This window comes from Meriones unguiculatus, chromosome 3, assembly GCF_030254825.1.
Source record: "Meriones unguiculatus strain TT.TT164.6M chromosome 3, Bangor_MerUng_6.1, whole genome shotgun sequence".
NCBI classification, from domain to species: domain Eukaryota; kingdom Metazoa; phylum Chordata; class Mammalia; order Rodentia; family Muridae; genus Meriones; species Meriones unguiculatus.
The window spans coordinates 127,809,833-128,033,933 of record NC_083351.1 but is presented as its reverse complement, the minus strand read 5'-3'; the positions used below and the strand labels follow the sequence as shown (position 1 = coordinate 128,033,933).

The following is a 224,101-nucleotide window of genomic DNA, read 5'->3' as shown; positions in this document are numbered from 1 at the left end:
TACCTTGAATGCAAGAGCTTTGGTGGCCTTTTGGCTAGTATAGAATGCCTCATGAAATGTTATGTGTGGACTGCCTGTGTTGTATTTGGAGAGTGGTAGGAAAGCTGGTGAGTGCGTGCTAACTCTGTTGGGAAAGCAAGTTAGGTGGGAATGAATTCCCTTCATCTTGCTTCGTAGAATGTCCATTAACCAAGGAATTCTGATTTTCCCACTTTTTGAGGAGAGGAAGGACTGCATGTCCTGGTCCCTTTCTCCCCTTCCTTGGGGTTGGTCATGTCTCCTTCCAGCTACATTGTGAAGAGGAGCAGAGAAGGGGGACCTGTGCTTCAGAGCTGCCCAAAGCATGGTGAGGTCACTCAAGTTCTGGGTTCAGTATTACTTGGTCATTCTTGGCAGTCATCTGATAGAAGCTCTACATCCCCAGTTCTTCTCTTGGGTTCAGAGTCCACGAGGAAGCACAGATCATTTAGGACTCCCCTAAGCACTAATAAAGATTGAGTATATTTCAAAGTATGAAGTTTAGTAAAAACAAAATGTAAAAATTCTAATTTTTGCATTTTTTAAGTTGGGGAGATTTTATTGAAAATAAATGGTTTGTTACAGGCAGCAGGAAAATTTACTTTTACAATATAAAGGTCTACTGCCTTGTAATAGTAGTAAACGGTAAAGTTGAAGGAAGGAATGTGGAATGAGTTATGATATCCTTTACCTACTTCTGTCAATTTTCTGAAGTGTCTATAATTTAGATACAGAAAAAGACAACCACTTTTTAAATTAAAATTTTTGTTTTTACAATTTATTTACTTTATATTCCAATTGTAGCCCCCTCCGTCATCTCCTCCTGATCCCCTTCTCCCTCCCATTTCTCCCTTTCCCCCTCTCCTATTCCACTGAAAGGGGGAATCCTCCTCCCCTACTATCTGACCCGAGCCTGTCAAGTCTCATCAGGACTGCCTGGATCTTCTTCCTCTGTGGGCTGCCAAGGTTACCCCACCACTGGGAAGTGATCAAGGAGTGGGCAACAGAGTTCATGTCAGAGACAGCCTCTGCTCCCCTTACAAGGGCACCCACATGGAAACTGAGCTGCCTATGGGCTACATTGGAGCAGGGGGTCTAGGTCCTCTCTGTGCATGGTCCTTGGTTGGTGCATCAGTCTCTGCAGGTCCTCCTGGGCCCAGAAAATTTGGCTTTGTTGGTCTCCTTGTCTGGCTTCTGTCCTCTCGGGTCCTTCTATCCCTCCACTCTTCCATGAGACTCTTGCACTCTGCCCAAAGTTTGGCTGTGAGTCTCTGCATCTGCTTCGATGCCCTGCTGGGTGGAGTCTTTCAGAGGATATCTATGGTAGACTCACTTCCGGTTCCCTCTCTTCCACCACTTTGGTGTCTATCCTGTTTACCTTCAGAATGAGAATTAAGCATCCTCCCTAGGGTCTGCCTTGTTGTTTAGCTCCTTTAGGTCTGTATAGTTTAGTATGTTTCCTATATTATATGGCTAATACCTGCTTATAAGTGAGTATATACCAGGAATGTCTTTGTGGTTCTGGGTTACCTCACTCAGGATGATCTTTTCTAGTTCCCACCATTTGCCTGCAAATTTCATGACTTCCTTGTTTTTAATAGGTGAGTAGCATTCCATTGTGTAAATGAACCATATTTTCTTTATCCATTCTTTGGTCGAGGAATATCTAGTTTGTTTCCAGATTCTGGCTATTATGAATCAAGCTGCTTTGTACATAGTTGAGTTGTCCTTGTTGTATGGTTGAGCATCTTCCAGATATATGACCAGGAGTGATAGAGCTAGTTCTTGAGGAAGCGCTAATCCCAGTTTTCAGAGAAAGCAACAGATTGATTTCCAGAGTGATTGTACAAGTTTCCATTCCCATCAACAATGGAGGAGGGTACCCCATTCTCCACATCCTCTCCAGCATGTGTTGTTACTTGAGTTTTTGATCTTAGCCATGCTGAAGGTTGTGAGATGGAATATCAGAGCTGTTTTGATTTGCATTTCCCTGATGACTAAGGACATTGAATATTTGTTTAAGTGTTTCTCTGCATTCTATATTCCTCTACAGAGAATTCTTTGTTTACCTCTGTACCCCATTTTTAATTGGATTACTTGATTTGTTGCTATATATATAATTTATTGCTTTATATATTCTGGATATTAGCCCTTTGTCAGAATCACGGTTGGTGAAGATCTTTTCCCAGTCTGTGGGCTGTCGTTTTGTTCTTTTTTTTTTTACTGTTTTTTTTTATTCTTCATTAATTACACTTTATTCACTTTGTATCCCCCTGTATCCTCCCTCCTCCCATCCCAATCCCTCCCGTCCTTCACCCTCTGCATGCATGCCCTTCCCCAAGTCCACTGATAGGGGAGGTCTTCTTTTCCTTCCATCTGATCCTAGTCAATTAGATCTCATCAGGACTGGCTGCATTGTCTTCTTCTGTGGCCTGGTAATGCTGCTTCCCCCTCAGGGGGAGGTAATTAAAGAGCAGGCCAATCAGTTCATGTCAGAGACAGTCCCTGTTCCTATTACAATGGAACCCACTTGGATACTGAACTGTCATGGGCTACATCTGTGCAGGACTCTTAGGTTATCTCCATGCATAGTCCTTCGTTGGAGTATCATTCTCAGGAAAGACCCCTGTGCTCAGATTTTTTTGGTTCTGTTGCTCTCCTTGTGATGTTCCTGTCCTCTCCAGATCTTACTGTTTCCCACTTCTTTCATAAGATTCCCTGTACTCTGCCCAAAGGTTGCCCATAAGTCTCAGCATCTGCATTGAGAGTCTGCAGGGCAGAGCTTTTCAGAGGTCCTCTGTATCAGGCTCCTGACTTGTTCCCTCTTTTCTCCTTCTTCTGATGTCCAGATTCTTTGCCTTTCTGGATAGGTGTTTTAGAAGTTTTGATGTGAATTGCATTGTGTTTGGTAGGATGGCCATCATAGTAAAAGAAAACCACTTTAAGTTTGCAGTTTGAAAAGTTCTTGACAAATGTGTGAATATTCATCTAACTATCTTTGCCACTATGAATAGTCCTATGTCCACTTAGGAAGTCACTAAAATCTTGAGCATTCCAGTTCACCTCTACTGCAGCACCCTATTTGTTTTCCTTGGCTATAAATTAGACTTAATTTTATGGAATCATAAGTAATTTTGCTTAGCACAGTGTATTTGAAGTTCTTCCATGCTCATATGTTATTGCATATGTCAGTAATATGTTCTGTTCTTTAGTATTTTGTTGTAGAATATACAACAGTTTAGCTATTGGTGATGATAAATGTTTAGATTGTTTCAGGTTTTGCTTTATTATGAATAAAGCTGCTGTGTAAAAATGACACATTTTGTCTATAGACATAGCATTAACTTATTTTGGTTGAATGCATAGGATAAAGGCTGACTCCTGCTGTATGTGGAGCTTCTATGAAGCTATTAAGCTCTCCCAAACTATTTCCCAAATTTTTCTTATTTTATATTTACTAGCAATTGCTGAAGACATTTCCATTTTCCCACTCCTTTGTCAGTCTTAGTATTGTCCATCGTTATCATTTTAGCCAGGTTAGTGGATGCTTTGTTCCAAGTATATATTTCCCTGGTGATGTGTGGTTGCATTTCTTTCTTTTGTTCTTCTCTTTTTTGACACATTGTCTCATGTGTCCTGGCAAAGCCATCTTTGAACTTGCTGTATAGCTAAGTATAAACAAACTACTGATCTCTCTTTTTCCAGATCCCAAGTTTTGGGATCATAGGTGGTGTGGCCCACCACATCTGGTTTATATGGTGTTGGAGATTGAACCCAGGGTAGGTAACAGGTGGTTTCCATCCCAGTCCCTGGAGTTTTTTTTTTTTTTTTAATGGACTTACTTGAGATTATGTTTTGGGGAGAAGTGTATGTTCAAATTTCCCCATTTTAAAAATTGGTTTTCTTACTCAGTTGTATAACTAAAACTGGAGAAAAACTCCTTATGAGTTACCATTGTGAATATTTTCTCCCCTGTAATTTTTTTCAAAGCTGATTAAAAAAACAGACATTTTAAACTTTGGTGAAAGCCAGTATAGAAGGTTCTTCTCCTTTTCAGCTGTACTTTTGTGCTGAGATTAGTTTTTACTTCTAAGTCACAAAGAATTTCTGTATTTTCTGCTATATAGTTTTAGTTTTAGCATTTGTGACTAGTTGTTGAGTACATTTTGTATGTAGTATATGGTAAAGTTGAGGTTCAGTTATTGATGTCCAATCTTTATCACTGTTTATTGAAAAACAGTTCTTTTCTACTTGGCATACACCTGTCATCTCAGTACTTGGGAGCAGAGGTGGCATTTTTATATGCAGACCATCTGGAGCAAGACCTGCCTCAAAAAATAAGCACGTATATGTGTATAAATAAGTAAATAAAATAAATTATCTTTTTTATGATAAGTTACAGTTATCTTACAAATGTTAAATCAATTATATTTCTGAGATAAACGTCTCTTAGTCATGATGAATTACTTCTCTCTTCTCTTTCCAGTCCCAGTCTCACACTCTCTTCCCCACAATCCCCCATTTCCCTTCTCATTAGAGAAGGGGAGGTCCTCAAGGGTTACCAACCTACCCTGGCACCTCAGTTCACAGTATCCTCTCCCAGTGAGGCCAGACAAGGCAGCCAGCCTAGGGGAGAGGGATCCAAAGGCAACAACAGAGTCAGAGACAGCCTTATAAAGGTATGCATTAAGATGTATTTTGGTCTTAGAACCTCTGCTCGGATGTAGCCTGTGGTAGCTCAGTAACCAATTGGTTTCCCATAGTAAGGGGAACAGGGACTATTTCTGACAGGAACTCAATGGTAGGCTCTTTGACCTCCCCACCCCCCAAGGGAGGAGCAGTCTCACTAGGCCACAGAGGAGGACTTTGCAGCCAGTCCTGAAGAGACCTGATAAAACAAGGTCAGATGAAAGGGGAGGAGGTCCTCCCCAATCAGTGGACTTGGAAAGGGGCAGAGAGGAGATGAGGGAGGGAGGGTGGGATTGGGAGGGAATGAGGGAGCAGGATACAGCTGGGATACAAAGTGAATAAAATGCAACTAATAATAAAAATTAAGAAAAGATGTATTTTGGTTAGCAAAATTACTATGCAAGTTAATTTTCAAGATGTTTGTGTTAATTTTGCACTACTACCAACTGGAAGATTTTCTAAAGTATACTTGGTATTCTCAAACTTTTTATGGTTTTGCTGTCTTTATTTTTTATCAGTTATGAGGTTATTTTTCTTGTATGTAAGTTGAGCTTGTGATATAAATATATATATATATGTTTACTGTTGTCTCCCATGTAATTCATTATAATTTGTTTCAGTATGTATTTATTATTTAGTTACTGTATGTAATTGTTACATATAGTTGACTTAGGTATATCATATTTACCTTTTCATTCCTGGACCCTCTCCCCCATTGTCTTTCCTGGATTTTGATTTTTTTTTTTTTTTTTGCTTTCTATGAATATATTACAAAAATTCCCCAGCTGTTTAAAGAACTTATAATTCTCCTCTTAGCAATGCTAGCTATCAAACAATCTGCCTTAAAAAAAAAATAAAACTTAAGCATGGCCTAGACATGGCTCCCTGTGTGACGTCACTGTGCTCTTGGCGTGCTGCAGAGTGGTTACTGAGAGTTTTCACCATTCATGGAATTCTGTTTATTTCTCATTTATATTAAATCCTGTTTATGCTTCTCAGGAAAGAAAAGGAAGCATGTAATTGTGATTTTGAGTGGCTGTTGTTTAAGGCAAAGTAAGTTCCATGATCTCTCTGTCCCTTTCTTCCATGGTGGGAACTGGAGAGAGTGGCAAGGCAAAGTATTGAGTAAATGAATGAGTGAATGGATGCATGGCACAGAGGTAGATGCTGATTTGGGAACTAGAAGTCCAGCTCTGTCCCTCTTCCTTTACCCTGTGTGATTCTAGTTTGGCTCTAAAGCACCAACTGCGTTCCATGGCAGCTTCATGTGAAGGGATTAAGCAGTTTCTGGTGCTGTAAAGCTCTGTTGTCTAAGTAGATAAAAAAGGAACGTTCTCATGTACGTGGAAGGCAATCATGAGATCATAAGCTCAGAATGAGGCTCACGTTTAGATGTGGTCATCAGAAGGCATGAGACGGGGATGGTGGAGAAAGTATCACTCATTTTTATTCTGAAGCTAGTGCAGGTAGTTTTTGGAAAATGAGTGTTTTGTATAGCATGGATTTTTCTAACTTCATATTCCAGGTTAAAAGCATAGCTAACAGTAAATATTGTTGTGGCTGGATTTTACCATGGCCCTTGTGTTGTGTCTCTAAGAGGAAACCTGTGGAGAGGAAGGTTTGTCATTTAGGAAAGTACTGATTCCATTACTCCTGGCCAGTTGAATTTCAACAATTGTAGCAATCACATTTCTTTCTTCAACTTGACCCAGTTGGTTACATTTACCCACTTGCTTACCATGTCATACTGTGACATAATTGGGTTCCATACCAGCCAGTTAGAATTTTCTTAGATAGAAAATGTGAGACCAAGTGGTCTGAACAAGTATTCTACAGCAAGGAATAAGAACAACATAACAGCCTTTACCATGTAATTGTTAAATCTTCCAAACCACCATGGACTAGATGACTGAACAATGATGGCTTTTTTCCCCCTTGGCTGTTCTTAAAGTGTATACTAGATTCAACAATAAATTAAATTATATAGCTGTCAAGTTCATTTCTTGACTCTCAAATTCCTTAATATGACTGTGTTTGAAGATAAAGCCTTTACAGGAAGAATATCAAGGTGAGGCCTCTTTAGTGTGCGTGGTGGTTTTATAATGGGATGGAGATACAAGTGGAGATGTGCATGCAACATGAAAAGACAAAGGCCATGTGGGAATATCTTGAGATGGTGGTCATCTCTAAGCCAACAAGAGAAGCCTCAAGAGAAACCAACCTTGCCAACACCTTGATCTTGAACTTCCAGCCAATTTCTGTTGTTTAAGCCTTTCCCTGTGGTATCTTATTGTGGGAGCCTTGGCACATTATTATAACCATATAAACCACTACAAATTGAAAACAAAAGTCTTCAGTGGACACTTACCTAAAATATAAAAGTAGCCAATAACTATATGTATATACTTTCAGAATATCATTAGTCATTAGAGACCTGCAGTTAAACTACTTTACATTCATTAGATGGCTATAATAAAAAATACAGTAATAAATTTTAACAAGGCTGTTGAAAATGGCATAGTCATGTGGAAAACAGTTCAACATTACCTCCAAATAATGAACTTAGAATGTCCCAGAAATTTCTTTTATTTTTATTTTTTATTTATATTAATCACAGGTTATTTACTTTGTATCCCAGCCGTAGCCCCCTCTCTCATTCCCTCCCAATCCTACCCTCCCTCCCTCATCTCCTCTCTGCCCCTTTCCAAGTCTACTGATAGGGGAGGTCCTCCTCCCCTTCCATCTGACTCTAGCTTATCAGGTCTCTTCAGGACTGGCTGCAATGTCCTCCTCTGTGGCCTAGCGAGGCTGCTCTTCCCTAGGGGTAGGGGGCCGAGGTAAAGGAGCCAGTCATTTAGTTCATGTCAGAAATAGTTCCTGTTCCCCTTACTGGGGAATCCACTTGGTTACTGAGCTACCATGGGCTACATCTGAGCAGGGATTCTAGGTTATATCCTTGAATGGTCCTTGGTTAGAGAAACAGTCTCAGAGAGGGCCCCCCATGCCCTGATATATTTTGTCCTTGTGGAGCTCCTGTCCTCTTTAGGTCATACTAAGTCCCCCTTCTTTCATATGATTCTCTGCACTCTGCCCAAGGTTTGGTTATGAGTGTCCACATCTGCTTTGATATACTGCTAGGTAGAGTCTTTCAGAGGCCCTTTGCGGTAGGCTTCTGTCCTGTTACTTGTTTTCTCCTACTTTCCCTGTCCATCCCATTTGTCTTTCTAAGTGAGGATTGGTCTTCTTACTCTGGGTCCTCTTTCTTGTTTATTTTCTTTAGGTACACATACTTTAGTATGTTTATCCTATCTTATAGGTCTACATAAGTGAGTATATACCTTATGTGTTTTTCTGCTCCTGGGATAACTCACTCAGGATGATCTTTTCTTGATCCCATCATTTGCCTGCAAATTTCATGATTTCCTTGTTTTTAATTGCTGAGTAGTATTCCATTGTGTAAAAGTACCACAATTTCCATATCCATTCCTCCATTGATGGACATCTGGGTTGTTTCCAGTTTCTGTCCCAGCAATTTCCTTCTCAATTATTAGCCCAAAAGGATTGAAAACACACACAAAAAATCCTTAGCAGCATTTTTTACAATAGCCAAAATGTGAGAGCAACCAATGCATCATTGATCAGTTAGTGTGTGGGTTTTAAAAAGTAGTATATCCATTTCATGGGATATTTTTCAGACATAAAACAGGATAAAGTATTGAATAATGTTCTCATATTAACAAACTATGAAAATGTTTTTCCATCATAAGGATGACCAACCAAAATAGCAGTTATTAATTATTTATTGTATAAAATGTTCACAGTAGAGATATCAATAGGCATATACTGGTTGTCAGGGACTAGGGCTGAGAACAATGGATATTGATTGTAAATGGCATGTGATTTCTTGGGTTGATGAAAATGTTTGGGAATTGTATATCATTGATAAATGCATTTTTTAGTTGAGCATACTAAAACATTTTAAAGGATGTATACTTTAAGGAATAAGTCATAGTATGTGAATATTTCAGTAAATAAGATTAAGCCAAGTCATTTTTCTGGATAGTGAACCTGGAGTAAACATGAATGAGATGTGTCTTGCTGATTAGCAATGCTCATACATGAGTGAGGTTTTTGCTTACCCCGGGGACATAGGTGAAGTTATATATACGTTCATTTACATGTAAATCTAGGGATGGATGATCTCTATGGATCATGTTCATGGAGGCAAAACAAAATCCTTATTTACAACACATTTTCTGAAATGATTGTTTCTTAGGTATTCAAATAGTAACAGAACATTTTCGAAGTTTAAGTTTCATGATCTTTTCTTGAGCCACTCTTACCTCAAGAATCCCTGAACCCTTAGGGTTGCAAAGATGATGTCTTGCTTTTCTGCTGCTATCTAAAATATCTTTAAACATTTAAAAAGCAAACCCTGACCTCAGGCATGGAGTTTATCGCTAAAGTACATCCTAAAACTGGCAGCATCAGTGTCACCTAGGAAAGCTTTAGAAATGTAGATACCCACACCCACTGAATCTGAGACTTGCCAGGGTGTGCCAGTGCAGTTCTGTAATTTCAGCTCACCTCAGGAATCACTGGCCAGCCTGAACCATAGAGCAAGACTCTGGAGAGAGGAGAGAGGGATGAGGAGAGGGAGGTAGAGAAAAAAAATGTAGGTTCTGTAGATGACTTGTTCAGGCTAGTGTCTTAGAACCACTGGTTCAGAGAAAGCAAATAGGAAGTGTTGATGTCAATAGTTTTTGATAATTGTTTGGATAAAGAGCATGTAGCTAGTTAAGCATAACATTGGTTCTTCCACCTGGGACATAAACTGGTGACACAGAATACTCATCTGTCACTTGGATTATGGTTTCTCATTACCAGTTTCCACTAAGTAGATTCAAGGCTTAATACTGTGTTTGACACTTTAATAACATTATTCGTTAAAAAATAGTTAAAATTTTCAACTTATCCCATTAGGGAATATTAATCTTTTATCTCTTTAGCATAGCTTAAAGGTGGACCCTACTTCCTGAGGGTATGGCCTGTTGGCCAGGTGATTGGGCTGAACTCAGGAGACATGGGATGTCTCCACTCTCCACCTAGAGATAGCACGCTTTTCCTGAATTCCCTCCGTCTATGCAGTTGCTTCATGGCTGCCATGAACTTCTTTGGGTCTGCTCACCTCTTGCAGGTCTCTCTCAGAAAGGCATGACTTTTCCTTTTTATGCTTTTTAAGTATCATTTATTACAATTTATTCAATTTGTATCCTGGCTGTGGAAAATGTGTAGGCCAGGCTGGCCTCAAACTCATGATCCTCCTGCCTCCACCTCCTTCAGTGAATCCTACCTGTGTGTGCCACCACAACCAACTCCTTTTTATTCTTTTCTGTCTCTTTCAGATGTTGTCTCTTTCAAAGCCTGGGTATGCTTTTTTGGTACTTTGGGCTTCCTTTATCTCTAAAGCTTCTCTTCCTACCCTGTGGCTGCTTGCCTGCCATGTGGCTGACCTCCATGCCCACTTAACTCGATGGCATGGCCCTTTCTCTCCTCTGTCCTTTTCCTCTGGGCAGCTGGTGAGATTTACAACTGCTACCTTGGAGTTTTTCTTGAAAATCTAATAGAAGTATCTTCAATCTTCAAACAACAAACAAACAAAAGGTGAGAAAGAACCCCCTTCAGTTTAAAATGATATAAGTGTCCAAAAACAAAACAGTAAGAAAAAAAAATCCAAACCCATTGATGTTTTCTAAAATTGAGGTTATGGAACTCAGATTAAATGCAATTATTTATTGTAATCTCCAGAATAATTTCAGTCAGTTCAGCTACTCTTTAAAATCATATCAGTATCAGGCTCAGAATTTAATCACAACCAAGCAATTCACAAGGACACTTTAAGCAACAAAACATGCTTAATATTTCTCCAGGGAGGCTCCTCCAAACACAGGTACACTATTATTGGGAGTTACACGAAGCTGTCATTATCTCTTGACACACACAACAAAGTGGAAACCATACCAGAGAGCTATCTGCGTCTCTTTCTGTAAAGATGTCTTCCTCTTGAAGTTTTAAAGGATGTTGGCAGACATTCTGTCGGCAAGTAAAACTACAAACACTTTAGGACAGAACAAGCTACTTAGACTTTTTATACTATACATTTCACTTATGGGTAGCTAGAGACTTTAAAAAAGTATATTACATCTTTAAAAATACTAATTAGTGGGGACAGAGGTTGAAAATATTTACCAGCAATGTTAGGTACTCCTGAAGTCACAGTTTTCTGGATAAATAAATGTAATATTATGTTTCTAATTTTTTCATTATATATAGCTTGGAAAATATATTTTAAACTTTAATTTTCACATCTTAAATATTTTTCTTAGATAATACTAAACTTTTGAAAAATTTGTATCTATTTTATAGATATTTTACCCTTGTTTTCAATATGTTGGCCTGAACTTAGATATGGAAAAAAAATAACACAGACAATATTAGCTGGTTATACTGGCAGGAGAGGGCATATCATAATTTTTTTATACCTTGTATTAACAATAAACCTTCTCACAGAGAAGAACATAAATACCTTAAATTATATTTCCAACAATAAAAATTCACATTTCATGCTTTAGTGAGACACTTAAATCAGCTGTAAGGTAGTCCTCAGAGTTTGGGGTAGAGCCCTTCCAGTATCTGGACCTGCGGTATGTCCAAATAGAAAGCTCTTGATGCTACGAAAATAGCATAGTTTGTGCCATCTTTCTATCCAGTAGAAAAAGCTGTCAAGTTGCAACTGCAATCTTGAGTCACATCACAGTGACAGCCAGTGTGCTTGAGGCCTGGGCACTCAGGGGTCTCATCTGGAGCAGTGGAGAGTACTCAACAAACTCGAATGTTCTCTCATAGCCGCAGACGAAGACAGCCCTTCTGAGTACAGCTAAACACGTGTATGTCTATTGCACAGGATTTCAGAAGTTTCCAAAGCAGTGCTTTCTCCCCGCTTTAGCTACTATATACATTTTTCAGATAAGTTCAGCGTTTCACTGGGGAATGTGACTTGCAGCGAGTTTCCTTTAGAGGCAGGCTCCTCCCTGCTGCTCCCACCAACCTCATCCACCAACAAGACACTTTCCGAGTCCTGACCCTGGGAGGAATCTGAGGTCTCTGATATTCGCAAAGTTCTCAGAGACGTGGTGTCTGCTTGAGGCAGGCCCATGCCATGTGTACCTGGAAGCAAATTCCTGCCTCCCAGGCTGCTCTCAGTTAGGTCTGGCAGGTACAGAAGGGTCTGAGACGTGCTGCTGATCTCCTTCAGTTCCCGGGAGAGGAAGGAGCGAGAGTGGCTGGACATGGCAGAAGATGTCCTCCGATTCTCCGAGCAATGCTGTGCTGACCCATCTCTGCCGGAACCCCCAATGCGGCAGAAGAGGCACTTGATCTTCTCTATGGCTTTGCTGAGCACGGTCTTTCGAAGAAGGATGTAGATCCAGGGGTCCAGGATGGGGTTCACAGAAGCAATTCTGATGGCCTGCAAATCTGGGTTTCTGCTGATGTCTTTCACCACACTTGGCTGATATAACTGGTTGATGAACACTCGCACCTGCATAACCGAGAGGCCCACAAAGAGATTTTATAATTAAGCAATTTGGCAAAACACTTAAGTGCTGCATTTACGTTTGCAACGTGACGTGATATGGCCGCTCTTATGTGGTAATGCCCACTTTTCAGCGGCGGTTTACGCAACAAGCCAGCTTCTAATTCTAAGAGACTCATTTTGAAAGCCAATTAACCACGTGATCATTACAGAAAGCTGAGGAGCCTATGTCTTCACACTCAAGAGAAACTTTGTACTTTTGAACCATCATCAGTATCTCCTGTGAGCCAGAATCACCAGAGAATTGTTTTCCTCTGTGCCTCTCCCCACTCTCCGTAGCAATTATCTGGTGTTTCTGTTTCTTGAACCCAAACTTTTCTCTAATCCTTTTCCTCAATAGCATTTCTCACCAGAGATCTTACAGCAGCCACCAAATAGCATTTCCATCTGCAGTCTCTCTCCAATTCCTCCTCCAAGCTGCCCAGAAGATTATTACTGAAGTAAATTACTGTTGTGCAGTTCAGCTGCTAAAACCGTCCACCGCTCCTTTCAAGATATAGTTTTATGCATCTTCAAGGTCAAGTTCAACTGAATCAGTGACTGCTTCACAACTCCCATGAGAAGCCACTCCTCTGTGCTTCTAAAGCCTTTTAGCCAGGAGCTAAGTTCTCAGAGAGCGGTGTGTGAATAGGGTAGCGAGCATGGCAGCTGACTGTGGTGCGGGTTGGACTATGAAGGCAAGAGCTGTGTATGCCAGCCACCATATGCCAGGCCTGGTATAAATGGAACACACACAAGAATACCCCAGCAACTTTGCTATTTTGGAGCCTTAATTTGGGCAGCTAAAAAAACTGTCTTTCTTATAATCATTCATCGACTCAACAATATTCTTTTACACATCTCATCATTTAATAATGAGCACTTTCTATGTTTGACGTATTCTGACAGTTTCCGGGAACAAACAGTTTTATGAGATGCCCTATGCCCCTTAGAGGCAGAGAGCAATGTATGTAGTGTAGAGGACAGGGAAGGAAAGCCAAGCGTCAGCACATAGACATCAACAGAACCAAGAAAGGGAGCACTGCAGGTGAGGAGTTGTGGGGAGAGCCCTTCTGGAGGAGCAGAAGCACTGGGGTTTGCCAGCTTCCCGAGGAAGGAAATAAGGTTCGCCAGAGAGGAAGCTCCCTATGCAAAGCAAAGCACCGAAGAGTGAAACAGTATGGCAGCTTCTAGGAAAGTCACATGATTCCCTGAACTGAACAAGAACTAATGTAAGCTTAGGGAACACTGTTGTTCCCTAGAGGACGCAGTACCTGTTAATACTCTCAAGCTTATTCCTAATGGACTGTGATTCTTATGTACCTAGATTCAGCTTTTAATTATGCTTGGATAATTTGTGTAAAACGTATTTGTAAGCAGATGCTGAGACTTATGGCCAACCTTTGGGCAGAGTGCAGGGAATTTCATGAAAGAAGTAGGAAGTAGTAAGACCTGGAGAGGACAGGAGCTCCACAAGGAGAGCAACAGAACCAAAAAATCTGGGCCAAGGGGTCTTTTCTGAGACTGATACTTCAACCAAAGACCATCCATGGAGATAACCTAGAACCCCTGCACAGATGTAGCCCATGGCAGTTCAGTGTACAAGTGGGCTCTATAGTAATATGAACAGGGGTTGCCTCTGACATAAACTGATTGGCTTGCTCTTTGATTACTTTCCCCTGAGGGGGAGCAACTTTACCAGGCCACAGAGGAAGACAGTGCAGCTACTCCTGATGAGATCTGATAGACTAGGATCAGAAGGAAGGAGAGGAAGACCTCCTGTATCAGTAGACTTGGGGAGGGGCATGTGTGGAGAAGGGGGAGGGAGGGAGCCATGGGGGGGATACAAAGTGAATAAAGTGTAATTAATAAAAATTAAAATAAAAAATGGAAAGAAAAAAACTTATTTGTAACTTGTGTAAAATGAAGCTCTGAGATCATAGTCATTGCTGGTCTGTGGGGATTGTCTAGGATAAGGGAGAAATAAGAAGTCATAGTCACAGAAGAAGAATAAAAACTTTAAAAGGAGAAAGAACAACTCACAAGGTACATCCAGAGACTGAGTCAATCAGAAACAAACACTTGTAGCAAGATTTGGTGTATGCTGTAATAGTTAATGGTTCAGGCTATATGGCCTACCAGGAAAGGGCATGAAGATGTTAGAAAAATAGCAATTTGGGTAAAAGTTTAAAAAATTTAAAGATATAGTTTCACTAATTTATAAAATTCAACTTTCAAGCAACCTACCCCTTGATGATATGACCTGATAACTCTATTTCTGTTTCTTCATTCACCCCAATTAGAAACGTCCATTGGACCTTGATCAAAACATTTTCATTGTTTTTTTAACTTTTGTTTTTGTTTTTAATATTTATTTATTATATATACAGCATTTTTTGCTGGCCTGCAGGTCAGAAGAGGGTGTCAAATCTCATTATAGATGGTTACAGGCCATCATGTGGTTGCTGGTAATTGAACTCAGGACCTCTGGTAGAGCACCTAGTGCTCTTAACCTCTCTGAGCCATTTCTGCAGCCCCCATTTTCATCGTTTTTCATTGTCATTGTCATCTTCTTTATATGTTTTGGAAATATATTTGTCTGTAAAATCTGACCTAACCTAAACTTCTATCTGTTATGATATGTTAACAACTACTTTTCTAAAAGTCAAGAAATTGTGATTCTAAAGATTTTGGATAAAGGATCATGGACTGTAAATCTCATAGTGTAAAAGAGTCAAATGGACTTCAGATGAAATTTGTATCTTGCCCTCCTTCAGGCAGTTAAGTAAAAATGAGGTACACTAAACAGCAGGATATGATGTCTTAAAATGGTTTTAGAGTTTCTGCTGGAATGGAGAGCATACTCATTTTAACAAAATCTTTACAAATACTAGCAAAAAGCCAGACTTGCGATGTTGCTCATTAGTACAGCACCATCAAGCACACACAAGGCCCGTGGTTTGATCTTCAATGTCTCAGAAAGAAGCACACAGACAAGTACTTGGTTTCTTTCTTCCAGATACTTCTCGGTAGCTGACTGAGTTCCTCCTCTTTTCTCAGGTGATGTGTTTGCTAACTGGACCTGGAATGAACGCTGTCTCTCTCTGTCTCTTCTGTCTCTGTCTATCCTCTGTCTCTGTCTCTCTGTCTCTCTCTCTCTCTGTGTGAGTGAGACAGGGTCTCATTCTTTACCAGGCTGGCTTCAATCCCTTGGCCATCTTCTCCCCTCAGTTCTCAAGTGCTGGGATAGACAGATAAACTAGAGACCTGAAAGTGTTGACGAACTTTTAAAGCTCTTTCCTATCCTATTGATAATAAGGTCTGGTCTAGGTTTTAGTTTTCAGATGGATTTCATGTTTTTTGTTTGTTTGTTTGCTTTATCAGACTGGATTTATGTTTATCAGAGTAGTAATGGGTCATCTCTAGAAAACATTGTGGTCTGTGTTTTACTCACACTCCATGTTATGTTTCTAAAGATGAAAGAAGCGAGGGCTAATAGCAAGCTCTGTCTGTGGCAGGGTTTGTGTGAATATGACATTCCAAGCCTCTAGAGGGCAGTTTTGCTCTACTCCAGAGCGGCTAATGCCTCATTGCTCTTGGGATGCTTTTTGCACAGGTACTTTCCAGGAAGCTTTCAGAAAAGAGTCTTGGTTAAGTTTGAATTATATATATTAACATGTTTTGTTTTTTTTTTCTGGCTACTTCTTCACCAAAACCTCAAAGGAAACATCTTTACCTTTGAAACGAGGAAATTACTTAACAGTTAAAACAAAAAACTGTAGTTACTTAAAGGAACTCATGGGGAAGCTCACATTTTGTTTTCAAATTTCTGTGGTATGTTAAAAAGTCAATGTTGTAAAAAAATTAATATGTTTTATAATCAGAGCTGACAAGGGGCAAGGAAGCAATCACCTTTGAATTTTATTTTATCTGCAGCCACATTTAAAGTTGACTAATAAAGAAGGGAATGAAAATAATTTTTTAAAGTTCAAGTTCCATGGAGTCTTGGGCGGGCTTACAACTAGCACAAGCCCCCTGGATCTGGTTATTTAGTGTCTTCCAGTAAACAAAGTTCATAATGTATCAGGTGGGTGAGTATGAAACACAACGTTCTGGACTCAGTGGAAGATACAGCATTTGCCTAGCATTTATAAAGCCTCAGGTTTAACTCCCAAAACTTTAGAATACATTCAACAAATACTTTCAAATTATTATAAAAATTCTCAAAAGTTGATCAAACAGGGAATCAAATGAATCAAGTTGACTTTGCCTCTGATTCTCAGTGCAGTCTCAAGAAGAGGAAGGAAAAAAGAGACACAACCAGAAACTTTGGGCATTTTATAGCATTTGAATAACTACTCTCTGGCTTCATTTTAAAGGCCAGTTATTCTACAGAGCGAGTCCCAGGACAGCCAAAGCTACAGAGAAACCCTGTCTTGAAAAAGCAACTAACCAAAAATCAAACTAACAACAACAACAACAAAGAACAAAACAAAACAACAAAACCAACCCCAAAAGGGCATTGGTTCTTGCTCTCCTGTCCCTGAAGAGCAGTGACAGGTTCCATAGCACAGCCCTCAGCAGTGCTGTGTAGGGAGCTGAGAGCACTTCTCTGCACCCTTCTCCAGCAAACCGTAGACGTCATATAAATAAATAAGTCCAGGCAGTCTGCAGTTATGGAAGCATGTGTTGCTGAATAAAACAGGACCCCCGAGTTAGAGAGGGAAAACAATTCTAAACACCGAACAGGATACAAACAAGGCTTCTCTTTCTTCCACTTCAGACAATAAGCAAGTACAGACTTTGTGAATGTGACTTGACCCTGATATCGGCAGGGATTCTGAGATTTTAAACTTCAGACTGAGTAGGCAGGAGGTTTAGGAGCACTGGAATAGAACTTGGAGAGGATCCAATAGAGACAAGCAGATATGATTGCAAGAACGTTAACAGGAGGATATATGGTAGTGTGGTAAATGCCCAAGACTTGCTACTATATGAGCTTCCCCATATTTGTCGGTGGTGTTTACCATTCAGACATAAGGTATTTATTGGCGTTTTCGTTTTGTTTTGAGATAGGGCCTCTCTATGTAGCCCTGGCTGGCCTGAAGTTTGCTATGTAGATAAGGCTGTCCTGAACTGCAGAGCTCTGCCTGCCCTTGTCTCCCTAGTGCTGGGATTATAGGCATGTGTCACCACTCTGGGCTGTGCATTCGTTCTTAAAGTGCTCAGTACAGTGCCTTTGACTTAACATCTGTTCTGTCACTTATTCCTTTCCTTGTAAGCCATATGTAGAAACATAGCCACCACAGACCATCGACAACTGTAGGTAAAACATGGCTTTGGGGTAAAGCTGATGGCTGGTGTTAAAAGCATGTACTTCCTACGTAAGAATAACCTGTTTGAAGTGAATGTTGAATTGAAATGCTGAACTCTTGACTAGACCAATGTAATAATAGATTATTCAAATTTAAGTGCTGTCCAGTAAATGGCAGGATCTATAACTGGATTTGAGCATGGAGCTACTTGTTCTGTTCCAGGCACATGAAAGAAATTATGTCTGTGTGCTCTGTTATCTCATTGTCTTGTGAAGAGCCCAGAATTGACACAATTGTTAATAGAAGTTCTTAGCTCCTCCCCCTTTTAAAATAAATGGTCATGGAAAATGTTCTCAACGGAGTAGAAGAGTAGAAGAATCTATATTTCTTGTTTCTTCTCGGTCCCTAACTGGCCACTCATTGCAAATTACTTACTCTCTGCTGGCTAATATCTACATTGTAAATCTGTTTTAAGAGTTTTTTTTTTCTTTTTCTTCCACCTTCTAATTCACAGCCTCAAAACTTCAGCTCTAAGGGAAAAAATATCTTGTTATAGATGTCCAATAAAACCAAAGCTTAAGAAGTCAGTAAAGATAAGGGGAAGAACTGAAGAAAGATTCATTCCCAGACACCGAGTTTAGACATAGTTCTTCATCTGTAGCTGGGGAAACTGAGGTGCTGAGGGGGTGAAAAATACTCCTTTGAGCCAGTTCCAACAGGCTACAGGGTTTGGTAAACCTTGTTTTAATGTACTGTTCTGCAATGACCCCAGTACTTTTAAAAGGCACATTATGACTCAAACATTGCTTTGAGGAATTGCAATCCTTTAAAAAATGAAGTTGAATGCTTTGGAGAAATGATCAAGCTCATTGATTTTGCTAATCATTGATTTTGCATCTGAATTAATCACGTTACTGTTACCTGTGCCTGTGCTTTGGTTCACACAGTCACCAAATGGGCCCACTTCCAATTTGCCTTCTACAAGAAAATTCTTGTTTACAGTTTTCATCTGCTTTTATAAGGTGTGGGTGATGCAACTTGTTTCCAGAAAACAGCCAAAGAAACACAGGAAACCATTTCCCCAAGGACATAATATTTATCTGACCATGGGAGAAGATTAATTAATTTGCCATACGACTGGAACCTCAGTGGAAGAAGAAAGAGAGGAAAACAATCGATATGCCCCGACTTGCTTGTGTGTGGAGGAAAATGCCTTTCCAAATCTGACGGTCTAGCTCCTGAGCCCCGAGGCAAAGCATCTGATCATAACTGTTATCTCAACATTAGTATTAGACCTACAAAACTAAGTACCAGAAATTGATCTAGCCTTAGGAGTTTGTGTTGATTTCACGTTTCTAAAGGGTGCAAGATATTTCTGTTAAGCATGTGCTTTCATTTCCTCAGTTTCTTCTGTACTGGGGGGAAAAAAACAAACAACCCTGAGACCAGTTATAAATAGCAGAAAGGACAAAATGACAAGAACCACGTTCCTTCAATATGTTGCTTGTGCTAGAGAGCATGCTTCCACTTTCTCTGTTCATTAGTTATGACCCACTTGGAGAATTTTGCAGATTTGGCACATTCATTATAGCCACAATGAAAGTCTCAGTCTTTCTCAACGCTAGTTTTCAAACTCAACTCCATTTTGCACACATAACAAATTAAAATCTGCTTTCCATACTAAACTTATTATCAATGAATATGTAAGGTTATCTAGCCTCCTCTTCCCACAGGTCCAAAAGACAGACTCTTGCCTGCTTTGCAGTGGTTGGCTGTCCTCCCTCTACATTGTGTGTAGCTCCCTGAATGTCTAAGGCAGCTGTATTTGCTCTGCTAGGTAGCCTTCTGAAAGCACTAAAAATGACCCAGAGGGTTTCATTTCCCTCCAATGGAATTAGCACTCAATTTTATTCGATAATGTTAAAACAGATGCTTCATCAGTTCCCACTGAACTGAAGTACACCCAGCTGCTTTAACTGTCAGAGAGCTTGCAGGCCTTTAATCTCATTCCCTGAATATGTGAGAAACATGGGTGTGTGTGGGGGGGGGGCTGTAAAATAACCCATGCAAGACGTAACTGTGAAAGTTTCCTTTGGTTCTTTCAGTAGTTACTGAGTTGCAGGTGAGTACATGGGTTCAATAGCTACCCCATTACTTGTCACAAGTTTTTATTTAGGATGGCTCTGGAAAAGTAGATTTTTTTGAAGCCAAAACTGAACGCTAAAACATGAAGCTACTCTTATTTATTTGATTACTTCTTTCTCATGGAAGCATGCAGATTCTTGACTACCATGATCACCCCTTAGCGGGGTCAGTTTCAGCCTCAGATAGAGATTATTACTTAACACCAATAACTAGGTACTGGCTTTCTCTAGACCGGACAGCATTTTACATTAGCTAAAATGCGATAAATACGCCAGCGGTAATGACAGCTCGGGGTCCCCACATACTTTCAGGCTTTGTCACGAACGGCCGTGAAGTGGAAGGCCAGGTCAGCCCATACGATTCGTTTCATATGCCTCTCCAGACAACACGGGAGAACACTTTATTGGCAGCTTCGTGACATAAGTGGCAGCACATGCTTACTTCTTTCTAAAACATTTCGAAAGTACGTGCATAGCTACTAGCGGCCCAGCTCCAGTTCCTCAGTTTCATGTGGAGGACACCCTGTAAATAGTGACTACTCACGTTGTCATTTACGGTCTTGTAAAATACAAGGCACAGACCGGAGGCCTCAGCAGAAACAGGCTTCTTCCCTTCCAAATCTCACTTTATTTTGAGTTGGCATTACAGACAGTAAAATACATTTATGTGGCTCTAGAGTGCTTTAACTCTGTACAGGACATTAGGCTCTGGGATGGCTTAAGGCCCTTCTGGCCAGTCATTTACTTCTGTTTATACAAATTGGCAAGAAGCTACTGTATTCTGGCTCTCAGCCGTTGCTAAGTTTTCTTCCATTTACAGTCACTTTTGTAAGAAATAAAAACATTTCTATATCAAATATCCCTGGTAATATTAATAAAAGAAAAGCATCAGAGCCAATTATGCTCATTTCCCCTTGCTCCCAATGAACATAGATAGTCATTCCTTTATGAAGAGATGGTTTAGAATTTCCAGGAATGCAGTGTTTTCAGAGATAGAGCTTGGAACAGGATAAATCCTAGATGAAGAATTACCTCTGCTACCAATCTGTTTCCAGTGCATTCAATCAGTAATACTCAAAAGCAGAGAACTTAAGAGGTATTTGCTCCCCTCTGCTTACAATATCCTAGACATTATTAAAGGCGATTTAAAAGAGTGTGTTCTTCAAAGATAAGGTGTGCCCAGACACCAACACACACTCCACAAAGGCCCAAATTACAAGTGTTCCTGCAAGAGACGGTAATGCCACAGTGGTGGGTCTGGTGTCTGGTGGTCTAAGGAGAAACTGTCCCGATCCTGGTCATTGAGAATTAAAATGCAATGCACATCAACACGTCCACACCTCCCAACTCCATCGTGCTATCTTGGCTTGCAAAAAAGAACAAGGAACTGGAATTTGGACCATACCCCATTCAAGAGTCATCCCAAGCATGATGTGGTTTTGTGTGTGTGTAGGCGGTGGAGGGGCTAAGGCAAGGGGGCAGGGAGCAGCGCGAATGTGTCCACAAGATTATCCTGAGCAAGTCACTCTTACTCTCTGTGGAGTCAGTCTTTAGGCTTTTAAACTAACAAAGCACCTCAGCTACCCTAGCTTTAAAATGATACATAATGTAGGAAAAAAAAAAAAAAAAAAAAAAGGCCCGGGGAAATCAAAACCCTGGAACCCGCACTCTTCTAAGGAGGGAATTCAACAGAGCGTATCATCCCCGGTTTGCAGGCTCCAGAGTGGAGTGCTAGAGTAAGCACCCCTATAGTGAGTAGTATGCCCCCCTCGCCCTCTCCCCACTCTCCAGTCTGACTGAGCCGGCCGTGGGGGTTCTGAGAAGACACAAAGCAAAACACCGGGCCGTGAGGGGAGCCTGAGGGGCTGTCCAGGGGACTTCAGAACCCATGCTTTCGGGGAAAGCACTTCGGGGGACCGAGGGGAAATCACCTGCTGAGTCTCCTTAGGGCCAGGACTCAGAGCACCCGAGCCCGCTTACAGAAGCTTTGAGCAGGTCCCCGCCCGGACCTGGAGGAAACAGGGGTCAGGGAGAAGAGGGGGGAAGCGATGGGGTGGAGAGGTGGAGAGGCGGATCCCGGAGAGGGGCCGAGCGGGCTCCCGTCCCGGACACTCACCACGAGCGGAATGGAGCAGATGAGCACCACCAGGGAAGTGGCGATGAGTAAGATGACCATCTGGATCTCGGCGCCCGCGATGCGCCGGAAGCTCCTGCGGCGGCGAAATTCGCCGAGGCGCTGCAGGGCCGGGGAGGCGGCCGCGTGGCCCCGACAGGCAGCCGAGGCCACGGCTGCGGCGGCGGCCGCGTGGTGCTGCTCGGTGCCCAGCGACGTGCGGCGCATGAACTGGCGGTGCATGCGGAGCAGCGCGCCGCACACCAGCACGTTGCAGAGGACGGTGGCGAGGATGAGGAAGGAGCTGAAGCCGGCGTACATGTAGGAGAAGGCGGCGTAGGCCGTGACGTTGGTGGTCCAGTCGATGAAGCACCAGGTGCCGGGGTACTGGCGCTCGGACCTGCCCAGGCCCATGTTGGGCAGGGCGCAGAACAGCACGTTGGAGGCATAGACCGCGAAGAGCGTGAGGCCGGCCAGCCGCTTGTCCACGTAGTGGCTGTAGAAGTAGGCGTGGTTGATGGCCAGGTAGCGTTCAATGCTCATGGCACAGATGATGCTGAGCCCCGACAGGCCGAAGAAAAGTAGGATGAAGGTGCTGTAGTCGCACAGGGCCTGGTCCCCGGGCCACTGGCCCTTCATGTACGTGGCGATGGTCACTGGGCTTACCAGCAATGTGCCCAGCAGGTCGGTGACCGCCAGCCCACACACCAGAGTGTAGAAGGTTGTCTCCTTCTGCTCCTTGCGCGATTTGCACAGCACCACGATGGCCACCAGGTTGCCCACCACCCCGAAGATGAACATCACTGCGGGAATGGTCACCGGGCTGTTCAGTCTCTCCGGAGGGGAGGAGGAGGCGTTGACCCCGGCCACGGACATGATGGTGGTCAGCAGGATACAGCTTTGGAGGTCACGGTTCGATCTGGGGGTGGAATCTAGATGAAGGAAAAGGAGAGGTGAGCCGTTTACTACTTGCAAGATGGTCGACCCGGGGTCAAAACTGCTCTGCCGGTAAGACAGGAGAGCAGGCAGATCCTACTTCCTCATCCGTAGCCACTCACTGGCTGTGGCTAGTTGCCTCCTGCCAACAGCAGCACTCTGTCGACATTAATATTTATAGGCTGATAACTGCCTTTCCCGCCTCCCCCTCCCCCTCCCCCAGTCTCAGCTCCTTCCCCCGCCAGGATGAGCAAGACCCTTCTCAAGGGAAAAGTGATATTATATCACTCCCTAGTGATATTCCCGAAAGAGTCGATAAAATTCTCATCGAAACAGGTTAATGGACAATTTGGGAGGCACATTTTGTCCTTCGATTCCCCGAAAGAGAGCCCGACCACAGCGCTGTCCACGGAAAGACCTCCGTCCCGACTCACCTGTAGGGTGGGGTCAGGAGCCCCAAACCTCAGGCCTCCGACAGACGTCCAGAGGCCTGACCTCCAGCCTCGGCCATTCGTCTCTTCCCGCTCAGTAAGAACCTTGTCCAACCTCCGCCGCCCTCGGAACCGGGGTCTCGGTGGCTGCCCGCTTCCCGGAACCGAGGTCCGAGTATCTAAGCTTTCCAAAAGCCTGGAGAGCAAGAGAGGCTGGCGGGGTGGGTCTTGATTTACCCCCTCCTTGCAGAGACGCGCCTCAGCGCTGCCGAGGGGAGCTCGGCGTCCGGGTGAGCCGCGCGCGCGCGCAGGTGGAGCGGGCGCAGGTCCCCGCGGCGGAACGCACAGCTACCGGAGGGGGCGGCTGTGGCTGCGGCCGCTCCTCGCGCTCTGGGGGCGGCCCGGGGTCCGCTGGGCCTGGGGCTCCGACCTGGGGCTGCTCATCTTCCTCTCCCGCGTCCGGGTCTTGAGCTTCGCTCTCGCCTTTCAGCCTCTGGACAAACTTTTCTCCTCCGGCAAGTTTCTCCGGAGGGCGGAGACAGTCAGCGCGCGGCCCGGGAGCCCATTGGCTGAGCTGAGAAGGGGGCGGAGCGAGGCTCATTTGGCCCCGCCCAGGAGCTCAGGGGTGGGGGCGGGGCTGGAGGCCGGGGAGGTCAGGAGGGACCCGCGGGGGTGCCACCCCGGGTGCGGTTACCGCTTTCAGTGCCTTCCCTCCCTCGTAGGCGCGCTCGGGCCGAGCCCCCGGGAAACCCCGGCACACGGTTCGCCACTCCGGAGCTGGGCACCTAGTGGGGATGATGCCGGGACCAACCTCTGGTGCACGTCGCTCTGCGGATTAGAGTGGACTAATCCTTGAACCCGCGGACCGAGCGTGCTGGTCTTGGGATGTCGGGACAATTGCTTTAGGACTCGGGAGCGGCAGAGCGGAGAGAAGTGGGTGTGTGGTTGTTCGTGGGCGTGTACGCCGGAGCGCTTCGGGTGGGACTTGGCGGACGCGTGGGTGGACCGGCGGGTAGGTACCAGTCCTGGGCGGGGAGGCGACGAAGAATCCATCCTCTCACCATAAAAGGAGTTAGTTGGCAGTGCCCTAGCTGTGCTCAATGGGGCACCAAAACGGGGGCGGGGAGGGCGGCGAGCGACGCGGAACTGCAGCCTTTCCTGGCTTAGGTGGCGGAGCCTTCAGGCTTTGGAGATAGTGGCCCGCAGGCACACCTGAGGCTCAGCTGAGGGGGACTGACCTGCTGTGGCGAGCACGCTTCCTTAGCACGACTTTCGAGCTCTGAAACAAGTGTAGACTGAGCAGCCTTCCTGTTAGGTTTCTGTTAGAGGCCTTCGCCTGCAGGATGAGAAGGGGGTTTGAACGTCAAGCAAATAAATGGATTTTCCAGGCGTTGCCCCTTTGTTAACTTGGAAAATGTCTATTTGCCTTTTCTGATTCTTTGGTTTACAGTTTGGTCGGCTTCTTATTTGATGAGGGACAATCATTTCTTAATTATCGACTTTTCTCCTAAACCACAGAATTTAAGATTAGAAAACTCCAGGGGGCAATTAAAACCGCTTTACTAGATCCTTTAAAAAACGACACAATGAGGCTGTAGCATGGCTTTTCAAACAGTTCAAATTCTTAAAAAAACCTCCCTCCACCTGAAACATTCATGCTTTGCATCTCCCCCACCCCGCCCGCTCCTTTCAGGCCTCAGCTTTATTAACTGAATCATCTCCCAGTACCGTTGAAAATTAAAAAAAAAAAAATTTAAATTTTATTTCAACTTATTTACTTTATATCCCAAGGGTGGGCCTCCCTCCCTCCTTCCTCTCCTCCCAGTCTTCCTCTCCCTCTCCTTCTCCGTTCCCTTTTTTCTTTCCCCTCACAAAAGGGGACTCCCCCCTGAATCAATCCTCCCCAGCATCAAGTCACACCAGGACTGAGGATGTTCTAATCCCCTGAGGCCAGGCAAGACAGCCCTGTCAAGGTGAAGTGATCCAAAAGCCGGCAATAGAGTCCATGTTAGAAACAGCGCCCCCACCACTCTCCAGGCGACCCACTTGAAGACCACGCCCTCGGCCGGCCACATATGTGCAGGGGGCCTAGACACAGACCATGGTGCTCCTTAGATAATGTCTCAGAATGGGGGCAGAGCTCCGGAGCTCCGTTGTCCTGTGGAAGTGTTGGGGGAAAGATGGAACCTCACAAGAAGACAAGAAGACCAGCTTGCTTAATATCTTATAAGGTAACGATGTGGCTTGAATCTTGGGTTACACAAGTAAGCACTCCTTAAAGTGTTGTTTTGTGAATTAAAATAAAAATCTGCTAAGAATTTATCTGATTCTTCAGTGAGTCTCCGTTAACAAACGAGTAATAAGAGAACCGAAGAGCATTCCGGATTTCAGCCAACTTCAGCTGAAAAGTACTCAGAATTGTGTTTACTTGCATAAGAAAAACATGTGGGCATAGCAATGCAGCATCATCCTGTGTGTAAACCTTTTCACCATGAACATCAGAAGGGAAAGCATTCTTAGCTGATACAAAACTCGGTGATGATCATGCATTTTTTTGAGTCTGCTATTACACCGCCGTAGTTATTTCTGTTGTCTGTGTGTCCTTTGGATAGTAATCTCTAGAATGGTGTCAGCACGCTACACAGATCCACACCAGAAAAATAAAAATACAGAAGCTGCTCTGCATCCCCGTTCCTCACTAACCACACTGAATGAGTGCTACTCACGTTAGCTGGTTGTCAGAAAACACACGAAGGGAAGAGAGGACATTTCCCATAGCCTGATGACATACTTTCCCAGTTTTTTTCCTTTTGAAGCTCCTGAAATGAAAAGGTAAGATTGATGTAGTTCAGGCTACAGTAAATAGTTTCAGTCCACACAGATGGCCTTGGCTACACTCACAAATCTTGGAAAGGGATTGGTTGGGAGGGGAAAGGAAAGAGGGAGGGGACAGACACTGAGATGGGAGGTAAGAGAGGCTATGGGAAGAGAAGAATAAGAATGCATTACATACAGTTATGAAATTTCAAAGAAAGTTTCAATAAAAAAGATTAGTGGTATTAATTTTTTATGATGGAGAGTATGTTAAGCTTGGCATAGTGGTATAGATCTGTATTCACAACAGTTGAGAGGCTGAGGCAGGAGGGCTGAGTTCAAGGCCAGTCTGAGTTTTATTGTGAGACCCTATTTAAAAAAAGCAAGATTATTAAGTATCTTGAGGCATACTGTTGAAAAAAATCAGTATTTATTTATTACTGGATTTGTTGTCAACCGAGGCATTTGCTTACTAATCTTTTAAACTTTCTTTTCAATGGCTTTAAGAAGATGGAAAATAAGAGTCCAGTTTACAAAGCTAAAACAAAATGCAATGACGCTTATCTATTCCTTCTTTTGGTCACCATTTAAAAAAATACAATGTTCCGTCTAGTGTACTGTAACTTTAAGAGGTTGCCTCCTCTTCCTCTTTAAGATTTATTTATTTCCTATGTGTATGAGTGTTTTACCGGCATGTATGCCTGTGAACCACATGTTTGCCTGCTGCCTGTAGAGGCCAGAAGAGGTCCTTGGATCCCTGACGGTGTTACAGAAAGAAGGCTAAAAGCTGCTACGTAGATGTGGGGAATCAAAGCCATGTCCTCTGCAAGAAGAGCGAGTGCTTTTGACTACTGAGCCATCTCTCCTGCCCTGTTGCACCATCCTTAAAACTTAAAGTTAATCTGCAGAAGTAAAAACTGAAAGTTTGGTCTTCAGCCTTACTACTTCTGACATGTCTGTGCTTAGGAAGCTAAGCAGGGTCAGTCTGGGTTAATACTTGGTAGGGAGAAGTTGAAAGTTTGGGAAATATTTTATTTCCTTGGTTTGGAAAACTGGGACAGTGGAGTCCAGTTTCCCTCACATTCTGCCAGGAATCCACATTGCAAAAGGAGAGAGTTGCCATAATCATGTGGGCAATGCTTGCTATTGTTTGTATATTTGAACGAAGAGATCTTTATTCTAATTTTGTTCTCTGTTCAACCTTGCAGTTTCTGTCTTGTCCCTACCTCTCCGAATTGAAAGTTCAGTTCTTTGGAGTTGTCATTAGACCCTCCATGGAGGTTTGAATTAGTTCAAGAACTGATTGTTTGATTGTTCTGCTCTAGTAAATTGTTCGACCACTCTTTCAAGTAGATAACTTGAAGTGAGAAGCCATTTAAAACAAAAGGCTGTGGTAAGCTGCCACCCACATGCACTTCCACCAGCTGGTGGTTGAACAGGTTTGGATCTTCCTTGGATGAAAGGGACTGTGGGACAGAACAAATTCAGCCACCAGGACTGGTGTAAGGAAAGGAATGACTTCTGAGCAGAAAGATGAATCAGGTCAGGCCCCAACCTCTTTTAAAATGTATTTTATTATTTTTGAACTACGGGTTTGTGAGCATCTGTGTGAGGGTATGTGCATGTGCTAAAGCCTGAGGAGGTTACAGGCTTTAGATACTGCTGCAGCTGGAGATGTAGGTGATTGTGAGCCACCGGACATGGGTGCTAAGAACCAAACTGTTGTTCACTGGAAGAGAAGCAAGAGCTCTTACCTGCTGAGTCATCTCTACAGCCTCTGGTCCTAAACCCGTTCATGAGTTCTGACTGCATTCCTGAGGTACTAACATTCACACCGTCAGAAATAACAGGAGGCCTGCACCAATTGTGTTTGGCTTTGTCTCCTTCATGACTCAAAACAGGGTCAAAGGCTTCTATCTGGTTCAACAATTCGGTAACTTTAGACACATTTGTGTTCCAAGGGGATCAGCAAACATGACAGTGGGTATGGAAAGAGGTCCACAGCTATGATTGTGGCCCTAAGGGTGGTCCTCCTTTTTAGTGGGGCATTTTGAGTGTGAGCTCCCCTAGTGACCTTCATTTTCTAATTGTGGACTTTATGCTGAGTCAATTGCCTGGACCTGTGACACATGTCAGAGCTGTGACTGTCCCACTATCTTTGTGTGTCAACAAACTGTGCTACAGAAGCTGCTCACCACAGGTGATTGCTTCAGGCTGTCTTCTGCTCCGCAGTTTCACTTCACAGAGTAACGTCTTTCTCCTCTTTCCCTTTTCCCCTCCTTTTTTCCAGGTGGTTATGCCACACCTATATTGTGGTTTAGGCCAATGGCAAAGGAAAAAGATGATTTATCTTTGGTTATCTTTTTAAGAAGGTATGGAGAGAATGATACCACATGATTATTTCAGGGCTTTCTTCTAAGAGGAGGAAGGGCCTTTGAATTAAGTTTCAGTTTTTTTCTCCCCCAAATCTCTGTCTTACAACACTTTAAAAGATACACAGCGATGCTGACTTACCTTCCGCTTCTAGGGAGTAACCAAGTTAAACAGGAAGAAGCTGCATGTTTTGGGAGACTCTTGGCCAGCCCTGGACAACAACTCAAAAGAGGACATCTCATGTTTGGTACTGGGGTTTTTGTCAGGGGGTCTGTGGCTCTTGGATGAAGTACTGTCAGCACGGATGAGAAAAAGTTTATTAAAGCTATACATTTACACACCGAATTATGTGCCCAAACATGAGCTGAACAAGGATGACATCCTTGGAAGATAGACATGCAAAGCAGATGGAAAAAAAAGCCCATGAAGCCTGAATCCCACACAAAGAACCACAAGCAACTGAGGAAGGCCTGCAGCAGGAAAGGTGGTCTTCCTCAGGGAAGAGCACATCTGGTAGTCCAGTGCCAAACACACATAAAAGTAACACATTGTATGTACCAAACAGGATATATATATATATATATATATATATATATATATATTCATTCATGCAGTAACAACTAGTAAAAAAAAGTCCATGATTTGAAAGAGAGAGGTGAAAGGATCTATGGAGAGTTTGGAGGGAGGAAAGGGAAGAGGTAAACATTGTAACTAAATTACAAACTAAAAAAGAAAAAAAAAACAGATACAAGAACTATTTTTTAAATTAAATTTTTATTTATTTGTGTTAATTACAGTTTATTCACTTTGTATTCCAGCGGTAGCCCCCTCCCTCATTCCCTCCCAACCTCATCTTCCCTCCCTCATCTCCTCCCATACCCTTCCCAGTCCGCAGATAGGGGAGGTCCTCCTCCACTTCCCTCTGACCCTAGCTTATCAGGTCTCATCAGGACTGCCTGCAATGTCCTCCTCTGTGCCCTGGCAAGGCTGCTTCCCCTTCAGGGGGAGGTGATCAAAGAGCCAACCACTGAGTTTATGTCAGTTTATGTCAGAGACAGTCCCTATTCCCCTTACTAAGGTGCCCAAAGTTTGGTTATGAGTCTCAGCATCTGTTTTGATACACTGCTGGGTAGAGTCTTTCAGAGGCCGTTTGTGGTAGGCTGCTGTCCTGTTTCCTGTTTTCTCCTTCTTCCAATGTCCATCCCGTTTGTCTTACTGAGTGCAGATTGATCATCATACCCAGGGTTCTCCTTCTTGCTTATCTTCTCTAGGTGTACAGATTTTAGTATGTTTATCGCACAGGAACTCTTTAGTTGATCATCTCTACCAGTCTCACATGTTGCTCATGATGGCCCATAGTTTTCCAGCACTTTCACATCTGCTTTCCTGCATGACTTCCTGAGTACTTCCTGGAGGATGTGAGGTATGTGAGACAGATATTGCCAGGATAAACATGGCCCTGTTTCAGCTTCCTCTTACACAAACTTCTGGGTGTTAATACACATACTGGCTTTTATGATTAAGTGCATCTCATGAAGCTGAGGATGTAGCTCGGTGGTAGGATGCTTGTCCAGCATGCATGAGTCTTTGGGTCTCCATCGCCATCACACTCTCTCTTTTATACATAAGTGCAACCCATCAGATATAGTACACAAAATTTGGCAGTGGAATACATAGGTTAGAAGTGATGCATGCCACCTCCAGGCCGGGTTCAAATCAGATTCTGATCTGTTGTGGTCTCTTGTTTCCTATTCTGCAAACAGACAGCAAAATGCCAGTGTATGGCATATGGTAGAGGCATAAATAGAAGGAGACTGTGCCCACAGATAGGTGTATGGGTGGAGATTTCATTTTGATCTCAGAAGACTCCCTGATATAATGAAGCAAGTGAAAGGTAAGCCACCGAGGGGCCCTGTACTTAGTTCAGCAGCTTATCTTCTTTAGCCCCACAGCCCCCACCTTTCATTGAACCTAGGGTCAGTAGGTAAGCACCACACACAAAGCTTCCTTGTTCTACCCCTTCAGCTCTCTTTAGGGAATAAGATCAAAGAGAAAGAGAAGTGAAGGGTCACGGTGTAAAATTAGCAAGAGTAGCCTAGGTTCATCTGGTGTTTAGCCTGGCTGAGGTCCAATACTATATGCTCTCAAATGTTCCCAACAGTCAGATGAGGAAGATACCCAGTGGTAATGTGTCAACTTCACAATGGGTTAAAGATGGTAGAATATGTGATCATTTTTTCAAAGTTTTCCCAGCATCTGAAAGCCCTTCCTGTTTGTGAGAAGCTTCCACTGGGTGACAGGATTTGGAGGCAGGACTTGTGAAGAAAGAAGGCCTATTTTCATCTACTACCAGGGGCATTGGTTGGCCTATCAGATGCCTCTATTCAGCAATGCAATCTCCACGGAGACATACAGAGACACAGGAGTGACTTTCAGGAGTCACTCACAGTTGCTCTGAGGCTAGTTGGAGAGCACTAAAGGCCGCTTGCTGGAAATAGCTTCCAATTGAGGCATCCTAACTACTGATATCTCAGGGAGCTGTGCCAAATTTCTGTTGTTTATCTTCCAATTGACTTGGTAGAACTGGCTGTCTTTCTAGCAAAATACAAGTTGCTCATGCTCAGTTTCTGTTACTTATGGACAACAAATTAACCTAGTATAGAGAGATTGTACAGATGACTAAGGATTACAATAATAATAGCAGCACAGCAAAGATTTTATTATAGGCTTCCTTGATCCCCAAAACTTTACCCACAACCACAGTATAACTTAAGTTATACCTTCAAATACACAACCCAACCCTCTCATTTTGTTTAGTCTCCTAACTTCACTAGGTTTGAATAAAGAATATCTGGGGTTGCAGATATCTCCTTAAGGCTTAGTCATTTTATTTTATTTTTTTTTATTATTTTTTTATTAAATTTTTATGTTTTGAATATTAATTACAGTTTATTAACTTTGTATCCCAGCTATATCCAGCTCCCTCATTCCCTCCCAATCCCACCCTTCCTCCCTCATCTGCTTCCTACCCCTTTCCAAGTCCACTGATAGGGGAGGACCTCCTCACCTCTCATCTGATCCCAGCTTATCATGTATCTTCAGGCCTGGCTGCAAAGTTCTCCTCTGTGGCCTAGCAGGGTTGCTCCTCCCTCGGGTGGGGAAGGGGAGGTCAAAGAGCCAGCCATTGAGTTCAGTCAGAAATAGTCCCTGTTCCCCTTACTGGGGTACCCACTTGGATACTGAGCTACCATGGGCTACATCTGAGCGGGGGTTCTAGGTTATATCCATACATAGTCCTTGATTGGAGATACAGTCTCAGAAAAGACCCCTGTGCCTAGATATATTTGGTCCTTGTGGAGCTCCTGTCCTCTCCAGGTCATACTAAGTCCCCCTTTTTTCATATGATTCCCTGTACTCTGTTGACGTTTTGGTTATGGGTCTCAGCATCTGCTTTGATACACTGCTAGGTAGAGACTTTCAGAGGCCCTCAGTGGTAGGATCCTTTCCTGTTACTTGTTTTTCTCCTACATCCAATGTCCATCCCATTTGTCTTTCTAAGTGAGGGTTGAGTAATTTTATTTATTTATTTTTTTCCTTGGAATTTTGCCATTCATTTATTCATCATGACTGATAAAAATATTCATTATTTGGAAGATTGGTGTAAAGATGCTGTTTGAAGCCAGGACAATGGATGAAAACACTTCAGTAAGTACAGAAAAGGGTGAAGACAGAATCCAAGAGTTTCCTAGAATTAGAGAGCTAGTAAGGTGTCAGAAACAGCAGATGGACTAAAGAAAGGATTCAACATGAAGGAAGAAACTGCATATAAACATGAACTCAGAAGGCTTAGTCATTTTAAAAGGAAGTTATCGCATACAAATAATATAGCAGTGAATACAAAAACAATGCATATCATCACATCATTAGAGTTATTATTATCTGTGGTTATGGTTCCAAAATATACTTCTGCTGATTGTATGATTAGTGATTGGGTACAAAACTGTTGGGGATTATTATGATAATTTGAGTCTATATAACTTTCTGTAACATATTTTAGTTTAGGCATAATCCTAAATATGCAAAGAAAAGTTGTATTTATAATTACAAAGAGAGAATGAAGATAATTATTCAGATAATTTTGGACACTCTCTTCCATTTATCTTGATGAAAAAAAAATTACTTTCATTGATTGGCCCTCCATGAGATCCTCCCCAAATGTTGATGTGCCCAGGCCCTAGGCAGTCAACCCTAGCTGCTCTGAATCCCTGAGTGCAGTGACTGTGTTCTGCCAAAGAGACAATGGTTCAAAGCCCTCTTCCATATCTACTTAAAGCTTACATTTTTCTGCTCTTTTTTTCTTGATCTTCCTTGGAAGAGATGTTACACACTCCTGTGGAGGACTGAGCACTCAACAACCACTTATTCTGAGCACCTTGACCACCCATGAATTTTGCACTAATTAGTGTTTTCTGTGAACAGATGTTTCTCTGCCCTTGGCTGAGAGCTAGTTCCACTAGTCTCTTACCACACTTTTTTTTAACATGGTATTTATGAAAAGAGTTACAGGTTACAAGTTACAGCTTGCTCTTTTGTAGATTTACCCACGCATTTACCTTTAGAGAGAGATTTATGATCTAGTGGCTTCAAGAATGTTTTTCTTATCAGAAAGTGTATATTCTTTATGTATATTCTTCACAGCCAGTGAGCTGTGAAGAGGTTGGGGGGCACTTGTTTGTTTTTAAGGTCTTTGAAAAATAATTTTCTTTGTGGAACTGGTATCAACCTCTGACCCTTGAGCTATGAAGTTAGTTGTGTGACATTTTAAGTGTAGGACAGTACTACCATCTCACATCTCCTGTCTACCTTTCTGAAAATTTAAGTTCAGATCACTATGGAAGCTTATCCACTGGCTTAGGGTTTTATTACTGTGAAGAGACATATGACTACAGCAACTCTTATAAAGGACATTTAATTGGGGCTGCCTTATAGATTCAAAGGTTTACTTCATTATTGTCATGGTGGGAAGCATGGCAGCACGCAGGCTGCCATGGTGCTGGAGGAGTTGAGAGTTCTCCATTTTGATCCTCAGGTGGCAGAAAGTGACTGTGTTCTATACTGGGTGGAGCTTGAGCATAGGAGATCTTAAAGCCCACCCCCACAGTGACACACTTCCTCCAACAAGACCACACCTCTTAATAGTGCCACTCCCCCTGGGCCAGGAATTTAGACACATGAGTCTCTGGAGGCCATACCTATTCAAACCACTGCTCCCACGATGCTGCTACTCCCTTGGAGAAAATGCTCTGCAGCAGGGATACTCCCATCATCCTCTGGTAGAAGAGCATCTATGGAGTGAGTCATTAGTCAGCTACACAGGAACTCAGAGAGCCAGAGTTCTAAACATCTTTTTCAGGGACAAATTTGTAGAACTTCATAGCATCTTTGTTCTTTTCTACTCTCTCATTGCCTTTTCCCATTTCCCCCTCATTTGTCACTCTTTGTTAACAGTCTTCACAACTAAACTTTAACAAATACTAGTCATGTACCAGGAAATGTGCAAAGTACTTACTGAATAATTTCTTTCCTTTTCCCCCTCCTTGTTTCACAAGTGAACAAGTGTCAGAGAAGACCCAAGTAATTGTTCTAAGGTCACAGAACTCAATAGTGCTATGACAGGGAGTGTATGTTACCAATCACTGGATGATAGTGTCTTAAATGCCTTGCCCATCCCTTAAAAATACAAAACAAACAAGCAACAAACGAAAAGTACCACATTTCACTAAACCTTTATTGGTGACACTTTTGTGAACAGCAGTGGCATATTCATGCTGTCTACCTGCTGTCCCTCTCTATGCCACCAAGAAACATCTGTCAAAGCCAGGAAGCACAAAGTCCTCAACTTGATATGATGGCCATGCATTTTTTTTTCTTTTCAAGACAGGGTTTCTCTGTGTAGTCTTGGCTGTCCTGGAGCTCACTCTGTAGAGGAGGCTGGCCTCGAACTCACAGCAGTTCTCTGCCACTGCCTCCCTGAGTGCTGGGATTAATGGTGTGCACCACCACACCTGGCTGACGGCCATGCATTTTCATTTGCTGTCTTATGTGTAGATAGCTACAGCTTCTGATCTTGCTGACGGGATTGGTATCGATTTCTGTGACAGTTAAACAACTGAACTTCCTTGTGACCCTTTGGTTTACTCTGTTCACAGGCACGGCCAAAATCAACTTTCCTGCATAGGTGGCGCCTGCGCATAGTGACATAGATGCATGTTTTGTCAGTGTTAATGTGGAGAGTCATTGACTATGAGCAGGCTATATTCTGGGACTGCACGTAGCCCTTAATTTTCATCTTAAGTAAGTGTACAAGGGGAGTAAGTAACATTATAGCCCCAATGTACAGAAATGAAAACTGAGCTTCAGAAAGACATTCTTCAGGATGGCAGTAGTAGGGGAGGGGCCAGAGGGTGGTTTCTAAGTACTCTGCCATAGGGAGGCATTTGTAGCAGGAAGAAATGTGAAACCGAGTCTCAGCTGTCCTTATCTGTGTGACTTTTGTATAGATTCACTTTCTGAAAGTCTCGCGCTGTGAGTTTTACTGGGCATACCATCTAGGTTAGTTGTTCTGTTAACAAATGTCGTGGCCATGGGTCACCTCCAATAGCCACATTATCTCGCTCCCTGCCTCCCTTTATCTGTCTGTCCTCTTTCTCTTCCCACCCCAGGCTTGCCTCTGAACTTGCTATGTTGTTACCCAGAATGACTTTGACCCTCCCAAGTGCTGGGATTACAGGTGTTCACCGCCATGTCATGCGTGTGTGATTCTGGGGACGAAAGCCCAGACTTTGTACACGTCAGCCAAGCACTTAGCCAGTGGCACTACATCTCTATCTCCTCTCTGTTCTCCATCATCACTATATTTGCCTATTTGTGACTCTAACACATACCATGAGTATGTACTGGTGCACATACCACTAGGCTTCTTTAGGTTCCATAAGAAAGTAGACTTATCACCTGTATCTCCATCAACATGTAAACGCAGTAAGAAAATTTCCATTTGCTCTCTTTTAAAATTTAAAGTAAATTATTAAATTTTTATTCATGTGTGTGTGCGTGAGCCTGTGTGAGTTTACAAGCGAGTTTTGTGCAGAAGGCCACAGAGGACAGAAGAGGGTGTCACATCCTCTGGAACTGAGGTTACAGGTGATTATGAGTTTCTGTGTGGTGCAGGGAAACAAACTCTAGAAAGCAGTATAATAAGAGCATTAAAGACCCTTAACCACTCAGCCCCTTAATCATCTCTTTTATGAGGGGTAGGGTTAGAACATGAGGGATTAGCATCAACTCCCAATGACATGGAGGGTGGGATATAGCATCTAATTTTTTATTCCTCCTGTGTGCATTGGAGACATTAATAATTAATAGTCTCATGGCTCATTTCAAGGGCTATTCAAATTTATTGATAGAGTTTATTAATTCTTTGGGGGGGCTTAAGTTTGAAAGAAGCTTCATTTGAATGAAGTGAGTTATGTTAGTGAAAGAAATAGACTCTTCCAAGTGATAAAAAGTTATACTTTATTTTCTATTTCTTTTATTCACAAATATTATGGATGTGTCTATAAGAATAGTGAATTATTGTAAATTATAACTAATTTTCTCATTTAGGGATTAAAAAAGAGCCTGTCTCCGTTTGAAATTAATACAGTTTTGAGCATGCTTTCAATACTAATGTGAAGAAAAAAAGAGTTTCAAGGCCAGATCAACTTTGGAAGTGCTACTAAAAAATTCTCATTGCACATTGAAGCCATTGAAGGCTTCGAGGAGCCTAATATTTTTAGAAAGCCACACTTTAAATTCTGCTTCAGGCAGCATATCCCAGGTTTATTTGATCATGCCACTCTTTCTTTGATGACATCTGCTAACATACAGCAATCAGAAAAATTCCTTGTAACATACAGAGCTTACCTTTCCAAACATGGCAAAAGATACTTCACTTTTCTGACACAGATGGATGCTGTAATTTTCGTAGAGAGATACCGATTTGGATGTATTAAGAAAACGTATGTCTCATTTACAATTTTATGGATTTTGTTGCTTGGGATGGACCTAATATACATCAAAAAAGAGCATACATTAGTATGTGAAGTAAATGATGTTAGAAAAAATATGTAAACATGACAAAACCATGAAAATGGTGGGTGGATGTCCAAAGGTTAAGTAATGCTTGTTAGCTCTGAGTAGAATGACAACCTTGTATCCTAATGTAGTACGTACAGTACTTTGCATTTGTATGACTATCCAATCTAGTTGTCAGGAAACTTGAAGCCAGGGTAACTGCTTGGTTCTCTGGATCTGCCTTGAAACAATCCTCTAAGCTGGGATCCCAGTCTCCTTTTCTGTTAATAAGTGCAGGTAATGCAGCAGGCATCTGGCTGAAGCATGCACTTGTCAGCGACCATACACAGACCGAGTACACGTTAGTGTGACCAGGCTATCATCCTCGGAGGTTGGCTCTTGGGGTTCCTGTGCAAATGCTTATCCTTTAGGCCTCTTTCTCAAAGTTGCTGAATCTGAGCCTTCTCCTTGTGTAGCAGCCTCTCTCCAGAAGATGCCCTGACTGATGACTGGACAGCGGGCATATTTCCTGCCAAAGGTTTTGTTTTTCTCAGGAATTGGCATGTAGAAACTGAAAATTTGATTCTTCCAATCTCATCTTGTTTTACATTTTGAGGTCTGCCATTCCTTTGCTCTTAGAGCCTTTTGTCTTATTTATTTTTCTTTTAATTGGTTGGCTAAGTGATTATTGATTGTACTATGAGTAGGATCCTATGACTCATATTATATTATTATATATTATTATTAATATATAATATAATTATATATTATACTATTGTGACAATATCATGTAACGGTTCTGTGTACAAACTTTCAGGTTGTCACCCACTGGCTGTGTGAGTTTACATAAAGTTATTCAACCTTTGTTCCTTTAGGTTAAATAATCTTAACTTTAAGCATAATAAATAACTTTAAAATTAAAATAATAATTTTAAAATTGTAAAAAACATTGACACAGGAAAAGCACCTTTTCAGTGTCTGGTGTATCTCCTTCAAAAAACTCTTGGCTGTTATTCCCTATCTATGTTAATTTCAGTCAGATTACTATACTTAAAACTGCTGAGACATTGTCAGCCTTAAATGTTCTAAAACACAATTATATATTAAGAAAAGAATGTCAGCGTAGGTGTGCTCTTTCTGTCTCCCTCTCCCTGGCCCTTTTTCTCCTCTTCCTTCCATCTTTGTTTCCTTCCTCCCTCCTTCTCTTCCTGCCTCCCTCCTTCCCTCTCTCCCTTCCTTTGCTCTTGCCTTGTAAGTGCTTCACTACAGAGCTTGACTCCCAGTTCAGAGGGCTCTGGCCTGGAGTCCCTTGGTTGGGAACCTGAACACAATATCTGTGTATTTGTATTGACTATCTTCTTCTGCGTAACTTGTTCACGATACTTTATCAATGAAAAGTTATCTTTCTGACACCAACATCTTCACCTTGATAATGTCTTGTGACCATTTTGTTGTCTAGATTATGTAAAAATTGCATATTATAAACTATAGAACTTACACATCAGTATGTATATGTTTGGTTTATAAGAGCAGTAATAGAAATACCTGTATATGCACCACCCAGCTTAAATAAAATGTTACCAGATACTTAGAACCCCTGTGCCACTCCCCAGTTGCTTCAAGAATTCTGAGTCATTTACTTCCTTTTTAGTTTTCACATGTTTCAAATTTATTTTTAACATATAAAGCAATGGATTTCATGATGGCATTTTCATCCATATGTGCCACAATACTTTTTTCTTAATTGTCCCTCCCCCCTTTACTGTGTTTCGTCTCCCCTCCCCTTACTAGGTCACCTTTCCTTGCGGTTCCTTTTTTTTTTAAAGTTTTTTTTTTTTTTTAAGTTTTATCTTAGTCAATATAAACTACTAAGATACGCTAAAATTACTTGGTGACTCACCCACTGTAATTATTATTATTATCTTTTTCTTTTAATTTTGAGATTATAGTTATATCATTTTTCCTATCCACTTTTTCCTCCAAGCTCTCCCTTATACCTTTCTTTTCTCGCTTTTAAATTCCTGGTCTCTTTTTTCATGAATTATTACATAGTCTTAATACAACCTGCTCAGTCTGTGTGTATGTATGTTTTCAGGGCTGACCATTTGGATCTGGATAACCAGTTGGTGTGCTCTTCTGTTGGGAAGACTGATTCGCTCACTCCCAGAATCCTTAGCTTCTTGTAGTTCTTTGTAGACAGTCGAGGCCTTGTGGTATTTTCCTGTCCACTTTGGCACGTCTGCTCATGTTTAGGTAGTCACGTTGGTAAGACTTTGTGGGTGGAGTTTCTGTGATTCTTTTTATAGGTTTCCATCTTTGGTTGATGAAGATAGAGCTGTCTCCTATTTAAGAGTAGCTCTGTCTTAGTTTGGGTTTCTATTGCTGTGATGAAACACCATGACCAAAACATGTTGGGAAGGAAAGGATTTATTTGGCTTACACTTCTATATTGCTGCTCATCAGTGAAGGAAGTCTGGACAGGAACTCAAAAAGGCAGGATCCTGGAAGCAGGAGCTGATGCAGAGGCCATGGAAGAGTGCTTCTTTCTGGTTTGCTCCCATGGCTTGCTCAGTCTGCTTTCTTGTAGAACCCAGATCACCAGGCCAGAGATGGAACCACCATAGTGGGCTGGGCCTTCCCCATCAATCACTAATTAAGAAAATGCCTCACAGCCGGATCTTATGGAGTCATTTTCTCAGTTGAGGTTTCTTGCTTTCAGATACTCTAGCTTGTGACAAGTTGACATAACACTAGCCAGCACAAGCTCCTTGAGATAAATTCTGAGAAACGCAATTGCCAGCTCAACAAGTCTATTTAGCCTTGGACAAGTATCAATTTAAGAACTGTTTTCCAAAATTCTTGCTTCAGTTTATAGTCTCCAAAAGCCACACCTCTCAGAATGTCAGTTAACATGTCAATGGTCAAATTGAAAGGCAGGAAGAGAGCCAGGAAGAGGGTGAAGCACCTGCCGCCAACCCTGATACTGTCGTTTTAATGTAAACTGTCCCCCATAGGCTCATATACTTGAGCAGTTTGTTTCTAGCTCATGGGTCTGTTTGGGAAGGTTATGAAGTCTTTAGGAGATGGAGCATTGCTGGATAAAGTACTGTCACCAGAGGACAGGCTTTGTGGTTTTAAAACCTGGCCCTACTTCCTGTTCTGTCACCCTACTTCCTGAGTGCAGACAAAAGGCCATCAGTCTGCTTCTTGTCTGCTAGGCTGGCCACACTGCATGACTCTTACTGTCATGGCTGCTCTGCTCTGACTGACTATATCCCTTCTGGACCTGGAAGCCAAAACAAACCATTTCTTTCCTAATTTGCTTTTTGCCAGGGAATCTTATCACAGCAACAGGGATGCAACTAATACACTTGACAATCTGAATTTGATCCCCGGGATCCCAAAAGTTGTCCTCTGGCTTCTTCATGTGTGACATGACACATATAAAACATTAGCACACAATAAATGAATAAAAATGTACAAGTAGTAAGACAAGAAATGTCATGAAGATATTGTACAGTATCATACAGTAAGGCTGTAGTTTTAAAGGGGAAGGATCATTCGTTTACAGAAATATTCGTACAACACAGGAATTTTGGCTGATGAAATGTCATGAGAGAAACACTACTTCATAACTAGCCTTAAGTCCAGAAACATGGCATTTCTTTTCCTCAAGAAAGCATATAATACTTTATACAGATTTCTAATTTAGTTTCTAAGTACTGACTTGTGATTAATTTTGTTTATATGGCTATAGTCACCCTTTCTATATATGCAAGTTTGAAGCTGTAAAACAAGTTTAGCAGTTGCAAAGGTTGTATGAACTCTGTGACAGATTTATTGTTGAGGTAACACAACTTAGGAGCACCTGGAAAGGGTGTCCCAAGGATTGCCTAGATCAGATTGGCCTGTGGACATGCATATTTGGGAGAGATTTGTTTGAGGAAATTAGTTAATGTGGGAAGACTAGGCCCACTGTGGATAGCACCATTCCTTGAGCTTTGGGTCCGAGACTGTGTAAGTGTAGAGGGTGGATGGCATACAAGTAGACATGTAGGCACTTACTCTGTCTTCTCTGCTCTCAGCTGTGCATGGCCAGTTGTTTCTGCTTCTTGTCTTGAATTCCTGGAAGTGATGGACTAGTGGTTCTCAACCTTCCTGGTGCTGTGACCCTTTAATACAGTTTCTCATATTGTGGTGATCCCCAACCACAAAATGATTTTGTCGCTATTTCATAACTGTAATTTCGCTACTGTTAGAAGTTATAATATAAATATTTGATATACAGGTTATACAGGGGTTGTCACCCACATATTGAGAACCATTGAAATGTAACCTGGAATTTTAAGTAGAATGACCTCGTCTCCCTTAACGTCGCTTTTGTTAGGTATTATCACAGCAACAGAAATGAAACTAGAACAAGCTTTATTCCTACTATCATCTGTTTCCTCCTTGCTGTTTCCAACAAGTCATGGCATAGACTCAGGAACTACGCGGTTGTAAGAGCGAGCACAGAGAGTTTCACACACACACACACACACACACACACACACACACACACACAGTGAAATGCAATCTATAAATTATTTCCTCTCAGAAAGACATAGAACTTGATGTTCTTAATGCCGTTTCTTGTTTGTGTGAAACCTGTCCTGACGGACACTTTGCTATGGCCTACATTAATTGGTGTGATATAGGAAACATCACGATTCTTAAAGCAGCCTCCCAGACTGTGGCACAGTAGTCTTTTAGTTAGCAAGAACACAGCTTGTGGCCAGAAAAAGGTGATTGTTGTGGCGTCAATTACTTCCTACATGTTCTCTGTGATCTGACTGGCCCCCTTGAAGAGAAAAGACTGAACCTGACCTCACACTGTTGTGAATCAGGGGCAAAGTTTATTAGCTTCACCTTAATTAAACCAGTGCAGCGAGAGCTACCATATCATTGCTCCTTTGTTACTCTTGGCAACATTCCCATTTCTCCTTTATGACAAATTACCCACCCTTTGGCCTCTGATTATCCACCAGGGAAACAGGCCATTGCTTTGTGAAGCAGAAGGGGAAATATGCTACAGTTTAATTTTCAACTGCAAGGATTGGTGCATTGTGTCAGGAACAAATAAATCTGAATTGTACTTATCACATGTTTAAGCAATTCTGTGTGGCTTTTATGAGGACTTTGGGGAGAAGTGTCAGCAGCCAAGGTTGATGTCCTTCTCTGGCTGGCAGATGCCAATGTTACTGTGCTGGTTGCTTTTTTTTTTTTGTTAGCTTGAGTCGTTAGCATCATCTAGGAATAGGGAATCTTGGTTGAGAAGATGTCTCCATCAGACTGGACTGTAGTCAAATTGATGGGGACTTTTCCTTATTAATGATTGATATTGGAGGGCTGAGCCCACACACAATGGTGCCATCTCCAAGCAGGTGGTCCAGGTTTGTATGAAAACATGAAGTCAGTAAGTAGCATTCCCCTATGGTCTCTGCTTCAGCTCCTGACTCCAGGTGCCTGCTTGAGTTGCTGCCTAGAATTCCCTCAGTGATGGACTGTGGTGTGGAGGTGTAAGACAAGTGAACTCTTTCCTTTCCAAGCTGCTTTTGATCATGGCCTTTATTACAGCAACAGAAAGCAAACTGGGACAGCTGCGAAGGCAATAACTGGGTCACTGGCTTCAAAAAGAAGGAAGTGCCTTGTGTCAGGGTGGGAGACACCATCCCAAGGTGAGAAGGCCTCCTACAGAGTTCCAAAAATGTTTCTCAAAGGATCCCTCTATCTGTTTAAAAAATATTGTATTGTGTGCTGGGTGTGGTGGTATGTAATGCCAGTCCTCAGGGGCTGGGGCGGCAGGAGCATCTCAAATTTGAGGCTAACCTGGGCTACGTAGTCAGACTCTATTTTGGAAAACCAAACTCCATGCTTTGAGAAAAATTGCTTAGGATAGGTTCCCCATGCTACCTTGGGCGGTTCTAAAGCACCCATGCACTTATAGACATTACTAACTGAACTCAATGGGTCATAAAAAAATAAGAAAAGAGCAGAAAAGAAAAAGGCTGGTCAGTGGTGGCACATGCGTATAATCCCAGCTCTTTGGTAGACAGAGGCAGGTGCATCTCTTAGTTCCAGGCCAGACTGGTCTACAGAATGAGTCCTAGGAAAGCCAAGATCACACAGAGAAACCCTGTACCAGGAAAGAAAAGAAAAGAAAAGAAAGAAAAGTCCTAAAGTTTGGAGGGAGCTATGAGGAGGCTGTGAAGGGGCTGAGGAAGAACTGGAGAGGACTGCAGGGAGTGTGTATGATCATAACACACTGTGTGAGTATAGAAAATTACAAAATAACAAACAAACACAGAGTACATGTACCCACCTCAACAGATAAAACAAAACCAAGCAATAAAGCAACGCAAACCAAACAAAAATTTTATTGCGATGGATTGACGCGTTAAAGAACTGTCCACATTTAAAGTATACGATGATGAGCTTAAAGGGGAATGCTCACCTGGGGAATCATCATTACGGTTAATGCTTTAAACACATCTACAAACTGAACGAGTTTTCCCCTAACCCCTGCTTATTTTTTTGCCTTTAAAATATATATTTTTTCATTTCCTGAAATGTTCATACATTTACTCAGTGTACATGACAGCTCAATCCGCTGTCACCCCTCATGGCCCCCAACAGCATCTCCATCTCATGGCTTTCCAACTTCATGTTCTCCTCTTGTTATCAATAATTCCTTGAGTCCAATGAGTGCTTGGAATGTGGGCTGTTCACTGGGGCATGGCAACCTACCTGTGGCCAAGATCTAAAGGGGAGTGACTCTCCCTCCCTCAGCAGCCATCAGCTGCCAACAGCTACTCCACCATTCCAGGGCTACCCTCCCATGTATGCTGGAATTTTGATGGGTTTGATCCTGTCCAGGTGCCACAAGTACTGCATGCATAAGCCATGTCTTACCCAGAAGTCAGCATGTCCCAGTTCTCTTCCCCATCTCTCAGTTCTTCCATTCTTCCTACCCCACCTCCCACCACGTTTCCCCATCCTTCCGCGGTGGAAGGATTCATTCACAGCCAAGTGCTTATTGTTACTTATACTGGATGCTTTTACCAGTTATGAGTCTCTGAATTAACCACTGCCCACTGCAAAAAGAAGGTACTCTGACACAAGTTGGGAGCAAAACACAAAAAAATCTGTTCCCTTAAGGTTTTTTTTTCATATATCCTTGGTTCTGGCTAACCCATTGCCTGTCCTCTCCCTGCTAAAAATAAACCAGTTGTCAAGATTTACATGATCTACTTTGCTAATGTTATGAAGTCTTATATTTTTGTTTGGTGTGAGTGACTAGAAAGGAAAGGACTGTGGCATGAAAAAAAAGGCATAAAATGAGACAGAAGAAACAAACCTGGATTCATATATATATATATATATATATATATTTATTTATTATTACAATTTACTCACTTTGTATCCCAGCTGTAGCCCTCTCCCTCATCCCCTCCCAATCTCACCCTCCCTCTTCTCCTCCCATGTCCCTCCCCCAGTCCACTGACAGGGGAGGTCCACCTCCCTTTTCATCTGACGCTAGCCTATCAGGGCTCATCAGAACTGGCTGCATTGTCTTCTTCTGTGGCCTGGTAAGGCTGCACTCCCCATCATGGGAGGTGATCAAAGAGCCAGCCACTGAGTTCATGTCAGAGACAGCTCCTGCTCCCCTTGCTAGGGAACCTACTTGGAGGCTGAGCTGTCACAGGCTACATCTGAGCAAGGGGTCTAGGTTATCTCCATGCATGGTCCTTGGTTGGAGTGTTGGTCTTTGAAAAGACCCCTGGGCCCAAATTTTTTGGTTCTGTAGGTCTCCTTGTGGATCTCCTGTCCCCTCATGGTCTTTCTATCTCCTCCTTCTTTCCCTGCCCAAAGTTTGGCTATGAATCTCAGCATCTGCTTTGATACCTTGCTAGGTAGAGTCTTCCAGAGGCCCTCTCTCCTGTTCCCTGTTTTCTCACTTTTCCAATGTCTATCCCATTTGCTTTCTGAGTGAGGATCAAGCAACTTCCCTAGCATCCTCTTTGTTTAGCTTCTTTAGAAGAATCTATACTTCTAAACCTGAATTAATTCTTGAGGATGTGCCTCAATGGACTTGGCTCTGGGGTGGGGTTGGGGTAGGGCAAGTTTCTCCATGCTCTGTTTGTCCTGCCATAACAAAATACTACACACAAGGTGGCTTAAACAAAATAAATGTACTTTCTTAAGAGTTATGGAAGCTACAAGTCTTAAGTCAAGCATCGGCACGTTTAGATTCAGACACATCTCTTCTCTTTGCTAGGCTCTTGTTGCCTTGTCACATGCTTGTAGTTTCTGTGTCCCAGAGACTCTTCCTCTTGCCTCAATACTAGTCAGACTGGATTAGAGCAGACCCTAACACATGTCACCATGATTACTCCGTGAAAGACTTGTCTCTCTGTACATGAGGTCACAATCTGAGGTTGGGACTCCGGCTTCAATTTCAGAAAGCAGGCAGCACAGTTCAGCCCACACGAAGGGAATTCTTCCAGGGCTTTTTATTATTCTGACAGAATCCAGGGAAAATGAATTGAGGATGAAACATTCAGCCCGAAAGTAACTGGGGATAGTCCATTGAGAGATGACGGGTGATTACTAACCCATTATGCAAATGGAGAAGAGGAGATAAGAAAATTAGAGCAAGGCAATTTGGAGAGTAAGCAACTTTACGTTGCGCAGTGAACGCGTGGCGAGTCATTTGCAGCGGAGGAGGATTAACTTGCTAGAATTGCTTGCATTTCTTATGTTTGCGTGATTTGTTTTGAAACCTTTCCACAATTTAGAGTCAAAGGGATTTATGGTACTTCCGTTATTATTTTTGGAAGAAAACCAGTCATGGCAAGAAAGTGTAAACATTGAATAAAATGAAGCTCTAATTGAAGCTGTTATTTAGTAACAAAGGAAATATTTACCTGGTATCCAATTCATAATCTTTTAAAACATAATGAAAATATTGATTTAAGGTGGACCTTTAGTAAGGTGTTTATTTCATTTTTATTAGAATATGAAAAACCATATTACCATGATTATAATAAAAATTTAAAAAGCTTGCATATTTTACCTTTTATTAATTTCAAATTAACAAAAATCTTTATTACTTGGAATGCATAATCAAATATTTCTAGAATAATTTTTTAAAAATGTATTTGCTGTTAGCTTGACAATTTGACATATACCATGCATTGCCTGTGTTGTCACATTAAAAAAAAATCTAACTCTTGTTTTCATCAACAAGGCAAAACGATCATATGTAACTCACGGCATTGTTCTAGCGCCTAGCACATGAGAGTGAGCTGGTGAATTAGTTTACCATTGGGGTTATGTGATATAGAATATTTCTCATACATTTAATTGGGTCTTTTCAGATCTTATAAAGCTGTGAGTTGCGGGGGGCATTGTTTATTTCTTTCAAAATATTTATATTACATACATAGTGGCAAAGATGCAGCATGTGGGTACATAATCTTGACCTTCTATTTGTTTGCTGTAATAACGCTGGGAAAGTTACCTAATATGTTTGTGTCTCAGTTTCTTGTCTGGGAAATGGGACAGCACTTACGCCTATTTTTATTATCACGTCAGGATACATGCGGTAGTTTCTGAAAAATGCTTAGAAGGATACCTGTCCATCCTGTCCTACCTAACGCCCAAACATTAACATCACAGGCGGAAGCTTTTCATACGTTTTAGTTCAAGCTGAAATGGGCCCACACTCCTCTAGCCTTCGGCATTGTGTTGCTGCACCGTTCAACAACAATAACAATCACGATGACCATTTCACTTATAGATAGTATTCCATAAAAAATGAAGCTCTTGAACTGGGAGTTGACATGTTCTCTAAACCAAATCTGAGGAAGATCTTTACCTGAGCATATATCCCCAGGTCTTGAACCACAAGTATTATGTTTGGTTGATTCTCAACAACAGAGCTGGTTACGGTGAAGGTCAGGCAGGATTGGTTATAGTGTCCTAGAAAGTAATCATTTTAGGCATTGAGCAGTACAGAATGAAGTCTTTTCACCATTTCATAGCAAGACTGAACTTGGAGGCTGCAGCATGGACATGGCAACATCTCAACATCCTCAGGGCAACATGCAGCGATTAAGAAATTATTTTCCCATACACACGTGTGGGGACTCCCAAGGGGGATGTACTAATGGGACTGGGCTGACAGCAGATTCAGCCTGGGAAGGTTGCTTTCCCTGGTGGCTACAATGGATCACCAATGACTAATTTTTGGTTCTGAAAACGTGCGGCTTCTTCAGACTTATGAGCCTATCCCTTAGCTTCTTTGGACCCCAGTGTCCCCATGAATAAGTAAGGGGGAAAAGATATTTTTTATTGAAAATAATTTTTTCCATACAATGTATTCTGATCACTGATTCCAAACCCTCTATAGTTACATGCGTTCTTTCTTGCTCTCTTTGGAAAACAAACACACAAACAAAACAGAATTGATAAAAACAGCAACCGCGAGAAACCAAAACCAAACCAAAACAAAGAGAAAACATAGGAAACATGCACACACACAGACAGACACACGTGCACACCACTCATAGATGTATACATGCATGCACATGTGATCACACAGGCACACATACATATATGCACAGATAAAACCTATAAAGATAAAAAATTAGGACTCATGATATAAATTCAATACACCAGTAAGTAAAAAAATGTCCAACTAAAGCAATATGAGATACAATGTCTAAAAAGTACCACTGAATTTGGGTTGGCCATCTACTGCTTGCTGGGGTGCACCTGTGGGTGTAGCGAATAATACTCAGTAAAAAGCCGCAGACAGAAGTTTGAATGTGATGTGACAATTTCAGAGATACAAATAGAAAATTTGGGACATAGTTGGCTGTTAGTCTAGAAGACTGAAAGCATGTGCTTGCCGTGTCATGCCCTCCTTTCCGCTTCCTTCTTTTCCCTGTATGGTTCCTTGCTAACGACTGCTTTGGCTAATGCCGCTTACCACCAAGCAGAGCAGGACTTTCTGAGACTATCAAAGAGACCATGATAAGGTTTGTCTTGGAACTAGAAAGGAGGTCTTTTGGATAACCACAAACATTTGATTGTAGCTCCACATTTAGGGATTAAAATGTTGGTGACATCAATTCTGAATGAGAGCTTATTCAAGGTGTTAGGGTCGGATCCAGTGAAACAGGTGAATTAGATACAAATGAGAGATGCCATTACACATACTTTCATCACAAAGTGGAGTTAAGTACTTAAGCTCCTCCAGGCTCTAATGCATAAATTATAAACCAGATCACAGATTGCCTTAAATGCAGCAGGCAGTGTTGCTGACTCACTTTCATTTCAAATGTCCATGAATAATGGGAGTATGGAGAGGGAGAGAGCCAGAGAGGGATAAAGCAGGAGAGGGAGAAGGCAGGAGAGGGAGAAAGCAGGAGAGGGAGAGAGTGGGAGAAGGAGAAGGAGGATCCAGCAAAAAATCCGTAAGGACGCACGTGCACTTAGAAAGATGGCATCCGCGTGGTGGTGTGCTACTTTAAGAGGCAGAGGCAGGTGGACCTCTGTGTGTTTGAGGCCAGTCTCTTGAGTGCCAGGAGAACCAGGGCTACCCAGAGAAGCCGTGCTGGAGGAGTAGAAAGAGGAGGAAGAGGAGGAGGAAGAAGAAGAACAACAACAAAAGAAAACCCAAGCAAAAAACAAAGGTGTCATCCAATGCTGTAGATTTAGAAATAACATTGATTATTATTTTAATAATTTTTATTATTGTAATAATAATTATTATTGTAATAATATGGACATCAGAAGAGGGAGAAAGCAGGGAACAGGACAGGAGCCTACCATACAGGGCCTTTGAAAGACTCTACACATCAGGGTATTGAAGCAGATGCTGAGACTCATAGTCAAACTTTGGACAGAGTGCAGGGAATCTCATGAAAGAAGGGGAAGATAGAAAGACCTGGAGGGGACAGGAGCTCCACAAGGAGAGCAACAGAACCAAAAAATCTGGGCACAGGGTTCTTTTCTGAGACTGATACTCCAACCAAGGACTAACCAAGGACCATTCATGGAGATAACCTAGAACCCCTGCACAAATGTAGCCCATGGCAGCTTGGTTTCCAAGTGGGTTCCCTAGTCAGGAGAACATGTTCTGTCTCTGACATGAACTCAGTGGCTGACTCTTTGATCACTTCCCACTGAGGGGAGCAGCCTTACTAGGCCACAGAGAAAGACAATGCAGCCAGTCCTGATGAGACCTGATAGGCTAGGGTCAGAGGGAAGGCAAGGAGGACCTCCCCTGTCAGTGGACTGGGGGAGGGACGTGGGAGGAGAAGAGGGAGGGTGGGATTGGGAGGGGATGAGGGAGGGGGCTACAGCTGGGATACAAAGTGAATAAATTGTAATTAATAGAAAATAAATTAATAAAGAAGAAACAAAAAAAGAGAAAACTAGCTATAGGAGAGGCAGGAAGAAAATACATACGTTTAGACACTCACCACAAGTTCAGCAATCAGAAAATTATTAACTAGAACAAATAAGTGTTATGATTGATATTGCTTATAATTTGTTATATGAAGGTGCTTACCTTGCCTTATATGTTTGAGGATGTGATGAGTCCTTTGAAAGAGTCCATGAAGCTTCAAGGAGTATAACTTTTTAAATCTGGGGCTCATGAAACATGATCAATGACATAGCTATGTATTTGGGGGTCACAAGAACATTCTAAACATTCTGTTAATTGCAAGCAAATTTGCAGTGAAATACTAAGCGATTCAGATTTTTATGTTTTGTGGTTGGGTGAGGGTGGGGAAAAGATCTTATCAATTTTGTCAGCTGTGAAATACACACTTGAAGGTCATTGCAATTGTCCTACCAAAGACCTCAGCCACTTCCATAATCAATATAGGGAAGACACTTGTCATCCAACAAGAGGATCCCTACTTCACATACATTTCATTCCAGGCTTCTTAAAGCTTATGATCTATGAAACAACATCATTAAGCAAGGAAAAAAGTATTTGTCGCCAAGTTTATTCTGCTCACAGTCAGATAAGGAATAAGCCATAGGCTTTCTTTCAGAATATACACAAGTTTTGTTGTGGCCAGGGGATGGGGCATGTGCAGTAATGTTCAGGCAGCTCATGGGCAATCATCACTTTGTTAGTCTTTAACACATTTCCTCCTGTCAGTTGTGTATGCCAATTGGATGTATATGAGGATAAAGTTTAGATACCATGAAAACCTTCCCAGGTACCTGTACGATATTACAAAAATCTGTTAAGCTTAGGATGAGATCTTCTGGGGCAAAAAAAAAAAGTATGAAAATTACTATATTCAGTGAAGAGTGCAATAAAATGGTTAAGCCAATAGTTTGTGAATGAGGGCAGACAAAACTTGGTTACTTAGAAAATACATCTATAGTAACTGCTTTATTCCAAGACCAGGAGAGAAGGCAGCATTCTACGCTCACCAAAGTGGTAAGCTCTCCAAGTGGCGGTAGTTGCCTCAGAACAGAAGCCAAAGGCAGGCCTCAAAAAGTTTGTCTTTTGACAATAGGTAAGACACTGTGGACATAAAACACTTCATTCCCATAACGCATTAGGGGGGAGATTGTGTGCTTTGTGGGCCAAGTTGGAAATCTGAATTCATTTCTCTAATGGCCATTAGTATCTCTAATAGGAGCCGATTTGCCTTCCCACTGATGGAATTTGTACTAGCTGTTTTCCTTGAATGGTTCATGTCAGTCAATTTTATTTAAAAAATATAGCAGACGTCACAAATTGTAGAGCTTCTGTTTGGCTTCCTTATTGCCCCAAACAATAGATCCAACCGGATAATACTTGAGAAGGGTAAACTAAAGAGTAAATAGGGAAAGACAAAATTAATGAACCCACAGGACAGAGAAGATAGCATCAGGAAAGGAAGTATAGATAGCAGGTGTCCAAGGCAGAGAAATAGCACTGGTAATGTATCATGCAGGACCTCTCTACACTGCAAGCACATTTGAATATTCTGATTTGGTTCAAAACGTACTTACCTCGTTTTTAATTGCTGAGTAGTATTCCACTGTGTAAAAATACCACAATTTCTGTATTAATTCCTTTGTTGATGGATATCTGGGTTGTTTCCAGGTTCTGGTTATTACAAATAAAGCTGCTACAAACATGGTTGAGCAAATGTCCTTGCTGTGTACTTGAGCAACTTTTGGATATATGCCTAGGAGTGATATAGCTGGATCTTGAGGAGGTGCTATTCCTAATTGTCTGAGAAAGCACCAGATTGATTTCCAAAGTGCTTGTACCAGTTTAATTAAAAACGAGGAAATCATGAAATTTGCAGGCAAATGGTGGGATCTAGAAAAGATCATTCTGAGCGAGGTATCCCAGAAGGAGAAAGACACACATGGTATATACTCACTTATTTAGACCTATAAGATATGATAAAAATAATGAAATCTATACACCTAAAGAAGATAAACAAGAAAGAGGACCCAGGGTAAGATGATCAATTCTCACTTAGAAAGACAAATGGGATGGGCTTTAGATGTAGGAGAAAACAAGTAACAGGACAGGAGCCTACCACAGAGGGTTTCTAAAAGATTCTACCTACCAGTGTATCAAAGCAGATGCGGAGACTCATAACCAAACCTTGGGCAGAGTGCAGAGAAAGAAGGGGGAGTTAGTATGACCTGGAGAGGATAGGAGCTCCACAAGGACCAAATATATCTGGGCACAGGGGTCTTATATGAGACTTTCTCCAACCAAGGACCATGTATGGATATAATGTAGAACCCTGCTTGGATGTAGCCCATGGTAGCTCAGTATCCAAGTGTGTTCCCTAGTAAGGGGAACAGCGACTATTTCTGACAGGAACTCAATGGCAGGCTCTTTGACCTCCCCACCCCCCAAGGGAGGAGCAGCCCTGCTAGGCCACAGAGGAAGACTTTGCAGCTAGTCCTGAAGACACCTGATAAAACAGGGTCAGATGAAAGGGGAGGAGGGAGGGTGGGATTGGAAGGGAATGAGAGAGCAGGATATAGCTGGGATACAAAGTTAAAAAATGTAACTAAAAAAAAAAAAAAAAAAAAAAAAGAACAAACAGACAAAAAGAAATACTTACCATATTGAACTCATCTCCAGAATAATATGGGTTTTTTTGGTGATGACCGTTGTACCAGGTGTCAGAGTGTGGAATGAGGCTCAGGTGTTTGGAGAGTGGGAGACCACTTTGTGGAGAATGGACGTTTCTCTACACACCCCATGTGCAGGCCAGCTCATGGATAGAAGACACTGTCTGGAAGGACTTAGGAAACTGTGTCATTGCAAAGTTGGTTAGAGGCCACTGATTTTTTTAAAGTCTTACTATACTTTATTCATAAAATAATATTTTGTGATGGTTAATATAAGGGCAGGGCTTCTTCAGGTTGGTAAAAAAAATGCTGATAAGGCTCTAGGAACCAGGCTGCTGCAATAACTTGGGCAGGAGGTTGGAAGGTGTCTGTGGAAGAATAGGAGGAAGTCCGTTTCTCTGGTCTGCTTCTTTTGTACCCACAGTCTCTGGCTACTGCAACTCCTTTAAAAATTAAAACTGTGGTTCTCAGCCTTCTTTTAATACAGTTCCTCGTGTTGTGGTGACCTCCCACCATAAAATGATTTTTTTATTTCTACTTCATAACTGTAATTTTGCTACTGTTATGAATGATAATATAAATATCTTTGAAGATAGGGGTCTACCAAAGGGGTTGCAATGCACAGGTTGAGAACGGCTGCTTTTGACTCTTTGCAAAGTCCTTCCCTAACTTGTTGTGGACTTGTTCTCAGTTTTTCCTGGGCCCCATTTCACTTAAAGTTTTTTTTTATATTCTTTTAAAAATTTTATATTAATTACTGTTTATTCACTTTGTATCCCAGTTGTAGCCCTCTCCCTCATTCCCTCCCAATCTTACCTTCCCTCCCTCATTTCCTCCCAAGCCCCTCCCCAAGTCCACTGATCATTTAAAGTTTTTTTTTTTAAGAAAGTCCACCAGCTGTATTACTGGCAGAACTTACGTTCACACTGTGTCTCCATATCATTTCTCCATCATATATATTACTCTCATTCTTCAGCTTTGATTTGCCCAGGAGCTCGCTAACTCACCACATGGGAACCTGTACGGGCAGAAACTTTGCTTTTCACAGTTCTACATTCTCAGAGTCTGTTGCATAGTAAATGCTTGAGTAACTGAATCATATGTGTCAGGCATTGGGCATTCAGGATCTCTGGCAATCCCCACAACACTGTAAGTTGTATATAATTATCAATCTCATTTTATGGATAAGTAAATAAGGAAAAAGAGTGCTCATGAAGTCTGTGTGTAACAGGATCTTGAATTCTTTCTTGCTTGTTTCTTGATCTTTTGCTCTTGTGCCTCTGCCTGGCAGATGATGTGTATGCAGGAGCTTAGGAACACAAAGCTATAGGGAGACAGAAGGTGGGAAGTGTAAAAGAGCTGAACATTTTAGAAAACTGGAGATATTTCCTAAGTCAGAAGGGGTGTTAAGGTTCATAGGGACCAAGATCTTCATGGTTAGTTATTGTTTGGGAGGATGCTAGAACCCTTCTAATTTCATGTTTTATGTTCTTTATGAAGGTCCAAAAAGTGGAAGCAATGGCTTAAGGGCCATAAATGGGTGAGTCCCTTTGACCGCTGGTATTTCCAAGTGGAGGACATAGGAAAGAAGGTGGGAAGGAACCGAAACGAGTATTATGGGTAAATGAGGTATTTTATGGAGCCTGGATGGCTCTGATTACACCATAACCACTCTTTGTTGTAGCAACAGCTGAAGCTTGCTTTTGATGTCTTTGCTCCAGCCTCCTCTCACCTTGGTCTCCGTGCTCTGCCAGGATGACTGGGGTGTGGTGATGGGAGTTATTTTTTTGTTTCATGAAGAAATGGAAGTCTCTCCAACAGTATAGGGTGGTTTTATCTAAATATACCCCATCTCCAATTGCTCTATCAAATTTTCTAGAGAAGAAATGAAAACAGGAAGAAGTAAGTGAGTTGTCACTTTTGGATAAAAAGTTAGATAATAAAAAAAATCATGAAGGAAAGAGGAAGAAAGAAGCATTAGCTTGTCACTATATTATGAGAGCTGGGCTAGGATTATGTAAGTCTAGGCAGTTCTGTCCTTGAGAGTACCTTGAGGGAAAGTCTTCTTCTATGGTCACACTGAAATCTTGAATTTCTTTTTGTGTAATTCTGGACTTCTAACACTGTGTGGGCATTATCTTAATTTTGGAAAGAAGGCAAGTTAGACATTCTCTTTTTTTAAATTAAATTTTTATTTTTTTATATTTATTACAGTTTATTCACTTTGTACCCCAGATGTAGCACCCTCCCACATTCCCTTCCAATCCCTCCCTCCCTCCCTCATCTCCTCCCATGCCCCTCCCCAAGTCCACTGATAGGGGACTTCCTTTTCCACTTTATCAGATCTCATCAGGACTGCCTGCATTTTCCTCCTCTGTGGCCTGGCAAGGCTGCTCCCCCGTCAGGGGTCAGTGGGGGGATTGGTCAAAGAGCCTGCCACTGAGTTCATTTCAGAGACAGCCCATGTTCCCCTTACTAGGGTACCCACTTGGAGACAGCTGCCATATCTTTGCAGGGTTTCTAGGTTATATCCATGAATGGTACTTGGTTGGAGTATCAGTCTCAGAAAAGACCCCTGGGCCCAGAGTTTTGGTTCTGTTGCTCTCCTTGTGGAGCTCTTGTCCTCTCCAGGTCTTACTATCTCCCCTTTCTTTCTCTGTCCAAAGTTTGGTTAAGAGTCTCAGCATCTGCTTTGATATCCTGCTGGGTAGAGTCTTTCACAGGGCTTCTGTGGTGGGCTCCTGTCCTGTTTCCTGTTTTCTCCCTCTTCCAATGTCCATCGCATTTATCTTTCTGAGTGAGGATTGATCATCTTACCCAGGGTCCTCCTCCTTATTTAGCTTCTTTAGGTGTACAGATTTTAGTATGTTTATCCTATCTTATAGGTCTAGTACGCACTTATGAGTGAGTACATACCCTGTGTGTCTTAGAAATTCTCTTAAGGACATTCAGAACATGTTGAGTTGTCATATAACTGTGGAAACCACTTTCGGGATCAAATATGATTAGACACATGACACCATGGCTCAACACCCTCATCTGAACTTTATGAAAATTATGAAAATAATGATGATATAATTTGCTTTTGTTTTATTCTTAAGTTTATATTGTATTAAAAAAAAAACCTCAGCCATTTCCCCAAGTTACTTCAGCATGCCACACTTGTTACCAGCCTAGTTTTCTTTTCATTTTTGCAGGGCTGCTGTTATGGAACAGGTTGGTAAATGTCACTTTGGTGTGTGTGTGTGTGTGTGTGTGTGATGGAAACAGAAACTCATGTGAAGATAATTTCCCTGAAATTATAGCTGTTGAGAAATTGTTCTACCTTCTGGCCTTTGTGACATTCCTCTAACAATGTCAGGAATTTCTCTGGCATCCGTTTCTATGGGACTCAAAGTCATTAACAGATGTGATCCAATTATCTTCTTAAATCTCTGGATGTAACAGGCATCAGGGTTCATCCGCCTGCTAGGTTTTGAGATAGTCAGGATTTAGGTGAAAGGCTCTCTCCAACCTTTTGGCATTTGAGACTTGTTTGTTAGCCAAGTTTCTTCTTGTCTTTGCTTCACAGGGCAAGATGTAAATGGTGCTTACTTCAGTCTTTCAAAGACCTCTTCTTTCTCTAAGCATTGTAGCTCTCCCAAGATCCTGTGAAGGGGTGGAATAGGAAATATTTCCCAGAGCCTACACTTATTCTACTTTTTCATAGAAGATGAAGCTGGCACCCAAGTGAGAATGTTCTAGAATTTCTTACTTTAGAAGTAATTGAAATGCAGAATGTTTGTGACTGACTATTATAACAGGGCAAGCCTGGGATTAGAGTGACACCATCATTTTAAGGGTAAACCAATGTCACCTACTCTGTTTACCTGAGAGGGGGCAGCATTATTTCCCATAGGTCAATGCATGTCAGAATTTATTCACTAACAAATTTGTAGTATAGTCCTTCTATTGCTCTCATGAAGAACCAGATATGTGACAGCTCTGTGTTTTACCCTTGGGAATGTCACAGGCTGTTTAATAGAAGCCGACTGAGAGTCAGTCAATATGGTCATAGTTGTGTCAGTGTCTGCTTTTACTTTGTAGTGGTGTAGATATTCAGAACTTCCTTATTTGAGAGGAAGCATAATCTTTCAGTTAATAGTGTTTAGTGAGATATATTTCACAGAAATTCAAATGTTGACACAAAGTGTTTTTCCTCTTGCAGTGGTTATATAGATATTTTTAGTTGTGGGTTTTTTTTAAATATCACGTACAGGTAATAATGGTTTTGAAATAATATTTTGCTATAAAGTAAGAGATTTTGAAAACAAAATGGCATCCAGTTAATGTATTTAAGGATATTCATATCTTGTATCATGCTTTCAAGTTTACAGATTTTTTTATGTAACACTGTCCAGTGGAAAACTCAGCAGCAAGACTCACTGGAAAAATAGCAGCAGCTGCCTCTTTACTGTTCATAAGAAAACCCCAGCATGTCTCTGTGATTACCTCCCCATGATGGGGGAGCAGCCTTACCAGGCCACAGAGGAAGGCAATGCAGCCAGTTCTGATGAGACTTGATAGGCTAGGGTCAGAGGGAAGGCAAGGAGGACCTCCCCTATCAGTGTAACTTGGAAAGGGGCATGGAAGGAGAAGAGGAAAGGAGGGAGGGATTAGGAGGGGCTGAGGGAGGGGGATACATCTGGGATACAAAGTGAATAAACTGTAATTAATAATAAAATACATTTTAAAAAGAGGAAATGCTGAACTGAAAAATAAAAAATGAAAAAAACAAAAACCAAAGAAAACCCAAAAAACTCCAGCATGTAAAACTATATATGACACGGAGAGGTTACCATGACATAATTGAAGTGAATTGATTTCTTATATATTTATTTTTGTTTTTTCCAGGAAACCATAATCAAAACAAAACAGAAAGATTTAATTAATGAAACAATTTTGATAGAACCTTTCTTCTTTTCCAAAATTTGAATCCAGACCCTGAGCATGCTAGACATGAGCTGCATCCTTAACTCTATAATAGGACCTTTTCTGTGGCTGAAAGGATGGCATGGTCTTGTGTTCCATATTCTACCCTCATCAATACCCACATCAATAGATGTGAGAACTATTCATTATATGGGATCATAGATCCAGAAAGAGCATGAAAGGACCTTAAAGCACGAAATGCCTCATCTCTGTATGTGAAGAAAACAGAAAGTGCAGTGAGTCTAAAGCAAATGCCCTGGAGCATTTGTGTGACACCCTCAGGACATACGCTCACATCCGTTGGATGTCAACCAGCTTTCTCCAGCAGCATCAGCTAGCTAAGGAGTAAGTCAGCTGGTGGCTCCAATGAAGGCCATGTCTTCATGAACCTGACTGTTACCGGAAAAGACCAAGACAGAAAAAAGCTCTTTCATGAAACAACTACCAAATATTTCTGGACAAATGTGTTAGTAAGTCACATGCCTCAAAACTGACATTTCAAAGTGATTGTACCAGTTTACATTCCCACCGGCAATGAAGGAGAGTTCCGCTTTCTCCACAACCTCTCCAGCATGTGTTGTCACTTGAGTTATTCATCTTAGCCACTCTGATGGGTGTAAGGTGAAATCTCAGGGTCGTTTTGATTTGCATCTCCCTGATGGCTAAGGATGTTGAGCATCTCTTTAAGTGTTTCTCTGCCATTCTATGTTCCTCTACAGAGAATTCTCTGTTTAGCTCTGTACCCCATTTTTTAATTGGAATACTTGATTTATTGCTTTTTAACTTCTTTAGTTCTTTTTTTTTTTTTTTTCAATGCAGTTTATTCAGGAACATTGAACAATCCTCGGACCCCGGGGAAAGCCAGCCCACAGCTTAAATAGCCTCTGGGTAGCCAACCCAGGCGTGCCATGGGGGCAATGCAGATAGGTCCACATACATGGAAGCAAGCCAGATCCTCGGCCTTAGCCAAATGTGGAGTTGTTCGTGACAGAGAGCACTCACCATCGGGAAGGTGGAAGGCGGAAACCAGCTCCATCTTTAAGGCATAGCATTCCGCAGCTCTCTACAGTTCCCCCTTTTTGTTTTAGATCTTTATATATGCTGGATATCAGCCCTCTGTCAGATATAGGGTTGGTGAAGTGAAAATCCTTTCCCAGTCTGTAGGCTGTTGTTTTGTTCTGATGACAGTGTCTTTTGCTTTACAGAAGCTTTTCAGTTTCATGAGGTACCATCTTTTTTTTTAAAATTCTTTATTAATTACACTTTTTTCACTTTGTATCCCCCCCGTAGTTCTCTCCGTCCTCCCATCCCAATCCCTCCCGTCCTTCACCCTCTGCATGCATGCCCTTCACCAAGTCCACTGATAGGGGAGGTCTTCTTTTCCTTCCTTCTGATCCTAGTCAATTAGGTCTCATCAGGAGTGGCTACATTGTCTTCTTCTGTGGCCTGGTAATGCTGCTTCCCCCTCAGGGGGAGGTGATCAAAGAGCAGGCCAATCAGTTCATGTCAGAGACAGTCTCTGTTCTATTACAATGGAACCCACTTGGATACTGAACTGCCATGGGTTACATCTGTGCAGGGGTTTTAGGTTATCTCCATGCATAGTCCTTGGTTGGAGTATCAGTCTCAGGAAAGACCTCTGTGCTCAGATTTTTTTTGGTTCTGTTGCTCTCCTTATGGAGTTCCTGTCTCTCCAGATCTTACTGTTTCATGAGGTCCCTTTAATTGATTGTTGCTCTTAGAGCCTGTGCTGTTGATGTTCTGTTCAGGAAGTTGTCTCCTGTGCCAATGAGTTCTAGGATGTTCCCCAATTTTTCTTCTAACCAATTTAGAGTATCTGGTTTTATGTTGAGGTTTTTGATTCACTTGGACTTTAGTTTTCTGCAGGGTGATAAATATGGTTCTATTTTCATTTTTCTGCATGTAGACATCCAGTTGGACCAGCACCATTTGCTCAGACAATTAGGAATAGTGCTTCCTCATGACCCAGCTATATCACTCCTAGGCATATATCCAAAATTTGCTCAAGCACACAACAACGACATTTGCTCAGCCATGTTTGTAGCAGCTTTATTTGTAATTGCCAGAACCTGGAAATAACCCAGATGTCCCTCAACGGAGGAATGGATACAGAAATTGTGTTATTTTTACACAATGGAATACAACTCACTCAGCAATCAAAAACAAGGAAATCATGAAATTTGCAGGCAAATGGTGGGATCTAGAAAAGATCATTTTGAGTGAGGTATCCCAGAAGGAGAAAGACACACATGATATATATTCACTCATATAGTCCTATAAGATATGATAAACAAAATGAAATCTATACACCTAAAGAAGATAAACATGAAAGAGGACCCGGGGTAAGATGATCAATCCTCACTTAGAAAGACAAATGGGAGGTGCATTGGATGTAGGAGAAAACAAGTAACAGGACAAGAACCTACCACAGAGGGCCTCTGAAAGACTCTACCTAGCACTGTATCAAAGCAGATACTAATACTCAAACCTTTGGCAGAGTGCAGGGAACTATATGAAAGGGAGAGTTTGTATGATGTGGAATGGATAGGAGCTCCAAAAGGACCAAATATATATGGGCACAGGGGTCTTTTCTGAGACTGACAGTCCACCAAGGACCATGTATGGATATAACCTAGACCTCTGCTCGGATGAAGCCCGTGGTAGCTTAGTAACCAATTGGTTTCCCATAGTAAGGGGAACAGGGACTATTTCTGACATGAACTCAATGGCAGGCTCTTTGACCTCCCCACCCTCCAAGGGAGGAACAGCCCTGCTAGGCCATAGAGGAGGACTTTGCAGCCAGTCCTGAAGATACCTGATAAAACAGGGTCAGATGAAAGGGGAGGAGTCCTCCCCAATCAGTGGACTTGGAAAGAGGCAGGGAGGAGATGAGGAAGGGAGGGTTTGGGAGGGACTGAGGGATTGGGATACAGCTGGGATACAGAGTTAATAAAATATAAATAATGAAAGAAAGAGAGAAAGAAAAAAGTAACACTGTAAAAAAAAAAAAAGAAAAAAAAGAAAGAAAGAAAACCCCTGACATTTCCAGGAGTGTGTTCAAGAAACTACAATTCAATAGTTCTTGAACCACTTTTAAGAGAGGTTGGATATGGTCACTCCTACGGTGTGTCTGAAATTTGCCTGGGTTTGTAGATTTGAAGATAGACTTACTGATTAAAGAACTGTGGCTGATTTCTAACAACAGAGAACCAGCTCTTCTCTTTCTTTTTAAAGGAGAGCTGTATTAGACTATGATGGTGTAATCATATATGCATACACAGATTGCAAGGATATTTCCAGTATTGCCCTTGCTGAAAGGAAGGAAAAGCTTACCATCTCACTACTAACTTTTAAAGAATCGGACCAAAATTTGGAAATACTTAAAAAAATTTTAAAATTACCTTAATCAGTATTATTGGATTTTTCTGCTGTTATTACAGTAAAGTTTTCCAGCAATTTTGATGATGCTACACTAAGAAATGCATTTTCTTTCACCACCACATGCACCACATAATCAGCAAAAATTATGAAGCTACTATCAGCATTATTGATTTTATTCTCTTCTATTTGAAGAAGTGCTATTCATAACCAATTAAAATGATTTCGTGGCTCTAATTTGTGAAGAAATGGAAGCCATTGGGGGATAGTGTAAGGGTGATTAGTTTCTAGATTGTGTGTTACAGTATAAAGTAAGTTTTAATCAGTTCAAACATATCTATCTCTTGAAATCCCTGAGTCTTCATTGTGGTGGAAATATTTAGAGCCCTTTTAGCTTTTCAAATGTATAGTACATTATTGTTAACTATGGGCATTCTCCTTTGCAATAGTATACTGACTTTTCTTCCATCTAACTGTAACTTAGCAAACAGACCTACCTTTTTCTGTCTTTAACTTGTCACCATTCTTTGCAGCCTCCTGAAACCTTCAATCCTTTATGAGATCAGTGGTTTTAGATTCTCCACAAAAGCAAGGTTGTGTGATACTTATATGTCTTTTCTTCCACCTATATATGGGTTTGGAGGATAAAATGGAGGTTGTCAGAATTGATGTGGTAGGTGATTACCTGCTGAGGTATTTAAAAAATTCTTTAAAAAATATTTTTATGTGTAAGGGTGTTTTGTCTGCGTGTATGTCTGTGTACTCTATGGTACCACTGGAGGCCAAAAAGGAGGTGCTGAATTTCCTAGGACTGCAGTTAAAGACGACTGTGAGCTGCTAAATGAGTGCTGGAAACTGGACCCAGGTCCTTTGGAAGAGCAGCCATTATTCTTAATTGCTGGGACATCTTTTCAGCTCTATTTTAAATATTTAAAATCTGTGTTCTAGGCATATTGAATTAAAATTTTTGATTGACTATTCTTTATATGTCTTATCTACATGTGTGTATGTGCCTCCGGTGTGTACCTGGTGCCTGCAGAACCAGAAGATGATGTCAGATACTGTGGAACTGTAATTAGGGACACTTGTGAATTGCTATGTAGATGAAGGGTCCTCTGCAAAAGCAAGCGCTTGTAATCACTGAGCTATCTGCACACTGGGCTTTGATCATTGAGAAAGATCTCAAGTCCATGACTAAAGTATATTACTTGCAGGAAATTTTAGAGCCAAGATGGTTGGACACAAATTTGAAGACGAGAATAGCTAGCTATGGAGGGCACAATTGATAACTGGTGAATGAATCTTCTAGGCAGTAGCTTTACAGAATCTTCTAAAGCTTAAGAAAAGAAGGAAAAGAATCATAATAGGCTACTCTTCAGGTTTTCCTTAGCAAAGGGACTTTCATCCAGAGGAACTGAATTATTCCCATTTTGTTCATGTCTACCCCATGAAGGTACACACAGCAGTTCGCTGCAGGCTGTTTCCATGTGAGTTAGTGGTTATGAGTTCAAGACTTTCTCTTGGTCTGTAAGGAGGAATAATATTGCAGAGCTCCCGTGGATGTGTGGTATTAGAGGGATCTTATGTGTACAAAGCTTCTAATGTTGTCAGAGCTCCTGTGTCCTTTCTGCCCCCCAGAAAGGCTTTTGAGATAGGATCTTACTATAAAGCTTAAGCCACCTCAAAATCATAGTTCTCCAGCCTCCGCTTCAGAGTGCAGGGGTTGAAGCTGCATGATACCGTTTATGGTTGCTGGTAGTTGTTTCTGCTTCTTTATTTTTAGTTTCTAGACTGATTTTATTTGAACAAGGGATCCAGGGAGTCCCATTTGTAACCAGGACGCCACTCATAGCACACTGTTTTATTCATGTGTGAAAGGATATCTCTACTTACAGGAATTTGCAGAGAGGTAAACACATGTTACTTTACAAGTACATTCCTCTTCTTTTTCATGGAGAAAGAATAACAGCCCATCCAATAACTGGGCTCCTTTAAGATAACTGGTAGATAAGCTTCAGCCACCTACACACCAACCAGCCGCCAACCTGACCTTCTGGAAGCTGTGGGAGAAGAGCCACTGAATGAAAGTGACAGAAGTGTGACTGCAGATGGGACAGAGTTATTGGAGACTGCATTCCCAGGAAAAAGAGGCACCGGATTCTAGAAAGAAATTCCCTGTACACGGAGATACCCATTCTTGTAGTTCACGTTTACACGAGTCCCTTGTAAGAGCCATGATTTCTCGGCTATGAACTCTGGTTTCTACCGAGTGGCAAAGTAGAAGGGGACAGTCTGTCATTTGTGAATGTCCACGCCACTTGAACCAGTTTTTGATTTTTGTTTTCATCACCTTTGGGCTGTTTGCTCTTGTGGGGAGGAACTGGTACGGGTGTTCTTGCTATAAAGCAAACGTTATGGTCTGAAGGAAGAGGTGCTCCGCAACTCTCACTTCTACCTTTGCATAGTCTCAAGCTGGACAAATTACACGTAGTTTACTAAGGCAGGCGCTGCTCTGATGATCTCTTGAGTGTCTTCTTTATTTTGATGTTCATTCTACTTTTGCAGCAGAAAACTCCCCTCGTTATCTTGGAAATTATGTGAGAGAATGGAACATACCGAAGCAATGAAAATACGTAATTCCTGTTGCCAAGGTCTTGTAGTGTTTCTTGTTCTAGTTAAGGATCTGAGCCAGTGATATTTATAGGTAGTGTTATAATTTTGTGTGGTTCAGGTTTGCTGAGGTTACGGATATGATTCAACTCTGCCTGTTCACCTCTATTTAGTAAGTAGATTTTTTTTCTTTACAGAAGAGAGAAAATATTTCTTTCATAAATATTACAATTCAGTTGTCACCCCAGAAAAGCTCCATAAAGATGGTTCTCCTTGCTCATGGTCATCATCTTGACTGTGGAATGTCTCTTCTGGTTGTTATAATTGTCATTACTGTACTTGGACAGTGGTCTCATGTGCAGAAGAGATGAAAGTAGAGGTTATGTGTAGAAATACTTTCTCTCACTTGAAGCTCTTAATTTAAACAATGACAGAATTTGTAGTGTGCTTTTGGTTCAAAAATCCTTTTTGTTTTAGGGAAATGAGTATAGAGTTAGTTCAATAATGTAAGATTACTGACTTGAAGCTACTACAGAAAATATTTTAAGTTTTTCCCCTCAGTCTGGGTTCGTTAGGAAATGAAAGGAATTCTTTTGTCTTCCTTCAGTCTTAAAGTGGAAATTATAGCTAAAAAATTCAAATGTGAAAGATGCTAATATTTATGGATACTCAATTAAAATAGTTTTATGTGTATTGTGTAGAACAGGCATAGTTATTTCCCACTCACTTTAAATTTTTTTTTTTTTTTGGTATAAGAATAACAAGGGGAGGGTGCTGTAGAGGTGGACCAGAAGCTGAGAGTGTGTGCTGCTCTTACAAAGAACCCAAGACCAGTTCTCATTACCCATTTTGGAGAGCTTACAACTGCCTGTAACTACAGCTCCAGGATATCTGACATGCTCGTACTTGCACATACCCACAACACACAATTAAAATAATTCTTAAGAGAGTAAGAAAAGATTGTGACAGTAAGTGTTATTTAAAAACAAAATAATAAATACATTGAGGGCTAATACTTGACATCTGCTCCTGGAATACCATAAACTAAACATTACCCTTAAAACACACACCGTAAGCATCAGTTTGCTCTGTGAATTGCCTATGAATCAGGCATTCCAACTAACCTGTGCTCATATAAGTAGGTATGTAAGTAGGTCTTCCCACTTACATGTAGTGTTTTTTAAAACCTGTATTTAATAGGGGAGCCTCCAGACAGGATTAGTTCAATAAATATTTATTGTGAAGCGTTGTGTTACAGGTCAAGGATGACTAAAAGGAGTTCAAAGTAGCAATTAAGGAAACAAAAGGAGAAAGTAAGAGCATTCTCTGTGCTCAGCTGATTGTGAAAAGAAAACTCTGGACGATATGCTGGGCACATTGTGAGCTGTCCTAGGCGCCCAGGGGTGGTCTGCTCAGACCTTTCTCAGAGAGCACATTTATTTAGCCTTGATTCCAAAACTGTGTTCTTTCACGGAATCTGACTTTACAGGAGATTTTTCCTTGCTTGGTAGTGTTTTTCAGTCTGCTGAGGTTTGGTGGTTTGTTACAGAAACTTGTTTCACAGACTGAGTTCTGACTTTGATTTTTTTTTTTTTTAGTTCTGAATTTGAACTGTTTTTATCATCGTTCACTTCCCTTTATCTTTCATTTTGAATTTCAGAATAAGATAGAGAACAAAGTGCTGAGAGACTCAAGGAATGAGTTCTGCCCAGTTCTGTCACCTTCAGAACCACCTCCTGGCCCATGCAGACATGACTATATTTCATCGATGGCAGCAGATGTTGAACTCAGGACTCTGGGCTCATAAGAGAAATCCCATACTATTGAGCAATTTCATCAGCCTGTTTTTTTTTTTTTTTTCATGAATGAGTCAGAAAGACCTTCCCAAATCTCTAACTCCTCTCTCAGATACCTCAAGAGATCTACCAGAAAGCCGTGAGCCAGTCTTAAAGATTTAAAACTAGCTAGAGAAAATTTGTGGCCCATTTTCCCCCTTTTGTTTGTTTCTGAACAATTTAGAGACTAACACGGGAAATTTCAGGACATCACCAGTACATATCCAAACCAGATGCAAAGTTTTTAGATGCCCAGAACAAATGATGGGGTTTGTGGCACCCTCACACATAGATCCAAGTGTGTGCGGGGGATATTAAAACCTTGTATTTTAGAATGACAAACGCACCTCAACTGAATAAGCAGTTCAGAGAGAGGAGTTGTGGATCCTGCACAGAAAATCGTAACAGTGCATTTAAGGCTTGAAGAAAAAAGGTCACTGACACAAAATGGGGGTAAAGTGGGAAGCGTGTCTAGGGTGCACGGCTTCTGCGCGTGAAATGACAAAGTAGATGTGTTGGAAGGGTAAGACAATCCAGCTGTGTTTCCAGTTGCCAATATATGTCAGACTGTTAGGTCAGTTTCCTTTGGTTATGCTCAAATACAGAGCTCAGAAGATCCAGTTTCTGGTTTCCCAAAGCAAGTAATGTGCTTATCTTGTTTATTCATGTCAGTATTTCTGAATGATAATAAAATGGCTCCCTATTTCCTCCTTGGGGCAGCTAAACATTTCTTTTTTTAAATTGAAGGTTTATATTAGGACTGGAATAGAGGAGATTATGTAAAATGTACTTTTCATTTGTTTTACTTTTTTATTGATACATCTATGTATTTTTTTAAAAAATAAACTATTATGACATTTTTACAGATTTGTATCATGTACTTTGATCATATCTATTTCCAAATTATATACTTGTTCCTTCCCTTTTCCAAATTCAAGGCCAAAAATTGCATTTACTTTATCTGTGTGTATTTGGGCTTTCACAGGAGTCAAAGCCATGGTGTCTGTGTCCTCTGTGAGGACAGAGGATGGTTTTTGGAGGCTGGTTTTTCTCTCTCACCATGTGGGTCCTGGCCATTAAAGTCAATTCAGCAGTATTGGTGGCATGGGCCTTCACTTTCTGACCCATCAGGCCAGCCCCTTTGTTCCTTCTCTTGCTGGTTCTTGTCCTCTTTATTCTTTTAAAAATCTAGGTTTCACAATTGAGAAAATACAGTGTTATTTGTCTTTTCTTTAACTTCTTAAAATTGCTGTTTGGTGTCTGGTTCTTTTCTGGTGTTTAGTAGGATGTTAATCTAGACCATCCTATTCAGATCAGTCATAATATTGAATATCCAAATAGTATAATCGTGCTATTCTGCATGATGGATAACATCATGTAAAGATTCCTTTTTGGATAAAAATTAAAGCAAAAGGTAACCGATGATGTAAACAGAGAAAGAACCAAGAGTAAGAAAGTCCTCTTTTAGGAGGCAGTTAACTGTATTTCCTATTTCAAAAGAAAGTCAAACAAGACATGTTTTCTTTGCTCCTTCATCCAGAAGGAAATCCTACAAGAGAAGAGTCAAATTATTTTGCAGAAACATCAGATGTTGGTCCACCTGTCTGATTACTGTTAAAAGCTCTAATCTGTAGCTAGGTAAATATCTTAATTAAATCACATGCCAGTTCTGATCCAGTAGAGTGCATCTGAAGCTGGAATTCTGCTCAGCAATTTGAGCCAGTGTTCGTTGCTATGGTGCTTGTTCATACATAGTTAAGCATCTACCTGTACAAGCACAACATCAAATATTCACGGTTCCAGATTCCATGCTTTACTAGTGATCTTTGCCTCAGCTACCTATTTAGGACAATTAGGTCTGCTTGTGACACTGGCGTGAGTATGAGGTGACATACTACGTGAAGCACATGACAGGAAGGCATTTGCTGATGTCTGCCATTCTTTTATTATAATAACTCTCTTTTGGTTATCATCTTATCTATTGGCTGAGGAATTTAAGTGCTTTTAAATTTTTCATTCATTCATCCATATTCATTCATCCACTCACTCATGAAATAGTTACTTAATATTACTCAGACATGAAAAACGCATGATCCTTACTTCTAAATTCAGTCTGATTATCCAAATTAATTATGACATTTGACACATCACTGAACAATGTCTAAAATGACCACTTTTCTCATCTTGAGTGACTGTTATTCAGTCCTGTGGTTTGTTAACCAGGAGTCACATCAAAACACCCAAACACAAACTATCATAGCCAGAACATCAAAACTATTTGGGAAAATTCTCTTCAAAATACTGATCCCTGGGCCCCAGAAATATTAGTTGAGTCTGAATTTTGGAGATTGTGTGTAGTTAAAAAGCTCAGTGGACTAGCGGAGGGGTATAGGTGGACAAGAGGGAGGGTGGGATTGGGAGGAGATGAGGGAGGGGGCCACAGCCAGGATACAAATTGAATAATTTGTAATAAATGATAATAATAAAAAAGGGAAGAAAAGCTCCCAGGAACCATGGAACTCACTGGGCTAAAGTGAGCCCAAACTCAACTTGTCCTTTCTGTACTTTGTCTTACAGCCACTAAGCGTGCCATGCCTCTGTCTGTAAGCCTCTGTTAGCCCAGAGTGCAGCTTCTGGGCTGCCTTTCATGATGGCACACGGTACTCTTTTCTCTCTGCCCAGATAATTTACTGCTTTAGTTCTCTATTATTTTATCATTTGGGCTTATTGGACAAGTGTATTTAAAAAAAAAAACCTTCTACAAATATATCTTTTGTAAATTTTGTTTTTCAAGTTAGTGTTTAAACATCTAACAGAAGAGATTGGTTGTTCTGGTTTTGCTGGTAATCACCATTTCACAGTGAACGTTACATTGCTTCTGACCACAGCAGGCATTAGTGGTCGTGGCCAACTGACTCACTTCTGCAAAGCTGGAGCCTTCCTCTAACCTATTTTGGTTTTGTCATCTGAATTAACATGAGTTTTGTGAACACAAGTTATTGAATTTTTAAGTCTTGAGTATCTAACTGCAAAATTTCCTCCTTTAAATCAGCTAAAATTCTTTGGCATTTAAACTTAACATTTTCACTAGTACAAATGAAACATGCAAAAATTTTTAATCTTTGGACAGTTTTTAAAGAACCTATGTTATAAAGCCACAGCATGACATAGCATATACTTCCTTTTGAAGACAGACCTTGTCATATTTATGTTTGTATACCAGGCACTTGTCATATAGCAGGCTACAAATAAAGATTTGTTAAATTAATTGAATTACTTACCTGGTTAAATTGTTTCTTTAGCAGATAGCCTATGAAGTCCCTTCTCGTGCTGACTGTTTTGAAAACAACACGAATGCCTATTAGCATTTTATATACATTTATTTTATTACCTATAAACTATAGAACTCTAACTTCCTTCCTTGTTTTCATTGCAGCTCCAACAGCTCCTTCGTTTGCCAACATCTTTATGGATTGTGACTTTTGTTAGCCATTGATCTGTCCAATTGTATGTGAATCTACAGATAACAACATACCTAAACAGGAACAGTCTAAGATATTGCACATAATGTATGGGTTTTTAAAATCTCATTATATAAAACAAGGAAAATATTAAAAAGTAAAATAATATAAATGTTGGCTAACTTATTTCAGTGAAAGGCACTCAATTGAGAATTATTTATATAATATCTGTCAGTCTTTTTTCTATGCATTTAAAAATGCATGTTTTAATCTAAAGCCTGTAATTTTATATTTTTGTTCAATGATTTCATATTATAAATGGTTTTGCAGTGTTTTATGAATAATTTCTGTAGTTTTACTGAATGAATCAATTAACAAATGTGCAATGGTCTTAAGCAATCCTCTCATACTTGAAGTTTTAGATTATATTATATTTTTGTTACAAAAACAATTTTAAATACTCTCCATTATGTGTAAAGATTTTCATATTAATAAATTTATGTCTAAAAGATATGCTCAAGAGTATGGATATTTTCTTTTTCAGACAGGTGAATAAACTCCTTCCTAAAGGACTGCAATCTGCAGGCTCTCCAATGATGCATGAGTATTCCCCCATTTCTTTTCTTTTAAACATATTTATTTTATTATTTTCAATTATTTGTAGGTGAGTGTGACTATATGTGAGTGTCTGGACATGAGTGTAGTTACCCACAAAGGCCTGAGGTGTTGGATTTTTCTGGCGCTGGAGTTGCAAACAGCTGTGAGCTGCTTCATATTAGTTCTGGGAACCAAACTCTAGTCTTCTGCAAGAGTAGTAAGCGCTCTTAACCTCTGGGCCATTTCTCCTGTCCATCATATTTATCCTTTTCAAGAGACCTTTGTCTCCTTGAAAACTTATTTATTTAAAACTGTAAATTTTGTTGAAAATTTTATTCATGAATATTGTATTTATATTATGTTTGTCTCTTCCTCTGCCCTCTCCAACTTCTCTTGTGTCCCCTTCCATTCCCTCTCAAATTTATGATATTGCCTTTAATTATTTTTGTCATACATATATATATTTATATATATGACAGACATGTATATAAAAATAAAAGCTGCTGAGAAAAAAGTTAAAATAAAAATATATTTATCTATGATTCCCATGAGTGGGCTACAAGATTTCACTCCATGTACTTAAGCATATTGTTACACCAACTTGTGAACCTTCACACCAAGACTAAGCCTATATGTCCTTGAAGTGGAAGTTTCTGATTTCCTTGAAGACTCAGTTTTGTCGTGTGATGTTTTGCTGCAAGCTGGGCATGTGATGTTTTGCCCAGGTTGGCTTGCGAGAGGGCACGTGATATTTTGCTGTGAGATTTTTCATGCGACGGGTGTGACGTCAGCCAGCTGAGAGCATCTGTGGGTGGACTCTGAGCAGAGGAGATATATATTGGCCTAAGCATAGTGAGACATTGCTTTTTGGATCAGCATCACTGTGCTGATCTTCATGCTTTGACATTTGACTTTGCAGAGAGAAATGTTCCAGAGAACTTCTTGGAGCAATCCAACTGAGTCTTGTGGCTTTCACTGACTTCATGTTATTGCTTGGTATTGACCTTTGGGCTGGACTGCTGGTATCTGTTGGTATCCTGACAACTGAGTTTGGTAACCACTTAAAGACCCATCAACCTTAATCAGCAGAAAGTAGATAAAAGAGGTCTACAGCCTTTTTCCCTATAAATCTCTTACCTAAGGTGGGGGGTGGGGTGGGGAGGAGTTGGAAGGGAGGTAAAGGTGCTTAAGAACCCCAAATAAAGTAGGTTTGGTGAAAATCTAAGCCTACATGCCTTGATATGGCTGTTAAACTGGAGAAAACGAGTCACTTGGTTTGGTCTCAGTGCCAGCGGTGGCTGGTTGGAGTGTCCATGTCTGGCTGTGAGGTGCTTGAGCCAGTATGTTAGCATGCATGACAGAATCTGTTCTTAAAGAGAATAAAATACTTAAAGAGAATAGAAGTCCATTGAAACAAAAGGACTAGTTAAAGTCCTGTGGCATCTATATAGACCCTAAAGATAGCTTATTTAAAATTTTTTATTAACATGTATAAAATATAAATAATAACAGTTTCATTATGATATTTTCCTACCTAAATACAATGTGTTTTGATCATCTCACCCCATCAGCCTCTCTTCTCCACTTCTCATTCCTTCTGATATTTTCCTCTTCTCAACTAGTCCACTTTATTATGAGAGGTAGGAGCTGTAGGCCTATTTGGAAGATTTACTGACCCTCTCTCTCATCTATCTATCTATCATCTATCTATCTATGTATGTATTCTCATATTGAATGAAATCTTGTGGACCCCTTTCAGATCAAAAACAGAGATGAAGTGTTTTAATTTTGGCAACTAGATCACTGCTATGTCATTAGAGACAAGGGGCATTATTGTGTTGATTATAGTACTAGTTTTTAAGGAATCATGAAAGAAAACAAAATGTTAAAGTAGGGAAGATTAGAGGTACTCCTCCAAACCAGATGTTCATTTTTGAAGTTATCAGTCATAGGTACATCTTTTATGTGGCTCTTCTTATCATTTTTATAGTTCTGCATGTTTTCTTATAACCCGTGGACCTTCACATCCATAATGTAATGATAGCATTGTATTGATTACATAACTATTTTCCCCATCCAATTATGATTTTGTAGACATCAGGGTTAAAACTCTTTACTTACTGTATCCTTAGGACCTGCAGGTGACTGATCATTGATTACTTGATGATAGAAGGATGAATATATATCTGAAGTAGAAAAGCATTCTTAGATGGATAGTCAATAGTTGTATCATCATTTAGCTTATTCAGGAAAAACAGATGATCTAGAAATGTGATCCTTATTGTATGGATGAGGAACCAGTCCACAGTGAGATTGACTTCCTCAAGTGACACTAGTTGGTAAGACAGGAAGCCAAGGCTAGGCATGCAAGTGTTTTAATTCTTAGTCCATAAGGTTCTTTTCAGTCAACTCAAATGGAATACACGGTAGATGAAAACAAGTTGTTTTTAGAGTATAGAGAGAAAATCACTGGTAAATGGCCACATCTATGTCATATTGCATGCTGATTCTTTCTGGCATGTTTTGGTATAATGTAATGGAGAAAAATATTTGTGCTCAATCTAAGACTTATGATTTTATGGGACTTCCTCAAGAAGATTGAAATTAATTGCTTCAGAGAAGACTACAAAAAAAAAGACTACAAAAAAGGCAATGTTTGGCTGGTAATATCATATAATGCTTTATTAATAGGCCACTTTTGGACAAATGTCACATTCATATTTATATTCTACAATTTTTGGAATGTTAAACAAGTAAACTCCACATTGTATAAGTAAAATGTTAGTTGACAACCACTATAGCAACATGTCAATATTCTTATTTTTGTTTCTTTTTTTTTTAAATAGAGTGTTCTTTAACTCATTTTTTCCTTTTTCAGAGAAAGAAACTTAAGGTTTTTTTATGGTAGTTGGATTGATTAATCAACTTATTTATTTTTTGTTTTAATTTTGTAAGTGTAGTTATATACAGAAAACTTATTTGTGTATATTTAACCCACTTCAGCCGCCAGTTGCCTTTTCCAGCTTGGCAATGCGAGCCACAGACTTAGGACCCAGGACTTTGCCTCCCCAGTGGCTGCGGATCTCATCATATCTCTGTATCTGTCGGTGCAATTGGTCCTAATAGCTTCCCCCAGTTTAGCCAGAGTGCCCTTGTCTTCCGAGTTAACCTGTGTGAAGGCAGCAGTGGTGCAGGTCTTCCTGTGGACCAGCCGCCCAGCCTGACCTTTCTCTTGGTTGATGCAGTAGGGGACTCCCATCTTTTGACACAAGGAGGACAGGAAAACCACCAACTCAGTGGGGTCTACATCATGGGCATCACCACCAACTGAGCCTTCTTGTTCTCCACCAAGATGATGACTGTATTGACCCCTGCTTGAAGGACAGGTGGTTTCTTAGTTGGAATGTTCCCTTTGCCAGCAACTTTCTTTTCAGCATCTGCTAGTAGCCTTGTCTCTGGCCTGTACTTGTGGGCAAGCTTAAACATTTAGGTAGCTGTTTGCCGGTCCAGGACCTAGGTGGACTGGTTAACGGCAGGAGGTACTTTGAGCTGCGTACAGAGAATGGCCCTTTGCTGCTGCAGCCTGTTGTAGCGGGGCTATTTGAGGAAGTATGTGAGATCTTTTTCGTGCTGGATGTCCTTCCCAGTGCTGAAGTTCTTGGGTCTTTTTTCAAACAAAGGATTGACCACTGTTTTGGCCTCCTGCTTCTTCAAGATGGGGCGGGCTAAGACCACCTTCTTCTCTTTGGCTTTTTTCCTTTGGTGTCTTGCTCAGCTAGAGGAGAGAGAAAGCAAAAATCAGCTGGCAGTTTAAAAGAAGGTATTTTGGGTGAAAGATTCCAGCAGAAGGAAGTTGGCCTGATATAAATCAGTGAGCTCATACCTTTGACACATTTCTGAGTCAGTACTGAAAGTGAAGGTTTCATTAGTTCTTAGAGTGGTGAGGTCATGCACTAGGGGAGTCAATGGGAGAGCCTCAAGACAAGCATCGAGAGTTCTGTGTTCAAAGGCAACAGGGAGGTACCAAGGAAGCAAAAGAGACAAAATAACAAACAAACAGAAGGAATAAGAACAATAAAAGTGAAATAAATCTTTTGTCTTCCAAGATGAAATAAATCTTTTGTCTTCCAAGAATTAAGAAGTGACATCTCTGAGGTGAGTGTAGGGAACAGACCACCAGCCCCTGCAAACTCTGTGGGCTGTGGGCTTCAGTCTAGTCTGCATCCTGGTTAAGTCCATGCCATTAAAAAGGAGGTGAAAGATAAAAGATGGGGCCCTGGTTTTTGGAATAAGATGTGAATGTACCATTGACAGTGTCTACTCTCTAATGATAGCTTTAGTTCCAGCTTAAGGTTTAAATTAACACTCCTTTCATTGATTGCTTATTATTCTGATAATGCTCCAAACATTTTGGCAAGTGTATGGTGGGGAAAGTCACTATAAATAAAATTATGGCTTTTATTTTCTAATCAGAGTTGAAACCCGTAGTTTCAGTCACATCCCTTCTTCTTGTTCTTGTTTTTCCTCTTCTTCTTCCTTCTTTCTTTTCTCATTTTCTTAGCTAATGATTTAATGTTTATTTATTTTTTAAGTGTTTGAGTGTTTTGTTTGCGTGTATGCGTGTTCACCATATGTGCTTGGTTCTGCAGAGGGCAGAAGAGGACATTGGATTCTCTGGAACTGTAGGTCAGATGTTTGTAAACTGCCATGTGGGTGTTGGGAACCAAACTTGGGTCCTTTGCAAGAGCAGCAAGTGTGTTTAACTATTGAGCCAACAGTCCACATTTTTCTTATTTCCTTGTTTTATGTGCTCATCATTGTCCTAGTTTGCTTTTTGCTTCTGTGATAAAATGATTTGATTAAGAGCAACTTGGGGAGAAAAGGCTTCTTTTTTTGGCTCATAATTTCATATTACAGTCCATCATTGAAATGAGGACAGGAACTCAAGGTAGGAACTTGATCTAACCTAAGCCTAAAATGTTTTCAGCCTTTGAGATTTGCTACTTAATAAGCTCATCCTTTCTTATTCTTACTGAGCTCTGGGCTCCCTGGTTCAACTCGGCTGTTCTGGGTCAAATTCCTCTCTCAACTAAATTTTTTAATTTAAAAATATTTTATGTTAATTACAGTTTATTCACTTTGTATCCCAGCTGTAGCACCCTCTCTCATTTCCTCCCAACCCCACTTTCTCTCCCTCACCTCCTCTCATGTCCCTCCCCCAATACACTGATACGGGAGGTCCTCCTCCCCTTCAATTTGACCCTAGCCTATCAGGTCTCATCAGGACTGGCTGCACTGTCTTCCTCTGTGGCCTGGTAAGGCTGCTCCCTACTCATTCAGGGGGAGGTGATCAAAGAGTCAGCCACTGAGTTCATGTCAGAGACAGTCCCTGTTCCCCTTACTAGGGTACCCACTTGGACACTGAGCTGCCATGGGCTATATCTGTGCAGGGGTTCTAGGTTATCTCCATGCATGGTCCTTGGATAGGGTATCAGTCTTAGAAAAGACCCCTGTGCCCAGATTTCTTGGTTCTGTTGCTCTCCTTGTGGAGCTCCTGTCCCCTCCAGGTCTTTCTATCTCCTCCTTCTTTCATAAGATTCCCTGCACTCTGCTCAAAGTTTGGCTATGAGTGTCAGCACCTGCTTTGATACCCTGCAGGGTAGAGTCTTTCAGAGGCCCTCTGTGGTAGGCTCCTGTCCTGTTCTGTTTTCTCCCTCTTCCGATGTCCATACCATTTGTCTTTCTGAGTGAGGATTGAGCATCTTACCCAGTGTCTTCCTTCTTGCTTAGCTTCTTCAGGTGTACAGATTTTAGTATGTTTGTCTTATATTTTATGTCTAATATATCTTATAAGTGAGTATATACCATGTGAGCCTTGAACTCATTGGCAAAGGAGACAACTTCCTGAACAGAACACCAACAGTACAGGCTCTAAGATCAACAATCAATAAATGGGACCCATGAAACTGAAAAGCTTCTGTAAAGCAAAGGACAATGTCTTCAGAACAAAACGACAGCCTACAGACTGGGAAAGGATCTTCACCAACCCTATATCTGACAGAGAACTAATATCCAGAATATATATATATATATATATATATATATATATATATTATATAAAGAATATATATAAAGAACTCAAGAACTTAAAAAACAGCAAAACAATTAATCCAATTAAAATGGGGACAGAGCTAAAGAGATAATTTTTCTGTAGAGGAATATAGAACAGCAGAGAACACTTAAAGAAATGTTCAAAGTCCTTAGTCATCAGGGAAATGCAAACCAAAACGACCCTGAAATTTCACCTTAACACCTATCAGAATGGCCAAGATCAAAAACTCAAGTGACAATACATGCTGGAGAGGATGTGGAAAAAGGGGAACCCTAATCCATTGCTGGTGGGAATGTAAACTTGTACAACCACACTTTGGAAGTCAATCTGGCGCTTGCTCAGAAAATTAGGAACAGTGCTTCCTCAAGATCCAGCTATACCACTCCTAGGCATATATCCAAAAGATGCTCAAGTATACTACAAGGACATTTGCTCAACCATGTTCATAGCAGCTTTATTATAATAGTCAGAATCTGGAAACAACCTAGATGCCCCTCAGTTGAGGAATGGATACAGAAATTGTGGTACATTTACACAATGGAATACTACTCAGCAATGAAAAACAAGGAAATCATGAAATTTGCAGGCAAATGGTGGGGTCTAGAAAAGATCAACTATCATATTAAATCTAGCCTTTTACTCGGCCTCTGAATTGCTCTGGCCTCAAACTAACCCAAGAAATTTGCTCTAATCTGGCTCTTTCTCATTAGATGGCTTGTTCTGTCTTCACCTATGTCTAGCTTGTTCTCTCTTCAACCTTTCTTTCTTTTTATTTTAAATTTATTTTTAAATCTTAATCACAGGTCATTCACTTGTATCCCAGCTGCAGCCCCCTCCTTCTTTCCCTCCCAATCCTTTCCTCCCTCCCTTATCTCCTCCCTGCCCCCTTTCGAGCCCACTCATAGGGGAGGTCCTCCTCTCCTTTTTTTTTTTTTTTCAATGCAGTTTATTCAGGAACATTGAACAATCCTCGGACCCCGGGGAAAGCCAGCCCACAGCTTAAATAGCCTCTGGGTAGCCAACCCAGGCGTGCCACGGGGGCAATGCAGATAGGTCCACATATATGGAAGCAAGCCAGATCCTCGGCCTTAGCCAAATGTGGAGTTGTTCGTGACAGAGAGCACTCACCATCGGGAAGGTGGAAGGCGGAAACCAGCTCCATCTTTAAGGCATAGCATTCCGCAGCTCTCTACAGTTCCCCCTTTTGGGTCACAAAGCAAGCCTCAACAAATACAAGAAGATTGAAATAATCCCATGTATCTTGTCTGATCACCATGGAATAAAGCTGGACCTCAACAATAACAGAAATAACAAAAAGCCTACACACACATGGAAACTGAACAACTTGTTACTAAATGACAGCTGGGTCAGGGAAGAAATAAAGAAAGAAATTAAAGTCTTTCTAGAAATCAATGAAAATGAAGACACAACATACCTCCTCTCCTTTTATCTGACCCTAACTTATTAGGTATCTTCAGGAATGGCAGCAATGTCCTCCTCTGCGGCCTAGAGAGGCTGCTCCTCCCTTGGGGGGAGGGGACACTCAATGAGCCAGTCATTGAGTTCATGTCAGAAATAATTCTTGTCCCCCTTACTAGGGAACCCACTTGGATACTGACCTACCATGAGTCATGTCTGAGCAGGGGTTGTAGGTTATATCCATGCATGGTCCTTGGTTGGAAAAACAGTCTCATAGAAGACCCCTGTGCCTGATATATTTGGACCTTGTGGGGCTCCTGTCCCCTCTAGGTCATACTAACTCCCTCTTCTTTCATATGATTCCCTGTATTCTTCCCAAGGTTTGGTTATGAGTCTCAGCATCTGCTTTGATACACTGCTATGTAGAGTCTTTCAGGTGCCCTCTGTGGTAGGTTCCTGTCCTGTTACTTGTTTTCTCCTACTTCCAATGTCTATCCCCTTTGTCTTTCTAGGTGAGTATTGATCATCTTACCCCTGGTCCTCTTTCTTGGTTATCTTCTTTAGGTGTACAGATTTTAGTATGTTTATCCTATCTTAAAGATCTAGTACTGACTTATAAGTGAGTATATACCATGTGTGTCTTTCTGCTTCTGGGATATCTCACTCAGAATGATTTTTTCTAGATCCCACCATTTGCCTGCAAAATTCATGATTTCCTTGTTTTTAATTGCTGAGTAGTATTCCATTTTGTACCATAATTTCTGTATCCATTCCTCTGTTGATGGACATCTAGGTTGTTTCCAGGTTCTGGTTATTATGATTAAAGCTTCTACAAACATGGTTGAGCAAATGTCCTTGTTGTGTACTTGAACATCTTTTGGATATATTCCTAGGAGTGGTATAGCTGGATCTTGAGGAAGCAGTATACGTGATTGTCTGAGAAAATGACAGATTGATTTCCAAAGTGGTTGTACAAGTTTACATTCCCACCAGCAATGGAGGAGGGCTCCAATTTTTCCTCAACCTCTCCAGCATGTGTTGTCTCTTGAGTTTTTGATCTTAGCCATTCTGATGAGTGTAACGTGAAATCTCAGGGTCATTTTGATTTGTATCCCTCTGATGGCTAAGGATGTTGAACATCTTTTTATGTGTTTCTCTGCCATTCTATATTCTTCTACAGAGAATTCTATGTTTAGCTCCATACCCCATTTTTTAAATGGGGTTGCTTGAATTATTGCCTTTTAACTTCTTTAGTTCTTTACATATGCTGGGTATCAGCCCTTTGTCAGATATAGGGTTGGTGAAGATCCTTTTCCAGTCTGTAGGCTGTCGTTTTGTTCTGACAACAGTGTTTTTTTGCTTTACAGAAGCTTTTCAGTTTCATGAGGTCCCATTTATTGATTGTTGCTCTTAGAGCCTGTGCTGTTGGTGTTCTGTTCAGGAAGTTGTCTCCTGTGCCAATGAGTCCTAGGCTCTTCCTCACTTTTTCTTGTAAAATTATCTACTTTTATGTTGAGGTTTTTGATCCACTTGGATTTTAGTTTTGTGCAGGGTGATAAATATGGTTCTATTTTCATTTTTCTGCCTGTAGACATCCAGTTGGACCAACACCATTTGTTGAAGATGCTGTCTTTTTTTCTTTTGAATGGTTTTCGCTTCTTTGTCAAAAATCAGGTATTCCTAGGTGTGTGGGTTTATTTCTGGGTCTTTTCGGTTCCATTGACCCACCTTTCTGTTTCTATGCCAATACCATGCAGTTTTTATCACTATTGCTCTGTAGTACAACTTGAGATCAGGGATGGAGATACCTCCGGAGGATATTCAACCTGTCTTTCTATTACTGTCCAACTAAGAACTACCTCCTCTCTCTCTTTTCCCTTTAAGTAGCTTCCCTTTCTTTTTCCTTCTCATGACAAGTTGAGTGTATCTTATTCTGTTAAGTCTTTCACTGTTTCTGCCACTCAATTAAACCTTATTTCCATACACGGGTGATTCCTTCTACAAACCAATTTTACCTTCATTGTTTGGGATTAAAGGCGTGTACCCCATGCCTGGATCTAAGGTTTTCTTTATCTTAAAATTGCTCTATACCAGGCTAGCCTTGAACTCAGATCTGCTTGCTTATGTCTGCTGGAAAGGCATGTTTGTATTCCAGCCGTATCACACAGACCTAAAAGATATTTGTATGTGATTACTTGCCAGAAAAGCCATGTTCTGAATTAACATTCCTCTACAGGTAGGACTCTGGAACCAAATTGAAAATAGCAGTCTGAGCCGGAAGAGTCTAAATTGTACCTTTCTTTTTCTTTTTATTCCATGAAGTCCTAGGGCCATAGGAAGAGTTTAGTAAATGGCTTCTTTGGAGACACTGATCTTGTACTGCCGTGTTACCTCCATACTGAATTGCTAATTGGCTCTCCAGATACCACTGTATGTTCCATTGCAAGTCAGAAGAATTGTTGAGGGCCATATTTAAACTTGAAATAATAATGTTTATCGCTGGCTTTTTTTCCCGAACATTTAAGTTTCTATTTACTTAGGAATACACAAATAATATTTATAAGTTTCTATTTATAAATACATATTGTAAATAAAGTTATACTGCTTGCAGTGATGGTGTTCTCCCCTGGAGCCATAGATTTTCTAACAAAACCTCCAGTGACAGGCATAAAAGATTGACTACAGGCCCTTGAAACTCTCAAAATAATATAAGGGATGGTTGCTGCCCTTGCTTGCCTCTCAGAGGATGACTGTGAGTCTCTATTGCTGAAGACATCACACACTTCAGACACAGGACTTGGAGGAGTTGAGCAGGAACTGTCCTGGAATTTTCTTCCCCGAGTACCAGCCCTCATCTCGGAAAGTGCCATGTAAGCTGCCAATAGAGAAAAGCAACCATAGTCCTACCCAGCTGCAAAGCCTATGAACCACAACAATAAGGAACACAGAAAGATCTGCTCAGAGGAGCAACAGTCTCACTTATATCTTGGGGTAACCAGCAGCCATCTAATTGGACTTAAGACTTGCTCAATAGAAGGAAATTCATGCCTGGTACTGGAAACTTATCTAACTCCCTCCTCCCTGTCTACATCAGAAGATATAAAATTTGTGGAATATTTTGTAATATTTATCCTTAATATATGTGAATTTCTGTATTTCCATACCTGGATATTAAGCCAGGAATGTCTAATACAAAATAAGTTAAGCATACATACCAAGTAAGTTTAAGAAAACTTTTAAGTTTGTTCTGTTGCCATGTAATGCTAGATTTTCTAACCACTTCTGTCTTGAAAACCTACCTGAAATATGTGAAAAGCAAAGTAGCTACAGATTTTAAATAGCAATTTCTCTTTTGTTGTAAGATTCTCATGATACCAGTAAACTTTCTTTTTCTTTTTAATTTGGTGTCAAGAATTCCTCATTGGAGATGACGAAAGACCAGTGATGATGACTAAGTCTCAATTTTTATGTTGTTTTCGAGAACATTGAAAACAGCCTTTGTGCTGGGGAGGCAACTCAGTTATGTATGCCATGCAAACACGAGACCTGAGTTTGATCATGAAGAAAATAGTGGTCCTGGTAGCTTTCACTTCTAATCTCAGCACTGCGCGGAGGAAGAGACAGATGTATTCCCAGTGCTCACTGGCTGGACAGCCTTGCTTCCTTGGCAAGTTTCAGGCTAATGAGGAATGCTGTCTCAGACAAACAAGGTAGATGACACTTGAGGAATGTACATCTCTCTCTCTTTTACACACACACACACACACACACACACACACACACACACTTGAGGAATGTACAAGTATCTTACACACACACACACAGAGACACACACACACAGCTTTAGGAGATTAATTCAGGCTTGTTTGCTTTAAAATTCCACCCTTTGTCAGGAGATTCAAGGGTTGAATTTGTCCTCTTCTTTATTATCAATGAGAACTAATATCTGCAATATTGCGTTTGATAACATTTCCTTATGGCATTCCATTTAGTTTGTATTGCACTTGAGAATCTTTCAGACATAGGAAACTGAGGAAGACTTTCTCCAGCATCATTTTCAAAGTTCTATCTTGGAGATATGGTGTTTTCATGGAAAAAAAAAAAACCAACAAAAGAAAACCAACCAACCACCACCACCAACAAAAACAACCCACTTGGATATCATTAAAAGCAGTATTCAAATAATAGAGATAGTAACAGAAAAATGCTGTGTTATTTAATACCAAGGCAATTTATATAGTAAAAAAGGGTCCACAGCTATTTTTAGAAGTTGGCATCATTACTCAGTTAAATGAAACACTTTCCTAGGTGGTAGATGGCTGTTGGGAGAGAACTCATACATCTCCCTCAGCTCTGTCTTTAGCTGCATGGAGTTAATTGTTGTCTAATAACTCACGAGGACGTTTTTTTCCCCTTACATAACAATTGATGAAAGCCACATTCTCAAATAACAAGGTTTGTGGCTAAGGGAATATAAGTAAGTGTGTGAGTGACATGCAAGTAGATGGGAAGACATACTTGGGTCCCCAGCCTTTGTCTGACTTCACCCTGTCTTCAGGACACTGCTCCCCAGGGTGTAAGAGCTGGGAGTCCTGCGCTATCATGAGAGGGACAGGCTTGCTTCTCTGTAAGCTACTCTTGCTTCCGCAGGTTACAAGACAGTTACTATTTCTTTGAAATGCCAATTAGTTAATGGTTACAAAGCTCTTTGAGAAAGAAGTGTATCCACTCTACATATTAAAAGGGTTATTATCTTTCTGTTATTTATAAACACCTTAAGATGCAATTAACTTTGTTTTTAAGAATATATTTTGTTTGACCTCCACAGGATGTTATTATTATCTTGTAAGTTAGAGAGCTATAATTAGGCTAGAGTAATCAGAAGGGATGGGAAGAAACAGTGGTGGAGGTCAGGGATAGGGCTTAAAAAGAGGCAGGGACAGGCATGGACTGGATAGACAAACAATGGCTTGAGGAGGCAAGCAGATGGCTGTGAGGACTTTTCTTCAGAAGGGAGCAGATTCCCCAGCCATATCACAGGCCTGGCCCTCTGTTGGCCAGAAGAATTAGCAACACAGGACGGAACACCGGTGTGGGAATGTGGCTTCAATAGCTCCAGATGCAACTCTGACTTTGTTTCTGATGAACTGTGAGAGCCTTGACAAGTCGCCCATGGCACTGGATCTGTTCCCAAACCCATGGAAATGGAAAAGTGGCAATTTTTAGTATTGTATGGACATTAGAAATAGTATGTTTCTATTATGTTTCAAATACTACCTCCTGGTCCAATTGATTATGGTGCTCAAGGCAATTGTAATGCGATCGTTGTATGAATGGTGGCATGATATCAAGATGGGGAAAATAAAAAGAAGTTAAAAACCTCATTAATGATGTACCTAAGAGCAGCCCTTGGGGATGTGTTTCAGCTTTCTATCGAAGTACAATAGACCCCTCCAAAGTTTAGTAATCTATGACAGTAGCCCTCTTTGGTGGTACTTCTGGCCTTCACTGGTGTTATTCTTATAGCTGCCATTATTTGGAGATGTTTTACAGCTGAAGTAATCTTCAATTGTTCTTCTTCAGCTGAATTGCCAGTAACAGCAGGAAATTTTGACCCTCTGCGCAGAAGCTCCTGTGATAGGGAAGAGAAAGTTTTTTTTTCTTTTTCTGAAAATATTTTTCGAGTTATTTATTTATTTATTTCAGTCACTTTGTATCCCAGCTGTAGCCCTCTCTCTCATTCCCTCCCAATCTCTTCTCCTCTCATGCCCTTCCCTCAGTCCACTGATAGAGGAGGTCCTATCAGGTCTCATCAGGAGTGGCTGCATTGTCTTCCTCTGTGGCCTGGTAAGGCTGCTCCCCCCTCGGTGGGAGGTGATCAAAGAGCCAGCCACCGAGTTCATGTCAGAGTCACTCCTTTTTAAATCTCATGTAGTGGCTTTGGGCTCCCAAGAAGGGAAAGCAGGAGTGACCCTGCTTCTTAAGGCCAAGCTGTTGGCCAACACTAGCCAAAGTCGACCTTCCCACTTTCTGTTTGTTAAGGAAAGTCACCCTGCCAGGCTGATTTCACCGAAGAGGGGAAATAGACTCATCTGTCCAGGAGAGGAATGGCAGTGGGATTGTAAAGTTCTTAGTTCACCACAGAGCACAAAATCTATGCAGCACATATTAACAATCCCTAAGACTTACTATTAAACTTTTAATTTGAAGGTCAGCTGGCAACTGTGACACGCTTATCCCCCGTACCAACACAGAGCATCCAATTTAAAAAACAAACAAACAGAAACAACAACAGAAAAACCAAGTTGCCAATCTTACCTAGTTCATGATAAAAAAAAAAAACAAAGAGATCAGCATTGCTTAAAAAATGTTATATTAGACTGTGAAGAGAATAGTAACATCACGTTTTGCAAGCAAATGTGTTTCAATACAAGCATTTAAACATGGTTATTGTTGCTTCTCTAGGTGAGAGGAGTACCGTATGATCTGGATAATTTGTATGAAGTACTCATTTTTGACTTCAGTTGCAGAAAGGATCAGGAAATGCAATACATTTTATAAGACTGGGTAAAGGTTAGAGTGTGTCCAAGGTCTGAGAGTATTGGCATATTCAGGCTAGTAAGGTTCTTGGGACAATGCATGGGCATAAAGTATCGAATGAGCTTAGAATTAAGGAAGAATCAAAGAGTCTAGAAAACATAGTTTACCAAGTTTCCAATTTTTCCCAAGGAGGAAACTTCATAATGGATTTACTGCAATTGTCTTCCCATTAGTCAGAATGAGGACTTCTTGGAAGACATGTTTCAACTTTACTGAAAACGAGAAACAGCTTTCCTGTGACTTGATTAGTTGTTATCACAGAAATGCCTGGCTTTCCCACTAAAGATGGTATTCATATTGATGTGTGAGGGAGGGTGTGTGTTTGTGTGTGTGTGTATGTGTGTGTAATATCTGGCTCTCAAATATGAAGAAACAAGATTTATAGATGCCACAAATGGCTAAGGTCATTGCTGGCCAGAGGTATCCTATTTGATTTATAGACTTTTCATAAGATACACACACACACACACACATACACACACACACACACACACACACGTGTATATATAATACTATTATATGGGGCTGGAGAGATGGCTCAGTGGTTAAGAGGGCTGACTGCTGTTCCAGAGGTTCTGAGTTCAATTCCCAGTAAACACATAGTGGCTCACAACCATCTATAATGGGACCTGATGCTATCTTCTGTCACACATGCAAACAGAGCACTCATATAAATAATGATATCATATATATATATATATATAATGTAATGTGTAAGGCTAACAACCACCTTTATTGTGACTTTCTTTGATTCATCTTCCCTTTCCCATCTAGCAGAGTGTTTACTCAGTGACAGGAGATCCCATGATTGCATTAGTAACCGGCCTCCTTCACTTTTTTCAGAATGTTTCAGATGGGAGTCAGTGCACATATGTGTGTTTTTCATAATGGTGATTTTTCAAGTGCAACCCGGAGGCCTTTGCCTCCAGGGTTTGCAGAAACATATTTCTTAGTCATTCTTAGCTGTTGTTTTGCAAGCTTCGGTTTAACAGCTTGGGTTTTCTCAGTTGCTGAAAACGATGGCAATTTCTGAGGCACCAACATACCTCACCATGTGTTTGTGGAAGTGCCAAGATGGGCAGAAGTCATCAAGAAACTGATTAATTCATTTCAACTCTGAAAGGAAACTTTAAGAGACTTTCCATCTTGTGCCCACATTGGCCGTTGCTGTTTTCTTACATTCTGGTTGCTTGTTTGATCACTGCAGTGTCTACAGCCCATAATATTTCTACCATAATATTTCTATTTGATCACTGCAGTTTCTAAATGGAAGGCAACCATACCATTTTTGTTAAATACATCACATTTTTTTTTTTTTTTTTTTTTTTTTTTTAGTAGGGAACTGAAGTCACTTTTTTTCTTTCATGAACATACTAGAATTGCAATTCCTCCATTTATTTGGAGAAAATTTGTGTGTCTAGCAGGACTATAAAATACTTAATTCAATTAAACATGTCTTACCTTGGGTACAGAATAGCTCTAAATGTTTCTCGACTATTTAAAATGTCTTAAGTGATTTAGGGCAAAGTGACCTTTCAATGTCTAGCTTGTTTCTCACTGTGAACGATTTATGGGCCTTAGGGCTAGTTCACAACTCTCAGCCATCCCTCAGTTGGTTCACTTATTATTGAATTACTAAGATATTAACTAGTTAATGAGTTGAAAAGACAAATACCTTGCTCTCACACACCCTACCACCAAAAACTAGATTTCCATTTCAGTACAATGTAAACAAACCTATCCCCACCGTCAATTTTAGGCAATTCATTTGTGGGACTCTGGATGGATCTATCTCCAAAGCTAGCTTCTGGCTGTTGTGTTCTTCCGTTGGGGTAGAATTTCTCCTCTGAGATGTTATTAAAGCACTGCAGAGGTAAATCAATACCTGTTGGCTCATAATTGTGGGTTTTCATTTGTTGTGCCGATCTGATGAGATGGCTTCTTAACTCACTTACCCTTATTGGAAAGGACACCTCTGGCCAGAGATGTCCCTGGCCATTTGTGGTATCGGTAAATGTGTCTTGTTTTCCTTCCTCCTCCCTTTTCCCAGTATGATTTCTAGAACAAAGCTTTTCTCAGACATGTTCTGTGCTCAACAGCAGAAAATGTGTGTGGCCTTCCGGAAAAGTAGTCTCTTTGGGCTAGAGCTTGAGAAAAGGTAAGCAACTGTAAACGTTTTTGCTTGAAGTATTGCTGGCAAGGCCTGTCCCTCATGTCCCTGTACTAAGGTGGTGCTTTTAGAGCCTGCTTTACTTTTATGCAGCTGAGTAAGCTTGAGGAAGTGAGCCAATTTAGCGAAATACCCGAGACTTGGCCCATGCTTTTGGTTAGGCAAAACTGAGCAGAAAGGGCAATTCTCTTATTTTTTGCTAGGATACTCTACCTGGAGTCCTTCTCCCCACTTCACAACAGAGATCAAATTTCAGTGTTATCCCCTCAGAGAGCAGTGATACTCTCACACTGGGTAAAGACACGAGGAATAGCCTAGGTAGGATAAAAAGATCAAGCTGCCAACCAATTTATCTTGAACTCAGGCTGGTTTCAATGACTTAGGCAAAGAATACAGTTTTGGCTGCAGATAATTCTGGGATTGATTAGAGGGTATGAGAGACAAACTGCTCCTGGCCTAGACCAACCGTAAGCTTCTGGCAGGAGATTTGCAAAGGAGGGGTGTGGTACAGAGAAATTTGTCATTAATCATGTATACATGAAGAAAGAGAAAGGATAAAGTGCGGGTGGGGTGGGAAGTGAGGGGAGAGGAAGAGGAGGAAAAGAAAAGAGAACATGGATGAGTTAGGATTTGGGTTGTGATCCAGCGATATCACTCCTAGGCATATAGCCAAAAGATGCTCAAGTATACAACAAGGCCATTTGCTCAACCATGTTCATAGCAGCTTTATTTGTAATAACCAGAAGCTGGAAAAAAACCCAGATGTTCCTCAACTGAGGAATGGATACAGAAACTGTGGTACATCTACACAATGGAATACTTCTCAGCAATTAAAGACAAGGAAATCATGAAATTTGCAGGCAAATAGTGGGATCTAGAAAAGATCATCCTAAGTGAGGTATCCCAGAAGCAGAAAGATACAAAGGGTATATATTCACTTATAAGTGGATATTAGACCCTGGGCCAGCACGCTCACATGATGTATCTCACATGAATTAAAATTTTGTGGGTTGCTTCCTACTTAATCTAGTAGGAAGTGCCTCAAGAAGGCATTACATAATATTTTAGTCCTTCAACTTAGTAAATTTATAATAATAGCTCATTGATGTTGCCTCCAAGACTATATTTTTGAATCATTTCATGTGTAAAAAACTGAAAAAGGCCATGATGATGCATTCCAACAACCCAGCACTTGAGAGGCTGAGGTCAAATCGCTGAGAATTGAACTCAGCCTATGTTGAATATTAAGCACCAAGTCACACACAGTGTATTATCTCTGACTCCACCACCACTCTTGATGCCACCACCACCACCAATGTCATTACCGTCACTCATAGCCAGTGGCCCATATCATCTGGGAGGTGTGGTTGCCTTATTGTACTTCAATTTCACTCACTATAATACTTTAAATTGATATTTGTTGTCATCATTTAAAACTATCTAAATACTGTACATTTTTGGTCTTTTTGTTGTAACTTGCTTAACCTGCTTAAACTCTGTAGCCCCTATGTTAGTTCTTAGCATAACTGTAGCTCCTCTGTCAACATCCTCTGTTAATACCTGCTATCTTCTTTAGCATAACAGAAGTCGTTTCATTTTTTTAGTTCCCATTTTGATCAAAAGGTGAAATTAAGTTCAAGTTCTCAGGTCCTACGTGCCTGAGACCAGGGTACATTCAATAATACTTTCTGCTTAGAATAAAACAATAGATGATAAAAGCTTGTTCTGCTTGAGTTAAAGATAAATGTATGTTCAATTAGAGTTAAGATCACAACATTCTGCCCTGTTCCTTTCTCCTGGAAGAATGCGGAACTTCCAAGTCCCCAAGCCTATATCCTATCCAATCAGTTTAAAATGCTTTGTCTAGCTAGCTAGATAAAATGTACTCGGAAATGCTTTGTTTAACTGGTCAAAATGCTATGCCGCCCCCCCCCCCCTTGAGTCCTCCACCTGTTTATCGGGTTGTTACCTGGTTACAGTTTCTGGCCAGACGGAGCCTTGACTGGTCAGTTTGTGTTCAGTGTTCAGTAAACCTCCATCAGTCTGAGTCTGGTTCTTGAATGGTCAGTGTGCCTCTATTCCTGAACCCAGAACACTTTTAAGACTAGTAGATGATCTGGCACTACAGGTTTGTTTTTCTTTCTGTTCCAAGTGTGCTGGGACTAAATAATTACTCCTGCTTGGCTTGGGCCCTCACTCTCACTTTTCCCCAGTTCCTCACCATTTTTCATCAAGATTACTGATTCTGAAACAGCATTGCCTTAGTCCTTCATTTATCGCTTGCTCTTGGTCCACTTTATTCATGTGTAAATTGATCTTGTTTATACAGGAAAGAACTATTTTGCTAAAATAAATGTTACACTAATATACCAGCACCAGTTTTAATTAAATGTGTTTTTCTAAGATTCTCCTTTCAACTATTTCAATCATTGCACATTCAGCAGAGTGTTCTTAAAACTTCCTTGCTTTCACAGATGATTTTTTTCTTCTCAAGTTAATTGGGTTCAAGTACAAGCTTAACAAATGGTGTAATTAGACTTAGCCTTTGAAATTTTTTATTTCATTTAATAATCACCGTGCCCCTTGTAACATAAAAATGATAAGTAACTTTACATTAGCAGAAATCTAGAAAACAATCATACTTGCTCTTTGCATGTGTACTCATTAGTTTTACGTCCATTTGATATAGCCAAAGTCCTTTTTAGAAGAGGGAACATCAATTGAGAACATTTTCCCATCAGGCTGCCCTGAGGGTGAATATGCAGTGCGTTGTCTTTATAGATGACTGAAGTGGGAGGGCCCAGCTTAATTGGGCTGGTGGTCCTGTATGGCATAAGAAAGCAGGCTGAGCAAGCCACAAGGAGGAAGCCAGTTAGCAGTATTTCTTGATGGCCTTTGCTTTAGATCTGCCTTCGTGTGCCTGCTATGACTTTCCTGGATTTTGTACTACAAACTGTAAGATAAAATAAATTCTTTCCTCCCCAAGTTGCTGATTGTCATGATATTTTATCATGGCAATAGGAAGCTTAATACTGTGCAGTGGTGCTGCTCACGTACAGATGCTGAGTGATGAGAGTTAGTCATTCCCCCAAGCACTTCCACACAATCCATGCAAGTTGATAATCAAGACTAATCACTACACATCTCAACTCCTAAATAATAGGCTTTCTCAGAAAGTGCTTGCTTAGTCAGGTGAATGAGGTTTTTTTTTTTTTTTTCACTATTTGGGTAGAAATTGTGGGTAGGCAAGGAGAAGCTACTTAAATGATGCTTTTCAGTAGCTTTCCCCTTTCCTTTCTTGTTTGGCAGCAGTAAGTGTGACAGTCCTCTGTAGGTCTTGCAGATTGGGTCTCTTTGCTTTTCACAGTGGTCACTGTTAAGAGAGCAGCCTAGAGACTGAGATCCTTGGTTCTGAAACCTTAAGGGCAATGCTCTGGAACTCCCTGGCAACCAGTGGCTAGAGGATCTCTTCTCTAACTCCTTACACTGTTTGTCCCTTTTAGTCAGTTCTCTTCTCTCCATCATGTCTTTCTCTACTATTGCTTCCCTTCTTCCTGCCCTGACCACTTTGAAACTGTTCAGTTGTCTTTCTAGGTTTCAGAGAGCCACTGCATTTATAAGGTAGTGGCTGCTGCAAGAGAGACTTGCTCAGACTGGGTTCGGTGTTGTGTCAGTTACTTTTCTGTTGTGGCAAAAGCAACAGTCCAGAATGGTGGGGGCCAGGGTATGGCAGCAGGTGGCTGGAACAGGAATCTGAAGAATCACATTGTCCCTTTTAAACATTAAGCAGGGAGTGAACTGTGAGCGGAGCTAGGCTACAAACTCAAATTTCATCCCCACTGACATACTTCCTCCAGCAAGGTAATGCCTACTAGGCTTTTACAATACCCTAGACAGCAGCAAGAACTGGGGACCAAGTATTCAAATACATCAACCTATGGGGGACATTCTCATTTAGACCACAGCATTCTGCTCTCGACCCCTCATGGGCCTACTGGCTGTACTATAATACAAAATGCATTTAGTCCAGCTTTAAAAGTCCCTGTAATCTTGACATTGTTCTTTTTTTTTTGTTTGTTTGTTTTGTTTTCTGTTTTTTGAGACAGGGTTTCTCTGTGTAGCCTTGGCTGTCTTGGACTTGCTTTGTAGACGAGGCTGGCTTCGAACTCACAGTGGTCTTCCTAAAGGTGTATGTCACCACATCAGGCCTTCATTATAGTTTCTTAACTATAGGCCCCATGTAAAATAAAAAAGGAAAATTACATACTCCTAACATAGAACATCATTTCTATTCCCAAAAGCAGAAAAGAGGGCACAGTGAGGAAAAACTCGACCAAGACAAGATCAATTCCAGCATGGAAAATATCAAATATTATAGCTTCAGGTCTGATGTCTGAGATTTTAGTTTTAAAGGTCTTAGACGGCTCTGCCCCTCCACCTGGCTGCCATCAGCCCATATCTTTCTTTTAGGATGGGTCCACTCCTTGTATCTTGCCTCATGGCTCTCAATGTCTTGTGGCTCTGACACCTCAACACCTTATGGTCTCCACTGCAACCTGAGTTTCACTCTTATAGCTTTAAACAATGGCCTCTTAGTGTCTCCATGTCTCTCAGTGCCTTTTTGCAGTGAGTTCAGCACTGGTACATTTTGTTTGACTTCAATGGCTTTCCATAACTGTGTATGTGTGTGGATTCTCAGATGCCCTCCACTCTTTTATCTTGTACTTCCAATGCTAGTTCCACATGCACAAAATTGCCAAGTTTTGCTTCGAGCTTCTGATGGACACTCAGAGATGATAACCACATTAACAGCAGCCTTTAGTTGTTAAAATGATTGCTTTCTAGAAGGAAGCAGCTGCTAAGCTGGAAGCTTAGCTGTGGAAGAGTCTTGCCCCGAGGGCATCCTCTACAGAGCTTTTCTAATCATGATAATCTCCTTAACAATTAGAGTCACATCTTTAAGCATGAGCTTTGACTGCAACATCAAACTTCCTAATGCTTTTTCTTTCAAAACTGTACATTTTTTCATTTCTTTCTGCCCCACATGCTCTTCTTTTATTGCAGACATACATAATACTTATCAATAATTCCCAATATACAGACTCAATGTTATGCTGTCTTGAAATTTCCTCTGCCAAGTAATCTAGTCTTATTGTTCTTACTACTTTATTGCCTTTTAAATGAGTTATTTTAATTCAAGTGATACAGAATTCAGAGTACAATAAAGTTGAAACAGCAGGTTCTAGCAGAAATTCAGACTGGGTTTATTTTAAATTCACAGCTGAGGTAGGAATAGTGAATGAAAACTAGAGATACTGAACCACTGTATGATTTTTTTTTAAAAAAATTTTAGCTGGATCTTTTTTATTTTTTAAATTAATTTATTTTTATTTATTACAGTTTATTCACTTTATATCCCAGCTATAGCCCCTTTCATCATCCCCTCCCAACCCCACCCTCCCTCCCTCATCTCTTCCCATGCCTCTCCCCATGTCCACTGGCAGGGGAGGTCCTCCTCCCCTTCCCTCTGACCCTAGCCTATCAGGTCTCATCAAGACTGGTTGCATTGTCCTCCTCTGTGGCCTGGTAGGCTGTTCCTCCCTCAGGTGAAGGTGATCAAAGAGCCAGCCATTGAATTCATGTCAGAGATAGCCCCTGTTTCCCTTACTAGGGAGCCCACTTGGAGACTGAGCTGCCATGGTATAACATACAATAGGTTCTAGGACAACATTTAATTCTAGCTGTAGACAGCAAAAGATGTCACAACAGGGTATCAAGATGTTTCAATAAGAATGGAAGAGGGTAGCTGTCATCCCAGGTATAAGGAACAGGTTACTTTTTGCCCATATTTAAGTTTAACATGTGGCCAGCAGACTTTTCCTATGGCCTTGGATCCTCAAGTTTCTTCTTTTCTGTTACTTTTTTTTCTTTTGGTTTGTTTTCCAATTGAAAGCTTTATCTTCCTTATCCATCTTCTTGCCTGTTTCAGGGCTTCTTCTTGGCACATTTATGGCCTGACAATGGTATCTTAGCCATTACTTTTAAATTTGGCTTTAGGAAAAATTTCAGGACAAGGGAGAAGGCAGCCAGACTCTGTGTCAAAACATCACATACAAATGGCCTCTAGACCAGTTGCTGTGGAAGTCCTCAACTGCCTTCTAAGCCTTGTGTGCTGAACCTCTACAGCTGACATTACTCTCAGCACTGCTGCTTTCCAGGTGACTTGGTGGAACAGGCTTTAAGCTCTTGCTTACATTGAACTGCTTTTCAGTCCAAACTTCTAAAACCTTACACATTCCTCCGTGTACCAACATGGGTAGGTTCTTTATCGCAACACCCCACTTCTGGTACCAATCCTGTATCAGTTACTTTTCTGTTGTGGTATAGTACCAACACCGAAAGCAAATTTTGGTATTAGAAGAAAGAGTTTGGTTTGGAAGAAAGAGTTTATTTTCTAAGAGTTTCATAGAGAAAGTCCATAATGGCAGGGGAAGCATTGCAGCAGCCAGCCAGATCATGAAGCTGAAAGATCACATCTTCAACTGCACACAGTAAGAGAGTGAACTGCAACTCAAGTGGGGATATAAACTGTCAAAGTCCACCATCAGTGGTGTCCTTCCTTCAGCAAGGTTTCTATTGGTTCCACCACCATAATGATGATATTCCCCTAATATCATCACAAATTGTGGACCAGTTCAAATACACCTATAGGAGACATTTCTAATTAAAACCAGAACAAGTGGCACCAGGAATGGTTAGTATTATTATTATTATTTTTAGGACTGGAAACTTACTGTTCTGGTCATATTGCTGTGCGTAGGATCCCAGCAGGTAGCTAGGATCACCAGTAGGCTGCTGGGATTGATGGCCACACAGTATCTACCACTGCTAATGAGCTGTTGTTGATACAATGCACCTAGAAGCTGGGGGCTTGTGGCTCTGAAAACAGACACTGGATAAAGGTGGGGTTGCTTAGGACTTAGAAGCTGGGTGTAAGCCATTTGCCACTGCCATGCCCATCAGTTTGACTATGCTGCTGCCACTGTCACTATTTATTGTCTCTGATGCTCCTTCTTTGTGCAGTGGACTCATCTCTTAGTACTAAAAGTTGCTAAAGAAATATGACTTATGATAAGCCTTTACTGAACCTGATGTTGCAACAGCATGGGAGGTTGCCAGGAATGTCTTTCTCAGCTGATCTCTTCAGTAAGCCTTAGCAGCCTATTTATAAAACCAGAAAGGGGCTATTTAGACCAATCTTAGGAAAGATCTTAGGACAAGGGTAGAAGGCAGCCAGATTATTTTTTTTTCAGATTCTTTGCCAAAATACCATATACAAATGATCTCTCTCTAGCCCAGTTGCTGTGGAAGTCCTTGGCTTTCTCCAAAATCTCATGAGTCTACAGGTCACATAACTCTCAGAGCTACTGTCTTCCAGGCAACAACTAGAACAGACCTTTAAGCTCTGCTGATAGCATTTAATTGAAACTTCCATTGTCTTCCATATTCCTCCATAAAGCAACATTTTTTTTAACAGCGATAACGCTTTTCTAGTCAAAATTTTATATTAGTTACTTTTCTGTTGTGATATAATACCAAAATCCCAAACGACTTATACAAGAACAAGTCCTATAAACAGACATTTGTTTTGACAGATAGGCCATTTCTTTGTGCCAACCATGACAGATAATTGTTTGGACAAGTGGCAGTCTTACCTTTTTTAGCTCCAATCAGTCTCTCTACCAGGGGAATCAGCATTAATTATAGTAGTTCCTTAAGCAGGGGAAGTGTTTCCTCTTAAGTCAAGGTGAAAATTATTATGAGGTCATCTAGGGTTCACAGGCTTTTATAGAAAAAGCGTGTATAACTGGCTGCAAACATTTCTGTTATAAGCTGCACCTCCAGGAGCCAAGCGACCAGCTGCAGTTTTTGTGTAGTTGTCTTAAGACATGCATGTATATCACAAAATGATGGTTTTGGCATTAGAGTAGTAGGCTGGCTGTTTTGCCAATAGTCCATCCAGTCAGGTCAGACAGGGGAGCAAGGGAGAGTTGAATAGCTGCTAATGAGAGAATCAAATTACTCCATGCCTCAGTGTTTTTGCTTATTTACAGGAAAATAAGCAACAAAATGAATGTTTATGATATAAATTAAGGAATTTCTCATTAATGATAAGAACAATTTTTAACAGAGGTTAACAGTGCTTCAACAATGATTAACAAGTGACCAGCACCTGGGGAGAGATGTTCTTCCTCCCCTGCCTCATACCCACCGAGCAACTCAGTCTTCAACAGTTACACTGTGGAATTAGACACTGTTGTGTTATTTTCTACACCCATTGCCTTGCTGGGCTGAGTTATTTCTCTTTTCTTAAGGAATGCAGTTGGAAAATTAGTGTGTACCAGATGATTTTTAATTGCCAGAAAGAAGGAAATACTTTTAGAAGAAAGAAGAGTACTCCTCTCCAATGAGTGTCTTTGGTGTTTAGCATCAGGGGCCACCAGAGGAATATGAAGTAGTATTTGTCTTGAGTTTAGGGACGCATACACAAACACACACACAGACAAACACATACACACACACATACTTATTCATACACAAACACTAAACATTCCACTGTAATTGGTCATGGACAGTAATTTCCACCTAGATAAAAGAATGAAGAGATATGATTCAGATGTTATCGCTTCATTAGTTAGAGGAAGATCAACTTCCTGAATGCTCACTTTGTATCAGGTAGGTGTTAATTACTTCACATATAATTCTCATGGCAACTTTGTGAGGTAGATAATAAAATATTGTGCTTTGTTTTGCAGGGAAATTAACCATTGGGGTTTGATAATTCCCACAATATCATTTATTTAGTGGCAGACCACATTTTATTCCAGAACGGACACAGAGATATATGCTTTTAATAACCATGGAACTATATTTTCATGTTCTAAGGAAATACAACTCTAAGGGGCTGGCAAGATGGCTCAGTGGGTAAAGGCCCTTTCGGCATAAGTATAGTAACCTGAATTCAGTCTTGGTAACCCACAGAAAGGTGGATGGAGAGAATCTATGAAGTCCTCTGATCTTCACACACTGTGTGGTTCACATGCTCCACCTCATACAGTACATACAACAAAAAACAGATAAATAAAGTTAAAAATACAACTCGAGGAAGATGGTTGTCCCTTTTCTGTCTCATGCACAGAAAGCTTACAATGGAGAAATGTTCTCTTTCATCTGGAGTCCATTATGAAGAGACAAAATGTGGTAGAATCTTTTTCGTTTATTTTTAATGTTTGTCATCTGTAATTTTGGCACTTGAAAAAAAAAAGATAGGAGACCCTCAGGGCAAAGCTGCTAGCTAGACCAGCCAGAATTGACAAGTTCTTTGTTTAGTAAGAAACTGCTCCTTAATAAATAGAAATAAAAAACAATAAGGAAGACACCTGATGTCAACTTTGGGTCTTCATTGGCTTTAGCGTTCTTATTCCCTCCCCACAAAAAGTCATTCAATACTTACTTAAAGCTGAAAAGATCAGACTAGAGAAAACCCATTACAATGCAGAGAATGCAGTGCTGTTTTTCTTAAAGCTTAAAAAAATATAGTTCTAGAATTTCATGCAAAGTAATTACTTTAATCAGAGCAGCTTCATTCAAATGTGTCATTATGTTTTTCTCATTTATCCCTCTCCACTGTATTTTCCTATTCTTTCCTCTCCCCTTTCTATTTTGGTTCCCACTTTTACTTCCATTAGCCCCAAATTTTTCTTCATTAAATGTATTCTATTACTTTTTCTATTTACCATCTTGCTTAAGATTTCTTCTTCCCCTCAAAATTTCCTTTTTGTTTCATGACCTACTCAACCACCACACTTCACATAACACACACACACACACACACACACACACACACACACACTTGAAACTAGGTTATTGTATCAGTTATGGTTTTCTTTTTTTTCTTTTCTTTTTTTTCAATGCAGTTTATTCAGGAACCTTGAACAATCCTCGGACCCTGGGGAAAGCCAGCCCACAGCTTAAATAGCCTCTGGGTAGCCAACCCAGGCGTGCCACGTGGGCAATGCAGATAGGTCCACATACATGGAAGCAAGCCGGATCCTCAGCCTTAGCCAAATGTGGAATTGTTCGTGACAGAGAGCACTCACCATCGGGAAGGTGGAAGGCAGAAACCAGCTCCATCTTTAAGGCATAGCATTCCGCAGCTCTCTACAGTTCCCCCTTTTTGTTTTAGACGCATCAGGCAAGAGTAGAGGTCTGATCTCTGATATTAGAAATAAATTGGGACTTTGTACAGATGTTCATTTAGGTGTCATCCACCCAAAGAGCATCAGACCCGACCGATACCTTTTTCTCAGAGGCGGGACCTGGGGCATCAACCCGCATGCAATCAGACATGCTCTTCTCTGGGTCGAAAGCGGCTGACCCTGAGTGCAGTGCTTAGCCTCGCATCCTGAGCGTATCATTTTAGCTTTTTATGGTATCCAACCATGCTTGGGGAGAATGTCCTGCTTCAATGGCTGTAAAGGCCTGAATGATCATGGCTGCATCACACTGTTGTGAGACTCTAATCTTGCATATATACCACAGGCAAACCAAGGAGACCAACACCAGAAGGCCTGCTAATGCTCCCATGCCCGCCCATTCCTTCAGATGATTCATGGCTGCAGCAATCCATGTTGATAATCCTGTGGCTAGTCCTGCGTCCACTCTGGTAGAATTTACTGTGACAATGGCCACTCTCAGCTGCTCCATCGTAGTATCGAATTCTCCAGTCCAATTACCTAAAATATAGCTCGACAATTGTTTAGACAGATTTGCAGCACAGGAAAAATTCTCATGTTGTATGCTAGTGACACAAAGTCCAGCATACTTTCATTGACAGCCAGGTTGAGCGATTTGCCATAGGGTATCAATTTGCTCCTGCAAGAGGTCAATCCTCTGATTGACCACCATCAAGCTTCCTTTTAGTTGAGCATTAATTCCTTTATGTACAACTAAGGCATGAGCTACATTGGCTAAATGATTATTCAGGGTCTGAGCAGTCTGCTTAGTATGACTCATGGCTAATGCCCTGGTGGTAGCTCCAACAGCCGCCAATGAGATGGTAGTAACAATGGTGGCTGTAGTTCCAAGATCCCTTTTCTGTCTGAAGAGAGTCATAGCGTGAGGGGCATCAATGGACACAGGCACCCAGTGAGGCATGCGAGTAACCAGGGCATACCTAAATTTACTAGCATTCCAGCATTCAGTTACGGTTTTCTAAGGCAACAGAACTGATAGAATGTAAGCTACTCTAATAAATCTTATATATTACATATGATATAATAGATACTAAAATGTATATTAATAAATTAATATTTAACATAATTACACATTATACATACATATATATATATGATTTTATACAGGCTGTGGTTCATGTAGTCCAACAGTATCTGTCTCCTGCTGTAAAGATCAAGAATTGGTAGTTATTCAGTTCATGAGACTGGAAATCTTAGCAGTCTCAATCTGGTACTGGGGGGTTCTGAGGTAGCTGCTTCTCTTCATTCTGTGTTGGCATCCTTAATAAGTAGGTTCTATCACTAGTAAGGGAATGCCTCAGCAGCAGGGTAGATGAACTTGCATTGAGAGGGAGGGCAACCAGTTAAAATTGAAAAGCTTCCTTCTTTTGTGTCTGCCACCAGAAGGCATGGCCCAGATTTGTGGTGCATATTCTCATATCAAATAATCCAATCAAGGAAAATTTCACTGGCATGCCAAGCTGCCTGGGTTTTAGTTGATTCCAAATGTAGACAAGTTGATGCCAAGATTAACCGTCATAGTTATACATACAGAGACAAAAACTCAAGTATTTATTTTTCTTATTCTGGCTAAGTTCACTTAAGGGAATGATTTCCTATCACATCTATTTTTTTCCTGCAAATTAAAATCTACTCTTCATATGTATGATATTTGGTTTACTCATTTGTCAATGGACAGCTATGCTAGCTACCATTTTATTTGGCTGTTGTAAATGCTGTTGCTATGAACATGTTGTGTGACTCCATCTGTGTTATGCTGAGCTAGAGTACTCAAGTAGCATAGATAGGTCATACAGTAGTTCAGTTTTTAGTTTTCTGGAGGGCCTCTGCACTGAGTTTCATAATGGCTGCACCAGTTTGCACTGCCACCAAAGGTGAATAGTGGGTCTTCTTTTTTGACACCTCTGGCAGCATTTGCCATTTGTTTTCTTAATGGCAAGACATCTTGATGATTCCTCTGCTATGATTTTATGATATTTTTTATGTAATACCATGTCAATTCTTGGGGTTGTCCCCTTGCCATTGGAGTCCTTTTCAAGAAATTCTTGCCTATGCTCATACTTTGATTTGTTTTCCCTCCAGCATTTTCAGAGTTGTTGATGTTTCATTAAGGTTCACCTGAATTGGTATGTGTGTAGGGTGAGAGACAGGAATCTAGCTTCATTCTTCCACCTGTTGAAATCCAGTTTTTACAGTACCATTTGCTAAAGTGCTGTCTCTTTCTCTAATGTGACCTTTTGGTGGCATGGTACAATTATTTATTGATTGATTTTTTTGGTAAGTGTAACATTTTAAAATTTTTTTTAAATTGAAATGTAGTTTTTTAAAACTACATTGTAGTTTATTTTTTTTCTTCAGAATTTATTCATTATAAATACTGATTGCAGCCCTCTCCCTCAACTCCCCCAGTCCCACGCCCCCTTTCTCTTCCTCTCATCCCCTTCCCCTAGTCCACTGAAAGGGGGAGTTCTCCACAGTCGCTACCTGCCCACAGCTTGTTAAGTCTCATCAGGACTGCTTGGGTCCTCTTCCTCCATGGTCTGGCAAGGCTGCATCATCAGGGGTGAGTGATCAGAGAGAAGTCAACTGAGTTCATTATAGAGACAGCCCCTGTTCCCCTTACTTGGGAACCCACATGGGGACTGAGCTGCCAATTGGCCACATCTGAGCAAAGGGTCTAGGTCCTCTCCATGCAAGGTCCTCTGTTGGTGCATCAGTCTCTGCAGGACCTCCTGGGATCTTTTAGTTTTGTTGGTCTCCTTGTGGTGATCCTATCCCCTCCATGCCCTTCTACTCCCACCCCTCTCTTCCTCCATAGGACTCCTTGAGCTCTGCCCAAAGTTTGGCTCTGAGTCTCAGCATCTGCTTCGATCCCCTGTTGGGTGAATCCTTTCAGAGGACCCTCTATAGTCCTCTGAACTAACTAAACTCCCATCTTATTTCCTCTTTTCCATCTCTTCTGGTCTCTATTCTGTTTACCATTCTGAATGAGATTTAAGCATCCTCCCTAGGGTCCTTCTTAGTGTTAAGCTTCTTTAGGTCTGTAGATGGCTGCCTTATATTATTTCGCATGGTACAAATTTAAGTTGCTATAACTTTGTGGGTTTATTTTTACTTTCTCTATCCTATTCCACATCTAGTTTTGTGCCAGTATTATGTTTTTTTTTGTTACCATACCTCTATAATATAATTTGATTTTGAATATTGTGATTCATCCAGAATTACCCCTCTCCTCCTCCACTTTTTCTTTTTTTGTACTAAGAATTACTTCATCTATTTGGGATATTTTGTACTTTCATATAAGTTTTAGCATCTATCTATCTATCTATCTATCTATCTATCTATCTATCTATCTATCTATCTGTGTGAAGAATATCATTTGGGATTTTGTGGAGACTGCACTGAATTTGTAGAATGCTTTTGGCCTTGTGACAATTTTCACTATCTTGTTTTTGCCAAACCATTAGCACGAGAAGTTTTTACATCTTTAAATTCAGTCTTTTTCATCTTCTGTCTTTATCATCTTCAAGTTTTCATTGTGTGGGTCTATCACTTTGTTGGTTAGGCAAATTCTAAGGCATTTTACTTCTTGAAGCTACATGAAGAAGATTCTTTCTTATCTAGTTTATTATTGCTATATAGATAGCTACTGAGTTTTGTATGTTGATTTTGTGTTCTGCTTCTTTGCTGAAAGTATTTATCAGAAATGATAAATTTCTGGCGAAGTTTATAGGGTCTTTTAAGTACAGAATTATGGCGTTTTGTTTAAAAAAGGAATTGTTTTCTACAGATAAGTATAACTCTCACTATATATAAGAACATTTTTCTTGCAGCAAGCCAGAAAACTACATCTGCTTATAATTCAGAGGTCAGCTGCTGGTGCGACCCCAGCCCTAGTAGCTATGTCAGTTGCACCTGAGGCTCAGAGAACGTTGTGGGACAAGGGGCACAAAGACTGTTAAGAATCAGGCAACCAGGAAGTCTGCTGTGAGAGTGTATCTCTAAGAAAGAACAGGAAAGCCACATCTGTGATACCTCAACAGTATGGGCGCCCAAAGAGACCAGTACAGTGACAATATCAGTAAACATGCTAATCTGGAAAGAGAAAATTTCACTTGTTCTCACTCAGACACAGAACTATAGTCAACTGATAACTTCTGAGAGAGGGGAGCTAGCCTCTCCTGGAAATGAATTTCTTCCCTGGTGGTGCAGCATAAGGTGTCTGGTCCTGAAATTGTATACACACAGGCAATACTAAATGTATTCAGCAGGGTGCATTTGTATATTTACCCATATATAAATATAACAATCATAAAGAAAAAGACATAAATTTGAGAGAGAGTAAAGGTCAGGTAAGTGGTTGGAGTGAGGAAAGTGAAACAATTGTAATTTTAATTAAAATAATGCATAAATAAATAAACCTTTTTTTCAGACTTAATTCACTTTATTTTTCTTGAATAAAACCACTTATGTGGTAGTCACAGCTGGAGCCTGGGTCCTCTGAACAGAGACTCTGGTGTGGGTTTTCACAAGATGATCAGTGAATTCCTGATAGAGATTTGGTGAACACAGTCTCTTTCTAGAGGTCAGAGGCCAGGTAGCTGTAGGTCTTGGAGATGGCATCAAAGGTGGCCTTGGCAAAGTTGCCAAGTGTGGCAGTGTGGCAGTGCAGTGTAGCAGTCATAAATACCAGCCATTATCAGTAGCTTCATGGGCACAGGGTAGAGACTATGCCAGTGTCTCTGGGAGCAAGGATAAGATGCATCAAAATGGAACCATAGTGGCCTGTCGCCTTGCATGGAACAGTGTGGGGTTTGCCAATCTTGTTCCCCCAGTAGCCTCTCTGCACAGGGATGATGGAAAGCTTGGCCAAGATGATGGCCCCTCAGATGGCAGTGGCTGCCTCCTTGGATTACTTAACACCAAGACCAATGTGACCATTGTAGTCCCCCCCAAAAACCTTGAACCTGATGTGATGGCTTGCTGGCCAGCCTGTGTCTGCTTCTGCATTGGCATGATCTTTAGAACCTCATCCTTTAGGGATGTACCCAGGAAAACGTTAATAATCTCAGATTCTTTAATGGGCAGGAAGGACAGTATATCTCCTCCAAGGACTTTATCTCCATGTCCTTAACCAGGCCGCCCAGCTTGTGACAGAGAACCACTCCTTGTCTTTGTGTTTACCTCCCAGTGACCTTGACCACACCCACCACCAGGGCCCTAACATGGCTGCCTTGACTGTGGAAGCAGCCTAGGACTCCTAATCCTGGGCCCCTGGGTCCTCTGGCCCTTCTCACTGCATGGGTGTCATTCGCTGCCTTTTGGTGCTTTGAAGAAGAAGAAGAAGAAGAAGAAGAAGAAGAAGAAGAAGAAGAAGAAGAAGAAGAAGAAGAAGAAGAAGAAGAAGAAGAAACATAAACAAAGCTTTTAAAAGTAGGGATAATTTTCCCTTTTACTTTTTGACTTGTAGTCCTTGTATTTCTTTCTCTTGTATTTATTCTCCCGAAGGCATCAAAGGCTGTGTTGAATCAGAGTACAGAATGTGCATCCCATCTTACTCTCGATTTTAAAGGGTGTATTTAATCTCTTTTCCTATCTAATATAAAGCTAACAGTTTGCTGTATATTGCTTTATAGCTTTTTTGTCAATATGTGATCCTTTTATTCTTAGATTCTTCAGGGATCTTATGAAATGATGTGAAACTTTTCCATGTCTGTTGAAATAATTATGTGATTTCTGTCTAGGTCTATTTATGTACCAAAAGACTAGAAAAGATCATCCTGAGTGAGGTATTGCAGAAGCAGAAAGATACAAAGGGTATATACTCACTTATAAGTGGATATTAGATGTACAGTAGAGGGTAATCATACTAAAATCTATACTCCTAAAGAAGCTAATCAAGAAGGAGGATCCTGGGTAAGATGTTCAATCCTCATTCAGAAAGGCAAACGGGATAGACATTGGAAGGGAGAGAAAACAGAGAACAGGACAGGAGCCTACCACGGAGGGCCTCTGAAAGACTACCCTGCAGGGTACCAAAGCAGATGCTGAGACTCATAGCCAAACTTTGGACAGAGTGTAGGGAATCTTATGAAAGAAGGGGGAGATAGAAAGACCTGGAGGGGACAGAAGCTCCACAAGGAGAGCAACAGAACCAAAAAATCTGGGCATAGGGATCTTTTCTAATACTGATACTCCAACCAAGGACCATGCATGGAGGTAACCTAGAACCCCTGCACAGATATAGCTCATGGCAGCTCAGTTTCCAAGTGGATATCCTAGTAAGGAGAACAAGAATTGTCTCTGACATGAGCTCAGTGACTGGCTCTTTGATCATTTCCCCCTGAGGGAGGGAGCAGTCTTACCAGGTCACAGAGGAAGACAATGCAGCCAGTCCTGATGAAACCTGACAGGCTAGGGTCAGAGGGAAGGGGAGGAGGACCTCCCCTATCAGGGGACTGGGGGAAGGTCAGGGGAGGTGAGGAAGGAGGGAGGGAGGGTTTGGGAGGGAATGAGGAAGGGGGCTACAGCTGGGGTACAAAGTGAATAAATTGTTGAAATAAATAAAAAATTAAAAAATGCTGGGAAAAATAATTTACTGTGAGGTTTGGCATCTGTGTACATCAGGATTCAAGGCTGCAGTTTTCTTCTTAGTGTGTCCTTAGCAACATGTCGTCAGAGTAATGCTCACTTCGTGGGGATGCACTTGTAGTCTTCCTTCCCTTTTTGTTTTATGGACTAGTTTGAAGAGCATTATTATCATTTCCTCAAAGGTTTCATAGAATTTGACACTGGACCCTTGTGGTCGTGAGCTTTTTGCTGCTGCTGTTCGTAGATTGTGGTAGCTTGAATGAGATGTCCTCTGTATTCTTGGGTTTCTGAATATATAGTTCTGAATACAGGGTTTGGGTAGGCCTAGTGGGTGTGGTCTCTCTGGAGACATGTGTCACTGGTGTGGACTTTGAGGTTTCAATAGTCATATGTAGTTCCTAGTTTGCTTTCTCTGCTTCCTGTTTGCTGTTTGAGATGTGAGCTCTCAGCCATTCCTGTGTCATCATTCCTGATGCTGTTGCAATGCTTCTTCACAGTGATGGTGATGGACCATTTTCTTTTTGGTACCACAAGCCTCAAATAAACCCTTCTCTAAGTTGCCTTGGTCATGGTGTTTTATCACAACAGAAAATTAACTAATACAGAGATCTTTTATTACTGCTTTAGTCTAGTTCATTGGCATGGATCTGTTTAAGTTGTTTATAGCCTCTTGATTTAATTTTTAAGTCATGTGTATCCATGAATATATCTATTTTTCTCTAGATCTTATAATAATTTCTGTAATTCAGAATTTCAAAATACTTCATAATAATTGTCTGTGTTTTACTCAGCTCCTTTAAATTCTAATTTTATTAATTTTGGTCATCTCTTTCTTTTGGTTAGTTTGGCTAGAGGCTTGTTAATCTTATTTATTATTTTCAGAGCATCAGCTCTTTGCTTGATTGGTTTTAAGTGTTTCATTTTTAGTCTCTACTTCACTAATCTCTGCTCTTTATTATTTCCTGCTGTCTCCTGATTGTGGTTTGTATTATTCTTGAATATATGGGATTATGAGGTATATCTTTAGATTTTAAAAGATTTTCTGACTTTTTAAATTTAAAGTTTTATTTTGCTGAGAATTTTATACATGTGTCTTGTATTTACATCATTTGCATGTCCCTCCCCCCAAGTTCTTTGGTGTCACTTTCTCTCAAGTTCATGACCTTTTCTCTACAATTATTGTTTCCCTTGTGAACCTTCCACCCATAGACAACCTACTGAGCCCATTTAATATTGCTCTTATGTAATATGTTTAGTACTGAATGACTCCTTGGGATGGGGTAACCTATCAGGGACACATTCCTGTAGAAGACTGATTTCTCCTTCTCAGTAGCCATTGATTGCATGTAGTTCCTTATGTAGGGGTAGAACTTTGTGAAATTTATCTTTCCATGTTGGCTTGTTGTCTGGTGCTGCCATTTTGCAGGTCTTGTTTAGGCAACCATATTGTTGAGATTTCATGGTTGCAGCTTCCTTATCATCTCTAGAAGTCTATCTAGCACCATGCTTCCTGGTCCTCTGGCTCTAACAATGTTTCTGTCCCTTCTTTCATGATGTTTGCTGAGCCTTATATGTGGGGGTTGTATTGTAAACTTATCAACTGTAGTTGGACACCCTGACAGCACTTGATCAGTTGTGGATCTCTGTAGTAGTCTCTGCTGCAGAAAGTGGTACACTTACCTGTGGGTATAAAGATAAATATGTAGCATACAGCTAGTCTTTAGCATGTAAAGAATGTAACAAGGTGTTTAATAAAATCTCAACACTTAGTCAAAATATGTAAATCCATATTGGAGATATATCTTAAGCAGGAATTTTTTGCTCTGAGGAGGTTAATCAGATGTTTATACTTGAGAAAAGCAAGATACTTATGCTGGGAAATATTTTATAAATCTAAAGAACATACCAAATCAAATAATACAAATGTATGAACAGTTACAAAACTCTTGATTAATTGTTTATGATTTCCTCAGTATTAAGGATTGTGGTATAAAGAAGTAGATTGACATCAAAATTACTTCATTTTAAAAAGGATAACGATTTGTTATAAGTTCAAACTTATAAAATTACCCCACCTTTAAGAACTACATGAAACACAGTTTTAAGAATTTTGTATCTGAAGAACAAGATGGTTCCTGAGAAATGCCAAACAGTAGTTTTTCCTTACCACATGCAATGAAGTTTGAAATATTCTATTTGGAATGTGGAAGAGCATTAATTGTTTTAAAGTTTAAATAAAAGGTGAGTTTTTTAAAAAAGTATTTCTGGTAAAGGTGAATATGTATTGTTACATCATTTATGCATTTCTCAACATTTGTGGACTTATAACACTAAATGTTAATGCTAGTATAAACTATGGACATTGTGTGACAATGATGAGTCATTCTTCATCAGCATAAGAAATACATTGCTAAGCATGGTGGCATATGCCTGTCACTCCAGCACTCACAGAACTTGTGTGGGAAGATCCCAAGTTCAAGACTAGCCTGAGGTATCAATAAGGCTATATTAATAAGAACACATCAAAAAAAAGTACGAATAAAAGAGATGCTCCATTCTGGTGTAAGTATTTATGGCAAAGAAGGCATCAAATTTGCTGTGAACCCAATACTATTTTAAAAGAAAACTAAAGTGAATTTAAAAAACATTACACGGATGTCTTAGAGGAACGTTCAGGTTTGGTGAGCACTCATCTCTGTATTCACCTTCCAGAACTACAAACAGCTGCAGCACACTAATTTTTAGAATTATTGCCTTTTCCTGTCCCAGTAATGGAAGCTCTCTACCTCACGGAGCCATTTCCATTGTTGGGCAGCACCAGGATTCCAATGTTTTTCTTTGTGTGGAACTGACGTCAGCCTCATTGTAACTTCTAATCATTGTGCGTCATTCTTCCTGTTGGAGCTACGTGGAATAAATCTAATTTCTTAGCCACATGAAGTCCATTTATATATTGGAGGGCAGAGCTCATATTCTCCCTGGCTCTAGCATCTTCTTTTTCCGAGGCTAAAGATTCTTTGTATTTTCAGTGGTTCTTCCTTTAATGAAATTTCCAGGCAATTACTACCCTGATTAGTAGCTCTTCTTGATATTTCAATTTCTGAAAGTATTAACATCCCATCAGGCACATGTAGTAACCAAGTGGAATGAAGATCTTCCTGTTTCCATTAACCCCCCATTAACTCTGGTTGCTGGGCTTGGCCGGCTAGTGTGTACTTGCTGAGTATTACCCTACTTAATCTTCCTCTTAGCATGTGATTGTCAGCATTGTACAGGCGGCTTGACATGTGGTATGAATTGGGGTTGAGGAGATATTTGCTAACCTCCAGTCACCTGCAACACAAAATAAGTTGTATGTCTCGCAGTAAAACAAGTTGAGAATATTATTTCTTTTGTTTTTTTTTTCTTTTTTGCAGCAAGTATTTTAAAATATTTATTATTGGTATTATAAGTACACTATTTCCCCTTTCCCTTTCCTCCCTTCAAATCTTTCCATATACCTTTCCTTAATCTCTTTCAAATCATTGGTCTCTTTTATTGTTACATGTAGTTACATGCATATATGTATTTGTATATACACATATATTTCTAAATATAACCTGCTCAGTGTATATCATTTTAATTGTGTACATGTTTGGTATTGGATAACCAATCAATGTGCTCTTCCCCAGGATAGACTATTTCTCCTGCTCTTGGCATCCCTTAGTTGCCTGCCATTCTTTGTGTAGGGCTGAGTCCTCTTGAGTTTCTTCCATCCACTATGGTATGTTCCTTGGAGATAAGAATAGTTCTATATATCCAAACTTATAATTATAGTACAGTCCTATAAGTGTATTTAAGGACAGAAATTACATGATCATCTCAACAGACCATGAAAATCCTTTGGCAAAAGTCAACACTCAGCTTATGATAAAAACCATGACTAAATGAGGAAGACTAGCAATATGCCTACAAGTAATAAGGGCTACCTTTTCTGTTACAACTCTGTAGTGCTGTAGTATTGTGAGGTGCACACAATACTGCAACAGCTGTCCTAAAACACTGAGGTCTTGTTTCTTTGTTGAGCTTATGAATTCTAACAGTTAGGAATACTAGATTGCTCCATTTCTGTGTCCAGCCATGGATCTGAGTAGCCCTGTTTTAATGAAAGTATCAATTCCCATGAGAGGGACTGTTTGATTACCTCTTAGTTTCCTCAGATGGTTCTACAGCTAACTCCCCCCAAACACTAAAATTTCAGTTCATTTATTGATTTTCTTTTAAATGTGGATTTCATTTGTGTCTGGCATTTTCTAGGATGTCACAAAGCATACAGCTTTTTTGAGTTAACTCATCAGTGGCTTTGTGCTTCTGTTACCTAGTATTCTAATGTATGGAATGTATCATTGTATCTTACCACATGTTGGAAGGCATTTTAAGTTCCTTATTTGTTTTAAATAAAGTCCCTAAAACAGAGAAAATAAAGGTTCATAAGGATTCTATATAACTAATTTATATGCTATATTAGCCAATATTATGTTAAATGGGGAAAATTGGAGGTGGTTTCTTAAAAACTGAGAAACAAAATGAGGGAGACTAACATCTGTGTTTTTATTAAATATAGTGCTTGTCATGATGTGTTATCTAGGACAATAAATAAATAAATAAATAAATAAATAAAATTATTCTTCTTTTTAGAAGACAGGGTCTTATACTTAAAGGATTTAAAGATGGAGCCAGAAGGCTCTTAGGCTTTCTTGCATATTTTCAACAAAGAAACACATAAGTCAACAGCAGAAACCAAGTAATTTTCCCTTGTATCAACAGTGAACTTCATAAGAAAGAAGTCAGGAAAAAATCTCATTCATAAAATAAACAAAAGCCATGAAACAAAGCCAACCACAACAGACAAGCAGAATCCTCAGAAAAAAGAAAACTAAAGAGGTGAAATACCGCTACAATAAAATCTTTAAGAAATAGAGAACAGAAATTAAGACATTAGTAATGCAGAAAGACCTTACCCATGGGTTGGCAGAATTGGTTTTGTACAAATGGATGAAGAGCTGAAACTTGTCTGTGGGCAACACAGTCCTCATCAAAATTCCAATCACATTCTTTACAAGACTTGAAGACACTATGTGAAAACTGATATGGAAGTACAAATGACTACAGCTACCGAAAGCAATCTTAATTCAAAAGAGGAATGCTGGAAGCCTCTGAATACCTGCTTTTGAACTATGCTACAGAAGTGTAGTGATCAAGTCTTTGGAGCTGCACAAAACAGTCATGTAGGCCAACAGAATAGAATAGAAGACCAAAGAGTTTCTGAGCTGTGGAAGAGCTGAAGGCCTGAGTTGTTGAGTGGAAGGACTTCTGAATGAAAGATGGTGAGGCTTTTTAAACAACAGGGAACATTGCATGAGGTGAGAACTTTGGTCTCGGGTCAACCGTGGACTTGTTTGGGGAAGGAGAGAAACGATCCTTTGATCTCCTGGCACTCCTCTTTCTCAGACAACCCTCCTCCTCAGCACAGCCAGCTCACCGAGATTCTCAGCTCAGAGCTCACTGCCTGGGTACTATGGTGGCTGAGGCGGGCTCCTATTCCCTTAGTGGCAACTGCCAGCTGTACCAGTCTTGGAGTCCCAGATCCTCAGCACCATCCTCCCAGGGTCCCAGGTCTGCTAGCCGCCATCCTGACTTTGCAGGGTCTCTCAGCCACTGACTGTATGGCCTGCCCAAACCCTTGGTGACAGATAATACAATATATACCCACCAAAGCCCACCAGACCCACCACACAAGCTAGGCACACCAGGCGCTTGGCCTCCCAGGCCTGGAGAGCACAGTGGAGGGGCCCCAGGACTTCCCAGAAGGCATCTGGACTGGCATCGCAGTCTCCAGCTGCAGCTGGAATTCCTAACCAGGTGGCTGCAGCAACACTAAGCTGGCAGAGCACATCAGCCCTCCTGCATAAGACCAACCAGTGCCAAACCAGACAGCAGAGAGCCTGGATACCCCTATCCCTGCCGATGTGACCTGCTTGAGAGTGAATGTGCCCTTGAGTGTCCACAGAGCCCCAGATACAGGCTCCTCCTAAAATAGAAGCCAGGCATCAGACCCCTCCCACCCACATACCCACTGTGGGAAACAGAGGATCACTTAGGACAATGAAGCCCCTGCTCTGTGGGTCCAACTGAGGAGTTAAGGCAGATAACACTGGAAATTGCACTGTGAACATCACCAACCTCTGCTACATATACAATGGATGCAGGAGTAACCCCCTAGAAGTCTGCAAGGCAGAGCCTCTCCCACACACTCAAGGGTTCAACATTCTCTATCACTCTGTCCCTCGAGGCACACTTCCATGCCCACTTACACACACACACACACACACACACACACACCACATGCGTGCCTGCATATGCCCTTTTGCACCTGCATACTTTCCTCCCACAGGTACAGCTAAAGCACCAATACACACGCTGAGGCCATGGGATCTCTCTCAGCTTCCTGAAGAACTCTCCAGACATCGGAGAGAGACAGTACCAGTCTGAACTGCAGAATCCAGGGACAAACAGAGAAGATTTCAGATAAGCCAATAGCCAGGGGTAGGCGAAAGAACACATCCAACATAAATCAGAACATCATGGCTTCACCAGCAACCCCCAAAATTGATGGATACTCCAATTCATCAGAAGCACAGGAAAATTACTTTAAAGCTATGCTTACCCAATTATTTGAGGCTCATAAAGAGGAAACAAAGAATTCTCTTAGAGCAATAGCCATGCCAATTCAGACAGTTAAAGAGGAAATGAGCAAACTTATCAAAGATTTGGCCAATCAATTGGAGGCAAAGAAAGAAGAAATGAACAAAATTCTTAAAGAAACACAGGCAAATATAACCAAACAAATAGAGGCACAAGTAGAGATACAATTAATGGCATATAGAGAGGAAATGAACAAAAAAATAGAGATCATTGTAGAGAGACAGGAAACCACATTCAAACAGATGAAGGAAATGGTGCAAGGCATGAAAACAGAATTAAAGTCAATAAAGAAAACACAAACTGAGAAAACCCTGGAGCTGTAGAACTTAGAGAAAAGATCAGGAACCACAAAGGTAAGCATTACCAACAGAATATAAGAGATGGAAAAGAGAATCTCTGGTGCTGAAGATACACTCACAGAAATCAATACTTCTCTCAGAGAAAAAGTAAAATCAGAAAAGTCCCAAACACAAAATATCCAATAAACCAAGGATGCCATGAAAAGATGAAATCTAAGAATAATAGGAATCGATGGAAAAGAAGACTCCAGGCTCCAAGGTCCAGAAGATATTTTCAAGAAAATCATAGAAGAAAATTTTCCCAACATAAAGAGATGTCCATAAATATACAAGATGTCCTACAGAACACCAAATAGACTAGACCAGAAAAGAAACATCTCACGTCATATCATAGTCAAAATACTAAATCCACAGAACAAAGAAAAGATATTAAAAGCAGCAAGGGAAAAAGGCCAAGTAACATATGAAGGTAGACCTATCAGAATCACACCGGACTTCTCATCAGAAACTATGAAAGCCAGAAGGGCCTGGGCAGGTGTCATGCATTCTCTAAGAGACCACAAATGTCACCCAGAATACTACACCCTGCAAAGCTTTCAATCAACATAGATGGAGAAAACAAAACATTCCACGACAAAACTAAATTTATGCAATATCTACACAGCAAACCAGCCCTACAGAAGATACTAGAAGGAAAACTCCAATCCAACAAAAATAACTTCACCCAAGAAAACATAGCATACAGATAATATTGCAACAAAAATGAAAAGAAAACAAGCAATGAAATACAGTAAGATCACCGACTCCAATAAAAAGAACTAACATTCATTTGTCACTATTATCTATCAACGTCAATGGACTCAACTCTCCAATAAAAAGACATAGACTAACAGAATGGTTGCGGAAACAGATCCAACATTCTGCTGCATCCAAGAAACACACCTCTGAAACAAAGATAAACACTACCTCAGAATAAAGGGCTGGAAAAATGTCTTTCAAGCAAATGGACCTAGAAAACAAGCTGGGGTAGCTATCCTAATATCTAATAAATTAGACATTCAATAAAAATTAATCAAAAAAGATGTGGAGGGGCACTACATTCTCATCAAAGGAAAAATCCACCAAGAGGATATCACAATTCTGAACATCTATGCCCCAAATACAATAGCACCTATATTCATAAATGAAACATTACTAAAACTTAAATCACACATCGATCCCAACACCTTAATAGTGGGAGACTTCAACACCCTACTATCACCAAGGAACAGATCATCTAGACAGAAGCCTAATAAGGAAATAAAGGCACTTACAGAGAACCTAAATCAAATGGACCTAATAGATGTCTACAGAACTTTCCACCCAAACTCAAAACAGTATACCTTTTTTTCAGCACCTTGTGGAACCTTCTCCAAAATAGACCATATAGTTGGCCACAAAGCAAGCCTCAACAGATACAAGAAGATTGAAATAATTTCTTTTATTCTTTCTGACCTTTATGGACTAAAGCAACGGACCTCAACAGCAATGAAGTTAGAAAAAAGCCGCCAAGCACATGGAAACTGCACAACTTGCTGCTCAGTGGCAGCTGTGTTAAGGAAGAAATAAAGAAATTAAAGACTTCCTAGAATTCAGTGAAAATGAAGGTACAACATACACAAATTTATGGGATACAATGAAAGCAGTGCTCAGAGGAAAACTCATAGCACTAAGTGCCTTCAAGAAGAAATTTGTGACATCTCATACAAGCAAATTAATGGCCCAACTGAAAGCCCTACCAAAAAAAAAAAGCAGCAAATATACCCAAGAGAATCAGATGGCTGGAAATACTCAAACTCAGGGCTGAAATCTATCAATTAGAAACAAATAAAATAATTCAAAGAATCAATGAAACCAAGAGCTGGTTCTTTGAGAAAATCAACAAGATAGACAAACCTTTAGCCAAACTAACTAAAAGGCAGAGAGAAACTATCCAAATCAGCAAAATCAGAAATGAAAAGGGGGACATAACTACAGACACCGAGGAAATCCAAACAATCATTAGGTTGTACTACAAAATCCTATATGCCTCAAAATTTGAAAATCTAAAAGAAATGGACAACTTTCTTGATAGATTCCATGTACCAAATTTAAGTCAAGATCAGGGAGAAAGATTGAATAGTCCTATATTCCCCAAAGAAATAGAAGTAGTCATCAACAGTCTCACTTCCAAAAAAAAAGCTCTGGGCCAGATGGATTCAGTGCAGAATTCTACCAGACCTTTAAAGAAGTGATAATTCCAATTCTCTCCAAACTATTCCAGAAAATAGAAACAGAAGGAACATTACCAAACTCATTCTATGAAGCCACAGTCACATTGATATCTAAACCACACCAATACCCAACAAAAAAAAGAGAACTTCAGACCTATCTCTCTTATGAACATTGATGCAGAAACACTCACTAAAATACTTGCAAACTGAATCCAAGAACACATCAAAGATATCATCCACCATGACCAAGTAGGCTTCATCCCAGGCATACAAGAATGGTTCAATATATAGAAATCCATCAATGTAATCCACCACATAAGCAAACTGAAGGAGAAAACCCACATGATCATCTATTTAGATGCCGAAAGTGCATTTGACAAAGTCCAACACCCATTCAAGTTTAAAGTCTTCGAGAGATCAAGAATACAAGGCACAAACCTAAACATAGTAAAGGCAATATACAGCAAGCCTATAGCCAACATCAAACTCAATGGAGAGAAACTGAAATCAATCCCACTGAAATCAGGGACAAGACAAGGCTGCCTACTCTCTCCATATCTCTTCAACAGAGTTCTTGAAGTCCTAGCTAAAGCAATAAGACAACTAAAAGAGATCAGGGGGATACAAATCGGAAAGGAAGAGATCAAAGTGTCACTATTAGCAGATGATATGATAGTATACATGACTGACCCCAGAAATTCAACCAGAAAGCTTCTTCACCTGATAAACACCTTGAGCAAAGTGGCAGGGATACAAAATCAACTAAAAAAAAAAATAAAACCAGAAGCCCTCCTGTATACCCAAGACAAAAGGGCCAAGAAAGAAATCAGGAAAACAACACCCTTCACAATAGCCACTAATAACATAAAGTACCTTAGAGTGACTCTAACCAAGAAAGTGAAAGACCTGTTTGAGAAAAACTTCAAGTCTCTGAAGAAAGAAATTGAAGTAGATATCAGAAGATGGAAAGATCTCCAGTGCTTAGAAATTGGTAGGATTAACATTGTGAAAATGGCCATCCTGCCAAAAGCAACAGATTCAACACAATTCCCATCAAAATACCAATTCAGTTCTTTACAGACCTTGAAAGAAAGATTCTCAGCTTCATATGGAGAAACAAAAAACCCACAATCTCCAAAACAAATCTGTACAACAACAGATCATCTGGAGGTATCTCCATCCCTGATCTCAAGCTGTACTACGCAGCAATAGTAATAAAAACAGCATGGTATTGGCATAGAAAAAGAAAGGAGGATCAATGGAACCGAATAGAAGACCCAGAAATTAACACACACACCTATGAATACTTGATTTTTGATAAAGAAGCCAAAACCTTTCAATGGAAAGAAGACAGCATGTTCAACAAATGGTGCTAGCCCAACTGGATGTCTACATGCAGAAAAATGAAAACAGCTCTATATTTATCACCCTGCACAAAACTAAAGTCCAAGGAGATCAAAGACCTCAACATAAAACCAGATACTCTAAATTGGTTAGAAGAAAAAGTGGGGAAGAGCCTAAAACTCATTGGCACAGGAAACAACTTCCTGAACAGAACGCCACCAACATAGGCTCTCAGAGCAACAATCAATAAATGGGACCTCATGAAACTGAACTCTTCTGTAAAGCAAAAGACACTGTTGTCAGAACAAAATGACAACCTATAGACTGGGAAAGGATCTTCACCAAACTTATATTTGACAGAGGGCTGATATCCAGAATATATAAAGAACTAAAGAAGTTAAAAGGCAATAAATCAAGTAATCCAATTAAAAAATGGGGAACGGAGCTAAACAGAATTCTCGAAAGAGGAATATCTAATGGCAGAGAAACACTTAAAGAGATGCTCAACAATCTTAGCCATCAGGGAGATGCAAATCAAAATGACCCTGAGATTTCACCTTACACCCATCAAAATGGTTAAAATAAAAAACTCAAGTGACAACACATGATGGAGAGGTTGTGGAGAAAGGGGAACGCTCCTTCATTACTGGTGGGAATGTAAACTGGTACAACCACTTTGCAAATCAATCTGCTGCTTTCTCAGCCAATTAGAAATAGTGCTTTTTTAAGACCCAGCTATAACACTCCTAGGCATATACCCAAAATTTCCTCAAGCACACAACAAGGACATTTGCTCAACTGTGTTTGTAGCAGCTTTACTTGTAATAGCCAGAACCTGGAAGCAACCCAGATGTCCTTCAACGGAGGAATGGATACAGAAATTGTGGTATTTTTACACAATGGAATACTACTACTCAGCAATCAAAATGAGGACATCATGAAATTTGCAGGCAAATGGTGGTATCTAGAAGATCATTCTGAGTGAGGTATCTCAGAAGGCGAAAGACACACATGGTATATACTCACTTATATATACCTATAAGATAGGATAAACATACTAAAATCTATACACCTAAAGAATATAAACAAGGAGGAGGTCCCAGGGTAAGATGATCAATCCTCACTTAGAAAGGCAAATGGGATGAATTTTGGATGTAGGAGAAAACAAGTAACAGGACAGAACCCTACCACAGAGGGCCTCTGAAAGACTCTACCTAGCAGTGTATCAAAGCAGATACTAATACTCATAACCAAACCTTTGGCAGAGTGCAGGGAATCATAGGAAAGAAGGGGGAGTTAGTATGATGTGGAGAGTACAGGAGCTTCACAAGGACCAAATATATCAGGGCACAGGGATCTTTTCTGAGACTGATACTCCACCAAGGACCATGTACGGATATAATCTGGAACCTCTGCTCGGATGCAGCCTGTGGTAGCTCAGTAACCCATTGGTTTTTTCCCTAGTAAGGGGAACAGGGACTATTTCTGACAGGAACTCAATGGCAGGCTCTTTGACCTCCCCACCCCCTAAGGGAGGAGCAGCCCTGCTATGCCACAGAGGAGGACTTTGCATCCAGTCCTGAAGATACCTGATAAAACAGGGTCAGATGGAAGGGGAGGAGGACCTCCCCAATCAGAGGACTTGGAAAGGGCCAGGGAGGAGATATGGGAGGAAGGGTGGGTTTGGGAGGGAATGAGGGAGAGGGATACAGTTGGGATATAGAGTTAATAAAATGTAACTAATAATAAAAATAAAAAAAGAATAGAGGACCAAGATACAACTTACAGAGCTTCAGCCTAATCAGTTTTTGACAAAGGTATGAAAAACATTTGTACATTGGAAAAATACAACCTGTCCTACAAATGATACTGGGCAAACTGAATACCCACATGTAAATTAATGATAACAGTCCACATCTCTTATCCTGCACACAAATCAATTTAAAATGAACGAAAGTACATAATGTAAGACCTTGAAACTGCTAGATGAAAAAAAAAATCATAAAACACTTTAAGATGTCGATGTGGGCAAGCACCTCGTGCAAAGGACTCCAACACTTTAGAAGCTAATCTTAAGACAAATGGATTACCTAAAGTCCCAGCAGAAGAAGCAGTCAGAGAAATAACAAGATAGCATAGAGAATCAGAAAAAACTGTGCCGCCTGCATATAACACTGGAATAATATGTAGAATATGTAAAAACTCCAAACATTGAACATAAAATATCAAATCATTCAATCAGCAAATGGGCTACGGATTTGAATAGTCGATTTTAAAAAAGTGAAATCTATCCTTATGGCCAATCCGTCTTTAAAAACACTGGGTCATTTTTCGATATCAGAAGATACAAATTCAAATTGCTTTGAGATTCCATTGCAACTGATTCAGAATGGCTAATATGAAGAAACTAAAAGATCACAAATACTGGTAAGGATGTGGGGAAGAAAGAGGAATTTAAACTGGAGTAACCACTATGGAAGTTCCTCAAAAAGCTAAAAATAAAACAAGTGTATCCTAGTTACACAATTTTTTTAGGTATGTACCTGGAGAATTCAAAGTTAAGACATGTTTATTATTGTATCATTCACAATAGCCAGGTTCAATGTCCTTAAACAAGTGAATGGATAAAGAAAATGTGCATTCATAAACAATGAGATTTTCTTGAGACATAAAGAAAAACAAAATGATAACATTTATAGGACTTATGTATCTTCTTGGAGATTATGCAAAGCAAATAACCCAGACTCAGACATATATCACATGTTCTCTTTTATTGGGGTGGTGGTGATGGAGGTTTTGATGGTGATGTATGTTTCATGAAAGTATCAAGAGGATTATATGAAGGAAAGAAGAGATTTTAAGAGAGGGGAGTGTAGAGAGAAAGCATAAATAATGGAATCCATGTGACATGGAAGCATAAAAAGAGGACTGTTTGCTGACATAGGGGCCCAAGAACAAGGGCAGATAGGATAGCAAAGAGCTTTGGGTATGAAGGATGGTAAGAACAGAGTGAAATAACTGATATGTGTGAAAATGGCAGTATAAGACCAACTGCTTTTTATGTTAACTTAAAAAAGTAAAAGACTTCAAAGAGTCAAAAAATAAAATCCTAAAATAAAATAGCAACAATGAAAGCATCATTTTAAACTACATTCCAGAGCCACAGAAACAAAAACTGTGAGGCTTTGGCATAAAGGCAAGTAGGTAGACCAATGAAGAGAACAGATGACTCAGAAGCAAGTTTTGACAACTGGGCCAGGGCAAACAAAACAACAATAACAACAAAACAAAACAGAGAAACAACAACAAAAGAAACCATATACTCGAGCCTCCTGAATAAATGTTGCTCGGAAAAAACCCTATATCCACATGTAAATGATAGAATCCAGAATCACATCTCTGACCCTGAACAAAAATCAACCCAAAGTGGGTCAGAGGCCTCAATATAAGACCAGAACCTCTGAGGATGTTAGAGGGAAACATAGCAAAAACACTTCAAGATATAGGCATAGGTAAGCGATTTGTACAAAGGACTCTAGTCTCCGAGAAAATAATCAGGTGTTGAAAATAAGATTTCGGGGGCGGAGCCAAGACGGCGACTAGCACACACAGTTTCTGAGCTGTGGAAGTGCTAACCGTCTGAGTTGGTGAGTGGAAGGACCTCTAACCCAGGAAAACAACGACCTCCTTCCTCCTCAGCACAGCGGACTCATCTTTCTCAGCGCAGACGTAACTGCCTGTGGTCTGCAGCCGCTGAGGCGGAGCTCCAAGCCCTTTAGCAGCAAGTGCCAGAAGTACCCGTCTTGGAGTACCAGATCTGTGCGGCGGCTGCACTGTCCTCCCAGGGCCTGAGTTTGCTAGACACCATACTAGCTCCACAGGATCGCGATCACTGACGCTGCAGAAAGACCTCATAACCTGGCAGTGACAGCAGCACGGAGCTGGCAGAGCACATCAAAGAAGCAGGGCGAAACCAGAGAGCAGAGAGCCCAGATACCACGATCTCTGCCAAGTGACCTGCCTGTAAGTGAGTGTACCCTTGAGAATCTGCAGATCCCCAGATCCTGGGTCCTTCTAAAACAGAAGCCAGGCATAAAACCCCCTCCCACTCATATACCCACTTTGGGAAACAGAGGGGCACTTGGGACATTGAAGTTCCTGCTCTGTGGGTCTAATTGAGGAGTTAAGGCAGTTAATGCTAGAAATTGCGCTGCGATCATCACTAGCGCCTGTGACATATACAGTGCAGAGCCCCTCCCACACACTCAAGGGTTCAACATTAGCCATCACTCTGTCCCTCGAGGCACACGTCTATGCACATTTCCACACACACACACACACACACACACACACACACACACACACACCCGCACGCGCACACACACTTGCATTTGCCCCGTCTGCGCCTGCGTACTTTTCTCCCACAGGTACAGCTAGTCCTCAGCACACGCTAAGGACATGGGACTTCTCTCAGTTTTCTGAAGAACTCTCCAGATGCCAGAGAGAGACAGTACCAGTCTGATCTGCAGAATCCAAAAACAAATAGGGAAGGTTTCAGATAAGCCAATGGCCAGGGGTAGGCGAAAGAACACTTCCAACATAAATCAGGACATCATGGCTTCACCAGGAAACCCCCAAATTGATGGATACTCCAATTCATCAGAAGCACAGGAAAATGACCTTAAAGCCATGCTTACCCAATTATTTGAGGCTCATAAAGAGGAAATGAACAAATCTTTCAAAGAGTTGGCCAGTCAATTGGAGGTAAAGAAAGAAGAAATAGACAAAATCCTTAAAGAAACACAGGCAAACATAGCCAAACAAATAGAGGCACAAGTAGAGATAAAATTAGTGGCATATAAAAAAGAAATGAACAAAGAAATAGAGACCATTGAAGAGAGACAGGAATCCAAATTCAAACACATGAAAGAAATGGTACAAGGCATGAAAACAGAATTAGAATCAATAAAGAAAACACAAAATGAGAAAACCCTTGAGCTGGAGAACTTTGAGAAAAGATCAGGAACCACAAAAGTAAGCATCACCAACAGAATACAAGAGATGGAAGAGAGAATCTCTGGAGCTGAAGACACACTTGCAGAAATTGATACTTCTCTCAAAGAAAAAGTAAAATCAGAAAAGTTCCAATCACAAAATATCCAAGAAATCAAGGATGCTATGAAAAGACAAAATTTAAGAATAGTAGGAATTGATGAAAAAGAAGACTCCAGGCTCCAAGGTCCAGAAGATATTTTCAAGAAAATCATAGAAGAAAATGTTCCTAACTTAAAGAAAGAGATGCCCATAAATATACAAGAGGACTACAGAACTCCAAATAGACTAGATCAGAAAAGGAACACCTCACGTCACATCATAGTCAAAACATTAAATCTACAGAACAAAGAAAAGATATTAAAGCAGCAAGGGAAAAAGGCCAAGTAACATATGAAGGTAGACCTATCAGAATCACACCGGACTTCTCATCAGAAACTATGAAAGCCAGAAGGGCCTGGACAAGTATCATGGAGACTCTAAGAGATCACGAATGTCAACCCAGACTACTATACCCTGCAAATCTTTCAATCAACATAGATGGAGAAAACAAAACATTCCACGACAAAACTAAATTTATGCAATATCTACACAGCAAACCAACCCTACAGAAGATACTAGAAGGAAAACTCCAATCCAACGAAAACAACTTCACCCAAGAAAACAGGGCATACAGATAATATCCCAACAAAAATGAAAGGAAAACAAGCAATCAAACAGGGTAAGACCACCGACTCCAATATAAAAGGAACTAACATGCATTGGTCACTACTATCTATCAATGTCAATGGACTCAACTCTCCAATAAAAAGACACAGGCTAACAGAATGGTTATGGAAACAGAATCCAACATTCTGTTGCATCCAAGAAACACATCTGTGCAACAAAGATAAACACTACCTCAGAGTAAAGGGCTGGAAAAATGTTTTTCAAGCAAATGGTTCCAGAAAACAAGCTGGAGTAGCCATCCTAATATCTAATAAAATAGACTTTCATCCAAAGTTAATAAAAAACCATAAGGAGGGCCACTATATTCACATCAAAGGAAAAATCCACCAAGAGGATATCACAATCTTGAATATCTATGCTCCAAATACAAGAGCACCTACATTTGTAAATGAAACATTATTAAAGCTTCAATTGTACATTGATCCTAATACCTTAATAGTGGGAGACTTCAACACCCCACTCTCATCAAGGGATAGATCAACTAGACAGACACCAAATAGGGAAATAAAAACACTCACAGAATCCCTAAATCAAATGGACCTAATAGACGTCTACAGATCTTTTCACCCAAACTCAAAAGAATACACCTTCTTTTCAGCACCACATGGAACCTTCTCCAAAATAGACCATATAGTGGGTCACAAAGCAAGCCTCAACAGATACAAAAGGATTGAAATAATCCCTTGTATACTATCTGACCACCATGGACTAAAGCTGGACATCAACAACAACAGAAACAACAAAAAGCCGACACGAACATGGAAACTGAACAACTTACTACTCAATGAGAGCTGGGTTAAGGAAGAAATAAAGAAAGAAATTAAAGACTTCCTAGAATTCAATGAAAATGAAGGCACAACATAGCCAAATTTATGGGACACATTGAAAGCAGTGCTCAGAGGAAAATTTATACCACTAAGTGCCTACAAGAAGAAATTTGTAACATTACATACAAACAACTTAATGGCCCAACTGAAAACCCTAGAAAAAAAAGAAGCAGATACACCCAAGAGGAGCAGATGGCTGGAAATAATCAAACACAGGGCTGAAAATCAATCAATTAGAAACAAATAAAACTATCCAAAGAATCAATGAAACAAAAAGCTGGTTCTTTGAGAAAATCAACAAGATAGACAAACCCTTAGCCAAACTAACTAAAAAGCAGAGAGAAACTATACAAATCAGAACAATCAGAAATGAAAATGGGGACATAACTACAGACACTGAGGAAATCCAAACAATTATTAGGTCATACTACAAAAACCTATATGCCACAACATTTGAAAATCTAAATGAAATGGATAATTTTCTTGACAGATTCCATCTACCAAAATTAAGCCAAGATCAGATAGAAAGACTGAATAGCTCTATATCTCCCAAGGAAATTGAAGCAGTCATTAACAGTCTCCCCTCCAAAAAAAGCCCTGGACCAGATGGCTTCAGCGCAGAATTCTACAAGACCTTCAAAGAAGTGCTAAAACCAATTCTCCTCAAGCTATTCCACAAAATAGAAACAGAAGGAACACTACCAAACTCATTCTATGAAGCCACAGTCACCTTGATACCTAAACCACACAAAGATCCAACAAAAAAAGAGAACTTCAGACCTATCTCTCTTATGAACATTGATGCAAAAATACACAATAAAATACTGCAAACCGAATCCAAGAACACATCAAAGATATCATCCACCATGACCAAGTAGGCTTCATCCCAGGCATGCAAGGGTGGTTCAACATACGGAAATCCATCAATGTAATCCACCACATAAACAAATTGAAGGAGAAAAACCACATGATCATCTCCTTAGATGCCAAAAAAGCATTTGACAAAGTCCAACACCCATTCATGTTTAAAGTTTTGTTGAGATCAGGGATACAACGCACATACCTAAAGATAGTAAAGGCAATATACAGCAAGCCTATAGCCAACATCAAACTCAATGGAGAGAAACTTAAATCAATCCCACTGAAATCAGGGACAAGACAAGGCTGGCCACCGTCTCCATATCTCTTCAACATAGTACTTGAAGTTCTAGCCAGAGCAATAAGACAACTAAAGGAGATCAAGGGGATACAAATTGGAAAGGAAGAGGTCAAAGTGCCACTATTTGCAGATGATATGATAGTATATATGAGCGACCCCAAAAATTCAACCAGAGAACTCCTTTAGCTGATAAACACCTTCACCAAAGTGGCAGGATACAAAATCAACTCAGAAAAATCAGAAGCCCTCCTGTATCAAAGACAAAAAATCTGAGAAAGAAATTAGAGAAACAACACCCTTCACAATAGCCACTAATAACATAAAGTACCTTGGTGTGACTCTAACCAAGCAAGTGAAAGACCTGTTTGAGAAAAACTTCAAATCTCTGAAGAAAAAAATCGAAGAAGATCTCAGAAGATGGAAAGATCTCCCGTGCTCATGGATTGGTAGGATTAACATTGTGAAAATGGCCATACTGCCAAAAGCAATCTACAGATTCAATGCAATTCCCATGAAAATACCAACTCAATTCTTTACAGACCTTGAAAAAAAGATTTTCAGCTTCATATGGAGAAACAAAAAACCCAGAATCTCCAAAACGTTCCTGTACAACAACAGTTCATCTGGAGGTATCTCCATCCCCGATCTCAAGCTGTACTACAGGGCAACAGTAATAAAAACTGGCTGTTATTGGCATAGAAATAGAAAGGAGGATCAATGGAACTGAATAGAAGACCCAGACATAAACCCACACACCTATGAATACTCGGTATTTGACAAAGAAGCCAAATCCATTCAATGGAAAAAAGAGAGTATCTTCAAGAAATGGTGCTGGACCAACTGGATGTCTACATGCAGAAAAATGAAAATAGATCCATACTTATCACCCTGCACAAAACTAAAGTCAAAGTGGATCAAGGACCTCAACATAAAACCAGATACTCTAAATCAGTTGGAAAAAAGTGGGGAACAGCCTAGAACTCATTGGCACAGAAGACAACTTCCTGAACAGAACACCAACAGCACAGGCTCTAAGAGCAACAATCAATAAATGGGACCTCATGAAACTGAAGAGCTTCTGTAAAGCAAAGGACACCGCGTCATCAAAATAAAACGACTGCCTACAGATTGGGAAAGAATCTTCACCAACCCTTTATCTGACAGAGGGCTAATATCCAGAATGTATAAAGAACTGAAGAAGCTGAAAAGCAGCAAACCAAGTAATCCAATTAAAAAATGGGGAACAGAGCTAAACAGAGAATTCTCTGTAGAGGAATATCGAGTGGCAGAGAAACACTTAAAGAAATGCTCAACCAAATTATTATAATTTCAATTTTAAGGATATAGTAGGTTATCTATAAAATAATATATAATAAATATTATAATAAATAATGAAGCAATGAGCATTCTCATTTAACTTTCCAAACTGTATTGGACATGTAGCCAAAATAAGTGTTCTACTTCAAAGGGCTGCTGGAAAATTTGGGAGGGCCATACTTTTTCCAATTTATTGTGTTTTTTTTTTTTTTTTCTCCTAGAACATTTTGGGGATAAAAATTTGTCTTAAAAAAAAAAAGAAATGCTCAACCTTATTAGTCATTAGGGAAACGTAAATCAAAACAACCCTGAGATTTTACCTTACACCCATCAGAATGGCCAAGATGAAAAACTCGAGTGACAACACATGCTGGAGAGGTTGTGGAGAAAGGGGAACCCTCCTCCATTGCTGGTGGGAATGTAAACTGGTACAACCACTTTGGAAGTCAATCTGGCGCTTTCTCAGACAATTAGGAATAGCGCTTCCTCAAGACCCAGCTATACCACTCCTAGGTATATACCCAAAATTTGCTCAAGTATACAACAAGGACATTTGTTCAACCATGTTTGTAGCAGCTTTATTTGTAATAGCCAGAACTTGGAAACAACCAACCAATGTCCTTCAACGGAGGAATGGATACAGAAATTATGGTATTTTTACACAATGGAATACTACTCAGCCATCAAAAAGGAGGAAATCATGAAATTTGCAGGCAAATGGTGGGATCTAGAAAAGATCATTCTGAGTGAAGTATCCCAGAAGGAGAAAGACAAACTTGGTATATACTCGCTTATATAGACTTACAAGATATGATAAACATAATGAAATCTACACATCTAAAGAAGATAATCAAGAAAGTGGACATGGGTGAAGATGATCAATCCTCATTTAGGAAGACAAATGGGATGTGCATTGAACGTATGACAGGAGTCTACCGCAGAAGGCATCTGAAAGACTCTACCTAGCAGTGTTTCAAAGCAGACACTAAGACTCATAACCAAACCCTCTGCAGAATGCAGGGAATCATATGAAAAAGGGGAGTTAGTATGATATGGAAAGGATAGGAGCTCTACAAGTACCAAATATATCCAGGCACAGGGGTCTTTTCTGAGACTGACACTCAACCAAGGACCATCTATGGATATAACCTAGAACTTCTGCTCGGACATGGCCCGTGGTAGCTCAGTAACCAAGTAGTTTTCCAAAGTAAGGGAAACAAGGACTATTTCTAACAGGATCTCAAGGGCAGGCTCTTTGACCTCCCCCCCACCCCCCCAGGAGAGGAGCAGTCCTGTTAGGCCACAGAGGAGGAATTTGCAGCCAGCCTTGAAGAAACCTGATAAAACAGGGTCAAATGAAAGGGGAGGAGGTCCCCCCTATCAGTGGACTTGGAAAGGGCCAGGGAGGAGACCAGGGAGGGAGTTGGGGAGGGGGAGGGAATGAGGGAGCAGGATACAGCTGGGACACAGAGTTAACAAATTGTAACTAAAAAGAAAACTAAAAATTAAAAAAAATAAGATTTCATGAAATTGTTGTTTATGCACAACAGAGAAAACAGAGTGAAGAGAAAATATTTACCCACTACACATGTGTCAAATGATTGATATTAACATGCAGACTTCATAAAGAACACTGATAATTAAATAACAAATATTTAAATTAATCCAATTGAATATACAATTGTAGGAGAATTTTAATTCAGAACATGGCTGTTCTGGCAAGAGATTACATATAAAGATCTTCTAGGTCTGTGTGATCCAGCTGGAATCCAGAAGACAGAGGCTAGCAGATCTGAGTTCAAGGCCAGTCTGGTATAGAGCAAGTATCAGGTAAAGAAAAGCCCAGGTGTGATGGTGCACACCTTTAATCCCAAGCAATGAAGGCAAAGTTAGTTTGTAGAAGAAAGCACCCATGTTTGAAAATGTTGTCTAAATGGGTGGCAGAAAAACTGATGAATCAGAGAAAGATTTGACAGACTAAGGTAAGCCCAACTTTCATGAGAAGAGAGAGAAAGGTCGAGCTACTTAAGGGGGAGAGAAGAGAGAGAGAGAGAGAGAGAGAGAGAGATAGCAGTTTTACTAGGACAGTAATAGAGAGATGGGTTACAGAGATAGAATTCAGGTGAAGACAGGGGGAGAAGGAGACAGAAGATTAGAAAAGATCAGTTGAGTTAGTTTGAGACCGAGTGGAGCAATTCAGAGGCCACGAGAGAAGCTAGATTGAATAAGTTAGTTGAGAGAAGAGTTTGAGCCAGAACAGCTTAGTTGTACCAGCTAGCCAGAGCTCAGAAAGAACAAGAAAGGGTGAGCTCATTAATCAGCAAGTCTCAGAGATGGAAAACATTCTAGGTCTAGGGTAGATTGTATGGAAACTAGAAGCTTCCAGGACTAGGCCTAGGTTAGCAGACAGAGGCAGTAAGCCTTTGAGACAACAATTGAAACAGTTGAATAAATGTTTCTTTTACATATAATTCTCAAAGGAGTAGATGTAAATGGAAAGTGTGCAATATCCTTCCACATGAGGGAAATGAAAATTTAAACCCATCAGAACAGCCACTATTAAGAAAAACAACAACAATAAATACTTGTGAGAATAGTTCCACAAAGCAACTTTATTAATCAGTGGTGGGAATGTAAGCTTGGCCAGCCATCAGAGAAGTCTGTGTGGACTTTGCTAAAAGAAAGTTCAAACAGAACTGCCTATGATCCAGCTTTACCATACAGGATCCACTCATGAAGAATCCTAAGCTGTTTAACACAGACACAGTTTCAAATCCATATCTACTGTTGTACTGTTTATAATCATGGAGGTATGGGCCAGCCTAGGTGTTTATCTCCGGATGAATGGATTAAGAATGTGTGGTATACACCACACACACAATAGAATTTTCTTCAGCTGTAAGGAAAAATGAAATTATGACATATTCAGGAAAATGGTTAGAGCTGCTAGGGCTTTTCGAGTTTTTGGTGCTTGAATATGAGGATCCTGTCTTCCATGCATGTTATTATTAGAAGGTCCTCTGGACTCCAGGTTTCTTTCTGTATTTGTGCACGTGTGTGTGTATGTGTTTGTATTTGCACGCACGTGCGTGTGCAGTGCGTCAGCTAAGAAAGGGGCATGTGGAGGCCACAGCAGGATATCAGGGGTCTTCCTCCATCCCCTCTGCCCTGCTGCCTTGAGAACAGGTATCTCAGCAAGACGGAAGCTTGTTGTTTAGGCTAGGTGACTCACAGGAGAGCGCTTGGTATGCTCTTGTCTCTGCCCCTGCCCCTCCACTGGGCTTGCAGCCCTACAGGCAACACCTCTGGCTCCTGTGGATCTGAACTCACTCAGGTCCTCATAGCAGAGCAAGCACTCTTACCAGGATATCTGTCCAGCCCCATCTTTATTTTTCAGATGTATATACAAGTGTGGATTTTATATAAACTTTTCCCCAAATGCATTTCTTATTCATTAAGATACATGTTTATGTCAATTATGTTACGTTTGTCTCAAATACTAATGTAGCTGGATTGCACTTATTTACAGTGGACCGTAACCTGAGAGGAATACACTATAAAATTAAGTGCAGAGGATGATTTTTATTTCATAATGTCAAATGCAAGTAAATTATACCTATTTGTGCACAAATAACATTAAAAGATAGAAACTGGAATGTACCAACGTTTTAAAAGTTACTGTATTCTAACACACAAATCATGGTTTCACTTAGCAGTGCTGAGAATAGGCCCTGTACAAGCTCACTGCTTGTGCACACCCCTAGCCTCTTACATGAACAATTGAAATTTTTCCTCTTCATTTGCCATCTCTCCTTTTCCCTTCACCATGAGGTAGCAAAAGGGGCAAGGATTGCAGTCCTAGTTGACCTGCCAGGACATGTTATAGTATGGCATCTTTAAACACAGAGTTGGGAGAGTGGTAGGCATCTTTATCCTTCTTCAGGGGATAATGAGAAGTAACAGGCCTCATTTGGAGTAGTTGGGAGGAAAATTGGAGAAGTAGAAGTCCTGGATGCTTCATTTATTATTAATATCTCCTCCCTCGCCTGCTAAGTTTTGAAATGACTCAGATTATTAATATGTGGGACAGGGGCCTACTTGGGAAAAGATGAAGGAATCTCATGAAATACAACACAGCATTAAGCAGTGACATTTTTATCACCCCGGGAGCCAGCAGTGTTTTGTCCCTTCTCATTCTTCATGAAGTAATGATCCCCTGGAGTTTCTATTCTTCCCCTCCTCCTCTTCTGTTGAAGGTCATTCATTCATGAACCACACTTCCTTCTGCCAACCTTAAGAAGAAACTGATCATTTAAACTATGTACATTTGTTTAGCATACTCTATCAACATTAAAAAAACAAAACTACCTGGTAAAATTCAAACTGAAACAATTCGTTTTATATTTTAATAGCTAATAGCGTCTTTGCATTTACCTTAATGAACATCAGAATAAGAAAGATCAGAAAGTTAATATGTTCATCAAATAAATCACTTTCTAGCCAAGACTCGTAGGAATTTCTTCTAAATTGCTGTCATAAAGGAACTTGCCTACCCCCTTTATTAAATGTCAAGGTTGTAAAATTTCATTTTATACTTTTTTAATAGTTTAATATGTTTTAATAGCAAACCTACAGGAACAGCACAGAAGACAAACATTAAAACATGTACTTGCACTTACGACAAGTCATTTCGGAAAGTACTGTGAATACATGGACTCTACTCTATGACAAAAATGCTACAGATACCTTTTAGTTGCTGTCAATAAGAAATGCACTTAATTTTTAAAAATATCCAAATGCTGGCATTGTCCAGAAAATGTTAACAAGTTTATTTATAATTGTTATAAAGTTGAACTGGGGAAATGTTTTCACCAAAGCATTTTGGCTGCATTAATGCTTCACATCTTGCATTTATATTAAAAATTCACACATAAATGAAAATGGAAAAACTGCCAATACCTGATTTCTGTCTCCTATTTTTCCTCTTGCAATTAGATACTTAGGAACCTTTGACCCCAAGGAAAAGTATCTAACATTCAGAACTACTGATAACAGGAAAAGAGGAAAAATAATTTTTGAGAATGAAATGTTTCCCCTCATAGTGGACTCTCTTTTTTCATTACTGAATTAATTTATTTACTTTATATCCCTATCAGAACTTCCCCTCCCTCCTCTCCTTCCAGTCCCTCTCTCTCCTCTCCCCTATGACCTCCACCCTTTCTTCTCAGAGAAGAGGAGATCTCCCAGGGAAATCAGCCCTTCTTGATATATCAAGTAGGGCCACTATAGATTTCCTGGAGCCTCCCTGACCCATAGATGACTTCCACCAATTTCTCTCCCAGCCCTCTCTTCTTTCCCCATCCCCAGTCCCCATCTGTTTCCCTCCTCACCCCATCTCCCTTTCAGTTCCCTTCATCAGTCTACTTCAGATGTCTTATTTCCTCTTCTGAGTGAGATTCAAGCATTTTCCCTTGCTCTCTGCTTGTAACTTACCTGCTTTGGGTCTGTGGATTATGGTTATCTTGTATTTTATGGCTGATATTCACTTAAGAGTGAGTATATACCATGTGTGTCTTTCTGAGTCTGGGTCACCTCACTCAGGATGATCATTTCTAGTTCCTACCATTTGCCTGCAAATTTAATTATTTCCTTGTTTTGAATAGCTGAGTAATAGTCCATAGCATAAATGTTCTATATTTATCCATTTTCTTTATCTATTCTTTGGCAGAGGGACATCTGGTTTGTTTTCAGTTTCTGGTAATTATGAATGAAACTGCTATTAACATAGTTGAGGAAGTGTCCTTGTGGTATGGTGGAACATCTTTTGGGTATATGTCCAGAAGTGGTAAAGCTGTGTCTTGAGCTAGAGCTATTCCCAATTTTTTGAGAAAGCATGAGATTGATTTCCAAAGTGGTTGTATAAGTTTACATTCCCACCAGCAGTGGAGGAGGGTTCCCCTTTCTCCACACCCTCTCCAGCATGTGCTGTCACTTGAGTTTTTGGTATTAGCCATTCTGCATTTCTCTGACAACTAATGAGGCTGAGCATCTCCTCAAGTGCTTCTCGACCATTGGAGAGTCCTCTGTTGAGGACTCTCACAGTGAACTCCTTAAGGACATTCTCCACATGCGGCGTGCTGGGTGGATTTCTTTTGGCATAATTTTTACATGGATAGCTCACAGGTTGCTATCTTCAAAAAGGCCAACCAGCTGGGCCTCACTTGTCTCCTGCAGAGCCCCACTAGCTGCGCTCTGGAAATGCAGATCTGTTTTGAAGTCCTGAGCAATTTTTTGAACCAGGCCCTGGGAGGGGAGCTTGGGAAGTTCAGTGGACTTTTGATAGCATCTGATTTCTTGAGTGCCATAGTTCCAGGCCTATAATGATGAAATTTCTTCACCCCTCCAGTAGAAAGCACACTCCTGTAAGAGGATTTTGTAACCAGTTTATTTCTGGGTATTTTACCACCAGTAGATGTGTGGGCAGCCCACTCTGTATGGGCCTCGGTATGGGCACTTCTTTTCTTACCTCCCTTTCTCCTTCGGCTGGAGCTCAGCAAGGGAGAGATGGTGCTGGCCTTAGAGAGCTGCAGTGGTACCACAAAGGTTGCCAACATCTATTTTATAATTCCATGGCTATAGAACAGTTGAAGTAATTGTGTTATATATAATGATAAGTACTAATAAAAATTAGAGCCCAATTTGTCCTTGATGTTCAATGTGTTAATCCTACTTATTACAATCATTATTATTTCCTACTTGGTGATACTATTTAATAATTTGATGAATTTTCTTGATTACTTGTATGATCTATAATTGCAGACATTATACTCACTTGTAAGTGCTCAGCCGCATGCATAGCAGCAGCACGGTAATGGCAGCACAGCTGGCAGAGGAAGTGAATTTGCAGGCAGACAAACACGAGGCATGCCTCCTTGCAGTGGGAGGTGTTTCTGTGTGAGTGGGGTGCCATACCCTTCAGTGCTCAAATCAGGACCCTCTCAGGCTGCTGCTAACTGTGCACGAGTTGGGACAAAATGTAGAAACCTGGTCAAACTGGGGCATTTGTCCACTCTACTTAAAAGGAAGGGAGTAGGCAGCCACCAAACAATGACTTGTCTGGTTCAGAAGGCTTAGAGGTATCTGTCTGTCTGGAATACAATGATTTCACTTTAAAATTCACTCCTAGTGATTTCAGGCTATGCTTCCTGATGTACATATTTATGCTTTATGTTTCTTGGTCTAGTTAGTTGGGAACAGTCATTATAACTTAACTACTGTAAACAAAGAAAATTATTTTTTAAAGTCTAATTAATGATTTGTGTGTGTGTGTGTGTGTTTTGTGTATGTACTGTAACGTGTTCACAGGCTCAGAGGACAACATTTTGGATTTGGTTCTCTCCTTTCCTCATGGAATCTGAGGACTGAAATTAGGTTGTTAGGTTTGAATGGCAAACAACAGGGCAAGCTTACTTGCTTGCTTGCAAAAGGGTAAGACCATGGTTCATGGCTTTGCCTTCAGAACTAGGCCTGTGATGCTGTCAAATCTCTTCTGTCTTTAGTCTCTGTTTCTTTCTGTGCACCAGAGCATGCTGCCCATTGCTACCTTTGTAGACAGTGGCTTCTGCCTCTCCCTTCCAAAGGAGGGAGACATGGTTCCTGACAGCCAGTCTTTCATCTAGTAGTTACAGCCACTAAAGGCAGGTTGAGCTTGAAGCAGCTAACCCTCCACTGATCAAATATTTCTGGAGACAAGGTTATCGAAGGGCAGAGTGGCTTTCCTGTTGACCATATCACTACATTTGGAGCAAAGAGAATCTGCATATCTTCTACTGTACTTTCAGAAAGAAGAGGATATTGAAAGTAAGAAAAAAAAAAAGATGTCCATTGCATTAAACTTTGGGGAGATGCCAAAGCTATCAAGAAGGTGAGACTAAAGTTTTGATGGAGAACTTTTCATGGCTAAGTTGATAGACTGTGAGCTGCCTTCTGACTTGAACTTTATTCTTGAAATAATAAGAAAGTAAGGATACAAAAGGTCATAGTTTCCCACTTTTTCCTAAGATTCCCTGCACTCTGTCCAAAGGTTGCCCATAAGTCTTAGTATCATTGATAGTCTCAATAACATTGATAGTCTGCAGGGCAGAGCTTTTCAGACATCCTCTGTGTCAGGCTCCTGACTTGTTCCCTCTTTTCTCCTTCTTCTGATGTCCAGCCTCTTTGCCTTTCTGGATAGGAATTAAGCATTTTAGCAAGGAAATCATGAAATTTGCAGGTAAATGGTGGGATCTGGAAAAGATCATCCTGAGTGAGCTATCCCAGAAGCAGAAAGATGCACACGGTATATACTCACTCATATAGACATATAATATAGGATAAACCTACTAAAATCTGTACGCCTAAAGAAACTAATCAAGAGGGAGGACTCTTGCTAAAATGCTCACCCCTAGATTCTTACCTTCAAAGTTAAGGTTAGACAACATCTCACAATCTGTCAGTTCAGCCATGGAAAGTTCTCCATCATCTGAGCTAGCTTGCCAGAACTTAGGTTTTCATTCTTTCTTTCTTTTTTTTAAGGCATATTTTATTTTAAAGGTAGACTCATTCAGTCATAAAAAGAGTGAAATATTATCATTTTCAGAAAAATCAATGGTATTGAGTGATATGATATTAAATGAAATAAGGCAGACACAGAAAGAGAATGGCTCACATTCTTTACCACATAGAAAGTTATAAAAGTCAACAGGAATGCACAATAATCACGACTGTGTGTGTGTGGGGACTGTGGGCTGATGGGAAGGGTGGGCAAAAAAAGACTAAATTGGGTCAGTGCATGTTGGATGCATGCATAGAACTAGCACATGGAACCCATTAATATGTACAATTCATACACTGTAATAGAAATAAAATAAAATAGTTAAAAAGAGGAATAGTATTTATGATGTGCTGCATAATCGGTTCCTTAATTTTCAATGAATTAAATACTTATCAAAGTTGTCCTTTATGATGCACAGATTAGCTGCCAGTTGATGTGCATGATGTTAATTCATGCACTCTTCAAAGTCCATCTTTTCTTTGTTATCTATTTCTCCATTGCACTGTTAGGTTCACAGTTTTGTTCATAGTTCCACAGACAGCAAAGTCTTAGAGCTTTGTTAGAACCCAGCTTGGAATGGCTCCTGAAGAGAAAAACTCCTTGACATTTAGGCCTGTCCTGAAAGCCAATGGATCATGTGAGCTATACATGCATTATTAAGAAGCAAGTACATAAGGAGTTCAAAGAGATGATTAGAAAAAGAAGCCAAAATCCACATGATTAAATTCAAATGGCCTTTAAAAATGGTCTAGAATGTTGTCCTGTTTTTAGTTGCTGAAAAAGGAGTGACCTAGGTCCTAAAAACGTTTATTTTTTTGAAAGTCTTATTAAACCATTAGGCAGAGAGATACTATATGGAGTTGTTACATTAAGGTCACAAACATCTACTTTCAGAACAAAATTTCACATATATAGAAATAAGAATGTAATGCTAAGGAGGGGAATGCAAGGTTGCATATCCCACTGCTTGTCATTCTGTCATTCTGTATTCTTGGATACTGCCAGTGTTTCTCTACAGTTGTATTTGTGTACAAGAAAAAAGTAAAAGAACCTAAAGGACAGAGAGCATCAGAAGCCTATTTCTGTTCTGCTTCAATCTTTTATTTATCAGTTTTGATGGAGTGTCTTCTATTTATAGAAAGAAACTCAGTGACAATGAATTACTGATATTTTGGGAAAAGTAGGAATAGGATCCCTCTGCTAGCCAAAGGAATCAGTACTCTTCAGGGAATTCATATGTTTCCTTTATTTGTCACAAATTCTTAGCATGTAGTCATGGTTGCCCTGAAATTTACTATGTAGCCTAATGATTACCTTGAACTCACTGAGTTTGCCTTTTGAGTATAGGAGTTAAGAGACTAAACTAAGCAGGGCTCATAGGGGCTCACAGAGACTGAAGCAGCAATCATGGGGCCTGCATGGGTCTGACCTAGGTCCTCCACATATGTACTGTGATTGTTTAGCTTTTTTTTTTGTGGGATTCCTTCTACTGTGTTGCCTCATCTACCTTTGATATAAGAGGTTGTGCCTAGTCTTATTGCATCTTGTTATGCCATGTTTGGTTGATATCCCTGAAAGGCCTGCTTTTTTTCTGAAGGGAAAAGGAGGAGGAGTAGATCTGAGGTTGAAGGGGAGGTAAAGGGAATTGGGAGAAGTGGAGGGAGGGAAAACTGCAATTCGAGAGCATCATATGAGAGAAGAATAAGTAAAAAGAAAACAAGACAAGATCCACAGCCAAATAGTAGAAGAATGAGAGAGAGAAAGGGCAAGAGAGCGAGAGCAAGAGAGAGGGAGGGAGAGAGAGTGCCATTCTTGTATGCTTAGTCAAGCCAGTCATATTGTGAATATATTAATGTGTTAATAAGTATTGACTAAGGCAAATGTAACTTTAGGCCTTCTAAAATTGTGGTCTTTAAGTATGACAGAAATTGCTTTAGCCTTTACTGACTGTTTATATCTTGAACATTTTTGGGTTATTTTTCCTTAATCTCCAATTGAAGTCCTGATTTCAGGACTTCAATGTGTGTGAGCATTCCTGTATATTCACCTTGTACTGATATAATGTTCTTTTGGAATGTATACAGTTACCCTTATTCATTCAAATGCTAATTTCTCCCCCCCACCTCTGGTTTTAATCTAGATATTGCATTGTGATACTTACTCTAAGCCTCCTGTCTCAACTTTGTGTACACAGGCCAAAATAAAGCAACTAGCCACAATGTTGAGCAATGGGAGGAGCCAGAGAATAGGAAATGAGTGGGAGGAGAGAATGGAGAGCTGAGTGGGAGAGATCTTGGAACAGCATGGAGAGAATGAACCAGACCTAAGATTTCACAAAAATCAAGTATAATAATGTAGGAAATCTAAATGTTAGGAAACTATGATGGCTTGGAGGTTTAGGAGGGAGTAATTATTGCCCAGCATTGTGTTCTAGGTTAACTAAATAAACCCAGTCTCTGTGTGGTGATTTTGTTATACAGCTGTTTAGGATTAAGAGCAAGCTTTACCAGAAGATATATCAATAGTAAATATTAATCTCACCTACAACAACCTTGTAAAGGAGTTCACATGTCAATGGAGAACAGAGGTTGCTGGGTGTCTTAAGTTTCTCTCCCCTTAGTTTTTAAAGGCAGGGTTCTCGCTGAGCCTGAAGTTTATACATTCAGGTGGGCTGTCTTCCAATGCTCTTGAAGGATTTGTTTGTTTATTCCTCCTCAGTACTGGTATAAAAAACAGGCTACCATACTCAACTTTTTTTTTTGGTGCATTTTCTTTTGCACTTGAACTCAGGACCTTATGCTTGCATGGCAAGCATTTTTACAGTGAAAAAAATCAGAGTCTAAGCCATCCCGATCCCCGTCCTCATATCAAGAGAAGATTCTGCATCAGGAGAAATCACTTTATTAAATCCAGCTATTTGTGCTTTCTGCAATTATATGATTCTTTTCATTTGGACAGAAGATCTTTCTCACAGCAGAAGAAAAGACACATTCCATTCTGTCTTTTTAGATTTCATATACTTCTGCGTATTAAGATAATCAGACTCCATGAGTCTTACGTGTTTAATTTCAAATTCTTGCAATATTCCTTCCAGTACTATGGAAAGCAGATTACTGAAGAGAATGATGGGCATCTGTTCTAGTTGAACTTCACCTCTCCAGCATGGAGATTTCTGTCTCTGGACTGAGAATCAGAGGTAAGGAGGTCCACTGGGCCTTGAAGGTGGGAGGCCCCTGTTGAAGTGGAGGAGTGAAGGAAGCATCTAAACACTAGCTTGGACAAGTAGGAGCACACCCCATCTGCAGCTGGAAAGGATCAGCCAGCAGCTGCAGCTGGATCATCATGGTGACTGTAACCCAGACACAGAAACAGTGTGGGAAGCAGTCTTCCAGCAGTTTCTTTGTGTCACTATTGAAGCAATGTTAGGGCTTGCTGTCTTCTTCAGAGAGCTGAAAAATAAGCCCCAAGATTTCTTCTTAGATTTTTTTTTTGAGAAACAGAAATGCAGAAATTGACTTTAATTAATAAAAATTTCTTCTTCTAGAAATTGAGGTTTTAAAGAGATAGTTTCTTTTATATTTTGCTATAAAAGCAGTATTGTGATAAGAATCCTTATTTCTTTTTATAAGACATGTATCATTTTTATATTTAGACTATGTAAAATGTAAGCCTCAGAGGTAAAGAACATATATTTAAGAGTTTAACATGTGATTGACTTATCTTTTTAAGTCTTTGCATTCTCTTATGAATTTCTTACTGTATTTTCAGGAATTCATAGAAATAAATGATGCCCCAGCAACTCCTGACTTATGTAGACACTCAGGCTTAAAATAGGGTGTCTCTTTTAGTAGACACTGTCCCTTGATGAGTATGACTCCACCTAGGGTTAACTCCTTACCTTCCGTTATTCTGCCTTTTTATTTTATTAATATTCAAAGCCACAGCTAAGAGAACTACAGAGCCAAAGTGATACCATAGTTAAGAATTTTAACAAAGTACCATGAGGTTAAGATGTTTACAGAATGTGGTTAGAGAGGGTAGATCTGGGTCTTAGGGTTGAGTTCAATAACTGACATGTTAACTGAAGATAAAGTAAGCACAAAAATGTTTCTGTAGAAAGAGAGTAAGAAAGGGAAGTGACCTGCAACCAGCAGAGACCAGGAATGCTGAGGACAGGAGTCAGGGCAGTCCCCAGTGTGTGCCAGCGATGGAACCTTCAGTTTGCTCTGTGGACTCTCCTGAACCTTCTGATATTGACTGTGTTGATCTTTGTTCCAAACACTGTGATGCTAGAGAACACTGCAAAGCCAAGGCTTTACTTTGGAAGCAGCCATCATTTCTAGGACTGATCTTAGCAAGCAGTGAGGGCTGTATGTTTTTAGACCACTTTCTAAAATACTTTAAAAGCATTTAAACAAATATTTTTCATGTTAGCACGTTTTATTAAAAATGATCAATCTGACTATGATGGATACATCGATTTCTTCCATTGTATCTTCCACACTTGAGATTCTTTCTTCTATCTCTTGTATTTTATTGGTTATGCTTACCTCTGTAGTTCCTGTTTTCTTCCCTAAGTTCTTTCTCTCCACAATTTCCTCCATTTGTGTTTTCTTTAATTTTTTTAAATTTTTTATTAATTACACTTTATTCATTTTGTATTCCCCCATAGGCCCCTCCCACCTCCCCTCCCGATCCCACCCTTCCTCTTCTTTCTGCATGCATGCCACTCCCCAAGTCCACTGATAGGAGAGGTTCTCTTCTCTTTTCTGATCTTAGTCTATCAGTTCACATCAAAAGTGGCTGCATTGTCCTCTACTGTGGCCTGGTAAGGCTGCTCCCCCCCAGGGGAAGGTGATTAAAGAGCAGGCCAGTCAGATTATGTCATAGGCAGTCCCTCTTCCCATCACTATGTAACCCACTTGGACACTGAACTGCCATGGGCTACATCTGTGCAGGGGTTCTAGGTTATCTCCATGAATAGTCCTTGGTTGGAGTATCAGTCTCAGGAAAGACCCCTGTGCTCAGATTTTCTTGTTCTGTTGCTCTCTTTGTGGAGACCCTGTCTTCTCCAGCTCTTACTATTTCCTACTTCTTACATAAAATTCCATTCACTCTGCCCAACAGTTGCCTATCAGGCTCAGCTTTGATAGTCTGTAGGGCAGAGGCTTTCAGAGACCCTCTGTGGTAGGTTCCTAGTTTGTTTCCTGTTTTCTTCTTCTGGCTTTCAGTAATCCTCTGTAGAAGGTTCCTAGATTGTTTCCTGTTTTCTTCTTCTTTTGATGTCCATCCTCTTTGCTTTTCAGGATGGGGACTGATCGTTTTAGATAGGCTCCTCTCTCTTGCTTAGTTTCTTTAGATGCACAGATTTTAGTGGGTTTGTCCTATGTTGTATGTCTATATGAGTGAGTATATACCGTGTGTGTCTTTTTGCTTCTGTGACAACTCACTAACAGTTTTAGTGTGTCCGTTCTTATACTGAAGTCTTTGATCCACATGGATTTTAGTTTTGTGCAGGGTGGTAAATATGGATCTATTTGCATTTTTCTACATGTAGACAACCAGTTAGAGCAGCACCATTTGTTGAAGATGCTATTTTTTTTCCATTGTACGATTTTGGCATCTTTGTGAAAGATTAGGTGTTCATAAGTTTGTGGGTTTATTTCCGGGTCTTCTTTTCGGTTCCATTGATCCACCATTCTGTTTCTATGCCAGTACCATGCAGTTTTTATAATTGTTGCTCTATAGTATAGTTTAAGATCAGGGATGGAGATACCTTCATAAGATCTTTTACTGTAGAGAATTGTTTGAGCAATTCTGGGTTTCTTGTTATTCCATATGAAGGTGAGACTTTTTCTTTCCAGGTCTGTAAAGAATTGTGTTGGTAATTTGGTGGGAATTGCATTGAATCTGTAGATTGCTTTTGGTAAGATGGCCATTTTTACTATGTTAATCCTGCCAAGCCATGAGCATGGGAGATCTTTCCATCTTCTCATATCTTCTTCTAGTTCTTTCTTCAGAGACTTGAAATTTTTTTCATACAAGTCTTTGACTTCCTTGGTTAGGGTTACTCCGAGGTACCTTATGTCATTTGTGGCTATTGTGAAGGGTGTTGTTTCCCTAATTTCTTTCTCAGCCCTTTTGTCTTTTGTATACAGGAGGGCTACTGATTTTTTTGAGTTAATTTTGTATCCGGCCACTTTGCTGAAGGTGTTTATCAGCTGTAGGTGTTCCCTGGTAGAGTTTTTGGGGTCACTCACGTATACTATCATATCATCTGCAAATAGTGATAATTTGACTTCTTCCTTTCCAATTTGTATCCCCTTGATCTCCTTCAACTGTCTTATTGCTCTAGCAAGGACTTCCAGAACTATGTTGAAGAGATATGGAGAGAGTGGGCAGCCTTGTCTTGTCCCTGATTTCAGTGGGATTGCTTTAAGTTTCTCTCCATTCAGTTTGATGTTGGCTATAGGTTTGCTGTATATCGCCTTTACTATGTTTAGATATGTGCCTTATATCCCTGATCTCTCTAATATTTTAAACATGAATGGATGTCAGATTTTGTCAAATGCTTTTTCAGCATCTAGGGAGATTATCATGTGGTTTTTTTCTTTCAGTTTGTTAATATGGTGGATCACATTGATGGATTTCCATATATTGAACCACCCCTGCATACCTGGGATGAAGCCTACTTGGTCATGGTGGATGATATCTTTGATATGGTCTTGTATTCAGTTTGCGAGTTTTTTGTTGAGTATTTTTGCATCAATGTTCATAAGAGAGATTGGCCTGAGGTTCTCTTTTTTTGTTGGGTCTTTGTGAGGTTTAGGTACCAAGGTGACTGTGGCTTCATAGAATGAGTTTGGTAATGTTGCTTCTGTTTCGATTTTGTGGAATAGTTTGAAGAGAACTGGAGTTAGCTCTTTTTTGAATGTCTGGTAGAATTCTGTGCTGAAACCATCAGGTCCTGGGCTTTTTTTGGATGGGAGACTTTCGATGACTGCTTCTATTTCCTTGGGGGATATAGGACTATTTAATTGATTTACCTGGTCCTGATTTAGCTTTGGTAAGTGGAATCGATCAAGAAAATTGTCCATTTCATTTAAATTTTCAAATTTTGTTGCGTATAGACTTTTGAAGTAAGTCCTAATGATTGTTTGGATTTCCTCAGTGTCTGTAGTTATGTCCCCCTTTTCATTTCTGATTTTGTTGATTTGGGTGGTGTCTCTCTGCCTTTTAGTTAGCTTGGCTAAGGGTTTGCCTACCTTGTTGATTTTCTCAAAGAACCAGCTCTTGGTTTCATTGATTCTTTGAATTGTTTTATTTGTTTCTAATTGATTGATTTCAGCCCTGAGTTTGATTATTTCCAGCCTTCTACTCCTTTTTGGTGTGTCTGCTTCTTTTTTTTTTTCTAGGGTTTTTAAGTGAGCCATTAAGTTGCTTGAATGCGCTGTCTCAAATTTCTTCTTGAAGGCACTTAGTGCTATGAACTTTCCTCTAGCACTGCCTTCATTGTGTTCCACAAGTTTGGGTATGTTGTGTCTTCATTTTCATTGAGTTCTAGGAAGATTTTAATTTCTTTCTTTATTTCTTCCCTGACCCAGCTGTCTTTTAGTAGCTAGTTGTTCAGTTTCCATGTATGTGTAGGCTTTTTGCTATTTCTGTTGTTACTGAGGTCCAGCTTTATTCCATGGTGATCAGACAGGATATAAGAGATTATTTCAATCTTCTCGTATCTGTTGAGGCTTGCTTTGTGACCAACTATGTGATCTATTTTGGACAAGGTTCTGTGAGGTGCTGAGAAGAAGGTAAATTCTTTTGTGTTTGGGTGTAAGGTTCTGTAAATATCTGTTAGGTCCATTTGATTCATGACCTCTGTTAGGGATATTGTTTCTTTGTTTAATTTCTGTTTAGTTGACCTGTTCTTTGTTGAGAGTGGGGTGTTGAAGTCTCCCACTATTAGTGTGTGTGGATCTATGTGTGGTTTAAGTTTTATCAAAGTTTCTTTCATAAATGTGGGTGCTCTTGTATTTGGGGCATAGATGTTCAGGATTGTGATGTCTTCTTGGTGGAATTTTTCCTTGATGAGTATGAAGTGTCCTTCCCCATCTCTTTTGATTAATTTTGGTTGAAAGTCTATTTTATCAGATATTTGAATGGCTACTCCTGCTTGCTTCTTGCATCCATTTGCTTGGAAAGCTGTCTTCCATCTTTTTACCCTCAGGTAATGTCTATCTTTGTGACTTAGGTGTGTTTCTTGTATACAACAGATTGCTGGGTTTTGTTTATGCATCCATTCTGTTAGTCTGTGTCTTTTTATTGGAGAATTAAGTCCATTGATATTGAGAGAGATTAAAGACCAGTGGCTGTTAGATCCTTTGACTTTGATGTTGGCTGTGGTCCTTCCTACGGGTCTGTGCTTGGTTGCTTTTTGTTTTACTGTAGTGGGGTTATTTATTTCCTGTGTTTTCTTGAATGTAGCTAGTTTTCTTGGGTTGTATTTTCCCTTCTAGTGTCTTCTGTAATGCTGGATTTGTTCGTTGGTATTGTTGAAATTTGTTTTTGTCATTGAATATCTTGTTTTCTCCATCTATGAGGACTGAGAATTTTGCAGGGTATAGTAGCCTGGGCTGACATCTGTGTTCTCTTAGGGTCTGCATGATATCTTTCCAGGCCCTTCTGGCTTTCATAGTCTCTGTTGAAAAGTCAGGTGTGATTCTAATTGGTTTGCCATTATATGTTACTTGGCCTTTTTCTCTTGCAGCTTTTAGTATTTTTCTTTGTTCTGTATAAATACGGTTTTGATTATTATGTGGCAGGAGGATTTTCTTTTCTGGTCTAATTTATTGGGTGTTCTATAGGCCTCTTGTATTCTTATTGGCCTCTCCTTTAAGTTGGGGAAATTTTCTTCAATGATTTTGTTGAAAATATTTTCTGGGCCTTGGTGCAGGGAATCTTCTTTTTCCTCTATTCCTATTATTCTTAGATTTTGTCTTTTTATGTTGTCTTGAATGTCTTGGACGGTCTGTGCCAGGAATTTTTTAGATTTAACATTTTCTTTGACAGATACATCTATTTCTTCCATTGTATCTTCCACACCTGAGATTCTTTCTTCCATTTCTTGTAGCCTATTGGTTATGCTAACCTCTGTAATTCCTGCTTTCTTCCCTAAGTTCTTTCTCTCCACAATTTCTTCCATTTGTGTTTTTTTTTTTAATTTTTCCTATTCTATCTTCAGGTCTTGAGCTATTTTGTTGGTTTCCTTCACCTATCTGACTGTATTTTCATGTTTTTCTGTCAATTCCTTCAGCTGTTTGTTGGAACAATCCACTGTTTCTTTTATTTCATTCAGTGATTTAAGCATTTCCTCTCTAAAGGCCACAGACTGTTTGGCTGCAGCTGCCTCTATTTCTTTTCGTATTTTATTTGTTTCCTCTGTTATCTTCTTCATGAGCATAGATGTTAGGTCATCTCCTTGAATTTCAATTATGCTGGGGTGTCTAGGGCTATTTGCCCCTGGATAACTGGGTTCTGGAGATGCCATATTGCTCTGGCTTTTGTTGGTTGAACTTTTATGCTGTCCTCTTCCCATTGGGCTATCTTAGTTATTTGAATTTAGTTTCTGGTTGTTCCTGGACTCTTGTAGTGGAGAGAATCCCTTTGGCAGGAAGATGGTTTTTCCTGAAGGAAGCCTTCTCAGCTTTTTGGGTATAGCCACTGGATGTCTGGTGTTTTTCAGGAGTTGCTACAGCTCACCTCAGGCATAGAGACCTGGGTGGTAACTGTGGTCCTGATTAATCAAGAGGGCTCTCCTCTCACTGGGAGAAGTCCTGGAGACAGCTGCCCTTCCTCTGGGTTTCTTGCTGTAAATTTAGTGATCAGCTGCTGTAAACTGTGTGTCCCGTGGTTTGGTCGGTTTTGTTAGGGATAACTGGTTGCCCCTTGGAGCAGTATCTGGGGGTTGATCTCAGGGTTCCTGGTCTTTTGTAGGTCTGAGGTTGGGGCTCTGTGCCCCAGAACCCAAGAGGTAATCTGTGGCGGGTGAGTACTGCTGTCCTGGTAACAGCAGGTTATCTGAGGTACAGCAGTTCCCTGGGTTGGGCCTGTCTGTGGGACCTTTTCCGGGGATATACTGGGTTGTCTAAGTCTGTCCCCTTTGCTTCGTTCCTTGTTCCTTGTGAGGGTTTCTCCAGACAGTGACTCTAAGACTTTGGTGTCTTGGGACACTCAGTTTTGTCTGTAAGGAGTAGTTGATACAAAGCAGGCCTCTGGGCTGGCGGAGTGTGCGCCCGCCTGCTAGTCTGCGGGAGCTGAGTTTCCAATCACTCTGTGCTCCCTGTTTGGGCCTGAATATGTGATGGCTGGGCGTACTCGCCTGTTTGCGATCTGCGGTCTGCTAGACTTTCCCTAGGTGACCCCAGCCGCATGGTTTCTTCCTTCCCTGTGGGGCCCTCTCTGGACAGGGGTTCCCAGTCCCTGTTGCACTGGGGCATGCAGCTCCTCTGTACCAGTGAGCTGGGCACACAGCTCTCCGAGTGGCAGGAGCTCAGTTGTGATGGCGGCAGGTACCCATGGTCCGCGAGACCTTCCGGGGAAAGACTGGGTGACCCGTGATCAGACTTGCAACTTTGCTTCCCCGTGGGGTTTTCTTGCGACTGGGACTCCCAGTCTCAGGCACCCTTGTGCCCACAGATCAGCCTGGGAAAGTGATCAGGACACGCCGGCTTGAGGCTCCAGCCCGGAGACCCAAAGCCCGCGTTATCTGAGATTTCTTCTGGGTTCTGGCTGGGCAGCCGTTAGTGGACCCGACTGATTCCCACACCGTGGGAGCCTCCCCTCACCTGGGAAACACGATCGCTGAAGTTTCAGGGCCCAGTGTTCAGTCTCTTGGTTGCTGCACGGAGAGTGCTGTCCCGCTTCTCAGACACAGTGCTCTCCAGTGCCGCCATCTTGGCTCCCCCTTCTTTAATTTTTTTAGTTCTATCTTCAGATCTTTAGCCATGTTGTTGATTTCCTTCACCTGTCTGACTGCATTTTCCTTCAATTTCTTCAGCTGTTTGTTTGAACAATCTTCTGTTTCTTTTATTTCTTTCAGTGATTTAAGTTTTTCCTCTCTAAAGGCCACAAACTGTTGGGCTGCAACTTCCTGTATTTCTTTATGGATGGCCATAATCTGTTTGTCTTTACCTTCCTCCATTTCTTTACGAATGTCCATAATCTGTTTGACTTTGTCTTCCTCTAGTTCTTTACGCATTTTATTTGTTTCCTCTATTATCCTCTTCATAAGCATCGATGTAAGGTCATCTTCTTGAATTTCATTTATGCTGGGGTATCCAGGGCTGCTTGCTCCTGGATAACTGACTGGAAACATGAGACCTACCTTTAAGTGTACAAACATATAGACTTTCACCCCCCTCTTTCTTTAGGTTTACCTAGCACAATCTTTCTTAAGCTTTAGCATACAACACTGTTACCAGTGGAACCAGTTGCAGCACAGATCTCTGGACCCAAGCCTAGTTATTTCTGTTTCACCAGCTCTGGATATGGCCTGAGAATTTCTATTTCTTTTTTACTTTTTACTTTTTTATATTTTATTTTTATTAATTACAGTTTATTCACTTTGTATCCAGCCTGTAGTTTCCTCCTTTTTCCCCTCCCAAACCTATCCTTCCTCCCTCTTATTCCCCATGCCTCTCCCTCAGTCTACTTCCATCTGATCTTTGTCTATCAGGTCTCATCAGGTGTGGCTGCATTGTCTTCCTCTGTGGCCTGGTAAGGCTGCACTGCCCCCTCCCCAAGAGGGAGGTGATCAAAGATCAGGCCAATCAGGTTATGTTAGAGACAATCCCTGTGCCCATTACTAAGGAGCCCACTTGAAGACTGAGCTGCCATGGGCTACATCTGTGCAGGGGTTCTAGGTTATCTCCATGAATGGTCCTTGGTTGGAGTATCAGTCTCAGAAAACATCCCTGTTTCCATATTTTTTTTTGGTTCTTTTTCTCTCCTTGTGGAGCTCCTGGAATACCGGGTATTTCTTTCATTTTTTTTAAAATAAATTTTAATTTTTTATATTAATTGCAGTTTATTTACTTTATATGCCAGCTCTAGCCCCCTCTATCATTCTCTCCAAATCCCATCCCCTCTCCCTTATTTCCTCCCTTCCCTTTTCTAAGTTCACTGATAGGGGAGGGCCTCCTCCCCTTCCATCTGACCCTAGCTTATCAGGTTTCATTAATACTGGCTGCAATATCCTTCTCTGTGGCCTAGCAAGGCTGCTCCTCCCTCAGGGGTCGGGGGGAGGTCAAAGAGCCAGCCACTGAGTTGATGTCAGAAACAGTCCTTGTTCCCCTTACTAGGGTACCCACTTGGATACTGAGCTGCCATAGGCTACATCTGAGCAGGGATTCTAGGTTATATCCATGTATGGTCCTTGGTTGGAGAATCCGTCTCAGAAAAGATCCCTGTGCCCACATATATTTGGTCCTTGTGGAGTACCTGTCATCTCCAGGTCTTACTAACTCCTCTTCCAGGTATTTCTATCTCCTCCTTCTTTTAAAAGATTCCCTGCACTCTGTCCAAAGTTTGACTATGAGTCTCAGAATCTGCTTTGCTACCCCGCAGGGTAGTCTTTCAGAGGCCCTCTATGGTGGGCTACTGTCCTGCTCCCTGTTTTCTCATTTACCCAGAGTCCTCCTTCTTGATTAGCTTCTTTAGGTATACAGATTTTAGTATATTTATCATATATTATATGTCTAATATTCACTTATGGGTGAGTTTATACCATGTATGCCTTTCTGCTTTTGGGATACCTCACTCAGGATGTTCTTTTCTAGATTCCCACCATTTGCCTATAAATTTCATGATTTTCTTGTTTTGAATTGCTTAGTATTATTCCAGAGATTTTTTTTTGTTTCTAATGGGTTTTCTCGTGAACCTTTTCCACACTTGAAGAGCCACAGAGCTAGTCAGAATGTGAGGAAACCCATCAGAGAAAATACTACATTTTCTCTTATTTTACTACTTCTTCTTTGGAAGAGATTTTTTTTTTGCATTAATTCTTTCCTTTATCCTCTTCTCCCATCAGTTGCCCTACACCCTCCAATTTTCAGCTATTGTAAGTCCTATCCCTCCATCCTCCGTCTTCACTATGTCACTTATTCCATAGCTTTGCCATTGTTGTCTGTCTAGTAAACTGCTGATATCCTCAGAGTAGGACCAGTTACTATGTATACTACTGCCTAGCATGACACCTAAAAGTGGCAATATACAAGCATGCTGGGTTGTAAAAGAAGGAAGGAAAGTTCCTTTTCAATCTTTTGGTGACTCTTTAGGTCATTTTAGAAGTCCATATTTGGTGAAGTTAATGTCTCTATTTCTTTCCATTAAAATGAAAAGCTGTTATATGATTCTATTTTGACTTTACAAAAATATTTGTTTTTATTTTAAGTGTGTGAATGCTTGTCTACATGTATGTATGTGCATTATGTGTATGTCTGATGAGGGCCAGAAAGGGGCATCAGATCTCTTGGTACTAGAGTGAATTACAGTTGTGAGCTGTTATGGGGTTGTTGGAGAATTCAACCTGGGTCTTGGGTCTTACAGAAGGGCATCATTATGCTCAACCACTACACTGAACCATCTTTCCAGCTCCATGGTTTGACTTTCTTTAGAGAGTACAAGTGGCTTTCTAGAATAGAGTGAATTAAGGTAAAGGAGTGGACATGTGTGCACACACAGGAACTCTTCCTTATATTAGACTCTTAAGGTGCAACAAGTGTGACAGGGATTCAGGTTGGTGGATACATCAGGCACATCTGAGAGGTTATATATCTCCTTGAAGAGTATCCAGTTCACAGAGAGTTCATTTCATTTCATGTCTTATAGGTCTTGGCTTTGGTTGAGTAGCAGTGCATAACCCACAAAACTAGACTGTCATTCATTCATGTAATTACTCATGACTTAAAGGCATATTTTTATTTTTATTTTATTTATTTTATTTTTTTTATCAGTTACATTTTATTAACTCTGTATCCCAGCCGTGTCCCGATCCCTCATTCCCTCCCAGTCCCTCCTTACCTCCCTCATCTCCACCGTGCCCCTTTCCAAGTCCACTGATAGGGGGTACCTCCTCCCCATTCATCTGATCCTGTTTTATCAGGTATCTTCAGGACTGGCTGCAAAGCCCTCCTCTGTGGCCTAACAGGACTGCTCCTCCCTTTGGGGGTGGGGAGACCAAAGAGCCAGTCATCGAGTTCCTGTTAGAAATAGTCCCTGTTCCCCTCACTTTGGGAAACCAATTGGTTACTGAGCTACCACAGGCTACATCTGAGTGGAGGTTCTAGGTTATATCCATACATGGTCCTTGGTTGAATGTCAGTCTCAGAAAAGACCCTGTGCCCAGATATATTTGGTCCTTGTGGAGCTCCTATCCTTTCCCCATCAGACTAACTCCCCTTCTTTCTTATGATTCCCTGTACTCTGCCAAAGGTTTGGTCATGAGTCTTTGCTTTGCAAACACTGCTAGTTAGAGTCTTTCAGATGCGCTCAGTAGACTCCTGTCATACGTTCAATGCACATCCCATCTGTCTTTCTAAACGAGGATTGATCATCTTACCCCATGTCCGCTCAATTGATTATTTTTTTAGGTGTATAGATTTCATTATGTTTATCATATCTTATAGGTCTATATAAGCGAGTATATCCCATGTTTGTCTTTCTCCTTCTGGGATATTTCACTCAGAATGATCTTTTCTAGATCCCACCATTTGCCTGCAAATTTCATGATTTCCTCCTTTTTGATTGCTGAGTAGTATTCCATTGTGTAAAAATACCACAATTTCTGTACCCATTCCTCCGTTGATGGACATCTGGGTTGTTTCCAGGTTCTGGCTATTACAAATAAAGCTGCTATAAACATGGTTGAGCAAGTATCCCTTTTGTGTACTTGAACGGACTTTGGGTATATACCTAGCAGTGGTATAGCTGGGTCTTGAGGAAGCACTATTCCTAATTGTCTTAGAAAGCGCCAGATTGACTTCCAAAGTGGTTGTCCCAGTTTACATTCCCACCAGCAGTGGAGGAGGGTAAAAAAAAAAAGGCATATTTTTAAAAATTTTAGTTTACTTTCTTTACACACCAAGGGTGCCCCTCTGTCCTCTCCTCCCAGTCACTCCTTACCCTTCTTCTGCCTTCCCCTCTACCTCTTCCCCAAGAAAAGTGGAGCCTCCTCTCTCTGTATTAACTGTCCCCTGTACATCAAATCACATCAGGATTGGACTGAGCATATTTTCATCCCTTGAGGCCAGGCAAGGCAGCCCTGCCAGGGGGAAGTAATCCAAAAGCAGTCAATAGCGTCCATGTTAGAAATAACCCTCCCTCCATTCACCAGATGCGCCATATGAAGACCAAGTGGCCCTTTGGCTACATATGTACAGGGGGCCTAGGTCCAGGCGATGCATGCTCCTTAGTTGATGTCTCAGTCTCTGTAAGCTCCCATGGATACGGGTTACTTGTCTTTATTCGTCTTCCCGTGAGATTCCTATATTCCTTCTAGGTCTCTCAACACTTCTACAGGATTCCTGGAGCTCCTCCCCATGCTAGTTGCAAGTCTAAGTATCTGTTTACATCCTTTGCTGGCCGGAGCCTCCCAGAGGACAGTCAAGTCAGGCTCCTGTCTGCAAGCATAGCAGAGCATCATTAATAGTGTCAGGGGCTGGCTCTCTACCATTGGGTGGGTGTCAGGTTTGGCAATTTATTAGTTGGACTTTCCCCCAATCTTTGTTTCCTTTTTACCCCTACACTTCTTTTTGTTTGTTTGTTTTCTTTTCTTCTTTTTCAATTCATTTTATTTCATTTTTTATTAAATTTTTATTTTTTATGTTAATTACAGTTTATTTATTTTGTATCCCTGCTGTTGCCCCCTCCTTCATTCCCACTCAATCCTACCTTCCCTCCCTCATCTACTCCCTGTCCCTCTCTAAGTCCACTGATAGGGGAGGACCTCCCACCTTTCCATCTGACTTTAGCTTATCAGGTCTCTTTAGGACTGGCTGCAATATCCTCTTCTGTGGCCTAGCAAGGCTGATCCTCCCTCAGGGGTGGGGAGGTCAAATAGCCAGCCATTGAGTTCATGTTAGAGACAGTCTTTTAAAATTTTTTGCTTTGAAAACACTGCTAGTTAGAGTCTTTCAGATGCGCTCAGTAGACTCCTGTCATACGTTCAATGCACATCCCATCTGTCTTTCTAAATGAGGATTGATCATCTTACCCCATGTCCGCTCAATTGATTATCTTTTTTAGGTGTATAGATTTCATTATGTTTATCATAGCTTATAGGTCTATATAAGTGAGTATATCCCATGTTTGTCTTTCTCTTTCTGGGATATTTCACTCAGAATGATCTTTTCTAGATCCCACCATTTGCCTGCAAATTTCATGATTTCCTCCTTTTTGATTGCTGAGTAGTATTCCATTGTATAAAAATACCACAATTTCTGTACCCATTCCACCGTTGATGGACATCTGGGTTGTTTCCAGGTTCTGGCTATTACAAATAGAGCTGCTATAAACATGGTTGAGCAAGTGTCCTTTTTGTGTACTTGAACAAACTTTGGGTATATACCTAGCAGTGGTATAGCTGGGTCTGTAGGAAGCACTATTCCTATTTGTCTTAGAAAGCACCAGATAGCTTTCCAGAGTGGTTGTACCAGTTTACATTCCCACCAGCAGTGGAGCAGGGTTCCCCTTTCTCCACAACCTCTCCAGCATGTGTTATCACTTGAGTTTTTCATCTTGGCCATTCTGATGGGTGTAAGGTGATATCTCAGGGTCGTTTTGATTTGCATTTCCCTGATGGCTAATGAGGATGAGCATTTCTTTAAGTGTTTTTCTGCCATTCGATATTCCTCTGTCGAGAATTCTCTGTTTAGCTCTGTTCCCCATTTTTTAATGGGAATCATAAGAAAGAAGGGGAGTTAGTCTGATGGGGAAAGGATAGGAGCTCCACAAGGACCAAATATATCTGGGCACAGGGTCTTTTCTGAGACTGACATTCAACCAAGGACCATGTATGGACATAACCTAGAACCTCCACTCAGATGTAGCCTGTGGTAGCTCAGTAACCAATTGGTTTCCCAAAGTGAGGGGAACAGGGACTATTTCTAACAGGAACTCGATGACTGGCTCTTTGGTCTCCCCACCCCCGAAGGGAGGAGCAGTCCTGTTAGGCCACAGAGGAGGGCTTTGCAGCCAGTCCTGAAGATACCTGATAAAACAGGATCAGATGAATGGGGAGGAGGTCCCCCCCATCAGTGGACTTGGAAAGGGGCACGGTGGAGATGAGGGAGGGAGGGAGGGAGGGACTGGGAGGGAATGAGGGATCGGGACACGGCTGGGATACAGAGTTAATAAAATGTAACTGATAAAAAAAAATAAAATAAAAAAGAAAAAAAAATTTTTTTTATTAGTTACACTTTGTTCACTTTGTATCCCAGCTGTAATCTCCTCCCCAATTCTATCCCAATGTCACCCTCCCTCCTTCTTCTTCTCCTATGCCCCTCCCCCAGTCCAATGATAGAGGAGTTCCTCCTCCCCTTCCATCTGATCCTAGCCTATCAGGTTTCAGTAGGACTGGCTTCTTTGTCTTCCTTTGTGGACTGGTAAAGCTGCTCCCTCCTCAGGGGGAGGTGATCAAAGAGCCAGCTACTCAGTTCATGTCAGAGCCAGTCCCTGTTCCCCTTACTAGGGTACCCACTTGGAGACTGAGCTGCCATGGGCTACATCTGTGAGGGGGGTATTGGTTATATCCATGCATTGTCCTAGGTTGGAGTATCAGTCTCAGAAAAGACCCCTGGGCCCAGATTTTTTGGTTCTGTTTCTCCCCTTGTAGAGCTCCTGTTTCCTCCAGGTCTTTCTCTCTCCCCCTTCTTTCATAAGATTCCCTGCACTCTGCCCAAAGTTTGGCTATGCATCTCAGCATATGCTTTGATTTTGTGCACTTCTTGTAGGCTTTTGTTGGTGGGTTGTTGTTTCCCTGCTACTTCAGTCTTCATGCCCCTCCTTCCCTCCTCCTGTTAGAAGTCTCAGCTGGAGTCACACTCATATCCTCCTAGGAGCCTACCCTGTTGCAGGCCTCCAGCTTGACAAAGAGATGTGCCCCCCAATTTACCTTCTTGTTCCCATCCCTCTTACCTCCCACCCCCATTCTCCCCACATCCAAACCCTCCTTTGTTTCCCTCCCCTCTCCATCTCCTGCCCAGTTCCCTGTCTTCATCTACTTCTGCTATCTATTCTATTTCCCCTTCTGAGTGACATTCTGGTACCCTCTCTTGGGCCCTCAACTTAAAGACATCTTGATGTACGGTACTTTAGAAATTATCAGTCCTGGATTCAAGTCTTAGTTCAAGCTTCCATTAGTTGGTATGATTCTTGTCAAGTCTTTTAATTTGATTGTAGAGTGAAGACTTTAATCCAAGTGATTTAACTATATTTCAACTCTTAATGCTTTCTGAATCTGTGACGTTAAGAGGAATATGTTTCTAAGTACATAACATGCTTTAACCATATGCTTATTCTCAAAAGTTTGTTCAATATGTCTTTTTATGGGGGAAAACATGATTTTCTGAAAAAGGTTTTCAAGGAATGATGACTAATGCTGTGTAGCAACAAATTATCCCATGTGATTGGAAGTCCCAGAAGTATTGAAAAAAAAAAAAAAACCTCTCCTTCAGTCAGAAGAGATCTTTTGGATTCATTTATTCCCATGAAGAAGGAAGTTGAGTTCTTGTCAGAGCTGATTATATAAAAGGAACCCCTCCCCCCTTTTTAAGTCAAAGGAACAAAATCCAATCCACAAACATAATTTTTTTGATATTTATTATTTTTTCTTTATCTTGTTCCTGTTGAACTTCCTGGCCAAAGTGACTGTATGTTTGATTCCTGAACCAGATAGCATGATCTCAGAAATATGCTATTTGGAAGCTGTAGTGAGTCCAGATTTAAAGTCTCAGCATAGTCACTTGTGAGCACGTTCCAAGGGTCCAGCTGTTACCATTGCAACAAGCTCCCACTTCCTCACTGAGAAGTTCAGCTTACAGCTGGGTTCCACTGGTAGCATAGTTGGTAAAGTGCTTGTCCCTGCATCTGTGACTTTATAAACAGCTTTGGGGAAGTGACGGTGAGGGTGTGGAAACATATTTTCATGCTGATGAAGACACAGCAAATTTCTAGAAGGACACAGACTGTCACTTTCTCTGACCTTAAGCAGTTCTCGATAAAGTTTAATCCACAATCAGCTTGCCAATTCACTGGATTAAGGTGTGACTGAAAAATAAAGCAGTTGCTGGAAGCAGTGGTGCATGCCTGTAATTCTAGCACCTGGGGAAGCAGAGGCAGGTGGATCTTTGTGAGTTCGAGGCCAGCCTGCTTTACTAAGTGAGTCCAGGATAAAAAATCCTGTCTCAAAAAAAAAAAAAATAAAAACAAAAACCAAAACAACAATAAAATAGAGCAATTTTCATAAATCCTTTCATTGCAACTAGTTGGTACACAGTGTGGTCTGAGATGATAATGATAAGTCACTTTCACTTCTAGCATTTTGAGAGTCTCTGTCTGAATATATCCAGCAAGAAAGCTGGCTTAAAAAATAAAAACAATGGTTGTCCAGCTCAACTGATTGACTCTTGGCTGACTTGTGCCTCTTCTGTAGTAATGCTACCATTTGGCACTAGCTGGAGACACACAGGTCTTTCAAAGGCTGTATTCTCCATGTGGCAGTGGAAAGTTTCTTATGATCTGGTTGATTCCTTAAAAAAATCTGTTAAATCAAAATACACTATCAGAAAAGTAGGCATACTCCACAGTAGATAATGGTAATAAGTAATTAAACTGGCCTTAGGAAGACAAATACATGTTTCCCCCCCCTTTCTATTTCTGGTTACTAGGTTTTATGTAGTTGCATAAAATCATATATATGTATGCTGAGACAGTAGAAGGGAGACTATCTAAGAGAACAAGGTGGATGAATGGGGGCAGACGGGGATAGGGTGGAATTGGGAGGCTAAGAAGTATGGAGGAGAATTTGCTCAAATGCAATATACACTTGTATGAAAATGTTCTCATGCAATGTAGTATGAAGTATAATGAATGAAATCAGGGACTATTTAAAAAAGTATGTGTATTATCATGTTCTTAGCACCTTTATTCGTAATAGCCAGAATCTGGAAACAACCCAGTTGTCCCTCAAAGGAGGAATGGATACAGAAATTGTGGTACATTTACACAATGGAATACTACTCAGCAATTAAAAATAAGGAAATCAGGAAATTTGCAGGCAAATGGTAGGAACTAGAAAAGATCATCCTGAGTGAGGTATCCCAGAAACAGAAAGACACACATGGTATATACTCACTTATAGGTGGATATTAGATATGTAATATAGGATAAACATACTAAAATCTGTACATCTAAAGAAGATAAGCAAGAAGGAGGACCCTGGGTAAGATGATCAATCGTCACTCAGAAAGGCAAATGGGATGGACATCAGAAAAGGGTGAAACAAGGAAGAAGGCAAGAACCCACTATCGAGGGCCTCTGAAAGACTCTACCCTGCAGGGTATCAAAGCAGATGCTGAGACTCATAGCCAAACTTTGGGCAGAGTGTAGGGAATCTTATGAAAGAAGGGGGAGATAGAAAGACCTGGAGGGAACAGGAGCTCCACAAGGAGAGCAACAGAACCAAAAAATCTGGGCCCAGGGCTCTTTTCTGAGATGGATACTCCAGAATCCCTGCAAAGATATAGCCCATGGCAGCTCAGTCTCCAAGTGGGTACCCTAGTAAGGGGAGCAGGGCCTGTCTCTGACATGAAATCAGTGGCTGGCTCCTTGATCACCTCCCCCTGAGTGGGGAGCAGCCTTACCAGGAAGACAATGTAGACAGTCCTACTGAAACCTGATGGGCTAGGATCACAGGGAAGGGGAAGAGGACCTCCCCTGTCAGTTGACTTGGTGTAGGGTTGGGAGGGAAGGAGGGAGGGGCTATAGCGGGGATACAAAATGAATAAATTGTAATAAAAAAGTACGTATATCACTAGTTACTAAACAAGCTTATGCAACCAGTACTTAGGTCAAGAAATAGGGCATCACTGCTTTTGGAGCACTTTCCTCTGGCAGGGCTGCCTTGCCTGGCCTCAGTGGATAAGGATATGCTCAGTCCTGATGTGACTTGATGTGCTGGGGGAAGGTGGATATGGGTGGGGGGGAGTGAAACTCACCTTTTCTGGGGGAAAATGGAGAGGGAAAGGGGGAAGGAAGAGAGACTGGGAAGGAAGGAAGGAGGAGGCATCCTTGGCATATAAAGTAAACTGAAATAAAATAAAAATTAAAAAAAGAAATAGGTCACCAGCAGTTTTATGTAAACTATTCATGCTATTCATGCTCCGCAGTTGGCCTAAGCCCTCTCTCTACTAGGGTTGTGCATGGTGAGGTTCCGATGGGAGAGGTTACTTTCCACAGCATGTGCCCTTGTACCTGGATGCTGTTATTCAGCTTTATGTTGATGAGCCACCATTGGTTTAGAAAGTATAAATAGAATTGTTTGTTGATTTCACTCTTGATAGAATTTGAGTATGTCTGTTTTTCTTTCCTTTTTTTCCCCCCTGGCTATGAAAATTCTAAGCCCTGTGTTTTTTGGAAATGTCTGTGTCTGAGCATAGTGTAGAGTTAGAAGTGGAGTCAGAGGACATGTCTGAGCTCACTTTAGAAAGTGCCCAGCATGATGACCAAGGTTGAACCATTTTAATGACACTGGGTTCTTTTGCTTGGTGTCTGAGAAGAACAAAGGAGAGACATGGCTGATTAAAAGGACCATACTGAAGCTAGATTGCTACAGAGGGTTGAGTCTGAATGACACATCTTTCATTTCCAACATTCCGTGTTTTTCTGAACTCACAAAGGCTTGCAGTCTATTCATTTAATAAAAGCTTGCATCTATTCATTGTCTTGTTCAACTGACAAATGCATACAGGTTGTTCTGTTCTGATTTGTTTGTTGTATTATTTTATCATTTTTTTATTTGTCTGCTTTTTTTTAAAATAATGAGAAAGAAAAAGAAAGGGTGGAATTCAGATGGAAGGAGAGGATCTGGGAGAAGTTGGGGAAGGGAAACCATAATCAGAATATACTGTGCAAAAAAAAATCTATTTTAATAAAATAAATAAGTATGTTTCTAAGATTCTCTGACTTTCCTCATTGCCTGCAGTAATGTCTCCCTTTTCAGCTCTAATTTCACTAATTTGGACCTCCTGTTCCTTCTTCTATAACCTTAATCTGGAAGATATGTCTTTTTATGGTGACCCTGAGTTTCTCCCATGTTCTGTTAAATATATTATCTTTGACTTTTACTGAGTGATCCCATTCTTTAATGTATTCTTCCAGCCCTGGGCCCCTCCCCCCTTTTTTATGATTCCTTCTGGAGGCTTTGCACTGAGGTTTTCATTATTTTGCTTATTGAGGTTTTTTTTTTTTGTTTGTTTTAAATTAGGTCTTATTCAACAATTCTATCTCTTGTTGAATTATATTTTCATACCTTGGATTCACTTCCTTATTTCATTCATCTCTTTGTTTTTGTTTTCTTGGAGTATATTTACTTATCAGTCTTTTGAATTTAGAGTTTGGATGTTTCCCCAGGTCATTTCTATGAAGTGACTTTATGGCAGGGTTAGTGATTTGTGAAGGAGACATGTTGTCATTGTTTGTCCTGTTGTTTTCTGTTTCTGTGCTGGGAGTTGTGCGTCTGATGTTTGTCTGTTGGCTGAATTTGTTCTTTCCTTGGAATTTTTTATTTTTTAAATTTGTCTGCTTTTTTTCTTTTCAATTAATTCATGTTTATTCATTTAATATTCTTTTTTATTTTTATTTTTTATGTTAACTACAGTTTATTTACTTTGCAGCCCCCTTCCTCGTTCCCTCCCAACCCCACCCTCCCTCTATCATCTCCTTCCATGCCCCACTCTAAGTCTACTGATAGGGGAGGTCCTTCTCCCTTCCATCTGACCTTAGTTTATCAGGTCTCATCAGGACTGGCTGCAATGTCCTCCTCTGTTGCCTAGCAAGGCTGCTCCTCCCCCTGGGGGGGGTCAAAGAGCCAGCCACTGAGTTCATGTCAGAAACAGTCCCTGCTCCCCTTACTAGGGTACCCACTTGGACACTGACCTGCCGTGGGCTACATCTGAGCAGGGGTTCTAGGTTATATCCATGTATGGTCCTGGTTGGAGAATCAGTCTCAGAAAAGACCCCTGTGCCCAGATATGTTTGGTCCTTGTGGAGCTCCTGTCCTCTCCAGGTCTTACTAACTCCCCATTCTTTCAAAAGATTCCTTGCACTCTGCCCAAGGTTTGGTCATGAGTCTCAGCCTCTGCTTTGATACACTGCTAGGTAGAGTCTTTCAGAGTCCCTCTATGGTAGGCTCCTGTCCTGTTTCTTGTTTTCTCCATTTCCAAAGTCCACCGCATTTGTCTTTCTAAGTGAGGATTGATCATCTTACCCCGGGACCTCCTTCTTGTTTAGCTCCTTAGGTATACAGATTTTAGTATGTTTATCCTATCTTATAGGTCTAGTATCCACTTAAGAAGTGAGTATATACTGTTTGTGTCTTTCTGCTTCTGGGATACCTCACTCAGAATGATCTTTTCATTTACCTACAAATTTCATGATTTCCTTGTTTTTAATCGCTGAGTAGTATTCCATGTGAAAGAGTACCATGATTTCTGTATCCATTCCTCAACTGAGGGGCATCTGGGTTGTTTCCATGTTCTGGCTATTACAAATAAAGCTGCTATGAACATGGTTGAACAAATGTCCTTATTGTGTACTTGAGCATCTTTTGCATATATGCCTAGGAATGGTATAGCTAGATCTTGAGGAAGCACCATTCCTTTTTTTTTATTTTTTATTTTTTTTATCAGTTACATTTTATTAACTCTGTATCCCAGCCGTGTCCCGATCCCTCATTCCCTCCCAGTCCCTCCCTCCCTCCCTCATCTCCACCGTGCCCCTTTCCAAGTCCACTGATAGGGGGGACCTCCTCCCCATTCATCTGATCCTGTTTTATCAGGTATCTTCAGGACTGGCTGCAAAGCCCTCCTCTGTGGCCTAACAGGACTGCTCCTCCCTTTGGGGGTGGGGAGACCAAAGAGCCAGTCATTGAGTTCCTGCTATAAATAGTCCCTGTTCCCCTCACTTTGGGAAACCAATTGGTTACTGAGCTACCACAGGCTACATCTGAGTGGAGGTTCTAGGTTATATCCATACATGGTCCTTGGTTGAATGTCAGTCTCAGAAAAGACCCTGTGCCCAGATATATTTGGTCCTTGTGGAGCTCCTATCCTTTCCCCATCAGACTAACTCCCCTTCTTTCTTATGATTCCCTGTACTCTGCCAAAGGTTTGGTCATGAGTCTTTGCTTTGCAAACACTGCTAGTTAGAGTCTTTCAGATGCGCTCAGTAGACTCCTGTCATACGTTCAATGCACATCCCATCTGTCTTTCTAAATGAGGATTGATCATCTTACCCCATGTCCGCTCAATTGATTATTTTTTTAGGTGTATAGATTTCATTATGTTTATCATATCTTATAGGTCTATATAAGTGAGTATATCCCATGTTTGTCTTTCTCCTTCTGGGATATTTCACTCAGAATGATCTTTTCTAGATCCCACCATTTGCCTGCAAATTTCATGATTTCCTCCTTTTTGATTGAGGAAGCACCATTCCTAATAGTCTGAGAAAGCACCAGATTGATTTCCAAAGTGGTTGTTCAAGTTTACATTCCCACCATCAATGGAGGAGGGTTCCCCTTTCTCCACAACCTCTCTTGACATATGTGTCACTTGTGTGTTTTATCTTAGCCATTCTGACTGCTGTAAGGTGAAATCTCAGGGTCATTTTGATTTGCATCTTTGATTGCTAAGGACATTGAGCATTTCTTTAAGTGTTTCTCTGCCATTCTATATTCCCCTTCAGAGAATTCTCTGTTTAGCTCCATACCCCATTTTTTAATTGGATTGATTGATTTGTTGCTTTTTAACTTCTTTAGTTCTTTATGTATTCTGGATATTAGCCCTCTTTCAGATATAGGGTTGGTGAAAATACTTTCCCAGTCTGTAGGCTTCTGTTTTGTTCTGACGACAGTGTCCTTTGCTTTATAGAAGCTTTTTAGTTTCATGGGTCCCATTTATTGATTGTTGATCTTAGAACCTGTGCTGTTGGTGTTCTGTTCAGGAAGTTGTCTCCTGTGCCAATGAATTCTAGCCTCTTCACTTTTTCTTGTAACCGATTTAGGATGTCTGGTTTTATATTGAAGTGTTTGATCCACTTGGACTTTAGTTTTGTGCATGGTAATAAACATGGATCTGCTTTCATTTTCTGCATGTAGACATCCAGTTGGACCAGCACCATCTGTTGAAGATGCTGTCTTTTTTCCATTGAATGGTTTTGGCTTCTTTGTTCAAAAATCAAGTATCCATAGGTATGTGGCTTTATTTCTGGGTCATCTAATAAATGTCTACAGAACTTTTCACCCAAATTTTTCTGCTTTGTGTGTGTGTGTGTAGTGCTGCTTGCAATGTTCAGTGGAAGACTTATTTGTGTCAGGGTTGAAGTGTCATTGAAGTGTCATTACTCTCTATGAGATTTTATTTAGGGCCAGAGGCAATGTCTCAACATTTCTGCTGAGAGTCAAATATTGTCCTGTGTCACTTGAGCTTCCTGCTAGTCAGATCCAATCCCTACCATAACTCTGCAGCTTTGCTGAGACTGCTGGGAGATAGCAATTATGGTCAACATTAACAATTTTATTAGTGTTTTTGGCATAAATATTAATTTTAAGTAAAATATTATTGAATAGTAGTATATGTTATAGATACAACAGTCCCTAATACCATAATGGCAGTATTTGATAGTAGTTTTTATTTGGCATGAAAGCCAATTTTATTATATACAGAAGTTCTAGGGTATATATTTACAGCTTTATTTGCTCATCAGTGTGCACATTGGCTGTAATTTATTATAACTTTATGAGTTTACAATGCACGTATAATTTAACATGTTTTTATTTGGGGGGGATGTAAATCACACAGGTTCTAGGAACATGTTATAAGTAAAATGCTCTGTCCCTTTCTTCTGTGTGATTTGAACACACATACATGAATACCAAAGTGTGAAGTAGGTCAATTTCATTTTTTAAATTAAATTTTATTTTATTAATTACACTTTATTTACTATGTACCCCCCATAAGCCTCTTCCTCCTCACCTTCTGGTCCCATCCTCTCTCCCCATTCTTCACACATGCCCCTCCCCAAGTCCACTGATAGGGGAGGTCTTCCTCTCCTTCTTTCTGATCTTAGCCTACCAGATCACATCAGGAGTGGCTGCATTGTCATCTTCTGTGGCCTGGTAAGGCTGCTCCCCCCTCAGGGGGAGGTGATCAAAGAGCAGGCCAATCAGTTTATGTCAGAGGCAGTCCCTCTTCCCATTACTATGTAACCCACTTGGACACTAAACTCCCATGGGCTACCTCTGTGCAGGGGTTCTGGGTTATCTCCATGACTGGTACTTGGTTGGAGTATGAGTCTCTGGGAAGACTCCTGTGTTCAAATTTTCTGGTTCTGTTGCTCTCCTTGTCCTCTCCAGATCTTCCTATTTCCCACTTCTTACATAAGATTCCATGTACTCTGCCCAACAGTTGGCCAGAAGTCTGAATGTCTGCTTTGATAGTCTGCAGGGCAGAGCCTTTCAGAGGCCCTCTGTGGCAGGCTCCTAACTTGTTTCCTGTTTTCTTCTTCTTCTGATGTCCATCCTCTTTGCCTTTCAGGATGGGGATTGAGCATTTTAGTCAGGGTCCTCCATCTTGATTAGTTTTTTTAGATGTACAGGTTTTAGTAGGTTTATCCTATATTACATGTCTATATGAGTGAGTACATACCATGTGTGTCTTTCTGCTTCTGGGACAGGTAACTCAGGATGTTTCTTTCCAGGTCCTATCATTTACCTGCAAATTTCATGATTTCCTTATTTTTCATTGCTGAGTAATATTCCATTGTGTAGATATAAGACAATTTCTGCATCCATTCTTCAGTTGAGGGGCATCTGGGCTGTTTCCAGCTTCTGGCTATTACAAATAAAGCTGCTACAAACATGGTTGAGCAAATGTTCTTATTGTGTACTTAAGCTGGAGAGATGCTCAGGGTTAATACTGGGTCCTGTCCTTACAGAGGCCTGGCGATCCGTTTCCAGTGCTCACATCTGGTGGCTCACAACTGCCTAAAACTCTAGCTCCAGCGCATCTGAAAGCTTTTTCTGGTCTCTGAAGTCTTCTGAATACATGGATATGCATACATATACTCATACATGCATGCATACACACACACACACACAGAGACACACACACACACACTCTTTTGGATATATGCCTAGGAGTTGTATGGCTGGATCTTGAGGAAGCCCTATTCCTAGCTGTCTGAGAAAGCGCCAGATTGCTTTCCAGAGTGGTTGTACAAATTTACACTTCCACCAGCAGTAGAGGAGGGTTCCCCTTTCTCCACAACCTCTCCAGCATGTGTTGTCTCTTGAGTTTTTGATCTTTGCCATTCTGATGGGTGTAAGGTGAAATCTCAGGGTCATTTTGATTTGCATTTCCCTAATGGCTAATGAGGTTGAGCATTTCTTCAAGTGTTTCTCTGCCATTCGATATTCCTCTACAGAGAGTTCTCTGTTTGGTTCTGATCCCCATTTTTTAAGTGGATTACTTGGTTTGCTGCTTTTCAGCTTCTTTAGTTCATTATATATACTGGATATTCGCCCTCTGTCAGATAAAGGGTTAGTGAAGATTCTTTCCCAATCTGTAGGCAGTCATTTTGTTTTGATGACGGTGTCCTTTGCTTTACAGGAGTGTTTCAGTTTCATGAGGTCCCATTTATTGATTGTTGCTCTTAGAGCCTGTGCTGTTGGTGTTCTGTTCAGGAAGTTGTCTGCTATACCAATGAGTTCTAGGGTTTTCCTCACTTTTTCTTCTAATCGATTTAATGTGTCTGGTTTTATGTTGAGGTCTTTGATCCACTTGGACTTCAGTTTTGTGCAGGGTGATAAGTATGGATCTATTTTCATTTTTCTACATGTAGATATCCAGTTAGACCAGCATCATTTGTTGAAGATGCTATCTTTTTTCCATTGTATGGTTTTGGCATCTTTGTCAAAGATAAGGTGTCCATAAGTGTGTGGGTTTATTTCTGGGTCTTCTGTTAGTTTTTATTGATCTACCATTCTGTGTCTAAAGGGCTGAGAAAGAAATTAGGAAAACAACAACCTTCATAATAGTCACAAATGACATAAAGTACTTTGATGTAACCCCAACCAAGCAAGTCAAAGACTTATATGAAAAAAATTCAAGTCTCTGAAGAAAGAATTAGAAGAAGATATCAGACTATGGAAAGATCTCCCATGTTCATGGCTTGGCAGGATTAACATAGTAAAAATGGCCATCTTACCCAAAGCAATCTACAGATTCAATGCAATTCCCATCAAATTACCAACAAAATTCTTTACAGACCTGGAAAGAAAAATTCTCACCTTCAAATGGAATAACAAGAAACCCAGAATTGCTCAAACAATTCTCTACAGTAAAAGATCTTCTGGAGGTATCTCCATCCCTGATCTTAAGCTGTACTATAGAGCAACAGTTATAAAAACTGCATGGTCAATTTCATTTTTACAAAAGTAATGTGCTAGTGAAGCTCCCTGCACTTCTATGTGCTCCACTACCCCTGGGCTTAGCTATTGTGCATTAGGCAATGAGAAGTCAACAGAAGGTTGTCACCGGAGAATGCGATTTGTGATGGCCTGGAGGAAAGGGATTTTGTTAAGAATCGTAAACAGAAAGAAAATTTAAATACCCATACATGTTTGTGTGGCAGAATTCTTGAAAGTGAGATTTATTTTTGTAGCACATCATGCACCACTATTAAATGAAACTTAAGGCAGCTAAGAAAGTAAGCTTTTATTATAAATAATGACCTCATAGATGGTCTAAACGCAGTACACACAACAGACTATTAGGGAAAATACCTGGAGCAACACACCCAATGGAGAAAAGCAGCAGCATCAGTCCCCGCCTGTTCCTGAAAACTGTAAAAGAACACAAATAACTTTCTGTTGTATGAAAATCCTAGTGTATCTCCTGGAAACCGATGGGTTTTGAGAATTAACTTTGAGAACTCTTTCTTCTACTGTCTTGCTACTGAATACTTGAATGGAAATATATTAATAAACACAAGAAAGTAGAGGATATTAAAAAGGAGTTGTCGAATGACAGGCTGTGAGCAGCAAGGGTCAGAATAACTCTTTATTTTATTTTATTTTATTTTATTTTATTTTATTTTATTTTTTATTAGTTACATTTTATTAACTCTGTATCCCAGCTGTATCCCACTCCCCCATTCCCTCCTAAACCCTCCCTCTCTCATCTCCTTCCTGCCCCTTTCCAAGTCCACTGATTGGGGAGGTCCTCCTTCCTTTCCATCTGACCCTGTTTTATCAGGTATCTTCAGGACTGGCTGCAATGTCCTCCTCTGTGGCCTAGCAGGGCTGCTCCTCCCCTGGTGGGTGGGGAGGTCAAAGAGTATGCCATTGAGTTCATGTCAGAAATAGTCTCTGTTCCCCTTACTATGGGAAACCAATTGGTTACTGAGCCACCACGGGCTTCATCCGAGCAGAGGTTCTAGGTTATATCCATACATGGTCCTTGGTGGAGTGTCAGTCTCAGAAAAGACCCCTGTGCCCAGATATATTTGGTCCTTGTGGAGCTCCTATCCTCTCCAGGTCTTACTAACTCCCCCTTCTTTCATATAATTCCCTGCACTCTGTCGAAGGTTTGGTTATGAGTCTTAGTATCTGCTTTGATACACTGCTAGGTAGAGTCTTTCAGGGGCCCTCAACTCTTTTATTTTAAAATCCTTTTCTCCCCCGTGAAACCAAAGCTTTGATAAGTTCTCTATTTTGGAGCTAATGGCAGATATTACATGCTTGGCAGTTTGTTAAACTTTCTCTGGCCATTTTTCTTTTTAAGAACCAATAGGATGTTCATAGGGCAGAAGAGATAGGGCTACTTTTAGAAGTCATGTACTGTCAAGTCCATGCTTGCCTGCCACTGTTCAGAATCATGGAGGCACGTGCAAGAGACTTTCGGACAAAGCCAAGCTCTGGTCCCAAGACAAAGTGTTCTGGAAAGTGCACAGCCTATACTCCTGCATGACAGTAACAAACAAGTGCTTAATTCTGCCCAGGGATCTTTGTTCCAGTGTGGCAACCAGGGATACACAACAGAGCTGCAAAATCCCAGGTGGTTTATGGCTAATGACACAAGGGCATTAGCAACACTGAGTAATGAGGTATGTAGAGAATGATACGACTTAACTTTTGTTAAGCCACTGCAAGGATATATGATTTGCTTGGATAAATTATTCTGCACTGACCTTAAAGATAACTGTGAACAAAATAAGAAAACAACCAAAAATTCCAGGAGAAAATTACTTGCACAATCATAGCCAGATTGTGTGTGCCAAAAACCAGCAGAGCAGAAGTGTGAAATAACTTGTCTTGTGTTTTTGAGTTAGAATAACAAACCCACAAAACAAGCTCTTGGTGCACTCAGTGTTTCAAGCAAAAAGCTAACATTTCATATACCCAACATGTATGTATTTGTATATATATTTATATATGTATACAGACATATATATCATTATTATTTTTGATGCATTTTGTCAGCTAGTATCTATTTATGATTGTAAGGAAAAAAGCAATATGTTTTTATGAACTAGGTGTCTGAGACTTCTTAGTTCCACACAAGTTCAATTTTATTATTTAAAATGGAACTTTTTCTCTTCAAGTGTAGCCAAGCTGTGGTTCAGAAAGTATTAAGAAACAGATTTAAATATAGCTACAGAGAATGTATTTTTTTGAGATGTATCATATTTTAGTGAAGTGGCACATGCTTATACTCCCAGTAGTTGAGAAACTGAGGTAAGGGGACCAAGAGTTCAAGACCAGCCTGGATTACACAATGAATTTGAGACTAACTTTGTCTGTGTATTAGATTTTCAGAACAAAACAGAACAACAAAAGAAAACAAACAAACGAACAAACAATGAAAGACTGTCTTCTGACTTTAGGCTTTTAAGAGCTTTGTCTCAAACCTCCTTACCAGGTACTACACAAACTTTTTGAGCACAAATTGGATCCTAGCAATCAAAAGATATTGACAAGAATGTATAAGGAAGGTATTGTTGGAAATGTGAACTCTTCTCTTGAAAAACTGAATATATGAAATCTGACTTTTACCTACCTCAATGGCAGCAGGTCTTAACTTTTAAAGTAAACTCTCATATAACATGCTAGAGACAAAATGCAAAATTAAGAAGCTGGAGAGATGCTCAGGGTTAATACTGGGTCCTGTCCTTACAGAGGCCTGGCGATCTGTTTCCAGTGCTCATACCTGGCGGCTCACAACTGCCTAAAACTCTAGCTCCAGCGCATCTGAAAGCTTTTTCTGGTCTCTGAAGTCTTCTGAATACATGGATATGCATACATATGCATACACACACACACACACACACACAGACAGACACACACACTAAATCTTTAAAAAGCGAAACTATAGAAATAGTTAATACCTGATGTCAGCTCGCCTCACTTTCAGGCTTGCTCTGCCACTTTGACAGACTCAGAGACTGAAAATGCATCATGCAAGCAAGACTGTAGACAGTTACATGTAGACAGTACATGTGAGATCTTGTAGTGTATAGCCAGAATGTTGTCTGAAAGATATCACTGGGTGTCTTAGCAGGTGTTCTATTGTTTCAAAGAGATAGCATGAGTGTGGCAACACTTATAAAAGAAACCATTTAATTGGGGCTTGCTCACAGGTTCAGAGGTTTAGTCCATTATCATCATGGCAAAAAGCATGGCAGCACACAGGCAGACATGGTGCTGGGGAAGGAGCTGAGAGATTTACATCCAGATCCATAGGCAGTAGAGAGAGACACTGGACCTGGCTTGGGCTTTTGAAATCTCAAAGCCACCTTCAGTGACATTTCCTCCAACAAGGCCACCCCTAGTCCATCAAGGCCACACCTCCTAATCCTTTCAAATAGTGCCACTCCCTGGTGACCAAGTTTCTAAATCTATGAGCCTATGGGGGCCATTTTGACTAAAACTTCTACATTGGGAAATTGTATCTGAAATGGAAATTTTTGTTGCAGTGTTGCACATGAAACCTGGGATTTTCTATACGCTATCATGAACTCTGCCACCAAGCTACACTCCTGGGTTGAAGCATTACATTTTGGCACAAATCGTTTGCATGAAAAAGATTTGAGAGAAGTAATTGCTTTTATGCAATAGGCAACTTTATTCAGAGCACCAGACAATTTATACTCTGAGAAGAATGTGAGTAAACTGTGCACTCAAGGGCAAGTCACATACGGCAAATTCATGTTTTTCTCTTGAGACATATCAACAACAGCTGGAATAAACTCACTCCTACCCCCTAACCCTGGAAGGAGCACAAAATACATTCCAAAACACTGTGGTTTTTTTTTTTTTTTGATCATTTATCCTTTTGTAATCATTTATTACTATTTATTCCATTTGTATCCCAGCTGTGTCCCCGTCCCTCATCTCCTTCCAATCCCATCATCTCTCCTTCTTCTCCCCCTATGCTCCTCCCTTTGTCCACTGATAAGGGAGGTCCTCCTCCCTTTCTATTTGAATCTAGCCTATCAGGTCTCATCAGGACTAGCTGCATTGTCTTCCTCTGTGGCCTGGCAAACTTGCACCTCCCAGGGGGAGGAGATCAAAGAGCCAGCCAATGAGTTCATGCCAGAGAATGTCCCTGCTCCCCTTACTAGGGACCCTACTTGGAGACTGAGTCTGTGGGCTACATCTGAGCTGGGGTTTTAGGTCCTTTCTATGCATGGTCCTTGGTTGGGGTATCATTTCATTCAGGGTTCCCAAGGCTCATTTTTTTTTTTTTTTGCTCTGTTGGTCTCCTTTTAGAGCTCCTGTCCCCTCCAGGTCTTTCTATCCCCCTCTTCTTTCATAAAATTCCATGCATGAAATAATTTTTGATATTTGTAGAGCACAGGTGAGACTTAAGATAAGGTTAAATGATTATTATTCTATCTTTACTATGACGTATACATCATAAGTGAACACCTCTCTTGTACTTTTACATGTACATGTGTGAATTTTATATGTGAAATAATATAGTATATAAGCAGTCTTACAAATGTAACTCTTTACGTATACCTGAGCATACATCTACATATATACACTATATATTATCTCTTCCCCTCTATCTGTATCATGTGTAATATATATATATATGATAAAGATTATACTATGCCAGTAATTCCAAATATCTCTTGTAAAATGCCTGAGGACAGAATTGTTTCCAATTTTGGATTTTCTCATTTTGGAATATTTGCATATATAGCAAGACAGTTTGCATAAAAGAGAAGTCTAAACATGAAACTTCTTTATATTTTATGTATCTTTTACTCATAGCTTGAAAATAATTTTGCACAACATCTTGAATAATTCTGAGCATGCAGCAGTTTTATGGTGTTGGATTTTCAGCTCACAACATTATGTACCTATTCCCAAAGCTTTAGAGTCTGGATTTTCTTATAGTCTGGACATACTGAAAGCTAAATGTGAAAAGTGACAAAAAATCCCTTAAGAATTTTTTTTTCTTGTGGAATCATTGGGCTCTTTAATGGTATATATCATTACATATATGATGATACATATGATAAAGGATATATATCATTACACATATATAGTCATTTTGAAAACATGTATCCAAGGCAAGACTTTCAAGATGTTTTTCCACTATGAAATAAAGGCGAACAGTGGTATCTAAGAGGAATAGTCTAGGCAGAATCTTCAACTAACATTTAACATTAATTTTAGAATAATTTTTAGGAAGAAGACATCAAAGCATGTGAAACTGGTGGTCAATTATATTATCATTAGTTTAAGGCAACACAGTGTTATCATTCTTCATAAAATGCTGTGAAATAAGTATGTAAGGATGTTTAATTATGTTGTGAGTGCAATAATAAAGGAAAATTGTGAGTTAATTGCTTTCCTTAGCGATGCTATTAGACATGGCAGCTGGCAGTCGTCTAGCATTCTCATGATTCACCCTAAAGAAATATGCTGCTGGGCTTGTAGCATTGGAGATATTCTGGGAAAACCAGGAAGGAAAACTAGCCCTTCCTGGCACTTATTTCATGGAGCACTTTATTTCCAGCCACACGCCACTGCTCCTGAGAAGCAGTCTCTGAATTCCTCCAGTGTTATAACTTTGATGAGACCAGAACAGTTTGTAGATAATCTCTGGTATGCTTCTCTGCACATGAAAATTTTATTATGATTCAATGTAGTGTTTTGATCTCTTCTTCTAAACTAGGGGCTCGTTTATAGGCTGCTTTATTTTTTCTCCTCCCTAGAGGGAATTGGCCTGGGAGACTAGCTCAGTCTCTGGAGTGAATTGAAAAGTCTCTTCTCAAGCCCAGAGAGACAGGGACTTACAAAGACTGGCATGAGGCAGAGTTTCTCTGAGTTTTCCCCTCCAGAAACATCTGAAGCAACACCACTATATTTGTATTTGTCTAAAGAGCTTCAGTCTGTTGACAAATCACTCCTCATTCTTATTTTTCTCTCATAGGAAAACATTTCCATTTCCTTTTTCTTCACATTTCATCTCACTGGAAAACTATGAACAAGTAGGGTGTGACTATTTAGAGTCCAGACGCATCTGTGATCCAAGATTTCACAGGGAAAAGATCAGTTGTCTGAGGGGATAATTTATATTGTCATGAATCCTCTGTAAGCATTGAGCTTGGTAATTTGCTTGAATGTGTCACAGACTTGAGTGGCTGTGACAGGAGAAGGGAACACGTAAAAAGTTGCACAGCTGTGGCTGAACAGTCTAAATATAACTTCTAGGAAGGTCATATAATACATATAACAACCTATTCACAAATTCTTTTTTTTTTTCTTGTATGTGGTGGTTTAAGATACCCATCTGCTCTGAAAGTATGTATCTAAGTGGTGCACATCTGGGAAAAACTCGAATTGAGGTTGACAAGGGACCAATTATCCTCAATATACTTATTGTGTTTAGTAATTAGAATGACAAGTCTGAACTTTACTAGAAAACAAACACGCCTTTAATCACAATGAAAAGAAAAACCACTTAGAATTTACTTAAAAATTAAAAAACAGAACACATTCTTTCATTAAAAATGAAGGGAAATCAAAGTTAATTCTAAGATTTGCTGTTAAAACTCAGTCCCAGCCTCTCAGGTGGTAAAAAAAAAAATTGAAATAGCTGTTTAGAGAAAACTTGTCAGCTTTGAGAAGAGTGATGGATAGAGAAAGGTATGAAAATCAGAAATCAGGTAAGAAAACTCAATACGTTGTTGGGTAGAACCTGTGGCTGTATGGACTGGCATAGTCTTGCTGGTAGGTACCATTGCTCTGAAAATAGATATACAGCGTAACACTTAAGGATGGACAAAGATACACATGTTCTACACATGAGACTACAAAGGTGTTTGGACTTCATAGTCCCTAACTACTATGGAACGCTCTTATTTACCATGCATGATCTGGCTTCCTGGCCCCATGGCTCATTAGATCAGGTACATTTCTTTTCAGCGTGCATGATCAAGACAAAAAGTCACAGGATAAGTAAGACACAGAACCAGGTATGCCTATAGTCCTAGTGTTTGGGAAACTGAGACAGTGTGAGATATATGATATAATTTATCAGCATGTGATTCTGCCTGGTTTGAGCTGTGCATACACCCCTCTTTAAATAATGAACTTGTCAGCCTGAAATCCTTGCCTACAGATACTATGCATTCACATCCTTTCTGAACAATGCATGTATCGACCTGTTAGCAACCTAGGACCCTCAGCTGATTCGAGCTGCATGCTCAACCCTTTTTGAACAGTTGGAATACGTTTCTCCTCCCTTAACAACCATCAAACTTAGATTACATTCAACAGTGCTCTAGTTATGTCCAGGCAGAGAGATTGATTTGGTCTGAAGCAGTTTTGATTACATGTTCAAGAAAACAAAGGGTATCCCCAAAGTGAACTTTTAGGGAAGATATTTATCGTCTTGCACCTGTGCACATGATGAAAATTAGATGCATTATGGGAAAGGACATGAACGATAGAACAGAGGTTATACAACTTTAATTTGTCAACCAATACAGAGAATTACCTAAAAAACAATCCTAGTAATCAAACTCTGCCTTTTAAAGATTTTATGGAAAGAAGACCAAGGCAGTAACCTGGGGCCCTTGAGTGCTCTCACTCATGTGTCAAGCTGTCATATTTGACATTGTTTTTGTCTTTCTTTTTATTTTTTTTCTGAATAAAGTTAACTTACTACTTTTGTATTCTGTTTAAGCCTTTGTTTCAATTTTTTGACTAAGAGGCCAGGAACTTGAAAATACTTGACAGGGATTCTGGCCACGAGTTACAGGATTATCACACTGAGTGAGTGAGGGAGGCAAGGAAAGACACACACACATACACACACACACACACACACACACATACACACACACACACAGAGAGAGAGAGAGAGAGAGAGAGAGAGAGAGAGAGAGAGAGAGAGGAGACAGAGAGACAGACATAGAGAGACAGAGACAGAGAGACAGAGGCACAGAAAGCTAAGCAGAGAGGCTGGAATTCAGTGGCACACCAAATTCTGAATTCCATGCACTGGTTTGGAGAGTGCAACTGTCCCACCTAGATACACTGTTTTCTGTACTTATGGAAACTGAATTTATGGATGATAGAGTTTAAGAAGCTTTTACCTCTGTTAGGCTGATAAAGAATACATTCTTGCTCCTATGTGTCTTGGCTGATGTCAGCTCTCAGCTACACAAAAAGTACCTTTGGTGTTATGCACTGTGAAACTTCTGATAATACAAGAAATGATGGAAAGAACAATCAGGAATTGATTTCACTTCCACCATACAGCATATTGTAACTTGAATTTTATATTTTGTTTTCTTTTCCATTAGTAATACCACCCACAAATATGGAAAGCTTTATTGACTGGATAAATTGCTAGATTGATATTTGGTGGCAGCTTTGGATCAGACTGTAATATGATCAACTTAGTAGAGATTATTGTTCAACCCAGAAGTATTATCTCTAATCCATATTTTAAATATAATCCCTTCTCCACTATCTACAAAAGATGTGTGTGTAGCATGTAACTCTATCAGAAAATGTAGGCATGGCAATCAACTTGGAGATGTGCTCTAAACTTTACTGTAAAGTTCCTTTTAAGGAAATGCAAATCAAAACAACCCTGAGATTTCACCTTACACCCATGAGAATGGCCAAGATCAAAAACTCAAGTGACAACACATGCTGGAGAGGTTGTGGAGAAAGAGGAACCCTTCTCCACTGCTGGTGGGAATGTAAACTTGTACAACCACTCTGGAAATCAATCTGGCGTTTTCTCAGACAACTAGGAATAGTGCTTCCCCAAGATCCAGCCATACCACTATTGGGCATATATCCAAAAGAGGCTCAAGCACACAAAAAGGAAATTTGCTCAACCATGTTTGTAGCAGCTTTATTTGTAATAGCCAGAACCTGGAAACAACCCAGATGCCCCTCAACTGAAGAATGGATGCAGAAAATGTGGTACATCTACATAATGAAATATTACTCAGCAATGAAAAATAAGGAAATCATGAAATTTGCAGGTAAATGGTGGGATCTGGAAAGGATCATCCTGAGTGAGTTGTCCCAGAAGCAAAAAGACACACATGGTATATACTCACTCATATAGACATACAACATAGGACAAACCCACTAAAACCTGTGCATCTAAAGAAACTAAGCAAGAGAGAGGACCCTAACTAAAATGTCCAATCCCCATCCGGAAAGGCAAAGAGGATGGACATCAGAAGAAGAAGAAAACAGGAAACAACCTAGGAACCTACCACAGAGGGCCTCTGAAAGCCTCTGCCCTACAGACTATCAAAGCAGATGCTGAGCCTGATGGGCAACTGTTGGGCAGAGTGAGTGGAATTTTATGTAAGAACTGGGAAATAGTAAGAGCTGGAGAGGACAGGGTCTCCACAAGGAGAGCAACAGAACAAGAAAATTTGAACACAGGGAACTTCCCAGAGACTCATACTCCAACCAAGGACTATTCATAGAGATAACCCAGAACCCCTGCACAGATGTAGCCCAGGGCAGTTCAGAGTCCAATTGGGTTACATAGTAATGTGAAGAGGGACTGCCTCTGACATGAACTGACTGGCCTGCTCTTTATTCACCTCCTCCTGAGGGGGAGCAGCCTTACCAGGCCGTAGTAGAGGGCAATGCATCCACTTTTGATGTGAACTGATGGACTAAGATCAGAAAGGAGAGGAGAACCTCCCCTATCAGTGGACTTGGGGAGTGGCATGCATGCAGAGGGAGGAGGGAGGGTGGGATTGGGAGGGGAGGAAGGAGGGGCTTATGGGGGGATGCAGAATGAATAAAGTGTAATTGATGAAAAATTTAAAAAAAGGGAAAAATAATTTAAGAACCTTAAGTGTCTTTCAAAAGTGGAGGAAAGCCATCAGTCCCCCCCCCGGCCCACAGGCCCAGCCACTCCAAACGGTAAAGGGCGACGACAACCACGACAGCGGAAAACGCCTGACACGCAAACACAGCAAACGGCAGCCAGTGACAACGAGTTGCCCAGGCGGCCTCAGGAAACTGCAATGCCCCAGAGAGCAAGAGATGGGTGGACAAAACAACCCAGCAGCCTTGGGGGAAGACAGCAAGCAACCCGAGAAGGCCATCGTCCTTTAGAAGAGTATGACCAAAGGAAAGGAAGCTTGATGGTGTTCAATCAGAGGATTGACCTCTTGCAGGAGCAAATTGATACCCTATGGCAAATCACTCAACCTGGCTGTCAATGAAAGTATGCTGGACTTTGTGTCACTAGCATACAACATGAGAATTTTTCCTGTGCTGCAAATCTGTCTAAACAATTGTCGAGCTATATTTTAGGTAATTGGACTGGAGAATTCGATACTACGATGGAGCAGCTGAGAGTGGCCATTGTCACAGTAAATTCTACCGGAGTGGACGCAGGACTAGCCACAGGATTATCATCATGGATTGCTGCAGCCATGAATCATCTGAAGGAATGGGCGGGCATGGGAGCGTTAGCAGGCCTTCTGGTGTTGGTCTCCTTGGTTTGCCTGTGGTATATATGCAAGATTAGAGTCTCACAACAGCGTAATGCAGCCATGATCATTCAGGCCTTTACAGCCATTGAAGCAGGACATTCTCCCCAAGCATGGTTGGATACCATAAAAAGCTAAAATGTTACACTCAGGATGCGAGGCTAAGCACTGCACTCAGGGTCAGCCGCTTTGGACCCAGAGAAGAGCATGTCTGATTGCATGCGGGTTGATGCCCCAGGTCCCGCCTCTGAGAAAAAGGTATCGGACGGGTCTGATGCTCTTTGGGTGGATGACACCTAAATGAACATCTGTACAAAGTCCCAATTTATTTCTAATATCAGAGATCAGACCTCTACTCTTGCCTGCTGCGTCTAAAACAAAAAGGGGGAACTGTAGAGAGCTGCGGAATGCTATGCCTTAAAGATGGAGCTGGTTTCCGCCTTCCACCTTCCCGATGGTGAGTGCTCTCTGTCACGAACAACTCCACATTTGACTAAGGCCGAGGATCTGGCTTGATTCCATGTATGTGGACCTATCTGCATTGCCCCCGTGGCACGCCTGGGTTGGCTACCCAGAGGCTATTTAAGCTGTGGGCTGGCTTTCCCCGGGGTCCGAGGATTGTTCAATGTTCCTGAATAAACTGCATTGGAAAAAAAAAAAAAAACAAAAACAAAAAAAAACAAAAGTGGAGGAAAACATGGAGTTAGTCAATTTACATGGAGCACATCTCACCCCTGGGGGCAATGGTCTCCTGAACCTACTCAGACCTCGGACACCACCACTGCTAGTTCTAGAACTGATGCAGGATATTCTAACGAGGGGGTTAGGGCTTCTCATAATATTTCCTATAAGCCCACACCTGTTTGTTTATATCCCCCATTTTTATTCATTATTAGCCAGATAGAGCCAAGTAATTGTGGTAATGATACTTGCTTTTTTGCCCAATGCTGGAATGCTAGTAAATTTACTAGCTTGTTACTTGCATGCCTCGCTGGGTGCCTGTGCCCGATGATGCCCCTCACGCTATGACTCTTTTCAGACAGATAAGGGATCTTGAAATTACAACCGCCATTGTTACCGCCATCTCATTGGCGGCTGTTGGAGCTACCACCGAGGCATTAGCCATGAGTCATACTGGGCAGACTGCTCAGACCCTGAATAACCTTTTAGCCAATGTAGCTCATGCCTTAGATGTACAAAAAGGAATTAATGCTCAACTAAAAGGAGGCTTGATGGTGTTCAATCAGAGGATTGACCTCATCCAGGAGCAAATTGATACCCTATGGCAAATCACTCAACCTGGCTGTCAATGAAAGTATGCTGGACTTTGTGTCACTAGCATACAACATGAGAATTTTTCCTGTGCTGCAAATCTGTCTAAACAATTGTCGAGCTATATTTTAGGTAATTGGACTGGAGAATTCGATACTATGATGGAGCAGCTGAGAGTGGCCATTGTCACAGTAAATTCTACCGGAGTGGACGCAGGACTAGCCACAGGATTATCAACATGGATTGCTGCAGCCATGAATCATCTGAAGGAATGGGCGGGCATGGGAGTGTTAGCAGGCCTTCTGGTGTTGGTCTCCTTGGTTTGCCTGTGGTATATATGCAAGATTAGAGTCTCACAACAGCGTAATGCAGCCATGACCATTCAGGCCTTTACAGCCATTGAAGCAGGACAGTCTCCCCAAGCATGGTTGGCTACCACAAAAAGCTAAAATGTTATGTTCAGGATGCGAGGCTAAGCACTGCACTCAGGGTCAGCCGCTTTGGACCCAGAGAAGAGCATGTCTGATTGCATGCGGGTTGATGCCCCAGGCTTTGCTGGATTAGACTGATGAGAAGTTAATAGCAGACATTATTTGAGATAAAACTTTAGATTTACAACTTCATTTTTTTAAAATTCATCATAGCCAGAATCTGGAAACAACCTAATTGTCCCTCAACCAAAGAATGAATACAGAAATTGTGGTACATTTACACAATAAATTCTACTCAGCAATTAAAAACAAGGAAATCATGAAATTTGCAGGCAAATGGACGGGACTAAAAAAGATCATCCTGAGTGTGGTAATCCAGAAGCAGAAAGACACACATAGTATATATTCACTTACAAGTGGATATTAGTCATAAAATATAGGATAAACATACTAAAATCTACAGACCTAAAGAAGCTAAACAACAAGGAGGACAGTAGGGAAGATGCTTAATTCTCATTCAGAAGGGAAAACAGGATAGACACAAGAAGTGGTAGAAAAGTGGGAACAGGATGGGATCCTACCACAGATGTCCTCTAAAAGACTACAGCCAGCAGGTGGTCGAAGCAGATGAAGAAACTCAGAAAGCAGGGGGTCTTATGGAAGAAGGAGGATAGAAAAGGGACTGGGAGGACAGGAGCCACACAAGGACACCAACAAAGCAAAAAAAGCCTGGTGCAGGGGAGACTGCAAAGACCATGCATAGAGAGGACCTAGACCACCTGCTCAGATGTAGCCCATAGACAGCTCAGTCTCCATGTGGGTTCCCTAGTAAGGAGAGAAGAGACAGTCTCTTTGAACTCTGTTGCCTGCTCCTTGATCACTTCTCCCTGGTGAGGTGACTTAGCCAGTCCACAGAGGAAGAGGATACAGGCAGTCCTGATGGAACCTGACAGGCTATGGTCAGACAGTAGGGGAGGAGGACTTCCCCTATAGTGGAGTAGGGAGAGGGATAGGGAAGGAAGAGGGAGGGAGGGTGAGACTGAGAGGAAGAGAAGGAGGGGGCTACAACCAGGATACAAAGTGAATGAATTGTTAAAAAAATAATAAAGTGATTCTGAAACTGAAAAAATATGATTTGCTTGTGTTCATATACATATATATTTATAAAAATTCGGGATTTTTAATATTTTAGCTTTTATGTAAAAAATGCACCTTTAATGAATTTGAGATTGGCCATGTGATAGTGTTGTGGAAAATGAAGTACTGTTAAAAGATGGGAAAATTTCTACTCTTGTATGAGGAACTCATGTTCAGACCTTTGATAACTGTCCTTGACCTTGGTGAAAAACATTGGAAGCATACCAAGGATGGCTGGGCTAGAAATGTGAAGAATTCCATTTCCTCAATGATACCACTGAGCCATTAACTCAGTTCTGGGCTTCATTTTTATCTAGTCTTTTGTTAAGTAGCATCACTGTGTTTTAAATTTGATTAAGATTTCTTCTACTTGTAACTAAAACCATTTTTAATTTATACATTATTCTATTGTCTGAGTTTTTCCCTTCCAAAATTTATGGTAATACTCAGTTCCTAAAGTCATCTGTTAATGGCATTTGAAGGTAAAGCCTTTTCAGGATAATTAGGATCAGACAAGATAATATAGGTGTGGTCCCATGATAGAATTGATAGTTGGGGAAAGATGAGGAGGAGAAATTGTAGTGCTGTAAGAAGTGAAAGCAGAAGCAGAATAGGGGATGAAAATGAGGATGATGAGGAAAAGAGGATGATGAAAAGAGCTAGCACACACGGGCTAGCACATATGATGTCTTTCTATATGGTTCTCTGGCATGTTCTGGTTCAACAAGAACACCCATAATAGATGCTGACAGAATGTTTCTAGAATTGTAAGAAGTACATTTGCTTTCTTTACATGTTACATAATCTCAGGAACTCAGTTACAGTGACAGAAAAGAACCCACATAACTATATTATTGTTTGCTTTTCATAACTTTCATTTTCACATTACCGAAGCTCCTATACTATTATTAAAGTGATAGTTTTGAGGCTGGAGAGATGGCTTGGTGGTAAAGAGCAGTGGCTGCTCATGCAAGGACTTGGGTTCTATTTCCCTCACCTATATGATGACTCACAACTGTCTGTAACTCCAGTTTCAAGGGATCTTCTGGCTTCCACAGACACTGCACAGATGATGTACACAGATATATATGTAGAGAAAACACCCAGACACATAGAATAAAAATATTAAAAATTAATTTAGTCAAATATAAGATGGCCTAATCTAATGATATTAATAATGAAGACATTTGGATACTATCTTAAGAAAACTAAACATAATTTAGCAATAACAAAATTCATTATTAATTCCAGAGCAATTACGTATAATTTTTGTAAAATATCTTAGTTATCATTTTTCTCTTTTGTGTTAATGTCGGTATCATAACTGATTTTGATATGATAACATCTGCAGGTGAATAGAAATATGCTTACAGAAAGCAATAACATATTTCGGTCTATTTAAACTGAAAAAGCACTGGAAAAGGGCAAATGTGAGGGTGAATTCTGGAAAAGCTGGATTCCCAAATAACCAGTTACTAACAGTGCTCAAGATACCTGTTGCAAAGGGTTGCTGACTCAGGGTAAAAGTCCTTTTTCCACCCTGCTTTGCTCTTGAATGAATATCAAAGCAAAGACGAGGGGATAGAAGAAACCCAGGGGTACTAGGGTGCTGAGCAGGACAAAAATCTGTGGAAGACCAAACATGCTTATTAATGAGAGAACAAGTCTCTACATATTTGAACCTCCAGAATATGTGTATTTTCTCAAGCACTGCTTACTCATTACTCTTGAATTCTTGGCATCAGCACAGTGAATACAGTACCGAGCTCCCTATTGCGGTGTTGAGACATCAGTTGTTCTCAGGCCAGCACGTTCTCGTTCTGAATGAGAGCAGTCTCAAGTGTTTAAGAGAGTAACAGAGGAAGGCTATTACTCAGTGACTGAAAGCCAGCTGCACAGGCCTTTAGTACAGTTTATGCCTTTTCAGCTCCGTTCTCTTTCACCTCTGGCAAGCCTACAAGCCAATGAAGTGCTTTTCCTGAAATGACAATCACTATTAAGTCCATTAGCTGGAAACCAAAATGTTTCCCTAATTGTTTAAAGTCTCATTGTCAAAAGGACATTACCACTGATTGGAAAAGGAGGAGGAAACAGTCTCAAGTTCATGATGCTTTCCCTTTTTATAAACAAAGTCAGATGAGACCAATGCTATCGAAACAGTGAGATTTACTTCTCTAAGTTACTGGCAGTTTTTTGTCTGGTTTTACTTCTGTTTTGTTTATTGCGTTTGCTGAGCATTTCTTTTTCTTATTCAACCTCTGTTATTGTGGTTTTATATCTTCATTTTTAAAAATTTTCAGGAATTTTAGCACAAGATCTCAAAGCCATCCTGTTTTTTTTTTTTTGGTCTATTTGTTAAAAAATACTAATTGACTTATATCAGATGCAATCAATGGTACATGCTGACAATCCAAGTTACTCTGAAGGCAGAGACAGAACGATCAGATATTGAAGATCACCTTTAGCTACATACAGAGTTTGAGGGTGATACTTAGCTATGTGATACTGTTCCAAAAATTAAACAACAACAACAATAACCACAACAAAACTTATCAGTTTGATCTCTGTTCCTTAGATTTGGCTTCCTTCCCTTCCTTGCTGAATAGCTATGTCAGCTCTTTTGAAGTATGAACTTCCAGAGGCCCTCTGAGGTAGGCTCCTGTCCTGTTCCCTGCTTTCTCCCTCTTCTGATGTTCACCCTGTTTGCCTTTCTGAGTGAGGATTGATCATCTGTTCTTTTTAAATTTAAATATTTTATATTAATTACAGTTTACTCACTTTGTATCCCAGCTGGAGCCCCTCTCTCATTCCCTCCCAATCTTACCTGGAGGGGACAGAAGCTCCACAGGAGAGCAACAGAACCAAAAAAATCTGGGCACAGGGATCTTTTCTGATACTGATACTCTAACTAAGGACCATTCATGTTGATAACCTAGAATCCTTGCACAGATGTAGCCCATGGCAGCTCAGTGTCCAAGTGTGTTTCCTAGTAAGGGGAACAGGGACTGCCTCTGACATGAGTTCAGTGGCTGGCTCTTTGATCACCTCCCCCTGAGTGGGGAGCAGCCTTATCAGGCCACAGAGGAAGACAATGCAGCCAGTCCTGAAGAGACCTGATAGGCTAGGGTCAGATGGAAGTGGATCTCCCCTATCAGTGGACTTGGGAAGGGGCACGGGAGGAGATGAGGGATGGAGGGTGGAATCAGGAGGGCATGAGGGAGGGGCTGCAACTAGGATACAAAGTATATAAACTGTAATTAATAGAAAAATAAGTAAATGAAAAAATTAAAAGAGATATGAGTTTCCTCTTTCAATTATGTACTTCCTTTATTCCTAAGAATTTTATAGTTGTATAAAATAAAATATGATTATACCCACTCCCCATTTCCTTCCTCCAAACCCTCCACTCATTCCACAACATGACTTCAGACCAACTTCATGTCTTTTGTTTTGATTTTTTGATAAGCAACCAAGTCCAATTAGTCCACAAGTGTAACAGAGTGGGGCCATTGACAAGAGAATGGCAAACCTGCTAGGTGTCTAGATCTTCAGAAAAGAGTGACTATTCCTCCCCAGCAACTTTCAGCTTCCAACAGCTCATCAGCAAGGGGTGGGGCCTGGAAGTTATTACCCTGTCTATGCTGGAAGTTTTGATTGGCCTGCCCTTGTGCTCGTCTTGTACAGGTAACCAAGGTTGTTTTGTGTTCAAGAGTGTTATTGCCATGTCATATCCAGAAAAAAAGCTCAATCCATAGCACACTTCCTCGCCTTCTGCATTTATAATCTTCTTCTTTTCTGAGATGCTCCCTGAGGCTTGTTGCATGTGGGAATCAGTCTTGAGTACTCATAGCTTAGCATTTTGATCACTTGTCTGTCAACACTGTCTGCTCTCCAAAGCAAAAAAGTTTGAAACACCAGCTGTGGTACATTTCTGGCCTTTACCTATGTATCTCTAGTTTCTAAAACAGTGATTAGTCCTTAGTGGGCAATGATTTGAATATTTCTCAAATTACTGAACAATTTAGATGCTTTTACTTTAACCACATAAACACACCTAAATAAAAGCCACTTCAAATGAAGATTTTGCTGTGTATGTTATTGGGCTGAGATTTCAGGTTTCTTAGGTAAATAATTCCTTTAAAAAAAAAATATATATATATATATCATAGGATTTCCCAAGTTTAGAACCAGGGAGAAAGATTATTTCTTTTATAACCTGATATGAGTCTTAATATATATGGCAATAACTAATACAATATGCTTTTTAACTGTGACATTTCAAAAGGGACCAATGTACAAAACTAAACCTTTGTGTCATAATCTGGCTATATTTTTATATTAAATGAATTTCATTTGACATATAAATGACTTAAAATAAGAGAGACTCCTAGTCTGAGATATTCTCAGATCACAGGAAAGGTGTTGAATGGCCACAGACTGAATTTAATTATATTGTAATGATATATTTAACAGGCAACATTTACATTTTCTTTCTCCATTATTTATACAGCTTCTTATTAGATGGAGACAAATCATTGGATTTGATAATATGAAGCTTAATTTAATTTGATAATTATGGTAAAGTACAGACCTTAAGGTTTATATGACTTTTCCGTGGAGTTGACATTTGGGTATTGTCATTTATATATATTTTAAATTTCATGTGTATTGGTGTTTTGTATTGGTATCTGTGTCAGGGTGTCATACTGCTGGAACTGGCAGTTGCAGACAGTTGTGAGGTGTTCATGTGGGTGCTGGGAATTGAACCTGGATCCTCTGGAAGAGCAGCCAATGCTCATATCCCACGAACCATGCGTCTAGTACTCAGGTTTTTTAAAGTTACATGTTGGATTCACTGCTAAAATACTAGACAGATAACTAGAGAGAGATCTACTGACTCTGATTTAATAGGAATTAAGAAGGAGGATGGCCACTTACAAAGCTATTTATCATAACAACAATGCAAGGGGTTTTCACTGTGATTATTATTATTATTTGCTGCTTGGTTGTTAACTTATGATGCCATGATTCAGAAGATTATCTTCATGGTTCAAGTATCACATAATCCTTCAGTACAAAAAAACTATAAAGATGAGTTAGGGATCTTTAAAAAGCTAGCTCTGAGAAGCAATCCGTGGTCAGCAGTGGAGTAATTTGCAAAGATACAATGATGTAGTTTGGTTATTATGTGGTTTTGGTTGTAGAGAAGATGGCCAGTGCATCTGAGAAGCTTCCTTAGAGTTATAGATAAGAATGCAAAAACTGTCTAAATTAAGGTACTCCTTCTTTAGATTTTTGGGAAATAATTTATTTGGTGATGCAAATTAATTTTTTTTTTACTGGCATGAATAATTTTTATTGTTGTTGTTAAATTTGTTTTCTTATGTTCCAGTTTTGTCTGATGTTCTCAATGTGGAAATTGCTTGAAGGCAAAGATTATATAGCTCAATCCATATAATGAAACAGTAAGCTTGTTAGGCTTTTAGGTTTGAGTCAAGCAACCTGATATTAACTTTTAGTTTGGAATTTAATTTTTTTTTCAATGCAGTTTATTCAGGAGCCTTGAACAATCATCTGACCCTGGGGAAAGCCAGCCCACAGCTTAAATAGCCTCTGGGTAGCCAGCCCCAGTGTGCCATGTGGGCAATGCAGATAGGTCCACATACATGGAAGCAAGCCAGGTCCTTGGCCTTAGCCAAATGTGGAGTTGTTCGTGACAGAGAGCACTCACCATTGGGAAGGTGGAAGGCAGAAACCAGCTCCATCTTTAAGGCGCTGTGTTGGAAATTAAAAATTATGCTTAGAAAATAATTTATGAAAACTTTAATTTTGAAGCTCTGAAGACAAAGCAAGATGTCACTTTAGAGGTGAGCATTTCTGTCTCTGGAGAGACTTTTCTAGAGATATTTGTCCCATGGATGTGAGTCAGGTCAAATCAGGCAGCATGTACTGAGTGTTTGCTTTGCTGTAAGTGCCTAGTAACTCAGTTCAGTCTCTCAGCATGTCTATGGGGCAGGAACTACCGCTGTACTTCTCCTACAAGTGAGGAAATCAGGGTGTATTGTTAAAGGGTAAAAGATAGAGTGGGGGTGGGAGGGGCGGGTATTTGACACCAGAAGGGCATGTGCTCATTCATAGGGGCTGACTCAAAGTCTTAATCATATGTCTTAGAACAGATCTCACAGAAGTACCGAAGCAATTCAAAAGATTTTTATTCCAGATAAAGGTCATAAGCACAATTTAAAAAAATTTGTATTTTTAATTAAAATAGAATTACATTACTTTTCACTCTCCCTTTCCTACCTCTAGCAGCTCCCTGGTACCTGCCTCTCAGTCTCTCTCATGTCCTCCCTCAGGTTGATGGCCTCTTTTTATTGGATTATTTATTGTTGTATTCATTCATTCATGCATACATACTATGATACACAAACACTCCCCATCACAGGAGCCTCTTTTTACAGCAAATGGAGAGCATCATAGAAAACCACACCTGCACACAGCCCAGGGATCAAGAGGTTGTGGAGAGCCATAAACACAGCTTATATACACCACAGCGTCTGTCTCTGTGAATCAGGAAACATTACCGAAGAGGGGACAGAAAGTTGGTAAGAAACAGAATTCCAGGAAGTCTTCTGAAAACAAAACAAAACAAAACAAAAATCTAAAAACCTCTCCTAGAAATGGGTGCGTAAGCAAGACCAAAAACATGGCAATAATAATGGACATGCTAACGTGGAAGGAAGGAAATTTTGTGGGAGTCCCAATCCTCCAACAAGAACTGCAGACAATGACAGCTAGACAAAGAGATTTAGTTTCTCATAGAGGTGAGGCCCTTCATTAGTTGTCCAGCACAGACTAATCATCCCTGAAACACAATAGCAAAAAATGAGTGGGCAGGTTGAACACTTTTTTTTTGTAAGATACGATGTTATCAGATGGAGGAGGTTGACTCTCTATAAAACTTCTGTGTTGAGGAGGACTGTGCAGCCAGTCCTAAAGATACCTGATAAACCAGGGTCAGATGAAAGGGGAGGAGGTACTCCCAAATCAGTGGACTTGGAAAGGGGCAGGGAGGAGATGAAGGAGGGAGCATGGGAATAGGAGGGAATGAGGGAGGGGGATACATTTGGGATACAAAGTTAATAAACTGTAACTAATATTAAAAATATTAAAAAGGAAAAAAAAGAAAAAACCTTCTGTGTCTATAAACAATGCACTTAATTTACCTATTTACCTTTCTCTCATCATAATGACTGTATCCTTACCCCTATAGTTTATGCATATGTATGGAAATAAGCAACCAGGATACAGATGAAATTAAGATTTCTAATTAACTGAGTTAAAAATTATTATTATTCAGGTGCGATAAAGTTGTCACAAGAATCCTTTAAAGAGGGACAAGGAGCGAAAAGAAGAACCAATGCTAAAACCATGAAAAGCAACAAACACTTGACCACAGGATTTAAAGATGGAAGGAGTGCTATATTTGGGATAGCTGGTATCTTCCACAAGACGAAAAAGGCAAAGAAATGGATTTGGATTTCTCCCCTAGAACATTCAAAAGCATCACAGCTCTGCTGACTTCTTGTTTTCAGTCTAGCAAGACCTGTCAGACTTCTAACCAGAAGAATTACAGCATTATTTTGTTCTTTTTTTAATTTTTCTTAACTTTTAAAAATTTATTTATTATTTATTATTTATTTTCTTATTTATTTTTTATTTATTTTTTTAATAATTTTATTTATTTATTACTTATTATTTATTAATTATTTATTTTTTATTAATTACAGTTTATTCACTTTGTATCCCAGCTGTAGTCCCCTCCCTTGTCCCCTCTCTATCCTACCCTCCCTCCCTCATCTCTTCCCATGCCCCACCCAAGTCCACTGATAGGGGAGGTCGTCCTCCCCTTCCATCTGACCCTATCCTATCAGGTCTATTCAGCACTAGCTGTACTGTGTCTTCCTTTGTGGCCTGGTAAGGCTGCTGCCTCCTCAGGTGGAGATGATCAAAGAGTCAGGCACTTATGTCAGAGTCTGAACTCATGTCAGAGACAGTCCCTGTTCTCATTACTAGGGAACCCACTTGGACACTGAGTTGCCATGGGTTACATCTGAGCAGGGATTCTAGGTTATCTCTATGAATGATAGAGATTGAAGTATTAGTTGAAGTATCAGTCTCAGAAAAGACCCCTTTGCCCAGATTTTTTGATTCTCTTGCTCTCCTTGTGGAGCTCCTGTCCCCTCCAGGTCTTTCATCTCCCCCTTCTTTCATTAGATTCCCTGCACTCTGCCCAAAGTTTGGCTATGAGTCTCAGCATCTGCTTTGATACCCTGCTTGATAGAGTCTTTCAGAGGCCCTCTGTGGTGGGCTCCTGTCCTGTTCCCTGTTTTCTCCCTCTTCCAATGTCCATGGCATTTGCCTTTCTGAGTGACGATTGATCATCTTACCCAGGGTTCTCCTTCTTGCTTAGCTTCTTTAGGTGTACAGATTTTAGTATGTTTATCCTGTATTATATGTCTAATATCCACTTATAAGTAAGTATATACTGTATGTGTCCTGCTTCTGAGATACCTCACTCAGGATGATGCCATCATTTGCCTAAAAATTTCATAATTTCCTTGTTTTTAATTCCTTGTTTTCAATTGCACAACATGACAGCCTACAGACTGGGAAAGGATCTTCACCAACCCTATATCTGACAGAGGGCTAATATCCAGACTATATAAAGAACTCAAGAAGTTAAAAAGCAACAAATCTAGTAATCCAATTAAAAAATGGGGTACGGAGCTAAACAGAGAATTCTCAATAGAGGAATATCGAATGGCAGAGAAACACTTAAAGAAATGCTCAATGTTTTTAGTCATCAGGGAAATGCAAATCAAAACAACCCTTAGATTTCACCTTATACTCATCAGAATGGCTAAGATCAAAAACTCAAGTGACATGCTGGAGAGGATGTGGAGAAAGGGGAACCCTGTTCCATTGTTGGCGGGAATGTAAACTGGTACAACCACTTTGCAAATCAATCTGGTGCTTTCTCAGACAATTAGGAATAGTGCTACCTCAAGATCCAGCTATAGCACTCCTAGGCATATATCCAAAATATGCTCAAGTATACAAGGATTTTTGCTCAGTCATATTCGTAGAAGCTTTATTCGTAATAGCTAGAATCTGGAATCAACCCAATTCCTCAGTTGAGGAATGGATGCAGAAATGGTGGTACATTTACAGCATTGTTCTTGACACAGAGTTATTGCAAAGCTTAGTCCTTCATTAGAATAGTGTCAGAGAGCTGGGGCTCTCAGCAACCGAACTGCACTATGTGGCAATATTACATGTTTACATTCCAGTCAGGATTGCATCGCTCTGTAGAGGTTACACACTTTACATAATTTTCTGCACCAAGTGATCATTTGCTGCAATGGATATAGAAACAGTTAGTTATTCTAGTGTAAATATTTTATGTATGTTTATTTTGTACAAATGAAGTTAAGTACTTCCTATAAGCGATTAATGGCTGAGCCTTGGATAACTAGAGGATAAAAAAGATGATTCACCATTTGGTGTTCTGGACTACTTAGATAAATAATGGAATTTTGGGAAGTTTAGTTACAGAAATAGTACTCTAAGGATCAGGTGACAAAGTTTAGCACAAGATGGAAGAAAGGCTTTTCATGCCATGTCTGAACCAAGCCTGGCAGTAGTCTAGAACCAGAGGATTAGGAAAGCATTTTTTTCATGAACATTACAGCCCCTGCAGCTGACATCTTTTGGAATGGTCGTAGCGGAACGCCATCAAGACACCTGTAAGCGTGGTTACACACACCCTTACATATCATCTCATATTTATGCATACCCCTACATTTTAAATCAGGGTACACCCTATAAGTACTAAAAAAGTAACTGTCAGTCAGATGGACCACGCCTGACTCATTGACAATTATATTATTTTTAAAAATAGGCTATTAATATCTTCATTAAAAGTAATTTTTATTGAACAATCACTGTGTACCAGGTATCACACTTTCTACTTTCTATGCGTTTCTTCATTAATTTTCACCACTGGGAACTAGAGTTCTTGTAAGCTTTTGGTCTGTAAGATATTTTCAAGTCCAGGTGGGCAACTGTGAGCATCAAACGCTGTGAAGGAAGATTCCCACTTTGGGGGTACCTCATAATTGATGATTGAAAGCCTTTCCCGGTTCAGGTAACTAAGATGCCACCAACTCATGAGCAACTGCTAACCTAGGTCTTTGGGGCATATACTAATGATTTCAAGGGACCAGAAAAAAAACTTGTCTTCCTCTCTTCCACCAAAGTAGTAGTTGATACTTTAGAAATTGTGACAGGAGCTGTTGCATGCTGGTCTTCCTGTATTCAGTCAAGCTCAGAACGGCCCTGTTTTGTCTTCTGCACAGTGTAGCCATGATTAACAAAGTTAAAGTGAAAATCAAAGGTCCATAAATCTAACCACAGGAGGATACAAAGTGAATAAAGTGTAATTAATAAAGAATAAAAAAATTAAAATATTCTAAGGTATGCTGTATAGTTTTCTACTTTTTAAACAGCAAGATTATAATTGTTTTGTCAAATAGAAGAACTCTCTCATAAGAATTATAGTTGTTTTGTTAAATAGAAGTGCTCTTTCATAAGAATTATAATTGCCCTATCAGTGGACTTGGGGAAGGACATGGGTGAGGAGGGGGAAGGGAGGGTGCGATCGGGAGGGGAGGAGGGAGGGGCTTATGGGTGGATACAAAGTGAATAAAGTGTAATTAATAAAAAAAGAATTATAATTGTTTTGTTAAATAGAAGAACTCTTTCATAAGAATGAATCATATGTGCATCATTTGTGTCCTTATTACTTTATTAATTTGTAATTTTAGTTTAATTGAGTTCAAATTCTTTTATTTAATTCTCTATTCATTTAATATATAATGGATATATAATAAGTTATTGACTTATTCACCAAAGTTATGACTTTTTTTTTTTCAAGATACAGTTTCTGTGTGTAACAGAGTTCTGGTTCTCCTGGACTCACTTTGTATACCAGGCTGGCCTGGCACTCACAAAGATCCACCTGCCTTTGCCCGGGACCCTGGGATTAAAGTCCTGAGCTACCAGGCCCAGCTGCAAGGTATCATTTTAAATTTATAAATAATGCTAATTAATTAAATAACCTATGTTTTCCTCACTGGTTTTCAAAGCTATTTCAAAATATACTAAAGATATATATTTTGGCATTTCAAAAATAAAATTGTCTTAAATAATTAAAAAAATTTCTAAGGTAAAAGACTTGATCGTTTAACTTTTTCTCATATCCATCTCTGAACTACCCTGAGATTTGAATGGAAACTTTGTACCACCCAGATGGCTTGTAGTGTACATGATATGTCAACACTGAATAATACGTGACAATGTTATTGTAGTAACAGGCTACTAATCTCTTTATTAATTCATCAGTGATCTTTTTGGGCCGAGGGCCAGAAATAATTTTAAGTGATTAAAAAATAACTATTAATCTTTGAAGGACTATTCATATTAACAAGTAACTCTGGCAAAATGTGCTATTAGTGCTGTCATGGAGATACGAACAAAAATGGTCACATAGAAGAATAACTTTCATAGCTAGACCTGTCACATGGCAGTTACAGATCAGCTGGCTTCAAGAATCAAATGGGATTTCACTAAGCAAGAAAGAGAAAACGTTTTTGTTTGTTTGTTTGTTTCTTCAGGAAGGTGATGTACTCTGCGGCTTTGTTCTGTGAAGTGCATGGCACATTACAGACCCAGGGCCTGCATTAGCAGTATAGTGATGAGGATTGTGTCTATCTGAGTTGGAGTAGCATATAATTATTTCTGAAAGTTGAATGGTAAGTTGAATGGGGATGTTTTAAAACAAACAGCAGGCAACAGAGAAAGAGAGGTTCTCATGCTGAAGTTAAGCTCAAGATTTTGTTTGGGTATCTCTCACCCTTTAATTTCAAGTCATGCACTATGCTTACTGACACAGGACATCTCCAGAGCTGTATTCAGATGGATTGTAACACCTGGGAAGAAGGTGTTTCAAACAGTTACTAAAGGAGGTCAGGTAGGATGGTGAATTGGTCCAACCACATTGGAAATCAGTGTGAAGAATTCTTTTTGTAAATTGATTTTTATTTATTTATTACAGTTTATTCACTTTATATACCAGCTGTAGCCCTCTCCCTCATACCCTCCCAATCTCACCCTCTTTCCCTAATCTCTTCTCATGCTCCTCCCCAATTCCTTTTCTACTTCCCTCTGACCCTAGCCTATCAGGTCTCATTAGGACTGGTTACATTGTCTTCCTCTGTGGCCTGATCAGGCTGCTCCCCACCTCAGGGGGAGGTGATCAAAGAGCCAGCCACTGAGTTCATGTCAGAGACAGTCCCTGTTCCCCTTACTAGGGAACCCACTTGGAAAGAATATAATTTTAATGATCTTTTCACATCGGGACTTATATTGTTCCCCCCAAGAGCCAAATACTGCCAAACGCAAGCATCAGTACAAGCCATGAGAGGCCCTCTTTTGAGTCTGGCCATGGCTGTCTAAGAGATTCCCCAAACATAAGCCTTTTGCTATTGCTATTATTCCTCCTTACTGAAGGCACCATGCACTTCAGAAACAGGGCCCATAGATCCCTGAGCTGGAACTGACTTGAATGCCTCTTCCTTTAGGACTTGCTTTCATGGTACCAGAAGGCAAGCAACCCACAGTCCTACTCAGCCATGATGTTTATGTACCACAATTGCCAGCACAGCACAATAACTCTAAGGGTACAGTACATACCTTGGTAGTTATATACCTTGGTAGTGACCAACAACTCTCTAATTGTACTTAAGACCCACTCAACAAGAGGGAATCATGCCTGCTTAAAACCTAGCCAACTATCCAGGGATAATGAAGTCATGGATCTTGGAGGAGACCTGCAACTACCACTTCATTACAGCAGTATAATCCCTAGCTAAATTATAAATGTCTGTCCTGTTATAAGGACAGACATAAATGCAGACCTTAGCCTTTGTCAAGGAAACTTCTCTGCACTGAAAGCCACACTAATCAACGTGCAAAGTTGTGGAATCTAATCCACATCTTAAGGTGATACATCCATAAAACACCTCAAGATCCTAAGGCTCAAGGAACATTGTGGAAGATAAAGTGGAAAGATTCTAAGAGCCAGAGGATTAGGAAGTTTGCTGTGAGATTGTGTCTCCTAGCAATATCAGAAGCTACACACAGAAGTCCTACCAACATGATTGTTTTAGAATGAGCTGAACACGATGATGCCATAGACATGCTAACATGGTTTTGGGTTGGGGAAGCTCAAGAGACCTCAACCTTACACAAAGAACTACAGGCAACCAAGGAAAGCTGAGAGCAGCAGAATTACTTAACTGGTACCCACTACCAGTGGTCAGCCCTGAAAGAAGATACAAGTAACATTATACAGACTGCACATGTATTTATGTATTATTTGCTTAGGTATATATGCTTATGTAACAACTATTGATATAAGAAGAGGCCATGGATTTGAAAGAGAGCAAGAAGGTTTTCTGGGAGGATTTGGAAGGAGGAAGGGGAAGGGGAAGGGGAAATTGTGTAATAATATAATCTCAATTAAAAAAATCCCAGTTAAAACTCTCTTGTTTTAAGCAGCAGAACAGTAGTCCCTTGACAAAGAAAGTGATTGATTCAAATGACAGAGGCATTCATTTTGAGAGCCCAGAACATCCACAGTTCTTTCCTGGGCTATCTTGTGCTTCCTGCTTTCAAACTGAGGAATTTCCATCACATCATGTATTTCTGGTAAAAATCTAGTCTTGTACCACATCTAGTTTCACACCGTTTCTTTGTCCTTTCCTGTCTTGACCTCTGCAGTGGAGATGCCTGCTACCCCCATTTGGGATATGTTTCTAAAGTTCGAAAATTGAGCCTGGATTTTAGTGGAGTCTTACTGGAAACCGAGCTGATCAAAAAGGAGAGAGAAAATTCTAGAACCTTGATTCTTTTTCACATTAGGTGCCCACCAGACCAGGATTCAGAGCTCCATATTCAGAGGCAGCTCAGTGTCTCTAGGCATCCTTTATTTTTAGTTGCTCAAGAGAAGAGTAACAGATGATAAGCAATTCCCCGAAACTAGATAGACACAGAGTATGGTGAAACCATTCCTTCTTCTCACACCACTGGCTGGGAGTTTATTTAAAAAAGTATATAGCATGACACTAATTGTGAGTGAAATAAGACATCAAAAGAATCTTCATAATTAACTTAAATAGTGATCATTACCATCAGAAAATGAGTCATACAGAAAACACATGTAATTGCACTCTTCCTGTGTTATGAGAAGCCCAGAGACTGAAGAGCTACACAATGGGAAAGGAATAGAGTAGACCTTTATGACATTCATCATAATGAAGAAATGGGCTTTGCCTGTATGGATTGTGGCTTATGTCATGTGCTTGGGTGAATACAAAGCATTTGAGAGCCAGGAGGTTGGCAGGATATCCTGTAATTTCAACCCTGTTTGATGAAAATGAAGCCAAGGTCCTGGAATTTCTGATACTAGAATAAAGTGGACCATTGCTTGGCGAGGCAAACCTGGAAGAGAGACTTGAGTTTCTCTTCTCCATTTCCCATCCTATTTATTGCTTCTAATTGCATAGTTTTCTTTTCCCAACTTTTCTTCAAGGGGTGGGAGAAGGCTGTTGCTTCATATTTGTATGTCTGTGGGGATATAAAAAAACTGCACATCTTTTAGAGGATACTTAAACATCAATTATTCCCCTTAAATACATTACAAAAGCTCTGTGTTTTTTATTAGGAGAATTATGAAAATTAGTATAAAAAAGAGGAAGGCAGATGAGACTATTAACTTAATTGGCCAGCATGGAGTTTACTGATCATCAGAATTATCATTTTAGTTCAATCCAAGCAATAAAAAATTATTTTGATGTTATTGCCTGTTAAAATAGCACTGCATGTTTGTATTATTATTATTATTTTCTTTTTTATTTAATCACTTTATAGCTTGATACCAGGCCCCTCCTCTCCTCCCAGCCCCACCTCACTACCCTTCCCATACTCCACCTTCTCCTTGTCAGAGAATGGGAAGCCCCCAAGAAGCCCACCCTGGCACCTCAAGTCACAGCAGAACTAAGTGAACCTCTTCCACAGATTTTCAAGATACGATATCCTGTTATGTTTCCAAGTCTTGAACTTCTGGGCTCAAGTGACCACCTCACCTCAGACTCTCGGGGAGTTTGGGCTATAGGCAAGTGCCAGTATACCTAGATTAAGGTGTGTGTGTGTGTGTGTTTGTAGTTTTTTAAAGTTTTAAATCAAATTTTATTTTATGTGAGTGGGTTTTTTTTTTTTCCTGCATGTATGTCTGTAAACCATGTTTGAGCCTGGTGCCTGCAGAGGCCAGAAAATGACATCAGTTTCTCTGGAACTTACTGTGAGCTGCCAGCACATGGCTGGCAGCAATTGATCCTAAGTCTTCTTGAAGAGTAGTTAGTGTTCTTAACTGTGGGACAACCTTTCAGTCCTTAGGTGAGATCTTATCTTTTATTTTTTCTGTGCCAAAAGCTTTTTTGTTAATCTCGTGACTTTTACCCTTTGCAGAGTAATATTTTAATGAAGAAAGTAAAATAGTTAACATTTTAATAAAATTAATACTATTGAAAGATATTTATCAACATTTTTACGTGTTTTTTGCTATATGTTTTATAAAGACACTAAATGTAAGACTTTGTCCATAGGTTTGATGACTACATAACTCCTGGTAGTGATGAGTACAAATTATATGTCAAGGTAAGTGCTAGAAAGTGCTTCTGCGCTGTGAGAGTTCTGATGGAGGGAAGCTACAGGCTCTTAAATACAGCTGTGGTCATTCCTTTCTATAAACAAAGAAACTGTACTTAATTAGAAGTGAGTGAAAGGCTTATAGCATAGGTCCTAGGCTACCACATCTTTCAGCTTTAGGAGTCCTGGGACCTCAGACTGTTTGGTGTTCACCCTGGCTGCAGCTCTCCACGAAGGTGTAGTGCAGTGTTCAGCTCTATTATCTCATCGTTTAAGGTTTGATTTGCTTACTTTCAAACTGGGAGAAAACACTGAGCACAAAGCTGTTGAGTGAAACAAATGAGGTGGCGCACATTCCAGCTGCAACCCAGCAAAGGATGTGGCATTTATTCACTCTACTGTAAATTCATGCTGTAAGGTGTGCTCAAGAAACAGCCGTTTACAATGAGTATGTATTTACCAACACTAAGTTAGATAAGATGATATGTGAAGTTTAGTTTTGTGCCGGACAGGGTAATGTAGTATATTAGTTCCAAAAGAATTTGGGAGTGGAGACACGTTGTAAAATGTATTTCCTGTTTTACACGTATCTGGTATATGCCACAAATCTACTTGTCTTAACTTAGGTAATTTATTAGTATATTTTGGGTAAAATAAAAAGTTGCATCATGACATTTTCATACACAGAATGAGCTTAGATCAGATCAAAGTTGTTTAGTGTTTTGAGCCTCAAGATTTTTTTTTGTTTTTTTCAATTACACTTTATTCATTCTGCATCCCCCCATAAGCCCCTCCCTCCTCACCTCCCAATCCCACCCTCCCTCCTCCCTCTGCATGCATGCCACTCCCCAAGTCCACTGATAGGGGAGGTTCTCCTCTCCTTTCTGATCTTAGTCTGTCAGTTCACATCAAAAGTGGCTGCATTGTCCTCTACTATGGCCTGGTAAGGCTGCTCCCCCCCAGAGGGAGGTGATCAAAGAGCAGGCCAATCAGATTATGTCAGAGGCAGTCCCTCTTACAAGTTTTCACAAATTAGGTACCAGAAGGCAACTCAGACTCCACTGAGGTACAAGAACTTGTCAGGACTTGCATTTAGGCAACTTTGTAAGAATATTAAAGTTAGTGATGGTCTGATTTCCAATTCTGCAAACCTAGGGGGAGGAGTCTGACTGGAGAGTTGTTTGTGAGTCTCATTGGAGACAAAGTAAAATCTGCAGTGAACCAGATACAGCTTTACCCACAAATTCAGAGCAGATCGCTGGGTGCCAGGGTGGTTTCAGACACTTAGTTACTCACCCAAAGTGCAGCTAACAGAAAAGGAACATATGTAACTTTGTAGATTGTCATGAGGTTGCTGGGTTTTTGAAATTTTGTTATTAAATGTTCTACAAGCATACACATTAATTTCAGTTACAAAACTTCAGTAGCATAGTTAATGACCCTTTTTACTTTCATGTAACAATACCTCTGTGTATATTGTACACATATACAACCTGATGAAAGCTTCTAGTTTCTATTTTCAGCTACACTCTGATGTATTCAAGACGTGGAACTCACTTCTGTGAAAAATCCATGGCCTTGTCAGAGGCCAGACAAGGACATCGCTCTCTCAGAAGCACCTCTCATTAAGGGGAGTAGGACTCTTTCCCTAGGGAGAAACTCACACAGTTGCCTCACAGATAGCACAAGTTCAGTCATGTGGTATATTTTGTGAAACCAGGCACATTTTCTTAAAAAGATACTATGCATTTTATTATTGTTTTGCTCTTGAATAACTACCAACTTGCAGTGATCATCACTCTTCAGAGTTGTGAGCACCAGAAAGAGCATAATTTTCAAACATCATAGAGAATGTCATAATTACTATTGCAACTGTATCATAAATAAGCATTTTCTCCTTTGAAATGGCTTATCTCATTCCATCATCACCCAAATGACATACGTGTTGATCTCACCCCACGTAGTTCTATAAAATGCATAATAGAATTTTAGAGTAATTTTAGTATCATAGAAGCTCTGCAGAGTTAGTACAGAGAGTGCCCTCAACTAGATTCCATGGTCCTTTAAGTTATGTGTGCCAAAAAGAGACTTTCTTCTTTGCTTTCTTATTTTTGACACCAGTCATGTCTTCTATATTGTCCTCAGTCCTACAATTAATCATTTCCTTAAACAACTGTGCTGTATGTTACTGAAGACTGTCACAAGTTGAGCATTCTAATCTGAAAACCTTAAAAATTAAATTGTCTGAAATCTGATTTTGGCATATGGAGTTTTAGATTAGGAGTGTGCTGTTATACAAATATGCCAAAATCCCAGAAACTACTCTAAAATCTCAAATAGTTCTGAGATTATAAATATTGGCTAAAGGACCACCTTCAGTATTTGAAATCACAATTTTGGTGCTTGGAGAATTCATTATTACTCTGTTCAGATCTCAGATGAGGGAGAAATGAAATGCGTGTAGCCATACCACTCATGTATATGCTCACATACGTAAAATTAAATGTGCATATACTTACATGCATACCCATATCATCTATATTAAGCTAGTCATAAGGATTCTGATACACTAATTTTAATCACTTACCAGATAGATCATAAAAGATTCCCGTCTTGCTCTGCTGTGAAATCTCACTTCAACACAGAAAGCTCATTCCTACCACTCATGGTCCACTTATTGTTTGATTCCAGTACTGATGTGTGCTAGCATCAGAATGGTGACCTTTTAGTCCTGTATCCTAATGAGGAAAGAAACGTAACCAATTAGAGCATAGTGTTTATGAGCATGTCTTTGCTCTTTGTCTTGCCTGCTACCCTCATTTCTAAATGTTCCGGCCAGGGCTTTGAGCAGCACTCTCCGTCGGTGAGGTTGTTTCACATGTTTGTAATCTGTTCACATTCTCCTGGCCCAGTATGTGTTTCCTCCTATGTTCTCCGGAACTCCTAAATGATTAGTTTTAAAGTTGTGTATACATATAACGTCAGTCTAAACTCTACGGATCTTCACCAACGCACATGCCAGGTTTCTACCACAGCAGTATTACGTATATTAGCGGTGTCCTAACAATGGCCACTTGCATAACCTGTTCTGCCTTCTCCTCTCTCTTGTTCCTCTAAAAGCCCGTGACTTTTTTCACCTTTGCTATTCAGAACGCCGCATAAATACAGTAGTTTAGAGCACCTATCAATGGGCCTATGCTTTCTGAGTGTGTGCTCAATTATAGTTTTCTCAAACACATCTTGCGATTTGTAAACATTTGCTTCAGCGAAATGAAAATATCTAAAGTACTTCTCACTATTAAGCATTTGGGTCAAGATATAACTGCAACCTCACTGCTCAATTGTTTTTCAAAACTGCAAGTTAAAATTGGATATTAAACGTATTTCTCTTTTCTAGTCTATTTTTCCTAAGTTTTAGCTCTAATTAATAGGCATATTACAAATGCAAGTTAGAAATTTCATTCAAATGAAGATTTAGAATTTTTTTCACCATCAAATGCAATGGGATATCTTAAATCTACTGGCAGAACACAAATAAGATACAGAACCCAAACGAGATAAAAATGGACACTCAAAATGTCACCATTTATGGTGTCATCCATTTAGCCAAACACAGTCGACATTTTTCTGTCCTCATCTTCCTTGATTTCTTATCACTGTTTGCCCAGGTGAGTACTCCCCACTTCTGGAACTATGTCCTGCTATTGGCTACAAGTCCCTATATTGTCCTATTTCCCCTTTCTTCTGCTACTGCTTCTTATGCCTCCCCTGGGACACTGTTTAATTCTGGACATTCTTCTCCATTATTGATTTCTTATCTAAGTGGTGGTTCTTGTTTCCCAACTTTTAGATGAGTTGTGTTCTTGTGATAAAACTTCAGCTTGACCAATCTCATCGTCTTGTTTCCTACATTTCTCGAAATTTCAGATATTGAATTACTCTGAAAAACGCCTTTTCACAAAGTGGAAGCGCAAAATCCTTCAACCCTTTTTCCCCAGTGACTTTTAAGTGAATTCCTATGCTTCAATTAGCTTAGATATTTCCTACAGGAAATATCAATGTAGTCCTAAGTCTCTATCAGGAAGTTATATCCACTTACTGTTTTTCAACCTCCTTCTTGGACTACAAATTGGCTGCAAACAGGCTGAGACAGATCATCTGGTGATAGGCTGGTGGACACAAAATATTTGTTTGGCTGCTGCAGAAACTTGTCAATAGAGTCTCTGGAATTACTTGTGTCCAAGACAGGTGTCCTTTTCACTGTTTCTTAATTCACTGAATGTGGATAACCTTATATTAGCAGAGTATTTTCAGCTTTGACTATATGCTGTAATTACACTGAGAACTTCATCAAGTTAGTAATATTTAGCTTGCTTCAATATTCACATTCTGTCTCCACGAAGACGGAAGCACTATTTCTAAGATCCTTTGGTAGTGACAGGAACATGATGCCACGAGCTCTGAGAATTACTGACATCTAAACTGAATTATCTTTGTGTCAATTACATTTGATATTTGGTTTTGCTTCACTATCCTCATACTGTCCATAACACGAAAGGACAGTAAGAAGAATAGATATTTTAATCCACCTGTATTAGCCAGGTTTTTCTAGAGGAGCAGATAGAATGAATATATATGTAGATGCATAAGTAACCTATGTATATCTGTTTGTATGTATATGTATATGTGAATATGGGTTAGGCAAGTAATAAAGAAGTAAAGATGCTTTCAACTTCCTAATTTTTGATTGGATCAAGAGCTGATGCTTTTCCAGTTCCCACCATTTATGTGCAAATTTCATCATTTCCTTGTTTTTTTATTGCTGAATAATATTCCATTGTGTAGATGTACCACAATTTCCGTATCCATTCCTCAAATGAGGGGCATCTGGGCTGTTTCCAGCTTCTGGCTATTAAAAATAAAGCTGTTACAAACATGGTTGAGCAAATGTCCTTGTTGTGTACTTGAGCATCTTTTGGATACCTAGGAGTGGTATAGCTGGATCTTGAGGAAGCACTATTCCTAATTGTCTGAGAAAGCGCCAGATCGATTTCCAAAGTGGTTGTACCAGTTTACATTCCCACCAGCAATGGAGGAGGGTTCCCCTGTCTTTACATCGTTTCCAGCATGTGTTGTCACTTGAGTTTTTCATCTTAGCCATTCTGATGGGTAGATCATCCTGAATGAGGTATCCTAGAAGCAGAAAGACACACAGGTTATACATTCACTCATAAGTAGATATTAGACATATAATATAGGATAAACATACTAAAATCTGTACACTTAAGAAAACTAATCAAGAAGGAGGACTCTGGCTAAGATGCTCAATTCCTATGCAGAAAGGCAAAGAGGATGGACATCGGAGGAAGGAGAAAACAGGAAACAGGACAGGAGCTTACCACAGAGGACCTCTGAAAGGCTCTACCCTGCAGGGTATCGAGGCAGATGCTGAGACTTATAGCCAAACTTTGGGCAGAGTGCAGGGAATCTTATGAAAGAAGTGGGAGAGGATAGGATCTCCACAAGGAGAGCATCATATCCAAAAAGTCTGGGCACAGGAGTCTTTTCTGAGACTGATACTCCAGCTAAGGACCACTCATGGAGATGGCCTGGAACCCCTGCACAGAGGTAGCCCTTGACAGTTCAGTGTCTAAGTGGGTTCCATAATAATGAGGACAGGGACTATCTGTGACAGGAACTGATTGGCCTGCTCTTTGGTCACCTCCCCCTGAAGGGGGGAGCAGCCTTACCTGGCCACAGGAGAAGACAGTGCAACCAGTCCTGGTGAGATAGGCTAGGATCTATAGACTAGAAGGGCCTCCCTGTCAGTGGATTGGGGGTGGGGCATGGGTAGAGAAGGGAGAGGATTGGGAGGGGAGGAGGGAGGGAGCTACAGGGGGGATACAAAGTGAATAAACTGTAATTAATAAAAATAAAAATAATTAAAAAAGAGCTGATGCTTAAAACCAGTCTAAAACTAATCTTTTCAAGTCATGTGTGGTAGCTCATGAAATGAGTATTTTCCAATTAGATTTTTCTGAGTTCATGAAAAAGCCAATGTTAAAACCATTGATATTAAATAAATTCTTCTGAAAATGTGTGCTATTTTGTTTTTGTTTTCAGCTGTTTATCAAAGAATTATTTTTACTTTTAAATTTGAGCTGGCATTTCTAGGCTGTTATGTATTTGGATAGTATGCTATCTTCTTGAAAAGTGAAATTCTCAAGTCTAAATTAATGAATACAAGTTATATAATAAATGATTTATTTGAGTACTGGTGATTTATCTTGTTGTTATAAATAATGTGCTCTTTAGAAGCCTTTCAGTCCATAAAAGGGCATCTTGATTCCATCTGTGAATTGCTACATTCTAAGAAACAAAATATTCCACAGTAATATATGCCTCCAAAACAAGCATCATTTAAAAATCAATGTTGAATCTTTACGATGGAGAACTGAAGTTTGCTGCATTTTACTCAGCGAAATGCAGTCCTCCTGACTGAAGAGCTGGAGATACAACAGCCTCCTGCCATGGCAGATGTTATCACAATCACATAGTAATAAGGAAATGAGCAGAAAATTATTTCTTTAAAAAAATAGCTAAAGACCTAAAGATGGTTTACTGGGTGATTTTCCAGTTCCTATTATCCTAATGATAATGAGAAAATAGCTTGGATATTCATATCATCTTCAAGCTTAGGTTTCCATGGATTTAAAAGGAAGGGAGACAAGGAGCGTATATTGAAAGAAATGATCAAATTCTGTCCTCTCATAAAGGCAGCCACGTATGATGAAATATGTTCGAACATCACTCTGTCTGCAGTCAAGGGGTCTAAATATGGGATGCCCCTTAGAACTTGAGGGAAAATGTAGATAAATTTTAGAAATGCTATTAAAATATCATGAACATACAGAAGACACTACTGACTTTTATAAGATAGTGCTGTCTTCATTTTAGTTTCGTTTCCTTATCAATATTATCCTAGAGATTTCAGGGGAAGCAAATTGTACTTCAGGATATTTGGCTGAGCTAAATCAAACTCTGAGGAAACAACACACACAGGTAGACGGAGTCCTGATGAACGCAGAAGTAGATGCCATGGAAAATATGCTTTCTGATGAGTTCATAAGAGCCTTATGGTCGACTTCCTTCAACTACCTATCAAGCCTTACTGTCGAGAACTTGCTTACATCCACGGGTTCTCTAAGAGATACGTTTTAAAAAAGACTCTGAATGACTTTTACAAATTGAGTGGATTTATATTCACTCAAACGGAGCTATCACCCCTGAATTCATTGTCAAATGTGGATTTAAAAAAATAACTTAAATTTTTAATATAATAAAATATGGATATATCCAAAAGCTTCATGATTTTGAAGAGGTTTTCCAAAACCTAGTGTTTTGAATTGAATCTGGAATGTTCCCCACAGACCCATGTTTTGAATACTTGGTCTTAGGCTGGTGGCACTGACTTAAGAGTTGGAGTCCTGATGCTGGAAGTAAGCCACAAGAGGTGGGCATTTGAAAGCTATTCTTGTTTTGGGTTCCTATTCTGCTCTCTGATTCTTGTACTGCCCTGATGTGAACAGCCCTTTCTGTTTACTCATGTTGACACGAGCTGACTGGCTCTTAAGCCTTCCCTGCCAGCATGGACTAAAAACTTCAAGAAACATGAGCCAAATTAATCTTTCTTCCCATAAGTTTTCTCTGTCAGGTATTGTGGTCACAGAGTTAACATTCCCCAGGAGGACCTGGCCTTCCCTTCATGTGACGTCTTTTGGGTCTGCAAATTGGCTCGTTTGGAAATTGGTTCACTAGGCAGAGATGATCTCTTGCCATTGTCTAATGGAGTTTTTCTTTCATCTGTTTGAGAATTTTTCTTCTTACATAAATCAACACCATGACACACCATGATTGATTCGCTAGTACCAAAGGTCCATATGAATCATGCCACCATACATTTCTCTTTGCCTGTGCTGCCCTTATGGGTCAGAATATTATGGACATTGCAATTGCCTGTGTTGCCCATTATGGTAACTATGATCACCTTGCATTTGGCTACTTAGAACTGCTACCTGGCTCCTTCTATTTTGGGTCAGAGTTAAACTTATTTCATTTAATTCATTTAGCTGAGCAACAGCATCTCCAACCCTAAGGTCTAGCACAAGGAAAAGGGTGCCAAGAAAATTCTTCAAATGTGCTGGTGTCTCTCTCATCAGTTTGCGTCATCTAGGACTACTGAAGGGCATGTCTTCTTGGCCTTCCCATTGAAGAGGATTAGGTGTTACACAGTCTATCCACTCTAGCATTGCAGTTTCATCAACTCCTTTTCAGAGGGCCATCTTTTGACAAATGCTTCACCTAATCATTCAAGCCAACCTCTACATTTTTTAAACCTGTACAGGCTTCTGTATTAAACCTAGACTCTCCACTCAGAGGGCCCATATCTAGAAACTCATCCGGATTCAGTTTTATGTTCCTTCCTCCATTACTCCACATTCTTCAGATCTTAGAATCCATCCCTACACATATTTCCCCAACTTTTTTTTGAAGGAATCAGAAAACACATTAATCTGTTAAGCATTGTAGTGTACCTTCTCATGGCTAAACTTTCCAGCTCCTCTCTAGGAGCCTGTTTAGCCTTAAGTCTGGCTATAGGTCTAGAGGCAACTATTGGTGGGCTGTGAGGGATATCAGTCTTGCCTGAAATCTCTTTCAGAGAAAGTCACTGCAGGCTTAGCAGACAATGAAGAATTAATTTTCTCAGTCAAAGGCAGAAAAGGTGATATTTCAGGGTGTGGGTGTGGGATTTAATCATCAAAAATGTTATTCCTTTTCCTTTATGAACTAATGTCCATTCTATTTCTTCTTACCTATTTTAATCTAATAATATTTTATAGTTCTATAATTTTTTATGAACATAAAAAGTAAATGTTATATGATAAGGGATCATAATGAAGCTCCATGCTTCTATGTTTGTTTTTGAGTATTGCTGATTATTAGAAGGAAATAGTGTTCAATAAATGCAGGTTACAAAGATAATGCTGGTCACAAAAGTAAAGTAATTTCTGTCATATCCTCATTAGCCTAAGCTTACCAAATTTGTGATAAGAATTAAATTGCAAGCAGGGTTTGGTGACCAGTGATAGCTGTCAGAAGACTAGGCACTCTATTAAAACACATGGTGTTATTGTACACATCGATGAAAGCAGAGGCACAGGAGGATGTGTCCTGGTCACTGTATTCTTTGGGGGAAACCAAGGATGTGAACATTTTATTGCTTCCAATGGCCCCTACTTGTTTATCCTTCGAATACTTAGGTGTAACCAAATTGCATGCTAATTTGAAGACCTCTAATTATCTGCCATCTTTTATGAGTATAATCAATGCCCTGATGATTTAATGGAGAAAAACATAAAGAATAATATAAAATGTTTGTAATTAGGAATGTACATTTTATTTTATTTTTTACTAGAAATGAAAACAAAAAAGCGAAGGCAGACAAGATTGCTTCGTGGTTAAAAGCCACGGAAGACCCATGACTCAGGTTTTGATAGCTGGAATCCATGTAAATGTAGAAGGTGGAAACCAACTCCACAGAGCTGTCCTCTGACCTCCACACACGTGCTGTGGCACACACATGTGCCCTTATACACACATTTATCATGCACATGGAAACAATAGTATTGATGAATTTGAATTGAAAAAGTGATAGAATAGGTTGTTTCCAAAATGAAAATAAAGTTCATGTTTGCAAATAGTTCCTAAACATTTCTAGGAGAGAAAAGGCAAATCAAATAAATATGAGAAAAAAATTGATTAGGTTTGAATCACACTATCAGGAAAAGGGACCCATAAAAACTAAAAAATCAAACTTGAGTGCATGTGGCTAGGAGAATCCCATTGCACGTCATTTAGCTCATCTTGACTTTAGGAGTAGACCAGCATACAATGGGCAACTTAGAACCCAAGCTTGGTGGTAGGACTTGGTCACATGCTTTCCTATAGATTCTGAAAATCACTAGGGAAGGCATTTCCATTAAGAGCAGACTCCAAACTGCCTATGTGGGGCCACTGATTCTAACATGATAAGCTCTTTTTTTTGATTCATTTATTTTTTTAATTTTTATTTTATTTTATTATTATTATTATTATTTTTTCAATGCAGTTTATTCAGAAACCTTGAACAATCCTCGGACCCTGGGGAAAGCCAGCCCACAGCTTAAATAGCCTCTGGGTAGCCAACCCAGGCGTGCCACGTGGGCAATGCAGATAGGTCCACATACATGGAAGCAAGCCAGATCCTCAGCCTTAGCCAAATGTGGAATTGTTCGTGACAGAGAGCACTCACCATCGGGAAGGTGGAAGGCAGAAACCAGCTCCATCTTTAAGGCATAGCATTCCGCAGCTCTCTACAGTTCCCCCTTTTTGTTTTAGACGCATCAGGCAAGAGTAGAGGTCTGATCTCTGATATTAGAAATAAATTGGGACTTTGTACCGATGTTCATTTAGGTGTCATCCACCCAAAGAGCATCAGACCTGTCTGATACCTTTTTCTCAGAGGCGGGACCTGGGGCATCAACCCGCATGCAACCAGACATGCTCTTCTCTGGGTCCAAAACGGCTGACCCTGAGTGCAGTGCTTAGCCTCGCATCCTGAGCGTAACATTTTAGCTTTTTATGGTAGCCAACCATGCTTGGGGAGACTGTCCTGCTTCAATGGCTGTAAAGGCCTGAATGATCATGGCTGCATCACACTGTTGTGAGACTCTAATCTTGCATATATACCACAGGCAAACCAAGGAGACCAACACCAGAAGGCCTGCTAACACTCCCATGCCCGCCCATTCCTTCAGATGATTCATGGCTGCAGCAATCCATGATGATAATCCTGTGGCTAGTCTTGCGTCCACTCTGGTAGAATTTACTGTGACAATGGCCACTCTCAGCTGCTCCATCGTAGTATCGAATTCTCCAGTCCAATTACCTAAAATATAGCTCGACAATTGTTTAGACAGATTTGCAGCACAGGAAAAATTCTCATGTTATATGCTAGTGACTCAAAGTCCAGCATATTTTCATTGACAGCCAAGTTGAGCGATTTGCCATAGGGTATCAATTTGCTCCTGCACGAGGTCAATCCTCTGATTGAACACCATCAAGCTTCCTTTTAGTTGAGCATTAATTCCTTTATGTACAACTAAGGCATGAGCTACATTGGCTAAATGATTGTTCAGGGTCTGAGCAGTCTGCCCAGTATGACTCATGGCTAATGACCCGGTGGTAGCTCCAACAGCCGCCAATGAGATGGTAGTAACAATGGTGGCTGTAGTTCCAAGATCCCTTTTCTGTCTGAAGAGAGTCATAGCGTGAGGGGCATCAACGGGCACAGGCACCCAGTGAGGCATGCGAGTAACCAGGACATACCTAAATTTACTAGCATTCCAGCATTGGGCAAAAAAGCAAGTATCATTACCACAATTACTTGGCTCTATCTGGCTAATAATGAATAAAAATGGGGGATATAGACAAACAGGTGTGGGCTTATAGGAAATATTATGAGAAGCCTTAACCCCCTCGTTGGAACATCCTGCCTCAGTTCTAGAACTAGCAGTGGTGGTGTCCGAGGTCTGAGTAGGTTCAGGAGACCATTGCCCCCAGGGGCGAGACGTGCTCCATGCCAATTGACTAACTCCATGTTTTCCTCCACTTTTGAAAGTCATTTAAGGTTCTTAAATTATTTTTTTCCCTTTTTTTAAAATTTTCATCAATTACACTTTATTCATTCTGCATCCCCCCATATCATCCCCTCCTCCCCTCCCAATCCCACCCTCCCTCCTCCCTCTGCTTGCATGCCACTCCCCAAGTCCACTAATAGGGGAGGTTCTCCTCTCCTTTCTGATCTTAGTCTGTCAGTTCACATCAAAAGTGGCTGCATTGTCCTCTACTATGGCCTGGTAAGGCTGCTCCCCCCCCAGAGGGAGGTGATCAAAGAGCAGGCCAATCAGATTATGTCAGAGGCAGTCCCTCTTCACATTACTATGTAACCCAATTGGACTCTGAACTGCCCTGGGCTACATCTGTGCAGGGGTTCTGGGTTATCTCCATGAATAGTCCTTGGTTGGAGTATGAGTCTCTGGGAAGTTCCCTGTGTTCACTTGTTCTGTTGCTCTCCTTGTGGAGACCCTGTCCTCTCCAGCTCTTACTATTTCCCAGTTCTTACCTAAAATTCCATTCACTCTGCTCAACAGTTGCCCATCAGGCTCAGCATCTGATTTGATAGTCTGTAGGGCAGAGGCTTTCAGTGGCCCTCTGTGGTAGGTTCCTAGGTTGTTTCCTGTTTTCTTCTTCTTCTGATGTCCATCCTCTTTGCCTTTCCCGATGGGGATTGGACATTTTAGTTAGGGTCCTCTCTCTTGCTTAGTTTCTTTAGATGCACAGGTTTTAGTGGGTTTGTCCTATGTTGTATGTCTATATGAGTGAGTATATACCATGTGTGTCTTTTTGCTTCTGGGACAACTCACTCAGGATGATCCTTTCCAGATCCCACCATTTACCTGCAAATTTAATGATTTCCTTATTTTTCATTGCTGAGTAATATTCCATTGTGTAGATGTACCACAATTTCTGTATCCATTCTTCAGTTGAGGGGCATCTGGGTTCTTTCCAGTTTCTGGCTATTACAAATAAAGCTGCTACAAACATGGTTGAGCAAATGTCCTTTTTGTGTGCTTGAGCCTCTTTTGGATATATGCCCAATAGTGGTATGGCTGGATCTTGAGGAAGCGCTATTCCTAGTTGTCTGAGAAAGCACCAGATTGATTTCCAGAGTGGTTGTATAAGTTTACATTCCCACCAGCAGTGAGGAAGGGTTCCCCTTTCTCCACAACCTCTCCAGCATGTGTTGTCACTTGAGTTTTTGATCTTGGCCGTTCTCATGGGTGTAAGGTGAAATCTCAGGGTTGTTTTGATTTGCATTTCCCTAATGGCTAGTGAGGTTGAGCATTTCTTTAAGTGCTTCTCTGCCATTCGGTATTCCTCTACAGAGAATTCTCTGTTTAGCTCTGTTCCCCATTTTTTAAGTGGATTACTTGGTTTGCTGCTTTTCAGCTTCTTTAGTTCATTATATATACTGGATATGAGTCCTATGTCAGATAAAGGGTTGGTGAAGATTCTTTCCCAATCTGTAGGTGGTCGCTTTGTTTTGATGACGGTGTCCTTTGCTTTACAGAAGCTTTTCAGTTTCATGAGGTCCCATTTATTGACTGTTGCTCTTAGAGCCTGTGCTGTTGGTGTTCTGTTCAGGAAGTTTTCCCCTGTACCAATGAGTTCTAGGGTATTTCCCACTTTTTTTTCAAGCCGATTTAATGTGTCTGGTTTTATGTTGAGGTCTTTGATCCACTTGGACTTCAGTTTTGTGCAGGGTGACAAGTATGGATCTATTTTCATTTTTCTACATGTAGACATCCAGTTGGACCACCACCATTTGTTGAAGATGCTATCTTTTTTCCATTGTATGGTTTTGGCGTCTTTGTCAAAGATCAGGTGTCCATAAGTGTGTGGGTTTATTTCTGGGTCTCTGTTCGGTTCCATTGATCCACCATTCTGTTTCTATGCCAGTACCATGCAGTTTTTAAAGCTGTTGCTCTATAGTACAACTTAAGATCAGGGATGGAGATACCTCCGGAAGATCTTTTATTGTAGAGGATTGTTTTAGCAATTTTGGGTTTCTTGTTATTCCAGATGAAGTTGAGAATTTTCCTTTCCAGGTCTGTAAAGAATTGTGTTGGTAATTTGATGGGTATTGCATTGAATCTGTAGATTGCTTTTGGTAAGATGGCCATTTTTACTATGTTAATCTTGCCAAGCCATGAGCATGGGAGATCTTTCCATCTTCTCATATCTTCTTCTAATTCTTTCTTCAGAGACTTGAAATTTTTTTCATACAAGTCTTTGACTTCCTTGGTTAGGGTTACTCATTTATTCTTTAACTCATCTAAGACATGCATTCCTAGGCACTTGGCTTTGGAAATAAAGTGGTGGGTGAGGCCGCAATTCTCTATGAGCACATAGAGTTTAAAGCATTTTGAGGCAATTACTATCAAAAAAGAATCTATTTTTTTAAAATTTTTAAAATTTATTTATTTTTTATTAGTTACAATTTATTCATTTTGTAGCCCAGCTGTAGCCCCATCCCTTATCCCCTCCCAATCACCCCTCCCCCCTCATCTCCTCCCATGCCCCTCCCTAAGTCCACTGATAGGGGAGGTAAGGAGAGTCTAATAATTACTTATGATTGCATTTTGAGTTTTATAAGAGTTACTTTGGATAACATGTCCACATGTAATTTGTGGACTAGGTTATGACTCTAGTTCCTTTGGATTGCTCCATATTACATAGTATAGATCAGAATACAGGATACTAGTGCTTAAAGTCCTGAAGTTAAGCCTGTATTTGAAGCTGAAATGATTGATGACCAATCAGTTTTTTTTTTAATGATGTACAGTTTAACTTTATTTTGTAATTTGTGCCCAAAGCCTGTGTCTGCAATTTTCACTGAAGGTACTATCTGCCTTTCCCTACATTTGTGCTCTGGCCAAAGTCCATGTTTGAATAAACGCAGCTGAATTCTTGGTCTCAGAATGCTGGTTTACTGGTTACTGGGTCTCAATTCATAGTGATTTTGTTATGCATGAGGCCTCCACAGAGCCTGAAAACAGCTTTTTGATGTGTCTTTGCTTTGCTTGTCTTGCCAGACAGCTGAGACTTCTGCTGTGGGCCGTGCTCAGCTGGCTCAGCCTGGAATAGGTATTTATGGTAGGTAACGCTGTAGGAGCTCAAGGCGGTTCACGTTAGTGCAATGCCACAGCAAACAGTGGCCTACATGCAACTTGCTAATGACATTATGTTTTAAGTCTGTCATTTAAAAATTATTTTTAGCTTGGTCTTAGCAGTAGGATCTGGTTGTATATAAACACTTGCGAGTGCCTATTTCAAAGGCACCAAGCATCTGCCTTTTTTATGGTCTCCCAGAATGCACACTTATTATTGGAACATGCCTCACTTAGATTTTTGTGCAATGTCTGTCTTTGCCACTTGAAAATAAGACAAGTTAGACAAAAATTCATCTGTGTATGCTCTCTGCATTTCTTCCGGTTCTGGAACTAGATAGTGAATAAGTAAATGAATGTATGTAATTGCTGACTAAATGGTGATATTTATGATGAGGGTTTTTCAGAAGACTGGAAAAACCTTTGACAAAGAATTCAATTTCTCCCTTGAGTATGAAAACAGACAACAAGAAGTTGAGAACTGAAGTTTAACTAAATGCAGCTTCAGTGAATGAATGGGAAATAATAGAACATGCATTTTACATCTTGTGGGGAAAAACTTAGTCTTTTGAAGCTTAATGTGTAATCTTAGAGTATGCTTTCAGGCAGAAAATTTGGATCAGTAGCTTAAAGATTAATTATTTATAGTTTCCTTTAAGGGTTAGAGACATAGTTAGTGGTAAGGGCTTACCTAGTATGAGTGAGGCTCAGAGTTTAATTTCCTGCACTGCCATCTCCAAAACTATTTAACTTATTTAGACCTGTGGATTTTCAGATAATTGTATTATTACAAATTTTAAGTAGATTGCCTCATGTTATAAAGAAAGATGTATAAAACATATATAGATGTATAAAGCATAAAAACAATGCTAATCTGTTTTTATTTTTATTTTTTATTTTTTTTCTAGGCAGGGTTTTTCTGTGTAACCTTGGCTGTCCTGTACTCACTTTGTAGACAAGGCTGGCCTTGAAGTGACAGAGATCTGCCTCCCTCTGCCTCCCTGAATACTGGAACAATGTTAATCTTTTCTTTTTAAAATTATAGTTTAATTTTACTTTAGTTTTGATGACACTTTTGCAACAATGAAACAGTTGTGCCTTCGGGCACATTTGTCAATGGAAATAACTCTGATTTTTCAAAAAAATTTCACTCATTTATAAAACATTTTAAACTCAAAACAACATTTGCCATTTCAGTTTTCTCCCTCTAGCCCCTCCCATGATCCCCAACTCTCAAACTGATAGCTTTTTTCTTTGCCTATTGTTATTACATGCACACACATATATGTATGTGTATGCACAAATGTATAAATACAACATGCCAAATCTGTTTTTGTTGTTTGTGTAAAATGTGATTTCAGTTCATATTGGAAAACTAATAATAAGAGTCTCATCCCTGAGACAGGCTAATTTTTCTTCTATCAGCAGTCATTACTTACCTATAGGTTTTTGTTTAGTGGTAGAGTCCCATGAATTTCCCCCTTCCATGTTAGCATTCCTACTGATATTGCTCAGGTATTGTTTATGAAAATATTTGTAGGAGAGACTCTTTCAAACCATACCTCCTGGTACTCTGATTCTTACAATCTTTCTGTCGTGTTTCCAGAGCCATAGCTGTGGGAGTTGTGACATAGATGTGTTCGCTGGGCTGTGATCTTTATGATCCATTGGCCTCTGCATTGTATCCAGTTGTGATTTTCTGTTCTGGTCTCCATTTGATGTAAAAAGGAGTTTCTTTGATGCTGACTGGTAGTTACACTTCTGTCAGTGTAGATTTGGAGCTAAGAATCATAGGTGAAAGAGAACATGTTGTATTTGTTTTTCTGTGTCTGGGATATCTTACTAGGTATACTCTTTTCTAGGTTTATACATTTATCTGCAAATTTTATTTTTTCTTTATCACTGAGTAGTAGTCCATTGTACGTATGTTACACATTTTCATTATTCACTCATCTGTTGAAGGCTAGTTAGCTTGCTTCCTGGCTATTGGAAAAAAGATGGTGATAAACATGGACGAGCAAGTATCTTTAGAGAAGGGTCCTGACCTCTTGGGAATATGCCAAGAAGTGCACCTGGAGCATACGGTTGATTTGTTTTGAGTATTCTTCGTATTGATTTCTAGAGTGGTTGCACCTATTGGCTTTTCCATCAACAACCTTGCCAGCATTTGCTTATTTCCTCTCTCTCTATACAATCATGTGTGAGTGTGTGGGGGTGGGTGTGGGCACGTGCACACGCACGTGTGTGAAATGCCATAATGGAGCTAACTTCAAAAATTGATTTAAAAAAGTGAAATATTTTGGTCATCTTCAACAAGACTTGGTAATGAGAGATTTTGAGAAAGGGAATTTGAACAATTTGAGTTCAGTACAGTGCTGAAGGATTGATCTGTGTGTGCTTTGGATGACTGAGCATCTTGGAAGAATGTAGATATAGAAGGAGAAACGGACAGTTAGTGGCAGATGTCAATTTGTACAGAAGTAAAAGGACTAACAGTGTACAGATAGCAGACCGGAAGTAAAACTTGCCCTAACTAATCAGAAGACAAATATTTATGAGAAGAGTATGACGCCATTTACAAAAGATTAAAGCATTGGCCTCCTTCAAAAGATTATCAATGAAGACGGATAGAATAATAAAGATTAACATTGCATAGAATGATTCTCATTGTGACTAGGAGTGTTACATTATTGCTCAAAGTTTTCAGTGTTACACAACACCAATTTTGCATCAATGCTCTGGTCAAATGCCAAGAAACACCTGTGAAACACATCTACTATTGAGCACCAAGTGATTAGTTTATGATACACTGCTGGGTAGTCTTTCAGAGGTCCTCTATGGTAGGCTCCTGTCCTGTTACTTGTTTTTGCCTACATCCAATGTCCATCCCATTTGTCTTTCTGAGTGAGGATTGATTATCTTACCCAGGGTCCACTTTCTTGTTTATCTTCTTTAGGTGTACAGATTTTAGTATGTTTATCCTGTCTTATAGGTCTAGTACCCACTTTTAAGTGCGTATATACCATGTGTGTTTTTCTCCTTCTGGGATACCTCACTCAGAATGATCTTTTCTAGATCCCACCATTTACCTGCAAATTTCATGATTTCCTTGTTTTAAACTGCTCAGTAGTATTCCATTGTGTAAATGTACCACAATTTCTGTATCTATTCCTCTGTTGATGGACATCTGGGTTGTTTCCAGGTTCTGGATGTTACGAATAAAGCTGCTATAAACATGGTTGAGCAAATGTCTTTGTTGTGTACTTGAGCATCTTTTAGATATATGCCTAGGAGTGGTATAGCTGGATCTTGAGGAAGCACTATTCCTAATTGTCTGAGAAAGCACCAGATTGATTTCCAAAGTGGTTGTACATTCCCACCAGCAATGGAGGAGGCTTCCCCTTCCTCCACAACTTCTCCAGCATGTGTTGTCACTTGAGTTTTTGATGTTAAACCTTCAGCAGAGTACAGGGAATCATATGAAAAAAGGGTGAGTTAGTATGATCTGGAGAGGATAAGAACTCCACAAGGACCAAATATATCTGGGCACAGGGAACTTTTCTGAGACTGTATCTCCAACCAAGGACCATGTATGGATATAACCTAGAACCCTTGCTCGGATGTAGCCCATGGTAACTCAGTATCCAAGTGGGTATCCTAGTAAGAGGAACAGGAACAATTTCTGACATGAACTCAATAGTTGGCTCTCTGACCTCCCCTCCCCCCAACCTGAGGGAGGAGCAGCCCTGCTAGGCCAAAGAGGAGGACTTTGCAGCCAGGCCTGAAGATACCTGATAAGCTAAGGTCAGATGAAAGGGGAGGAGGTCCTCCCCTATCAGTGGACTTGGAAAGGGGTAGGAAGATGAGGGAGAGGATGGGATTGGGAGGAAATTGATGGAGTGGGATACAGCTGGGATACAAAGTTAATAAACTGTAACTAATATTAAAAAAAAATAAAAATTTAATAAAAAAAGCAGATGCTGAGACTCTTAGCCAAACTTTGGGCAGAGTAAAGGGAATCCTATCAAAGAAAGGGGAGAGAGTAAGATCTGGAGAGAATAGGAGCTCCACAAGGAGAGCAACAGAACAAACAAACAAACAAACAAACAAAAAACAACTGGGCACAGGGGTCTTTTCTGAGATTGATACTCCAAACAAGAACCATGCATGGATATAACTTAGAACCACTACTCAACTGTAGCCCATGGCAGCTCAGTGCCCAAGTGGGTACCCTAGTAAGGGGAACAGGGACTGTCTCTGATATGAACTCAGTAGCTGGCTCTTTGACCACCCACCTCCCCTCTGAATGGGGAGCAGCCTAGCCAGGCCACAGAGGAGGACATTGCAGCCAGTCCTGATGAGACCTGATAAGTTAGGGTCAGATGGAAGGGGAGGAGGACCTCTCCTATCAGTAGACTTGGAGAAGGAAATGGGAGGAGATGAGGGAGGGAGGATTGGGAGGAGCCTACAGCTGGGATACAAAGTAAATAAGTTGTAATTAATATAAAATTTTTAATTTAATAAAAGAAAAAATAATTCAAAGGATCAAATCTAATAAAGGAATAAGAGAGTTAAATGAAAAAAAACAAAAAAATAAACAACTTAAAGCAACCTATTTGCAGCTGTATTTAACTGAGCTCCATTGCTGGGAAGAATACAGTTCATGTCCAGGGATGAACAAAAGATTTGTACATTTTTCAAGTACTCACTGAAAAATGAGTACCTTATACACACATGTGCATTAAATATGAAAAAGATTGGATGATCCCAGCTGCAGTTAATTTTTGTTGTTCTTCGGTCTGAAAGAGAATATGCAGTTCAGGCTCATGAATCACGTTATGAGCCCATTCCAGCCTCCTCCACTCCTTTTCAGACATCAGATGATGTTTTGGTACTTGCTTGGAGAGTTCTCTGGGTAACATGACATGCCGGTGCTCATCGAAGTATTTGTCGGAGCAGTAGATCTGCTTGTAGGCCGCGTTGCCGGAGTGCGGAGGAGTAAAGGGGAAGCAGGAAACTAGGCACAAGGCCATAGGCACGTCTGCCCACGGCCGGCGCAACGACTCGAATCAAGGACAGTTTTTTTTTTTAAGTTCATTTTGAATATAGAGCTATTTACAAAGCATCCCTAAACATACCCTTCTATACCCGTCTGTTTCTCCCAACCAACTGGTCTCAGGTGCTTCAGAATCTTTAATATTTATAGGAATCAATATTAGAACAGATTCCACTTCAGCAGCAGGTGGCGGGGCTTCATGTGAGGGTGAGGCTTATGCTCCTTGGGTTATATTTCTGTACCTCAGTTTTCTTTTCTACAAGAAAACGTCGGCTGTATCTGTCTTACAACTATTCGAAGGATAAAGGCCACTTACTCAGAATGACTTTATCGGTGGCTGACATTCAGTACACACGGCTGTTAGTCATCAGTGTGGATGGCCTTTATGTTAGTCCCGCAGGGTAGGTGCAGTTATTAACTGTTTTCTGGAACCTCGGTGACTTGTTTGGGGATTGAGCGCAGGTAGTTTGCGTGTCACTTTTCTATGACTTGTACAGCAAACAAAGGTACAGACTTCCTTTTTTTTTACTACTGCTACTACAGACTCAAGTTCTTAACCATTCTGTTCCCTGTTCACTGGAGTCACAAGCATTGCTTAGTTTTCCCCAGTGTCCATTAATCATCAGAAATTTCCTCCTTCTGGATCCTGTGACATCCTCAGTCATGACCTTAATGGACACAGGCATCCTGTCTCCTCTGCAGTTTTCAACTCGTGTTGACAGTTTCTGATCCTTTTTAAGCTACTCACTTCTTTCGGCATAGTTTATTTTCAAATTTATATTAACCTTATTACACTGCAACTGGAAGAAACTGAAATGACGAGGTTTTATTTCTTAGATGAGAGGGTTTCTGAAAGGAGGAGACATTTTGTGGGAGGTGGACAGTCTCTGCCTTCTACCCTCTCCATTGCCCTCACGCCCATCGAGCATCTCTGGGGTGGCCTTGTCAGGTTTAACTCTCTCATGATTGACTCACAGTGTGCAGAGTCGGGCCTTAGGCGAAATTTTATGAGAGGGACTGATTTGAACATTTAACATCTGGTACGTTCTCTCCGGTTTCAAAAGAGCTTAAAAAGAATGCGGATAGCAATCAATAAACCGAAGATGCTAATGAGTATGTGAGTCAACCCTAGCTCAAGTTTTTAGTGTTTTATTGAAAAAGCAATGATCCAAAGCAGTTTTATAGGGACTAATGCTGTTTGTGTACCAGAAAGAAAGTAGATTAATGTTTCCTATTCCTAAAAACATTAATTGTTTACATTTTAAATTGAATTTTGGTTTGAAAACCAAATATAAAAAGCCGGATCAAAACAGTAAGTTGAAAAACACCCCAACTTATTTCTTATTTATTCTCATAGAGGTTGATGCCAGGAACAGTTTGCTGTGGTTCACTGTCTTTCAGCTTCCATAGAGCAAAGACATTGTTCTCTTTTAGGTACAAAGTTAGTTTAATTGGCTTTCTCCCTTCCTTCAGATTTACACTCCAGTGGTTAGTTACAAGTCAGTGGTTGGTAACCAACATATTACGGAAGTTTAGGCGTTTGTTATCTTTGGAGAGCAATGATTTAAAAGTGCAAGATGCCAACCAAGACTTATTTAAGCTTATTAACAGAACAGAAATCAGATATCTCAAAATAGCAACACTAAGCAGACTGTTCCAGTAATTTAAGGGGAAGTGATCAAGTCTGAGAAGTGGAGACTCTTGCTATAAATCTGACTTTATCACAGGTTTCATTTCCTCATATGAGATTCCAAAGACTTGCAAAGAATGAATGCTGTTCTTGTGTCTTTGAACTCTAAGGAACAGTTTCTCATCATTCCTTTCCAGGCCCAAAGTAGATGTATAAACTGTTTTTTGTTTGTTTGTTTTGTGTTTTTCACCTACCCATTCACTCTATGCTTGTAAGCCAAGATTATTCTACAAAACGACCTTGCTAACATATTGAATGTGGGGAGTCAAATAAAGATAACACCAGTAAAGACAACCCTTAGATGACTGACATTATAAATGGGTTCGTAATGGGATAATTACTATTATTATTATTATTTTTAAAGATAAGTACACCTTTATTTCCATGTTTTTCAAAGTAAGCTGACTGAATTGATTGCTTTGGGAGATAATTAGCCCAAAAGATCAAATCCCATATCCTCATCTGATCCCTCCCACTCTTCCTCATCTTCAGCCTTGGCTGGGGCTGCAGCGCAGCAGGAGCAGCAGTAGTGGCAGCAACCACAGGGGCAGCAGCCACAAATGCAAATAGGTTAGCCAAGAAGGTCTAGACCTTTTCAGCAACTGTGAAGGAGCAGTCAGTCCTGGCACAGACAAAGCCAGGACCCACTTGTATCCATTGATGGTAGACTGTGGCACTGAGGCAACAGTTGGGTAAGCAATTTGCAGACAAATGCCATCAACATTTTGGACATGTTCTAGGAAGCGAGAGCTCAGAGGCCGCTCTGTGATATCAAGCACTTCTGGGTTATAGATACTATTGTCAAACACCTGCTGCATGATCAGACAGAAGGAGAAGGGGGAGATGTTAGCATGTTCAGCTGAGTGGTCTCACTAGCTGCCACTTTGTCTCCAGTTCTTAACAGCTTCACATTTTTCAGTGGTGCCTCTGGAGATTTTAGTGGTGATGCCCAGAGTCTAGAAGAACGAGGTCTTCTCAGGTCCCCTCCATAGGAATTGTACCACGTTAGTGGGTATGTGAGATGGATGGCTTGGTGCCATGGTACTTATCGATTTGGTGACCTTTGGAATATATGGGTGTTTCATTAGCTGTTCGGTAGAGTACAATGTGCAACATTGTGAAAACGTCCCTGAACTCATTCAGCAATAGGGAAACCCAAACCAAAAGGAACCAAATTTATGCCAATAGGGAGATAGATATTTTATTGGGTACAAGTACATGAGGTTCTCCAGCATGCTCACTGTTATTTGACCCTACTGATTAGTGGGTTTTGTATGTTCACCAAAGCAAGCATGATGAGATCCTTTTTTTATTTTAATTTTTTTAAATATTAATCACAGGTTATTTACATTGTATCCCAGCTGTAACTCCCTCTCTCGTTCCCTCCCAACCCCACCCTCCCTACTTTATCTCCTCCCTGCCCCTTTCCAAGTCCACTGCTAGGGGAGGTCCTCCTCCCCTTTCTTCTGACCCTATCATATTAGGTATCTTCAGGACTGGCTGCAATATCCTCCTCTGTGGCCAAGCAAGGCTGTTCCTCCCTCAGGGGTGGGGGGAGGTAAAGGAGCCAGTCCTTGAGTTCATGTCAGAAATAGTTCTTGTTCCCCTTACTAGGGAAACCCACTTGGATACTGAGCTACCATGGGCTACATCAAGCAGGGGTTCTAGGTTATATCCATACACGGTCCTTGGTTAGAGAAACAGTCTCATAGAGGACCCCGTGCCCAGATATATTTGGTCCTTGTGGTGCTCCTGCCCTCTCCCAGTTATATTAACTCCTCCTTCTTTCTTATGATTCCCTTCACTCTGCTGAAGGTTTGGTTATGAGTCTCCACATCTGCTTTGATACACTGCTAGGTAGAGTCTTTCAGAGGCCCTCTGCAGTAGGCTCCTGTCCTGTTTCTTGTTATCTCTACTTTCCATGTCCATCTCATTTGTCTTTCTAAGTGAGGATTGATCATCTTACCCCGGGTCCTCTTTCTTGTTTGTCTTCTTTAGGTGCACATATTTTAGCATATTTCCATGATGAGATCCTTATTCATCATAACAACCTTCAGGAGATTTGTCAAACAGGAGTTTGGTTTGAATGCCTCTCTATTTTGCTTTCTTACCCACTCTTGCTCCACATTCCCTTCTGCTTTCCAGGGAGTCCTTACCTGACCAATATTTCCTCCATTAACTGCCTGAACATGTTTTTAAGAAAAATGTTTTTATTGAACTAATTGATTTTTTAAAAGGAAGAATACAAACTAAAATTTATTAACCATTAGCAATGATATTAGATGCTTTCACAATGTTGTTTCTTAGTTTCAATTACTTCTTGAAGATAGTATCCTTTTTAATACATGAGGAAATTGAGCTACAAATAGATTAAGGAATGTTGCTCAAGGTAATGCATCTAGTTACAGGCACACATCCTCTATTCGAACTCAGGCTGGCCGGCCTTTAAACCCCTTTCCCATTTTGCACTTTGCTCCCTGATAGAGCAATCATGGGGTCACCTTGATGGCTGTTTGCATGGAAAGAAACACCATTCTGTGTGCTGTAGTAAAGGCAGTTTCCTCAGCTAGGGAATGGAGACCGTGAAATTACATCTGGCTTTATTACTTAGTAGTCACAGACTACCTATCTCTAACTGTAAAATGAGTTTTTCATATCTCTTCTCAGTATTACGATGATAAATGAGTGAGATGAGAAGAGCTAAGGAGATCAGTATATGAAGAGCTAAGGAATTATAATTTATTCCCTTTACTTTCCGATTGTAGCCTCTCCCTCATCTCCTCTTGGTCCCACACTCTCTTCTGCTTTCCCCCTCTTGCCCTCTGAAAGGGAGAGCCCTCCTCTCCTATCAGTTGGGAAGGTTTCTGACATGGACTTCATTGCCTGTTCTTTGTTTAATTAATTTTAAAGACAGGATATCACTGTATCCCTGGCTGACTTGGAACTCAGTATATAAACCAGGCAGACCTCAACTTGCAGAGATCCACCTGCATCTGCGTCCAGAGTGCTGGGATTAAGGTGTGCACCACCCATCCAAGCTTGAACTTTTTGTTCCTAACACCTCATCATGTGTGGACAAGGATGCTTACTATATCCTACTGATTGAACAACTGTGGGAAATTCTGCCTGTGAGATTATTATTAATTCAAGAGAAGAGTCAGCACCACTTATACCTTATAGTGACCTTTGGTAGAAATTAGTGGCTAAATATTATTCTCTTATTTCCTCTAGCTTCTTAAATCACAATTATCCATCATGATGGACATGGCCTGATTATTAAAAAAAATAATGTTGCAGTCTTATAACTATGCTTTCCAGAAAAAAAAATCAGTTTTGCTGATCTAACTACTTCCTTTTAATTTCACATCTCTTAGGGGCATGGAACCAACAATCAAATTTATAAGGCTAGAAATTTCAACTAATGCCACCTAATATGTTCCTTGCCTTTGGCACAATGTCCTTTAAATCAACAATTGCAATTGTACATCGAAGAGGACCAGCAGAGCCCTCACTTGTGTTGTTGGGGCACTCTGGTTACATCCATGCCTCTATTTCTGCATCCTGGGTTATACATTGTTATATGAATTAACTATTGATTTGTGTCATTCTATTAGAACAGGAAAAGGCACAAGGGTTGATATATGAGACTTTGATGTACTTGCCGAACATGCTCTTTATAAACAGTGAAGGAGTCTTTATGGAAAAGGGTTTCAGTACTTGTTCTTTAGGGACTAAAAAGGAGGTCCAGAGTGTAGAAGAGCAGCCATACCAAAGATGGTCTGTTTGCTCAGGCAGTTTACCACCACACAAAAGTTCTTTACTCTTTACCTGTCAAGTCAGTGGGAGCAATTGGGGTTTTGAAGAGCCAGGATTAATGGTACCCAGTTGTAACCTCCAATTTTTATACATATCCTTTTTAATCATTCTGTATCATATGTTTGTCCCATATAATCTCAGAATACTAGTGTGTGAACAGGAACAGAGTAAGACAAGAATGGGGACAAAGCAAAGACCAAGAGCCAGCCAACTGCACTCTAAACAGGTAGCTGGAAGTTTTGGAGTTTGTAGTTTTATATTAAGATATTACTGTTCCCCCTCCCGCTAAGCCTGTGTAAACACTATAGGGTACCCTAACACGAGGTAGCGTGCAATAAGAACTTATAAGTCTTTCAGTTGATTTAACTGGTGAATGAGGCAAGAGTCCTTTGGGGTCTGAGAGAGGCATCATCGGGTAACAGTGCTTGCCATGCAAGCCTGGAAATTCAGCTGGATCCCCAGAATTCACACAAAAGTAGAGCGTTGCCTCCACACGTACCAAGGCATGGGAGCTTTCATGCACTCATGCCCTGTGGACTAATGGTTTAGTGCCTGTCTTAGTTACGGTCACTATTGCTGTGATGAAAGGGTTTATTTCACTCCATATAACATTGTTCCGTATAACAATTCTTCATCCAAAGCAGTGAGGGCAGGAACTCAACCAGGGCAGGCACCTGGAGGCAGGAGTTGATGCAGAGGTCATGGAGGGGTGCTGCTTACTGGCTTGCTTATCCTGCCATCTTATAGAACCCAGGATGGCCAGCGCAGGGATGGAACGCTGGGCCCTCCCTCATGGATCACTTAGTAAGAAAATGCACCATAGTCTTGCCTACAGCTTGCGCTTGTGGAGGCATTTTCTTAAGTGGGGCTTCCTCTTCTCACATGACTTCAGCTGTGTCAAGTTGACATATAACTATCCAACACAGTGTCCAAAATGGTGCTCAGGATCAGTCAACTCTGTTCTCTGTGTGTGTCTGCTCTAGGTCAATGTCCCCATGAACTCGGAGAAAATGTTGCACTGACAGAAAGTAAAAGCTCTCCGGGACTTTATTTAGTGTACTGTTTGTGTCTTACAATAAATATTTATTACTTTGGAGCAAAGAAGTTTCTTTGTGTGTGGTATTCCCGTCTTCCAGGAAAAAATATTGAGATAAAAGGATATTTATTGGTTCTCACTGTTTATTTGTTCTCGAAAGGAAAACAATCTCCCTATCTGGAATTAGTATCATGACAGAGCCAAGGCTGCAGCAAAGTGATGATAGTTCAAGCTGTGTCAATGGTACAGTTCTTCACAGACAGCCTTCATCAAGAGCAAATGGATGCCCTGCTTTTGATTGTTCTAGTTTATGGCACACCTCTCTTCTAGACTGTATGACCCTAGGACAGCCACGTCTGCTTTGAGCCACAGTTTCCCCATTTACAAGACAATAATTAGAGTTGTGACCTTATGTGATTTTTGCGTACAGTTCCTGTAATTATTATCTTTTAAAGCCCTGAGTCTATTTTTTGAGGTGTGGGATGGGGAGTGTGTAAGAGTTTCAAAGTGAAAAATCCCTTCAAATGCAGAAGTGCTTCAAGTATAAACAAAAGCTGCCAGGGTCCCATGTGTTGTGTAAAAGCAGATGGGCACTTTTCTTCTAGCAGTGAACGTGGGAGGTCTGCTACTCATTAATAGGAACCCCTGAACTGTAGAGCGGGGTTCTGCTGCTAAGAGCATAGGGAGGGATCTCAAATACCTTCGCATTGGTGTTGCTCCTCCAGGCCTCTGTTATTTGTTTCTCTTCTTTTTTGTGCCCGCTTCTTCACTTTATATTTTTGTTTGGTTCATTTTTACATATGGTCAATATGTATATCTTCTATACGCTTTTATCTTATAATACTATAGACTAGAAACTATGATATACAGAAAGGTATTTATCTGACTTGCAGTTGTAAAGGGCGAGAAGCTGAAACCGTGGTGCTGGCACCCTCTGAGGGTCTTCAGCTGCACCACAACATGGTGGAATGCAGCATGGCGGAGGTGGAGAGACTGCATGCTAGCAAGTTCATTAAAAACCTACTTCTTATGCGAATGGCACTGGTTCTCTCCATTGCCTACTCGTCTCTTAAAGTTCACACTTCTAGAAACTGTAGCATCAGAGATTAAGTTTTCATGTTCTAGCCTGACATGTTGACTTACAACTGTCATCCGGGTATTTGGGGCTTGAAATGGGAGAATCAGTAGTTAAGTGTCAACTTTGGCTGCATAACACCTTTTAGGTTATTTTGGGTTACATAACACCACCACCAATAACCATGAAATAAGTTTACACGTGCCAACATGAACCTGGGGGAGCAATTCAAAATGTAGCATCACCTCTTTTCTCTTCATTTCATCTCAACCCATGAATCTGGTGACTGTGATGTGGGCACTGAAGAAGGCCAGTGGCCAGGTCCTCCCCTCAGTGTCCGCAGGCTGACTGTTAACTATGTAATCCCCTGCTTAATTTTATATGACACTGTGCTTCGTGGGATGTTTCCACTGATAAAATAGCTCCCGTGCTGATCTCATGTAAATGCTTCTTCATTGTAGATGTGAAAACATTTCTTATTAAAAGGTTATTGCATGTTAAAGAAGGCCAGAGTGATGAGAAACACAGTACTATAACAATACAAGACCGTCATTCATTTCAAAGGAGAAACTCAGGGCCAGCTGAATATCTGGGAACCATTGTGTGTGTCGTGTGTGTGTGTGTGTGTGTCGTGTGTGTGTGTTGTATATATAGTACTTGGAAGTCATTGGGATTGTATGGTAGTTAGAGACGGGTAGATTGGATGAAAGGTGTTGGACATCAAGTCACTTGAGCACCTTTAGCAGAGGAAGGAGAAATCTGATGTGAGAAAACCAAATAATAGACACAATTCTAATTTATCCAGCCATAGGACAGATGGATAGAAAGAAGAAAACATCTTTGGTTCTCACAGGGCCAGAACCTCATTCTTGGTTGGAATCTTTAGGAAACAAACCTGATCTATATAAATAGGAGGAGCATCAGGGATCTAGAGGCAACTTACAATTTACAATAATTTATGTCATTGACATCTGTCCTAGGTTGTAAAAACAGCCTGGCTTTGGAAACAAATGTTCCAGCAAGGTGGGGGAGAGTGGCCTTCTGTAAGAGCCTGGTGTTGTATCTGATGACAGCTGAGGTTTTGAGGCTCTGAGATTCCAGGAGATAATGGAGTGAGTAATCATATTTTGTTTAATTCAAAACTCGCTTTGCATCTTCAGTGATAACGTTAAACCCAAAAGACTTTGAATAGACAGTAGCTTCCAGGGTTCATTTCTGCCACATAATTCAAATTTCCTGTCACAGGATACTTTTATTGCAGAAAAATTCAATACAGTCATAGTTAGGGTTTTCATTGCTGTGATGAAACACCATGACCAAAGCAACTTTGGGGGAAAGATTTTATTTGGCTTATGCTTCCACATCGCTGCTCATTATCAAAAGAAGTCAGAACAGAAACTCAAACAGGGCAGAAGCCTGGAGGCGGGAGCTGATGCAGAGGTCATCACATCATATGACAGTTCATAGTCTATGTACTGATTTAATATTAGACTCCAATTAGAATAAATCTACCACATTAGAGATTTTAGATATTAAAGCAAAAATTTAAAGCAATTTCCCTTCTCAACACTTCCCTTTAACCATTCCTGAAGTCTTCTCTGGTCCCAGCATGACACTGACCTACTGGTCAATTTCTCCTATAAAATCATTTAAGAGTCCGTAAGGCCACTGAAGTGACCTTTTTCTATCCCTTTGGTTTTACAGAGCATTCTCAATTAGAAATGGAGACAAAAAATTTAGGGGACATTCCAATCCAATGGAAACAGCAGTCTGCCTGTTCTGGAGTTTTTCTAAGAAGCTGTGAGCAGCAATGCCACTTTCACGTTGAGCACACACCATGTCAGCGGCTTCACATCACTCTGTGAGCCTAAAAAGTCCCTTCTTTCTCGTCCTACATCTACCACCAAAGGCAAAAGCAAAATGCAGAAGCTTCGTTTCTGGCAGAAGGAAATACCATTTTTCTCCCCCTCCCTCTTTTATTTTGACCAAGAAGAAGGAAATTGTTTTAAGAAATTAAATGGGAGAAGATAATCTGGGGAGAGCTGGTGAGTAGGCAGCAGGTTATCTGTCATCAGAAAGTAAGAGTTGGCATTCTTTTGCATAATAGCGTGCCTATAGAAAATAACAGTGCTCTGGGAATTAAAAAAAATCTACAAGAAATGGTTTTGAATATTTATATTACAAAGATATGAGATATCACTGAGGTATAATTATGTTAACCCTAATTTGAACATGACACAAGGTTTACCTGTATTGAACACCACATGGTAAACCAATTATATGCCTAAGTTTTGTTTCAAAATATGAAGTAAAAAAGTTGTTATGTCTAGTGGTCATTAAATCTGAAATTTACTCTTGTTTTTCTGGTGAGAAAGATATTTATTAGTACTTCCTCTTTAGTGAGCATCTTCCATTAGGAAACACTCTTATTTGATTCCAGCTACCACCCTTAACTGACTAACTTCAGTCTTTGCTTAAGGCAAACAGCTTGGGGAATTCCATATGCTGCAGCATGTCAGCGTCATAGAATCCTAGAGCTGAGTTGGTTTTCAGAAGAATTGGCTCACGACTCTCATTTTAGAAGTCAGAACACTGAAGTAAGGAGCTATTTATGAAGCTTATATAAGAACTCAGATTTCTGCCTTATAAATCTTAGGTTTACAGCCATAGTTGCGTGTTGTACCCAGCCCCTGTCAGAGGCTCCTTTCCGATTTGTGGGCAGTGATTCCTATGGAGAATCATAACTTTTTAAAGTAAGGAGAATAAGTGACTAGAGAGTAATTGGTCCTAAACAGAACATCTGTGTCAAATGCTCGTGGGAGAGAGGGCGTGCAAAGAATGCAAGGGCAGAGGCTGTGAAGGAATCCTGCAAGAGAGTGTCTTTGGGACACAACACAGCTGTTGTGTGCATAAAGTCATTGTATCTGGGGTTACTTGCTGAAGACTTACAGAAGATTGGGCGTTCTCATTTCAGCATGCCGAGTGGAGGAGCTTATGTGGCTCCATTTTTCACTGATGGACTATGGGTAGTTAATGGTTGCTGGTGGAATGTTTTCTTTTTCTTTAGTGATATATCCAATTTTAAGTTGCCCATGTTTCAGTAAATAACACCCTTCCCAAGTTCATGAAAATAATTATAATTAACTCAATAGGACACACAGACAGGCGTGTGCACCTGCGCGCGAACACTCACAAACACACACCATCTAAATTAAGGGAAGAAGAAGAGTTTAATTTAGATAGGAAGGAAGATAAGAAGAATAATGAGGAGTGAAAATGACCAAACACTTAGTATATTAACTTATACATTGATAAAGACTAATAAAAAATAGAACTAAGGTTTCTTGATTACTTGCATAGTATTGCCTGTTTTATGACACATGTGTGAGGACAGAATATTTCTTTTAAAGAAATTATTTTTTATTTTTTAAAATTTTTATTAATTACACTTTATTCACTTTGTATCCCCCCATGAACACCTCTGTCCTCCTCTCTCAGCCCCACCCTCCTTCCCCATTCTCTACGCATGCCCCTCCCCAAGTCCACTGATAGGGGAGGTCTTCCTCCCCTTCCTTCTGATCCTAGTCTGTTAGGACTCATCAGGAGTGGCTGCATTGTCTTCCTCTGTGGCCTGGTAAGGCTGCTCCCCCCTCAGGGGGAGGGGACCAAAGAGCAGGTCAATCAGTTTATGTCAGAGACAGTCCCTGTTGCAATTACTATGGAACCCACTTGGGCACTGAACTGTCTACGTCTGTGCAGGGTTCTAGATTATCTCTATGCATGGTCCTTGGTTAGAATATTAGTCTTAGAAAAGACACCTGTGCCCAGATTTTTTGGTTCTGTTGTTCTCCTTGTAGAGCTCCTGTCCTATCCAGGTCTTACTCTTTCCCACTTCTTTCATAAGATTCCCTGCATTCTGTTAAAGAAATTCTTATAAATAAATTCATTTTATTTTAAAAAATTCCCGCAGGAATGTAATTTGGGTTTTTACCCTTTGGTACAAAATGCTATGGATTTTATTGCATATATGGATTTGTATAATGTTTGCTATCCATTATTAGGGATTTAGAAAGATATTAACAGACAGCTGTCAAAAGGGTTTGCATATAGTGTTAGCTTTGAGTCTGACATTGTACCATTGAGATTTTTTTTCAATATTTCAAAGAACCATTCACTTGCTCTTTTAAAAAAAATTATTTTATTTTTATTAATTACAGTTTATTCACTTTGTATCCCAGCTGTAGTCCCCTCCCTATCCCCTCCCAATCCCCCCCTTCCCTCTTCTTCTCCTATGCCCCTCCTCCAGTCCAAAGATAGGGAAGGTCCTCCTCCCATTCCATCTGACTCTAGTCTATCAGGTCTCATCAAGGCTTCTTTGTCTTCCTCTATGGACTGGTAAGGCTGCTACCCCCTCAGGTGGAGGTGATCAAAGAACCAGTCACTGAGTTCATGTCAGAGACGGTCCCTGTTCCTATTATTTGGGAACCCTCTTGGACACTGAGCTGCTATGGGCTTCTTTTGTGCAGGAGTTCTAAGTTATCTCCATGCATGGTGCTTGTTTGGAGTATCAATCTCAGAAAAGACCCCTGTGCTCTAATTTTTTGGTTCTGTTGCTCTCCTGTGGAGCTCCTATCCTCTCCAGGTGCCACTATTTCCTACATTTTTCATAAGATTCCCCTACCCTGCCAAAGTTTGGCTATGAATCTCAGCATATGTTTTGATACCCTGCTGAGTAGAGTTTTTCAGAGGCACTCTGTGGTAGGCTCCTGTCCTGTTCCCTGTTTTCTCCCTCTTTCAATGTCTGTCTCCTTTGCCTTTCTGAATGAAGATTAAGCATCTTACCCAGGGTCCTCCTTCTTGATTAGCTTCCTTAGATGTACAGATTTTAGTATGATTATGCTATATTATATGTCTAATAGCTACTTATGAATGACTATATACCCTGTGTGTCTTTCTGCTTCTGGGATACCTTACTCAGGATGATCTTTTCTAGTTCCCACCATTTACCTGTAAATTTCATTATTTCTTTGCTTTTAATTGCTGAGTAGTATTCCATTGTGTAAATGTACCACAATTTCTGTATCCATTCCTCAGCTGAGGGACATCTGGGTTATTTTCAGCTTCTGGCTATTACAAATAAAGCTGCTACAAACATGGTTGTGGAAGTGTCCTTACTGTGTACTTTAGCATCTTTTGGATATATTCCTAGGAGTGATATAGCTGGATCTTGAGGTAGCACTATTCTTAATTGTCTGAGAAAGCATCAGATTGATTTCCAAAGTGGTTGTACAAGTTTACATTCCCACCAGCAATGGAGTAGGATTACTCTTTCTCCACATTCTCTCCAGCATGTGTTGTTACTTTGGCTTTTGATCTTAGCCATTCTGATGGGTGTAAGGTGAAATCTCAGGGTCATTTTGATTTCCATTTCCCTGATGACTAAGGATGTTGGGCATTCTTTAAGTGTTTCCCTGCCATTCGATGTTCCTCTATTGAGAATTCTATGTTTAGCTCTGTACCCCATTTTTTAATTGGGTTACTTGATTTATTGCTGTTTAAATTCTTAAGTTATTTATATATACTGGATATTAGCCCTCTGTCAGATGTAAGGTTGGTGAAGATCTTTTCCCAATCTGTAGGCTGTGGTTTTGTTCTGAAGACAATGTCCTTTGCTTTACAGAAACTTTTCAGTTTCATGAGGTCCCATTTATTGATTGTTGCTCTTAGAGCCTGTGCTGTTGGTGTTCTGTTCAGGAAGCTGTCTCCTGTGTCAATCAGTTCAAGACTCTTCCCACTTTTTCTTCTAACAGGTTTAGTGTGTCCGTTCTTATACTGAAGTCTTTGATCCACATGGATTTTAGTTTTGTGCAGGGTGGTAAATATGGATCTATTTGCATTTTTCTACATGTAGACAACCAGTTAAAGCAGCACCATTTGTTGAAGATGCTATTTTTTTCCATTGTATGATTTTGGCATCTTTGTCAAAGATCAGGTGTCCATAAGTTTGTGGGTTTATTTCTGGGTCTTCTTTTCGTTTCCAGTGATACACCATTCTGTTTCTATGCCAGTACCATGCAGTTTTTATAACTGTTGCTCTATAATACAGCTTAAGATCAGGGATGGAGATACCTTCATAAGATCTTTTATTGTAGAGGATTGTTTTAGCAATTCTGGGTTTCTTGTTATTCCATATGAAGTTGAGAATTTTTCTTTCCAGGTCTGTAAAGAATTGTGTTGGTAATTTGATGGGAATTTCATTGAATATGTAGATTGCTTCTGGTAAAATGGCCATTTTTATTATGTTAATCCTGCCAAGCCATGAGCATGGGAGATATTTCCATCTTCTGATATCTTCTTCTGTTTCTTTCTTCATAGTCTGAAGGTTTTTTTTTCATGCAAGTCTTTGACTTTATGTCAAAGGTACTTTATGTCCTTTGTGGCTATTGGAAGGGTGTTGTTTCCCTCATTTCTTTCTCAGCCCTTTTGTCTTTTGTATACAGTAGGGCTACTGAATTTCTTGAGTTGGTTTTGTAACCAGCCGCTTGGCTGAAGGTGTTTATCAGCTGTAGGAGTTCCCTGGTAGAAATTTTGAGATCACTTATGTATACTATCATATCATCTGCAAATAGTGATACTTTGACTTCTTCCTTTCCAAACTGAATCCCCTTGATCTCCTTTAATTGTCTTATTGCTCTAGCAAGGACTTCAAGTACTATGTTAAAGAGGTATTTAGAGAGTAGGCAGCCTCTCCTTTTCCCTGATTTCAGTGGGATTACTTTCAGTTTCTCTCTGTTTAGTTTGATGTTGGCGTTAGGCTTGCTGTATTTTGCTTTTCTATGTTTAGGTAAATGCCCTATATCCCTGATCTCTCCGGGACTTTAAACATAAATGAGTGTTGGATTCTTTTTTCTTTTTTTTTTTTTTTCAATGCAGTTTATTCAGGAACATTGAACAATCCTCGGACCCTGGGGAAAGCCAGCCCACAGCTTAAATAGCCTCTGGGTAGCCAACCCAGGCGTGCCACGTGGGCAATGCAGATAGGTCCACATACATGGAAGCAAGCCAGATCCTCGGCCTTAGCCAAATGTGGAGTTGTTCGTGACAGAGAGCACTCACCATCGGGAAGGTGGAAGGCTTTTATCAAATGCTTTTTCAGCATCTAAGGAGATTATCGTGTATTTTTTTTTCTTTCAGTTTGTTTATATGGTGGGTTACATTGATGGATTTCTGCATATTGAACCACCCCTCAATGCCTGGGATAAAGTCTACTTGGTCATAGTGGATGATATCTTTGATGTGTTCTTGAATATGGTTTGTGAGTATTTTATTGAGTGTTTTCACATCAATGTTCGTAAGAGAGGTTGGCTTGAAATTCTTTCTTTGTTGGGTCTTTGTGATGTTTAGGTATCAAGGTGATTGTGGCTTCATAGAATGAGTTTGGTAATGTTCCTTCTGTTTCTATTCTGTGGAAGAGTTTGAAGAGTATTGGAGTTAGCTCTTCTATGAAAGTCTTGTAGAATTCTGTGCTGAAACTATCTGGCCCTGGGCTTTTTTTGGATGGGAGACTTTTGATGACAGTTTCTATTTCCTTATGGGATATAGGACTATTTAATTGACTTACCTGTTCTTGATTCAACTTTGGCAAGGGGAATCGATCAAGAAAATTGTCCATTTCATTTAGATTTTCAAATTTTGTGATATATAGGCTTTTGAAGTAAGACTTAATGATTGTTTGGATTTCCTCAGTGTCTGTTAAGACCCCCTTTTCATTTCTGATTTTGTTTATTTGGATGGTGTCTCTCTGCCTTTTAGTTAGTTTGGCTAAGGGTTTGTCTATCTTGTCGATTTTCTCAAAGAAGCAGCTCTTAGTTTCATTGATTCTTTGAATTGTTTTATTTGTTTCTAATTCATTGATTTCAGTTTGATTATTTCCTGCCATCCACTCCTCTTGGGTGTGTCTCCTTTTTTTCTCTAGGGCTTTCAGTTGAGCCTTTAAGTTGCTTGTATGAAACGTTTCAAATTTCTTCTTGAAAGGCACTTAGTGTTATGAATTTTCCTCTTAGCACTGCTTTCATTGTGTCCCATAAGTTTGGGTATGTTGTGCCTTCATTTTCATTGAATTCTAGGAAGTCTTATATTTCTTTCATTATCGCTCCCTTGACCCAGATGTCATTGAGTAGCAAGTTATTCAGTTTCCGTGTGCGTGTAGGCTTTTTGCTATTTTTGTTGTTGTTGAGGTCCAGTTTTAGTCTGTGGTGGTCAGATAAGATACAAGGGATTATTTCAATCTTCTTGTATCTGCTGAAGCTTGCTTTGTGACCAACTATATGATCTATTTTGGAGAAGGTTTCATGAGGTGCTGAGAAGAAGGTAAATTCTTTTGTGTAAAACCTTTGGGGAAAAGGTTCTGTAGATGTCTGTTAGGACCATCTGATTCATGACCTCTG

General features: G+C 40.4%; 1 protein-coding gene and 2 pseudogenes across 1 annotated transcript; all 3 read right to left on the bottom strand.

Annotated features, from left to right (window-relative positions):
• Positions 1–8,491: 8,491 nt before the first annotated feature.
• Positions 8,492–23,776, bottom strand: Ptger4 (prostaglandin E receptor 4). Its single transcript, XM_021660098.2, has 3 exons — positions 23,283–23,776; positions 21,916–22,844; positions 8,492–12,307 (listed from the first exon to the last, which is right to left on the bottom strand). The coding sequence occupies exons 2-3, from the start codon at positions 22,786–22,788 to the stop codon at positions 11,717–11,719; spliced, it is 1,464 nt and encodes a 487-aa protein (XP_021515773.1). The 5' UTR covers positions 22,789–22,844; positions 23,283–23,776; the 3' UTR covers positions 8,492–11,716.
• A 47,839-nt stretch (positions 23,777–71,615) lies between these two features.
• LOC110563128 (large ribosomal subunit protein eL8-like) lies at positions 71,616–208,014 on the bottom strand (annotated as a pseudogene).
• Positions 208,015–210,157: 2,143 nt separating this feature from the next.
• Positions 210,158–210,767, bottom strand: LOC110565154 (large ribosomal subunit protein uL10-like; annotated as a pseudogene).
• Between the last annotated feature and the right edge of the window lie 13,334 nt (positions 210,768–224,101).

Bases quoted from the DNA above. Each gene is read 5' to 3' on its own strand.
- Ptger4 (XM_021660098.2), bottom strand. From the start codon at position 22,788: ATGTCCGTGGCCGGGGTCAACGCCTCCTCCTCCCCTCCGGAGAGACTG. The intron at 12,308-21,915 runs GTGAGTGTCCGG...TCGGTTATGCAG, and splicing joins TCTGCTCCATTCCGCTCGTG to GTGCGAGTGTTCATCAACCA.